A 237,348-nucleotide genomic window follows, 5' to 3' on the forward strand; every position below is an offset into this window, starting at 1 on the left:
CTTGTCATTTTTTATGAATTCTACAAGCCCTTTGGCCTTAAGATTACCTAAGTGTGCAGAAAAGTATCGAATAATCCTGGGAATGGAAGCAGACAGTAGAGAAGAGCCTCCTGATTAGTTTCCAGATAAGGAAAAAAAAGGCAAGACCTGAAACCAAAATGTCCAAGGCTTGGGTGGGGAAGCAAGAGGGAAAAAGGAGGTTCCAAATGGACAGAGGAGGGTAGTGCCCAGGGTTCAGTTGCTCTAAGCTCCCAAGGTTTCCTCCTGGTCAGTTTCAAGTGTCTGAGAGCCTGACCTTAGACTAGGTGAAATAGTCCTTTGGTCCTTTCAGATAGGTCTCCAATAATTAGTTTGAAGAGTGGGACAGACTGAGGGCATCCTCCTGTGGCCAAGGTGAGGCAGAGAATCTGGGACGCTTGGAAGAGGAGTTTGCGGTTTAATACTGACTGGGTGTAGGGAAGTGAAACTGGCTAGAAGCCCAGACGGAGATGAGAAGTACTGGAGCTGTGTGGTCCAAGAATCTTTAGATGACAACCTCTTCCAACGAACCTTTGGCTTCAGTCAAAGAAAGAACAGAACCATTCCCCCCAGGCAAGATTCCCGCCCTACCTCACCCCACCACACCACCACATGAACCCCAGTTCCAAGCTCTGGGCACTGAATACAAGACACACTAGTCCCAGGCAAAGGAAAATGGTTTTTCCATTGGAGAAAAAGAAATCAGAGACAGTGTAAGACTCAAATAGAGTCAGTCAGAGTTATGGACTAGATAGAGCGACAGAAGACCGACTAAGAGATCTAGAAAATTTAAAAAAAAAAAAAGTCGACAGCTGCCGCCGCAGCCCCCTCTCCTGGCCCTCACCCGAAGCTCCAGCCCCTCTTTCCCTCCCTCTCCCCGTCTAGCGCTTCTGTTCCCTCCCTCCTCCTCTTCCCCTCCCTTCCACAGTCCCTCCCTCCCTCTCTCTGTCCCGTCTAGCCTTCACCTCCCGCAGCAGGAGCCGTCTGCTCCTCTCGGGCTTGGGAGCTGCCCGCACTGCCCTGCTCTGTCCAACCTTGCCCTGCCCTTCCCTGCCCTGCTCGTTCCTTCCCTGCCAGGCCCTGGCCCCCGTCCGCTCCGCTGCTCCCTGCTCCCCGGGACGCGTAGCGCTCGCCCGCCCGCCCGGCCCGGCTCGGCTCAGCTCAGCTCAGCTCAGATCCCGTGGTCTCGGCTCTGCTCTGTCGGACATCCCGGAGTCCGAGCCCGAGTTTGCCTGAGAGGCTGAGGCGTTGAGGGAGGCAGCGAAGGAGGTAGGGCTGCTGCGGGCCTCGGGCCGGGCTCCGCTGGGGCCCCGGGAGGCCCCATGGGAGCGTGAGGAGCCCTGGCCCCGGTCCGACGGACGGACAGAGTGACAGCCCAGGTAAGCACCCACCCGGGCTGTCCTAGGGCTGGAAGGGCGTGGCTCGGGGGTCAGAAGGGTATGGTTCGAGCCGGGCACAAGGAAGGCTGCCACGCCTGACAGGGGCGCTGGGTGCTGAGCATCTGCTTCGTTCCAACTGAGAGTCAGACAGCTCGGACGCCAGGGTCCCTGGCCCTAGGGGTGTTTGTGAATAGGTCAGAGACTGCTCCTTCACTGTAGGGTTGTCCCTATCCAACTGAATGCCAGGCAACCTGGATGTCTGGGTCCCTGGCCACTGCAAGTGGGATGCGGGTGGTGGAGGGAAGGGATAGTGAGTCTTTGCTCCCGGACCAAAAGTGTTTTTTCCTAGGTAAAGAGCCCGGTATAGTCTGGGACTGGGGGAGATTGTGGTGACCGATGTGTGTTTGTGTATGGAGGGGGGAAGTTGCGAGGCTCCGGAGATTCCCCACGTCAGCCTGAGAGCCCCGCAGAGCTGGCCCTCACACCCTTCCCGCCTTCTGCACATTTCTCCCGGCTGAGACCGAGCCTAACCGACGGCTCGGGGCTTTGGAGAATGAGTGGCTGGAAACTCGGCTGGGGAGAGGGAAGCAAGGAGAGGCGGAGAAGCAAGGAGAGGCGAATCTGGAGCGGGGCCAAGGAGAGGGGGGAGCTGGGCCTGGGGACAGGGAGCTGGGGAACAGGGCGAGGGGCACGAGGATCAGAGGCCAGGGAGAAGGGGATCTGGGACTGGGGCCAAGGGCATGAGGAGCGGAGCCAGGGAGAGGGGGATCTGAGCTTGGGGACAGAGAGACCTGTGAGGTCAGGAAATGGAGCCAGGGAAGGGGTTGCTGGGTCTGGGACCAGACGATGGTGGGAGTGAGGAAAAGGGGTGAGGAGTGAGGAACTGTGAGTGGGGAACCTGAGAGATATGTATCTTAAGAATCAGGGGTCAGGAACAGGGGTCTGGACAAGAGTTGGAGATCAGAGTTCAGGGTGTGGGGGAAGAGGTAAACAGGTGAATGGGAGAGGCTCTCTCAAATGTAGTCCTCACCTCACCACTTAAGGCCAAACCAACAGTAAGCATGAGAAAGAGCTTCGGGTTCTTCCATTCCAGTAGGAAGGCTGTCACTAGCCTAGGGTCCTTTGCAGGCTTCCATGCCTCTGGGGATCCAGACTAAGGGTGTAAGCATCTGCCACTCACTCAAGTGAGCGGAACTCTGAGTTCTGCCTGTTTCCAAAGGCCCTGAGAGTGGTAGTTTACATGAAATGACCTCAGCTAGGGATATAGTAAATGAAAGGAGGATTGGCAAGGCATCAAGACCACTGGGCCCCCTCTCCTAAAACTCATGCCCCAGGCATAGGCAAGGGGCATCTTCTTCTCACTTTCTTGTATGGGTCTCAGCCTCAGTCTCTACTGGTCTGTGCTGCTTTCCAGTATCTCTCTTTCCCTGTTTCTATCTTACTGTTCACCTCTAGGTCTCTTCTTCTGTCTCTGCCTCTGCTGGTCTGTGCTTCTCCCTCCCCCCCACCCCCGCCCTCAGTCTGGGGCTCTCCAGCTGTTTTCCTGGTTTCAGCCCACCACAGCTGGGTGACTGTGGGCTCTATGGAATGTTGGGCTGCATCCCTTTCTCTCCAGTCTTGGGGGGAGACCCAGGGCTAAGGACAGGAGGAAGGTGGAGACTCAGGGGGTAGACAGAATGGAAGGCCAAGTTATGTGGAGGCCTGAGCTAGGCTAGGGGACCAGCCTGGCTTAGCATTAGCTAGACTTAGCAAGTCTTGCAGGAAGCCTCAGAATCTATATGCTTGTCTCAAGCCTATTATGATAAATGAGTCTGGGGAGAAGGGGGAGGGTGTAGATCCCTCTGAGGTCATTTCATCCAACTCCTTGATGCCAAACTGAACTGAACCCAAACCAACAGATATTCAAAGGAAAAAGAGGGTCTCCCCATGATCTTGCTTCCTGTACCAGGTTGAACCATATGGGAGAAGCTGTGTGTGTGTGTGTGTGTGTGTGAGTGAATGTGAGGGTGTAAGGAGAATTCCTTCCTCTAAGTTCTTCCAAAGGGCTTGGCAAAGTGATGGATAAGCAGGGAGTTCTCAGAAAAGAACTGGGTTCTATGAGCTGAAGGAAGCAGGAACATGACTGGGATGACTTCAGGGAGTCTGGTACAGGTCAGGGCAGCAAATCTAGTATGGAGATGAAATCCTGCGGGGAAAGAAAAACAGGTTCAGTTGTTCACCCAGAATCTCCCACAGATGCACTGACAGTGACCATCCAGGAACATACACACACACACACACACACACACACACACACACACACACACACACACACACACACACTCCTGGGTACAACAGAGACACTCACACGTGCAGACACACACAGATTCTAACACCCAGACATACACACTGAGCGCCTCCATCTCCTATTTCAGTCCATCCACAGCAGTGAAAATGAGTGTTTCCTCTCTTTGGCTCAGAGGAGAGGGAAGGGGGAAAAAATGAAATGAATGTGTCTGTGAGGAAGGGGGAGGGGAAAGATCCCTAAATTGGTTTGTCAGCTTGAGGTCTAATTACTGCCAATCCTCCAATCCTCCCTGCCTTTCTCCTTCTGTCTTGGGAGCTGGATCCAGTGAGGCAAAGGCCTGGGGCCTCCTCCCAGCTTTTCTCTGGCAGTCTGGCCAGGCCCTATTGACACAACTCCTAAAGCCAGGTCAGAGTTGCTTCTCCAGCTGGCTAGGGTACATGCCCAGAGGAGAGGGTACTTAGTCTCCCGAAGGCAAAGGCTTCCTCACTTTTGGGACATTGTCTACTCCCAGCTCTGGTCACCAGGATAGGCTAGGAGGAGAGGGCAGGGAGGGGGGACATAAATCATCCCAATCTTTGAGGTCTCCTTGATGCTTCCAAGTGTATTGAGGCTCCTGTCTGGCAGATCAGGTATGCAGGGGCAAGGAGCAGTTCTAGAGATAATAGACAATAGAGAGTCAGCACAGTGATGAAAGAGATTCATGTGTGTGTCCATGAAGAACCTAGCAGGAGACATGTGCTATGTTTATGAGAGTCAGGTATATGGCAGCAATGTGAGTGAATATGCGTACAAGTTTGTCTTTGAGTGAGTAGGCATAGGAGAATGTGTCTGGGTGGGTACAGGTATATATGAAGGGGGTTGGGGTGTGTGTGTGTGTGTGTGTGTGTATGTGTGTGTGTGCAAATGGTTGCTTGTGAGCATGAATGTGTGTGTGATCATGTGAGTGTGTACTTATGCATTTACCTTTTCTATGGGATTTACACATTTAAAAAAGAGAAGCCCAGAATATCAGCCATTTATGAACTCCTTGGGGCTTGTTAACAATCAGTCCTGATGCCACTGCTCATTGCTGGGGGTCAGGGTAACAGAGGCAGAAAAGGGATGGAGAGAATGACTGGATGGAGAGCCAGAGAGATGGGGGATTAGAGAAGTGGAGGGACACAGAGACAGGAAAAAATAAGTAATGAGTCAACATAAATTGACCTGAATTTTTACAAATTTTCAGCATTTGCTGGACGTTGCTGTAGTAAGATGTTGATTTGAAAGCTAAACACTATCGATATCCTCTGTGTGTGTGTCTCCCTCCCACACGTACTTATGTATGTATATACATCCACACACATAGATAAAACAGAGAGTTGGGGATAGTGTATTAGAGACAGTGGGAAAGAGAGGCAGACAGATGGGCAGAAGGGGAGTCAGAGAGGACTTGAAAGAGAAATAGGAATAGAGAGACAGAAGGAAAGAGCTCCAGGCAATAAGAATGGAATTAAGGTACAGGGTCACAGGAGAGGGAACCAGAGGGACAGAGAGACAGGGAAAGAGCCAGATAGAAAATGGGACCAGGGACAGGAAGCAAAGGAATAGAAAAATAGGGACAAGGGAAGGATGTGGGAAACATAGTGACTTACATATAGTAGGTACCTAATAAAAGGTACTTGTTACATTGGAGAGAGAAAGAAAGACTGAAATAGAGGGACAGAGGTTCAGAAAAATTGGAAAAGAGAGACAAGAGGAGAGATAGATGTGGACAAGGACAGAAGCACAGGTCAGGGAGAGAGGGACAAAGAGGCAGTGGAGAAAAGGGATGGGGGACAGAGAGATAGAAGGAGTGTGTGTGTGTATGTGTCTGTGTGAGAGAGACAGACAGACAGAGACAGATAGAGAAACAAAAACAGAGAAAGAGAGAGACAGAGACAGAGAGAGAGACAGAGACAGAGAGTACCTCTGGGGATAGCTAGTGCTTCCTGATTTTCTTCTGGGTTCTCCTATCCTTAGAAGGAGCCTCTGCCACCACCACCCACTGTCTCCTTTATTTAGCTCCCTCCAGACCTTGTCCCTGATCAGTGTGGGGGTGAGGGATATTGCTTTTCCCAAGAAGAAACCAGACAAGAGTCTGTTCTCTTCTAGAACAGAGAAATTAGACAGAAGAGCAGGGGAGGGAAATGGGAGTGCCCAGAATGACCAAGTATCACAGATTTAGAGTTAGAACAGACTCTTCAACTAAATTCAATTGACCTCAATGTGCATATCTCGCTAATGGGGTTATAAAAAAGTGAAAATAAAATCATATACGTCTCCAGTCTCTGTCTTCAAGATGCTCGTAATATAGGGGGAAGATATGACACAAACACAAATGACTGTAATAAAAATCAGAATGTGACCATCACAAAGGTCCAGAGAGCTGGAGACACTTGCTATAGCAATCAGAGCTAATACAAAGTGAATTGTGCTGGGTCTGAAGGTAGTGAGCTTCCCATAGAGGTGCAGGCTGTCAGAGCCCTTCTTGTTGATACTATAGATTCAATTATATGTTGAATTATGTGGATACTGAGGTCCTTTCCAATTTTAAAGAAAATATAATTTCTAGTTGGGAAACAACAGAAAGTTCTATGGAGAAGGTGTATTGTTCCATAAAGGAAGAGGTTATTAACAGATAAACATAAGGAGTTAGCATTTTGCAAATTTGGGAATCCAGCATGTAGAAAACGTAGAACACTGGATATGATCTGAGAGCAACCGTTAGTCCAGGTTGTTCCCAGTATGAAGTACTCAAGGCCAGGCAAGAAGGGAGGTATTATGAAATAAAGTGCAAGAAATAGATTGGTGCCATATTGTGAAGGGCTTTGAATGCCAGGACCATGAGTGTATGTTTTATCCTGTTGACAATGGGAAGTCACTGACATTTTTTTGAGTGGGAGAATAACATGGTTAGACTTATGGTAATTAGGAAGTTTACTTTGGCATCTGTGTTCACTTATTCACTCATTTATTCACTTACTGTTTGGAGAATGGATTAGAGAGAGGAGAAGCTGGAGGCAGAGAAACCAATTAGGAGGCCATTACATAGAGTGGGTTTGTGAGCAGAGAGGAAGGAGCAAATAATAGAGATATCTAGGACTATATACCTAGAACCTCTCAGTTACCTGAACTAGATTCCAATGTATGTAATTATAAGAGTTCAAGGAGGGTACAACAAACTTAGTTAAGTATAGAAATACAATTAGCTCTATAGGCAGTAGGAGAGGAAGGGGAAAGAAAAGAGAGGGGGAGGCCAAAAGGGAGGGAAGAAGTAGTAAGGGAAAGGGGGATTAAAAGGGAGAGGGGCTGAAAGAAGGGAGGGAAGACTGAGGGAGGCAGTGGTCAAAAATTAAAAATCTGTTGTGGAGGGGAAGGGAAAAAGGAGAACTAAAAGCACAAACAAGGGAAAAGGGGATGGAGGGAAAGACAGAGATAGCAATCACAACTGTAAATGTGAATGGGATGAACTCTCCCATAAAACAGAGATGGATTGCAAAATGGATAAAAAATCATAATCCAATATGTTATTTACAAGAAACACATTTGAAATGGGGGCATACACACAGGGTAAAGGTAAAAGGTTGGAGCATAATATTTTGTGCTTCAGTGGATGTAAAAAAAGCAAGGATAGCAATTCTAATTTCAGACAAAGCAAAAGCAGAAATAGATCTAATCAAAACAGATAAGGAAGGAAACTATATCCTGCTAAAAGGCACCGCAGACAATGAAGCAATTTCATTACTAAACATATATGCTCCAAGTGGTATAGCATCCACATTCTTAGAGAAGAAGTTAAGAGAGTTACAGGAAGAAATAGACAGCAAAACTATACTAGGGGGGACCTCAACCTCCCCCTCTCTGAACTTGATAAATCTAACCTCAAAATAAGCAAGAAAGAAGTTAAGGAAGTGAACAGAACTCTGGATAAGGTAGATATGATAGATCTCTGAAGAAAATTGAATGGGGATAGAAAGGAATATACCTTTTTCTCAGCAGTCCATGGCACATATGCAAAAATTGACCATATACTAGGCCATAAAAACCTCACAATCCAGTGCAGAAAGGCAGAGATAGTCAATGCATCCTTCTCAGATCATAATGCAGCAAAGCTTTTATGTAATCAAAGGCCATGGAAATATAAACCAAAAACTAAATGGAAACTAAACAATCTAATCCTAAAGAATGAGTGGGTTAAATAACAAGTTATAGAAACAATCAACAACTGCATTCAAGAGAATGACAATAATGTAATTAGTAAGAGTGGAATTCAAAATGAGTAGAGGAATAATGAACCCAGGTGGTAATGACATGAGAGATAATAATGTGTTCTGGTAGTTACCATGCACTATGTAAGGTCCCTGAGGCAGAGACTGATTCATTTCTGGTTTTGTATCCTTCAAAGGGCATCATGTTTTACTAGATAGAAAGCCAGCTTTGGATTAAGGAAGAACTGGGTTCAGATCCTGTCTTTAACATGTGTGGATTATGTGACTCAGAGCAAGTAACTTAACCTCTCTGTGACCCCTTGGCAACTTTGCAAATTGCAGGGTAGGTACTGTGTAGAGGGAGCTTCTTTACCAAAAATTTTCTACAAGTTTGGATCCCAATTCTTTCTTCCCCTCTAAAAGACAATTTAACTTGAATCCTACCTTGAATAGAATATAGGCAGAGTAGATAGAGGGCCAATCCTATGGTCAGGTACACCTGGGGTCCACCTTTCAGGCAGGCCTTGAAGACTATAAATTACAGACAGTTGTTTATTTTAATCATGTTCCACTCTTTGTGACCCCATTTAGAATTTTCTTGGCAAAGATATTGCCATTTCTTCTTCTAGTTCATTTGACAGATGAGGAAACTGAGACAAATAGGGGTTAGAGACTTAGCAAAGGTCACACTGCTAGTAAGTGTCTGAGGTCAAATTAGAACTCAGGACTTCTGAACTCCAGGCTCAGCTCTTTATCCACAGTGTCATCAACTGCCTATCTACTTTAGAAGAGGGAATTTTCTCACAGGGAACTCCCCTACACTGATGAAATCACATGTTCGAAGTAGGAGAGCCGTGTGGGATAATACTGTAGCCCAATAAGACTGCTATGAGTGTAAAGGAGCAACAATGTATCTATATAGTAACAAGATATAGTTATATAACTGTATACCATGAAATAATAGTTAATAGTAACTGTGTATAGAGTAACAATGTGGCTATATATAGTATAGATAGTGGCTATAGAGAGTAACAATCTATCTAGATGGTGACAATTTGAGGGGAGACCTAGATACAATAACTACTTTATAACTCCCCCTCCCCCCTGCTGTGATTTGAGAGTAGCCATATGTTTGCTGTAACAATGTCGCCCAACTCTTACTTATGTGGGGATGATAAGGCAATAATAATGGAAGGGAGAACAGGTAGTGCCTATGCTATAATGAATGGCTGGGTCTAATTGTATGGTGGTTGTGATTAAAACGCAGCCCCTCTACTGACAAGGAGTGGAATGAAAGACATGGAGGCCCCATGGAGCTGAAAAGGCACGTGGGTGGGCTATGGAGTAAGATCAAAGCCCAACAGGCTTACAGCCTAAATGCTGCAAGCACACCCACAGAACATGGAAAGACTCCAGGGAAGGCCTCGGACACCTTGGCCAGATCCTATGTGGTGAATTGTATGGATGGACAAGAATCCCCTGGGACTAAGGAGGATGGGATGGATTGTGTTTGATGGAGGAAGTACTCACAGCCTTGAGATCATGGCTCCATTACCATATGCTCGTGGTACCCATCCCCACCTATATGTCAGCTCTGTGACCCTGGGCAGGTAACTTAACCTTTTGTGTCTCAGTTTCCTCATCTATAAAATGAGAGACTTGGACTAGATAGTCATTAAGGTCTCTTCCATAACTAAATGTGTGATTCTGACTGAAAATATTCAGTTAAGTATCCAATTAGCATCTAGCTAATTTCTCTTTGGACCTTACTTATTCCAGTGCTCTCTCCGTACTTCCTTCCTTCCTGCCTCTTTCTCCAAATCCCTCAAGATTACCTCATCTCTAGTTCTGCAGATGACTTTGGCATATATATATAAAACATATGTGTGTCTATTATACATGCATGTATTATATTATATATGTATGTACACACACACACACACACACACACTACCACCACCACTGCTACCCTTGTCTCTGCTCTCATGTCCACAATTTCTTGCCCTAACCAGTATCTGGCTTACTTGGCAAGGGGGCCCATCACTAGAAGGGAAAGGAGATCTGAGCAGGGAGAAGAAAGAAGGGGGTTATGATGGTGAGGAAGAGAAAATGATGGGGAGGAGAAAGAAGAGGACAAGATCATAGGGTTGCCAATCTAGAACTGGGATGGGAGTTAGGTTGGAGCCCTTAAAGGTCATCTGATCCAGTGATGCAGACATGTAGAAGTCACTTCTGAGGAAGTACTCAGAGAGGGGAAGGGATGACCCCAAAGACCTGGGTGAGGTAGATAGAATCAAGAAGTCCTTGCCCTCTGCCCACTTCTTGGTTGTTCTTCATATCTCCCATTCATACCTCCTCCTACCTAGTGGACTCATCTCCTCTCCCATGAGAGGCATTATAGAACAATGAGGCAATGATTTGGAGTCAGAGGACCTGGGTTCAAATCCCACATCTGCCACTTACTACCTGTGAGAAATTGACTTAATCTCTCTGGGCCTCAGTTTCCTCATCTGTAAAGTCAGAGTTTGGACAAAATGACCCCTAAGATGTTTTTGGTTCTAAATCTATGATTCCTGTGTTTCTTCTTCTAATGAGTAGAGCTCAGAACTACATGTCCAAATGGAATGGAGGGAGATAGAAGGGAACATGACAGCAGTCTCCAAGTATCTAGCCTGCTGTCATGTGGAAAAGGGGAGTAAACTTTTTCTAACCCACCTAGAACAGGGCAGAGCTAGATCAAAGGTGAATTGTGTCAGTGCAGTCTATTTTAGCTCAATGTAAGGGGAAAACTTTCTAAGAATTCCTGCTAACATGTGACGAGTTGCTTTGGGAGAGCAATGAGCCTCCCAATGCTGCAGGTCTGCAGTGGGAGGCTAAAGAACCATTTGCCCTGTAGATTATGGCAAGGATTCAGCCTCAGGTAGGAGCTGAACTAGGTTGGACCAAGTTCCTTTCCAGAATAAAAAAAGTTCAGAGCCAAAAGGAACCTCACGGGCTCTCTTGTTCAACCCACATCTGGCCAAGAATCCCTTCTACATCTTTTAAGATTATGGGATTCAAGGAGGAAGGAGGGATGGAGGTCTCAAATACCTCAGCTCCAAGGGAGCTCTGAAACTTAGGTGAGGATCCAGGACAGGACTTTAGGAAAAGAGACAAGTCAGGTGGAAGGAGGTCAGTGGCTCCTTTTCTTGGGAGGGGAGAAAGGATGTGACAGTAAAAATGGGAAAAGATCCCAATGTGTCTGGGAATCATCATTATGCAGTACTTTAAGATAAGTAAAGTGGTTTACATATGATATTTCATTTTTTTCTCACAACAATTCTGTCAGGCAGATTCTATGAATTTAAGAGATGATGAAACCGAGGTCCAAAGGTTAAATAACTTGTCCAGGGTCACCCAGATAGTAAATATCAGAGACAAGATTTGAACTGAGATCTTCCTGAACCATGCCCAGCACTCTATCCATTCAGCTGAAGCAGGGTGGGCCAGGGATGGGGTAGTGGGGGAAGTGTGTTTAGTCCAGGGCCAAGGAGGTGGGAGAGATGACCTTTTCAGGTCAGTTCTATAACCCATGTGCAGCAGCAGCCTAGGCCCTAGGCTCAGACTTGCTGGTGTGAGGCAGTTGAGATTTGGCAGGGGGGGGGGGGGGGGCGGGAAGGAGGCAGGAAGAGGTACTTTTGTCCCCTCACATAATGAATCACTAAGTGAAGGGATAGTTCTGACTAACCACCCAACCTCAGACCAGGGGGTCTCCAGGGGGAGAAGCATATGCACAAAAGAAAATCAATATTTCAGTCCTTTAAGGGAACAGGCTGAGGTGAAATAGCTTCAGACTTCCTTAGAGAATTTCCAGGACAGTATAGACAGCCCCTGCTCTGGTCTAGATGAGGTCCTTCACTGACCTCTTTCCCATAAAGGCCTTTGTCCCTCTGGGCCTTCCATCTTGAAAGACTTGCAGGGAAGATTTTTCAGCCTCCCTCAGTCTCCTTCCCCTGCTTCCTCCTGTCTCCCCAGGCATTCTAGCAGCTCCCCATTTCTTCAAGCCCTCCAGCCTCCATCCCTCCCCCTAAGGTGTCTGAGCAGGTGAATCGAGCCCTGGCTGTGGGGAGGGCTTCCTCACCAGGTCAAGGATTTGCATTGGCTTGAGTGGAAGGAGGCCTCAGGCTAAATGGCCTCGCGTGGGCACTTGGACCAAAGCCAGTTCAGGAGACTTGGGCTCATGTAAAACATTCTTTTCATATTTCCTGGAGCACAGCAAATCCAGGCGACTTACTTCGGGAATGCAGCGGGAATGTCCCCAAGTGGCCTCTTGAGCCTGAATTTGGGGGTAGAGAGGGGAGAGAGCTGAGAAGGGGAGGTAGAATAAGGGCAAGGATGGAACCCTGAGATCAGAGGGGGAAATGAGATCTCAGCACCACTTTCTCTCCCTCCCTTATATCACCCTCCCAAATTCACTTACAAAGGATGGAGCAAAAGTGGCAGCTTCTTCTGTACTGATGAACTTATGAGAAGTGATCCTGGAAAAGGGAGTATAAGGAGGGAGAAAATGAGTTCCAGGAAGGGTATTGACTAAAAGAAGAGGAAACATCTAGAATGTGAGCTCCTTGAGGTCAGGGACCATATTGAATCTCAAGTTTGTGTTTCAGCTAAGCAAGACAGTAAGCTGTATGCAGTAGGTGCTTAATAAATGCTGATTCACTGAGGATCTGGGTTCAAGTTCAGGCTCTACTATTACTACCTATGTGAACTTAAGCAAGTCACTTCCATGGGTTTCAGTTTTCTTCTCTATAAAATGGGGGGGGGGGGGGAATGGCCTCTGAGATTCCTTCCAGCATTAAATCTCAAATGTTCTGACTTGCCAAGGGTTACAGATCAGTGTCTAAGGCAGGATTTGATCCCAGAGCTTTCCTAAGCTCAAGGCCAATACTTTAACCACTCCAGTGTGCTAGCTACCTGACAGTTACTCATTCTCACATCCTCCAACACATTGATGGATTGTTCAGAGGGAGGTTATGGAGAAGAGAAACCTGGGGGTGCTGTAGGAAATGGAGAGAATTTGGTCACAAGACTTCTGTTCAATTGGGACATATATGATAACCAGAGGACAATGGGTATGGTTCCCTCCCGACCCAGAGGTGGGCTAGGGATGAAGGAAAGAAACTTCTCCTACCCCTCCTTAGCCCTGCCCTTCCCCCAGCTCAGGTTAGAGGAACCAAGCTGAAAACAATGTCCCTCATTGTGGCCAGCCTAGAGCTCTGAGGTACTGGCTGTGTGCTCAGCATGGGGGAGGGTGCTAGTGAGGCATCTCAATCAGTGCCCTGGGCCTCCTGTGGGAAAATGGGAGTCCAACTGGGACCCTTGCAGCCCAGACCAGGAAATGCTAGTGCAGGAAATGCTTGTGGTCTTGGAACTGAAGCAACTACTGAGCTCTGGAATAGGGACTCAGAGATGGGAAAGGGACCAGAGCCCTTGCTACTCCACTCTCATTCCACCCAGACCAAGGTAAGCCAGATCCTCCAGGAGGTCACTCAGCCCTATCTCCCATCAGGTTTTGACTCTGACCAACTGATCAAGGGCAAGCAGCAGGTATTCTCACTAGGACTGGAGGGGGGAGATCAAGACCTCCCTGTCACAGCCCCTGGAACCCCTTCCACTATCCAAAAGGTGGCCATATGCTGAGAACATTGGGACAGAAGGAATGTCAGACCAACACACTGTTGTATCAATACACTGATACAGCCTGGTGGTGAGGACAATTTTGCCAAATCTGTGACTTCATCTGGAAGTGAGCTCCTGGGAACAATTCCTTCTTCAGTTTGAGTCAGCCCCTGCTTTCCACTTCTAGCCTTAGAGAAGTCCTGGGGCCCTAAGAGGTTAAGTGATGTATGCAGGTTTCCACAGCCAGGAGATCGACTTGAACTCACCTGACCTCCAAAACCTTCCCTCTTGCTGCCTCTGCCAAAGATATTCACAAACCCTGAGGAACAGGCAAAACACAGACACACAGAGGCAGATACCCAGGCAAGTGTTAAGTGACTTAACCAGGGCTACTCAGCTGCTGGTGCTCCTGTAAGTTGTTGCCACCAAGACTCCCCCATCCCAGGCCCTGGATGGTGACTCCCTGGGCTCCTTGTCTCTGTGGCTTTCACTGGAAAGGTATGTAATCTGAAATTCTGGAATAGTCTGGGTCAGGAAAACACTGGGAGAAAAGGGGAAAGATTAAACTTGATTGGCTTTGTGTAAGTTCATCATTCCTTCCTCAATTTCTTGGTCCACTCTGAACTGGTTTGCCAGTCTGCCTGGTTCCCATAACAGAAGATGATGTCAGAGTCAGAGGGACCCTCAGACTTCAGAAAGAGGTTGACAGAGGCCTCTGAGAACCACTGACCTCAGTATTCTCAGGTGGCCAGTATTCCCCTCATACCCCACAGAGACAAAAGTCTGCCATTAATGCCCACCTGGGTTTGGGGCCCTAAGGCAAGCCTCCTACTTAGGATTTAGGCTGGCAGGAGAGGAGGAACATTCTATAGTAGAACTAGAATTCTCAGTGAAAGTTCTGAGACAGAATTCTGTGGGTTGTGCTCTCTCTCCCTCCCCTCTTCTCTCTTTTCTTTCCACCTCTCCTCAGACCTTCCCACTTAGCCCTATGATTGCTCCAGCAAAAGTATCTGGCAGTAGCCTATAGCACTGGGACTAAAGGGGACTGGGAAGGTTGGTAAGGGATAGGGGCTGGATAGAGTGGAGTCAGTTAAATTCTATTCATCAAACATTAACAAACACTGGGTAGAAGACTGGATTTAGAATCAGAAAGACCTGGGTTCAAATCCTGTCTTTGACACTACCTCTATGACCAAGTCACTTAACCTATCTGAGCCTCAGTTTCCTCATCTATAGAATGCTGATAATAATATCTATATTATAGGGATGCAGTGAGGTCCAAAGGAGATAAGCACTCTGCAAATTTGGACTACTTAAATTTCAGGTGCTGTTTTTATTTTTTAACTGGACTTGTGATTTCATTGGTGTTTAGAGTACCCAGTGTGTAAAAATCTCTTTTCCAAAGCAGATCCATGTCTGCCTTGGGACACTGGGAAGATGCTGAGAGGGGTAGGCCTTCAACCTAGGTCTTTCTGATTCTGAGGCTCTACCTATGTTGGTCATCATCATCATCATCTTCATTATCGTTACTGAATTATTATTGTGTGAATGACACTGTACTTGTTCTTGGTGCTGGGAGAGATACAACGTTTAGGTAACACATCGTCCCTGCTGTCATGGAGCTGACAGTCCAGTAGGGGAAACCCAGGTAACTTTGACATACAGTATTGTCTGAAAAGGGAATTAGAAAGTTTTGTGTGAGGTTCAAGCAAGGAAAGGCTTCCTATGGGTGGCATCTGATTTGGCTTTTAGAGAATGGATAAAACGTCAATAGTCCAGTTGAATGAAGACTGTAAGGGCAGGGAACTTTTCGTTTTACTCTTTATAGCCAAGGACTCACTGGCTGCTTAATAAATGTATGTGGATTTGAATTGAAAGGAGTGGGAAGGGTATTCCAGGCTTTGGGATCAGACAGCATGGAGGGGGTGGGGGAAGATTGGCTACACCATAGTCTTCGGGGAGGGGAAAGGAAGGGAAGAGTGGAAGGTGGAGTAGAAGAAAGCTTCTGGGGACGGGTGGGGAGCAGCCCCAAGGTTCCGGAACAAACCCACAGAGCTGTGGGCCCAGGCTGTTGAGGGTTTCTGGCAGCCAGTGACTAGGGGAATGGAACCGTCAGAGTTTCCATGTGAACAGATGGAGGGCTGGGGAGAGAGTGGCAAAGTCCTGGCTGAGACTTCTAGCAGTGAAAGACGACCCACCTACCCCCTCCAAAGTCTTGGATTCAGTCTAGGATTTTTGGCAGGGTCCGAATGGGAGGAAAAGGCTTTCCTTTTGGAGAGAAGGGTCATAGATCTCTGGAGTCACCTTAAAATGTTGGGAATGAAGGGGAAAGTGATCTCTCCCCATCATGAGTTTCTAGGGGCTCCCAGAACTTCCAGGTTATTTCTACTGAACCCCGTTGTTTGGGATGGCGGAGGGAAAAGGCTGCTGGGGGAAGGAGGAAATATGTCCTCCTGGGCATCCTGGAAGGCAGAGGCTCCCTTTCCTGTCCTCCCACCCGCACCCCAAAGTTCTCACTTTCTGCCTTCCTCTGTTCTCAGGGCCCGGGAGTGGTGACATCTCTGCGAAGAGTGCCCCAATTTAAAGGTATGTACGCGCTGATCCTGGCTGCTTCTTCTGGGTCACTTCCCTCTATCTGGTACCCGAGGCCTGTCCTCCCTGCTGTCTAGCCATACTCTCTCCTGCTGCAAGGAAAAACTGCGCCGCGTGGTTCGTTTCCCGGTGACCACTCGGCTCTCTGCCGGCGGACTGGCTGGCGAGCCACGGCGCCCCCGCCCCCTCACTGTAGACGGCGGTTTGAATGGAAACCCAGCTCGGAAGCAGCTTTTTCTCATTTGCAAACTATTTCCCAACCGCCCCCTTGGCAGCTGGTCTGTTCGACTCAGCTCGGCTCGGCTCGTCTCGGCTCGGCTTTGCCTGCGGCCGGCCTCCCTGTAGGCTCCAGCATCCAGGCTCCCAGTTCCCCGGGTCCTGGGTCTGGGGTCCCAAGCCGGCTGCAGACCGGCACCAGAATCTGGATTCCAAGGCTCCGGACCCCGTGTAGCCTGGCTGACTCTCCCTTTGTTTGTTTGGGGTTTTTTGAGGGGGGGGCTGGAGGGGGAAGGAGCCACAAGTGCAAAAAGCTGCTTCCCCAAGCCACCGACCCACTCCGGAGACTCTAAGCCCCAGTCTCGGAAACGAGAGCCCCCCGCCCCCAGCCTGCGCACAGGCTCCTGCCTCCGGGGGAGGTTGGGAAGTTGCCGGGTCCCAGGGCAGGCAGAAAGGCTTGAGCTCTCCCTCCCTCCCCAAGGAGCCTTTGGCAGGTGGTTTCTCCTCACCTCCGACCCTAGACTGCCCCCTTCCGGCCAGCTCAGCTCAAGCGGTCCCCTTCTGCATCTTCGGCACTCCCTGGTACTAGAGGCTACTTCTCTCCCAGCTCTTGCTTGGCTGCTTCTACTTTTCTTTTTTTCTTTTTGTCTGAGAGGGTGCTCTTCCAAACTTATGATTTTCAAATAATCTTTTTCATCCCTCCTCAAACTTTCCACGCCTCCCACTAACCCCACCAAACTGAAGCTTTTTGATGAGAACTCCCTGTTGTCCCTTCCTTCTCATCTCACACCACTCAGATTCCTTCCCCACGATCTCCTCCCTCACCTGCCTCACATGAAGGTGGCCCTTCTCTTTGCCAAGGCTAATCCCCTCTATATACATGCCCTTGGACAGCCTAGCCCAGAGATTGAGAACTGAGGAGAAAGAGAAACCTATAGATTCCCCCTCCCCCCTTCCTCGTTTCCTTTGCAGGGGTGGATATTTCTTAAAGGCTCTGACAGCATCTATATACCGCCTGATGTTAGGAGGCTGTCCAGATACATAGTTGCCCAAGAATTCCTCTCCGTTGTTCCTTGCTTGTCCAGATACACTGCTTATAAAATTGTACTCTAGGCTGGAAGTCTGGGAACTATTAGATGGTCTCAGAGGAAGGGGAGAGCTTGAGAACTTTGAGGGATGTGTCATGGAGTAGAGAGATGGAGCTGGAGATACGGAAGAGCTAGAAAGAAAGAATCTTCTTGAAGTCTCTCTAGAGTTAGTAGTAGGAGCATCCTTCTCCAAGGGGCAGATTTCAGAAAAATAATTTTATTCACATCCTCCATACAAGGGCCCTGGAGGAGCCTCATCTTTAACTATAGGTGGGATGGGCTAGGCTTCCAGGTTTGGTTCAGTCAGAGGCCTCCAGCTATTTCTCAAGGCCAGCTGGAAGGAGGCAAGAAGTCCCACTGACCTCAACTTTCCAACCATGGCTAGATGCCATCAGGTTAGAGAAGAAGAGAAGGCCTCCTCATTTCTGCCTTGGTTGGGGAGATAAGACTTATGAAACAATTAGGGAACCTTCTGGGGCCTCAATACATATTCTAAATGTTCTGGAAATTCAAGAAAATAGGGATTAGCATGGGTCTAAGTATTCAAGAAGGACGTTTCTGAAGGCAGCATTTGAGCTCTGTCTTGAAAGTAGAAATGATGAAATGCTTGGGCTGGGAGGGACCGTAGGTATTTACCTCCCAAATCCTTCTTGCCTTTGGGCTCGACCTTTCTGGAATGAATAACTTTAATAACAACAATGATCCTTTATATTTGTACAGAATTTTGCAAAGTAAAAAAGCTTACAAAGTACTTTCTTCACCTATGCCTAGGGCCAGGCTAGGTAGGCAGGGGCTTAGGGTGAAACTAGAAGGAAGTAGCAGGACGGGGCACTTTTTAATAAGACTTTTTGATGAATTCCCATATTTTTAATACCAGCTAATCCTAGCTCCATGGCTTGTAGCATTGTGATGATAGTGGCTAGAGTGTTGGATTTGAGGTCAGGGAGACCTGGGTTCAAATTCCCTGCCAGATAGTGGCTAGCCATGACTCCCTAGGAAAAATGTTTAACTTCCTCACTGTCTCAGCTTCCTTCTCTGTGAAATGGAAATAATAATAGCGTCTACTTCACAAAGTTATTATGAGGCTCAAATGAAAGGAGGATGAAAAATATTTTGCAAATCCTAAAGCTCTACATAAACAGAAAGGATTATTTCCATATTAAACAAATGGAACCACTTATGTCTTAGGAAAAAGATATAGGAAGGTGCTTGAAGCACATAGGGGTTAAGTGTCTTGGCCAGGGCAATTCATCTAATAATAGGTTCTACAAAGTGGTATTCAGGGACTGTTGCATGTTGTTTTTACAATAGGTTTGCCTAACTTTTTTTTTTTGAGGCATCGAGGGTTAAGTGACTTGCCCAAGGTCATACAGCTAGTAAGTATCTGAAGCTAGATTTGAACTCAGGTCCTCCTGACTTGAAGACTGGTACCCTATTCACCGTACCACCTAATTTCTCCCAATAGGTCTAACTTCAGAACTAAAAGGGCTTAAAACTCATTGAGTCTGACATTTTTGTTTTATTTTTTAAATTTTCATTGTTATTTTTTATTTTTTGTATCATCTTCATTTTGAACTATATCCCTCTATCTTCCCTTCCAGTTGAACTATCAGCAAAGAAGGAAAAAGAGTAGGGAAAACAGTTCAGCAAAGCAAACCAACAAAACAGCAATCAAGTCTGACACTGTACATACTGTTCCACACCTATAGCCCCCCACCTCTGCAAAGGAGGGAACGTTTTCATCTGTTTTCCTTGAGGCCATACTTGGTCCTTATTAAACAGCATTCAGTTTTGTTGTTTCTTGTTTGTTGTCTATTCACTGTTGCTTTCTAGGCTCTAGTTACTTCTCTTGGCATCAGTTCATAAAGTTTTTCCATGCTTCTCTTCATAGTCACTATTTCTTAAAGCTCAGTAAAATTCCATTACATTTATGTACCAAAACTTTTTTTTAGCCATTTCCATATAGATGGACTTTATAGTTCTTTGTTACTACAAAAATATTCTGCTAAAAATATTTTGGTTTATATGAGACCTTTGTTACCTTCAGGGTAATGGCTTTCAGTAGGATCTCTAGATCAAAGAAATTATCACTTTAGTTACTTTTTAGCACAATTCTGTCTTTTACAACCCCCTCTAATATGGACTATTCCCGACTTTTGTCTTCTTTGCCAACTTGCTGGGTATGAGGTGAAACCTTAGAGTTGTTTTGACTTTCATTTCTTTGTTTCATCTGGTTATTTGAACTTTCACATGGTGCTTAATAGTTTGTCATATTTTTGAGAACTGTTTGTTCATATTCTTTGATCATTTATCTGGTGGGGTTTTGTTCATATATTTGTGTTAGTTCTTCCATATATCTTATAAGAGATATTTGATGCAAATGTTTTCTTTCTAGATCAGCACATCTAATAATCTCATCTAGGCAACTGAAGCCTAGAGAGGGGTTACCGAGGTCATTCCAAGGGACAAAGCTTAGACTCGAACCCAGGTCTTCTGATTCTGAATTTTACCCTATTTCTACTATACCAAGCTTCCTCCTATTATTTTATAGAAGTCAAATTGTAGGAGTAAGGAAGAGGAGGGGTGTAGAACCTCCACGGGACAGTCATACACAGAGAGTCACAATTTTCAAACTTTGTCTAGAATACAAAATGCCTTGCTCCCATTCTCATACTTTTACATACACTCTCTCTCATTTGACCCTCAAAAAGATGCTCCTCTCCATACAGCTTGCATTATTAGTCCCATTTGATATGTGAAAAAAGTATGGCTCAAAAAGGGAGGAAGTAACTTGGCGAAGGCTAGGAAAGCAATGCATCTGGGACTTAAACCTAGGTCTCCTGTCTCTTAACCCAGGGCCAAGATCATAAACTATCAGCTGAAAGGGAAGGAGCAAGAGAGTTTGAGGTTGATCAGAAGGGAGAATTTCCAAGTCTTTTGGAAAGAGACTTAATGGAAATAAGAGACAGCTAAAGCAAGTCATTGGGGCAGGTGAGGGAGGGAGATGATAGAATCTTTAATCTGGGGCAGTCCTACCTAGGGGCAGAAGGATGGATCTGATGACTTCAGAAAAGCCCTCCTAGTCAGAGGAATCTCCTTTGAAGCTCGGACTGGACTGGGGGGAGAAGACATAGGGTTCTGGGGTGGTCAGGTTGCCTGTGGGTCTCCTGACAGCTCCTTATTAGACTCTGGGTCTGATTTATCCTTCATTTGATGAGCCTTTGATTAAAGACCTTGGGGAAAGGGGAGATCAAAGAATCCAGTGGAACTCTGGCTGAGTTCAAGCTGTTGAGAGAGAAAAGAGTAGCTGAAAGCCAGACTTGGGGCTTCAAGCCAGCACCCAGCCCACAGGTCTGTGAGCTGTAGATGATAATATTTGGGCTATTCTGACAGTAGTCAGGGGATTCAGTAATGCCCACACTGAGCCCAGAGGCTCCCCTTAGGATGATGGATGATGGGGACAGGCAGCAGGAGATCATAGAATGTTCCATCAGGAAGGGACCTTAGAGATTGGCTAGTCTGACCGCTCCCTGACCCTTCATTATATAAAAAGGGGACACTGAAGCCCAGAAAGGGGGAAAAGGGTTTTCCCAAGTTCACATAGCAAATAAGTAGCCAAATCTGGATCCAGACTCTCAGGCCAGGCCTTCAAACTCCGGTTCTTAACCAAGTATCTGTGAACTTTAAGAAAAAAAAAATCTTTTGGTAATTACATCTCAATACAATTGTTACAAGGCTATTAAAGGTTAAAACTGCATCAAAACTTTTAGGACACCCTGTATTCTTGGTTTCCTTTGTAATCCAATGTATTTTATGTCCTTCATTTAAATATATCATTCTGAGGGCTCCACAGCACCAAACCCATTAGAGACCAGTGCCTTAGACATGTGGCCCTTTACTTTCTCAAGTAAATCCAAACTTCATAGAACAAATCCCTTTAATAAAAGGATTTGTTCTGTAAAATTTGGATTCAGTCAAAAGGCTACATCCAAGGATCTAGAAGGTTACATGTGGTCTCAAGACCGCAGTTCTCTACCCCTGCCTTAGAAAGTGGAAGAAAGGGGTTCTAGTAAGAACAAAGTGTCAGTCATGGGGTGGGGTGTGGAGATGTCCCTTCTGAGAATCCAGAGCCTAATTTTCTTTTTCTTTTATTTGTAACTTAAATTTTTTCCCTCCCTCCCCCTCCTTTACTCATCCTTCCCCGCTCCTGAGACAGCATACAATTTTATATACATTCCTATTAAATACATTTTCACCATAGTCATCTTGCATAGAAAAATGAGAATGAATCGGAGAAATCATATAACAAACCAAAATGTAATGCACAAGAAAATGATCTGTTTGATTCTACAATTGGATGCCACAGTTCTTTCTCTGGATGTGGAAGGCATTTTGCCTTAAAAGACCATTGGGAATTTTTTAAGTCCTTGCATTGCAATGAAGTTCTAAGTCTACCAGAAAAAAAAATCCTCACACACTGTGGTTGTTGCTGTGTACAAAGTTCTCCTGGTTCTGCTCCTTTCGCTCAGCATCAGTTCATATGAGTCTTTCCAGGCTTCTCTGAAGTCTTCCTGTTCATCATTTCTTATAGAGCAATAGTACTCCATTACATTTATATACCATAATTTATTCAGCCATTCCTCAGTTGATGAGCATCCCCTTGATTTCCAGTTTTTGGCCACCACAAAGAGAAGTCTATTTTTATTGCAGACAAGAGGAGGGTCTTGGATGGGAACCCAGGCTCCCAGGCTTTAGGGAAGAGGACTGAAGAACTGAAAGGATTTTAGAGGCCATCTGCTTTGACCCCTGATCCCTCCACACCATTTCAGATGAAGAATCAGCCAGCCTTTCCTTGAATATCTTCAGTGACAGGCATGCCCTTTGTGGGACAGTTCTGCTTGATAGGAACTTGTTGTGTTTTTAGTGTTGATGCCTTTTGTTTTCCTGCAATAATGATAGTGGCTAGCATTTATATAGCCCTTGTCAAGTCCTGAAATAAATCAAAGCCATGAGCTAAGGAATAAAGGGTCTTTAATTGAGATAACAGGGTAGCAAACCTGCCACTCTGGGGGATGGCCAGTGGATTTCCAACCAAAAAGACTCATGAAAAAAGTTTTTATAGTTTTAGGAGGAGAGGGAGAGGAGACAGCATGAGGTAACAAGGCCTGGTCATGAGACCCCAGTGATCCTTGGCAATCTGGGCAAGGAAAGCCACTTTTTTCTGGCTGTTTTGCCCTTCATGCCATGAATCCCAATGGAAGGGGGTCAAGGACACTAGAAGCTGAGATGCAGCTTGAGCTGAGCCTCCCCACAGGACACAATCCCTAGGTGGGGCTAGGGGGTACCTAGGATGTGGTTCTGCTCAACCTAATCAAGAGAAATATCTTGAAAGTAGGAATGTAAGAACATTGCTGAAATTCTGACATTACTAAGATCCTTTAAGGGATCATTTTCTGTCTTTATAGTAACAATTTTCTGTTACCCTTTAAGGTTTACAAAGCATTTTATGCATATTATCTTACTTGATACCTACATCCCTGTGAGATAACTGCTATTATTATTCCCATTCTAAAGGAAACCTGTGAGAAGTTGTCACTTGTCCACCCAGTAAGTTTCTGAGGCAGGATTTGCATTCAGGGCTTCCTGACTCCAAGTCCAACACCCTGTCCACTATATTGAGCTGTTTCACATTCATTTTTTACCCCTTCCTTCCTTTCCTGCTTCCTTACTCAGTGAGATATCCCTTGTAAGAAATAAAAATAAAGAAAAGATTTAAACAGTTTTTAAAAACCCAACTGATTCATCAATTTTGTCTGACAGAACAGGAAATATTTCATATATGCAATCCCCTACCTCTCCAGTGGAAAGAGAAAAGGGTGTTTTCTCATCTCTTTTCTGGGCCCAATCTTGATCATTATATATACATCATCCAGTTTTTTTAGTAGTCACTATATATATTGTTTTTCTGGTTCTGTTTAAATTTACCTTGTGTCAGTTCATACATATCTTCCCATGTTTCTCTGAATTTCTTATATTTGTTATTTCTCTTGGTTCAACAATACTGCATTTTATTCAGAGACCACAATTTCTTTAGCCATTGACCTACAGGCATTCTTTTTGTTTCTAATTCTTTGATACTATAAAAAGTGCTGCTATGAATATTTTTGTTATATGAGACCTTTCAGTCTTTGGCTTTCTTGGGATATGTGCCTAGCAGTAGGAGTTCACTCCTCCACATCCTTGGTTGGACAGTTTTGATTGATTGAAAGCAGTCATCAATTTGGGGGGGAGGGGGTTATAATTCCTAATTGTTTTGCAAAATCACCAGGCCAATTCAAGTCCCTTCAACAATGTATAATTCGCCTGCTTTCCCACAGCCCCTCCAACATTGACTATTATCATCTTTGCCAATTTGTTGGTTATAAGGTAAAAACTCAATGGGTTTTTTTAAATTTTTAAGTTCTCTTACTAGCAGTTTAGATCAGTCATTTCAATGATTGTTAATGTATGCAGTTCTTTTAAGGCACTGGTTATTAATATCTTTTGACCACTTATGCATTGGGGAATATTTCTTGGTCTTTATCTATTGGTGTTAATTCCCTATATATCTTGGATACCAGATTTTACATAATATAAAAATTTTTTACCAGTCAACATTTTTCCTTCTTATTCTATGTTGATTTTGTTCATGTGATAGTTTGTTTCAGAAAACAAATTCAAATAATTGACATTTAGTTTAACTTTTGTAACCTCAGTTAAAATTTTTCCTCTAATTGCAAAAGGTACCCTCATCTACTTTTTTAGATTTTTTTTTTATGATGTGACCTTTTACATTTAAGTTGAATATCATTTTGAAATCTGTGTGGTGTAAGATGTTTGTATGAACCTATTTTTTGCCAAGCTACTTTCCAGTTTTTCCCAGAAGTTCCTGTCAAATAGGCAGTCCTTTCCCAAGAAATGTATCATTCGTACATTCTTCCATATATAAAAATGAAATTAGCCTCTTTAACCTGGCACCCCATTCCTCTAGTGTTCCTAGTTATGTCTTCTTGGGCCAAACAGAACAAGCCTAATATATCTCTCCCATATGGCAGACCTTCATATATTTGAAGTCAACAATTGTGTCACCCCTAAAATTTCTCTTCTCCAAGTCAAATATTCTCATTTCCTTCTATTTTTCCTCACAGGGCATGGTTGTTTTAAATTCCCTCACCATTTTGGGCATGTTCCAGCTTTTCAATGTTCCTCCTAAATTGTGACCCCAGAGATGCCCACAATCCTGCATCACATGTGTTCTGTGCAAGGCAGAGGAAGCAGGACTATTTTCTCCTTGTTTGAGATATTAGATTTTTCTTTCTGCAGAAGTGGGAGCCAAGGATTGGGCTGCCTCGTCTGTGGATTTACAGGTCCTACTTTTGATTCCACCAACCCCCTTCCTGGCCTCACATACCTACCTCATTAGGTCCCCCCAACTGAAAGGGTAGGAATTAGGGTCAGGCCTGGAAACTCAGTTTTTTCTTGATCTCTAATTGAACCCAAGGGAGGTACTTAGTATGGCTGCCCCAGAGACAGACAGATACAGAACTAGACATAGACCAACTGTGGCAGAGATAGAGACAAGGCAATGGGGGTGGGAAGTATGAAGGTGGGGGGCTGTAACAGAACAGAGCAGCAAGAATCCCCACAGAAATATCTTCATAACAGGAAATGTCTCATAAAATACCTGTGGTTTGGCCAGGCCCTGGGGCTGACCGAGTTATGCACCTCGAAGGCAGCCGGGCTCCCCACACTCTTTTGGGTCTGGGAGATCTGGGGCCATGATGGGGAGGAGGGAAAAGGGGGAGGCATGGAGTGCAGCTGGGAGTACTTCAGTGGAGGCCCCTCGGTTGTGGGGGGAGCAGGTTTCTGGGAGCAGAGACTATGGACCACAGTGATGTGCAAATGCTAAACAGTGAGGAAAGAAGAAAGCTTCCTTGGAAAGAAGTACTTTATACCCTCCACAACCCACCACCACCCATCTTGAGTGAGATTAGGAAATTAGAAATGTCCATCAGGATGTTACTGAGTGAAATACCAAGATGAATTTTCTGACACGAGAAGCATGACACTCAAAGAAACAGGTGAGCAAGAGAGGCTGGGTAAAGGAAAAATGAGAAACGTGACCTTCTCAGCTGTGTTAGGTTCTCCTTGTAATACCCTGGCCTAGGTGAAGCCTAACTAATTCCTTCTCTAAGCTAGACATAATGGGGAAAGGTTGTGAGGACCAGGAAGTTGGGGCAGAGAGACAGAACCTGGGTGGATTCTGGATATTTCCATTGTAACATGGGGATTGATCCTGAAGGAAAGTGTGGAAAGGAGAACTCCAGAATGGCCCTAGGCTGGCAAGGCTGGTGTTTGTGGTGTTAAACTCTGAAGGAAGCAGAGGAGAACATATCTTAGAAAGAGTGAATTCTAGGAGCTTGGCATCCTTGGAGAGGGCAGGAGTCTGGTGGCCTTTTTTCTAGCTGATCCTATGACCACTTCTATTTCTGGTTGCTTCTTTACTATCCTGGGCCCTGAAAAAAGAATGACTTTGAGGCAGAAGTGAGGGAGAGACTGGAAGATGGTGACTCATTAGGTGATATTGGACAAGGTTCATGGTATAGTAGCTAAAGCCCAGGATTTTGCCTCAGAAGGCTTGAGTTTCAATCCCATTTCTGACAGTTGCCGCTTATTTGGACTAGGGCAGGTTTCTTCCCTGTTCTGAGTCTGAATTTAAGCACTGGGCTTGATGATTTCCAAGGTCCCTCTAGGTTTTGGGCCTGGACTTACTCTTTCAACCTTATTGGTCAGGAGGGTGTCTGGAGGGGAAAAACTTCTACCTGACCCTTCCTCATCTACTCTACTGGTCCTACCCCCTGAGCAGTTAAAAAGTCAGATGAGAAATGAATGGACATATAAATGTCAGGAAAATCAGTCAGTCAATCAATAAACATTTATTAAACACCTACTATGTGCCAGGCTCTATGCTAAATGCTAGGGATGTAAAGGAAGGCAAAGTCCAGTCCTAGAGACATTCAGCAATCTACAGGAACCCCTCAGGAAGGACAAGGGTGAATTCTACCTTCTTTGCCTGCTATCTGGCCCCTCCATGGGTAGAAAAGAAGGGAGGGCCCTGGCCTAAGACAATTCTGGCTGTTTTCTGGCTCCAGCCAGGCTTTTACTGCAGAATCGCTGACATGGATGAAACTCTATTTCACAGGGATTTGGTGAAAGGGGGAAAAAAATCTCCTTTAAGGGTTTACAGCTGTCACAATACAGAGTGGACTCCTCCCAAACCCCCTGAATCAGCACTTCCTGTATTTGTCTTACCTGGTTCAACCCACAGTCATGGCTCAGGCCCCAACCCTCCTTACTCTACCTCCACAGTCCTCTCAGCCATCCACCCTCCCCCCCACCATTCCCCAGTCTTCCCTTCCAAAACCTCCCATTTCTGTTCCTTTACTAACTGACCCTGTGATCCAGGGTAAGTCTTTTCCCTTCCCTGGGGCTCAGTTTTCTCCTTTTAAAAATTAAGGGCACTGCATAAGACAGTTTAGTTTCTAAGGCCCCTCCTATTTCTAATATTTCATTATTCTCTGATTCCTCTCCTGTCCAATTTTCCCTCTAAATCCAACCCTATTAAAAGTGACAATATAATGTTTCAGACCAAGCCTGTGGGTTGCATTGGTAAAAGGAGAACTCAGTGATAAAACTGGGTCTACTGCTCACCAACTTGGAGTGCCTGGGGCACTGAGAGGTTAAGGGGCTTGCCCAAGGTTATAAAACCTTGTGTAAGAGGCAAGACTTGAACCAAGGTCTTCCTGACTCCAGATCAGCTAATAGAGCCCTCTAATATTTGCAAAGCACTTTACACGTTTGATCTCATTTGAGTCTCAAAACAACATGTTGATGCAAGTATTACTACAGGATCATCGTCATCACCATCCACAGAATATGTATTAAGCACCTCCTACGTGCCAAGTACTGTGCTAAGAACTAAGGCTATGAAGAAAGGCAATATTGTCTCCACTTTACATAAGAGAAAATGGAGGCTGAGAGATCTGAAGTGACTTGACTGTAATCACACACCTAATGTGAGGGGTAGGATTTGAACTCAAGTCTCTCTTTGTACTTCCCTTTAAGAGGGATCCTGTTGATCTCCCCTGTAACAATGATTACCAATTGTGTTGTAAGAGTGATAGTACTGCCCCCTTCACTAGTTGACTCAAATAGATTCACTGAATCTCTGAGCTGGAAGATGGTTCCTATTTAGCCTAATCCAGTGAATGTGTGGTGATTCAGCCTCCACAGGAATATTTCCCAGAAGGGAAGATCACACTCTTTCTTGAAGACTTTTGACTCTTGGGGAGAGCTCCAATGATGAAGAAACTTTGTCTTAGGAAAGTCTAAATCTACCCCACCCATTGCTGTCCCCTGGGACCAAGGAGAACGAATTCCACATGATAACTTCAAATTCTTGATAGTAACTATGAAGTTGTTTCTGTCTTCTCTTATCCAAGTTAAACATCCCCAGTTCCTTAAAAAAAAAAATTGTTGATAGTTTTTGTTTGGATCCCTCCTCCTCCAGGGATAGGGAGTGGACTTTTCCTTGGTATTGGGGTTGCCTAGGTGAGGAAACTCCTTCTGACAATGGAAGCTGACACCATTTCTACAGCATCCAGTCTCAGAAAATTGCCTGGAGCTGTGAAAGGATTGTTCTGAATCATATCACCAGTATATGTCAGAGGCAGGGTTTGAACTCTTGTCTTTTTGGCTTCTAGACAGGCAGAAAGAAAGGAGGAGAAAAACAAGTTCAGCAAACATATATAATAGAAGGGAGGGCAGATTGGGGGAAGGGGCAGTCAAAAGCAAATACTTCAGAAAAATGACAGGGTCAAAGGAGAAAATAGAATAATTGTGGGGTGGAATAGGATGGAGGGAAATATTGTTAGTCTTTCACAACATGACTGTTACAGAAGTGTTTTGCATAACTACACATGTATAACCTATATTGAATTGCTTGCCTTCTCAATTGGGTTGGGTAGGGTGGGAAGAAGGGAAAGAATTTGGAACTCAAAGTTTTAAAAAATAAATGTTAAAAAATTGTTTTTACACTCAACTGGGAAATAAGATATACAAATAATGGGGTATAGAACTCTATCTTGCTCTTCAAGAAAGTAAAGGGGATAAGAGGTGGAGATTATAAAAGGGAGAGCAGACTGGGGGAAGGGGTAATAATGCATGCCATCCAGGGGTGGGGGAAGGAGAAAGATGGGGAGAACATTTGGAACTCAAGATCTTGTGGAAATGAATGTTGAAAACTAAAAATAAATAAATTAACCAAAAAAACCCCCAACAAAACCCCAAGCAACATATTTTAAAAAGACCTAACCTATGTACTCTTCCTCAACCCGTGTTTTGCCTTTGCAAAGACAAAAAAAAAAAAACCTTTCCAAAGAAGTAGGAGGAGGTGGCCTTCTTTAGGGACAGGTTTAGTTTTTATAATTTAACAGCATTTGGTTTCAATGATTTTGTTGCGATTGTTCATGTAGTTTACAGTCTTATAGATATTTTGTATATTTCCCTAGTTGTATTTACTTGACTCTGTATCAGTTCTTATACATCTTCTCTTGCTTCTTTGTAATTCAGCATAGATTTTTACAACCTAATAATATTGAATTGCATTCATAGATCATAATCAGTGTTGCTACTTGTAAGAAATACTGCTATAAATATTTTAGTGTATTTGGAGCCTTTCTTTTTGTCACTCATCACTTTAGGTTATGTTCCTAGCAGTGGGATCTCTAGGCCAAAAAGTATGGGCATTTTAAACACTTTCTTAGCATAATTCCAAATTGCTTTTCAAAATAGTTGGACTAATTTACAGCTCCACCAACTGATGGATTGGTGCATCAGTTGTCAAAACATGATCCTCTGACACACTGGGATTCCTGAGACTTTCAGATAGTCCCTGAAGTCAAAACTATTTTTGTCATAATACTAAGATGTTATTTGCTTATTAAAATATTTCCCTCCTTTGCCAACTACATATCTGTGTGAGGGTGGATGTTTTTAATATACTTCAACCAAAACAATATATCATAACAGATTGAATGTAGAAGCAGATAGGAGAATCCAGTTGTCTTCTGTTAAGTCTAGACCTTAAAGAGATTTACAAAAATATGTAAAACAGTACCAGTCTTCTCACTAAAGTTTTTGACTTGGAAAATAAAATTATTTTTCATTAAAAATGTGGTTTATGCTCATATTAGTGGGTTTATTACTGTTATTTTAAATTGAATTAATAAATACTTTAAAACATATTTGTTTTAATTTAAAATACAGTAAATATTGATCACTATAACCAAATAAACAAAAGTTCTTGGGGTTCCTCAGTAATTTTTGAGTGTTGAGTTGTGAGACCAAAAAGTTCGATAACCATTGCATTAATATATACATCTTACTATCACCCCTGCAACATTGACTCTGCCTATCTTTACCAATTTCCTGTGTGTGAGGTGAACACTACTTTTATCAATGTTCATTAAGCATCTTCTCTAGTCTTATCATTCTGGTTACTATCTTTGGACATGTTCCAGATTTTCCATGTTTTCCCCAAAATACTATACCCAGAAGTAAATGCAATTTCCAAGATATGGTTGACCAGGGCAAAGTATAAGATCATCACCTCCATTACCCTTGATCTCCTTCAGACCCCCAACCCCAATGCCAGGGGCCTCTTGACTAAAGCAGATGTTCCTGGGGGCTAGATCTCCCTCCGTGGGAGAGAATGGACTCAGTGATCCTCTCTAACTACAGTCCAGTCAGGGGACCATTCGATTTTTTGATTCCCTTATCACACTGTTGACTCACGTTGTGCTTATAATATACAAAACCCCCAGCTTTTCCCACAAACTATTGTCTAACTGCCCCCATCCTATTTTTGTGCAGTTAACTTTTGGAAATTGAGGACAGGACTTTACAATTATCCCTACCAGATCTCATATTAAAAAACAAATGGTTCATTGTTCTAGACTGAGATTTTTGAGGGACTCCGGACTTCTGTCATCTAATATGTCAACTAACCCTGCAAGCTTCTTGTTATCTTGGCAATTTGATAAGCATGTCACCTTTACTTTCATTCAAATCACTGATAAAAATGTTGAACTGCACGGTGACCAGAACAGACTCGTTTGGGTCACGCTGTTAGACTTCCCCTCAAGCTGAGATTGACTTACTGCCAGTTCACCTAACTATACCATCTCTCATCTAGCCCAGGTCTCTATCTTACAAATAGGAGAATCTTTGTCACCTGCTCTGCCAAAAGCTAGGCAAACAGCTGTGGGCCGAATATTTCCTTGATAGGGTCTTACACCTCTGTGGCAAAGTAGACTGGGAATTGGACTTGAACTCAAGAAGATCAGAGTCAAAAATCAGGTTCCAGATTCTTAGTAGCTGTGTGACCTTAGGCTAGTCACTTAACCTCGGTCTGCCTCAGCTTCCTTATCTATAAAATGAAGATTATGAGTACCTACCTTCCAGGGTTGTTGTGAATATAAAATAAAATACTATTTGTAAAGCAGTGTTATACAAATGCAAGTTAATATTATTGTTATTACGAGTTGTAATGCATAACCTGGATGTAACCATGGATGTGTAACCCTGGATGAGCAATTTAACCTCTTTCAGTATCAGTTTCCTCATCTATAAAATGGGGATAGTAATAACATCTACTTCCCAGGATTGTTGTGAGGATCAGACGAGATATTAAATGCTTTGTAATCCTTAAGACACCCTACATATCCCAGCTGTTACGAAAGCTTTTCTGATTGTCCTTTGTAAAAAAGCTTTTATGATTCCCCCTTCTCATCCCTTTAAATACGTGTTCTAGAATTTTGCCAGGAAGCAAAGTCAAGCTCGTTGGCCTGCAGTTTACGGAATATGGCTTTTCTCTTTTTGAAAAATTGAAACATTTGCCTTTCTCTACTCCAGCTGAAATTCTCCCTTTCTTGAAGCTCTCTTAGAGCCTCCTCACCCCCACTCACAGTATAGTGATCGCGCTGACTTCCCTCCAGTAGTGATCCTGGTATCCCCCAATAGTGACCCTGCGGCTCTCCCGAGAAGGATCCTGCTGACACCCTCCCCCCTCCCATAGTGAAGCCTCAATCCCCTGTAAAGCCCCTGGCGCCCGTGACCACACTGAGCTTCTACTGTTCCTCCCAGCAGAACGAATCGCCTTTAGAGCCAGAGCCCAAACGGAGCGGGAGCCGCCATGCCGCCGGGGCCCTCGCCCCCTTCTCTGCGGCTGCTGCTGTGGCTGCTGGTGACCGGGCTGGGGGCGGCAGCCGGAGGAGGGGCCGGTGGGGCAGGCTACGCGCAAGTAAAGTACGTGCAGCCCATGGTGAAAGGACCAGCCGGGCCCCCTTTCCGGGAGGGCAAGGGCCAGTACTTGGGTAAGCACTACGTCCGCCCAGTCCCGCCCAGTCTCTGCGCCCGCCCCTCTCTGGGCCCCGCCCCGCCTCTCTCAAGTCCTTCCCCTAGCCCCATCCCTCCTTCAGCCTCTCCCCTCCTCCGCCCTCCTTTCGAAACCCTGAAGGTCTTCCCCTCCCAGATTGATTTTTTTTTTGGACTAGGTAAAAGAGGCCATTCTCTGTCTCATTTCTTACCTAGTTTTAATCACTGAGGTTTTTTGCCTCAATTAGATTGAGACCTGTTAAAAACACCAAAATCTCCCACTGCATTCCGGGCTATCTGTAGTCGTTCTGATCTGTATCTGGCCATTGGACCCAGATGGCTCCGGAAGAGAAAGTGAGGCTGGTGACTTTTGCACAGCCCTGCCTCACTGTAATCCAATTCACTTGTAAGTCCTGGCATCGCCTTCCTGACGTCATGGTCTTCTTGGAAGGAATGACGAACAACAATCCCCTAACACCTCCCTCTGCAAATACCCCGCTCCTCCCACTTGTCCCTGCCCTGCCCCTCTTCTCCGGCTGTTCTTTGTCTTCCCTCTCTGCCTCGACCCTCCTCAGGACCTATCTAACTGGGCTAAGGAGCACATTCAGAGGTTATGGGGCCTTCAGCTAAACCTTGTGTGCAGAGCCAGCCAAAGGAGACTGACAGCTCCTATTCGCTAATTCTTCTGGCCTCTGGCAGTACTTCCATTGTGTCTTTCTACCTCTCTGGGTTTCCAACCGGCCTCTCCGGGGCGGATTTTTTTTAGCGGCAAAGGGGGCGGAGACTCTGACGTCATTGGAACTTTCTCCTCATCCCCTTTCCCTAGTATAAGGGAGAAGACTTTCTCTAATTTGGGCACACCCCTCCCCCCATACACCTGAGCCCTTGGGCCCCACTCCTCTAGATGAGTGGGCAAGGCCCGGGGCTGGGCTCTGAGTGAGTAGCCATGAGGGACTGGGTCAGTTCTCTCGCCCTGAAGGAGCTCCAGCCCTCAGGAAGGTCTGCTTTAGTCAGAGGGTCCCAGCTAGGAGTCTCAGGGAGAAAGTCAGCGAAGAGACTGTCTCAAGTTATAGGTGTGCAGCTGTTTCCCTCCTGCCACAATTCCTGATTGGGGGGAACCGCAGAACATGAGCAGGTCCTATTGCCTCTTCAGTGGTCCCACTGGACCTGAGCCTCCCACGGGGAAATGTGCCTTCTCCATACCCATTAGAGCTACCTGAGATTTCCCTCATCCCTTGTTGAGTCTTTTCTCTCACCAATTTCTGCCCTCAAAGCCTTGAGATTCTTTATTTTAGGCTGGGTAGGAAGGGAAGTGCTGGGGGCAATCTCATTCCCAAAGCCTTTGACCACGGCCACCCTATTTCTTTCCTCAGAACTGCCACCACCAATGCTGCCAATGGACCTGAAAGGGGAACCTGGACCACCTGGAAAGCCTGGCCCCCGGGGCCCCCCAGGACCTCCTGGTTATCCGGGAAAGCCAGGTACAGGCAAGCCAGGCCTGCATGGTCAGCCAGGTCCCGCTGGCCCCCCAGGCTTCTCTAGGATGGGTAAGCCAGGCGTCCCAGGTGTCCCAGGCAAAGTGGGCAGTAAGGGTGAGCCAGGTCCCAAGGGTGAGCCAGGCCTTCGGGGGGACCAGGGCCTTCGAGGACTGCCAGGGCCCCCTGGACTTCCAGGCCCCTCAGGCATTGCTGTCACTGGCAAACCAGGCCCCCAGGGTGCTCTGGGTCCACAAGGCTTTAGGGGGGAACCAGGTCCCAGGGGGGAGCCAGGACCTCGAGGGGAAAGAGGCCTCAAGGGAGATAATGGGGTGGGTACACCAGGCCAACCAGGTGTTCCAGGCAATGGAGGTCCCCCTGGCCCTCCAGGACCTCCAGGTCCCATGGGCTTGGGCAAACCTGGCCTAGATGGGCTTCCAGGTGCCCCAGGAGACAAAGGAGCCACTGGGGCTCCTGGGGGACCAGGACAAACTGGGGAACCAGGGGCCCTGGGCCCAAGGGGACCCCCGGGACTTGATGGCATTGGCATACCTGGGGCAGTAGGTGTGCCTGGGCCCCAGGGACCTGTAGGTGCAAAGGGGGAACCTGGGATCAGGGGCCTTCCTGGTCTGCCAGGCCCTATAGGCTATGGGAAGCCAGGGATCCCAGGCCTCAAAGGGGAAAGGGGCCCAGCAGGGGTCCCAGGAGGGTTGGGTGATACAGGTGAGCCAGGAGAGGATGGTGAGCCAGGTGAACCAGGACCTCAGGGCCTTATGGGCCCTCCTGGCCTTCCTGGGTCCATGGGACTACCAGGGAGGCATGGGCTACCTGGGGCCAAAGGGGAGGCAGGGCCAAGTGGGCCTCCAGGGGTACCTGGGATCCGAGGAGACCAGGGGCCAAGTGGTATTGTGGGAAAACCCGGGGTTGTCGGAGAGAGGGGATTACCTGGGGTACAGGGACCTCCAGGGCCAAGTGGGCCCAAGGGAGAACCAGGCATCATCGGACTTCCGGGGGGGCCAGGTGCAGCAGGAGGTCTGGGACAGAAAGGGGAGGTAGGCCTTCCAGGCCAGCCTGGCCTGAGGGGACCCTCAGGGATTCCTGGGCTTCAGGGTCCATCAGGTCCCATCGGCCCCCAGGGTCTTCCAGGCCTAAAAGGAGAGCCAGGCCTCCAAGGTCCCCCTGGGGAGGGAAGGGTGGGTGAGCCAGGCTTAGCTGGACCTACAGGCCCTCCTGGCATCCCTGGCAACCCGGGACTTAATGGCCCCCCAGGGCCTCCAGGGCCCCCTGGGCCACCTGGGCCCCCAGGGGGGTTAGATGAGATGGGCATTGCAGGGCTGCACTTGCCCAATGGTGGGGTAGAAGGGGCAGTGCTAGGTAATGGCAGAGGGGCCAAACCCCAGTCTGGTCTTGGGGAGCTGTCAGTCGGCGTTGCCCCAGCTTTCACTGCTGTGCTCACGTCACCTTTCCCGGCTTCGGGAATGCCAGTCAAGTTTGATCGGACGCTGTACAACGGGCACAGTGGTTATAACCCTGCCACCGGCATCTTCACCTGCCCCATTGGTGGCGTCTATTACTTTGCTTACCATGTGCATGTCAAGGGCACCAGTGTTTGGGTGGCTCTATATAAGAACAATGTCCCTGCCACCTACACTTATGACGAGTACAAGAAAGGCTACCTGGACCAGGCGTCGGGCGGGGCTGTGCTTGAACTTCGCACTAATGACCAAGTCTGGGTGCAGATGCCCTCAGACCAAGCCAACGGCCTCTACTCCACGGAGTACATCCACTCATCTTTCTCTGGCTTCCTGCTCTGCCCCACATAACAGGCCAGGGATCCATGGCCACCAACTACCCCTCCCACACCCATCTTTAGTAGTAGTATTATTTTTTAATTAAAAGCAAAGGACCCGATGGTTAGAGAAGACACTGGGAGATGGTAGTGGCTAGAGGAGATCTGTTTTCTTCTTCTGATTGCTTCTGAAAGAGGCTTTGCAAAGGTGGGACCGCCTCCCCTCCCTCCATTCCTCCTGGGCCTGGGGCTGAAGATGGTGCTGAATTGAAGGAGATGGCCAGCCTCAGAGATAATGAGTATGAACTCACACTCAGGGCACGCAGCTCCTGGCTTCCAGGTCTTAAGCGGAATTGCTCCATTTCTGTCCCAAGGACTAGGGGACTCATGGGTCTTCTATGCACACGTCTTGGAGCAGAGACTCACTGACTATCCTTGGAAATCTGCCTTTCTCCATCCCTGGGCTTCTCTTCTGGGTGAAAAAGCAGGGACCTCTCACGCTCAGACTGCACTGAGGATACAAAGAAGCCTCCCATCCCAGCTCCCATGTCTGGGGTTTCTAGCTCCAAGACAAGTTTTATTTCAGGAGAGAGAAGAAGACAAGCCCCTAGTCAATCTTTGGCCAAAGATGCTATGATGGCCTGTGTAGTATCTCCTTAGGAAAAAGTGCAATAGTCACCAACTCCCCTTAAGTAGCCCAACTAGATGGGTGAACAGGAACCAACTTCTGGCGTCTTTCATGGGGCTAATACTACACCTATCTTTGCCTTCTCTAATCTCCCACAGCCCAAGCTCCTGTTGGAAGAAGGGAAGGGAAATGTGGAAACAACATCAAGAAAAATCCACTCCCAAAGGGGCTATTAAAGGGCCAGGAAGACAAGGCACCCAGATGTGGGGAGGGTGAGAAAGTCACCTCCAAAGCCACTGGGTAGGTGGAGTGCAATGTATTCAATATTGGGATCCTGCAGTTCACCTGCTTCCACCACGCCCAAATAAAGAGGGTTTATGTGTAAGGCTAAGGCACTATAACCCCCGCTCCCATAGTCCTCAAGTAAGGTCAAGGGATCTGTGGTAGATTGACTGGAGTCTAGGTATTTATTGGATCCTTTGCTCCCACCTCACTTTCCTGAACAAGAGCCATGAAGCAAGGGGTCGAGGCCCTCTCCTATTTCATTTTGATGTTCTATGTGATCTTAGGGTCTAGAAAAATAAAGAGCAGAAAGACTAGATGGTAACAGATGTTAGTCTTGGCGGCCACATCTGGAGAGAGGACAGAAGGCAGTCAGGTTGTTTTCTTCCCGACTCCTAATTTCGAGTGGATGTTCACAAAAGGGACAGGAGAGGAGCTCTGGCTGGTTCTCCCTTCACTCCTGGGTGATAGATAGCTGCAGCATATTCTTTCATCACCAGTTCTAGTCTTAGCTTTGGGGGTAGGGAAGGAAAGGGGACACATGGGGGCCAGATAGCAAGGCCAGTGGCCACTCCACCCCACTGTGAAGAGATAAGGGGTTTCCCTTCAAACGAACAACTAAATGCCCAGGAGCCTTTAAGCTAGGGCTGGCCCCTAAAACCGAGGGTCCTATGTCTGACCAACCCAACCACTTAATTTAGACTACATGTGAACCTTGGAATCATCTCTGAAACTGCTGGTGCTAGCTGCTCTAAAACACAGCGTCTGTTGTAACAAAACTACTGCCAGCTCCTGCTTGTTCTCTAGGCTTTGGCTCATTTGGGGCCTTTGCTAACCTTTGTACATCCTGACAGGCCTCTCCCCACAATCTAGGTCACCTGGATTCCCATCTCCTGGTGGCAGGGACAAACAAAGGGAAACCCAACTCACTCTCGGTACAAGGGTTGGGGAAGAAGCTAGGTGCAAAAGCTTGGGAAAAGGAAGGTCTGGAGGCCTTGAAGGATCTCTCATCCTTCTTGGCCTTATCTATCTGCAAGAAGCTCCAAAGCCCATTTGTTGTGTGTCCCTTTCTCTTCCTGTGCCAAAGCCACCACTTCCTTAGGCTGAAATGGCCAGGCAGGCCTTGATCTGCACCAAATGTAGAGTTAAGGGCAGAAGGAAGCTGGACACCCAGGACTGTCCCCCACCACATGCTCCTGGCCACTTGGCAAGGACTCTTGGCTAGCAGGACCTTGGATAGGTCACTTTTAGGTGCCTCCTTAAGGGCTGACTCTGATCAAGTCTGTCAATTTTTAAACTATGAAAACTGCAGTACCCCTATGCATTTGTATATTCTAATTCTGTTTTTTTAAATGTTTAAAATATTTGCCTCTAGTATCCTCATTTCTAACCTGATATATAGATGGTTGTAGTTTTGTACATACCTATTCCATGCACTGTGTCAGAGCAAATTCGGTTAAAAAAACCAACGCACTTGTGATAAACAAATGGGTTTCTCTTTGGAACTAAAACTACAGTACTTGACTGTATTGACACATCAATAAAATCTATTAAAACACAGTGTTAAGCTATCCTCTTGTACTAAACATAAGCTCATGAAGGCACTGGCTAGGCCCAGGGTTTCAGCCCACTTCTCTTGCCTCTTGCCTTTCTTGTCCCCCTGACTCCAAGCAGACTTGTTTGCAGCCCACATGGGTGCACAGCCCCCATTTTATGCTCAAGGACTGTCATTGGCTACACTCAAGATGGTTCCAAGGTGGTAGGGGCGCACACACACACACAACCAATCTATTCCTAGGGCAATTCTGGGGAAGTCCAGAAACGCAGCTGCTGGCGGGCCGATGGCTAATCTGGGGCAGAAACCAAACCTCTCCAGAGCATTCCACAGAACTCTCTAGCAGTGGAGCGTGACAGCTGGCTCAGTGTCCCTAACAAGTTATTTCAACATCTGAAGCAAATTATGAATGAAATTACTAATCCTCATTCCCAAGGGAAGGCAGAGCTGTAACCAGGCTCTAGTTCTCAAGTGTGGAGGATGGGGCTCAAGGTGAGCAGCTGTCTTGGACTGAGCTCCCTCACGATGAAGACATAGTGAACTCCCCATTACTGAAAATTTTTAAACTGAGCCCTAGGGACCATTTGTGTGAGAGGATTTGCCTGAAGACCAGATGCCTTCTGAGGTTCCCTATGAAAGCATGTGTTTGACATCCTTGGCCTGGGACAACCAGGGGTACTAACTTCCTCAAGGAAAGTTCTCTATTCTTTGGGCCAGGCGGATTTGGGGACAGCCAACTTGGGACATTCTTTCTTGCCTGCCCTTTGGAAAACTCAGTTTGGTCTCTAAGGAGGCCCAATTGAGCCTAGAAACAGCCATCAATGACAATATCCCCCCACATTTTGCTCTCAGTGAGGGACAAATTGCTCCCCAGGCTAGCCCTCCCCAATATAGGCAGGAGCTCAGACCTCACATTCCCACAACTCTGAGGGGGCAGGAGAGATTACAGCAAGGCAGCAGCATCCCAGAGAGACTGCCTGACGCACTCTTCCCTATCCAGGAATGAGATTCTTTGTGTAAATTTCCAAGCACATCCATCCCTGCTCTGGGGCAAACCAACTACTTCCTCATGGAACCCAGCCAGGGCAAGTAAACAGGACCCTTGCAAGGCAAAACATTCCATCTGATAGACTGCAGAATAGCTTTTGACAAAACAGATGTAACAGGGTTCTTGGTGCTCTACATAGAGCAATCCTGTGGCCATGGGTCACACAGATAATGATCTTGCCTGGCCCTGACTCTCATCAGGTGCTATTTCCCTTTCAACTGCAGCTGCGCCAAAGCAGGCTTCCATCCTTGATCTGAGAGCCTAAGAGCCTGGGCCTGGCTTCCGCTGGGCAGGGGAAATTTTTTGGACCCATACTCGTGCCCTACTCCCTTACTTTTCTTGATATCCACAGCTAAAGTAGCTTTCAAATCCTTGGGGAAAACATTCTCGTGATAGAGACCCAGACCATCACCTGAGCCCCACTGTGTGACACCCTATGAGGAAAGCTCGAAGAACGGTCACTACTCTGACCTACCCCACAGATCTCAGGGGCTCTCAGGTTCTTTCAGAGGAACCTGCCTCTCTATCTCCTTGGGTTCCCAGTTCTTAGGAGTGTTGTCTTTCCCCATTCCTGTTGGCACACACTACCAGGATGGAACAAAGAAGTCCCACAGGCAGAAGAGACAAAGAATTCAGAGCCGAAGACCAAGGAGCTTGGAAGACACCAGCAGGGTCTGCCAATAACTTTAATGGGAGACTGCATGATTTCCAGTGGAAGCTGAAGTGGGTGCCCACCTCACGGGAGCTGATGCCCAGTGGGACCTCAACCAAGAGGTCCACTCTGGAGCCCAAGAGTTTCCCAAACTAACAACTTCAAGACTCTCAAGGTCCCTAGGCCAGTGAGTCAGGCTTGATCAGTCCAGGAAAGCAAACTTCCTGAGACAAAGCCTACAAGGAGTGGGACTCCAGAGAGCACATCTACCTCCCCAGACCCATGGTTTCAATTATCTTTCATTTCTGCCAAGAGTCAGAAATGTCTCCCTTCAGTTCAAACCTGTTCCTGCTTTAGTCACGTATGTCTCCCAATTCAGGCCCCAGAATCAAGCTCTGGGGATTTGGGGGATCACAGATGTGATCATACGATGGGCCCAGCCAGCACAGGCCCACACCTATACCACTCACTCACCACCAATAAAACAGAGGGCCCTCTCTTCCCAATCACACACATGGCCCCATGCTGCTGCAGGGGGCAGGGCAGTAAATCGAAGGGGCCCTGAGGTCTGCTGCTCCGAGCCAGGGGCTGCTGCCAGAATGTGCACTGGCAACAACACTCACAGTTCCTTGCTGAAGAGCTGATGCAGGCTTCGGGCCAGTACGTCGGTCTCCTCATAGCCTTCACAGCTTTGCTGCCAGCTCTCAGGTACCTGTTCCATCCCATAATAGGCCCCAGCAATGGCCCCAGCCATGGTGGCAATGGTGTCAGTGTCCCCCCCGAGGGAGATGGAGTAGATGAGGGTCCGCTGGAGGTTGTTGAAAGTGGCAGGTATTGCAGGGTCAGGAGCCATGCAGCGCAGGAAGCAGTAGATGGCAGTGGGGACTGATTCGAAAGCTGCGATGCCATTCCCTATGGAGGACACAAGGTGTGGGCAGGCTGAGATCACCCCAGGACAGAGATTTCTCTCCTTCTAGGGGTGGGACTGGGCCAAATGATTGGGAAGGTTCATAAGCCTTATAAACTAACTTACTAGTTGGCTCAAGGAAGAGAAACAGATGAGGCCAACCAAGTAGTCAAGACATTCAACTTGGTTAAAGATTTCTTCTTGTGTTTTACGGTAAGGAAATTAAATTGGGCACTGGTAAGATGGCACTTTTTTGCTTTCAAAGCTGAAATGGAGATAAAGGAACCTGAGCACCCACCCCAGCTTCTCCACTTCAACCTCTGCAAGAGTCAAGTTCCTCCCCCGGGAGAAGGACATCCTCTTTCCTGCCCCGGTCCCAGGGATGGCAAGGACAAGACAGAGCAGGGAATTATAGCTTGTTCTCCCTTCTGGCCCCTGAAGGATGGAGGCAGGCCTGTCTATGTGGGGGTGGGGGTAGGGATGGGAGGAAAAGAAGGTCCAGCCTCCAGCCAACCCACCGAGCTCAGACAAGACTTCTTCCTTGGTCATTAAGCCCTGCTCCAAGAACTCTGCAATCTTCTTCAGTTTGTTCCAGTATGGACGCTCCCCCATGCCCAGCCTGGGAATCAAAGAGAGGTCAGAGAAGTCACAACTAATGGGTACGCAGGTCAGATTTGAAAGAATGGGGCAGGTCTTAGATCTCGGAAGGGGAGGGGGATAGTGAGGTACATAATAGAAAAACAGACCTTTCCACAGAGAAAACATGAAGCCTGGGGAGATTTGGAAGGGAGTGGGGAGGCAGGGGTGCATGTATATGCATGTGCATGTGTGTGTGTGTGTAGGAGCAGACAGCATAAAATCTGGTGCAGTAGTCATTTTGAAATGCAGAAAAAGGAGGGATTTCTTTCAACTTTTACTCAGTGTTTTCCACGAAAAAAGGAAAATGGAAAAGAATCAGATCCTAGTCCATTGCTAGCACTGGCCTAGATCATGCCCTGACTTTCATGGCTCAGTCCACACTCAGCCAACAGCATTCAAGTGCCCATCCCTGCTTACTCCCTTGCTTCTGACAAAGACCGGTCATCACTCTCCACCTCCTCCATGTGGTCCAAGAGCTTCTGGAGAAACTGCTCCTGAGATGATTCCCCTTGTAGGGCCAGGTGCACGGCCAAAGCCTGCAGGATGGCACCATTGAAGCCCAGTGAGGAGGCGTGGGTCAGCTGGGCTGAGAGCCGGGCAAACTGCAGAAAGGGAGGTGGGAAAGGATGGAAAGAGAACTATTGTCATCAGAGCTGTGCCAAGGAACAGGATAGAGGCAGAATGCAAGCTGTCATTAGAGCCATGACAGAGAGAAGAGGAAAGAGGAGACCCCAGAGGTCAGCTTAGCTCACATACCTTCTGAACGTCTTGGGCATGACTGTAGGCCAAGGAGATGCCAGCCACCCTCATGGCACCCCCGTTGCCATAGGAACCCTTCCCATTGAACTGAGCCCGAGCCGGCTCAAAGACATCTGTGCATTTGGGGTTCAGCAGCTTTTTGAACACAGTGATCACTGCAGCACCATAGCCTCGATCAGGGTCTTTCTTGTAGTCTTGAGCAAACCTGGAGAGGGAAAGGCAAGGACCCTGGCTAGGCCTTGAAAGATCCTGAAGCCAAGAAAAGGAAACAGTCTAGGGAGAGGGGAAAGGAATGAGCAAAAGAAGCTATCTAGGGATAAGCAGCATGGGGCATTGTCTTAGCTTTTCTGGGCAGGAGGCTCAGAAACCTGAGACAACCATTAACGACACCAGGGAATTGTCTTGTTTGAGCCACTGCCCCTCACCTCTTGGCCATGTCCACCTCATCGAAGGCCTCCTTGGCCAGCAGGGACTGCACCAGGGCTCTGGTCATAGCAGTGTCATCTGTGTAGTATAGGACCTCTGCAGAGAGAGGGCCAAGGAAGGGTGGAGTTGGGGGGAGTCTGAGGCTTGCAAGTCTCATCCCTCTCCAACTCAACAGAACTAAATAGGAGATCACCATTTCCCCCAAACAATTCTGTATTTCTGTCATTCTCCTAATTTGGAACCTGAGAGTCCTTTCTGATCCTTTTCTCTCCTCGGCCCTCCACATCTAGGCATTCACCAAGTCTTGATGAATCTTGACTTCAAACTCCCCCCAACTTTCCATGGATCCTGCCAACACTCTGGTTGAGGCATTCACCTGAAGTTTGAACCAATTTCCCTTTCTTAATCTCTAGGCTTTTGTTTCTCTATGCCAACCTACATTGTCTCTTCAAAATGACCTTACTAAAGCACTTCTCTGCACATATAAGCCCAATAAGCCCCTACCCTCCAAACTTTCCATGACTCTCCAGTGCTTACAGGGTATAATTTATCCTGGCTTTGAAGGCCCTCCACAATCTAACCCATACCTATCTCTCCAACCTTCTCTCTCACCATTTCCTAGCTCATGAGGCCCTTCACTCAAGTCAATGCGATCTGACTTTACCAAAACAGATGGGCTTTTCCTTCCTTGATTTTGCTTGTACTTTTTCCCCTGTCTAATTCCTGGTCATCCCTTTAGATCCAATCAAATCCTAAATCCTCCCTAAGACATTCTCTGAACCCAGTGGTGTCCTTCCTCTAAACCCCAACAGTCTTAATGGCTGATACCCCTCATTATGCTACACAGCTCATGTGTTCTGGCATTGTTATTATCTTGCCCTGCATCTTGCCAGGGAATTTCTTACAGCATCTTGAATTTCCAGTGCCTGCTGATATAGACGAAGAGGGAATAGGTAAAAAGCAGGAAAGGGAGAGAAGAGCTACTTAGGATACAGATCACAAAAAGTCTTATCTAGAAGGAACCTTAAAAACTACCTAATGTAATCTTCTCATTTTTATAGTAGGAGAAACTGAGGCACAGAAAAGTGAAGGTCAAGGAGGTTTCCATAGGACTTCTCTGCCTTGGCCCTCCACTCTGTCTGACAAGTTAACATTTTCATTAATGCCATGGATAAAGGCATGGAAGACATACTTATTAAATCTTCACAGGACACAAAGATGGGAGAGAGAGCTAACTCACTGGATGATAACGTCAGGATCCAAAAAGATTCTGACACCTTCACTGGGCAGAATCCAATGAGATGAAATTTAATGGTGGGTTCAGAAAATCAACCTCTCAATCATAAGATAGGAGAGGCAAGGCTAGATAGACAACAATTTATCTAGGAAAGATCTAGGGCAGGGGTGGAGAACTTGGGCCTTGAAGCCACAGGTGGCCTTCTAGGCCCTTGAATGTGGCCTTATGACTGAGTCCAAGTTTTTACAGAACAAATTCTTTTATTAATTAAGGGGATTTGTTCTGTGGAGTTTGGATTCAGTCAAAGGGCCACACTTGAGGATCTAGAGGGCCACGTGTGGCTTCCAGGCCTCTGGTTCCCCTTCCAAGGGTATCAGTAGATTCGAATTTCAGTGTGAGGTAACAGGTGACGTGGCAACCAAGAAAGCTAACGCCATCTTCAGCTCTATTCACAAAGTCATAGTTTCCAAAACTACTGTTGGTGACCGGAACAGGATGACAATTTCCAAGTGAGAAGGAACCTTGGAGGTCCTCTAGTCGGCCTGGGTTTGGACAACAGCTGTAGGTGACAAGTCAGCGATAAGCTGGAATGGATCTAGAGAGGACCAATCTCTTCAGTTCAAGACTGGGAGGGGCAGCTGAAGGAAATGGATGCTGGGCCCCTTCTGCTGGGTCCCTGCTAAGAGGGCTGCGACGGGTGGGGGAAGGTTACAAAGGGGCAGATTTAGGGCGGATAGCAGTCAGGAAGATCCAAAAGGGCCAGAGTGGGCTCCACTGTCTGGAAAGTCTTCCAGCCCAGGCTGGTTTCTGCAGGGCTCCAAGGAGGAGGGTCTCCATGGTCTCTTAAGTGCCTTTCCAGGTTCCAGCAAAACCCAGGCTTTCTGATTCCCAGTGGGGGGGTACGGGTCGCAGCTCCAGCGCAGCCTTCAGCAGAGCCCGGTAAGGCCCGCCCCACGTGCTGCAGGCCAGGTCCTAAAAGCTCGTCCTCTTTATACCAGGCTAGGCCCCGCCCCTTGCCCCTCCCCCACCTGTGCGCACGCGCCCCTCCCACCTGTGCGCGCGCTTCCCTTCAGTCCAGGCTCGGGCTCCAGGCTGGCCACGTGACTCAGCAGTGACGCTATGGTAACGTTCTCGTACGCCTCGTAGACTGCTCCCAAACAGTCCCCAAGAAGCGCCCCGGCCAGGCAGCCCCGGAACCGCGATAGGGAACGCGCCGCTCCGGCCGCCGCGTCGCCCGCCACCGCCGCCATCGCAGCCGCCATCAACCGCCACAATCTACCACCACTTCCGGGAGCGCCGGCACGCCCACCTCCCTTCACCACTCCATCCCCCCGCCCTGCCGAAAAACGTCGGGCCGAGCTACCCAGTCGCGGCCCCGGAGCAGGCCCCGCCCCTGCCCCGCAAGACCCCGCCTTCATACGGGGCACCGATCCCCCCATCTTCCCCCTCCCCACTCAGAGACCCCGGCACTCCCTCGCGCAGGCCCCGCCCCCTGCGAGGCCCCGCCCCTCCCGGGCCTCTATGCTGCTCGTTCTTCCCTCCCTTTCATCGAGACGGCTCCCGCTTCTCCGGCCCTTTGTCGTGCGGGGCCTGGCGCTGCTGCGAGGCCTCGGAGCCGCTTGGGACGCCGACGGCTCGGCTCTGTGGCCCAGGCGGCAGTAGTTGTAGACGCAGAGCCCCATGCCCAGGACTTGGGCGAGGCGATGCCGGAGACGAGCCGTGCTACGTAAGCTTGTCCTGGCCGCGACTTGAACCGAGGCGGACTGGGTCAGTGCCTTGGACTGGGAATGAGGACGGGAGGTGGAATCCAGCTCAGGCACCCCCCACCCCCGACCCTGGGGCAAGGCTTTTAACTCATGGGGCTGTTAAATGGGGTACCCGGCTCCGATCTCACGAGCCTCCATGAAGAGTGACATAGTTATGAACTGTCTACCCATCAAGGCCTGTGTGCGATCTCGGGGTCCCTCCCCACCCCCCTTTATTTTACAGATGGAGAAACTGAAGTTTAGAGAAAGGAGGGGGTCTTTCCAAGCAAGCAGCAGAAGAGAATTCACATCCCAGGTCAGTGGAGCCCAGGATTTAGCGTCAGACTGATCTGAGTTCTAATCCCAGCTCTTCCTCTTACTTAGTGGGAGTGGGGGGAGGGGGCCTTAAAGGGCAGAAGTCGCGTCTTAGAGCCTTAACCAAAGAGAATTGAACTAGAGCAGGGGGTCTTAACCTGTGGTTAAGACGGATTTCAGGAAGTCCATGAACTTGGATGAGGGAACAGAATGACTTCTTTATTTTCTCTAACCTCTGACTGAAATTTAGCATTCTTTTCGATCATAAAAACATGATTTTCAGAAGGGGTTTCTCTGGACTAGACCACAGTCAAAGAGGTCAATGACACCAAAATAGGTCTGAATTAGAGGCCAAATAAAGCTCCTTCTAGCTGTGATTCCTCTAGTCTGTTTCTCTGTCCAGCTAAGTTCCCTTAACTATTGATTTTCCCTGATGGTCTCAGAGTGTCCTGAGGATGAGGATAAAGCTTTAATCTTCTCCGTTTCTGCTCTCCACTTGACCCAGGGTACTGCAAACATGACTTTAATCCTTGAGAGATCTGTGTTCCCATGTTATATTTACCCACACAGATCCCAGTCTTACCTCTATACCTTTAGTAGGTGTTTTCTTAAGCTATGTTTTTTAAAAAATTCATCCATTTGTGATCAAAATTGTAGAATATCAGCCCTGGAAGAGTCCTCAGAAATTAATCTCTTAGTCTCTGTGGACTTCAGTTTCTTCATCTATAAAATAATGCAGATGGAACTAGATAATTTCAAAAGGTTCTTCCAGTTCTAGATCTTATCAATTCCCTGATTTTACAACTAAGGAAATTGAGGCCCAGAAGGGGAGAAGGACTTGCCCAAAGAAAGCATCTAGTGATGAACTTTTTCCATAGTTATGTAGGCTGGACCTTAGTGCTTGTATAATGGTTGTTGTTCTTCCTCTTCAAAGAGGACCAAATGATATCACCATGATAAAGTGAAATTGCAGGGTGTCTACTTGTGACTAATCAGACCAATACGAGCTCGAAATGCTCTACCACACGTTGGGCACACATAGTCCATGTGAATATTTGAGGTGGATATCCCAAATTTGCGCATCCTGCGTTTACTTTGTGCTTTGCTCAAAGAATACAGCATCCTTTTGGATGTGGGCGTGCCATGCTGAGTGGTCCTATGCCAGTGTCTCCCATATTGCACAGTCAAATCCAAAATTCTGGAGAGAGACCTTGAGAGTGCCCAGTAATGGCGTCCAGCAGCCTTTTCTCCAGAGAGAGAGAGACTTGAGAGTGAGAAGAGAGAAAACCCTGAAAGGGGAAAATAGTGTTGAGAAGAGCGACACCAGAAGAAGGTTTTCGGTGCCCTCCCCACCCACCCCCCTGCGGGGAGAGGGCTTCTTCCTTTTCCGGTTTTGGGTTGCTCGTTTCTTGCTTCTCTTCCTCCTTGTATAATACCTATACAGTAGCAACAATAGGCCTGTACTCAAACTCTTTCCAACTTTGTAGGACCTGTCAGTTTTGTCAGAATCATCTTCACGTTGAACAGAGGCAGCTATCACTGGAGTACTTGGTATACAGAAGGTGCCTTGTATATGTTGAATTTGAATAAATGTTTGAATAAATGGTTTCCTGAAGACCTGAATCTCTCCTGAGTGAAGCTTAAGAAATTTCTCTTGGGTCCCTTCAGACCTGGGTAGACCTTTCCCCTGGACAATATTACAGATATAACATTTCAGGAAAGCACTTGACAGAGTTTTATGCTGCTCTTTAGGCCTTCAGACAGGCTGCTTCCAGAGCCTAGAATGCAGCCCTTACCTTTTCCTCTTGTGTTCATTAGCTTCAAGGTTCTATTCAGGTACTGCCACCTCCTATACACACATATTCCTGATCCCACCAGGAGTAAGTAGTTCATTGAGTTTCAAACTGGAAGTGAAGGTACTTGCAGGAAAAAGGGGAAGGGAGCTGTTCCTCAAGAGTGACATTGCATACAGAGATGGCAACCATGGCATTAGAACAGATGCCCATGGGGAAGAGTGTAAGTGGGTGCTCCCAAGGTTCCCAGCTTCATGGATAGACTGAAGGCTCAGCTGTGCAGTAAGATGAGCACCCTGTTCCAAGGCCCCTCAAACATCTAGAGTTTTTAACAGAGTTTGTATCATCTGTGAGTCAAGGTAGCAGGCCAGTCCAGATCACTGAAATCAGGATATCCTTAGAATTGCCTAATAAGAAATGAAAAATGAAGGGAAAAGACCCAGGAAATAATTCTAGCTCTACCACAGCAAGAAAGCATCTGGGGAAAGCCATGCTTTGTCTCTCCATGCATCCTGAGGGCTGGAGCCATATGATTTGAAACTGGTTTTCATCAGCTCACAGAACTAGACATCATTAAATGGTTCAGCTTACCAATGAGGAAACTGAGGTCCAGAGGGTTTAAGTCATTTGTCCAAGGGTCACACTATACATACTAAGTAGTAGAGTTGAAATTCAAATCCAGGCCCTCTAACTCCAAATCGTCTTTTTTTCCATTACACCATGCTGCTTCCACATCCAGGGCTGCTTGAAGGCAGCAACTAAATTTCTTTGCAAGTCCAGAAACCCAATCCATCATATCTGTTAATGGTCCTCTTCTGAAAGAAGTCTCTGGGCCAGAAACATTCCAGATACCTAAGAGAAATGGAAGAACTAGTTCTTCCAATACAAATCACCTCATATTAACACATCTTGGCACAATGCCATGTTCTTCGTGGGCAGACCTCTTTGCCTTTTTATCTATCTATGGTGCTGAAAATGATGCCTGGCAATTCCATGCAACTTTCACTAAGCACCTACTATGTGTGTGTGTGTGTGTGTGTGTGTGTGTGTGTGTGTGTGTGTGTGTTGGTCCTTTGTTGCCAAAGAAGACCAGGCCATCAGAGAAATGATATGACTTGCACTTGACTTTGTTTTGAGCGAGGGAGGGCTGTGCTAGGCCCCAGCCTCACTTCTCTAGAGCCATCTGAATCCAGTGGCCACATATTCATCAGGATGATGGGAGATGACCCAGGATGAGGCAATTGGGGTTAAGTGACTTGCCCAAGGCCACACAGCTAGTGAGTGTCAAGTGTCTGAAGTAAGTCCTCCTGACTCCTGCACTGGTGCTCTATCCATGTACCACCTAGCTGCCCTGGGGAAGAAGTATCTAGTACTGGAGAGGGGAACCATAGAGGAAGCTAGGTTTCTATGAGTGCCATCAGATGGGAAAAGTGTCAGTTGAAGAGATCTCTTATCTAGGAAGCGTTTCATAAATGTTTGTAGAATTGGACATGATGGAGAGATGTGGTCTCAGTAGTAGGATTCTGAGGTCGATGGGGTTGAAAGACCAGACCAAATTAGTAATCATCAATGACTTGGTGTCTTCTTGGGGGAGGACTCTAGTGGAGTACCCTAACAATCTCTTCTTAGTCCTACACTGCTTAATATTTGTATTAGTGATTTGGATAAAGCCATCTAAAGCATTATTGTGTCTAGAGAGGACAACATTGGAGAGATAGCAAGTTTGGAATGATAACATCAGGATCCAAAAACATCTGGATAAGCTAGACTGAGAATAATTAAGATGAAACCAAACAGAGATAAAATTCTACACTTGGTTTAAAAATAAAACATGTACAGGGAGAGGGAGATGTGACTTGTGTAAATAAGAGCTAGGGATTTTAGGGTACTACAAACTACCCTGTACTGGTCCAGAATGAGGGCTGTGATATCTTTGCTATTCTCTGCCTTGATCAGACCATATTTGAACTACCATTTTCCATTCTGGGCACTACATGTTAGGACACTGATGTGCAGAAGACAAAGATGAAGATGGTGAGAATGCTGGTGCCTGCTGCTATATAGGATCTGGGGATATTTAGCCCAGAGTAAAAAAGACCTCTGAGGGAGGTGATCAATCACCATTTTTGAGTACCGGAAGGGCTGTCATGTGGAAGTATGATTAGCGTTGGTCTGTTTGGACCCAGTGAGCAGAACTAGGACCAGTGAGCTGAAACTAGAGAGGCAAGTTGAGATTTGATGTATGGAAGAGCTTCCTACTCATTGACGTTGTCCCCAGGTGAACTGAGCCTTCTTGGGGGGTTGTAAATTTCCCCTTGCTGAAAACGTTCAAGCAGAGGGTGTCTGGATGTCATTGATGTTTCAGTAGAGGGTCAGGTTAGGTGAGATCACTCTTAGATCCCTCCCAACTCTGAAATGTCTTTCTGAGATTACTCCTTGCTCTTGACTCTAGGCAAGGCCTTTTCCCAAACCCCCACAAAAAATCATTCCACCATGATTATATCACCATCAACATTACAACTGGTGCTTTATTGGATTTAGACTCTCCCATTCCCAGTCCCATTCCCGTTTCCCATGTGGAGGCACTATATCAGCTCTAGTTGTCGGCACTTGAGTGGGGGCAGAGTGCGGTTGCTGGTTCGGTTAAAGGTGTCTACCTCTGGCACAAATTTCTCAGCTGGTACTGTCAGCTTGCGGCGGGTATCCATGCACTTGTTGTTCAGCAGTAAGGAGTTGGACTTGCAGGCAATGTCAGCCTGGATCCGGGCCAGGTTCTTGTGAAGGGCATCTAGGGTATGCCTGGGGATATTGAGGAACACTTATGGCCAGGCTGTTCCTGCCTCCTCTCCTTGTGACCCCGGCAAGGTCCCACAAGGAGGGAGGGAAAAGGGGCCTGAAATTCAGCATGGCTGAGTTACTATGTACTTAGCCACAGCAAAGACAGAAAACAACTCCTGGTAACCAAGGTCCCACAAGCCCTGGTTCTGGACCTAGGACTCTTCTAGCCTAGTTTTGGCATTAGCTCATCATTATGTCTGGTAAAGTCCCTAACCTTTCTTGCACCATTTACCTGATCTGTAAATGAGGTAGACAATGGTCCTCAGGGATGCCCTTGTACCCCCAAATACTACCCCCTGCCTTTGCCCAGGAAACATTCTTTGTGTTCTTCCACCTCTGTGTTTTTGCTCATCTTGCAACCTGTAACATCCTTCCCCTTCCCATTTCAATCCCTCCCCCTCCTTTAAAGCCTGATTCAAATGCCATCCAGGAAGCCTTTCTTGATGCCCAGGCTCCATGTGAACATTTCCCTTAGGACTTCACATAGCATTCTGTCTGCATTTCCTCCCATGCACTGATCATTTCATATCATATAACTGTGATTTCCTTTGTATGTCTTGGGAGCTCCAGAAGGGAAGGGTGTCTTGTCTAATCCCCCAGCTCCAAGCATGTAGTTCTTTGCACATAATAGGTACTTCATGTTTGTTGAATGAATGGTGGCCTGGATATCTGTGGTCAGGGCCCATGCCAACCAAAGGGCCAGGTTGCTTATGGGGCCCCAGGACTGTCAAGTTCACTAAGCCCCAAACCTACTGTGATTGGCCTAGTTTCTGCTTCAGGACAGCCATGGTAGACTCCAACTGGTGCACTTCATCTGTGAGCCCATAGTGTACCTGGTTAAGAGAGGGACAGGGATCAGGGGGATCATCCTCCTTCAGTTCCACTGACCCAAGAGCTCAGTCCTCTACATTTGTGTTCATCCACATGGACCTGAGAGGGAAGGTGGTTCTGAGATCTAGCCCTGTTACTGACTGTCTGTCCCTGGCTAGGTTACTTCCCCTTCTTTGAGATCTCCATTGCTTTAGGGCTTCTCTACTGCTGGCTTTGGGATCTTGCTGGGGTAGGCACAGACAAATGCACATACCTGGTCCCTGCACATCTCCATATTGGGCCTGTATGTTCGGGTTTCCAGGCGGGTGTGTGCCAGCTTTAGATTTCGCATCTTTACACGCAGGTCTTCCTCCAGCCGTCGAGTGGCCTCCTCCAACTCTGCAATTTCTTCCAAGGTCTAAGGGAACAGGCCAGAGGGTGGGCAGACAGGCTCCCCTGCCTGCTCTGCTGACTGACAACCCGCTCAACATTGTTTGGAGTTCATGCCCACCTTGGGTCCCCACCTCCAGCTCCCTCAGGGGGCCCTGGAGGCCAAAGGACTCCTTACCTTTTTCTCCTGCCACCTGAGCTGACTCAGGTATCTCTCTATTTCTCGTATCCGCTTTCTGAAGGCATACTCAGTGGCCACACGCTGGGCTTCTAATTCATTGTTGGTCTGGGGTTAAGAGTCAGAGGTTAAGAGAGGAGAGAACGGGGCCAGGGAAATAATGAAGTGTGAGTGGGTTGTGGGAATATGTTAGGGATCAGGGGAGAAAGTGACACCCTGATAAAGAGAGGGTCCATTATGTTTGGCAAGGATAGTGACTAGCTTCCTGAGCAGGGAGGGAAATGAGTTTTGGGAAGCCTGGGTGGTTCGGGTCACCTCAGCAATGGTGAGGGCTGTAGCTTCCCGCAGATCTGTAGAAGCTTTCCTCTCAGCCTCTGCCCGGTCCTTGATATACTGGCTGTAGTCATCCCACTGCTGCATCGTGCAGGAGCTGGGGCAGCCAGAGGCACACATGTTCCCATACTGTCCAGCAGACCTAAGCATGGGCCACAAAGGGGTCAGACACAAGCGATATAGGCACTGACCAAGGAGGATCAGATGTGAATCAGTCCCATAAGGGCTGTCTGGTGGAGAGGATGGGTGAATGAGTAGTTGGGTCAGGCACCATGGGTAGGGAGGGTCCACAGACCAAGGAGGAAGGTGGAGAAAACAAGGAAAGGAGTAGTCTCAGGACCAAAGGCCCAGACTTACCCATTGGGAACTCGGGTAGGGTTGACCTTCAGGGAGATATTAGGGGAGTGAACATTGAGTGAGAGGCAGACACGGTCGATCTCTAGTGCTTCCATCTTGCCTCGATGGTCAGAGTTCAGTTGCTGTCTTACTTCTTGAAGAAGGCTGAGGAGGGCAAGGACGTAAGGGTTCAAGTGTCTTCCACAGTTACTAACCAGCCTAGAAAACCCCTTCCCTGAACAGGCCCAGTTTGGGGCCTGATTCAGGACAGGGCTCCCTCAGGTGGAAGCTGAGTGAGGAAGAGAGTCTCTTCCCTGGTCTTTATTCTATCTCTCTCATTCATTGTAGGATTATCAGGATACCCAGTTTCAAAGCTCTGGGCTCCACATCTGCCCAGATATCACATCCACCAAAGAATAATTGCCAGTTCCTCCAATCTGAGGTCATGTGGACAGCACAAAGACCTCCAACGTTGGAGCTAAGATATCTGACTTCTAGACCTGGTTCTACCACTGCCTTGGTGCAGTGACCTTGGGTGAAGCCTTCTCCTCTTTGGGCTTTAATTTTCCTCTTTCTAAAAATGAGGTGGGGGGAAGAACTGTACTGGATCTTTAAGATTTCTTCTAGATCTAGCACTCTACAAATTTATAACCTCCCTCATTGTCTAGAGGAGAAAATCAAAGCCTCAACAGACAGAGTCATCTGCCCCTAAGGTCATATGATGGAGTCACAACTAGAACCCAGGTCTCCTGACTCCAAGCCCTGGGCTTTTTCTGCAGCATTGATCTGCCTGGTACCGAGGTGTCAACACTACAATGGGTAATTTTGATTCTGTGACTTTAAGATTCTCATGCTCTGATTGAATGCCCAAAGGTGTACATACACATAGTATTTTACAGTTTTCATGGCACTTTTTCATCTATTATCTCACTTTATCCTCACAGCGCCCCTGCAAAGTAGGCAAGTGTTGAGGTACGTTATAGGTCAGGCTAGGAATCTGGTGTTATTGTTGTTCAGTTGTTTCAGTCGGGTCCGACTCTCCATGGCCCCATTTTGAGGTTTTCTTAGTAAAGAAAGTAGTGGTTTGCCATTTCCTTCTCCAGCTCATTTGACAGATGAGGAACTGAGGCATATAGGGTTAACTAACTTGCCCAGGGTCACACAGCTAGTAAAATGTCTGAGGCCAGATTTGAACTCATGAAGATGGGTCTTCCTGATTCCAAGCTGTGTTCTATCTACTGTACCACCTAGCTGCTCAGGCTAGGAAAGGAGGGCACAAGAGGTTGAGGATCAATCAGTAATGGGCCCAGGGTGAAAGGGGATCTCTGAAAATGTGAGTTCCAGAGAAAGCTTAGATTGAGTGTGTGGAGGTCAAAGTCTTGGAGACAGTGGGTGATATAATATGGGGGCAAATAAGAACTTCATTTAAGCATTGCCCCAGTGTACTGTGTGCTTAGCCAGGCTGTCTGAAGAAAGAGTGGACTGAGATGAAGAAGTCCTGTGCAGTTATATCCCAATTAGGCCATCGGGAATGAGATTTAGTAATGTGACAGAAATTGTCTATTATAGAATATAGAAGAAATTGTCTATTATAGAATATAGGCTGTCAGAGATGGAAGGGATCTTAGGAAAATCATCTGTTCTAGCCTTCATTTATGTAGGAGGAAAATGGGACCTGGAAAAGGAATGGAATTACTCCAGGACACAGTCCTATGATGGTCAGATAGTATGATGCCATTGTCCAGCCCTGTGGTGGACATCTATTTAACACTGGTATTTGAGGGGAATGTAAAAAGGTCTCAAAGCTTGTTCTCATTCTAGGGAAGTCTCTTAAGAAGGGCCAACAAGGCACCCTGGCTTATCCAATATCCATATCCGAATGCACAAAGTATAGATAACAAGCAACCAGAGATTCTAATACAAGGAGCACAGATTTGACCTCAGAGGTACCCTTGAGACTTGGTGGAATGAGGCCTGTGCTTGGCATATGGTTCTGAAAGGACAGGAAAAAGGAGGAATGGGAAGGATAGAATTGTAAATGAATATATGTGAGGAGATCCAGGAAGTGGGAGGGGGTGGAGCTTAGGAAGCAGGGTGGAGAGAATGAATAGGACAGCTGATATATAGAAGACAGTTTAGTTCCAAGGACAGAACTTGAAGTGGTGAATGAAAGGTGTAAAGTAAGCCTAATGGGAAGAAAAAAAAAGATTGCTAATAGAACTATCCGAAAAGAAATAGTGGAATATACCAGGGCTGAAAATGGTGGGCTCTCAGATTTTTGGGCCAGGGTTGGCCTTGTACTAGCTGGCCTCTGCAGTCTCTTCTGGCTCCAAGGGCCTGGGATTCTGTGTGATCCTTTGTCAGAATACAGCAATAGCAGTTTATCAAGGTAGGGGAGAATTTAGGTGCAAAGGTCTACGTCTAGAGAGAACTGTGTGGCATTTTCAAGTTTGACTTGGGGGTTGCTCAACTCCTACATAATCATCTACATTTGTCTCCATTTCCTTAGCACTAACCTTTCCCAGCTCCTCAAACCTTTTCCCACTGACCTCCATTCCCGTCCTTTGTACTGAAAGTATTCTCTCAAAGGATACCAACGATATCTCTGTCTCCCCCAATCAGGAATCTTTTAATTGATAAATCTGATGGCCTTATTAGTTCTCATCCTTCTTGATCCCCTGGACAGTGCTGACACTGCTGAGGCAGTGTGGCATAGAGGTTAGGGTGCTTGACTTGGAGTCAGGTTTGAGTTGTGGTCGAGACTGGCTGTGGGACCACAGAGCCTTTCTAAATCTTAACTGTAAATTGTGAATAAATTATGCCTGTAGTTCCTGTGATTTACAGAATTGTTAGGAGGTTCAGATGGGATAATAATGTAAACAAAGTTCTTTGTGAACCTCAGATCATCAGTTAGTAGTATTATTGATCTCTCCTCCAGAACACTCCGACGTTGCTCTAAATCACATTGCTTTATATGGGTTCTCCTACCTGTTGGGTCAAACCTTCTTAGTCTACTTTGCTAGATCATCATCTCTTTCTTGCCACTACACTCTGACCCTGGCTGAGCCTGAGTCATTCTTTGTGACTGTACTGGAACTCTTCTCCAACTACACATTATCTTATGGTCATCTCATCCATCCCCCAAAGGTTGAATGCTATGACACAGATGATTCCCAAATCTTCCTGTTTCATAATATTTCCCTTGTACTCCAGAGTCTTAGTGAATAGCTTTATCTGCATATCCAACTCAACCTGTTCAAAGATGACCTCAACAACATCTTCTCCCCATTCCTCCAAACCTTTCGCTCATCTCAACCTCCTTGTTTTGGACCCAAAATTTTGGAATCATCTTTGACTCCCTGTTCTTCCTTATCCTTTCCCCCATCTAATCAATTGCCAAGTCTTGTCAGTTTAGTCTCCACTACATCTCTTGACTCATTTTGTCCATGAACACTGCAACCATTCTAGTTCAGGCCCTCATCACTTCTCACCTTGTTTATCTTCCTAATTTGGTGTCCCTGCCTCTGGGTTCATCCCTCACCAATCAATCCTTCACATAGTTCCCAAAATAATTTTCCTAACACATAGGTCCAATCATGTCACCCTCTTCTTTAAAAATCTTCAGTGATCCTCTTATTCTAGAAAAAAAATATAAATTTCTTAGCATTGGAGTATCTCCACAATCTGGCTACAAATCTACTTTTTTAAAGCTTCATTTGAATTTAACTCATCACACATTCTATGCTGTAGCCTAGGAGAATTCTAGCTTTTCTCCAAATGCAGCATTTCCTCTCCTACCTCTGTAAATTTGCCTAGGCTGCCCTCAGGTCTGAAATGCACTCTGCCTCACCTTCCAAAATCCCTATTATCTCCCTTTAAGGCAAGCTGAGACTCAGGGGCTCATTACCTCCAGGAAGCCTTCTCTAATATACACATATACCCTCATACGAGTGTTCGGTCTTGCTTCAGATCTTCTTAGAACATGTTGCCTGGATCTCTCCTTTGACCTGGTCACACTTTCTTTTGTATCCTCTTCATTTGTGTCTGTATCCACATGCTACCCCTAAGTAAAATGTTAGCTCTTTGAAGACAGAAACGTGTCATACCTTCTCTTCGCACCTAGCAGTCACTTTGTACATGGAGTTGAACTGAATTCTGAGAGGGGGGATGACCATTGTCACCAGAGGGCTCCACACATGGGAAAGATCAATGTGTACCATCCACCTCTAAGCTCCACTAGGAAAGCAGGTCATAGATCACCCTCTGTTTTTTCAGATCATTCCAGATCATTCATAATTCCTCCCAACTGGAAGCATGGTATTCCATGTGTGCTCAATAAATACTTGAATGAATGCCTCTAATTTATGATGTGTGGCCACAAGGACATTGACACTCTGTCCATGATACGCTGTCCATGCTTGCACATATATCTCATGTGGGACATGCATATGCAAAGCATATCTAACATATCCAGGGCAGACATTGAGCATATGCTCACCTAAGTGTGTGTAAAAGCAGGAGTGCACAGGTACAGCCAGGCTGCCCCCCAGGTTTGCTTATGAGCACAGGTGCCATTTTCCCTCTGGTCCTTACCAAAGCTGCTCAAAGACCTCCTTGATCTTCTTCTGCAGTGCCAACTTGGAATTATCAATCACCTCCACTTCCTTGTGCAGCTCATCATCGACAGCATCCTTCACCACATCGATGTCCCGCCGGCTTTCCCGTAGAGTTAGGCACTCAATTGCCACATCTAGAGGGAGATTCTTGGCCTGCAGGGCCCTCTCTGCTGCCTCCTTCATCTGGAGGCGAAGGGCAGGATAAGAGAAGTCCAAAAGGATTTTCTCAGGTGGGACCGCTGCCCTGCCAAACCTCTCAGCACTAGAGTGGGTGTCAAGGGTGTAATGCCAGCTGAGGCTAGCAATACCTCCCTGCCCAAGTGGAATGCTGCCCCATCATGCCCTAGTAACAGACTTTACACCCTGCCCTCTGCTCTCTTGCCTGTATCATGGCATCAATCTCAGCATCTGTGTCAGTCAGACTTTTGTCTAGTATCTCCTTCCATCGGTCAACAGAGTCTATGCGCTCTGACAGGCGGTTCTGGTTGTCATATTCATCCCATATGGTCTGGAAGGGAGAAGGGTTATGTAAGAGGGAGCATGATATCGTAGAAAAAAGACGGGACTCTGACACTTAATAGCTATGTGACATTGGGCAAATTACTTAACCTCTCTGACTGTTTCTGCATCAGCAAAATGTGGTTGTTTGCATAATTCACCTTACAATGTAGCTATGGTAAGGAAAGTGCTTTGGAAAGTTTGAAGCATCATGATAGCCAGGGGAGTTGTTTCAATTAGGGATTTCAGGGGCAAAGGATGAAGAGGGTATGTTTCTCTTTCCCCATTTCAAGTGATTCTCCCTACCTGATTGTTGGTCTCATTGCGGAGAGTGCAGATCTCTTGTCTGATCTGTTGTGAAGCATCCCTCTGCCGCTCAGCATTAGAGGAAAGCAGGTGGCTGCTAATTTGCCAGTCAGGGAGCCGGAAGTGCTGGCTAGGCTTGACGCTCAGTGTGGTCATGGTTCAAGGCCGGCAGGGGGACTCACACCCCGTCCCTGGATGCCTTGAATCCCACTATCTGTTGGACAAAAAAAAAGTTCACCTGGAGAAAAAACCGTCTAACAGCTTCTTTCCCCTTCCCATGCCCTATTTGCTGCCATATAGTTTCATCTCTGCCCACCTACCTTTCTCCCCCCTTCCAGAACGAGCTTCAATGGTATTTTCTCTAGTAAACTTGATTCTCTTTTCAGTGTATGTGCACCTATGTACAGAGGAAGAAAAAGGGGGCAAGTCCCCCTTTTTCCAAGCCCCAACAGTATCAGATGATTAGTATGCCTCTAAGAAAAAGCCTGAACTATGTAAAGTTAGCTGATGGTGTTGAATACACCTAGTTGGGCTGAGTTGATGGGAGGCGGGGGTAAGGGAAGAGGCACCAAGTGTTGACAGAAGATGTCCTCCTGGTGGACAAGGATATCAAGATTACCTCTTCCTACTTCCTCCACTACTCCAAGTGTGCCAGTCTCAATCAACTAGTTTTCATTGAGTTTTAGTCAGGTCTCCTCCCCTCAAACCCTACAAAAAGCTCTGGGCTGTGCAAGATTAGGGAAGTGTAAGAAAGATAAAGCCCTCAGGGGTTCAGTGTAGTTGAAAGCTCCTGAGAGGGGCCTGCCTCGGTGCCTCAGTCTTGGAGGGCTGCCCAGTCTTCCCTGCCTCCCAGGAGAGGATGGAAGGACACGGCCACGCTTGGTAGAAGGAGAAGGTGGGAGGCCAGCCGGTGCTCTAGTGGTCAAAGGGTACCCCAGGGTGCCCCAGGTCTGAGTTTCCCGCTGCCTTCTCCTACCTCGACCCCCCCTACCCCTCTCCTCACCAGCCTCTCAGGGTGCTTATCTCTTCTCGCCCAACACTAGTCTGCGGCCGCTCAAGCTGCGCAGCGGTTGTTAAGCACGCCGGGCGAGTACCTAGGCAACGGCTTTCCCGGAGAGCCAATGGGAGCCGACCCTCCTTAGTTTACCTTGGCAACACAAGGGAGGAGAAAAAACACAAGGTGGAGGGGGCTGGGTATCCTGGGGTCTAAGGGAGGGATCGTGGGTGGGGAGGGGCCCAAGTGGTAAGTTATGACATCGGCTACAAAATCTCTGAGAGTAGAAGAAATAGCCAGGATTCTGTCGGTAGGAGAGCTGTTGGGAAATGGGAAAAGAGCCTGTTCAGTCTCCGGGGGACAGAATGTTAGTCGTATGGGCATGGACAGTTACCAGCTGTTGGGGTTTCACTTTCCTCGTTTGTAAAAGGGGGGCAGTGATGCCTGGGGTATCTAACATCCCGGGACTGATGTAAGTGTATCAGATGAGATAATGTATGCAGAGTGGACAAATGGAAATATTAGTTTGCTGAAGACCAAGGTAAATGTGAGAAAGGGAAAATAAAGGGTGAGAGAAAACTAAGAAAAAAATATATATGTGTTGTGTGCTTATGTGCGGGTGTACACATACATATACGTGGAAGGAAACAAGCATTTATTAAACACCTACTATATGCCAGGAACTATGATAAGCAATTTATCAGTATTGGATCATTTGATCCTCACAACAGCCCTGGGAGGTAGGTGCTAATATTATTCCCATTTTACAGATGAGGAAACCGAGGCTGACAAAGGTTAAGTGACTTGTCCAGGGTCGCAAAGCTAGTATATGAGGCTGAATTTAAGTCTTCCTGATCATTGCATCTAGCTTCCTTATTGCTGCCATGTGTAGACAAACACGCTTCAAAGTAACGATCCATTTCCAAGGTTGATACTCAAATGGAGCTGCACTCAGTCTTTTGGAGTTTTCCCTCCAGCAATGCAGATTGCAGCCTTTCCATACTTGCCGCTCCAATGAGTCTTAGAATTCATTTCACCTGACTCCAACTTGCCAGGGATGGGAAAAACTAAGCCAATGGAAGGGACTCAGGACATGCCATATTCAACACCGAGCAGCTAAAAGCAGGATCAATACCGGGTTTCCTGATTCATATGCAGGAAAAAAACCTTCATTTGACTCTGCTAGTCAATTATTGTTACATCTCTTCTCTTTTTAACTGCTCAGCTTTTACAGAGTTGCTTGTGTTCACCGTCTCCCCTTCCTCATTACCAACTTGTTCCAGTGCTTTGCAATCTCATTTCTGAAGACTTTTCCCATCTACTGTAACTATTATCTCCAGGATTTCCAATTCCCCTTCAACATAGTTTATTGATTCAAAACACATTTAACATCACTGTCACATCCTTAGTGATTCCCCTCATCTCACCTAAGAGAGCTCCTCCTGGTAACATCAGCACAGCCAATCAAATAAACAGGAGGATGCTTCATTTTTGCATTACAGCACTGATCAGAGTTCTGAAGCCTTGCAGTGTTGTTTTTTTTTCAAATAATTGAGGTCCTCCTGTAAAATATTCTCCTTGTTTGGCTTACTTCACTGCATTAATTCATATGTCTTCCCATGTTTTTCTCAATTCTTCATATCCATAATTTTTCTTTTAATGAATATTTCTTTTTCATTATTATAAACTGCATACAAAACCATGAATCTCATCTATATACAGGGTTTCTTGTTTTTGTTTTTGTCCACTTCTAATTTATCATGGTAGTTCCAACATTTCCCTTTTGGTTTATATCCTTAGAAACTTTCTTCTCTTTTTAGTTTATTTTTTAAACTATACATTCATGTTATTTGATTCCTTTTTTTTTTTTTTTATCATCACTACCCCCTTCTACTCCTCTCCTAACTTCCTCACCAACTCCTCCTTGAGGGAAGGGACTGTCTTTTTGCTTGTATTTATCTCTCCATTGCTTAATACAGAGCCTGACCCTTAGTAAACACTAAGCACTTAATAAAACTTTGCTACCTTCCTTTGATGATCTTCATGCATTTCATGCTCACTCATCATGAGGCTCCCCCAAGGATCTTTCTCTTCTTCTTCTACAGTATCTTGCTTGGTGCTCTCAACAGCTCCAATGGGTTTGATGAACATTTGTGTGCAGATGATTCCCAGGTCTATAAATCCAAGCAAAGTCTCTCTCTAGACCTCTAATTCTGCATTACTACGTCTTCTAGACATGTTGAATCAAACCTAATATGCCCAAAGCAGAACTCATTCTCTTTCCTCCCAAGTCCTCTCCCTTTCCCCATCTTCCCAATTACTTCTGAAGGTACCACTGTCCTCTCACATTGGGGTCATCCTCAACTCACTTTTACTCAACCAATACTCTAATCTGTTTCTAAATCTTGTCACTTTATCTTTAAGATATTTCTCATATACAACCCCTTCTCTCCATTCACACAACCACAGTCCTAGTTCATGCCCTCATTATTTCTTTTTAAAAAGTTACTTTTAATTATTTTTAAGATTCTTTTTTTAAATTTTAAATTCCAGATTCTCTCCCTCTCACACCAACTGAGAAAGTGTCAATTATACATGTTAAAATCATGCAAAACATCTCCATATTCACCATATCACAAGAAAAACAAAAAAATTAAAGTAAAAATAGTGTATTTCAGTTTGCACTCTGAGTTTGGTTCTCTCTCTGGAGGTGGATAGCATTCTTTTCATGAGTCCTTTGAAACTGTCTTAGATCACTGTATTGATCAGAGTAGCCAAGTCTTTCACAGTTGATCATCAATACATCATTGCTGTTACTATGTATAATGATCTTCTGGTTCTTATCACTTCACTTTTCATCAGTTCATATAGGTCTTGCCAAAGTTTTTTTTTTCCTGTAACTACACCTTTGTCATTTTTTATAGGAAAATAGTACTCCATCATAATCATCTATCACAGCTTGTTTAGCCATTCCCCAATTGATGGGGGGGCATTCTCTCAATTTCCAATTCTTTGCTACCACAAAAAGAGCTGCTATAAATATTTTTGTACATATAGGTGCTTTTCCTTTTTCTTTGGTCTCTTTGGGGTACAGACCTGTAGGGGTATTGCTGGATCAAAGGATATGTACAATTTTATAAGCCTTTGGGAATAGTTCTAGATTGTTTTTTTAACATTGTGGACACGTTCACCAGTCTACCAATAGTTCATTAATGTACCTGTTTTCCCTCCATCATTTGTCATTTCTGATAAGTATGAGGTTGTATCTCAAAGTTGTTTTAATTTACTTTTCTCTAATCAATAATGATTTAGAGCATTTTTTCATATTACTATAGATAGCTGAAATTTACCTGTTCATATTCTTTGACTATTTATCAATTGGGGAATTGCTCTTATTCTTTATAAATTTGACTCAGTTCCCTATATATTTGAGAAGTAAGGCCTTTTTCAGAGAAACTTGATATAATTTCTGTTATATTACTTGATTGTCTCTGGTGCCTTTTAGCAAACTTTCCTTGATTATCTCTTTCAATTAGGTCTAGTTTTGCTTTTGCTTTGTCTGAAATCATGATTGCTATCCCTGCCTGCTTTACATCAGCTAAAGTATAATAGACTGCTCCAGTCCTTCATTTCTATGTCTTCTGACAAGTCAGGCTAGGGAGGGATTAAGATCTTTCCCCAATTAACAGTCATCCTCTTTAATGCAGAAACTCTCTTTTCATTAGTCAGATTCTCAAGACTGGACAAATCTATCTCAGGATAACTTTTTGATCACTTTTGAATGCATCTCGACTCCTGTGTTTGAGTGCCATATTTTCTACTTAGCTCTGCTCTTTTCATCAGGGATGCCTTTGGAAGTCCTTTATTTCATTGAAAATCTATTTTTTCTCTGTGGGATTACATTCAGTTTTGCTGGGTAGGTTGTAGATCTTTTGTCTCTTAGAATATAATATTCTAAGCTCTCTACTCCTTCAGAGTGATGGCTAAATCTTGACTGTGGCTCCTCACTAACTGAATTCTTTCTCTCTGGCTGCCTGCAGTATTTTTCTTTGACCTGGGAGTTCAGATTTTGGTTATAATATTCTTGGGCGTTTTCATTTGTGGGTTACTCTCAGAAGATGACCATTGGATTCTTTCAATTTCTATTTCACCTATTTGTTCCAAGAGATGTAAACAATTTTATTTTATGATTGTTTGAGACATGATGTCTAGGCCCTGTTTTTTTTGTCATGGCTTTCAGATAGTCCAATGATTCTTAAATTCTCCTTGATCTATTTTCCAAGTCAGTTTTGTTTTTTTGGTTATGAGATATCTTACATTTTCTATTTTATTCAGTCCTTTGACTTTCTTTTAATATTTCATGTTATCTCATAGAGTCACTCAGTTCTGTTTGGTAAATCCTAATTTTTCAAGAGGTTATTTTCTTAGGTAAGGTTTTATACCCCTTGTACCACGCTGTTAAAAACTCTTTCTTCCATAGCTCTCATTTATTTTCCCATTTTTTCCTCTACTGCTTTCCTTTGAGTCTTAGCTCTTTTTTAAATTCTTGCTTTAACTGTCCCAGGAATTCTGGTTGGACTTGTATTTAAGTTAGATTTCTTTTGAGACTTTGCTTGTAGATACTTTCACATCACAATCTTCTTCTGGTTTTATGTTTTGAGCTTTCCTGTCATAATAATAGCTCCTTACAGTAGGATTCTGTTTTTGTTTGCTCATTTTTTCAGCCTGCTTCTTGACTTTGGACTTTATGTTAAGACTGGGCTATGTACACTTCTGCAAGGAAGCTCTGGGTTGAATTTCTGTATTCTTTTGTTCTGCTGCTGCTTTCATAACTCTGGCTGGGGACCTGCAAGCTTTCATTGCTCCCGATGTGATGCATGATCATTGCCCACTTTATCTGAACTCTGCAAGTTTCTGATCAAGGTTTAGGTTTGTCTGTCCCTAGCTAGAAGTTTCAGGAGATTGCTGCTGGTCTCAGCCATTATTAACCCACTAAAAGGCTTTGTAGTTCATAGTGACTGAACTGCAGGCTCCCTTTTGGTTTAGAAGTTCTGCCCTGGTTATTCTACTTCAGGCTTCCTGTTGGGCTCAAAAGTACCATTGAGTCCTTGCTTTGTTCCTGGAATCAGAGTCACAAAGCTACTGTCTGCTTCTGAACTTATTCTTTAGTCAGATAGAGCTCACCACTAGGTGCAAGTCCCCTCCTCAATCTTGTCAGAATCTGTGACATGGAAGTGGGTAGTGGTTTATAGAGCTGACAAATGGTGACTGTTTCTGTACCCTGCTAGTTCAAGGATCCTTTTGTTTTCTTCCCACTCTAGTGCTTCTTGTTCTGGTGCTCAGTTCCAGCCTGCTGTCAGTCCTTGGGTACTGGAATGCCCTGCAAATGATGTGGTCCTGGTCAGACCCCATCGCTAGTGCCTGCACACCTCTATGACTTGTCTCCCTAAGCTGACCTACCTGGAAAAATGATTCACTGTGATTTTTCTTGGATTTCCTGAAGATAATTCAGTCTGGAGCATTTTCTAGATCTTCATGGAGGAGGATGAGGCTACTTTGCCATCTTTACCCTCTCTTCTGTTAATGAAATTATGTAGAGGTAATTTTTTTCCTTAAGGACTACCTTGGTTTTATCCCAAAAGTTGTGGAATGTTGTTTGAGTTTCCCATTGATAAATTCTTTACGACTCAATCACTTAGATTCCATTTAAATTTTATTCTTTCCCCATAAATCCTTTTTATTTACTATAATTTTTCTGAATTGTGTAAAGGATGTGTTTAGCATTCATTGCCACTCTTTTGTGTATATGAGCTTATGTCCTAGCATTTGGTCAACTTTTGCCAAATTCTCATGCACAGTTGAGAAATATATTTATTTCATGCTATTCCTATTCAGTAATCACCAACGATCTATTAAATTTAACTTTTCTAAAATTCTATTTAGGTTCTTAACAGTTTTTTTTGGTTAATTTATTTATTTTGTTATTATTTATTTATAATAAATTTATTTATTTACTGAGGCCCCCAACTGCTATAACTTTGTTGTCTATTTCTCCTTGTAATTTGATTAGCTTTACCTGTTAAGTATTTAGATGCTATGCCATTGGGTATGAGTATGTGTGTTGTGTATTTATGTTAACATCATTATCTATTGTGCTTTTTAAAGCATAATACAGCTTTCCTGCTTCTCTCTTTTAATTATATCTATTTTTATTTGTCAGAGATCATGATGACTATTCCTCTTTTGAGTTAGCTTTGGCTATAATAAATTCTTTTCCAGTCCCTCATTTTATTTTATTCCAGTAGATAGTATTTTATACTACTATACTAAATACCAGTAGATGGTATTTTATTTTTTCCAATTATGGGTAAAGACAATTTCAAACATTCATTTTTAATATAAAATTATGAGTTCTGAATTTTCTTTTTGTCTTCAAGATCAATGTGTTTTGTTTCTATGGAGACAGTGCTTTCTCCTACTGTTATATTGCTTTTTGCCTCTCTTCCTCCAGATTATCCTTCACTTCTGTGTATTTGCATCCCCAATGAGCTATTCTCTCTTTTGTTTCTTTGGCAAGATTCATCACAGTGGGTTTATTGGGAGATGTTCTATTGTGCCAATTATTTCTGCAGTGCAGGTCACAAATTCTGCTTTCACAATTCTTGTTTTTTTTTAAGTCATTTAGGAACATCTTGTTAGTGGCAGATTGTGTATTTCCTTCCCGTCTCCCGCACCCCCCCCCCAAACACATTCTCTCTTAGTTCCATCTGTTCGTCAGTCCTTTGCTTGAGCTTTTTTGTGGCACATACATAGCCTGAGCAAGCTTCTGCCTTTTGTCTTTCCCATGCTAGGGAAGCTAGGTGGCAGAGGTGATAGAATGCTGGGTTTGGAATCAGTAAAAACTGAGTTCAAATATGGCCTTAAACTCTTACTAGCTGGATAACCCTCGGCAAGCCATTTGGTCTCTGTTTACCTGTCTCCTCAACTGTAAAATGTGGATAATAACAGTACCCACCTTGCAAAGTTGTGAGGATCAAAGCAGATATTTGTAAAGCACTTAAGGTGGAGCCCCTAGCACACAGTGGTGCAGTGGATAGAGTGCTGGGCTTGGAATCAGGAAGACCCATCTTCCTGGGTTCAAATCCAGCCTGAGACACTTCCTAGCAAGTCTTTTACCCATGTGCCTCAGTTTCCTCATCTGTAAAATGAGTTGGAGAAGGCAATGACAAACTACTCCAATATCTATGCCCAGAAAACCCCAAATGGGGTCACAAAGAGTTGGACAAGACTGAAACAACACAATAGCAAAAGCATATGTTAAATGTTAGTTACTATTCTTTTCTTTTGTGTGATTTCTTTGCTGGGATCTGACAATATTTATTCATAAAAGTCTAAGCTTTTTTACCAGATCTTGAGGGCCATATTCCCTTCTGTTTTTAATATCTTCCCTGTTGGTTTATCTGCTTTTGCTCAAGGTCTTTAACTGATTTTTCTTCCTCCTAAAATCTTTAGTAATTTGTCTTCCCCCCACCCCTTGTTTTCCCCAATCACTCACTTTCTGACTCCATCACCTTTGATGGCAGTTTCTGTCTGGGTTGAGCCTGGAAGCTGTCTCAGCCTCCTAAGAAACAATTCATGTTTCTCAGCTCATTCTCAGCTCAAGGATCAGCTTGTGCAGCCCTGGTGCTGCCACATGATGGGACTAGCAAGGAGCCTTCTCTGCTCTTTGTTCACTGAATTTTTACCTCATTTGGCTTCTTGGTGTCCTAGACTGTGGAAATAGATGAGATTGCTTTACCTTTTATATATAATTCCTATTTTGGGGTAGTTTGATAGGTCAGGAGGATCAGAGAAAATGTCTTGCCCCTCCATCTTGGTCATGTGTCCCAAAGTCTTGAATTCAGTGTATTTTGACAATCAAGTTCTGTGTGTGCAAGTGTGCGTGTGTGCATGTGTGTGTATGTATATTAAATCCTCCTTTGTCTGTTTTAGGTAAGAGTTAAGGTCTCATGCCTGCTTCATGTTAATATTATTTTTTTCTTGTTCACATTTATGTGAAATAGTAATTTCTCTCCCTGTTCTCATTTTTTCTGCTGAGTGTTACTTTTTCCTTCCCTTTGCTTTTCATTCTTAAATCCAGCAATACAGATCAAAGCCACATTCAGGCCTTCTTTGTCTCTGTGACCCTTGAAGACATTATGGTTCAGAAGGAGAACTTGTCTCTTTTCCTTTATTAGAATGTAAACTTGTTCATTATTTAGTCCCTTCCCATGGCTCAAAAAACATTCTAGGTTTCTTTAGACTCTTGTGTTTGTATTTTAGAAGTTATACTCAGCTTTGGTCAGGAATATTTGTCAGGAATATTAGAAAGTTGTCTATTATATTAAAGCTCTACTTCCTCTCTGTAGGATCACATTCAGTTTTGTAGGGCAAGTTACTTTTAATTGTAAGCCTTTATCTTTTGTTGGTTTTTTTTAGAAAAATTATTGTACCCAAGATTTTCTTTCTAGAACTAATAAATGTTAGTTGTTTGATACTAGTTGCTAAATCTTGTGTGATCCTGACTGTATTTCTTTAGTACTTACTTGAACTCTTTTTGTCTGTTGGCAGTATTTTTCTTTCAGCTTGGAAGTTTTATATTTTGGCACTCTTGTTCCAAGAGGTTTTCCCTTTTGGGGTTTCTTTTAGGAGGTAATTGGTGGCTTCTGTGACTCTGCCCATAAGCATTTATGAAGCACCTACTATGTTACAGGTCCTATGTTAAGTCCTGAGGATGTAAAGGGGATACTTTGTACATTCACTTTGCCATTTGATTCTAATTTGAAAAAAAATTTCTTTAATTATTTCTTGAAAGATGGTGTCCAGAAGGTTTTTTTTTTTTTTATCATGGTTTTCAGGAAGTCTGATGGTTCTTAAATTCTCTCCTTGAATAGGTCATTTCTTTTTGGTAGTAAGTCATTTACATTTCTGTCTATTTTCTTTCCAACTTTTGACCTTGTCCTAAGTGTAATAGTGACTAACCTGGCCCCCATTATCTGTGAGTCCAATTAGTCAGCCAGTCAGTAGACATAAAGCACCTACTATATGTCAGGCACTGTGCTACAAAGAAAGGCAAAAGACAATCCCTGCCCTCAAGGAGTTCACAACCTAATGGAGGAGACAACACATAAAAAGAAGCTGAAAAGGGGAGGAAAAGAAGGGTACCTAGTGAGGGAGGAACATGATAAGGTCCTGCAACAGATGGGAAATGATGAGGTGTCTGCCCTGGGTCCCTTCCTTAAAAATGGATCTGAGGGGAGCTCTCTGATATCTGCCCTCCACCCCTCAAGGGGAAGGGGGGTACCAAGGAGATGTCAGTTTCAGAGTTGATGTGATCTTGCAGGAAGATGAGTTTCTGTAGGTGATGAAGAAGTCAGTAGAGCAGCCAGGTAGGAAGTGTGAATCAGGTTTGTTACTTTTTAGGTTGGCCTCACCCCTTTGGGTGTGTCCAGTCTCTCTGTCATTGGCTCTGGTTCCTAATCATGGTATTCCTCCAATTTTAGGGGTCCCCTGCATTCCAGTTTTTTTCAAGCATCGTCAGCATTTTCTTCTGTTCACTCATATTTTTAGCCTTTGTTCTTGAATCTGGGATTGTGTGCCTCAGTCAGTCACCGTGGGCACTCTTGGATGGACTGGGGATGCCTTATTTGGTTCTTAATGCTACTGCAACTGCTGTTCTGATTTAGGGGCTGGCATTAGGCTTCGTTCGTCTTCATCCCTAGCTTCCAGCTTAGTTTCCTAGTGGTCTGCTGTAGGTCTTATCCTTTCATGATCTGCAATCAGAATTCACTTTTGTCCTCTGCTGTGACCCTGTTCAGGACCAAATGGAACACTGGAGATTACTGACCTCAGGCCTGCTGTACAGCCTCCACAAAAGCCCTGGTGCTGAGGTGGTCTTATCTCTTATGATGGCCCACAGTCCTCTGAGTGTCTACCAAGAGGCCCTATTAATTGACTGTCCTGTGACCTATGGGGGTTCCTTCTGTCTCCTGTTTTTGTTCTGACATGCCAGGGAGGGGGTCTGGCCTTAGGTCTCTGATATCTGAAACTGGCATTGGCTTCGGATCCCCTTTCACAGTGTTGGCTAGTTGGCTTTAGGTCTCTTAGAAGGAGTTCAGGCTAGCTTTCCTGTTACAGTGCTTCTCACCTCAATTTCTGTTATCTTTTGGTACAGTTCTGGCCTGAATGGAGGTATATATGTTTCTTTTACAAATTATTTTTAGTCTTTCTGGTGCCTTTTCAGGTATTTTTGAGGTTTCTATGGGAAAGCTGGGATTCTATATGAATTTCTTTAATGTCAACATCTTAACTAGAAGCCCCACATCATTTCATAGGCCACAACAGTATTTCATTAAATTATCACATTTTTTCAGCTATATTATACAGTTGATGGGCATCCACTTTCAGTTCTTTGCTATTATAAAAAGTGTTATTACCAACATTTTGCTTACATGGGACCTTTCTCTCTTTTTATTGAATTTCCATATCCCTGACTCAGTGGCCAATTTGGAGGAGTTGGAATACTCCTTGTTCCCCATTTCCACTCCCACCATCACTCAATAACCTCTCCTTCATCAATCAATAATTATCATCCAATCAAGATTCCGGTAGCTCCAGGTCACTCTGCTTCTTTCCCCAGTGAGTTCAGTGCTTGATTCAAGGACTTTCTCCTACTCAATTCTTGCCCTCATATTGGGAGACTTCATATTGATATCTACTCAAATATCTTAAGTTCCGAGTTTCTGAATTTATTAATTTCTTATAACCTTTTCCTTCAGTTATGTGTCATGTTCATGAACTCTAGAATTCATTGATCTGATTATAATCTTTTATTGTTCTATCTTTTCTTCTACCTTCTGACCACTAAACCTGTTCTGCATCCTCACTGGGACCTCCAACCCCTCCACTCCCCAGTTCTTTCCCAGGCCATCACCCTTGCACTGTCTACAGTCTTCTATTTCCCCTACCAGTTGAATTCTTTGCACCCTTATGCTATCAGTGATAATGCCTTGTCAGACTTCAACGCTGGATCACTCCTATCATCTCCTGCCTTAGCTCCTGTTCATGTGTTGATGAACAAGTAGAGAAAATTGTGGGTCCACTATAAATTTATGTTACAGAATCTCTACTGGGCCCTCACTGTAGTTCTTTTACCACCTAATTGACTTTTTCACTCAGCACAGCAACTTTTCCAAACCTCTTCATCCCTCCTCAAACTCCCCATGGAACTCCTCTCCTTAGAGAACAGCTGAGAAGAGCTTAAATTTCCATGAAGAAAAACTGAGCCCATTCACAGAGAACTCCCTCTTCTACCTTCCCTAGAATGCTTTCCCTCACTATCCTCACCTTCACTTTTGTTTCACATGAAGTGACCCTTATCTTTGCACAAATGATTCCATTCCATCCCTTGGTCTCTAGCAGACTGCCCTTTTATCATCCCCATTCTCACTTTCAACCTCTCCCTGACTATAATTTGCTTATTACCTATAAATATGCTCATATCTATATACCACTACTTCCATCCTCAAAAACCTTCACTGCATCAATCCATTCCTGCTAGCTATTACCCCACATTTCTCCTCTTTTGTGGTTAAACTTGAGAAAACCAGCTACAGTAGTTGCCTCCACTTCCTTTTCTCTCTCATAATTCTCTGGTCTGACTTCCAATCTCATCATTTAACCCAAACTGCCCTTTCAAAAGCTACCAATTCCAATAACCTTCTCAATTCTTGTCCTTTCTGCAGTGTTTGACACTAGTGATCACTCTCTTCTCCTTGATGCTCTTATACTACTCTCTCCTGGTTCCCCTCCTGATTGCTCCTTTTCACCCTCCTTTGCTAGATCATCATCCAAGTTATGCCCGTTAATCATAGGTGTCCCAAAGAGCTCTGTACCAGACCCTCTTTTGTTTTCCCTCTATACCAGTGCTGGGGAACCTGCAGCCTCGAGGCCACATGTAGCCCTCTAGGTCCTCAAGTGCAGCCCTTTGACTGACTCCAAACCACTTATCAGTACCTAAAACATAGTAGGCACTTTGTGTTTCTCTTCTAATTCTGGCTGCATTGATTTTATACAAGAGCATTTCAATGTTACATAATGAAATGAGCATTTGAACTTTCATGAATAATTTATTTAAGAATTCACCTCTAAGCCATACAAATGTACAAGTTACCTCTTTCCATTCTCAAATTAAAAAAAAGTTCTTTTATATTTGGGCCATATATTCATTTGGTATTTATTGTCTCTAGGATAAAATATGAACTCCATTTAGCTTTTAAAAGCCCTTCATTACATGGCCCCAATCTATCTTCCCAGCCTCACTGCACACTACTCTCCCTTCCACTCTGCCCTCCAGCCAAACTGGCTTGTGTTTCTCTCACGAGATATTCCGTTTCCTATCTCCACACCTTTACTTTGGTCATCCTGTTTGTCTGGACCACGGTCCCTCCTCCACTCTTCCTCGTGGGAGTCCTTCTCCTTTAAAATGCAGCTCAATAAATCATCTTCTGTATGAAGCCCTTTTCATATGCTACTCCCCTTCCTCTTATACTATCCTGAATTTAACTATTTTATTCACTCTTTTCATAATGTGTATACTTATAAATGTACTTGTTTTCCTTATCATGTTCAGTTTCTTGAGTAGGGAGAGTTTCACTCTTTGTATTTGGATCCACAAATGAAAAATCTATGGGGCTTTCCCCCTTAATGCCTTAATGATCATTAAAATAAAGGTGGTAACAAGCAAAAAACAGAAAGACAAATGGTTAATGTAGCAAAGGAAGTAGCCCTTTCAACACTGAGGTAATGGACCAACTTGGTGTTTCCCAAGTCTAAGAAACACAAATTGAGGTGAAACATTTTAAAATCTGTTGTCTACAAATCCAAGATTAAAAACAAAGCTGTCCTGTTTCTGGCCTAGTCATGTAATGGCACACAACAGCAGCTTAAGAAAATTCCCGAATGATTGCTTTGATGATAGTCTAAGCTTCATGTCTGCCAAACTGTTCCAGTTTTTTCCATTTTTTCAAATAGAGTCCTTCCTTCAGCTTGGTGGTTGGTGTCTTTGGGTTTACCAGATACTACATTCAAATGCTTCTGACTCTTGCTTACTTTAACCTTGTATTGCTCAAGTTTTCTTTTTTTTTTTTAAATCAGTACCAAATAATTTTGATTATTGCTTTGAAGTCTGCAAATACTATGTTCCTTCCTGATAGCTGAATTTTGTGTAATTCTAAAAAATAACCTTTTAGTGGTATACCAAATCAGTGGTTTTCAAATATTTTGCTCATGGCAAACAGTATTTGCCATGAGGAATTAAGGTACACTATGTAATAGTTGGAAACTCCTTCATGTACTGCAAATGTCAGTTCCATGTAATTGATAGTATGACCTTTGAGAATAGAACCATTGCTGTAAATTCAGGTGATGCAGCTCAACTACAAGCTCTCTGATTAACTTTCCTTCACAAGTATTTTGTATAATACTTGTCTCTTCATATAAGTCCTGAATATTCTGGTGGGTTGAATACCAGGTATCTAATAGATTTCTCTCAGTAGGAATTACTGCCTCAAGTAGAAAATACAATCTCCTCAACCTGGCACTTAAAGTCTTCTCCAATCAAAGTCCCACTAACCTTTCTAGTTACTTCGTAATACCTTGCACTCTTCAAACTGTTCTAGTTATTCCCTGAACTGAGTTCTTTCTTTATGTCTCTGCAAAGGCTATCTGAGGAAGAGAAAGTGAGGCTGGTGACCTTGGTACAGCCGTCCCTCCCTCAAAACAAAGTCAAGTGCAAGTCATGTCATCACTTTCTCTGATGTCATGGTCTTCCTTGAAAATGAAAGACGAACACAAAGCATAGGCTAGCTCCTATTCTGGGAATGTACTTCCCCACCTCTTAGAATCTCTAGCTTCTTTCAGGTTCTGCTCCTTCCACTTCTCTCCCCAGCTCTTAGTGCCTTCTCCTCAAATTACTTATCTGGGTACTTGGGACCACTATGGAAGTTGCCTGAGGACAAGAACTGTTTCATTCTTGTTTTTGTGCACATATATTAGGGCACATAATCGAGATGGATAATTAAAGTCTGTTGAATTTAACAAGGCCTAGTTTATTTTTCCTTCTCTATATCTGAAATCCTCTAAATTCATCTCCATACTCTTTGCTTTCCACCTTTTCATTAGCTTTTTTGTTCTGAAATGCTTAGTCCGTCAGCAGGTAATCAGTGACACCAGATGCTCTTAATACTGTTCACATGGAGTCTACATGCTCTCAAATCAAACTCTCGTCTATTTGTAATAATGACGCAGCTTTTTTTAAAATTCTTTTTATTGCAGTAGTGAAAGTTACACTTCAAACTGAAGCAAAGCGACACAAACCAAAAGATTAAAAAAATTGTACAAATAGACACAATATTGAATCCTTCCAGTATACAGCACTGAGGCAGAGAGGGAAGAAAGGCTCTATCACAGATAATTTTGGTGACACTTTGGCTCAGAATGAAATTAACATGACTAGTTCTTGAAAGTACTTGTAGTAACATTAAGAAACTAAAACAAAACCCACCCAAAATACCCTCCTCAGATTTCTCATTTAAAACTATGGGTTCTTTGGAATGCATCTTATCATCAAGACAACAATTTAAGGGAGAACACTGACCATCGAATTTAATTACCCTGAACACACTTTTTAATTCCGTATTCATATTCATTCTCAGGAGGTCAAAATAGATAATCACATGTCACCTGGTGGTCTCAAGGGCAGTGACCATTCTCATTCATACAGATGAATGCCCTGTAAGATGCAATCTATAAACCCTTTTATAGGGTTTTAAACCCTTAAAACTTTTAAGCATTCATTAGAGCTAATTCAAGAATTCAACTGTTTCATCTTAACATTTGTCTCTGCCCCACTGTCATCCATCTAATTGTAACTGAACCATTCCTGAAAAGTTCTAATTCCTCTTATAAAAATCTGGCTACTCTGTTTGGTAGTTATCCAAGATCTCATTTGGTTACATCTAGGCCTTACTCTCTCTCTATATATATTAACTAAAAAGACTTAAGTAAAAGAAGCATTTCAAAATCACACAGTCTCTCAATGACCACACTGAAGCTAACATGGACCACTTAATCATTGTTCAGAAGAGTAACATATACACATGGAAAGAAAGAAACAAGAAAGAAAGATAGGCCTGATAGTAAGACAGAAAGCAGTGATAATGGGGAAGACAGTTTCAGGGTCCCACCATTTTACCATGCTGAAAGCTGAAATTTGGTTATTGATAGAAATTTTTGGCAAGTAGAGTTAGTATAAGAAAGGAGACTTGAGACTGATTCAGACAGTCTGAATTCAGTTTTAAACAGAACAATTACACAAACACACACACCCCCTTCCCCAAACCCCCAATAGTAGTTTACATCAGCAACACAGATAGGCACACATGGTCAAGATGGTTATATTGGAAACATTAAAAGGCTTTGTAGACTAACCTGCCATCCCTTGGTGCAAGCTCTCCCCCACCCCTATCCCAGCAAGGCTCCCCTTCACACTTGCACCTGAGAAAGGCCCTCAGAGGATACATTTCTAGCATTGTGAGCAGAATTTGGCATTACTTGCCCAAAGTAGCATGAATGGGTTGGTAATGCTAATGGAGTGTGTGTGCAGATAATATAAATGTTCTCTTGGTCCACTGGAGTGGTTTGTTTATAATTTAATTCTAAAAAGCACTGAGCACATTTTCTCCCTACAGGTTTTTCTTATACAAAGTATTACATTATACATGTAGTTTATTTATATGCACACACATATACCAACTGCTGCCTTCCAAAGCCTATGATCTGGAAGAGTCTTTTAGTAGCAAGCTCAAATAGCACAATAATACTTTTATAGGTCCATAACTGAATAAAGAAATATGTTAAAAGTCTGTTACAGTGAAAATCCTTTAAACGAATATTTGTCATATGGTAAAGACAATAATCTTTATCAATAGAAATCATGTAAAGTTATTTTGTTCTCCCTCTTTGGGCATAATTTACCTTTAACTGTTCAGAACTGGAAGTCTTAAGTACCATCATATAAAAAGGACAAACGCCACCTGCTTCAGATTAGCATCTGTTGGAAAGCCCCAACTGCTTGTACCAAGAAGAGCTCAGGGTATGTGTGTGTGTGTGTACGTGTGGGGTGTGTATGTGTGTGTGTGTGTGTAGATACTTACACCCCCTAACACATATATATTTATATAAATATATATATAATATAAAATATATTAGGTCAACTACTAAATGAATCTCTACCCTGTGTACCCAAAATGTACTCTTTAAAAAATCTACACTGTTGTAACAAGAAGTTTATTTCCTGCCCTGATGCTATATGGCAAATTGTTTGACCAAGGGATGTAACCCTCTAATGGGGAGGAGGGTTGTCATCAAAAATTGAAGGAGTGTCCCCTACCCCTCATCCCCACCATTTAGAAACTTTTTTCTCCAGTAGCATCTGCAGGTTCTGTGGACTTGAGGGGAAATGGAAAAGGGGACATCATTCTAACAAACATCTGCAGATATATGAGCCCTCGGAGCTGTCAGAAGCAGTCAGGCTCACAAGGTAAAGCTACTCAGAGTGAAATAAGTACACTTTTCTCTTTATAGGTGGTTTTCCCACCCAAAAAACAACAACAAAAATCCAACTCCAAACCCACCCCAAAGAGCAAAAGGGGACTGTTAAACCTCCAACCAGCAAGGGAATAACTGTGTACACAAAACTCAAATAGCCTCAAATGACAAAATTTAGCCAAAAAACAAAAATCTGAAGTTAAAAAGGCTGCTAATGTGATAGTTTCCCTGTGCAAACTAGTTCAAAATACAACTTCAGTTACCATAGCACCACTAAAACGAATTGTCTTTTTGAGTCATTTACCAAGAACAACCACAAAGTAAAGGTTAGTCTTGTGCACTGAGGCTCTGGAAGAGAGGGATGGACCAGGACATGTTTGTAAGTGAACACTGTGTTTTTCTGATACTGGTTTTGTGAAATGAGCCTATCAATGACACTTTCACACAGAGGCAAACCGCAAAGAGATCATTTACACAGTACCACAACACTATTGCTGTCTTGGATTGCAAACTTGTACATACGTTATCTTATTCTCACAACATCTCTGTGAGGTAGGTAGGGGCAAATATTATTTACCACCATTTTACTGAAGGGGAAATGGAGGCACAGTGGTTAAGGAACTTGTAAGGACACATAGCACTGCAGTGACGGAGCTGGGTCCCAGCACCAAGGCTAGGTCTTCTAACTCCTACTGAAGTTGCTCTTTCTACTTTTTGAAGGTCAGGAACAGCCTGTTGTTCTCTTTATTATCGCTTCTACTCTCAAGTCTCTGTATTTGAAAATACTTCCTTCTTACATTCAGCCCATGGCATAGCTGACATAAAAATAAATGATATACAGTATTTTCCTAGATTAAGAACAAATATGTTGGTGAAATAAAAGAATTAATTCATAGATGGATTAAGAAGAAAGAATATTATGAGTAGCATTTCATTTGATATTAAAATTAAATGTAGGAAACTTTGTTGTAGGATAAAAGTTGAAATTAGAAGAAATCCAGCTCAGTAAAACTGAAGGCAACCTTCACTGACTGTGAAGAATAGGATTTCTTCTGTAAGAGACTGAACACCACTTCTTTGAATAGGTAAAAAAGTATTTTTGTACCACCCTGCTACAAACATTCCAAACACAACACACTACTTTCTATAATCAACAATACCTAGTTGCTAGCAAATAGTGACCACCTGCAACATTAATTCTTTTAATTCTAAATTTTTACTTAAACAGATTAGGATTTCTTTGCTCTCTATCTTTCATCAAAAGCTAACTGTCTACACTGGAATTAGAAATGGACCATGAAGGTAAGAATAGTTTTAGGTTCTGAAGAAGCATTATATGATATAAAACAACTGAATGCATCACAGTTTAGAAGCTTAGAATCCAGGTTAGGTAAATCTTCAAAGAGTACACTTACTGAATGAAGAGAAAGGGAAGAAACCAAGAGCTTAGTAAATCAAAGCTTGATTAAAGTGCCAAATGACTAATATTCATAGTTTTAGGTACAATCTTCTTTTCCTGTTATTTTTTGTATGTGAAAACACTAATTTTGCTGGTATTTATTAAAACAAAAATACTAAGTTATTTTTAAAAAGTACTAGATGATTGTGGCCAATCAATGTGTAATTCATGGCATTTTAATCATCTCTCAGGGAAAATTTACAGTGTGGGAAGTATTTGGATGGAGGAGCTGTGTGAACCTGGCTATCAGCTTTAAAAAAAGGCACATGGTACCTATAGGGTTATCACTAAAAATAAAAACAAAGGCTCATATAGCTTTTGTAAAGATATCTATCATTAAGAACAGTTACTACAAATTCCCTGAACATTTGAGAACCTAGTTACACTTCACTTCCTCCAACTAACAACTCCTTGGGACTGAGTGAACTTTAATCAATTATTTTATATTCCTCCAATGAAGTTCTTCCCCAATCCCTGGTGTTTCATTATAGTATAGCAGTGATTGGAGCTCTTGAAGCCCTACTGGGCTACTGGAGCTCAGCCCTGACAGGTCCAACCAGGCTGGAAAAAGATTTGTGTAGAGGCCTGGTGACAGCCTGTGCCTGTCACTTGAATCCCAGCCTAGCTAAATGCAGAGGCTCAGCATTACAAGGTGAATTTTTTCAGTCACAGCAATTCATGAAAATGACCTCAAATGTATAAGAATTGTGATCCTATGTTTCATCTGAGCAAGTAACTAGACAGACACAACCATGGATGTCTGAAGCATCTCTACTGCCAAATATATTTTTTCCCCTCCATCACAACCTACTTTACAAAATTCCACATCCTTTCTATACCACTAAGCAAAAGCCATCATTTTATCCAAAGGAAAAATATTCCCAGAGTAGGACAGCCTTGATTAGTGTTTCAATTTTAGTCTGTTAAAAGGAGAGTTTAAGACAAGGTTTGTGCACCTGCAATGCCATGGGAATATATACTACTAAAGAATTAGCATGATACACATTCTGTATGCAAACTTCAAGGTAGTTCAACTACTGAGAAAAGCAACAGTCCAGAAGCCAAACTGAGTTTCCACTGCCACTGCCACAGGTCTACTCTACACATTCACTTGGCATATATTCTCCTTCCTAACGATGACACTCCCCCCAAGTGCTGTTCAAACATCCAAGTGTGGCCCACTTTGAGCGGCTAAGAAACACCAAAGTCGAAGGTTTCAATCAAAGCAAAACAATATTAGTCGGGCCCTACTTTTTCTTCAGTGTTTTTCCTTAATTTCACTTACCTATTTATTTACAGAGATCTCTGATGCCTCCTCAAGCTCCATATAATGAAGGGATGCTAGATACATTAGCAGTGTTTTTGCAGAAACGTTGTTCCCTTCTTTGGTTTTGAAAATATTTTTAAAAAGGTAATAAAGGCTATTCCACCCCCCCAGTGGCAATATGCTGAAGGCCAAAGCAATCCACCTTACCTGTCCTAAAGCAGCTCCATGTAAATGGAGAATTACATAACTACTTCTATAAATATAGTAAACTGTTAGGAGAAAACCCTTCTTCCCCCCCAAACTCCCAGTATCCTTGTTTCCTTCTCCTAACACTGTTCATGGCAGCTCTTTGCTGATCCACCTTTTCTCCACTTCAATGATATAGTTCAACAGGCCTCAAATCACCAGTCCCAATGCTTCTGTACTTTATTAGACCTAGTGTCAGACAACTTGGGTTCAGGGATTTAACCTAAGCCAAAAAACAACATGGGCTGTATGAACCATGCTCATTCCTTTCAGAAGGAAGAGACTTCTCTATAGGAGCTATAAAAATTCTGGTCTATATTGGATCTATAAGAAACATAGATTCACTTTAAATTGACTAAAAATATAAACTAAAAGAAAAAAATATTCACATTACACAGAATTGGTGAAGGGCATTTTTTTTTATAAAGAGGCAAGTGATTACACATGAAAGATAAACCAACTTTCACAAAGTCATATTAGGGGATATTAGACATCTGGGAAGGGTAAAGGATTCCAACAGCATCTGCGTTAAAGAGAAATATAATGGACAAATAAACCCTAGGGGAAAAATAGACTTTGCAATGTTCTGCATTATTATATACATTTGAAGTAACAATTCAGCCTCGTCCAATTCTTATTTGTCTTCCCTCTGATTGATTCAGATTAGTGAGGTATTACAACATAGTCAGTTCTCAACTAACCAATGGAACTTCAGAAATTATGTGCTAACTTTGCCCATAACCATCATGACTGTTAATTTCCCCAAACTAAGACTATTTGCCTTTAGTACCAACAACTCAGGGAACAAAACACCAAACAATTTGGAAGGCAAATCTTTAGTGGTGGTGGTGATCAATCACTATATAATGAATTCCAAAGATAAATAAATATCTGCTGTTAGATTACCTGTTTTGTACCTGTTGACTGAATTTGTAAAATTTTTTCATAATTCCAAAAGAGATTTTACTCTGTTGTAGACAATTTCCAATGAAGTGAATTTGAGAAGAAATGCTGTGACCATACCAGTAGGTAATTTTCCAGATTAAGTAAACCTACGTTGTTGGTAACAAAGTTTGCTGTTTGAGGTGTAAGTCCAAGTTGAAGAAACATCCTCAGCCCTGCTAGCTTATATTAAAAAGTCACTATATCAGAAATCTACATCTTCACTATCTTTATTGTCCAGGCTGGTATTAACAGAATTAAAAATGATAATAGAAAAATAAATAGATAAATCTGTAGACCAAATTCAAACTCTAAATGGAATGAAGGAAATGAAGAAGTTTGGTTGATATCTTAATTACATTGCATCTGGTTTCTTTTATTATGTATAATTAGAGAGTTTAACACAAATGAGAAAAGGAAGCTAAACCTGAAAATTTCTTTAGTGAAAATATTTAAAAAGTAACATCCAGGCTATTAAATAATACTGTGCACAAATATTGCCAATAAACAGAAATGCCATAGTAAAAAGCACATCTTTTAAAAAATAAACTCATAACTGCTATTAAGACCATGACAAAAATGGACATTTTTAATTTGCCAAGGGACAGGAACTGGACCTGTGATTTTACTAGGATAAGGAAGTCCCAGGTGAAGGAATGCTTTACCAATGTAGTTCAGCACATTCTTGGCAATTTATATATAGTCTTTGCACTCTAGAGCAGAGGTGTCAAACCCAAAGCCTGAAAAAGTCCCAAGGGAGACCAGAACCAGATTAAAATGTAATTAGGAAATGTTCAGCAGAATAAATAAAAATGCAGTGCCACATAATGTTAAATTTTATGGTTTTCTAGGTGAATATATGGCTTGCAGAGAACCATTTCTATTTCAGTTTGACACCACAGATCTAGAGCACCAAGAGGTTGTTAAAGCACTTGCCCAAGGTCACACAGCCAATATGCATTAGAGGTGGGTTATGGTGTGTGTGCAACTACCTTCCTCTTTTAGGAAGTTTTTCATGATGAAGATGATGACAGAAAGGCCAAGCTGTACATTAAGAGAGAAGACAAGGGCAGCTAGGTGGGGCAGTGGAATAGAGCACCAGCCCTGGAGTCAGGAGGAACTGAGGTCAAATCTGGCCTCAGACACTAACTGTGCAACCTTGGGCAAGTCATTTAACCCTGAATGACTCCCAAAAAAAAAGGGAAAGAGAGAAGACAAGTCACCTGTGATGTATGGCCCCAGATGTATGGCAGGTAATTTTTCACCTTTGGGTATTTTCTTCTTTACTCGAGTCAATTACAATCTTGTAAAAAAGGTCTGGTAGTTTTATTGTTCTAAAAACCACCATGTCTATGGCCTCCAATGACACCAAGAACTGAAAGGGTTACTTCCACAAACTCTTTGGTGAGAATTTCTTTTTACTGGAGAGAACAAGAAACAAATGCACAAAATATATTTTCCTGGTTTTATCTTAGTTCTGACTAAGAGAAACAATGACTCTAGGGTAAACCCCTTGGTATTTAAAAATAATCATTCCTATAGGTTTTCAACCACATAATTGTTGAGAATAAAAACTGACAGCACCATCTCCTATAAAAGGCACATCTTGAGGACAGTCATGCTTTAAAAAAAAAAAAGAAAGAAATGCTTTATGGAGACTCTAATCTAGTTGCCTGCAAAACTGAGTTACCTCAGACAATACTCAAAAAGGAAGATGATATACAGCTATAGAATGTGATAGGCATTCTTGGAACAGATACTTCAAAACAGCATTTCTTTGGGTAATTCTAAGCTTTTTTGTGTCATATAATTGGTATTCTCTTGCCCACATCCAGTATTTAAATTTTCATTTTCGATATTTTAAACAGCCAAGCAAAAACCCAAGTTTTTAACTATAACCAGGCAAAGCTACAAAAAGGATATCTGCACAAACTTGACCACTGTTGTCTCAATATTACCAAAATGATACTCAAAGTTATTTATTTTGTCAATTCAAAGTTTGAAACTAAAGTTATATAACTTTTAAAGTACCATTTTTGAGTATGGAAGCAAGTCATAATTGGTCCCAGGAGCCAACTTGGCTGCTGAGAAAGGCAAATGTAGTGGCTGTCACTGTCACAGCGTCATTGTTAACAAGGGAAAACCTTTAGTTCCTTTAGTTAATTTTACATTTGAAAGATTATATCCACAAAAATCTTTCTCATTTCTTTTCTGACTCCTGAAGGGTTATCAAAAGTGAGTTAAGTTTGTGTATGGTATATGCATATACATATCTTCATCACTTTTGGTAACACTGGAAGAGTCAGAAAACATACCCATATGGGTATATATACATAGAAGCAATTTTATAGGGGTGTAAGACCATAGAATACACTGAAATAAAAGACTTCACATCTTGAAACAAAATCTCCTTCCCAAAAAAATGGGAATTCTATGAACCTAAATAATCTACCAAACAAAACCAAACCAAACCTCAACAACCAAACCAAACCAAAACAGCACCAATGACAGAATGAGATTCTAATTACTCATGTCTGACAGATGATATCTAAAGGCTTATAATTCATACAAGGAAAATATGCCAGGTAAATGACATCTGGCTATAAATTAAAAATCAGATTAACCCATTTTAAATGTAAAAGTTATTTTTTATGTGATATTAGCCTTCAAAATACCTCCAAACAATATCAGAAAAGAATTAACAAATGTTTAAGATCAGGCCTAATGACAATGAAAATGCCACTACACAGAGCTGTTAGTTCAACACATTGGCAAATGTTACCACCCCCTTCCCTACCCTGGCCCTGACCAAACCCTATCCCAGATGAACAAAAACACTAATATTAAAATTCTAGCTGGTTTCTTTTGAAAACTGGATTCAAAGGTTGAACTTCTTGAGTCACGATAACTTAAAAATAATCACTCTTGGCAAGATCATGTGGTCTTCTGAAAAGAATTCTAATTTCTCAGACAATGGTTCTACATCCAGACCATCCATCTGGTGCTCTACCATACTATCATCTTGCCCCTCACCAAGGAAACTCTTTGCCAGCCTCTCCTGTACCACAGTAGCTGACCATTTATTTTTCTAGATATTCTCTTATCTGTAACTGAAGCTGAATTTTCTACAATCACTCAAACATTCCATTTGAGAATATAGAAATGAATAGGAGGCAGAAGATACAATGGTATGTATGTAAAGATAGCCAGGCAAATTAGGCTAGGTAATGAAAAGGCAGATGTTAATTTCAAGTGATGGGGATGAGCTGTCTTCATGTACCTGTAAAACAAAGTTGTCCATTCTTGTTAATAACATCATTCCTGGACTATTTCCAAAAAAACGAAAAAGATGACTTACATTGTGATCAAGAACACTTATTTTGATAGAAGTATGCAAAAAAAAATATTCTGGATTTCTCCTTCAAGAAAAACAACAAAAGAAATCCAGGGTCTCCAATAAAAATGCCATCAACTACCACTGAAGATGAGCTGCCCTTTTTCCAAAAGGGAAAGATTAAAAACGCAAATGTTTTAAATAAAAGAAGATATGGATATTTCATATCAGGTAAAATGACAGCACCTATCATTATACTCGATTTCCATTCTATTGATTTTCTTTAGGAGGGAAAAAAGATACCTGGTTTCAAACACCAAGCCTTGATTCTTGCTCACCTCCCCATTCTCTAGTGCAGTTAACCGTCTCTGTTTAAATAAATATAGCAGCTACAGTATCACAAATATTTGGCCCCAAATGCCTGAAACTTAATATTGGAATACAAAAATGTGCACTGACATATTTGCATTCAACTCCCAACTTCTCTTCACATGAAAACCAATTATTCCTGTTGGTAGAGCTAACATTTGGGGGAAAAAAAAGGAAATATTAAAGCAGCCAACAAATTTAAAAGCACAAAGCAGATAGTAAGGGCAGGAGAGGAGATGCAGTGTCTCTGGAACATTTCTTTTTAAAAATAATCAAAAAGGTTAAATATTCTACACCAAGATGCAATAATAAATGCTTAACCCAGTTGACCCCGCATCTTAAAACTCTAGTGTTCATTGTAATTAAATTTCCAATAATAATTTTAGTATGCAAAATAGAAATTTTTTTTTCACCCAAGCTAAGACGTTGAACTAGCGTTGTCATGAAGAATCAGAGCACCCTCCAAAGGAATTACTCAGAAAGTAAACGTTTTACATTTATTTATTTTGTCTAAAAAAGTGCTTCCAACAGATATAAAACAAGGGCCTCCTCAAGCAGGTCTTCTGTAAGATGCTGAGAAATATCTTCCCTATCAATGAGGGATGTTTATAATGCTTACATAAGAACCTAGAATTCTTCCCACTGGACTCACTAACAAAAGGAAATATACAGCAGCCACAGAGAAATCTGGCCCTTTATCATTTAGAGGTCTGTTGTGTTTCCTTCTCTTGCCCACCTACTCAACCGTGTCCAGTGCAAGTTTAATGATTAAAAATTCATGTCTTTGCAGTATACATTTTCCCCCCTGGGAAAACTATGAGAAAATAGATGTATACAGTGTACACACTGCAATGTAAAGCTCTTGGAGAACAAGTGTTGTGAACAGGACTACACACATTTCAATACAACATAGAAATGATGCACCAAATACAGTACTTTCTCAGTTTTCTGGCATAAAAAGAGGAAACAAAGAATTTATGCCTGTTGGAGCAAATGGGCTCAGATTTTAGGCTCAAAATACAGTAAATTGGCAATAAGTGGGTTATGTATAAGAAACAAACTAAAGAACTAAACCTATTGGTTTTCATGTGTAGAACAGATGGGTTCTAAAGGGCTGGGATAACAGCAATGCCCATTATCAACTACCAGCAGTATCTATATACTCTGAACCAGTGCAAACAAAATAGTTTAAAATGCTTCTCAAGACTTACAAAGTGCAAAGCTCCCCTGATTCCCTATTACTGAATGCTCAGTTCTGACAGCTTTATAGTCCCTTCTTCATTTTAAAGTGGAATGAAAGTATTAGAGTTTTATGAAATTTCACATCTCAGTGATTTAACTTATTTATATTATATCCCAGCCCTTAATATGTATTTATAAAGTGAAATGAAGTATCTAAGTCACCAACACCCTAATTTTAAAAGGGAATTTGTAACAATGATTAAGCAAAAAGTGCCCATGGTTTATTAGTTCACTAGGAAGTTTTCCTGATTAACTTCAGCCAAATGAAAATGGGCATGAGGAAATGAGATTCCTGAAAACTAAATCTAACCAACCCAACTCACACGTTTGGTCATTTTGAAGGCATTTCAGTGTGTTCTGAAACCTGAACTCTGCACTGGCCTTTATTAAAACTCAAAGCTCTAGTTCATTCGTAATAGAGAAGCACACACCCCAATGCAGGCAGTTCCCACTGTTTTCCACCCTCACTGTGAAGTTACCTAGAAAGCCCCCTGTATGCCCACAAATGACAGCACTTTCTTTCTGAGATTAAGGCCTTTTTTTGGTATTACTTTGCCCTTTTAAAAGTGTGGAGGTGCCTTTCTCGCCCAGCAAGTGGTACAAAGGCTGCTACAATACATCCAAGCAGACACAACTTTCCTTTAAAACAGCTTATTGCACTACAAAATAGCAAAAACAAGGCGTCAGTTCTTAAAATAAACATGATTACATTTCTAAAAAGGACGTGGCCAATATGATCTACAATTATTAAATTAAAGCATTATTATTCTAATAAATACCAAGAAAAGAAGCTATACTTCAAGACACATACATGTTTATATATACACACACTACATATGTATGTATATGTGTGTGTATGTGTGTATATGTATATATGTGTGTACATATGTATCTATACACACACAAATATATATATATATATATATATATATATATATATATATATATATATATATATATATATATATATATAAAAATATGTGAAAGTCACATTAAGGTAGGAGAGGCAGCAAGTAAACCAGCAAAAAATCCATCTTCCAGCCTCATACTTCAGAAAGACCTCCAATTCTGGATTTCCAATTACTTCAAATATGTACCCCTTTAGGGATACTTTCTGTGGTGGCCATCTGTATTCAATTTGTAAAATGCAAGAGGCTTCAAAATCCATATTGCTTACCAGAGAAAAACAGTGAAAACTTCTAACAAGGTAAAACAACAGCTAAAAATAATTTAGGTTACTACTACTATTACTGCTTATGTGCAAAACACAAAGCCCACATTTGTGTTTGTGTGTGTGTGTATGTATATATATAACCCTAAATGCTCAATGCACACATGTCAATATATAATCATTTTCCCCTCATGAAAATGATTTGTAGAGCCGAGAACTCAGAGCTGTGTTAAGACACAAAGACAGCAGCTGACTACGCTAACTGTGAGGGTGTGCAAAAATAAAAATCTAGTCAGCCAAGGCTGCATATTCAAATGTACCAGAGAGAAGAGTTTGCAAATATCACTGATAGCATTAGAAAAAAAAGGGACTGGAGTTGATGAGGTGGAGAGAAGGAAAACAAAAAAGGGATGTGATGAGCAAAAGGGAAAAAGAATGTTCTCCAGTGGAGTAGGGTATAAAAATATGTACATAGCCATATATCTATTATCTATGCAGATATATATATATATAAACATATACACACATACACACATATGCAAAGTATACATGTGCATATTTTAAAATATACACGTGGACACTTTTTACATGTATACACACTTTAACTTTTTGCACATTTCTTCTGAACAATCGTTTCGCTTATTCCTGTAGGTGTATATTTGTTAAACCATAATTTTCTTTTCTTTTTTGCAAAGATATTTGTGCTGCCAAGCAACATGAGGTAAAGGCATTAGAAGGGTTTAACTACAAGAAAAAAAATGGATTGCGATACTTCCTACAGGAGACCGCACAAAAAGCAGTTGGCTGGTTTCATATTGCATAATAGTGCTGTGTTCCTCGATGAAGTAAACAACGTTCCGTGCGTCAATGAGAGGATCAGACCCCCCCAGCCCTCTACAGGGCTGGCCTCACTATGGCTGGAGGCATGCATGCCCATTCAACTGACCCCACTGGAAACATATATTGTATGTGAATTCATTTTCAGTTTTTTCCTCAGCAAGTATACTTGGACTCCTTTTGTTAAGCAAAGTACATTGTGCGTAAGGTATCTTGGTGAATCTGTACAGCCTTAGCAAGAGCTTGTGGGTCTCTACCATTGCTCTGTCCTGAAACATGACTTCCTTCAGCACTGTAAGAGAAGTGAAAATCAATATGTAAACCCAAGGGATACTCTAGATAAAGAAGACTCTTCTCCTGGGATAATTAAGTAGAATAATTGTATCACTGTTGTTATTACTCATTAGAAAAAAATGAGACAGATAAATCCTCATGTTCATAGCAAATAAATTCAGAGGTCAAGATAAAAGTAACAATCTGCAGAGGTTAATATCATAGGACCCATTTGGTTTAGTTCGAATGCTAAAGTCTTCAGCTTGAATGGCAAACCTTTAGAGTAAAAAAATATATATTAAGGCATAATAGCAGAAAAACTTCTAAGCTCACTTTACTGTGTGCTACAACATCTCAAAAGTCTTCATAAACAGAGAATACCATTATTTTTGTAAGAATATGTATAGATTAAGTTCTGAAAGTAAGAATTTCAAATCCATCTATCTGAATCATTTCATGTTAGGGATATAGTCAACCAGAAAGCTTTGAACAATATACTAGTTCCCTACAGTAGGAAACTGGGTGTGGAGAAGGAGAGGAGAAGCTCAAAACTCAATTCAATAAACATTTATTAAGCACTTAGTCTGTGACTGGCACAGTGCCAAGCACTCAAAAGAATGACTAACAATAGTCATTCTGTGTCCTATTCCATTTTACCTGTCATGTTCTTTGTCCACAAGATGATATCTGGCTCTGAACGCTACCAGGTGAGCATAATATGCTGGTGCAGGTATTGAAACCGATCTAGTACAACGCACATATGTATGGCAGAGTTGGTAAGTTAGCAGCTGAAGTTCATCCGCAGTAAAACAGTTATCATCCCACAAAACGTGGTAATGTGAGGGACGGCTGGTACCCTGGGCAAAAAGTAATAGCAATTCTCAAGAAATAAAAAACTTTTGAAGACACACACACACACACACACACACACACACACACACACACACACACACACACACACACACACACCCCACACCCCACAAGCTTAATTCCAGTTCTTTAGTTTAAAAAAAAAAAAACAGCTTAGCCAATGCAACCAAGATTGGAAAGGAAACAGAAAACTGGGAAAGACTTTTTTTTTTTTTTTTACAAGTGTCTGTGATAAAGTCCTCATTTTTAAAATATATAGAGAATGAGTCAAATTTACAAGAATGCAAGTTATTTCCCAACTGATGGATGGTCAAAGGATATGAACTGGAAGTTTTCAGGGGAAGAATTTAAACTTATATATAGTCATATGAAAAAATGCTCTAAATTGCTATTCATTAGAGAGTTGCAAATCAAAGCAACTTGGAGGTACCACATCATACCTCCGGACTGGCTGACATGATAAAACAGGAGGATGGTGAATGCTGGAGAAGATGTGGGATAATTGGAACACTAATTCATTGGTGGTGGAGCTGTGAGTTGATTCAGCCATTCTGGAGAGCAATTTGGAACTATGCCCAAAGGGCTATAAAAATGTACATGCTCTTTGACCCAGCAATACCAGTTCTGGGGCTGTATCCCAAAGAGATCATAGAAATGAGAAAGGGACCCACATGTACAGAAATATTTATAGCAGCTCTTTTTGTGGTAGCCAAGAACTGGAGATTGAGGGGATAGTCATCAATTGGGAAATGGCTGAACAAGTTGTGGTATATGAATGTAATGGAATACTATTTTGCTCTAAGAAATGACGAACAGTCGGACTTTAGAGAAACCTGGAGAGACTTATATGAACTGATGCTGAGTGAAATAAACAGAACCAGGAGAACATTATACACAATAACAGCCACAGTGTGCAAGGGCTGTTTCTGATAGACTTGGGCCTTCACAGCAATGCAAGGACCTAAAACATTTCCAAAGGACTTTTGATGCAAAATGCCATCCGCATCCAGAGAAAGAACTATGGAACTGCAACACAGAATGAAGCAGACTATTTTCTACTTTGTTATGTTTTGTTTTTTCTCATAGTTTTTCCATTCATTTTAATTCTTCTATGCAACATGACTAAATGTGTTTAATAAGAATGTATGTGTAAGACTGTATGCTGTCGCGTGGAGGGAAGGGAAAGGGAGGGGGAGAAAAATTTAAAACTTATGGAAGTGACTGTTGAAAACTGAAAACAAATCCATTAGTTATATTAAAAAAAAAAGCAGCTTGTCACATACATTAGAAAAACTGATTTTAGTTTTTTCTCTGGTTCAGTCACCAATCTTTCAAATCCCTTTTAAACTCATCTACTCCTTCCTGTTCCCATTCTTATTTTCTGTGCTCATGCCCTCTGCCCCAGCCTCATTCTCTACCCCTCTCCAGGTCATCTTTCATTCTATACTTACTATCTTGTATGATTTGAGGGTGAATCGTTTACCTTGCTTGGGCCTGTTTCCTTGTCTGTAAAATCAAAGGGTGTCTAAAGTTCTTCTCAGTTCTAGATATTTGATATTATGAACCACTACTGCCAGGATAATTTTTCTTATGCACATATCTGGCCATGTCATGCCTTTCAATTTATCTAACATATGTGAAGCACCAACACTGTATGAAGGTACCAGGGTTATGAAGACAAAAATGAAACAGACCCTGTCCTAAAGAACTTACATACACAGATAAGTGAGCACAATGCACATACATGAAGCCATCTTAGGACAAGAGTGCAGGAGCACTGACATCTCGGGCTCAGGAGGCAGCAGCGCTTTGGCTGAGCTTTGGAGGAATTGGGGATTCTAAAAAGCTTATGGGAGAAGGGAGAGCATGGGAGACAGAGACAGCTTCTGCAAAGGCCAGAGATGGGATATTTTGCAAGGAGAAAGGAAAGCAGGATAGTTTGGGAAGACTGTGGATCAATTAGACATTTCTTATCCATTTATTGGCAACTAAGTGGCCCTATAGTGCATAGAGTACTGGGCTTGGAGTCAAGAAGACTCATTTTTCCCCCGAGTTCAAATTCAGCCTCATACACCTACTAGCTGTGTGACCCTGGGCAAGTCACTTAAACTTTGTTCACCTCAGTTTCCTCATTGGTCAAATGAGCTGAAGACAGAAATGGCAAACCATGCTAGTATCTTTGCCAAGAAAACCCCAAATGGGGTCACAGAGAGTCAGACATGAGCGAACAACAATCCACTTAGTATGTGTGAGTTACTGTTCTAGATGCTGGAAACACAAAGACAACAAATAACAACATCCCTGTGTGCAAAGAGCCAGGCACAGAACAGGGGCTCACTAAGTGTCCCCTGCCTTAGTATCAGATGGGGTTATTCCCCATCCTTTCCATTTTCTCCTGGAGGTGCCTTTGTTCCTTCGATCCCCTCACTCTGTAAGTCAATATTCCTACCTTATTTCCACCATTTGAACTTGTACACATATTTCAAGGCTGCACTCAACCAATGCAGCCTCTTCCAGGATCCCTCTCTCCCTCTCCAGGTCTCTCCTCCACATCCCTAGCATTTTTCTTCCTGGAACCCTACAAATCCTTTTATATCATTCATGCTCTTGCAACTTTGCATTACAGTCACATGGAGTATAACACATTAGTATGTTCTATTTCTCTCTGCTCATTATAAGCAGATGTGAGGGCAGGGATCATTCCTCAGTTCTGTTATTATCACCTGCACTGAGCATACTGTAGATGGATTAGAAAAATGGAATGCATTCACCTGGAGTAAGATGTGAAATTATACTGAAGTATTACCTGAAAGAAAAAAATACCTGAAGGAGTTCCACCTAAAGCCATAAGGTAGTCTGATTATATATTAAATGACCAACAAAATTTTACCTTTAAAGAAGCTAACATTTTAAAAAAAGAAATGATTATTGATATTTACAAGTATATGTCAAAACACAAAAAGCTTACCTGTATTCCAGCATGACTACAGAGGTAAAAATCAAACTCATAGGGATGGGTAATATCTGTATCTACTGTTGTTCCTGCTGGGATGTTTCCACTTCTTCCAACCTATTTTTTTCCCCATCAAAACGTAAACAAGACATAAATAACATGATTGCACATCAGAGGGAAATAAATCCATGACACCTGTCTGCTGCCTAGGCAGATTTGAGTTCTTTTGTCTAGAATTTGGCTTTCAGGTTTCTATAGCTACTTTTCTCTGGTCCTCCGGCCAGTTAAGGTGCCAGAGATCAATCCAGTCAGGATTCTTCCCTCTCAGGGTTCCTCCATGAAGCATGTGGCACGGAGCATTAGTTTATTACCAGTTGTGCTATTCTCCCTCCCCAAATCTATTTTCTCATCACTGTATTTTCCAATTTCGATTTTAAGCACTTCAGAGGCAACTGTTTTCTCGTAGGCATAATAAGGCTTGAAAATTAGACAGATGCCATCATTTAAACTCATCATTTTAGGTGTCATGGGCTGTGGTTACTTGGGTCAAGTGGCTAGGTGTCTTTTTGCCATGTTTGTATAATACAGATTAACATGAGCTAGTTAGCCATTGAAGCTCTCTCTTAAAAACACAAACAATTATTAGTTTATTTCTAATTATTATTTATAAGAAAATGATGGAAAAGCAGCATGGCACTGAGAACAGAGAGATGGCTTTGGAATCAGAAATGTCTGGTACAAACCTAGCCTTTGACACAAATTGGTTATATGATTCTAGGACAGGAGTGGGGAACCTGCAGCCTTGAGGCCACGTGGGATTTGTTCTGTGAAGTTTGGATTCAATCAAAGGGCCGCACTTGAGGACCTGGAGAGCCACGTATGGCCTGGAGGCAGCAGGTTCCCCATCCCTGTACTAGTAAATCACTTAACTGCTCAGTGCCCCAAGCAGCTCTCTCAAACTAAGCTGCAGAGCAGCTGTCTTGGTAGCTACACTGACAGAATGAATTCCCTTGCTGCTAAATTACAGGGCTGGTAGGGCAGTAGGAAAATGTATTTAGAGTAAAACCAAATGAAATATAAACATCTAGATATAGACTAAATGCTTTTGTGAATAAAATTGATTCCTTTTATGACTTGTTAATTTAACTCTGGTTTCATTTGTTTTCCTAAGGAGAAATCTTTAGCCTTCTCTCCTTTATGTTTCAGATATTAACAACAGCTTTGTGGCTTCTAGACAGTTTGATATCTAAAGTCCTTACATTACCTGCTTGCCACGTATTAAAGGGTACTGGTATGCTGCCTTAGCAGTCTTCTTCCTATCAGATGACGTTTGTCTTTTGCTCCCCACATCTTTCTCTGTTCCCATTGGCTTAGTTTTCTAGCTCAGTAGTAAACCTGCCCCTTCCTGCTGTGCATACATGAGAATGCCACTTGACCTCTGTGATGGTCTTTGTCTAACACAGCACCAAGGCAAATTTTCCACCTGGGCAGCTTCTCTTCCCTGATTCTTTTAATTTTGAAGCTAGTTTGATATAAAAGTTAATTTGCAGCAAACGGTTTAATTATCACACATGAACCAGTCTAGCAGGCTTTTAGTTTTCTTCTTTATAACCTGACTTCTGCTAGAGAGTATAGCAAACTTTCTTAAAATCTCTAAAGGCTAGGTCTTTTCTTCTGAATATTTGAACAGCAACAGTTTGCAGACAGATATGCAATGTTCTCATAGTAACTTAAAAACAAAATTAATTTTTAATATTCATCCAGTTGTCAGAAACACTAGAAACTAAAAAAGGCCATTCACCTTTTACGGTTAACACCTGTGAGCCTACTGCTTCTGTACCCACACTTTGTTCCACACATACAATCACCACTCCAAAAAGGCAGAGAGGGTGATTTAAATGGAAAAGATCACCCCAAACGTGTCTTAAGTTGTGAGAACTCTGCTGATCATGTGCAATGTGTGCCTGAATGATGACACTGTCCCAGATGCAAGATTACCCTTTCCGTTCTGTCAGCACAAAACAGCCGAGTGTGGTGGCGTTTCTGTACCACAATGTAGGTGATGCCAGGTTGGTAGTCCTTCTCCAAGCTGATGCAGGCTTCTCGAATCGCAAGGAGTTCATAATATAATACCTATATCAAAGAAAGTTTTGAATGTCAGTGGGGCTTGTTGTAGATCTTTCATTAAAAAGAATGCTTTATACTTAAGGTTCTTTATTTTCTCCTCCTCCTTTTCAATTTAGTTTCTTATTTCATTTATTCATTATGCCTCTTCAGACTCTGCCACTACGCTCCCCACTACCTTCTCCCTCCACCCCTGTGGTCTCCTTCCTCCCAGAACTTCCATTTTAAGGAAGAGTCTAGATCAGTATCCCCCTCTCACCCCTCCCCATTCCAGAATGCTCCCTTATATATTTTCTTCTCCCCACAGAATGTAAGTTCCTTGAGGGCACTGACATTTTCTCTCTCTCTTTTTAGCTTGTATTTGTATTCCAGTGCTTAGCACCACGCCTGGAACCTAAACAATCACTTAAATATTTCTTCACTGACTTTCTGCAGTAGACTGAGTTAAAAGAAGACAAAAAGTTTAAGTAAGAAACAATCCTTGGCTTCATGAAGATTACAATCTAGAAGAGGGATAAGACAAAAACATGCAGCTGTACGTGGCATTACATGCTAAATGCATTAAAGAGGTACAGAAATGAGCATTGTGTGTGGGCTGATGCTTTTGCATCAGAAGTGGAAGTTTAAAGGCAGCAGAATGATAAGGAAAGGCTTCAAGGAACAACGGCATCCCATCTGTCAAACTGTATTCTCACACCCATCAAAACCACATGAAATCTATCTGCTGGTCATTCCAAAAACAAAGGACATGGAAACATCAAAATTTAAAGCCATTTATGACCTCTCAGCTCTAGATTCTTCAGAGAGCTAGAATTCATTACATAAGAACCATTTTTGGATTCATCTCTGGATCAAGACCTTCTAGGCAGCTCACCTGCCGAAACTGGCCCTCAGAAACACCATCCCGATAAAAGATGATGCGTGTGGGCTTGAACCGAGTTGACTTATAGAACTGGATGAGAAGTTCCCTGACCATGGAGGCCAAATCCTGGATGATCTCCTGTCGAGGTCTTTGAACTCTTACTGTGGCACAGTACCTGCTTGGGTGGGCATCCATACTGCCTACAACCTACAGAAAAGATGTATTAGAAAAAGAAGAAATGACTACCAAAGTCACGTCGAATTACTACAAATAAATATCTTCCTTATATACATTAGCATTATTAGATAATTTCTAATGAAGAGAATTAAGACACAAATTTAACATTATAAATTATTGTGCTGCAAGAGTGTATTCTTCACTGTTTTACAAACCTCTCAGCAGCACAAGGTAACACAAAAGGCAATGGAGACTCAAAGTTTGAAGTGTGTTTTATCCTGGCTCCAACACTTATGAGCTGCATGTTTACAGACAAATCAAAACTTCTGAAACTCAGCTTTCTCACTGGAAAAATGCAACTAATATTGCCCTGATGATGAGTATATTACAGGGTCATTCTGTGAAGGAAATGAAATACTGCATGTGAATACATCTTGTAAACTGAAATGCAAAAGAAATGTGGGCATTTTTTATTATATATAGTCTAGGGTAGAACTTTGTACCTTCCTAGCCCATGCCACCAAGGATGGATGGACGCTACTGACAGGCACCAGTAAGAAGTCTATAGGATAAGTAACGGAAAAAAGTAATGAAGAAAAAGAAAACTGGGAAATAGAGATGAGTGGAAGAGAAGGGAAATGAGGGGGAAAAAAAGATAGTTTCCCACTAATAACTGCCTCAAGGTCTATTCAGCAGTAATAGCTCTATAAGTATGATTCTGGAAGATTTTTTCTTTAAAATATAAATTTAATGATGTCAAAAATAAGAAATACAATTAAACATAAACCTATTAACTCCCAATGAAGAAGTTTAGCAAAATAACAATAACTTTATATAAAGTCACAGAACTTCAGAACTGGAAAAGAACCTCGAAGACAATCTATCCAATTCACAGATAAATGGACATAGAGTGAATAACATAAATAACATCTTTGTTAAGTAGTCACCTAGCATTCACCTGAAGACCTTTAATAGGTAGAAACCTACACCAAGAAAGCCAGCTTCATCTTTGAAAAGCTCTAATTTGGAGGAAGTTTTTGTCACTTATTTTGCTTCTATGGACCTTTCCAATCACTTTTTTATTCCAAAAATTTATCAAATTGCTGCATTCCCTCCCCTGGTTATAGTAATTTGTCCAGATTCTGTTTTCGTTGTCTTAAATCACTTCCACAGTCATCTCCTCTAAATATTCAGCCCCTTAGTCTCTCTTATAAAAAAAAAAGTTAAGTAAAACCAACAAACTTCTTTTTTCATATTTTACTGTATTCTGTCCCTTACAGACAATAATATTCTATTAAATGGCTGTTCCAAAATCACTAGACATAGAGGTTAGTTCCCAGTTTTTATTGTAAATAAGACTACTAGAAATATGTATTTTTCTTTTAATAATATCTTTAGGCACAATCCTAGTTAGGAATATGATTGCTGGGTTAAAAACTATGATCAGTTTTGTAGTTCATTGTAGAATGACTAAATATACTTTCCAAAGAGACTGAACCAGTACACAGTCTCGTAACTCTTTTCAGATACCTTCAACCAACAATGATTGGTTACAATAATAATCTTTGCCAATTTGCCAAAATTATTGCCTCACTATAAAATTGTAATTTTAATTTCTCAGATTACAGGGTTGGAAAGGTTTTTCAGGTGATTATTAATTTTTTCAAGAACTGCCTATTACAGTCTTTGATCACATATTCACAGGGAAATGGGTATTATTCCTATTAATGTGTCAGAGTTTATATATTCTTGAGATTTGACTTTTATTAGGAAATTTATTTAGGTCAAAGGCCTTCTCCTTACAATATGCTTTGCTTTTTACTTGGGATGCATTACTTTTTCCATATAAATCTTTTTTTTTTCTGTATAAGGCAACTCAACTAGTTTTGTCTCCACTAATTTCTTCAATTTTTCTAAAAGTTATCATAATCATGAAGATGAAATAACCCCCCATATATGTTTAAAAAACTTATGGTTATTGAATTTAATTGTAATTTATTGCAACCTATGGTGTGAAGCATGGATCTACTCCCATTTCTGGATAAATAATCATCCAATTTTCTCCATTTTTAATGAATGATTTCTTTATAACCACTCATTTCTAACATGGAGTCTTGTATTTCACTCTGCCTAACTGATTAACATTAAAAAACAAGTAAACCACCAATGTGCTTTATGTTTGATCAAGATAAAGTTTAATCATCACCATCTATCACTTTAATTTTGAAGATATTTATCAGAAATTTCCTTTTACAAATCTATTTGATTTGTAAAAAAATGACTGACCATTTAATAAGCATCGATTTTATATGAAAAGATGCTGACTCCTTACAGGTCCACAAAATATCACATATGCTTAGGTGTCCCATGGTTATTCTTATTCATGGTTACCCCATGAATAAGATCACCAAACTGGCTTTTTGTATTCTTGCCATTCATATTTTTTCTGCTACAGTAAATTTCTTAAGAACACAAAGTATGACTAAGAATTTAATATAAACCAAGAGAACTGCCATCAATATTTTGTGGTGTGTGTGTGTTTTAACTCACAAGAGTGACCTATGCCACACAGTATATCTATAATGAACTAGAACAGGACGGGGAACCAGTAGCCTTCTAGGTCCTATAGCCTTTTGACTGAATCTAAATTTTACAGAATAAATCCTTTTATTTTTATTAATACATTTTTGTTCATCTTTTATGTTTTTATTTTATTTTTTAAATGAATTTATTTAAAATACCAAAGAATAAAGTAAGTTTCAATTAAATCATCCTCCCAGAGCGACTAACATAATTAGAACACTAGTAAGTCATAAGGAGTAAACTGTGACTGCTACACTCATTATTTAGTTCTAACTCCCCACCCCACCCCTCACTGGCATCACTACTGCATGAGGACAGTTGGGAAGAGTTTATAGGGGTCAAGTACACCAGTCTGTTATAAGTTTTTGACTAGGGTGCACTGTGTTTGTATTTGAAGGGAAATTTATGAAGAGTTGCACAGCTTCACAGTATTTTTTAATTCTGTCTGCTTAGCAGCCCATCATATCAAAGAATACCAAGAGACTGCTGAAGAAAACAGATTTTTTTAATGAGGATTGGGAATTGCAATATTATCTCGTTTCTCCTAAAGATAAGATGATTTGCTTGCTCTGTGATACAGCAATATCAACATTAAAGAAATTCAATGCTCATCAGCATTATAACTCTCATAAGGATCACAAGTATTTGAAATTAAGAGGGAGAGGCCTGAAAAGCCGTGTTACAGAAATTAAAAGATGAAAAACAAAGACAATTCTTTCAAGCAGGAAAAAGACCTGGAAATAATGTTACTGAAGCAACTTATAAAATAGCTTACATAATCAGGAAAAAAGGGGAGCCATTCAGTGACACAGAAATTGTGAAAGAATGCACTGTCAAAGTTGTAGGATGCTTAGACCCCAATTAAGTTTCAAAGTACAAACAACTGCATCTTTCAAGGAGAACCATAACTCATCGACAGCACGAATTAGCCTTTAATTTAATTTAACAGAACAACTTCATACAATGCTTTAAAAAGAAAATAAACAATATTCAATTGCTTTGGATGAATCAACTGAGACTACTAACTTGGAACAGGTTTTATACTCCGTTAGGGTTATAAGAGAAGATTTTCTTTGCTATGAACTCGCTTTGGGCACTCTTGTGAAAAGAACAAGGGGTACAGATATCTTCACCAACTTTCAAGATAAATGTTGTGAAGTTGGACTAAATTTGGTAAATTTAGTGAGTACATGTACAGACAGTGCACCTTCCACAACAGGAAAACATGGGGGTTTATTGCACAGATTTAAAAAAAGTATTAACAGATCCAGATGCTCTCATTTCTTTTCACTGCATCTTGCATCAGCAAAATCTTGTACTAAAGCTACTATTTTAAGTGACACTTGGCAAAAAGTTATAAGTATGTTAACTCTATTTGAGTAAATTGTGTAGAAGTTATAAGTATTGTTAAGTCTATTTGGCATCATCCGTTTCATAACATGGTAATGTCGAATGATGAGGTATTCAGCGTAGATTTGCTGTATCATCCTAAAGTGTATTGGCTATTCCAGAGACAGATGTCAGTCAAAATTTTATCTCTGCAAGAATAAATAGTTAAATTTTATGAAGAATCAGCAGTGTAAATTACTGAAAGAAGATTTCTATAAAAATGTTGTATTTCTGTGTGATGTCAAATCAAAACGACTTGAATATTTTTTTGCAAGGTAAAATTAAGTCTATATATGATGTGTGGCAAAAAATCCAAGCATTTTGAAAAAAGCTGTCTTTTTTCAAAACAATTCTCCAAAAAGAAATTTTGGATGAACTTTTTCTCCAGTTAGCAAAGGCCATTGATAAGCAAGATGATATATGGGAATCACTTGAACAATATGCACCTATTAACTGGAGAATACAATGAAAGGCTCACTAACTTTGAGAATCATGATATCACACTCAAATTAGCATTTCAGCCTCACCTAGTTGATATCACCAAGGCACCTAAAGAAGTACAGATGTACTACATTGTTGGATGTGAAGATCCAATTGAAATATGGAAAAATGTAGTAGAATACCCACACCTTTGGCACCATGCCTGAACGATGAATTCTTGCTTTTCAATCACTTATTGCTGCGAATCTACATTCTCCTACTTAACCCAAATCAAGATGCCCTTAAGGAATCTACCCATGCTGCCCATCTAGAGAATCAACTGAAACTGTGGATCTCCATGCTACAACCAAATATTCAAATGCTTTCCAACAAAAAGAAGACACAACAGTCATTATTAAAAGGTTAGTTAACTTTAAAATAAACTGTTTTCATTTTTGAAATTATTAAGTATACAGCAGTTAGAGTTTTACAAACTAATGTACATTTTTAAGTATATCTAATTCAAGTTTCTTGAATGTGGTCTTATTTGATTATAGTTAAATATTAATGTGGCCTTCCAACATGAAAATGTTCCCCATCCCTGAACTAGGAAAAGGAACAAGCAGGCTTTCAATGAGGACCCTCTACACAAGAGTACTTCTTAAGTTACACAACCGACAGAATAGTAGAGAATATGACATCCTGCAGTATCCATTGTTTGTTGATTATGTATAAAAACCAAAAAATACTAGCCACAAAACCACATTCTAATCAGGAGAACAAAATGTACTCTTAAAGGTTTTTTCCCCTAATTTATCTTTTAATGTATGTTAACAATTCTGTGTCAAATGCAGCCAGGGGAGATAACTCTGTTCAGTGATTGCTGATCATCAACATCAAGCAAGGAATCAAACAAGAAGACATGTTCACCAAAGGTTTTTGCCAGTCATGGAAGATACCCTGGGGCAAAGTCAAAATAGAGGAGGTATTTATTCCCTATTGAGATTCTTCATATTCCTGTTTACAGATGACATTGTGTTGATTGTATTGAGTCCTGTCTTCTCAAAGAGATCCATAACTACTCAAAAGAGATCAGCCTAGCCTCCCACAAATGAAAAACAAAATGGATAAAGAATGTATATTGCCTAGGTTATGATATGCAGTTGTATAAGCAATCCATTAGGTTAGTCCATCAATATGCATATCTTGGACAGGATACTATAAACTGGGCCTAGAATGGAAGGAGGAGGTTGGGTTGGACAACATCTGGGAAATGACATAGTATTTTTAACAGCTCCCAAGCTGCTCAATATTTCAAAATCCTATCTTGTGAATACCACTGTTCTCCTTGTAATGCTATATAGCTGTAGATCATGGAACACCATGATCACAGAAGAATTACAAATTGCAGGTGACCTAAAGGGCAATGGAAAGATAAATTGTAGGTACAAGCAAGTTGGAACATATTACTCTCACATGAAAAGTTAAAGACATCAAGGGATACATGATGAGAAAGACAGATGTACTAGAGATACAATAAGAGCAAGGAATAACAGAAAAAGAGTCAAAGTGTAGTGTCCATGATATTTTAAATAAATCAGAGGAAGTCCTATAGCATATTGAATATATCATCTATGAAGCTAATTTACAGAAAAATAATGACATGAATTACATAGGATGAATGGGCATAGATGGGTTGTGACTTATACCATGAACTGAATGCCCACATAGAGGGGATCATGTATCCGATGAAGTACTGAGGTATAAAGTGTTACTTTTAACAATAAAGAGCTAACTTCCTTCACTTTGTCAAACAATTTAAAACCTATTAACTGAAAATCTAAAACCTCTATAGAGAGATAGCCAGAACATAGTGTAGAAATAAACAAGGTATTTGCTAGAGTACTGTAAGTTAATTTCTGAAATTTATCAAGTCTACTTGTAAATTTAATGATATTTTTTAAATGCTGATAAGCTCATAAGAAGCAGAAATTCACCAAGCCAGTGGTATGAAACGGAGACTCACAGTTTCGTACACATTCCTCCTTTTGCATTCTACTTTGTATATGTATTTAAGTTCAAAATAAAATTCAAAAAGAAGAAACTCACAGCAGCAATCGAAGGTTTCTTCCCATCACCAGCAGGTGGATGAGTGACATCTGCTCCCAAAAAGATCACTGGTTGTTGGAACACAGAAGGTCTTTAAGATAAAAAAAAAAATAGTGCATGTGAGTGTGTGCGTGTGTGCATGTGCGTGTGTGTATGTACACATACACACACACAGCTACTTCTAATGGTTTATAAGTTATTTAGTTACAGATCTGCTCATTCAGAATGAAGGGGAAGCTGTACATATAGGAAAACTTACAAAAATAAAAAAAAGGTTGTGAATAGTTTGCCTGGTAAGCCTGTTCTACTGAAAACTTTTATTTGCTTAATTCACGTTTCACTATCCCACAGTAATATTTTTAAAATATTACATTAAGTCAAATGAATGATGCCAAGTCTACATTCTGACAGTGGTAACAGGAAGCATTATAACTACCCTACAATGGTATTGCATTTTTTTTTTACATAAAGTATGGGATATAGTTCATGTAAAAAAAATTGCTACAAAGCACTTAATCCAACTTCCTCTCTTTTATGTTTGAGGAAACTTGTTGTTCAAAGAGGAATGATTTGTTTAAAGTCACATGAGTAGTAAGCAGCCAAAACTAGAAGTCACATCCCCTAGCTTCTAGTGTACTACTTATTCCACTCCTCTGCCTTCTTGCCCCAGATTCCCTTTAGTTATTCTGAAACTAAGAACTAAGGACTTCATTGGTTCAGATATTCCTAGAATTTATTAAAACACATCTACATTCACTGTATTCATATTTTAGGATTTTATACAAAAACTTATTCAAGATTTAGCTCAAGTACCACCTTCTACACAAAGCCTTTCCCAATCTCAATTGCTAGTGCCCTCTTTCTCTTTTATATTTAGCTACCATGTTTTTATTATGTTGCACATATATATACATACACATTCATAACATATACACACATATGCACATATACACACACGTAGTCCATGTCTCCTGTGATAGAATGTTTTCCTTTTTTGTCTTTGTATATCCAACACCAAGCACAGGACCTGGCATATAGCAGGCATGTAAGAAATGTATGGGGCAGCTAAGTGGAACAGTGGATAGAGTGCTGGGTCTGGAGTCAGGAAGATTCCTCTTCCTGAGTTCAAATTTGACAACTTATTAGCTGTGTGACCCTATGCAAGTCATTTTGCCTCAGTTTTCTCATCTGCAAAATGAACTCAAGAAAGAAATGGTAAACCATTCCAGCATCTTTGCCAAGGAAACCCCAAATAGTGTCATGGAGAGTTAGACATAACTAAAAATGACTAAAGAATGACAAAGAAATGCTTGTTGATAGATAGTGTTCTGTATCTATTCTGTACTTTTTAGCCTCCATGCTATAGCTCTGTTCTCTCTGCCTGGAATAGCTATTAAAATGTTACTTTTGTCTTTTAATTTAAAAACCCAACCTGAATGCTACACCTCTTCCAATAGAAACTTGCTTACTTGTCCCTTACTTTTGCCCTGCCTGACAGAGTCAGGAATGATTTCAATTCAGGGACCTTACAAAGTGCTTAAGCAAGTGACTTATGTATACATTCAATTTCTCAGACTCTAAGCTCCATGAAGTTAGGGTAAGTTAAACTCTACCAGGTTAGTGGTAGAGATGGAATGTATTTGGAGAATCATTCCAGAATCATGTTTCTACCTTGACACTTAACTCCAAGATATAATTGTAAAGATATAATGAAAAAAAAAATAACCCAATGCATCACCTCAAAGAAAAAACTGGGTAAAATATTACTATTATATATTTTGTACTCTAAGACAATAAAATAACCATATAAGTATAAAACAATAACTATTTTTAAATCCCTCATATTTCTACAACACTTTGTGTTTGTATGTTTATGTTTCATCCCAGGAAGGAGGTAATGCAAATGGTATCCACACTTTTACAAATAAGTAACAGGAAACTCAGATTAAATAATTAGTCCAAAGACATACAGCTTTAGTGTCCATATGAACCAGGTCTCCTGACTCCAAAGTCAGCTTTTCCCACTATCCCATACTGCCTCATTAAAAGATTGGATTCAAATTCCATACTTCTGGAATGCAGAAAGCTATGATTGTGCCATTCTCTTCACACAGCACCTGGAACACGGATGTATGGACTCTGTCACTTGAAAAATGCTTTTTGAGGATGACAACTACTTATCCTTCCAAACAAAGTGGAAACAATTAGTTTTCCTAATAATTTATGGCCAGATACTTGTTGCAAGGATCTTATTTGGTTTTCAAAATGTACTGGAAGCAAAAGTTCCTAAGAATTCTGATAAAAACTTTTTGATGAAATCTTAAATATTACAAAGAACAAACAAATCCCTGTACTAATGGGGATACTTGTAGAACTACATGCTCTTTCTTTTTCCTAGATCTTTGATAGGTTATGGCAATGCAACTGGAGTCATTTATAGAATTATATTTATTATCAGATTTTCTTACCTTTGATGAGGTACAAGGATATTATTGATTCCTCCTAGTTTAACATTAATCTTTAGGCACAGGTTTGAGAGGGTTTGAGGAGATGTTTTTATAACATTCTTCACTTGAACACACTGAGTAGCCATCCCCAAAAGTGTGTCTCCTACTCTCTTCACTTCCGCTGAAGAGCAAATACACATATCTCATTAGGAAAAAGCAAAAGCAAAATCTGGAAATCAAGCTGGCTATATACTACTATCACATCACAATTTTTATTTCTTTAAATTTAAAACAAAATGACATTGATTTTAAGGCTGTCTCTAGCACTTAGCTATATTTAAAGAAAAAAACTGAGTATCAGTCAGTCAATAAAATTTATTAAGAACTCACTATGTGCCAAGCACTGTGCTGAGTGCTGGGATACAAAGAAAGGCAAAAGACAGTTCCTGCTCCCAATCTAATGGTGGAGACAACATGCAAACAACTCTGCACAAACAAGTTATATACAGGATAAATAACAGAGGAAAGGTACTAGAATAAAGAGGGATTATGAAAAGTTTCCTGGAGAAGGTAGTTTGAAGGAGCCCAGGAGAGAGAGAAGAGGATGGAAAGAATTCCACGGATGGAGGATGGACAGTGAAAATGCCCAGAGTCAGGAGACAGAATTATCTTGTGAGAAGAGCAGCAAGGAGGCCTGTGTCACTAGACCACAGAATACATGGTAGAGTATAAGGAGAATGGAAAAGTGAAGGAGAGACCAGATTAAATAACATAACTGAAAACATGATATTAAACTAAAATTCTTACCATACACAGGTGTCTTCCCGGGCAGGATAACAATGATGAGCTGCAGTCCTGAGTAGGTGTTCTTGAGATGCCGGAACATGGGCTCCACGCTATCTGCACCCTGTGCGTATTTGCAGAAACAAGGCTGGCCCTGGATGGGCATCCCTGCATCCTTGGAAATCTTACGGAGCTGGTCTGTGAAACCCCTTCAGAGAAGAATCTTTGAATGTATTAACTTTCTCTAAGAACAACATGATATATCATGTAAAAGTGTAACATATAAGATGAAGAATAAAGTAAATCAGATGACCATGTGTTCAACAAGAAAAATTAGAATGGGCAGCCATTTAAAAATGAAGATAACTGGTAAAAATCTTGGCTTTAAAAGGATACAGGATTGTATAACAGTTAAAAAAAATGTTACTTTTGCATTTACATTTCATTTTTGCATATTAATGATTTTTCTAAATTCGATAAGGTAAGATGCACTTTAACTCATTTCAAAAGAATATGGAAAAGCTCAGATGGAAAACAAAATTAAGTGTTTAGCTTAAAATAAATGTGTATTTATTGTAGGTTTAAATCAGTTGGACCAAAATAAAAAAGGTCCCCATTTAAGGACCTTGTCCTTCCTTAAACATGGTTCAATAACAATGACTAGGAACAGAAGATAGGATTTAAAAAAACAAAACACCCCAAAACTTTGTTTTTGGTTTAACAAAAAAAAGTTTAACAATTTTGATAAAAAGGAGGAGGGTGAACTTGAATGGTAGCTACATAGCAAAATATGGCAAGACTTCCAGTTAAGCCAAGAGATACAGAGAAAGACCCAGTAAAAATTCACTGAAAATAAAACTGGAGGTGTTTTTTCTCACCAATTTTGATTGATACTAGCTATCCAAGAAATCTTTTAGCAATCGATCATTTAAGTCTTTTTAAAAAAAATTTGTTTATTTTTAGTTTTCAACATTCATTTCCACAAGATTCTGAGTAGCAAATTTTTTCCCTATCTCTCCCCTACCCCCACCCCAAGACACTGTGCATTCTGATTACCCCTTCCCCTAATCTGCCCTCCCTTCTATCACACCTTTCCCTTCCCTTATCCCCATCTCCTCTATTTTTTTGTAGGGCAAGACAGATTTCTATACTCCATTGCCTGTATATATTATTTCCCAGTTGCATGCAAAAACAATTTTTAACATTCATTTTCAAAACTTTGAATTCCAATTTCTCTCCCTTCCTCCTTTCCCACCCATCCCCACTGAGAAGGCAAGCAATTCAATATAGGTTATACCAGTGTAGTTATGCAAAAGACTTTCATAAAAGTCATACTGTGAAAGACTGTATTTCCCTCCATCCTATCCTGCCCCCCATTTATTCTATTTTCTCTTTAGACTTTGTCTCTCCCCCAAAGGGCTTACTTCTAATTACCCCCTCCTCACATTTGTCTTCCCTTCTATCATCCCCCCTACCCCACTTACCCCTTCTCCCCTACTTTTCTGTAGTGTAAGATAGATTTTCATACCAAATTGAATGTGCATGTTATTCCCTCCTTAAGCCAAATGCGATGACAGCAAGCTTCACTTTTTCCTTCTCACCTCCCCCTTTTCCCCTCCATTAAAAAAACTTTTTCTTTCCTCTTTTATGAGATAATTTGCCCCATCCTATTCTCCCTTTCTCCTCCCAATATATTCTTCTCTCACCCCTTAATTTTATTTTTTTAGGTATCATCCCTTCCTATTCAACTTACCCTATGCCCTCTGTCTATATGTATGTAATCCCTCCAACTATCCAAATACTAAGAAAAGTTTCAAGAGTTACAGATATTAATTTTCCATGTAGGAATGTAAACGGTTCAACTTTAGTAAGTCCTTTATGATTTCTCATTCCTGTTTACCTTTTCATGCTTCTCTTGACTCTTGTGTTTTAAAGTCAAATTTTCTATTCAGCTCTGGTCTTTTCATCAAGAATGTTTGAAAGTCCTTTATTTCATTGAATGACCATTTTTCCCCTGAAGTATTATACTCAGTTTTGCTGGGCAGGTGACTCTTGGTTTTAATTGTAGCTCCTTCAACTTTTGAAAATCATATTTCCAAGCCCTTTGATCCCTTAATGTAGAAGCTGCTAGATCTTGTGTTATCCTGACTGTATTTCCACAATACTCAAATTGTTTCTTTCTGGCTGCCTGCAATATTTTCTCCTTGACGTTGGAACTCTGGAATTTGGCTACATTATTCCTAGGAGTTTTCCTTTTGGGATCTCTTTCAGGAGGTGATCAGTGGATTCTTTCAATATTTATTTTACCCTATGGTTCTAGAACATCAGGGCAGTTCTCCTTAGTAATTTCATGAAAGATGATGTCCAGGCTCTTTTTGTGATCATGGCTTTCAGGTAGTCCCATAATTTTAAAATTGTCTCTCCTGGATCTATTTTCCAGATCAGTTGTTTTTCCAATGAGAAATTTCACATTATATGCTATTTTTTTCATTTCTTTGGTTTTATTTTATAATTTCTTGATTTTTCATAAAGTCATTAGCTTCCATCTGCTCCATTCTAATCTTTAAGGAATTATTTTCTTCAGTGAGCTTTTGGACCTCCTTTTCCATCTGGTCAATTCCACGTTTTAGGGCATTCTTCTCCTCATTGGCTTTTTGGATTGCTTTAGTCATTTGAGTTAAGTCTATTTTTTAAAGTGTTATTTTCTTCAACATTTTTTTGGTTCTAAAGCCTTTAGCAAGCAGTTGACTCGTTTTTCATGATTTTCTTGCATCACTCTCATTTCTCTTCCTAATTTTTTGCTTGACTTCTCTTAAGTGATTTTCAAAGTCCTTTTTGAGCTCTTTTGTGGCCTGAGACCAATTCATATTTTTCTTGGAGGCTTTGGATGGAGGAGCTTTGACTTTGCTTTCTTTTGTTTGCATGTTTTGGTCTTCCTTGTCACCAAAGTAAGATTCTATAGTCTGATTCTTTTCCCAGTTTTTGCTCATTTCCCCAGCCACTTACTTGCCTTTTGAGCTCTTTATGAAGGTAGTTCTTTGCTTCCAGTGGGGGTGGGTATACTGTCAGACACACGATTGCCCCATAATCTGTGGGCCTACAGCTCCAGAAATAGTGGCTACAGCTGCCCCTGCTGATGCTGTGGCTGCTGCAGGTTCCTCTGTCCTCTCCCACCTCTGCCACTCTGGGGCTAGGGCCAGACCACTCCATTCTCTTGCACTGGTCTCACAGGCTTTTTCCACTGACCTTCCAATTTATCTTCAGCATTCTGGGGTCATGAAGTCTGGAAACCACCATAGGTGTGAGAGATTCAATCTCCCCCAAGGCCTGCTCAGGTCCCCTCTGTGCATGCGTCCCACACTGGAATGCGCTTGGTTCCCAGCATGGCACAATAGATACTTCCTGGTGACCTTCCAGGCTGTCTTGGGCTGGAGATTTGCTTCACTTCATCATCCTGTGGGTTCTGCGGTTCCAGAATTTGTTTAGAGTCATTTTTTATAGGTATTTGGTTGGGCTTGGTGGGAGCACTCTAGAAAGTCCATGCTGTTACTCCGCCATCTTGGCTCTGCCCTGATCACTTAAGTTTTTAAGGTCTGACAGATTATCACTCATTTCAAAGAATAATCAGATTACTATACACAACAATCAAGTATATTCAGTATTAGAGAACAAGACAAAATTGGTAAATAAATGTAGCTAGGGATTTTAAAATCAAATTAAGACAAAAAGGTTTTAAGAAAGTAACATGTCTTACTTCAATATTTCTTCTCGGCATTGTCTCTGAGTAGCAAAACAGGCTATAGCCCACATTTTGATCTCAACACCTGTGTGGAACTGTTTCCCTCGCATGTCCCATACTCCATGGCTTGGAGTTGCTACTGTTCGATTCTAAAAAAAAAAAGACAAGATGAATTTGTACTAAGCCCAAAGGGTATTAAGAATATCTAATCTATTTAAATGATGTACCATTTGATGAAAACAGAAAATTTTCACCTTATGTCAAGAAATGATTGGTTTCTCTTTTCTGATCCTAAATAGAAAGCAGAGTCACAGCACAACAATCTAAATAAAGCTATCAACAATTTTGGTTTTAAATGATATATTATCACTTTAAAAAAAGAGGAGCCAGGAAAAGGCGTAAAATGCCAGCCCCACTCAGCTATCCTTCTGTTCTACCCTTGAAAAATGTAATATGAGTGAAGAAGAGAAAAGGGAGGACTTTTACCCGTCCTCCATACTGCAGCATAGGTGCGGGGAGTACACGTCCTGTTACACGAGCCATTTCATCCCGGACTTTAAACTGAAACTCCTGAACAAATGGATCAGCATCATAATTTGCACTTCTCACCTGAAGATGGAAGAAAAATTAGCAATTGTTAAGGAAAGATGAATTTAATCACTTAATATTTAGAAAGTAGTTATTCTTCAATGTGTTAAGCCTGTGCTTCAAGGTTTGTTTTCCTAATGGAACCATAAAGGTCAATTTTCACAAAATTTTATAATATGAGATAGTAACATTGATAAAAATGTCATATTGACAGTTAAGTTTATTTATTCATAACAAATATGGTCACTAAATTTTCATAATGCTTCTTTTCTTACTGAATTAAAAGTATATATCTCCAAAACAGGTATTTGAAAATGATGAACAAACAAGTGGCTCTGCACCACCAGTTCTTCAATGACTCACTGGGTTAAATTTCCTATTTCCCCCCCACACCACTTTTTTTTATCACTAAAAGCATTACCTGTTTTTATGGTACATAAAAAAATGAGCTATGGATTATACGCACCGATTTAATGACAATTACTGATAAGACATGAAATTTTAAGGGAATCACAGAAAATAAAAGGTATGACAGTTATAATCTAGTGTGACATTGGACCTTTCACACCTGTACCATGTTGTACTAATTAAGTGTCCCTCCAAACAAGCTTCTTAACTACTCTCACAGAAAAGAAAAAAATAAAATTAGGAAAAGCAAACTGGCTTGACAAACCTATAAAGATAAAAACTGAAGAAAGGATTATTTAATAACAATACTTGGGAAAACTGTTTAGCAACTTGGTTGAAAATAGATTCAAATCCTTATGTTTAAAGTATATATTTTAGTAAATTTCAGCTAGATGAATGACTTAAAAACAAGAAAAAAATTAAAAGATGGAAAAAGAAAATGGAATATATGTATCTCAATTGTGGACGTGGGAATTTTCCTATTACAATTCAACAAAAAGAGGGAACTAAGAAAAGGCAGATGTACTCTGCTACATTAAAATGAAAAATTTCTGTACAATGAAATATAGTTGCAACAACAACAAGATAGTTTGAGAATCTATGGTAAACAGGACACATAAAAAGCTAAGAAAAAACAGATCAAGGAACTCTTTAAAAATGTATAAAGTGAGTAATAGATAAATTAATGCTCAAAATATATGGATAATTTATTAAAGAAATACAAAATGCTTACCTATTTGCAAACATATCCAACATCACTAATTATGAAAGAGATATAAATTAAACCAACTCTGAAGTGTTCACACCCAATTAATGTGGGGAAAAAAAGACTAAATTCAATAATGGCAGGGGTATGGAGAAACAGGTAGATCTGTGCACTACTATAATTTTAAAACTTGTAGAATCTTTCTGGAGAAGAATTTGCCAGTAGAGTAAAAGTTACAAAATAATCACATCATCTGACCAATAATTATACTGTTGAGAAGATAACCTGAAATATTAGTTCTCTATTTTTCATATCTGTTCAGATTTTTTGTAGCAACAATGTACATAAATGCAAAAAAACAAGAGAGCAATCTCAATGTCTAATGGTTAAATGGTCACAGTCTGGCAGAGTCCATCTCTTCTAATTACACCACATTCTTTTTCATTACCAAGATCTAACAGAGTGGTAATAGCAGTAGTTTTATTGAAGGCACCACTCACTATCCTTCTAATTACCAAGCTTTGCAAACTCAGTACACTCTTTTATTCTTCCCTTTCCCTCACTCCCTATACTCAGCTGCAAAGTCTTATGCTCTCTACCTTTAGAGTGTCTCTTGTATCTTTCTTCTCTCTCTCCTCATACAACTTTGCCCTCCATAGTCTTTTGTATCCCTGCTTCTATTTCCCTCACTTGCTAATCCATTCTCTACACTAAAGCCAAAATGAGACTTTTAAAGCAAAAGTTTGACCTTCTTGATATTCTTTTGCTCAAAAAACTCCCAACTGCCTCTGTTTAACGTTTAAAGTCATTCACAGGAGGCAGAGTATTTTTTTGTTTTGTTTTTGAAGCGGGGAAGGCAAGGTAATTGGGGTTAAATGACTTGCCCAAGGTCACACAGCTAGTAAGTGTCAAGTGTCTGAGACCAGATTTGAACTGAGGTCCTCATGACTCCAGGGCCAATGCTGTATTAACTGCACCACGTAGCTGCCCCCAGAGAACTCACTATTTGACAGAAACTGCTGGGAAAACTGGAAAACAATTTGGCTGAAACTAACTAAAGACTAACATCTCACACTGTATACGATATAGGCAAAATGGGTACATGAGTTAGCCATAAAGGGTGATATCATAAGCAAATCAGAGGAGCTTAGAAATTTTTACTCAAAAGATCTATGGATAAGAAAAGAATTATGATCAAACAAGAGACAGACAGGGGGATCATGGGAAATAAAATGGACAATTTTGATACATTAAATTAAAAAGCTTTTGAATCAACAAAACCAATGCAACTAATGTTAGAAGGAAAACAGTAAGCTGGGAAAAAATTTTACAGCAAGTTTTTCTTCTAAAGGCCTCATTTCTCAAATACATAAGGAACAGAGACAAATTTCTAAAAATAAGAATCATTACCCAATTGATAAATGGTCAAAGGATATGAATAGGCAGTTGCCAGAAGAAGAAATTAAACCTCTGCATAGTCAAATGAAAAAAATGCTCTAAATCGCTATTGATTAGAGAAATGTAAATTAAAACAACCCTTGAGGTACCACCTCATACCTATCAGATTGGATAATATGACAGAAAAGGAAAATGACAAATGCAAAAGGAGCTGTGAACTGCTCTAACTATTCTGGAAAACAATTGGGAACTATGCCTGAAGGGCTTTCAATAAAACTATGCATAACCTTTGACCCAAGAATTTATAGTACTTCTTTTTATAGTGGCAAAGAATTGGAAACTTAGGGGATGTTCATCAATTGAAGAATGGTTGAATAATTTGTGGTATGTGATTGTGATAAGAAATGATGATCAGGATAGTTTCAGAAAAACCTGGCCTTATACGAATTGATACAAAATGAAATGAGTAGGACCAGAAGAATACCATACATAGTAATAGCTAAATTATAAGGATGATCAGCTATGAAAAGACTTAGCTACTCTGATCTCTGATGAAGACAATTTCAAAGAACCCAAGATAAATAACGCTATTCATCACTAGAGCAAAAACTAATTAAGTATGAATGCAGATTGAAGTATAATTTTTCACTTTATTTTTCTTGCCTTTTTTTTTTTTGCAACACAGCAAATATGGAACTATGCTTTGGATGTTTCCACATATATAACTGATATCATAGTACTTTCTCAATGGATAGAGAGAGAGAATTCAGAACTCAAAAAAAAAAAAGGGGGCAGTGCTCGCTAAAATAAATAAGGGCATTCACATTTAGGTTCTAGCCTACATTTCTAGGCTTAAGACCCACTGTTGTCCTTCACACATCCTTGGCCCAGTCAAACTGGCCTTCTTGCTGTTCATTTGAAGCAACATGCCACTTCCCATTTTAATGCCTTTGCAAAGACTATCCCTCATGCTTGGAATGCACTCTATCTTCCTTTCTACTTGGTAGAATTCCTTGTTTCCTTTGGAAACAAGTCTAATGGACTGTTCCTCCCTGTGATTAGTGTCCTTCCACTCAGAAATAATTTTGTATAAATTGTGTTCTTGTTGCATGCTCTCAATAAAATGCAAGCTCTTTGAAAGCATGGACTGTTTCATTTTTGTTGCAATATTCCCATTACCAGGCACAGTAGAAGCTTAATAAATGTTAGCTTATTGGTTACTAGGGCTAAAACGGAGATTGGATTCTAGTGCTCCTAAAGGCAAAGGAAAAGCTATATAGAAGCAAATGGGGAAGTTGGGTGAAGGAAGAGTGCAAAGTGTGAAAAACTTGATTGGACTTGCACTGAGGAATAAGAGACTTCCTGTGACTTTTTTCAGTTTTTAAAGGAATAAATAAAGCCTAATCAATCTAGTGTCCAATAGGACATCTACTTGTTGCTTTGTGTGGATGGACAAATCTTTTTCTGACTAGTTGTATCACCAAAGGATAGTGAAGTTAATATATGCTTAGACAACTGTGGAACGAATTCTGAGGCGGTAGGATTAGTTTGAGAATTTTTTTTATCATCTTCCTGTCCCCTCTATATTACCTGATTCAACCAAAGTCATTCAAAATATGGAATGTTATTAAAAGAGTGAAGTTCACGAGAAAATTGCTCCATCAGGAAAATACTATGCAAGACTTTCAATCTTGTAATATTAAAGATATATTAAAAAAAACAAACAACTAACCAATCTGCTAATTTCTTCTTGTCTATCAGGAGCAGATCTTGCAGTTGCCTTTATCATGGTGGATGTTTGATTGTCAGTCAGCTTCTTAATGCACCGTTGTCCTGCCACAATATTACAGACCTACAAAATGGGAAAAGATTATGTTCTAGATATCACTTGAGTTCTTCTTAAAAAAAAAAAAAAACAAACCCAAACAAAAACAAACCATTCCTTACATAATCTGGTGTGATGAATCTATTTTCACAAACCTCTATTGAAGTATCTACAGGGTACAGTGGATAAGAGTGCTGTATCTGGAGTCAGGAAGACTTGAGTTCAAATCTGGCCTCAGATACTTACTAGCTGGATGACTCAGGCAAGTCACTTAACCTCCATTTGCCTCAGTTTCCTTGTCTGTGAAATGGGGATAACAACAGCCTCTAAACTCTCAGGATTTTTGTGAGGATCAAGTGAGATATTTGTTAAATGCTTAGCAAAGTGGCTAGCATTTAAATGTTTATTCCTTCCTTCTTCAAGAATTTGAAAATACCAGATATTTTTTTCCACTTTTAAACAGGGGCACAGTTTGTGCAATATAATTTATACCTTTGCTTATTTATTATAAGAGTAAGGAAAACTGTAAAAAAAATTTGAACATACTAGGGATACTTGATGGATCACAAAGTTAGCCTATTTATTAAATGTTCTAACAGTTCCCAAGGTGAGCTAGCTGGCACAATGGATGGAGAGGCAGGCCTGGAATCAGGAAGACCCTTCTTCTGGAGTTCAAATCTGGCCTCAAACACTTACTAACTGTGTGATCGTAGGCAAGTCACTTAGCCTTCTTTGCCTCAGTTTTCTCATCATCTATCAAATGAGCTGGAGAGTGAAATGGCAAACCACTCCAATATCTCTGCCAAGAAAATCCCAATGGGCTCATAAAGAGTGGAACATGACTGAAAAATGACAGAACAAAAAACCAAACAGTTCTCCAAGTTATGAATTATAAGCCATGACAAGCAGCTTTAATTACTTCCAGAGGCAGGTAAGTATGCTTCTGCTCCTGTCCCACTTGAAGACAAGGAAGGTGAGGATACTTCAGCTGGAGGTTGTACTTTTCTCTGAAATACTGTGCTACTGTCCTTTCTACAGTTTGGCCATTTTCTAACTGCAAAGGAAAGCTGAAAAACAGAGAAAGACTTTTAGAAATATCATGGAAAGTAACATCATCAATTATCATCCTATTATGAATAAGAAGAGCTCCCAAAACTTAATGCTAGGACACTTCCTACACATTGTCTATCCACTTACAAATACCAGCTTCTCTTACGTTTGATGACTGGCAGGTCTCCTTGTTACATTACAAACACGGTATTTCCGCCTCATTGTTCCACAATGAGTCACTTCAACCTTCAGACCTGTACCCAATAACAAAAAACTGGGGTTACAAGCTGTTGCATGGAAAATACATTTCCAATTGAATATATAAAACAACAGAAGAGCCTGTCTACTACCACAAAAGCTAAAGAATAACTTCTGAATAGCTAAACAAAAAATGTTTAGAGGACTAATTGGCAGTGAAATGCTATTAATTAACAAGTTCATAATTCTCATCATATTCAATGCAGTCCCCTCCAAAGGCTCTCTACTTAAACAATAAAACTACTAAATTCATGAGACAAAGGCTACTATAAACAACCTCTGTATATAAGTGGAGCTGTTTTCTAAAGAGCTATTTTATTCCTGGCTATTGGGGACAAGAGATAATCTAAATGTTTCCTAGACATCGTAAAAGATTTTGCTTCAATACTTTTTTGGTGATATAATTCTTAAAGACATGTTAGAAAACTATTAACTAAGTTAATAGACAGAAAATTTTACTGGCAAGTCCCTGAGGTGACCCTTACAAAAATTTAAATTAATAAAAACTCAGACTATTTTTCTGTAAAATAATAAAAGCTAAGCAAATAAAATATGATAAGAAACATTACAAAAATGTATACTAAAGGTCTGATAATGAACAGCAAAATGTTAAGTGAGGAAAATATTTCAAATGATAAACTGCAAAAAGAACTGTTTAGTTGCCTGAATCACTGGACAGTCATTTTCATTAATAAAATTCTGCAAACATTCTAAATAAGTTTCAAACTCTTTAAATTAATCAATAGTCCCTAGATCATTATTGATATTAACAGAAATAGAAGAAAAAATTCAACTGGAAGCAAATTAATGCCATGGAAAATGAAAGTTTGTGCTTCCACTTCATACATGGCACACTATACCAATGTGCTTGTCACTGGGGATCTTTCTGGGAATAGACTGAAAATGAAGTATATTTTCCTTTAAAGTGTATAGCATGGAAGACTGAAATTTTGAGTTTGCTTGACTTTCTGATGTTGGTATATAAACACAAGTTTTTACTATCTTTTTAAAATTATCTTTCTGACATCAGGAAGGGAAGAAAAAACTCAATCTGTCAATGAGAAGTACTTAAATGTCATCATTTGGGAAACATTCTATTAGCCAGTCACCAACCCCCACTTTCCCAAACATTAACATAAGACAACAGAAACTAAGTATTCAGATCATTGTATAAAGGATATAAAAAGCTGAGTTTTAAAAATGTGGTTAAAATGTTTTAGTGCCCATGCCCCTCCCCACCACCTCCACCCAATCAAATGTTTGGTTGGCTTTAATCAAATATTTAACCTATAAACTTGGCTTTACCTTCACTATAACATCAACTTTATAATGATTTCTAGTGATTTTTCAGTCATTTCTTTGGGCCCCTGAGCAGTTGAAGTTAAGCTCGATTCCATGCTCTTCGGGCAGCAGTTGAATCCTTGTTCTGTACATCTTGTAATTTCTGTGATAGAGTGGTGATATGAGTTGATTGCATAGTTACCGCAAAGTAATGTATGTGATTTTATGAGATTGAGGTGGTAACTAAGCAGCAACTCCATTGGAAACTATGGCATTTAGATGGTATCGTATTAATGATTCTGCACTATCTCCTGGAAAATGCAAACTGTGCTGTTAATGCTAGTCACATAAAGACAATGGCATAGTAGCAAGATAAAATAAAGATTTCTTGTAGCACTGGAGCAGCATTTCTTAAGATAAAACTAAGATGCTCATTTTCAAAGCAGGAGAAATTTCTCTTCTAATTTTCCCTTTCTTGGTGACAAGCACAGTAGTAATGTCTGTTGGGGAAGGAGATATCACTTCTCAGTACTATTTGATATTCTAAAACATTTACAGTGGACAGCTTGAATGGTCTACTCCAGCCCATTGAACCAAAACTCACATTAACCAAGAACAGTTTTCAAGAACACGATGTATTTGTTCTTGGGCATGGGCATTTTGTAAATTTATTATCAGTTACACTAAATGGAAGCTGTGCCACTCAGGTATAAGAAAATTAATTTTGTTCAGCATCACTGTTCCAAGTAACTGTATATAGGCTTTTGCCACTGAGCTAAAACTTAAGATTTCCATGAATCAATGGCCAACTATGTGACCAACTTTAACTACCCTTAGTCCAGTAAGTAGGGTTGATCAACTCCACATTTCAAATGTTTTTAAATGAACAGAAAGTAGAGAGCTACTTTTGAGGTAATGTTTGACAGTCTACATTATATTATGTCGCAGAAACTTAAGAAAGTCACTGTATTGAACACTGTCACAGATTAAGTACTCCAGCTTTGAAAATTAAACACACCTAGGAGATGACCTTCTGGCTTTTTAAGGGCATGGCAAAAGCTGGATCCCACCAACACCCCAACTTCTCCAGCTGGGGTAGGTCTGGTATCCAGTCAAAACACTAGGTGGTACAAACTTTATTTTGCATAATAATGGCTCACGCTACTTTTTTTAAGCACAGAAATTTTCACTATTTGCTATTTCATTTACTGCAGATGAAGCAAAATAAAGCCCTACCCAACTAACATGCTGTAGATATGATCTCACATGACAGTTTGGGGAATATTTTTACTGGTGATGTGTGATACATGAAAAACTACTTGGATTATGAAACAAAATTTCAAAGAAAGCTATAATCATCACTCCATTTCTGTCATTACACAGAAGCTATTCCAGACATCCTTGTCTACTCACCCTTTATCTCTTTGGTGAATTTTACCCGATGAGAATCAGTCAGAGGTCTTGGTTGTTCATCAATGTTATGAATGTCAAGGACTTCACACATGAACTGAATTACAGGTTGTGCTTTGTAGAAGGCAGTGGCAGAAACTACAAGGAGAAAAAAATTTAAGGAATCTTCTATCATCTTCACCCTTTCACAGAATTCAAATGCTACTTAAAAGAAATATCAAGATCTAGAGTTCATTAAAAGCACATATTACAAAAGTTGCTAAGATATTAATTTTAGGTTTATTTTTAAAGTCCTATTCATGAAGCATGATCCTAACCTGAGTTTTGGTAGATAACCACCTAACACACTAAAGAATGAATCTTCTTTAAGCAATTCTTTTCAGTCTAAAATCACTTTAGTGACAGTAGTTTCATACAGCATTACTTAGTCCAGTTTCATTGTATAGATAAGGAAACTGAGACTCAAAAAGGTTAAATGACTTGTGCATGGTCACATGAGAAGCAAGTGGTAAAATTGGAATTCTAACAGACATTTTCTGGCTCTTCACTTGGTGCTCTTTCCATGATACTACACTAATTTTAAAAGTGATTGGGCAAACTGATATTAGTGTCACTGAATGAATTATTAATATTACTGATAATAAAATCTAGAAGAAGATTTTTTCTAACAAATCTATGACAAGATTTTTTTGGTTATCACTTTTTTTTCCTCCTCAGAGAAAAGAAAAAAAATCTAGTCAACTAAATAGGCTATTTATTGTTATTATGCCTGCCTTTTGTCATCATCAAGCTCAAAGACTCATATGAATGAGGAAAATACATAAAAACATTCAGAGAAAAGACAAGAAATATGGTGAATTTTAATTTTTCTGTCAACACAATCAAGACATGCCATGAGTGAGATCTGTGGAATTCTCCTAGTCCTGTTAGTTATATTATTTAGGTTTTCTTATTCAAAGTTTCTCTTGGCTTGTCTCTAAGCTAGGTAGGTCATTTGTTCTTCCATAGAAGGGCAGGCATATTAGAAATAAAATCAATTTTTTTTAAGAAGAAACTTGTAGAGGTCAAGGAAGAATTAAAAATTAAACTTTAATTAAAATCAATGAATAAAATGAAGCTTCCAAGAAGCAAAATTCACATCTTTTAAGGGCTCTACCTTTCTTTGACTTATTGGCTGGGAAAATCAATTGGTTATACCCTGCTAAATTATAAGCACTATGGAGTTAAGGAGGATGTCCCTTTCCTCTCACCTAGCAGTGCCTTGTCAATAACAGACATTTATTGAATAATTGTCAAAGAGATGCTTTTCTTGCTATGTCAATAGTCTATATCAGAAAAACCAAATAAATCTATATAAGATACATGCAATAAATAAGTATGATTCAAAGTGGTTTTTTTAGCAGTCTTTTCCAATACCATTGATGTATTTTATTCAGAATTTACAGAAATTTCATGTGCACACACACGTGTGTAAGAAAAAGATGAACAGAATTACTTTTGTACTTTCAAGCTATTCCTCACTTTTTGCCGCAATGTATTTCTGAAAACCACAGAACGAAGGAGGTAATCGTAATGTTGATGAGGCAATCCCATAAGAATAATACTGTAATTGGGGTTTCATTCCTGATCAAAGAATAAAGCTATGTTATAAAAGCAAAGGTACAACTAAACACCCTAACATTTATTAAATGCTTTATATACATTATTTCATTTGATCCTTACTACCACCCTGAGAGGTAGGCTGCATAACTATCACTGTCTCATTTATAAGATGAGGAAAATAAGGCTTGAAAAAGGAGAAGTAACTAATTAATTGTGCCCTTGTTCTAGTAAGTGGCAGAATCAGGACACAGGTCTTTTGACTCATAGCCCAGTGCTCTTTCTGCTGTAACCTTTTTTGGAGGGATCCATGCTACCTCATACCATACAATATTGGATCCACTGGAGTAGCATTCTCCAAAGTTTCTACCACTATGTTCTGCAATCAACCAATAAGAATTTATTAAATGTCCAAGAAACTGTGCTAGGAACTGTAAAAGGTAGGCATTTTTTAGGTGTATGATTATGGGGAGGTTATTTAAGTTTAAGGAACTTCAGTTTTCAGCTGGTAAATCAGGGATATGACCTATACAACTTGTGGACAGGGCTGTCATGAGAATAAAGTGAGACCAAAAATGTATGGTATGTGATCTGTAACTATAAAGCACCACGTAAGTCATCACATTTAGCAACAAGGGCTTATTCCATCTAACTATTTTGGGATAAGGTATATTCTTTCACCACAAGTCTTTAGAAATTAAAAGGCAACACCTATTTTGCTGAGACGGCAGGCAAAATAGGATCTTTTGCTGTTTTTGTTTTAGTATAATCAAGTGCCTCTGATCGAATCTTGCCTTTATCAATCCAGTCTTCACTAGGAGTGAAGTACAGAAAAAAGAGTTTCTTTAACAAGGAACAGTATATGTATTTGTATTGTTAATTATTTTAATGTGATTAAAGATCTTCCCCACCCATTAATGGGCCTGTCCATTAAGGGGAGTTTGATTAGGGAAGATTTGTGGGGAGGCCCAAGCCTTTTGTTAATGAGGCACTGGTTCTCAAGGGTTGTGATGCCCTCTGGCTCTAAAAAAGGTATAAATACTGTGAAGTTGATGGTTTACTTTGGAGCTTACTGGAAGCATTTGTTTGGCCAGAAGAGGACTCTGGGAAGCTGCTAAGGAGCCCCCTGGCTTGGAAAACTCAGATGTCTGTGCTTCTCTGTCTGGTAACTATGGTCAGACAGTTGGACCTGTCTGTTGATGGTCAGGCAAAGGAAGACATGTCTGTTGATCTTTGATTTCTCTCTATTTTCTTTGAAGTTCAGGGTGCTGAATCCCCTAAACTAGGTGAATGATATTTGTACTTGGTTAAAGGAATGATACATGTGCTTGATTAAAGTGATTGTTAACTCCTCAAAAGTTGCTTTTCCTTTTATCAATGCAGATCTAAGAACTGGTGGTAGCAGGCCCCTCTGTGTATGGTGGGGTGTTTATTGATACATTTGTCAAATGGTATTTTGATACCAGGCATCTTAGAAGAAGAGAAGCAGTTGATTAAAGGCAATAAAAACTCTCTCACTTGGGTTAATATGTGAAGCCTGTATGAAACTTTAGAATGAAGATTTCATGCCACTATAACCAATATTGAGCAGCATCTTACATAAAAAACACTAAAATTATTTTTGTTTTTCTAGACAGCATAGTATGAGAACTTGGGGATAACTACTCATATTTTGAGTGCCACAAAGGGATTTGTATTAAAGCCTGGCTTTGTAGATTTTGTATCTAGGAATAGTTCTCTTTCTTCCAGTTCTTTCCCTACCTAAGATTAGTAGGGCAGCCAGATGGTGCCATGGATAAAGTCCCAGGTCTAGAGTCAGAAAGACCCAAATTCAAATCCTGCCTCAGATATTCATTAGATGAATGACCCTAAGTAACTCACTTAACCTGTTTGCCTCAGTTTCCTCATCTGTAAAATGGGAATAATAATAGCCCTACCTCCCAAGATTGTTGTGAGGATCAAATGAGATAAGAATTGTAAAGCACTTAGCACAGTGCCTGGCACATAGTAAACAATATATAAACTTTAGCTATAAGCGTTATTTTATAGGGAATGTGATATAGTAAATAGTAGAGCAGTGGAATTTATACCCAGTATACAAAAAGAGCTTAAAGCCAGAGAAAAAAACCAAAATCAAACAAAGCCACTGTTACTATTTTTTTTTCCATTTGAACAAAATATTCAGTAGGATCAATCTTCTAGTAAAAAATTTTCCCACACAAAACCTCAGTCATCTCTAACTTACTTCAATATTCACAATTAGTCACCATATTTTATCAATTCTTTCTTAGAAACCCTTTCTATCCCCCATTTCAAATGCTACCATCCTAGGCTTGGCCTTCTTCATATGCCATGGCCTAACTATTCATCTAGCTCTAATCCAGCATGGATATGTTGCCCAAATAACCTTCCTAAAAGACACTTTCATCACATCACCTGTATAGGTTCTTCCTACCATCTGAAATACATGCAATTTTGCCTGTTGAAATCTTCCTTTTCCTTCAAGGCTAACCTCAAATGCTAATTCCTCCACAAATTCTTCCGATTCCTTCAGGATGAATAAGATGGCTCTTTTGCTCCTATCATATTCTACAAGTATTATCCTTATTGGGGATGGCGGAGGGTGTGCATGTGCATGCACATATTTTATATATTTATAAATATTAATACAGCACACTATATAGATACACATAAATACACACATATGCATGCACAAATGTGTGATTCAGTCAATTAGACTAAGTTTCTTGGAAGGATCTGGGTCAGTTTTCTTCCCAATACTGAGCACAGCATGCCCATTTATAAATGTTTGTTGAATCAGATCATTCCACTGCTCAAAAACCTTCAATGATTTCCTATTGTTTAGAAGAGCAACACTGAAATTTCTTAGCCTTAACTAGTGGTATTAACTTTTGTCAATTCTCCTTACAATTTGATTCCAAGTTACCTTACTAACCAAGCCACTCTCCCTTACCAAAATGGTCTGCTAATTTTCAAATACGTTATACACACCGAATTTATGATTTAAAACTACTTACGTGACTTTTTTTTACTTTAATAAGCTCTATTTGCAAACAATGCTATAAATCCCAAATCTATCCACCTATTCCAAATTTATCTGCAAACCTCATTTATTTGGATGAGAATCAAAAACATGCAACCTAAGTAACCAAAATAGATTCTATCCAATTAACATTTGTTAAATACCTATACATATGTAAAGCCCTGGTTTTGGCAATCGGGACAGGAAGATGAAAACAAACATAGGCCCTTTCCCTTGAGGAACTAACAACCCAAAAGGAAATGAAAAGACAGAACACATAAATAAGTCTGTTACGAGATGGAAGGTAATAAGGACAAAAAGTTGCAGGCAGAGTCGTATAAGAATTTAAGAAACAAGAAATGATTTTCAGCAGAAATGAGCAAGGTTTTCATAAACTTGGAATTGAAGGAGTATGAAGAAGGTATGTGGTATGCTCAAAGGCTAAAATATAGCCTCAGTCAAAACAATATTTGCAAGAGACTATTATGAACTCTAAAGCACCAATTCAGCATATGTATGACCTGGAAAGACTGCAATGAGTTTAGTTCATTTTTAAAGTATTTCCATCTAAAACAGACTAAAGTTAAAAAACAAAACCCAAACTATTTTGGACTTAAAAGGGTGAAACCACAGGCTATCCAGAATAATTCATTTGCTACTAATTCTTGTTGTTTGTCCTTTGTTCTCAAAGAGGACCATGAGAGCAGGAAGGTGATGCCATGACTTACAAGTGAATTGGTTTCAAGTGAGGGAGGGCTGTACCATCAGCCTCACTTTCTCCTCCAGAGCCATCTGGGCCTACTGGCAAGATAAATCAGGAGACTGGAGATGGTCCCCTTTGTGACTAATAAGAAATAGCCCAAAATTTTACTTTAATAGTAATTACTAAGTAAATCAAAAGGTCTTATACAAGAAGTCACTAAAGTATTTTACACATAAAAATAAGTTAAATATGCTACTGTGGCAAGACTAGAGTCAAGTAAAGACTGGAAAGTAGGCTGGTTTTTCAGTTACTTCTTAGATCTCAAAAAGTGATAGGAAAGTAGATTGAAAACACAAGCAATGATCCAATCACTATTCTAAATAAAAATCACCACCACATTCCCGAGATTTCCATGAAAGAGGGGGGACTGAGCAGTCAGAGTTCAAAAGAGGGAAACAAGGTATTTAGTACCTAATATCACACACACATTCTCAGCACTAGGCGTAATAAGAGAACAGACACCAATTAATTTATTTCACATTCAAAGGCTGGGGTTTGCCAGTTTACAAAACATTAACTGTCTTGTGTTTTTAAGAGTCAATATTCTAAAATATTACAATATTACATACACATGACTGCTGTGGGAAAACTGCAAGTAAGAACAAGGAGATCCAAGTGAGTCATAATTCTTAACTCTTATGGTGGCTTATAAATTTCTGTATTTCATAAGACTTTAAATTGGACTTGCAGGAATTAGAATAACTAGGTTTGCTTTCCTTAAGGAAAAAAAAGCTAATCAATGGTTACTTGGAGTTGCTGGCCAGCTGGCAATTGCCTACCAGCAAATGATAACTGAACTGTATGTTCTAGCCCTGCCTCTGGATTTGTTAACTTCCAGTCAAATGGACCAATGTGGGAGGAAGTTCTTTCCAGGAGGAATTCTCCAATAACTGGAAAGAGGACTAGACTGGCAAGATACTAGTGCTGGTTCAGTCACAAACTGGCAGTAAGATCTCAGGCAAACAAATGTATGAAGCAATCATCTTCCTTGATCTGGATGAGATGGTCTCTAACAATCCTTCCAGCTCTAAAATTATATGATAAATTCCAATGCTACCTCCATTACCAACAAGCTAATTTCCTGCTGATAAAATACAATAATTCTCTATCAAGACAGACATAAAATCTTCAACATGTTACAATTTGACTTTTGATGAGCTTATGCAACAGGTTAAAATGAACTAATATTTCCATCACTACTTTTGCATCACTTCCAACATCACCAAGTTATGTCTAAATTAACTTTAAGGTACATCAAAATCTGTTGTTTAATTTGACAAATATTATAAAATAGCTAACTAATATTTTTAAAGTTTTAAGGCTTGAAATGGTAAAAATATTCAAAAACCTAATATAACAAAACATTCTTCAATCATGCATCAGTCTCACCAACGTCAAATGATGTAAGCTGTAGCCAATGCCTAGCAAAGTCAATTACTAAATGAATAGCTTACGCCCACAGTAGCAAACCAAGGTTTTGGTTTCCTTGGTAACCAAATTTATGAACTAGATGAGAGCAGATATTTGCTAGTGTAGTGAGATAAATGATCAAATGAAAATAGATTTATTTCCACTCTAGTTTTTACAATTTCAAACTGAATTAAAAGAAAATATTCAGCAACATTATAATTGTTGCTTAATTTAAATGAAAATCTTGACTGCATATCACACCAACTCATATTAAACTTGCAGGCCAGTAAAACCTCCAGGTGTTTTGGAAATTAACTGTTACCTACACATCCCTCTCTCATCTTGTACATGAAACTAGTTTTTCTTTTTCAAAAATTTTTTGCTGATGTCTTTTGTTATTTTTACATCACTAGTTTCCACTAGGATCCTTTCTTTCTTCATTTCCCAGAGTGCTGATAAAATAAACAATATTTTTTGAAGAGAAAAAGAAAAGGAAAATCAATGAGCATAACTGATCAATACATCTAAAAAGTGCAATGCATAAACATTTATGACCTCCCACCTCTGCAAAGGAGTGGGGTGATACCATCTTCTTTTGAACTATGCTTTTTTTAAAAAAATTATTTTGCAACATTTATTCTTTATATTTTTATACTGCTCTGTGTGTGTGTGTGTGTGTGTGTGTGCGCGCGTGTGTGTGAATGTGTGGTTTTCTTGGCTCTGCTTATTTCACCCTGTATCAGTTCATGGAGATCTTTACAAGGCTCTCGGTATTAATAATATTTATATTCATCATTTCTTATAGCACAGTAATGTTCCATTATATTCATGTACTACAAATTGTTTAGCCATTCACCAATCAATGGACATCTACTTTGTTTCCAATTCTCTGTTGCCATAAAAAAAGCAATGCTATAAATGTGTGTGCGTACATGCGTATGGGGACTTTATTCTTATCAATGGTTTCCTTAGGGCATAAACCTAGCAATGGAATCTCTGGGTCAAATGTTGGTTAGTTGTTGTCCTTTATTCTTGAAGAGCACCAAAATGGTATATCACTATGTTGGAGTCAAGGTACAGCGTGTCCAACTGTGGCTGACCAGACCAACACAAACTTGGAATGCTCTACCACAGGCTGGGCACAAATAGTCTATATTAACATTTGGCGTCAAAGAGTATAGATGTTTTAGTCATTTTATTTGCATAATTCCAAACTGCTTTACCATAATACCACAATTCTCCCAATAATGCCAATCTTCCCATAATTCCTCCCACACTGATTACAGTGGCAATTTTTGGCAATTTTCAGGTTGTAAGGTGAAAATTAAGGGTTGTTTTGATTTACATTTCTATTATTAATCATTTGGAGCATCCTTTCATATGTTTGTTAACAGTCTGTAATTCTTTTAAGAACTGATGCTTACGTTCTTTGATCACTTATCTCTTGGGGAATGACTTTTGATCACATACATGTCGCTAATATATTTTAGATAACAATACCTTATCAGAGAAATTTAATACAAAAAAAATTTTCCCCCTTTCAGTTGCTTCCCTTATCTTAGATCCATTAATTTAGTCTGTTCAGGATCTTTTCATTTTCTTGTAATCAAAATTATCTATTTTATCTTTTGTAATTGTCTCTGTCTCTTGTTTTGGTTAAGAATACATCTACCTACAGCTGTTAAAAGTATATGGATCTGCTTTTCTTTTAATTATTTAAATAGATAATCTTTAATATTAAGGTCATGTATCCATTTGGAATGAATTGTAAAATCCAGTGTAAGGTGTTGGTCAAAGCTTAATTTCTTCCAGCTTGCTTTCTAATTTTCCTAGCTTTTTTTAATAAACCAGGGAGTTCGATTAATTAATTTTATGTTTCCTGGTATATAAAACACTGGGTTATTGCATTCCATTGTTTTTGAGTCTCCTTCATCTGGTGTGCTCCAATGACCTACCTTCTATTTTTTTAACCAATACCAAATGGTTTTGACATTGCTTTAAAATACAGTTTGAAGTTGTGAAATGCTCCTTCCCTGTTTTCATTTTCCTTCATATTCTAGATCTTTTATTTCTCCAAATAAACTGTTATTACACTAAGTATAACTTAATTCTGAAAGTATTGTTTTTAATTATATTGGCACAGCCCAATCATGAGCACTGAACAAACATTCCTCTAGTTATTTAAATTGTTCATTTAAAGAGCACTTTGTAATTGAATCTATGCAAGTCTTCTGCGTGCTTTGAAAAACTGAACCCCACATTATCTGTGCACTTTATAGTTCTTTGGAATAGATCTCCCTTTCTATCAGTTTTGCTTGGATTTTATTATTACACAGAAATGAAGATGATTTTTGAAGGTTTTTTTTTTTTTTACAGCCTGCAACTTTACTGAAGCAATTGTCTCAATTGCCTAGGATTTTCTACATAAATCATCATATCATTAGCAAATAGGGATGTTTTTATTTCTTTACCTATCCTCATGCCTTTAAAGTTCAGGTTTGACCATGAACAACGCTCCTTTCCCCTTTCCTACCAAAGCTCCAGTGGCTAACATCTGCCTGTGGGATAAAATACACTTTTCTGATTGGCTGTTAAAATCCTTCACAATCTAGCTTTAGCCTACCTTTTCCAGATTGATTGCATATTACTCTGCTCCAAGCACTATATGCTCCAGTTGAACTGGCTTACTTGCCAAACCCCTTCTATCATACTGCTGCTCTATTCCAGTGCTTTTGTATAGCTTTGTGTATAGGTAAGATACTCCTCCCCTCACCTCATAGAATCTTCAGAGATTTAGTTTCAAGTACGACTTCTTCCATAAGGCCTATTCTTATGTTCTGAAATAGTCAGAGCTGCCTCTCCCACCCCTCTCAGCAAATGACTTTGTATATTTTTTGTATTTACTTATCTCACTTCAATACTATCTTCCCTCAGCATGGCATAAGTTCCTTGAGGGCAAGGACTGTTTCATTTTTGTCTTTGTTTCTCTATAGACTGAGGTGGTGCCTGATACAAAGTACACACTTAATACTTTTTAAATCAAGTAAACTTACATGACAATGAAGGGAAAATAGCATTTTTCAAAGTAAACCAATGGTATGTGAGAATAGCTGAAGATATCTAAAATTTCATCTCTATAATCCCCAATTTATGGGTTGAATTAAAAACCAAAATGAAGGTTACCTTCATTAAAATGAAGAAGGCTGTTCAGTAACTTGTCTCACTACTATGGGTACAGGAGAATAAAAAGGCATTTTTGTGATATTTCCAATTGCTTCATGTTGCTGTATGCCCTTCATCTTCGAAGAGGACCATGACATGAAGGAAATGATGACATGACTTGCAGGTGACTTTGATTTGAACGAGGGAGGGCTGTACAAGGTCACTAGCCTCACTTTCTCCTCCAGAGTTATCTGGGTCCAGTGGCCAGATATTCATCAATTCAACTAGAGATGGCCCAGGATGCAATGGGAGACCCTGGCCCTTTTAGGTTAAAGCCTTTTCAGGTTCTCACTTTGAGTGAGGTAACTCCCATTCAGTAAATAAGCTTCTTTAAGAAGTGAATCAAGCATGGCCCCTTTAATTTAAAAAAAAAAAATCAAACTTAGAGGGGAAGACCCTCAGGGTTGCTGGTCAAAAGAGAAATAGTCACTATTGACATTCACTCTGAGTCAGGACAGCCCAAAATACTGCTATTAAATAGAGTTGGGCAGAGAACTATTGTGGTCCAATCTATGAGCTCCAGAGTGAAGTGTTTTTTTTCAATTATCAAGCACTTATTTTCTCTCTTACCTCCCCCCCCACTTTAGTTGAAAAAGAAAAAAATAAACTCTCATAATGAATAAGCATAGTCAAGCAAAACAAATTTTTGCATTTGACATGTCCAAAAATAGGTCTCACTCTGCATCTTGAGTGTGTCACTTCTCTATTAGGAAGTGAACAGCATATTCTTTTATTGGTCCTCTGGAATTGTGGTTGGTTATTTCACTGATAAGAATTCTTAAGTTTTTCAAATCTGTCTACAATTCTGCATCTTTTCACACAAGTCTTCTGCATCTTTTCATACAAGTCTTCCTAGGCTTCTCTGAAATTATCCTTGTCTATATGTAGAATCTATACAGAATTGTATGCAGTCGTGGGGAGGGAGGGGGGTAGTGGGGAGTAGGTGGGGAGGGATAAAATCGCAATTGTATGGCAGTGATTGTTAAACATTACAAAATAAAAAAAAATAAAAAAAAAAAGAAATTATCCTTGTCTTCATTTTTTTTAGGGCAAAATAGTATTCTATTACATTCTGGTGCTTTCTCTTTCTATATATACATGTACGTGTGTGTGTGTGTGTGTGTGTGTGTGTGTGTGTGTGTACGTGTACACACATACTCAGAGAGAGAGAAAGAAGGGAGAGAAGAAAGTAAATGTCAAAGACTATGCACAGTTTAGTGTGATATGGATACAGTTCCAAACTTTTCCAGAATGACTGGACTCGTTCACAGCTCAATCAATAGTGCATTCATGTGTCTGATTTCTCATAGCTCCTTTAATAGTTGTCGATTTTCATTTCTGTTTTCACATTTGTCAGTTTTATTGGCGTGAACTACAACCACAGAGTTGCTGAGAATCAGAGAAACATGTATTTCTGTATTAGTGATTTGGAGCATTTGTTTTCACGTGTTTACTGATAGTTTGGATTTCTTCCTTGAAAACTAGCTGTTCACATTCTTAGATCTTGGGATGGCACTTCTTACAAATTTACATCTATTTCTTATATATATTGGAAAGGAGATCTTGTCAAAGAAACATGCAGCAAATATTGTGATTCTTGGATAATTCTAATGATCTCTTAATTGCCAAACCTAATGGCCTTTTCTCAGTTCTCATTCTTCTGGATTTCTCTGCAGCCTCTGAAACTGTGCATCACCCTCTTTTCTCTGATACTCTCCTCTCTAGGTTCTCATGACACAACTCTCTCTGGATTCTCTTTCTTACCCATCTGACCTTCTCCTTCTCAGTCCCCTTGCCTACATCTTTATCCAGGTCATGCTTGCTAACTGCAGAGGTCCCACAGGGCTATATGTCTTGGACCCTCTTCTTTCTTTATACAATTTTACTTGGTGATCTCATCAGTCCCATGTATTCAATTATCTGTAGACTAATGATTCTCAGTTCTACATATCCAGTCCTACACCTTTCTGACCTCCAGGATCACAACTCCAATTGCCCACTGGACATCTCAAAGTGGATGTCCTATGGATATCTTAAACTCAACATGCCCAAAACTGAACTCATTTCCCCTGAAACCCTTCCTCTCTTCCTAACTTTCCTATTACTGTTCAGGACATCACCAATAATCCCAGATATGCCAGCTCACAATGCTGGTGCTTGACTCCTAACTTTTTAAAGTTTGACTATGTTACCTCCCTAATTCAATAAACTTCAGTGGCTCCCAATCACTGCCAGGATCCTCTACTTGGTGTTCAAAGCTCTTCATAACCCTGGGCCCTCCACTCCACCTTTCTGGTCTTCTTACATTCCCCAACTAGATCTATAATGTCTTTTTTTAGCTCAAACACTGTGATTCTTTAAGTCCTAATTATTAATTTGTCCTCTAGCTATCAATAACCATCTCCAGCCTTAAGATGTTTGTCTCAAGGTTTATCAAGTGAAACTATGGGCAGCATTCCAGTCACAAATATTGCTACCATTCTGCTAAATCCCATACTCTTCCTTCCAGTGTTCTGCATTTTGTTGGCTTTTTTGGTTACAGCAGTGGATTGGACTGTCATTTATGTGACTCCTAGGTCTTAAGTGACAGTTCAGAACTCTCACAGAATTTGGATTATTTTTCTCTCATTCTTTTCCATTTACCAAAAGCAAAATGAAAACTTTCTCTAGTTAATCCTCATCAGTTTAATCTTTTAGTATTTAGAAAAGCTGAATTTAACCACAGAATATTCCTTAAAATAATTTAATTACAAAAATATTAAACATTCATCCTAAAACTGCTTCTTGGTGAATCCCTTCATGTTTAACACTTCTCCATTAATTAATAACAGTCTGTCTATAAGCATTTATTAATTATCTACTATGTGCTAGGCACTGTGCTAAGCACTGAGAATACAAAGAAAGTTAAAAGATAGTCCCTGCCGTGAGGGATCTAACCACCTAATGGGGAGACAACGTGCATACAAGATATATCAAGTGAAATTTTGTGATTATATCTCTATCTCTATCCCACCTTCTAAAGAAGGCTCTCCCAATCCTTTTAATTCTAGGGCCTTCCCTCTAGAACTAGAATACATGTGTATGTATTAAAGGGGATTTGGGAAAACTTCCTGTAGAAGGTGGGATGGAGATGTGTATACAGATACATTTATATATGTATATGTACAATTTATATGTGTGACAGGGTATATGGAGTTCAGGAAGATTAGCACCTCTGGTATGGGCTTTTCATCCTCTACCTGATTCACCTAACTCTCACCTGTAGCTTCAAGAAGCTGTAGTTAGAAGCAGCCACACCCCCATAAACCATATCTTGGCAAGCAGGCTAAACCCAGATTAAGAGTAACCAGTAGGCCTCAAACCTACTGGTGAGTTAGGGAGATATCTACCCCAAGCATGTGAAGACCTCCTCCTAATGGAATGGGCAGATGAGAACAATTTGTTCCAACAGCCATGAAAGCGACTGAAGCAGGGGCTACAGAATACGTAAAAGCTTGGTCAGACATCACAGAGTCATCAAGGTCATCCACTGCATCCTGGATCATCACCAGTTTTCTTGATTTTTGTCCTTCAATGATTTAGGAAGAGAGTGGGGCTGATGACTTTGTGCGACTCTACTCATTTAAATACAATTTATGTACAAGATATCAACTGTGATATCATTGGTCCTCTTCAAAAACAAAGGACAAACAACGTGTCATACACACACATATATACTCTGTATATACATATGTATACATATGTATTGAAAGAACACATATACGTAACACATACACATAATCCCAGAGGAAAGCCACTAGAATGAAAGGTGATTGAGAAAAATCTCCTGTAAAAGGTGGAATTTTAGTTGGGACTTGAAGGAAGCCAGAATGCAAATATGAAAAGGAAGAGAATTCCTGACATGGGGAACAATCAGTGAAAATGCACCCAATGGGGAGATGGAATATCTTGTGCAAGAAACAGCAAAGAAGCCATTGTTACTGGGCTTATAGAGTTTGGGGGAAGGGGAGGAGTAAGATGTGAGAAGACAGGAAAGGTGGGGAGAGGGTGCAGATGATAAAGAACTTTCAATGCCAAACAGAAGATTTTATATTTGATCCTGGAGGTGACAAGGAGCCACTGGGGTTTATTAAGTAGGTGAGGGTTGGGGAGGGGGAGGAGACACTTTGGCCAGACCTCAGTTTTAGGAAAATCAATTTGAAAGGTGAGTGCAGAACAGAGTGGTTATTGCAAAACTTGGCAATACACTAGATATAAAGATTCAAAGTGACAAGTTAAGGATACACACATTTGGGTCCTTTTCTCTTTAAACCCTAATCAAAACTAGACACTGACTTCAATTTTGTGTTGTTTTTTTCCTAACCTTTGAAAACATTCTCAAAATATCCAAAACTATTCCTAAGTTCAATAATTAAAACAGAAATATTCTCTTGACAACAGATTTAGATGAATGAGAGAGTACATTAGGATTCGAAAGAAGAATAAACATTTGTGGTTGAAAATAGCACTATATTAAAAAGCAGAAGCAGCCATAACACCTTTGGTCATCATGACTGTTTCCAGTTTGTTGCTTTAAAATACAAATTGTGAGAGCTATTATGCAGGTTAAGTAGACAGAAGAAATAAGCAAGAACTGCTGCTTATTAGAGTTAAAAGGACAAAAATGAGTCATACAGAAAATTCTGTCCAGGTCACAAAGTTAGGATTTAATATTTCTCATTTGCAAACTTCATGTTCAATACTTAAATGGGATGAATCTGTATATTCCAGGTAAAGCTTTTTTTTAAAGGCTTTTTTTTGAAATGCCACTGCTTTAATAAAGTTTTAGAAGGTTCTTTACCCTGGCCTGCCAAAGTCTTATCATCCAAAAATTCAGATGTGCATTTTTAGTATCAGAGATGCATATTACACAAAAGTAACAGCAATAATGCAATGTAGAATCAGGTTTCTTACCATCAATATTAAGCATCATTTTCCACATGGCAGGTCGAACAGACTGATGGAATCCAAACCATACTTCCCTGCCTCCTCCCAGAGGGTGATCATATCCTTCAGGAGCAGAAAAAAAGGAACGGCCCACAGGGGTATACCTACAAAAAGAAAAAAAAAATAATTTTCTGTGTTCAATTGGTCTTCTAGGTCAATTTTTAAACAACCCTTTGAACACATTAGAAAATTTAGTTGTAACATATAAAATTATATTACCAAAAGAACAGAAATGCCAAATATATGAAAATAAAATGAACATTGGGCTAGGTACCAGGGAAAAGAAAAAGGACCTAACTGCATTATAAACATTCATCATACATTAGTGTTGTCCCTATTTTAAAAACTTGTTTAGTAGAATGAGTGTTTTATTTGTACATTCCAAGAAGTCACATGGGTTAAAAATTCAAGAGTTCCATAAGGCTAAGAAAAGGCTATCTGTGTTATACAACTGTTGAGGTGTAAAAAGTCACTATAAACAAAGCAATGAAGATATTCCTCTATAGAAGAGCTAAATATGAGGTGGTAGCATGATAAAAACTCAAGTCATTCCCAACTAACATATCACTAATTCAGAGTCTAATGTAGAGGAAGGAAGCTAGGCAAAGTGACTACAGGGGCAGATCTGGAGTTGGGAAACCTGGTTTCAGGTCCTAGCCATGACACAAACTGGAAGTGTTTCCCTTGGCAAATTACTTAATCTCTCAGTGCCCCAGGCAAGAGCCTAAGATTGTAAACTGCAGAGGAGATGGTGACTTGCAATGATTAGAGTTTCCTCACTTGGGAATGAAATCCCAAATGTGGTTTAAAAAAAAAAAAAGACTGTATTCCCATTCTTATTCTTCTTGACCGCCATGCTGCTTCTGATCCAGATGACCACCTTCTCTCTTGAATACTCTTTTCCTTCTGAGATTCTGTGATTTTCTTAACTCTGTTCCCCAAAGCTCCAATCTGAGGGTTCTCATGTTCTCCTCTCTCACTTTTCAATTAACGTAATGGTACTTAAAGAAGGAAATCATCCCTTCTCACAAGAAGCTTACATTGTAGTGGAGACACACACACACACACACACACACACACAAAATATATATACACACATAGACAACAAATATAAAGTTAATACAAATATACACAAAATAATTAAATACAAGGTAATTTGAGAGACGGGCAATACCAATTGAGGGGATGGAAATCAGGAAAAGCTGAAAAGCTTCATACAAAAGATAGTTCTTTAGATCCATCTTAAAGGAAGAGAGGGATTCCATGAGGAAGAAGGTATTCTAGGTATGTGAGATGGGCAGAGCAAAGGCATGATGATGGGATGTGGAGTGTCATGATTGAATAATGGAGAGAAGTCCAGTTAGACTAAACAGAGAATGTAAAGTAATGACTGCAAATACAGGTCTTACAAAGCCATGTTATAAGAGGTTTCAAAAACTAAACAGAAGAATTTATATTTTATCTTAGAGGGAATAGAAGACCACTAGACTTAACTGAGTAGGCAAGTTATATGGTCAAACCTTTGTTTGTGTAAATTTGCCTGATAGTAACATATAAGATGAACTGAGAAAAAGAGAGATTTGAAACAAGGAGACCAATTAGAAGGCTCTTGCAATAATCTAAGAGGTGATGAACTAAGGTGGTAGTTATGTAAGTGTAGAAAGGGGTTGGATATATGGAGACAAAAATGGCAAGAGACAGCAACTAAATAGATATATGGGGTGAAGTTGTAATAGAAGGATGTAGTACCATCATCAGAAATAGGGAAATTTTGAAGAGGATTAGGTTTTGGGAGAAGATAATGAGTTCAGTTTTGGACAAGTTGACTTTGAAATGCCACCAAGATACCTAATATGAAATATTTAATTCAATTGGGGATGGGAGAGTATAGTTTAGGTGAGAGAGTGGGGCTGAATATATGGATCTAGAAGTCACCAACATAGAGATAATAGTTCAAACCAAAGGAACTGATAAAGTAACCAAGAATCAGTAGAGGGAGAAGAGGGCCTAGAATGGAGCCCTGGAGAACACTCACAGTTAGGGAGCATGATATGGATAAGTCAGCAAAGGAGAATAAAAATGCACAGAGACACAGGAGAACAAGGAGAGAGTTGTCACAAAAACCCAGGGGAAAGAGTAGTCAACAACATCAAATGAAATAGAAGATAGGTTGAGAAGGATGAAGGATAAGATAAGATCATCATCCTTCCTGCCAATACAGTTGCCTGAATGGGAGGAAGACTGCCTAGCATACACATGCCTACTCCAGCAAGACCCTAAAGTGTATACCAGACAGAATAATGATCAAGAAATTCAATGACAAATTATACTAAGTGACTTCTTCTACCACAGAGTTGTACAAGAGTTCAATCAGAAGCTCAAGGGTAACAGGAATGAGTCTGCCAGTGACAGTGCAGTGTGACCAGAATGGACAATTACAACCAGCAAGGCTCTGTTTTCTGAGGCAGCAAGAATAGAGGGCTCCCCACAGAATAGTTTATTTGTAAGATTTATAGAGAATGGAGAAATTTATGACCAAACAAGAGATAGAGAACACTATGAAATGCAAACTGGATAATTTTAATTATATTAAATTTAAAAGTTTTTGCACAAACAATGCCAACCCAACCAAGATTAGGAGGGATGTAGAAAACTGGGAAAGAATTTTTACAACTAGTGTCTGTGATAAAGGCCTCATTTCTAAAAAATATAGAGAATTGAGTCAAATTTACAAGAATACAAGTCATTCCCCAATTAACTAATGGTCAAAGGATATGAACAGGCAGTTTTCAGAGGAAAAAATTAAAGCTATCTATAGTCATATGAAAAATAATGCTCTAAGTAACTATTGGTTAGAGACATGCAAATCAAAACAACTCTGAGGTACCAGACTATTTTCTCTTTTGTTATGTTTGGTTTTGTTTAGTTTTATTCATGCTTTCTCCCATCTGTCTATACATCATGAATAATGTGAAAATGTGTTTAATAAGAATGTATGTGTAGAGTCCATATAAGATCGCATGCCATCTTGGAGAGAGAAGAGGAAGGGAGGGGGAGAAAATTTAAAACTTATGGAAGTGATTGTTGAAAATTGAAAACAAGTAAATAAATTTGAAAAAAAAAATAGAGGGCTCCCTTAAGAAAGCCTATGGATAGTCAGGGAGCCCTTGAGGGCCAGAGAGTAGCCTAGTTCTGACCATAATAAAACAGTACTCAGACCTGGCCAGCCCAGGCTCAGGGGCTCTAACAATCCTGTTACAGCATTCTGACCTGACATGCCAAAGGATATGTTTATATCCTTTGACCAAAGACAAGATTAAGAGGGAAGAAATCAGTGCAAGAATTCAGGTCACGCAGGGTATAAGTAGGACTTTTTTAGCTTTAAAAGCCCTTTATAATATAATCCAATGTATGTGTCCAATATACCACTACCTCTCCCACATGGTGTGATTCATTCCATCTTGCCTTCTTTCTAGTCCCTATTCTCACAGTCTCTATGCCTTTGTACTGACCATCCACCATACCTGGAAAGCACTCCTTCCTCATCTCTACCTCAAGGGGCAGCTCCAGCACCATCTCCTCCATGAAGCCTTTTCAGATCCCTGTCTTCCAAATGCTGCTGCCTGTCCCTTCCTATCTGGTATTTATCTTCTTTACATTTATTCTACATATACGTATATAAATACTTGATATCTTTCCATTATAATACAAGTATCTTTTTATTTTTTTATTTTTTAATGTTTAACAATCACTGCCATACAATTGAGATTTTATCCCCCCCCACCTACTATAATACAAGTATCTTGAGAGAAGTTCCATTTTGTATATTTGTAACCTAGTGCTTAGCACAGTACCTGGCAAATAGCAGAAGTTTAACAAATGCTTACTGATTAGTTGAGGAGCCAGACAAATAGATTTTAAAATATAAGGTGTTCTAAATATAGGAATAACAGTATTGCAGTGTAGTGCAAAGAATAACAAGTCTGGAATCAGAAGACCTAAGTTCTAATCCTAGTTTTGCCAATTACTGTGTGACCTAAGGCAAGTCAAAACTTTTAAGCCTATTTCATCTGAAAAAGGGGAATAACACTTTTGAAATCTAATGGATAGAGTTTTTGTGAGGATTAAATGAGATAACATGGAACATATTATTAAGTCATAAAAACTACTGTAAAAATTAATTAGCTAAGTGAAAGGATGAGTGTCTACTTTAACACAATGTCTATTTTACCACACGTAGCTATCATTACACAAAAATGATGGATATTGATACAATGAGCTATATGATTTCAAATCCTGAAGGAAAATACATCTGTACTTCAGATGATCACATATATTATGCCTGATTAACACAGGAAAACTAATGAGGACTTTTTAAAGAAAAATCTGCACAAATCACCCCTCATTTAAAAAAAGAAAAATAAAATAAGAGAACCCACTTCATGGAAGGTAGATGTCGTAGCACCACATCGACAGCATGAACAGGGTTAGTGCTGATTGGTTTGTCTAGTTCTATAGGCTCAGGTAAAGCCCGTCCTGTCAGAACTTCATGCAGCAGATGCCAGCTCACCCGAGACACAAATTTTATTGACACCTTGAAAGGACGATCTTTTCCACCTTCTCCAGGCAACGTAACATCCAAATCCACCTGTAGGGAGGGAAAAAGAACCAAATCAAAATCTAACAAGATATACAACATATTCTCTGATCTTTAATTACAAGTTTTCCACTAAGGTCCAATACATCATCATGGCACGAGGCTGACACTAGCCTACAAAGACTATGTTGGGAGAACATAAACCCTGCCCTGCCCCAAAACAAAAAGAGGCTTCAAATATGGGCCCAGACTTTAAAAAAAGTTTTTGGTGGGAGGACTAGCCAGGCTATACTCAGGTAACTTCATCAGTAGAATGCTGACAGAAGGATTGATTATTATTATTTTTTTTTTTAGTCAGAGAAACCACTAAGACTTCAAGCAGAGATAGGAGTTCATATAATAGATGAAATCACAAATGCCCTAAAATACTGAGTAGTTTAAAAAAAAAAGTAAAAGTGCACAACAAGAGCTTTGAAAAATGCATATATTAAAATTGAAAAGTTTTTAAGCAAGAAAATTAAAGTAATAAAGATAAGAAGGGAATAAGTTAAATGGGTAAAACTATTTGCATCAACTACCTAAGGGTTAGCTATCCAAGATACAGAGGAAATTAATGTAAATACGAAGGACAAAAGAATTCCTCACAAACAACATTTCCAAATCATTAATAAGAAAAATGCAAATCTTTTTGCAAAAAGAGTTGTAAAATACACAACTTTTGATGTTTCACCTCACATTCAGAAAACTGGCAAAGATGAAAAAGGAAGGGAATAATAAATGATAGAAGCAAATATGCTGATGCATTGCTGGCGGATCCATGAATTGGTCCAAACATTCTAGAAAGCAATTTGAAATTATGCTAAACATATGCTATGACACAGAGATCCCACTGGAGGTCCACAGTTCAAAGAGGCGATGGCAAAATGAAAGATCCAATAAATCAAAATATGTATAGTATCATTTTTTTGGTAATACAAAGAACTGGAAGAAAAAGTAGATGCCATCAGTTGGGGAATGATTAAAGAAACTGTTACATAAAATGTAATGGAATATTTCTGTGCTGTGAGAAACAATGAAAATTAATACAGAGCAATCACACAATACACAGTCATATGAATTGATACAAAAGTAATGTCAATAGAACCAGAAAAACAATACAATACAAACTGAAAACAAAATTTAAACTTAGCACTGCATAATTATCAATAAGCTTTCACTGAACAGGTATAACGATAGACTTCCCTTCCTTCTATGCAGAGGGTGAAGGGCCATGAATCAAGAATGCTACATATAGCGGGGTGGAGCCAAGATGGTGGAATAGAAGGATGACCTGTAAGAACCCTCACCCCACAGCCCATAAAATACTTGTAAAAAAAAAAATGACTCTAAAAAAAATTCTAGAGCAGCAGAAGCCACAAAACGACAGAGTGAAAGAGATTTCCAGCCCAAGGCAGCCCCAAAGGCTGACAGGAAAGGTCTATCACACAGAGCTCGGGACAGGACCTGAGCAGGCTTCAGCAGCGGCTGCAGTTCCCAAATCCTCAACTCATAAATGCCAGAGACGGCTTCAAAGGTCAGTGAGAAAGCTCTTTCACCTGGGTGAGAAGGAAGCAGGGTCCTCCTGCCCCAACCCTGGCCCCAGGCGTCATCAGCCTCCATTTGTGGAGCCCTTGGCCTAAAGCCCCTGGGGGAATCAATCTGCTGATCTGGGTCTCAGCCCTGAGCGGCAGCCCTGGGGTGAGGAGGAGCACTGGCCTGGTGGAGCTGGTGGAGGCTCTGGAGAGGGAATTCTACTTGCAGATCCTGGGTAGAAAAGCTCCCAGACTAGAGTACAGGCCAGGAGAGGAATAAACTCCTCTCCCTTGGTTGTGCCACCTTGGAGGAACTGAGAACTTACAGGTTCCCAGAGTATACCCTCCTCTTGACAAAGGTCTCAAAAGTCAAGTCATTGGCTGGGAAAATGCCCAAAAAAGGGGAAAAAAAAATAAGACTCTAGAAGGTTACTTTCTTGGTGAACAGGTATTTTATTCCATCCTTTCAGATAAGGAAGAACAATGCATCAGAGGAAGACACAGAAGTCAAGGCTTCTGCATCCAAAACCACCAAAATAAATATGCAGTGATCTCAGGCCATGGAAGAGCTTAAAAAGGATTTTGAAAATCAAGTAAAAGAGGTGGAGGAAAAATTGGGAAGAGAAATGACAGTGATACAAGAAAATCATGAAAAGCACATCCACAGCTTGCTAAAGGAGACCCCCAAAAAATGCTAAAGAAAATAATACCTTTAAAAACACACTAACTCAAATGGCAAAAGAGGCCCAAAAAGCCAATGAGGAGGATGTTTTAAAAAGTAGAATTAGCCAATGGAAAAGGAAGTTCAAAAGCTCACTGAAGAAAATAGTTCCTTAAAAATTAGAATGGAGCAGATGGAAGCTAAAGACTTTATGTGAAACCAAGAAATTACAAAACAAAACCAAAAGAATGAAAAAAATTGAAGACAATGTGAAATATCTCATTGGAAAAACAACTGACCTGGAAAATAGATCCAGGAGAGACAATTTTAAAATTATGGAACTACCTGAAAGCCATGATCAAAAAAGAGCCTAGACATCACCTTTCATGAAATTATCAAGGGAAACTGCCCAGATATTCTAGAACCAGAGAGTAAAATAAATATTGAAAGAATCCACTGATCACCTCCTGAAAGAGATCCCAAAAGGAAAACTCTTAGGAATACTGTAGCCAAATTCCAAAGTTCCCAGGTCAAGGAGAAAATATTGCAAGTAGCCAGAAAGAAACAATCTGAGTACTGTGAAAATACAATCAAGATGACACAAGATCTAGCAACTTCTACATTAAGAGATTGAAGGGCTTGAAATACGATATTCCAGAGTCAAAGGAACTAGGATTAAAACCCAGCAAAACTGAGTATAATACTTCAGGGAAAAAAATGGTCATTCAACAAAATAGAGGACTTTCAAACATTCTTGATGAAAAGACCAGAGCTGATAGAAAATCTGATTTTCAATCACAAGAATCAAGAGAAACATGAAAAGATAAACAGGAAAGAGAAATCATAAGGGACTTACTAAAGATGAACTGTTTACATTCCTACATGGAAAAATAATATTTGTAACTCTTGAAACTTTTCTTAGTAATGGGTAGTTAGAGGGATTATACACACATATATATATAGACAGAGGGCACAGGGTGAGCTGAATAGGAAGGGATGGTGTCTAAAAAAACAAAATTAAGAAGAGAGGAATATATTGGGAGGAAAAAGGGAGAAATGGAATGGGGCAAATTATCTCTCACAAAAGAGGCAAGAAAACACTTATTCAATGGAGGGGAAAAGGGGGTAGGTGAGAGGGAAAAAATGAAGCTTACTCTTCTTACATTTGGCTTAAGGAGGGAATAACATGCACACTCAATTTGGTATGAAAATCTAACTTACACTACAGGAAAGTAGGGGAGAAGGGAATAAGTGGGGTGGGGGGGATAATAGAAGGGAGGGCAAATGGGAGGAAGGAGTAATTAGAAGGAAACACTTTAGGGGAGGGACAAGGTCTAAAGAGAGAATAGAATAAATAGGGCGCAGGATAGGATGGAGGAAATATAGTTAGTCTTTCACAACATGACAATTATGGAAGTCTTTAGCAAAACTACACATACATAGCCTATACTGAATTGCTTGTCTTCTCAGTTGGGATGGATGAGGAGGGAGGAAGGGAAAGAAGTTGGAACTCAAAGTTTAAGGAATGAATGTTGAGAACTGCTTTTGCATGCAGCTGGCAAATAAGAAATACAGGTAATAGGATATCTTGCTCGACAAGAAAAGAGAGAAGATGGGGATAAGGGAAGGGAGAAGTGTGATAGAAAGGAGGGCAGATTGGGGGAAGGGGCAGTCAGAATGGACAGTGTTTTGGGGTGAAGGAGGGGAGAAATGGGGAGAAAACTGGAACTCAAAATCTTGTGTAAATGCATTCTGAAAACTAAAAATAAATAAATAAATTTTTAAAAAGCATGCTACATATAACGCTGGACAGAGTTGATGTGCTGACTTGTTCGACTGAACTGAATTTTTCTCTTTTTTTATTCTTTGTTAAGAGTAGATAGCTTTCGGGGAGACGAAGGCAAGGACATAATAGGAAATGAGGTGCTATTAAAGATATAAATAAAACTTTTAAAATGTACATTTATTCAAATGGACAATACTAAAGCATTTTAAATGAAAGTAATGTAAGACTCTTTCAAAGGCATAAACACAGATTTTTAATTTAAATGACATTAAAACCTTAATAATAAGCATTAGAACAGCCAACTAAACTTGTTTGATAACAGTAAATCAATGAGCATTTATTTAAGAATCTACTATGTGCCAAATTCTGTACTAAGCATAAGGGATATAGAAAAAAAAGCAAGAGACAGTCCCTGACTTCAAAGACCCCACAATCTAATGGAGGAGACAAAATTTAAGAACTACATACAGTAAACTGTAAACAAGATAAATAGGAAGTAATCAACAGAGGAAAGGCACTAGAATTAATAGGGACTGGGAAAGGCTTTCCGTAGTAAGTAGGACTGCATATGAGACTTAAAGGAAGCAAGGAGGCAGAGACGAGAAGGGAGAGAGTTTTAGGAGGGGAAGACTGCTGGAGAAAATGCCTGAAGCCAAGAGATGAAATGTAACAAATTACATTTAAAATAATTTAAACACATAAACTATCAACTTTTCAGCCACATCCTTGATTACCATCAAAGTTCTTAACTTCCTCCCCCCCCAATTCATTCTCCTTTTTTTTTTTTCTCTTATATGGTCATAGTGTGTAGTGGTTTTCTGGTTCTGTTTTTTTTTGGAGGGGGGCAGTACCTTAGTAACAGCACATATATGTTAATAAAAACTACAAAAACTATGAATTTCTTACCCCAGTAGTTGCTACAGGAAGTGGATTGGCTGTATAAAGGCTTCTTTTCCCATCATAAACGGGTCTCCGGTCTCCGAATATCGTTACCTTAAAATGCTGAACCATTGAATCAACCACTTCCCTAAAGAAGAAAAAACAACATTAACATGAACCTCTATGTGAGGTTGAGAGGAAAAAAATATAATAAATCACAAATTTTAAGAATTTTAGTATCACCTATTTAGCTGAATCAATTTTTTATAAGATTTTAAGAACCTGTCAAAATTCAGAAAGACATTTGGTTTTCTGGAAAATGATTACCAAAATAATATGCTCCTGGCAAGGACTGGATATTCTGAGAAGACAGTGAAGAATGTGCTTGGCTGGATAATTTGATCAAGAAAGCTGCCAACTGAAATGAGGGAAAAGGTAGAAAAAAAATCTAAAATTATAGAGCTAGATATCAGTTAAAATCGAGACAGTGGAATAGGCCTCATAACTGGAATACAACAGTTATTCAAAAAGAATCAAGTGTAATAGGAAAGGTAATGAAACAGCCTTGCATATAAAGAAGATTTGCATATATAATTACATGGAAATCCAATAAACCTGAAGTTAAATGTACAGTAAGCCCACATTGCTGCCTGATGATCTTTTTATTTATTTCTGAATCCCAATCCCATTCATAAAGCTGTTCTTCAAACCTTTTCCATTCTCTTCAAGCCTCTAACCATTCCTTATCTCTTTAACCAATAAAAAACCCTAATTCCTACATCGAAATTTCTTTATATTTTCACTTATACAACATGTAACAAGCATTTAGTGACTGACTGCTATGGATCAAGCTTGGAACTGGACAATGGAGATACAAAGACAAAAACAAAATATTGCCTGACTTCAAAAAGTTTGTATTTTATTAGGATGGAAAAATGGACATAAAGAATTAAATACAAAACATAAATACAAACTAATTTGGGGAAGGGGAAGGAACAACACTAACGACTGATGAAATCAGGATAGGCTTCCAGGAAGTGATAAGCTAAGCTCTGAAGGATGAAAGGGATTCTATGAGGAGGAGATAAGGAAAGAATAAATTGCAAACATGGGGGACAGCCTATGCAAAGGAACAGAGATGAGACATTTCTACCCAAGGTAAGTGGCACAGTATTACTGCCGAAGACCTTACCTATATTATAGCTAATAGCTAAGTAAATCTGTTTGTTAAATGAATATGTAACTCATTTCACTCTAACACTGAACCTAAACTAACAGAATATCAGCTAGATCCAGGCCTGCTAATCACACAATTTCCCCATTACTCAGGACTCAAGTTTTATTCCTCTCCACACACACCATACATGATCCAGTTAGATTGACTTATTTGCTATTCCTTCAACATCACATACCATCTCCCAACTCTGCTTTTGTACTGGCTACCCCCATGCCTAGAGTGCTTTCCTTCCTCACCTTAAACTCCTGGCTTTCTTGGTTCCTTCAAGACTCAGTTTAAATTCCCCCTTCTTGCTTGTTCCACTCCCCCACCCCCATCCCTTCATTGCTAGCATCTTCCCTCTGAAATTTCCTTCCATTTACATTGTATCCATCTTGTATGTACTTAGTTATTTTTCAAGTTGTCTCCCATTAAAATGTGAGTCCCTTGAAAGCAGGAATTGTGTTTTTGTTTTTCTTCACATTCTCGACACTTAGTAAAGTGCCTGGCACATGGTAAATACTTAATATATGCTTGTTGACTGACTGACCAAATGGAATATTACATATCTAAGAGTCCATTTGCTAAGACATATACAAGAATTGTATGAACACAACCACAAAACATTTTTACAGAAATACAGACTTAAATAACTGTTCCCCAAGGCTCACTCCTGGGCCTTCTTCTATACTATTTTTACTTGGTGATCTCAACTCCTATGGATTCAACTATTATCTCTCTGTTAGAAGACTGTCAGATTTATTTGTTCAGCCCTAACCTTTCTAATGATCCCCAGTCTCCCACCTCCTACTGGATATCCTGAACTGAATGTCCTTCGAAAATCTTAAACTCAACATGTCCCAAACTGAACGTATTTTTTCCAAACCTAGCCCCCTTCTAAACTTTCCTATCACTGTCCAGGATACCACCATTCCCAGGCCTGCAACTTAGGTGTCATTCTTTACTCTCAGTCCCTTACTACCTCCTACCTCATTTCCAATCAGCAGTCTTCTGCTTCATAATATCTCCCACATATACCCCTTTCTGTTGTCTGACACTGTCACCACCCTGATGTAGGCCTTCATCATCTCACATCTGAACTATTACAAATAGCTTGCTGGCTGGTCTTCATGGATTCCATGGTTTCCTTCTAGCTCCAAAAAAAATTCCACCTTTTACAAAAACCTTTCCTTCATTCCCTTTAGTTTCAGTGCCTTCCCTCTGCTGATAATCTCCAGTATATCCTGTTTCTATCTTGTTTACACATATCTATTTGCAAGTTGTCTCCCCCATTAGAATGTGAGCTCCTTGAGTGCAGGGAATTGTGTTTTTGTCTCTTTTTTTGTATCCCCAGTGCTTAGCACAATGCCTGGCACACACCAGGTACTTAATAACTAACCCAGAATTACAGAATTCGGACTGATCTCTATTCCCTGGGCCCAGCTAGCTACTTTTAGTCCTTACTCAAGAAAAATCTCCTAACAGTTTGAGCTGTCCCAAGGTAAAATAGGTTTTCTCAGGAGGCATTATGCTCTCTCAGAATAGGTCTTTAAGGGAAAAGGAGATAGATGACTAACTACCTGGAGATACCGAACTAGGGATTCCTGATCAGGTAAGAGTTGGATTAAATAATTAAGGTCCTCCTCCAAATTTGCCACTACATAATTCTCTTCATTTCCAGTTGGCTACACTCCTGAGGACGTCTCCATATTTCCCAGAAATCTCTTTATCCTGGAAGATTACTTCAGTCCTGAAACACCCACCAAAGCAGTACCCTTCGGTCCCTGGGATCCCTGTCTCAGATGGAATGACTCCTCCCAGAACCTCTATTTAAGAAGGGACTCAGATCACAGGTCTATACAAAAGAAAAAAAACTCAAATTGAGCTTAAAAAGAAGGAAAAAGTTAAGAAAAATAAGGAAGCAGTCTCCAGGGTCCTATATATTCAGTTCTAAAATGTTATGACTTGCCAAGATGGCCAAAAGTTAGGAAAGGTATCTAATTTTATATGTAAAGGTCCACATGTAATCATTCCAAATTTTAGTTCAGTCCTAAAAAGAATCATTCTTCCTTTCAATTAAGATGCATTTAGATATTACTCCAAAATCATTTTAAACTCTGTGAGGCATTCAACTGCTATTCTCAAGTTTTCTCACCAAGTAAAATAATGAACAACAACAATATTTATTGGTTGATATATTTTGTTTGCTACAGTTTCCCCAACAGAGCTTAACACTGAGTGCAACACCTAAAAGTAAGTTTCTCACAGACAGTGTGTGTCTTCCTAGGTGTTTCCTCCTAATCACATCAAACAAAAGCTTTTTATACCTGCATTGGAACAACTACCTTATTACAGCCACTAATATTCCTTAATGATTGGAGTAGAATTGGTATATCTATTAAAAAACACCTTTATACGGAAAGACACGTTTCTTTTTCTTAAGCTTAGTCCATTATTGCACTTAAATATTTTATCACTTAATATCTCAGTCTTCACAATATCTCTGAAACAAAAAGAATGCTATCCCATATTTTACAGAAGCTATGGACAAAAAGGCCGACACTTGGCAAGCTGATGATACAGGTCAATGGCACATCTTCAAAAGTATTCAAAAAGGATGTCATTTTCACTTTGTCCTACCAGTTAAATATGTGCTAGTGAATTTAGCCTTAGCAGTCTTGGCATGGTCATAGCCAGCTTGCTGTGGGGTATAGCAGCTGCTATAGGCTCAAAAGTGAGTTGCTGAGATTTCTGAAGCAGAAATATGAAAGAATCAAGAGACTGAAGCAGAAGAAAGCAGCCCTGAACTAAGAGTGAACAGTAGTGACTAGAGAAAGAGAAAGAGTTAAAGGTCAAAGAAGACACAGCTCTGGGTGCCACACCAGTGGTAGCACTGAAGTAGAAAAGGAAATCCTGACAACCTGCTAGCTTCTGTGTAATATCCATCCAGAAATCCACAATGACAATCACATAATTCATAAAAAAATAACCTCATATTCTGCAGATTGGGCAGTTCAGTTGTTCTATAGAAGAATGTGAAGTTTTAGCCATGCTGCAATCAGACGCTTAGATTTTAAACAATTTCTGTATTGTATCTGGTAGGGTACTTTTACTCTTTTTGGGGACTAGAGTAGCTTAAATACAGACTGAAATCTCAACCAAATATCTAATAGTCTTCTCTTATTTCATAATAATTCATTTAAAATGAATATAAGCTTTCCATGCCTTTTAGTTGGCAAGAAGTAGAATGCCACACTGCTTCACAGGTGGCCTTAGTACAAGAAAAAAGAAATTCCTTAAACAAAGAACTTAAAAACTGTATACAGTTCTATGTAGCTTTCTCAAGGGCTTCATTATGTAAACATCAATAAAGCAGTGGGAAGTGGCAGGCATTCTTAAATGGTCCCATCTAGGTATGGATTAGTATAGTATTGCTGATATAGCATTTAACATCCTTAGTTACTCTTGATGGAATAGGGCCAGGTAGCAGAACTCAGCTGTTTGTAAATACCATAATACATTAGTACATACATAAGCACTTGAAAGTAAATACTATTTAACACAATATAAAATAAAATACATGGTAGAACATATAGTCCTTCTAGAATTAGAATAACTTCTATTCCAGAGAAACTTGCAGGCATAATCACAGAAGGAAAAAGGAAAATAAGTTATCAATGCATATAAATTGGCAAAATAAAAAACCAGCATGGAACTCAGAAAAGTTAAAATACTTCTAATCTTGGTCAGTCCATAAAAGGTTTCTTTTTATTATAATCCACCTAATTTTTTAAAAATAAGCATTTATAGCATAATATACCAGTGTAATAAAAACATTCACAAGTTCCAATCAAAATCATTGTATAGAAAAAAAATAAAAGAAAAGAGACATTTCCTGTAGCATAAGTGTTCCATTACATTCATATACCTCAACTTGTTCAGTCATTCCCCAATTGATGTGCAATGGCTGAACAAGTTATGTTACATGAATGTAATGGAATACTATTGTGCTATAAGAAATGATGAGCAGGCAGACTTCAGAAAAACCTGGAAAGACATGAATGAACTGATGCTGAGTGACGTGAACAGAACTATAACAGTGTACACAGTAACAATCACAATGTGCAGCGACTGACAGACTTATCGCTTCTTAACCACACAAGGATCCAAGACAACTCCAAAGGACTCATAATGGAAAACGTTGTCCACGTCCAGAAAAAACAAAACAAAACTATGGAGTCTGAATGCAGACTGAAGCATATTATTTGCTCTTTTTTTTCTTTTTTGTTTGTTTCGTCTTGCTCATGGTTTCTCCTGTTGGTTCTAATTCTTCTTTACAACATGACTAAAGTGAAAATAGTTTCAATATGAATGTATAGTTAGAGCCTATATCAGATTATACGGGGCAAAGAAGGGAGAGATGGAGAAAAAATCTGGAACGCAAAATCTTATGGAAGTTAATGTTGAAAACTAAAAATAAATAATTTTTTTTAAAAGGGATATAAAGATAGCAGACTCTTACATCTGAAGAATAAATCCTTCCAGTGTACTCATGAGATAGAGTCAAAGGCATTTAGCGACATGCTAAGAACCAATAAAATTCCTTCTGAGTGAAATGGAAATTCATTAGAATCTATCATCCTACTACTCCATTTAATATAGTTCTGGCAAATATTTGTGTGAACTGCATATGGACCTGATGAGCCTAATACATGCTGATTTTGGAGTATTTCAGAATATTAGTCACTTTTAAGTAAGTCACTCATAAGCTTTCTCAGAAATTAACAAACCTTTCCATTAACATTGGATAGGACCGGACCTGACCTCTGCAAATTAAAATCTAATCATACGCTGCCTTTGAGAGTTTATTCACAGTTGTCTGGTTAAAATTAAATGCAAATTAGAAATGAATCCTACCTCCCTCTTACTTTTCTAGATTAGCAGCTATGAAAGTTCATTGTATTTTCCCCTCATCAAACCACAAATTTCGTAAATTGACCAAGAGGTTTAGTTCGTCCATTCAAGCAGTCATAGTATGGAAACTGAAAACAAACACTTCTCTCTGGAATAGAATATGAAGAATATGAAAAGATACCAAAAACTTAGAATTAAATTCCACTGATCTTGACAACTCAATCAAGTCTACTGCAATTAAAATTATTTATAAAGCATAAAACTGATATTAGAATACCAGTAGTGGTTCCAGAGACACAAAAAGTCTCTGAATTTAAATTAGGTTTAATTCAACAAACAATTATTAAGTGACTATTACAACAGGAAAGGCAGTATGAATAAAAAAACCAAAATAGTTGCTGCCTTAAGGTGAAAAGTGTTATAAAACAAAAAGAATGGAACCAAATTTGTTTCCATCTGGAAATCACTGAAAGTAGCGCTTCTCAGATTCTATTCTATGTTATGAATAGGGTTTGATGAGAATTCAGATGACAATAAATATTTCCTTTCAAAACATCTGATGTGACATCATATTTTTAAAAATATTTTTCAACATGTGGAAAATTCATAATATTTTTGAAATCAAGTTTAATTAGCACTATTTTGTTCCAAAATGTCATGAATATTTCCTTTACTACACAGTTATCCTAGGTGCCATCCCCATATTCTATGCTGACGTCCTTAAATTATATATCGCAAAGTACTCCCTCACTAATCCATTTGGAAATATTTATCAAAATTATAGATCCTAATTATCTGTCATCTATGGATGAGTGAAGAAAGAGTCCATGACTAAACAAGAGTTAGAGTCAAGGGAGGTAAAATGGAATCCTGATCACACTAAATTAAAGTGGTTTGCACAAACAAAAACCAATGCAGCCAAAATTAAAAAGAAAGCAAGAAAATGGGGGAAAAACTTATAGTAAGTTTCCTGATAAAGGCCTCATTTCTCAAATACTTAGGGAAGTGAGTCAAATTTCTAAAAATAGAACCATTACCCAACTGATCAAAGGATATGAAAGGAGAGTTTTCAGAAGAAGAAATCAGTTATTAATAGCCACATAAAAATTGCTCTAAATCACTAATACAGAAATGTCAATTAAAACAACTCTGAACTACCACCACCTCACATCTATCAGATTGGTTAACATGACAGAAAAGAAAAATGAGGGAGGGCATGTGGAAAAATAGGGACATTAATGTACTTCGTGGAGTTGTGAACTGATCCAACCATATGGAGAACAATTTGGAACTATGCTGAAAGGGCTACAAAACTGTGCATACCCTTTGACCCAGTAATACCACCATAAGGTCTGTATGCCAAAGAGATTAAAGAAAAGGGAGAAGGACAAATATGTACCTAAATACTTGTAGCGGCTCTTTTTGTGGTGGAAAAGAATTGGAAACTGAGGGAGTACCCATCAATTGGGGAATGGCTAAACAAGTAGTGCTTAATGATTGTGATGGAACACTACTTTGCTGTAAGAAATGACAAATGGGATGGTTTCAGAGAAATCCGGATTTATATGAACTCATGCAACAGCAATATTTAACAATAATCAACTGTAAGAAACTTAGCTACTTTGATCAATGATCCACGACAATTCTGAAGGACTTATGATGAAAAATGCTATGAACCTCTAGAAAGGGAACTGATGAACTCTGAGTGCACATTTTTTTTTTTACATTTTTTTCTTGCTTTTCCTTCCTACAACATAGCTAATGTGGAAATGTTTTGCATGATTTCATATGTATAACAAGTATTATATTTCTTGCCATCTCAACAGGTAGGGAAGAGGATGGAGAGAGGGAAGGGGAGAATCTGAAACTGAAAATAAAAAATAAAATTAACAAAATCAGAGATCCTTTTTCCTACTTGAATAACAATAAAATGGTGAAACAAATGAGAAGATAATCAAATTTCAAGATATAAAATTTGAGACAATGGAACAAGGTATTAAGAATAAGAAAAATGCTTCAGAGATGCCTGGAAGGACTTATATGATCTGATGCCGAGTGAAAGGAGCAGAACCAGGAGAACTTTGTGCACAGCAACAACCACGGTGTGTGAGAGTTTTTTCTGGTAGACTTGGAATTTCGTAATAATGTAAGAACTTATTAAAAAAAAAAATCCCAATGGTGGTTTCCTAAGGCAAAATGCCTTCCACACTCAGAGAAAGAAATATGGAAGTCATTCACAGAATGTACCAGATCATGTTTGTGTGTGTGTGTGTGTTTTTGTGTATCATGTTTTGATTTGTTATATGATTTCTTCCATTTATATTAGTTCGACTACATAGCATGACTATAGTGAAAATGTACACAATAGGAAAGTATATGTAGAACCTGTACAGAATTGTATGCTGTTGTGGGGAGGAAGGGGGGTAGTACGGGATAGGTGTGGGGGGGATAAAATCTTAATTTTATGGCAGTGATTATAAAACATTAAAAAATAATAATAAAATAAAATTTAAAAAAAAAGAATAAGAAAAATGACACTGGAAAAGAAGTCATAAACCATCTAATCCAATTCATACCCCAAGGATTAATTTCATCTACATTTAGCATTTTTATAGTAAATCAACCACACAAATTTTTAAAAATACAAACAAAACCAATATTAAAACACACACACACTTTAAAACATACACACAGACTGGCTTGTGGTTTCATAGTTTACATGTTTGTTTTTAAACATCTAGTGAACTAGAATATTCCTTTCTTCTACTCCGACTGCCACCACTCCCTCTAATCCAGTTCCTCATCACCTCAAGTCTGGTCTACTTCAAGAGTCAATTAACCCTGCACACAGACTCTACCCTATTGTCAATTAACTGATACATCTTCCTAGAATACTATTTTTAATGTAACATTCTCCTTCTCAAATATCTGTAATGGAATCCATTTTGGGTTCACATACATACTATCTTGTAGTTTACTTATCCATTTTCAGATATAAAAAATAAATCACCAATAAACTTCAAGTTAGACAACATAAAGGCATTTTTCACCCCTAAGCATTTGTTTCCCTTGTCTGGCAAGCATTTCCTTCTCACCTCTACCTCTCAGAATCCTCATCTTCTTGCAAGGCTCAGGTCAGCATCATAAACTTTAGAAGGACACCTTAGCAGCCTAGTCCAACTGATACCCCAAAGGAATCACTCTTATGACATAGCTGTCAAGTAGGCACCCAGCCTTGGCTTCAAGACTTCCACGTAGGGGGAACCCACTACTTCTCACGGAAGCCAATTCTATTGACATCAAATTCAAATTTGCCTCTTGGTCCAAGCAAAACAAATATAATTCTTCCTCCACATATCAGTCCTTCAAATACTTATATGTATCATGATTCCCTAGTCTTTTCTCTTCCATCATAAATTTACTCAGTTCTTTCAACTGATCTTCATTTACCACCAATTCAAGGTGCTTTATACCATTCCAGTTGTCCTTCTCTGGACACTCTAGTTTATTAATTTTCGTCTTATATCGTTGCACCCAAAACTGGAAACAATACTCAATTACAGCGCAACTATCACCTCCCTATATCTGAAAGCTAATCTTCTAAAGATGACATTTTTTTTTTAATTGGAGTGGGGAAAGATTTGAGTGCAGGGAGGTCAATTAGGAGGCTATTGGCAGTAATCGAGGTGAAAGGTGATAAGGGCTCAAAAAGGAATTAAAAAAACACTAAAAGTCACAGATCTTTTTCATTTACAATTACTGTCTAATCATACTTAAGCTTTTATCATGAAATCTCCCCCAATTCCAACTCCATGACTCCCCCTCCTTCCACCCATAATATTTTTACTCAGCTCAAATTACCCTGTATTTAGTTAGCTATGTATTTAGTACATGTTGTACCTTCCCATTAGGATGCAAGCTCCTCAAAATCAGGAATGATTTCATTTTTGTCTTTTGTATCCCCAGTGAATCCAGTGTTTCTAGAAAATATGGCAACTCAAAAGGACAAGTTCAGGGAAGCCCTTAACAATCCTTAACACTAACACAGAATGTTAAAAGATAGTAGCACTTAATGTTTGTTGAATCTGATTGAACAGCAAAGAATATGCATTCAAATTTTTTTGAATGATCCAAGTTTTTAGGCACCTTAGTAGCAGTTCATGTTAACTATTTTATATTTTCATTATTTAATAGTTTAGTGTATTGTGGATTACTTTTCCAACCAGGCTATAAATTGCTTCAGGGCAGGAATCTCTGTTAGCATTCAAAAATGGTGGGCATGAAAAAGCTCAATTCTTGCTGACGTCAAATTGGGGTAAATCTACTTATATTGATGTTCTATTTATATTAGCTCTTATTAATATAGTGAAAAGTCCTGATTTTGACACCAAAAGATTTAAGTTTGAATCTTCTATGTACCATTCATAGTTGAGTGACCCCAGGCAAATCAATTTTTCTGGACCTCAGTTTCCTCATTTGCAAAATGAAGAGATTTGACTAGAGTTGACTCTAAAATACTTTCCAGCTCTAGAATTTTATGATTCTAGGTTACAATCCATCTAAGCTTTCACTTCCTCATCAATGAAGACAATTCTTACACTACCTAACAGCTTATTTTTATATATCATTTTATAAGCTTTCAATTCTCCTGAGGTTTTTTGGGGAGATAAAATGACAAAATATGCAAAGAGGTTTAAAAGTATAAGATGTGTAGGGGGAGACAGGTGGGTACAGAGAGAAGGTAGATTTTGGTTAGCCGAAAAATTAAATAAAATCTATTTCTAATTTTTTTTCAAGTATGAGGTGCTATGTCAATGTGAACTATTATTATTTTCTATAACATGGAACTGGAATACAACTGGATCATCAAGTTACTTTGTACCACTCAAATTACCTCATCATTCAACTTTCTTCAAAATGATCATAATCTCTCTTAGTCAATTCTGATAAGTCTTTTCAGTCCTTCACTCTTCTTGGCCTCTGCATCTGACACTGCTAACCACTTTCTCTTCTAGGATGTTTTCTCCTCTCTGAGTTTTCTTGACACTATCCTCTGGTAGTTCCTTCTATCTCACGAACTACTCCTTCAGCTAGTCCTCTACATCACACACTCCTTACCTGAGTGTTTTCCCTAAGGCTCAGTCATGAATCTTTCTCTCTCTCACAGTGATCTTATCAGCTCCCATGAGTTTAATTATGTTTATGCAAATGACTCCAAGAGATATACATATCCAGCCTGAGTCTCTCTGTGGAACTCTAGTCCTGCATTTCCACTTGCTTATTAAGACATTTCAAACTGTATATCTCAGAGAGATGTCTTAAATTCAACACAGCAAGACAACTCATTATTTTTGAATTTCTCTATTTCCGTCAAGAGCATTACCATCTTTCCAATCTCTCAGGCTTGTAAACTCAGGCATATTCAATTCTTCCATCTCACTCCACATGCTGAATCATATTTGACAAATCATTCACATTTGACCTGGACCCTTCTCAGTATCTCTCACACAACCACCTTTAATTGAAGTGCCCTCCTCATCTCTCATATGGACTACTACGAATAGATTCCTACTTGCTCTCCCTGCCTCAAATTTTTCCTCACTCCAATTCATCTTCCATAAAGAAGCCAAAATGATTTTTTCCTCCAGTGAAGATTTCACTATACCACTCTGCTACCTGATGAAACCTAGTGATACCCCATTTCCTCTAGGCTAAAGTATAAATTATTCTGATAGGCTTTTAAAGCCCCTCACAAACTGGCCCCACTCTATTTCTCCAGCTTATTACACATTACTCACCTTCTCTTATTCTGTGGTCCATCCAAAACAGCTCTCTCATTTCCTCACACACAGCACTTTATCTTCCATTTCTGAACCTCAGAATTGGTCTTCCCCCATGGCTGGAAAGCACTCCTTCCTCATTACCTCAAAAATTCCCTCACTCCTTTCAATATGCAACTCCCACAAAGCCTTTCTTGTTCCCCACCCACCCACTGAATTACCCAGTGCTTTCCTTAACCACCTTGAAGTCATTTATATTTATTCTATATGTACTTCTATCAGTACATGTTATCTCCTGCAACAGAAAGTAAGCTTCTTTTTGGTCTTTCTATTCCCTACCATCCAGCAGAGTAGTTGGAACATGGGCACTTGAAAAATACTTATTGATTGACCAAAATAATTTCTAAACTGAACCAATACATTATTTGGTTCAAAGTCCTGTGACTAGTAAGTATAAACACATCCTAACTGTCTTAATAGCCTAACATCATACAAACTATATTTCTGACCATCAAATCCTTAAACAGGAGGAATAATTTGTTCGAAGCTGAAAATGAGGAAATGTGGGCAACTGTAAAGGATGAGTGAAAAGAGGTAAAAATGGGAGAGAAGAATATAGCACAAACACAAGGTCATAGATTTAGGACTGGAAGGGAGTATAGGGACCATCTAGTCTTAATCCCTGTTTTTAGAAATGGATAAACTGAGGGCCAGAGAGGTTAAATGATTTGCCTGAGGTCTCACATTCAAATCCAGCTCCTCTGACTCTAAACTGACACTCTTTCTACTATGTCAGAATCCAATGCTCCCCACCTCCCTAGTGAGTTTACCCTGAGTTGAGGAGGGATGTACAGATGCATCAGACTTTTCTTATCATAACTATGGGAATGGAAATGTTCAAATTGAAGTGAAATGTAGCTCCAAAGCAGTTTATACAATAGTACTGCTATTTTTGCAACTCTTCTATCTCTAAGGTATACTGAATTCTAGAGTAAATTGGAGTATACCAAGTCAAACTGTAAACACAGATGCACAATTAAAGTAGGTTGCAGTACCCCTAAAATCAAAATATTTCAAATCTTACCTGTTTACCCTCCTAGGACATTTGTCAGGTTTAATGTCTACCTCATAGAGATAGACATCAATCTTTGGGATTTCAACCTGGAAGCAGTTGGCCAGCAACTTAATGGGTTTGCCCATGGTGCCATAGCCAGGACGTCTGGGCACCATGAGCAGGGGCTGTGCCCCAACGGGTCCTGCTAGGAAAAAAAAGAAAAATATATCATTGCACCTTATATTTGCTATATTAGGGTCAGAGATTTAGAGGAGGGGAATCTTATCTTGGGATCCATGAACTTTTTATTAAACTTAATTATTTACAATTCTTTCAATATAATTAGTTTCTTTAATAATCCTCTGTATTTTATTTTATGCATTTAAAAATATTATTCTGAGAAAAGATCCATAGACTTCACAAAACAGAGTTCACTGAGATTTAAGGAGTAAGAAGATTGGAAAGACAGGAGGAAGGCACCAGGTATGAAAGACATTGAATGCCAAGAGGATTTTTTATTCGATCCTAGAGGTAACAGGAAACAACCAGACTTTACTGAATGGGAGGAGTGACATGGTCAGATTAGATATGAAGGCTGAATTAAAGTGGGTCAATTGCGCCCCCCCCCCCCCCAAGGGGAGGGGATGATGAAGAAGCTTATAAATCCCTCTTCTACATGACTAATATTTACACTGTCATATCCAAGTGTGGGTAACCTAATAATACTTGATAGCTCCTGGATCTGGGCTTGCTGCAAAGCTTAATGTGTGTACCTTGGGTTGAGGGTTCCTATGCATTTAGTACGAAAAAATTAATTGTGGCAATGTTGCCTATAATTGTATGTCATATCTACTTAGAGATAATCATTCTAAAACTATTGAGATACCCACGATAGTGAATTTCAAAGGGAAGGGTTGTGTGATCGGTAAGAGCTTAATAATTAGGAGACAGGGAAGCAAATGGAGATGCGAAGGGGTAAGATTTGGAATCTTCCAGTTAATAAGTATTTATTAAGTACTATGTGTCAGGTGCTGTGCTAAGCACTGGGAATCCCCTAGGCCCCCCAAAAGACAAAAACACAGTTCCTAATCTCAAGGAGCTCACAGTCTAATGGGGGAAAAACAACATACAGCTATGCAAAAACAAGTCATGGACAGAGTAAATTGGACATAATCAATAGAAAATGCTAGCATTAAAGGTAAGCAAAAAAGCTTCTCATATAAAATGAGATTTTATCTGGGACTTGAAGGAAGCCAGAAGGTGGAGATGAGAAGAGATTATTCTAGACCAAAAAAAAAAAAAATGCCCAGAGTCTAGAGATAGAGCATCTTGTTCCGGGAACACCAAAGAGGCCAGTATCACTGCGTAACAGAGTTCACTGAGATTTAAGGAGTAAGAAGATTGGAAAGATAGGAGGAGGGCACCAGGTATGAAGGACTTTGAATGCCAAGAGGATTTTTTATTTGATCCTAGAGGTAAGAGGAAACAACCAGTCTTTATTGAATGGGAGGAGTGACATGGCCAGATTAGATATGAAGGCTGAATTAAAGTAAAGAGTTGAAGATGATATCTAGACTGTGGGTCTAGGAGACTAGAAGTATGGTGGTACCCTTGACACTAATAGGGAAGTTTGAAAGTAGAGAGAGTTTGGGGGGAGGAGGAAGATGAGCTGTTTTGTTATAGAGAACTTTCAACTTGGGAAATTTATAGTCTTAGAAAAAGTTACTTAACACCTGTGACTTTTGAAAGTGGCTTCTGGTATACGTCAGCAGTAAGACTGGAACTCGGGTCTTCTTGATTCTAAAACCGACCTTTTGGATACTATACTATGCCTGCCTGTACCTCCCTTCCACAAATACAGAAATACACACACACACACACACACACACACACACACACACACACACATATACTTCAATGACTTCTAATAATTATAAGAGGGAGATTAAGTCTGACTAAAACCTACAGAAGTCGGAACTATATGACTTTTAAGAAGGTTATCTAGGCCAACCATGTTTTCATTGCTCCCCAGGATGCAATGGTGACTTGTTTCCTCAAATCATTCTTAAGGATTGATTGAATGAATGGTAAGGCCATTAACTAGTGGCAATCACACTTACTTGGTTTTACTTAATTATTGTCTGATAAGTTACTAAGTTGGTGGTTTGTGTGATTAAGTCTATTTGTTGTGCCAAAACAGAGGAAAAGAAAAAAGGGACAATCTCCATGGGAATGCCACTAGAGTCCATCCTAGAGTTGCTCACTTTTCTTGTCACAAGATTTCAATCTTCACCCAGCAACAGCCATAAATCAAGATGGAAATTCAACTAACATAAATATGCAGAGGGCCTACTATGTGCACCAGGTCTTGGAGATACAAAAAGAAAGTAAAGAGTCCTAAGCTCAAGGAGGGAAATAAAACATATACACAGATATATATCGAAATAACCTGTAGAGAACATGAGAAATAAATATCAAAGTATCTCAAGAAGCTTTTAAATGAGAGAAAATAATAACGGAGGATTACAGGGGATTTTATCAAAGAAGTGGCATCTAAGCTAAACCTTCACGATAAGGATTCTACAAATCAGAGTTGAAAAGGAAGTACATTACAGGCATGGGATACAGCAAGTACTCCAATATTGCTAGAAAACAAACTGTTAATATTAGTTAGCATTTATATAGCACTTTAAGGTTTGCAAAGTGCTTTATGTATTTTGTATATGCTGGTTGAAGTCAATCCCTCCTTAGATGAACTTCCAACTGAAGAAGAGGTTCTGAGTGTATTCCCTAATCCTAATGCAGGCTCCTTTCATGTGGCAAAGCACCTGGTGCTGAGATTTACAAGGTGGGAGACCACTGCTCATACAAAAACTGAGCGAAATATTCCAGGTTATATGGCAAGAGGAGGTTACCCAATAGGAGTTCAAGGATGCTTCCAATGTGCATCTCTATAAAGGTAAAGGAAACAGATTGTCCTGTGACAATCACGGGAGGGGGCAGGGTGTCCTCTCTCTTAGTCATTGCTGGCAAGATTCTTGCTAGAGCCCTCTTTAATAGACTGATCCTTCACCTGGAAGATGGTCATCTACCTGAGAGCCAGTGTGGCTTCAGAAAGGGCCGAGGAACAGCCGATAAGGTGCCTGTTGCCCTGCAACTCCAGGGGAAATGCCAGGAGCAGAACAGAGGTCTGCACACAACGTTTGAAGATCTGACCAAGGCCTTTAACACTGTTAGTAGTGAGGGTTTATGGAAAAATTATGTCAAAATTTGGTTGCCCAGAGAATTTTATCAGTATTGTATGTCCATTTCACGATGGCATGTTTGCCAGGGTTCTGGACAGCGGACAATGCTCTCATGCCTTCCCAGTCACCAATGGAGTGAAACAAGGCTGTGTGCTTGCTCCCACGCTTTTTTAGCATGATGTTTTCAGCCATGTTGTCAAATGCTTTCAATGAGGATGAACAAGGCATCAAGGTCAACTACTGTGCTGACAGTAAGTTCTTCAATTTGAAAAGGCTATAAGCCAAGATCAAAGTAGAGGGAATGCTGGTGAATGATTTCCTGTTTGCAGATGACTGTGCACTCAATGCAGCCTCTAAAGCTGAGATCCAACAAAGTATGGACCAATTCTCTGCTGCCTGTGCTAATTTTGGCCTAATAATTAACACCAAGAAAACACAGGTGCTCCATCAGCCACCACCACACCATCCATATGTGGAAACTTCAGTCACAACAAATGGAAAAGTTGTGAATTCTGTAGATAAGTTCACTTACCTTGGTAGTGTACTTTCCAGGGATGTACACATTGACAGTGAGGTTGATGCATGCATTGCCAGAGCTAGCTCAGTGTTTGGGAGGCTCCAAAGAAAAGTTTGGGAGAGAAGAGGTATTAAACTGACTACCAAACTGAAGGTTTACAGAGCTGTTGTGCTGACCTCATTGTTGTATGCCTGTGAAACATGGACAGACTACCAGCCGCATGCCAGGAAACTGAATCGTTTCTATTTGAACTGTCTTGGGAAGATTCTGAGAATCACCTGGCAGGATAAGCTACCAGACACGGGAAGTCCTTGCTCGAGCTGAACTGCCAAGTATTCAAACTATGCTTCAGAGAGCACAACTCTGATGGACTGGTCACATTGTTCAAATATAAAATGTATGCTTCCCAAAAAGACTATTTTATGGAGAACTCACATGGGTCAGGCAATCACATGGGGGTCAGAAGCAGCAATACAAGGACAGTCTCAAGGTCTCTCTCAAGAACTTTGGATCTGATTGTGCCACATGGGAAACACTAGCACAGGACTGCTCAGCATGGCATGCCCACATCAGAAAGGGTGCTGCGCTTTATGAGCAAAGCAGAATTGAGACAGCCCAAACGAAACATAAGATGCGCAAATTTGAAGTATCCACCCCAAATGTTCACACAGACTCTCTGTGCCCAATCTGTGGTATTGCATTCTGAGCTCATATTGGTCTGATCTGCCATAGTCGAATATACTGAAACTTAAGTTTATTGTGGTGATGTCATTTTGGTCCTCTTCGAAAACGAAGAACAACCATATGCTTTACCTATCTTTACATACTTAATTCATTTGATCCTCATAACAATTATATGAGGAATGTGCTATTATTGTTATTCCCATTTGACAGATGAAGAAACTGAGAGACAAAGGTTAGGTAATATGCTCAGAGTCCCACAGTTAGCAAGTATCTAAGGAAGGATTTGAACTCAGGCCTTCTTGTCTCCAAGTTCTATACTCTACCCCAAAGGTATCAAAATACTACTCTGCTTTACCACCTATGTGCCCTGCAGTGGTCCTTAAGTACAGTTTAGTGGCCTTGTTTCTCTCTGAGTTTGACACCATGCTCTAGTCAATGTGTCACCTAGTTGCCCAGTACATAATGTGGAATAAGATAAAATAAAGTTAGAAAGGTAGAGTAGGACCAGAATATGAAAGTGCTTAAATATCTTTAACCTAAAGGCAACAGAAAGCTATTGAAGGTTTGAGCAAGGGAGTGATAAGAAGGAAGAATTTTTTTTCCCCACAGCTAAGTGAAGGATGAATTGAAGCAGGACACACTAGAAGCAGAAAGAACAGTATGAAGGCCATTTCATTATTTTAACCAAGTGGTGAAGAGACTCAATTATGAGAGTAGCAGTACAGATAGAGAAAAATGATACAAAATATGTTGTGAAGATAGAATTGACAAGACTCCTCAAGTGATTGAAAATTTGGGGTAAAGTATAAGGAAGAGTTAAAATTCATTGTTAGGTTATAAATGTGGGTGAATGGAATAATGGGAAGTACTCAACAAAAATAAGGTAGTAATAATAGCTAACACTTACGTAATCCTTTTAGGTTTGCCAAGCACTTTACATATATTAATTACTGCATTTGAACCTCACAACAACCCAGTGAAAGAAGTGCTATTACTGAACCTATTTTGCAGATGAATCTGAGAAGTTAAAAGGACTTGTGCAGTGTCACACAGCTAGTGTCTGAAGTAGGATTGGAATTCAATCTTCCCTAACTCCAAATCTGACATGGTATCTACTATGTCACCTGGCTGCACAGTTTAGAGGTGGACTGAAAAAGAAAGGAAAGGAGTTACATAGGACAGATATGGAAACAAAGGCACAGAGAGGTTAAGGAACTTATCAAAAGTAGTTAAGTGTCATCTCGGTAGTTAAGTGGCAAAACTGGGATTTAAACCAAGGTTGTTCTGACTCAAAACCAATATTTTTTCCCCTGCACCATGATTTTCAAGTTTCAGTGAGACTACCAGATACATATGTCCAATATGTCCAACAGGAATCAGATCACAGTAAGAGAATTACAGAGACAGAAGGGACCCCAATGGCCATTTAGTCCAACCACACCTGAAAAAGAAACCCACTACAACAGACAATACGAGTCTCTGTCAAGATGTATTAAGCATCTACTATGTGCCAGGTACCATGCTAAGCACTGAAGATACAATGAATAGCAAAAGACAGCCCCTATTCTCAACAACCTCACAGTCTAATGAGAAAGAGAGCCTGCAAACAGCTATATATAAACAAGATACAGACAATATTAAGCCAGGAGGAAGAGAGGAGGAAGAAGAAAATTCTCTTTCTCATAGAGGACTGGCATGGGGAACAGTCAGTAAAAATGCCTAGAATCAAGACATATACTGTCACGTACAAGAAAGAACAAGAAGGCCAGTTTCACTAATTGCACAGTACATAGTGGAAGGGGCAGGCATTTAAGAAGACTAGAAAGACTGGACAAATCTGACAATCATCAACATGGAAATAATAGCTGAATCCATGGGAGTCAATGAGATCAACAGCTGAAACAGTATAGGAGAAAAGGAGATCCAGAGACAGCCTTAGGGGACCACTCATGTTTAACAGGCATGACCTGGATAAAGATGCAGCAAAGAAGACTGAGAACGGGTCAGATAGACAGGAGAGAACCAGGAGAGAATAACGTCATGAAAATCTCAAGAGAAGAGCAGGTCAAGATGAAGGTAATCAACAATTGAGAAAATGCCATTAGATTTGGAGATTAAGAGATAGCCAGGGGGGAGCAGTTTCAGTTGAATGAAGTTGGAAACCAGACTGTAGAGCAGTAGTGTCAAACTCAAAAAGAAACAGATCCCTGCTGGCTGCATACTGACTTAGAAAAACAACTTAAAAGTATCTATACTGTATTGTATTGTTATTTATTAAGATCAGTTTCATGGATTTCATTACTATCTGCATGTTGATGACACATCTACCTTTGCTGCCCTCTAATACTGTCACCATTCTGGTTCTCATCATCTCATGTCTTAATTACTGCAACAGCTTGCTGAGGGATCTGGCTACCTCACGTCCCTCAAGTCCCCCCTACAATCCATTCTCCATTAAGCCACTTTACTAAAGTGATTTACCTAAAATGCAAGTGTGATCATGTCACTTCCCTACTCATTAAATGCTAGTGTCTTCCTATTTCATCCAGGATCAAATGCAAAATGTTTTGTGTGGCATTCAAAGTCATTCATAACCTAGTCCCCTCCTACCTTTCCAGTCTTCTTACACCTTACTCCTCCAGATGTACTCTTCCATCCAGTGACACTGGCTTTCTATCTATTCCATGAAGAAGACACGCCATCTTTAGGCTCCAGGCATTCTCTCTGGCTCTCCTTCATGCCTGGAATGTTCACCTTCCTCTACTCTGACTACTGGTTTCCTTGAATTCCCAACCCTTCTCAATTCCAATGCCTTCCCTCTGTTAATTATTTCCTATTTATCTTGCACATAGCTAATTTTGTATGCATGTTATCTCCCCTATTAGACTATAAACTCCATGAGGGCAGGTGGTATTGCCTCTTTTTGTATCCCCTGAGTTTAGTACAGTACCTGGAACATAGAAGGTACTTAATAAATGCTTAATGTTAAATTTCTTAATAATATTTTAATATGATTCTGGCTGTTTTCAGGACTTTTGTCTAATGTTAAGCTTGACAGAAAGTGAAGAAAAGGGAGTAAAAGACGTGAAGATTCATATTGCAGATGGCTTTCCTCAAGGACTTTGGCCACAAAAAAGGAGAGGGCTATGGGCCTATATTATTGTGGGGTTTTTTCCTTAATAGTATTTCCCCTCCAATCACATGTAAAGACAGTCTTCAACATTCATCTTTATAAAATTTTGAGCTCCAAATTTTTCCCCCTCCCTCCACTACTTCTCTCCTCCCCAAAGACAGCAAGCAATCTGATAGAAATTATACATCCAATCATGGGCCTATAAGGAGTCATGTCTGACTCCTCATGATCCATTTGGGATTTTCTTGACAAAGATACTGGAGAGGTTTGCCATTTCCTTTCCCAGCTCACTTTACATATGAGGAAGCTGAGGCAAGAAGGGTGAAATGACTTACCCAGAATCATACAGCTAATAAGTGTCTGAGGCTGGATCTGAATTCAGGTCTTCCTGACTCTAGGTCCAGTGTTCTATCCACTGTGTCACATGGCTATGTAGACCCTATCTACAGCTAGCAAGAATGGATGAATCAAGTCAGGGTTTTTGAGATTGGGAAGACTTGGACATATTTGTAGATAGTAAGGAAGCAGTCAGTAGTAGACAGGGAACAACTGAAGATAAGTGAGAGAATGGGAACGATAGAGAAAGCAATCTGTCAATATCTATTTTGAGTCATGGGACACTATAATTTCCAAAAAAATAAAAAAAACACCAAAACTGCAAGGCTCTGGGCTTTTTTAAAAGCATTTTTCTAACTAGGAAGGACCCGCTTTGTTTCTAGTTCTTTGCTACCACAGACAGGTGCTATGAAGATTTTGGACCTTTTGGAAGATTTATTGGACCTTTCCTTCTTTCTGTCTTTCACTTCTTAGACAGTGTATAGTAGGTTTGGTGATACTTTTCTTGAATGATTCCATATTGATATCCAGAATGATAGCATTGTTTTACAGTAGTCTACATTGTCATACTTAAATCTTTATGTATTGGGATGATACATTTGAAGTTTTAAGTGTTATCTGAATTCATGCAAACAAAATAGGTGCTAGAGAAGATACAGGACTTAGATAAGATAGGCAACATTCCAGTTTCTGTGGAGTTTACTGTCTAGTAGTGGAATAAGACAAAACAAAAATGAGTAAGATATGTAAGGTTCTAGTTAACAAGTGCTTAGTATGTGCCAAGTATTAAGCTAGATTCTGGAGATACAATGGCAACAAAATATTCCCTCCTCTTCTAGGAGATAAAATATGTAGGGGCTGTTATTGACAATCTTTGTGAAGGCGGTGATGTTTGACCTGAGGTTTACTGGATGGTAAGGAATAAAACAGGCTGGGGGAAGGAAGATATCTAAGACAGAAGAAAATGAGATAGTAAAATGCAGGGAGATTAGGGGTCAAGTAGTACAAAGAGTAGTCAAATTTGACAACGTGTTTAAAGGAGAGGAATGTTAGAATACTGAAAAGCAGTGTTAAGAAATTGTGGAGGGTCTTGAATGCTAGAGAAAGGAATTTTTAAAATAATTTTTCCAATTACATGTAGAAACAATTTTTCACATTTGTTTGGGGTTTTTCTGAGTTCCAAATTCTATCCTTCCCTTTCCCCTTCCTCCTACCCCAAGACAGCAAGCAATTTTATATGGGTTACACATGTGCAAAATATATTTCCATATTAGTCATATTGTGAAAGAAAACACAAAGAAAAAACATTAAAAAAATAAAGTGAAAAATATTATGTTTTGACATTTAGACTTCATCTCTGATGGATTCCCAACTACAAAAAGTCCATATTTAAGATGGAGAAATTAAGTGAAAAGGTTCTACTGAATCCTTTTCCGTGTGTGTGTGTGTGTGTGTGTGTGTGAGAGAGAGAGAGAAAGAGAGACAGACAGATAGAGACAGAGACAGAGAGACTACCTGAAGAAAGTTACTAATATTATCACACAGATAATGGAAGACCAAAAAAATTTCACAAACACAGAAAGGTTGTTTGCGTATCCTAACTGTAGAAACATGATTGAACTATATACTACACTTTCTCAAGTCTATTTTGTTTAAAAGTCAAGGATAAGGATCTACTGAGTATCCTATATAACTGAATTAGAAGTAGGAAAGTCTGGTAAATGCTATTCATGGGAGCATTCTGAGGCATCACAGCAACTTCTTCTAAACAAGTGTGGAAAGAATATTGATCTGAAATAAAATTATCCTTTTATTTTAACCTCCCCGCAAACAAGAAGTGTCAGTGCTCCCTTCTTCCAAGCATATAATTACTTGCCAACAAGGTAAAAACAGCATACTTTTCTGTTCTCAGTTTTCAGTATTACAAAACAAAATATTTGAGGCTAGATTAATGAAATATTTCGTCTAATCCAACCTTTAAGTAGAACCAAAATCCTTTAAACAGAAACAGTGTGAGACAAGATAATTTTGTTATTAAATAAAATATCACTTAACTATGGTTCATAAGCTCAAAATAATTTCTCTAAGCAGATATTTTGCTCTAAACTGAAGCTTTTCTATGTCATAGAGAACTGGTCTGTGTCCAACAGAAAGAACCATTCTAGGAAAAATTCCCTTTTACAGGGCCCCAGACCTTTGCTTAGACTCAGAGGCTCAGTCAGAACAACTCATCATTTCCTTTGGAAAATATGTCAATTCTACATTAATGAAGATATCCTCACCCTCTTTAAAAAAAGGCTCTTAAAAAGTACCATCATCAAAAGGTCTTTTCATTCCTTTCATTCATTTTCAGTCATTTCTTCGTAACATTTGCAATTCTTTGAGTTCTGTTTTAAGAAAATTATTTTCTTCAAGTTACTCTTGTCAATTGCAAACAGTTAATTACAGCTACTAACTTAACATCTCATTATTTAAATCTTCAACAACTGTTAAAATCTTAATTAGTCAAACCTACTACAAATAATAACGAATTGAAACTGGGCAATTAATATAAAGTATGCTGTATTTAGCATCAAAGAAATATGAAATCCATTACTATCCCCAAAACAAACATGAATATTGCCTTCTTAAATTATAATAAGCATACCAAGAAATATCCTAAAATGGGCATTACATTGAATATGTACGCTGTGTTCTATACTCAGAGCTGTATTCTGTTTTATTTCTTTTTTATTTATCCACTAGTTAATTAATTGATTTCTTGACAATTATGACACGGCAAGTATAGTGCTAAGCAGGAAGGATACCCAAAAGGGCAAAAATAGTCCTCACATCCTCAGGCAACTTATATTCTAGCAGAAAGTGATATGAGAATAATTAGATATATACAAAGTAATAACCATAGAGAGGAAGACTCTAGGACCTGGGGGGGAGGAGAAAATGGGGAGGAATAGGAACGTCAGAAATAGTCTCCCCAAAAGGGAACCTTTGAGTTGAATCTTGAAAGAAGCCAGAGATTCTAAGAGCAGATGGAGATACACCAAATTGCAGGCATCTGAAGCAACAATGTAAAGGCACAAGATGAAAGATGAAGTGTCATGCAAGCAGCTTCATATGGCTGAATCAGGGAGTGTGGAGAAAAGAAAAACGTAAGGAGACAAAAGGTAAAAAGAGGTTTGTTTGTAAAGACTGTTAAATGCCAAACAAATAGGAAGGTGGAAGAATGGATATAGAGCTGGGCCTGGAGTCAGGAAGACCCAAGTTCAAATCCTGCCTCAGACCTTTACTAGGTGTGTGACCCTGGGTAAGTAACTTAACCTTGCCTCAGTTTCCTCATCTGTAAAATGGGAATAATAATAGTACCTATCACCCACAGCTATTGTGAGGAACAAATAAGATAATGACTGTAAAGCACTTAGCACATTGCCTTGCATAGAGTAAGCACTATATAAATGTTAGCTATTATTATTATTATTAAATAACTTTATATTTGATCCAGGCAAGAAAACTGTCTGAACGTAACTTAAACTGTGACATTCACTGATTCACCAGCTTTGTAAAGACTAGAATACTTCACTTATTGCCTCTGACAGGAATTTCAGAGGTGAACTGTCCCTCAGGATTAACATGAAGTTTGTGTTTCAGCTCATTAAGTGAATGCTATGACTCTTGGAACGTCATTTGCATCAGGTTGCATCAGTGCTGAGATGCAGTAGAAGAGTCTGAGTGGCAGAAAAATTGAAAAAAAAAACTCCATACTTACATTTAATGAAAATGACTAATGTTTTAGGTAAAAATCATCAAAAATCTCCTAATAATGATTAACTCTTTCCAAAAGCTGTATGGAAGACAATAAGAGTATTTCTGTTCTCTATGCCAATACATGCAAAAAGATGATAAGTGTAGGGGCAGAAATCTTTCATCTAGTACTACTTATGAAATGAACATTTTAAAAAACGTGAATACAAATCATGGGCAAAATTCTTTGGTTAATCTATATAATCTTATCTTTTGCAAGACTACATACAAATATGTTTTTATCTTTGCCTGCAGCCTTTGTTGGCTTTTCTGTGAGCAGTCCGTGGTTGAGATTCATTCTTTTAAGAAGCCTACACTTCTTCAATGATAAAAATAAGCAACAGTGATTTGAGATCAAGGTTGAGAGGGCCATATAAGTTGATGGGATAGTGGAGCTAAAACCCAATAAGAATGAATGATGGCAGCAAAATATATGCTTTTATTTCCTCTCATACAGCTACCATTCTAGTTCTGGCTCTCACTATCTCTCACCTGGAATACTATAGCCTCCTAATTGGTCTCCCTGGCTCAACTCCTTCTGCTTCAGTCTACCTTCTTACACAACTGCTAAACTGGTTTCCTAAAACATAGGTCTGACCATGTCACCACCACTCCCTCTCAAAAATTTTCAGTGGGTCCTTCCACTTTCCCTTTGTTCCTTCCTCCTTCCTCTTCCCTTTTCCCTTGCTGCCTTTCTTTCCTCTCTCTCTCTCCCTTCTTTCCTATTATCTATCTTTAAGTGTACCTATGTTGTCTCATCAATTAGAGAGTAGGAACTGCTTCACTTTCATATTTGTATTCATATTTGTGCTTCACACAGTACCAGGCACATAGCAGGTGCTTAACAAATGATCACTGACTTACTGAACAATTTACTTCATATACAAATTTTTTCCATATGCCCTCAATCTGCCAGCACTAATGCCAAACTCTCTGCAGTCATTTTCTACTCAATTTCTTCTACTGTTTTGCAAGGCAATATTGCTCACAATTTCTTGTCATCCTTGAAATGCTTTATAGAAGAGCTTATAATTAAAACTAGCATTTCCACTGGTTACTGTGTCTCTCTCTACTTAGTAAACAAGATTGAGAATTTTCTGTCTGACATAATTTTTGATGTCTTTCATACTTCTCATTGTGGTGACTTTTGCTTTGTTTACACACCCATTGTAATGGTGATGGATCAAAGCCAATTAATATCTTTGCTTTTTAAAAGTTATCTTGCTATTTTTAGGAGAGGAGGGTGAAGGAGAAAAGGCACTCAGATTTTTTTTTTTTAAATTTGGGTTGAAACCACAGTAATCTAGTGCCTTAAACCACAGTTTAAGTTAAGGACAGTTTTTTTCACTTGCATCGATTAACGGTGATAAATAAGGAGGTCAAGACCATAAAATAATCTTAAATGCTAATTAAACTATTTCTTCTGAAACAAGAGACTTAAAGTTTGTGGAAATGATTCACAAAACAATTCTAATAAAATTACATAGTTTTTTTTTCAGAGTCATATAATACAAAACAATTCTATAACTAGAGTTTGTTTTCTAACCACTTATTAAAACAATTAACTCATGCCCTAGATTCTTATTTCAGATCATTTCAGAAATTCAGAAAAATAATATTAGCACATAACTGGGGGGGGGGGGCTCAAATTATACTTCTAAAGCAGAAAATTGACCAAATAGGTTACTCTAACACTTTGGTGACCACTGAAGCTGGAAGCTAGGATTCTTGTTCAGATGGTTTGGAATTAGTCTGGATCAGAAGCTTCAAACACTGAACCTGAAGGTGGAATACAACACTCTCAAGTGCAGCTAGAACTAGATTAAAATGTAATTGGGAAATATTGAGCAAAATAAAAAAAAATACAACAGAACATAAATAATGTTGATATGTGGCTTTCTGAGTCAATATACAACCCACAGGAATTCTTCTGTAGTGGTCCCATTTCTATCTGAGTTTGACACTACTGAACTAAATGGTCTTGGGGGGTCCTGGTTTCAACTCTGAAAATCTGGGATTCTAACATCTAAATATTCTAATACAATATATTCTCTACTACATATCCCGAGTTCTTGTTCACAAACTTTTTTGAGGTTCAGTATTCCTTTTTCATCTAAGCAAACCTTAAAGTGTCACATAAATACTTGCTATTGAGTTGTCATACTCCCCATCATTAAAAATTTAAGGAATAGTTTTATTAATAACAACGAAAGATGATTATTTTAAAACAATGTTATGGTTATTTTTAGTTACTTGGTTATAATAAATTTACAAACTAGCTAGAGCCAAGCATATAAAGTGATTCTCTATTTCAAGATGCTCAAGCATATGGACAAAGTACAAATTAACTACCTCTGCTTTCACTAATATGAAAATGTATTTCAGCATTAGTAGTAAAACTATTCAAACGGCAAGAACACAGTATAATTTGCATTGAATTGAACTTCTGGGCAAAAAGGCTAAAGTAGGAGAAAATATTTTGAGGAATTCTTTTAAAAAGATAGATTATACCTGAACTTTCCTATAACTTTATATGGAAACAGAAAAATCAAAGTGGGTGAGTCCAGATATGTAAAGGCTCAAAAAAAGGAAGAGGAAAAGGGTGTACAGAGAAAATTTCAAGGGAAAAAAAGCCCTTTTATTTTCTTTTCCCTAAGTGAAAAAATTTGTTTCAGAATGACTTATAAAGGTAAGGCTATCATACATTGCTACTGGGCTAAATTAAAAACCATGTGATAAAGAAAACATAATATACAAGATATAATTGACATTTACATAGAGTTTTAAAATTTTCAAATTATTTTTCATATTTTATTTATATTTCAGAAGAACGGGAGCAGGTACAGCAGATATTGTCCTTATTTTACAGCATAATCCTTTGGCCACAGTAGGCCCTTATTATTTGTTGATTTTGAGCCTTAGTTTCCTCATTTGTAAAATAAGACGTCACAACACCTACTTCCTAAGGTTGTCTTTAAAGATCAAATGAGATAGTGTGTGTGAAAGGTTTTGCAAACCTTAAAATAATATAGCAAGATGTTTGAGGGAAAGGAATTTTTTTGTCTTAGTATCTTTGCACAAGTACTAGGTATATTACTTCAAACTTAATAAAATGCTTACTGAATTTTCATAGTCTCAGACAGTATCAGAGAACCCAAGACCCTCCTGATTTTCAAGGTCAGTGCTAAAATTCTTGTAAAAGATGGTGCAGTTTGCACAAACCCAGGTAAACAAAAGCTTCCTTTTACAGGATGTTATAGAAGTAAGAAAGTAGCATCTTAAGAAGAAAAATTGTAATCAATGAATTTGGAGATGGAGGGCTTTTTCCCCCTCACAATCCTTTCTGAAAAAGAATGTTTTCTGTATTTGCTAGATGTTATAGTGGGCACCATGCCCAGAAAAATGTAGCAATTTGGCTTTACTATAATGTTGGTTTCTTCTTGTTCAAGTTTTCTCCTGTTTCTAAAACAGGCAAGGACTAAGTTCAAAGCTCAACAATTTGTAGCTCCATTTAGGATAATTATCTAAATAGTAAATCAAATTAATTTCTAAGTGTTTGAATTGAACTATACTTTTAAAGTTAGATTTGCCAAACATGATCATTTTAGAAAACAAATCAAGTTGGGCTTACATCTTAATGTCCTACACAAATGGCTTTTGGAAGAATAAAAGTGGATAAAGTATTGCTTAGATTTCAACTTTCCCCCAAAGCAAAATCTCCAGAAATGTTATAAACAGTGTGACGACAAATTATCACTGACACTACTTTTTTAGAACAGTTTCCACACCCACGCATATTAAAGGATTACTATGTGTCAGGCACTATGGGACTAAACTAAACGTAGGAGATACAAACGTAAACAAAAGAACGGTGCTCCCTGCTCCCTGTCCTCAAGGAGCTTATCCAGCCTAGCATATCTCTTTCTACATTCCCAAGGGACTCCGTCTTCGCCAGGCCACCACGGCACTCCCACAGTTACCTAAATTGATTTGCTTAAAGGGTTAACTTTAAAGCACTTTGCAATGGTAACGACTAAGAGGAGGAGAGCAGTAGCAACAAGTTACCACCTCGTATTTCTCTAGCAGTGTATACACTTTTTCAAAGCTACCTCAACACATTCGTTCTCTCGTTAATCCTGACAATTCGGGCAAGGAGTCTAAAAACAAGTCACTTGCGCAGCCTCGTCTAGCGGACAAACTATGTCCCTTCAGAAGACAAAGTAATGAATGGGGGAGCATCTCCTAAAGCTGACACGCTCCTGCTCCGTGTCGGCACACCCCCTAGGCCAGGATGGACAAGGGGGCAGGGGGGTGCACACGAGGCTCTTCCCCACACAAAGTCACAGAGATGGCTGGCGTCCACCGCGAGCGGCGTGACACAGATACACCCTCACGGAGCCCCGCGGACGCTCACGGCAGGGGCGGAGAGCTCCCGGAGGATGGAGGGAAGCGCACGGGGCGGGGGCTCCCACTCACCTGCGGGGCCGATTTCCATTCATGGAGCTGGGCAGGGCTGCTCTAGGAGAGAGTTGGGCCCGCTCCGGCTCGGGAGGAGACGAAAGGAGGTGGGTGGCGGCTCGCTCCGCGCGCCAGTCTCCCGGGGCGGCGGCGCCTCCTCCTCTAGGGCCCCTTCCCCGAGCTGGCCCTCCTCAGCTCCGCCGCTCCAACAGCGCAGGAAAGGCCGTCAGACACGAGCTGGACGGGAGAGCTAGGAGCCGCCGTCCCGAACCGTCGTCGCCGGCAGCCGCTAGCAAGCGGACTCGCTCAACCGCCGCGGCCGCCGACTTCGCCGCCGGCGCCCCCCCGGAAGCCCTCCGACGTCACTTCCGCAGCCAGTTCCAGCCCGGTGCCTCCGTTGCCTAGCCGCCCTTTACCCTGAATGAATACTTTATTCCGGCGCGCGCTCTAACGCCCCGCAACTGGGAGGGGAAAAGGAGGCGGAGCTCGAAGCTCCAGGAAGCCAGATTTCCTCGTGCCGGAGAAGGGCGGGGACGGAGGTGAAGGCAGTGGAGAATGGGTGTGTGGGTAGGGGCGGAGCAGATGGTAATGAAGGGGCACACACGGAGGGGGTGTGTCCTCGCTTCCAGGCCTCAGGCCTGAGCAACTTGGGGCATGTCCCGTCGTCCTCAGGTGTGCCGGGGCCAATCGGAAAAAGGAAAATTCTGGGGGCGTGGCCTTCCTAGGGTGCGGAGCTCTCCAAGGACCTCCCATTGCTCCTTGCTGACTGACAGGCGGGGGGCGAGGAAACGTAGCTTTTTCAGACAGCTCCCCCCGCCCACGGCCTCAGGATTGGCTGGTGGCCAAGTCTGTCACCTTTTTCACGTCTCTGATTGGACGCTCCGAGCCTCCCCCACCGTTTATACAGTTACACTTCGGGTTGAGTAGCAGGAACATTCCACCAACTGCTACTGCCCGGCCGTTTAACGGTCTCCCGCCCACCTCCCGCGCCTGGCTGGGCTGCCCAGGACGTTGCCCACCCAGCAGCTTGCCTCGGCCCTGAGCTTCCAAGGCAGGGCCGCCATGACAGTTTCTCCTCTCAGTCATCTCTTAGGCGGAGAGAGACGTCGGCCCCGCCCCCCCCATGCGGGTGAGTCAACGAGCTTATTGTGTGCTAGGCCCGGTGCCAATTCCTAGACTTTGGCAGGTCCTGGTCATCCTATACATTCAGTAATTGTACGGAAGCTAGGAGTACAGCGGGCTTCTCTTTTCCTCCTCGAATCCCCAGCGCCTGGTACATAGTAAGCGCCTAATAAATGCTTGTTGCGTGGATGTCAGCGCTCAAAGGGACCGACTCATCTAGTCACTTTACAGATGGAAAAACTAAGGCCCCTTTCTCAACAACACGGTCAATTCTTCTGATCCTCTCAGCTGCCTGGAATTGGGAGGAACGGATCCATCAGCGGCTCCCTCAAACGTTCCTAAAAGGGGGGGGGGGGGGGCAGCATTTCCGAGAACGAGAACTGCTGCCTCAAAACCCATTCTTGGAACGAAGAGGAATGAAAGGGATAGACGCTGGCAACCCAACCCGACCGCCCTTTTACCCCAGTGTCGCGGTTCTCCATTCCCACCCCCACATACCAACTTTTAATTTTTCTTAACTAAAAATCTTGGATTGAGCAATAAGTGACTGAGGGAGTTTCAAAAACACACCCCTCCCTTGGCCAAGCTGGTCCTCTGGGAAAAGGAACTTGGGAAATACAGCACCTGCACCGGACTGGAATTCTACCACAGAATGAGGACCGTCTCCAGGCTTTCAGTCATCTTTTCCCTGTTGTTACACTTCCACTATGGAACACTGTTGATGGCTTTGAATCTCTTTCCCTACAGGATTCCCCATTCTCCTAGTCATGCCTCTGAGTCTTAGCAAAAGGGAGAGTGGTTGTGACTGCTGGATACCAGCTGGCTCCTAGAATGGAATCCCTGGATTCCAGGCATAGGGAGTTTGTGTTAAACTGATAACTTGTTTAATTCGGCCTCTTTAGACTAATGGACCGTAGCACCACCACCATTTGGTGTTTAGGTTGGAGAGGACAGTATCGCTGTCTTCAAATTCCTGAAGGTCGTGAGAAAGATTATTCTTTCTGGACTGAGGTGAAAGTTACCGGGAGGCAGGAGTCAGCTCAAGATAAAGGAAGTACTATAGCTAACAACAGGAGCTATTCAAAAAAGAAATGCACTTCTTTGGCAGGTCACCAGGGAGGGTCTTCAGAACAGAGTCACAAAGACCTTGGATGCCTTATTGTGGCATGAAGGTGACCCTGAGTTTTCAAAGGCTCCACCAGCAGGATATGAGCTCCTGGAAGGTTCTGCCAAACTAGAAAGGTTTCAAGGACAGGCCTAGTGATGTATTTGTTTGTCACACAGGATCCAATCTAGGTAAAGCTGAAGTTCATCATTCATTCATTCATTGTAGGGTTGACCATCAAGTGATGAATTTGTTGATAACCCCAGTTCATGAAATAGACCACTAAGATGGAGGAATTAAATTGTGTATAGGTGGAAAGAAAGTCCATGGCAATAAAATAATGAATTTAGTATCTAATCCAAAAATCATTTATTGTGTACCTACTATGTACTAGGTCCTAGGGTTACAAAAACAAAAAGTAGTCCCTGGCCTCAATGAGCTTACAATACAATGGTATTGAAGTATCCAAGCAAATAGAAGGACTCACACTTCAGGCAGAGAGGATAGACCTCAAGGACTTCTTGAAATTAAATTTCTAACTGATTTTTTGAGATGTTTAGTTTTCTGCAATAGAAATGAAGTGGATAGGAACTGGTAGTTTTCAAAGGCATTTTTTTTTTAATGAAAAGCAAAACTGGAAGTGGCTGTTTGGTGAATCTGCTAAACTGACTATGCCTTAAAAACACAAGTGTCTGCTTTCCCACCACCTAAACTTTGAGACTGGGGGTGGGTTGCTAGACTACAGGGAAGAAACTTAGAGGGGAGGGCAAGTGGCAAAGAAATTCATTTTATTTTGCTGGGTCCCAGGAGACAGAACTAGAACTAATTTATAGAGGCAGATTTTGACTGGTCATAAGGAAAAATTTCCCAACAATAAGATCTATTCAAAAGTGAAATGAGCGGACTCTGGTTGGGTAGTAGGTTCTTCTTCTCTTGAGAGCTTTAAGTAAGAAAGTTGGATAACCATTGGTTGGAAATAGTGTAAGAAGTAACTCTCAATTAGGTATGGATTAAACTCTGAAATTCCTTCCAACTTTGTGATTGCAACCGAAGAAATAAGCTACATCAGCCCAGCCTTATTTCCAGCCTGACAGCAGCAGTCACCTACTGATATCAGCTCTTTCCTCCTTCCCACTGGCATGTTATTAACCCAAGAGGAACACTACAGAAAACAGAAGTAATGGTAAAATAGGGACTAGGCTGAGTGCCCTATGAAAACTAAACCATCTCAGCTTCCAACAAGATGCCCATTGTGCCCAGGAGAGATGAGGAGGGGATAACCAGATAGCTGCAGCTAACAGTTTTATATAGACACATATCAAAGTGTCTTCTCATCACATACACACAACTCCCCCCGCCCAGTCCCCCAAGAGCCAGGCTCTGGCCCTGAGATGACTGAACATGGGATCTTTCAACCACTATATGGGGGCTGGGACTGGATCTGGAGTAGACTCATTCCTCTTCCCCTGGGTCCAACTGCTGATGCTTGCCTTGAAAGAATGAAAAAGCATTTATTAAGCACCTAATATGTGCTACTCACCATACTAGGACCTGGAGATACAGAATTCCTAAGATTCTTTCCTGTAGCAGGTTTAAAAAAAAAAAAAAAAGAAGAAGCTCTTCACACAGTATTTCTCCAAGATCTGGCTAGGGTCCTTTTCCCTAATCCTACATCCCTGAAATCTTATAAAATATGGGATATTTCTGCTGGGGAGAGAGGTTAGGGGCTGATCAGGAAGCCAAAGTGGACCCCAGGGGCTACTGTTCCCTTCTGCCTCATACCTTGTCCCTCTGTAGCACTGCTGGCAGGGTAAGCTTTGTATTGGCCCCTGGAGCAGCATACTAGGGAGAGCAGGACATAATGTTCCTTGAATTTAACCACAAGCAGCCTGTGGAAAGGGAACATCCAAGGAAAGGGAGGGGCTAGGGCAGAGAGGGGAAGCAGTGCCTTGACTTGGCTGCAGGCCTCAGACAAGGCAGTTGTAGTGTGTTAACCAAACGCCTCTTCAGTTAGACCCAGCAGGCCATGATTTTTCCAACCTCTTCTTCCAGAAGTGGCAATTTTGAAGGAAAGCTCTAGCCGGGCTTGGCTCACCCACCATATCAATCATCTTTCCTCAGCTCAGAGAAGCATGTGTGTGTGTGTGTGTGTGTGTGTGTGTGTGTGTGTGTGTGTGTGTGTCTGTGTGTGTGTGTGTGTATATATGCCAGGTTTGCTGCTAAGGCAGCCAAGAGAAGGGACTGGTAAAGTTACTGTACCACTCCCTATAACCACATTATCATCTGTGCTAGGGTTGGCCTGATCTAAGAGCAAGAAACCTATATTCTAATGGCTCTGTCCCCTCATCTCCTCCCATCACAACTTACCTAAATGCCATCAACTTCTTGGACATGCTTTCTAATGTGCTGGCCCTATAACCCCACAGGGACCCCATTTCATCCTCAACTTTGCCTCTGCACTGGCTTCCATCACCATTTCATTGGGAATTGCAGGAATCCCCTCCCCTTCTGTCTCCCCACACACCTGCAAAGATATGGGAGACAGGACAATTTGTTCACAGGAATGCTGGATACATGTCCCCAGCCCAGGGTGGGCAGAGAGGCAGCACAACCTATGCAGAGAAAGAACATGGAGTGGCTGAGACAAGCCTGAGCCCAGGATCTCTGGCTTTGGGCCCAGGTGGAATACAGTCTTGGCCTAGAACTGAACACACACTTGGCCAGCCCCAGCTCCTGCAATAGCAAGATGTCTGTTCTCAGGGGAGCAGCCAACTGCCTAATGCAGACGCTCATACAAACTCAGTTGCTTCTAAGTCCAAATATAGCAGCGAATCATCCGGGTCATCTCCCCAGTCCTCACCTAGACACTTCGTGTCCCTTGGGATAGAAGAATAAGCCTGCTGCTAGTATTTGGATTAAAACTTATTTTTCAGATTTCCATTTCAGTTGGAAAAAATTCATTCCAGGTTTCAACTTGCTCTACAGTTTCAACCACAGCCAGCCACCCCTCATCTATCCCTCCCTCCTCACCAAAAAGAAACTAGGATTTGGCTGTTAATACTAAAAGGTTTTTTTCCCAGTGGAATCTGGCCAGGTATGCAGCCACAGGCAGTTGCAGCACTTGTGCTCAGGACATCTGGAAAAATCCCAACACCTAACCCTTACTGGAAGGTTGGGCTGGGGCATGTGATCTCTCTTCTCCCAATCTGGAGGCTCTAATTCCTCACATCCTGCTTGAGTTATCTCACTGAGATGACCATGGCACTGTGCCAAGGGCCAGGCCAGTCAGCTCAGCCAGAAGGGGTCAGACACTGGCTTTCCTGGAAGAGAATGATGTTCAGTAAGACTTTATATAGAGTTAAGCACTATTTGGTGAACAATTTACAATAGCCATGTGACCTAATCAACTGTTGGACCATTTTTATTTATTTTATTTGGGGAAAGGACATGAAGGATGCTGGCGGTCTATCTTTACCTGATAGTTAAGGAAATGGTTTTACCTTAGGAACGAAAGTGGTGCTGTCACATAATAATCACTCCCATTTTTGAGTGCTTTCCTCACAACAGCCCTGTGAGGTAGGTAGTGCAAGTAATAATATCTCCACTTTACAGGAGAAGAAACTGAAGCTCAGAAAGGTTAAGCCCTTGCCTACCCAGGAAGTGCTAATGATGGATCTGAAACCTAGGTCTTCTGACTCCAGTGCATAGGACCACAGTCTCTCCCAAACCAAACTGCAGCTGCCCCAGCATGCCCAGCCCTAGTCCCTCCAGAGGCCAGGAAAGTAGAAAGGAAAGATGGTTTTTGACTTCCATCTCTCAAATATCTGGTGGGGGACTAGGGGGGTGGGAGGTCAAGGGGAGTGTTAAAGGGTGGCAAGAGGCTAAGAAAACACTTTGGAAGTGTAGGCCTTGGCCTTATTTAGAGGTGGTTCTGACATTCTAAATGAAAAGGACATATTGGGGAAGGCCTGAGAGCCACTCTTATGTTTTTCCAAGCTATATAGACACTTGCCCCCAAGGAAGGAGGTGGAATGAGGAGGCAAATAGGAAAAGACACAATCTAATTCCCTGGTATTAGTTAGGAGAAAAGGTCAGGAATAGTAAGCTAGTCAAATTGTCTGAAATCTTCCTGGGCACAGGTACGTCTCCCATGCTGAGGATGAGCCCAGGTATGGCTCAGAGTGATACAGTCCTGTCCACTTGTAAAAGACCACTTGGATGAGCCAAGTGGGATCTAGGGCCAGCCCATCCAGGGAAGCACCCTGCAGAGGTCCAGGAATATTAGGCTCAGTCAGTGGGCCAGGCTGACAGACATGTATCTGCTCTGATTCAACATGTATACAGTAGTCTGTCTCCATGTCTTCTTTGCTTGGAGTAGCAGGCTCTTACTTAGATCCAAAATGCTTCTACCTTAAATGATCTCCTCATCTATGCCCCAAACCCCAAGATCTCTAATGACTGAAATTCTACCCATCCATTCTTAGATGCTTTTTCTAAAGTATTTGTGCCACCTTTGTAACATATTCTAGTAATAGCTTGCATTTATGTAGTTTCTTACGGTTTCAAAGTGCTTTCACATACATGATCTCATCTGATCCTTACATCAGAGTCCCATGAGGAAGGCAGTGGGTTTATTATTGTTTCCCAGTTTATAGATGAATTAACTTAGGCTACAAAGTCAGAACTTGAACCCAGGTCTTCTGACACTAAACCAAGTATATGATATAACCTCTAGCTATCCCTTCTCTCTTTATGGCACCTGACCTCTATACAAGTAAGCACTTAACGTTAGCTGAATTGAAACCTGTGGTTGTGGTTGCCTTAGTTTGGACAGAAGTCAGTATAGTAGTGAAGCTGCCGATTAGGGTCCTAAGACCATGACAGAATCAGGATCTCCTTCCAGGGCCCTAGAAGTTTTGGAAGGCCTTCATACTCATCCTATGGTGCAAGTACCATTGAATGAATTCTGAAGCATCCTTGATGGATTGACTATTAATATGAAATACCAACTGCTAGCCCTCCAGGAGACATTTCACTAAGAGGGACAGAGACCTAGGATCTCTGGGGACAAGTAAAGGTTTGATGAGTTACAGCTCTCTTTCTCTTTGAGAAAAGGTGGAAACCAATGAGAAATTTCCCCTACCTTTGGCCTTCTACCTCAAAATAAAGGCTCTCAGAGCCTCCCTGGGAAAAGATAGCCCCTCACCCTCAGGAGCAAAGACATAAGCACCAAGGCCCAAGAAGTCACCTGTCAAAAGCAAAGAAGCCACAGGTAGCTACAATTGTCTGGAGGTTATTTTAGTTCTTTTTCCCACTTAAAAAGCAATAGAGTTCTACTCTTATAGTATTCTCTTTATTGTTTTGGCCTAAAAATGTAATTGCTCTTGGCAGCTTTGTTCAGATCTATACCCTCACCCTCCCTGACCCCCCACCCCTACCCCACAGCAAAAAAAAAAAAAAAGAAGAAAAATGATGCTGCACTTTTAAAACATAAGCCATTGTTATCTTTATAAAACACAATATCATGCGGCTGCTTGTTTCAGAAATAAATGTCCGTTACAACCGCTTGGGCAGTTTCACAAATGGACCATCCAGCATACAGTCAGAAGCAGGACACTAACACAGGTCAAAGAGAAAACCAAAAGCAAACAAGGACTCTGGGTGTGGGGCCCCAAGGATAGCTCCGCCCTCACTGGGCTCAGGGAGGTGTAAGAGTTTAGAAACCGAACTGAAACTAAACCTCAGGAGTGCTCTGAACCCTCTGTCCACCATACCTCCGCTAAGTGCAACAATACTGAACACACAGAATTCTGTCCTCCAGCGTTTTCTTATTGCTGTTCAGCCATTGGACTGTCATTAGACTCAACAGATTCTCTTTATTTGCACAAAGTTTTGAAGATTCATTTTTAAAAGGGCGATGAACCCTGCCCCTCTTTAGTGCTTCTCCACGAGCCTTGGGTGCTCCAGTAATGTGTCCCCAACCTCCCTCTCCCTCTGCAGCAGCCTGAAGCTCAGAGTCTGAAGAGAGTGGAATGGCTGTAGAATACCATTTTGGGTCCTGCATCAGCCCAGGGAGAAGGCAAGTCCTTAAAAATTGAAGAGATTAAAAGATAAGAGCACCTCCCCAGCTGCAGAGGGCCAGACAGAGCAGAGAGGGTACAGAATGCCTTGGGTGCCCTCCACAGACTTGGCACATCCACTTGATGTCCAAGCTTTTGGGAGAAGAGGGTAACCTAGTACTCATTCTGGCACAGATACCAGATTAATAAATAATGTCCAACTACCCTTGGATGCTATTTCCAAAGCCCCTTTTTTGCTACATAGAGGTAGCTCTCCCCACATCCTATTGCCAAATGGCCCACCCTGCCAGGTCCCAGCTCCAGAAAAAGCCTCCAACAGCTTTGTACATAACTATTGGCCCAGGCAAGGAGAAAGAGTATTTCTCAAGCTGCCCATCCTGCCTGAGGGTCTCATCCCTACTACCAACACTGCTTCTCTGGACCCCAAGGGTCCTGTGGCATTGATCCTAAGTAGAAGGGAATGCCTGACTGGCACATCAAGCAAAAATCAATTCAATCCAACCTGGGCAGCTTTTGCAGTATTCAGGAGTAATCCGTCCCCTTTCTCTGTTTAGCCACTGCCTTGACACCTCAACACTCTAGTCAAAACAGTGGAAGGGATGGATCTTTCATACGGTCTGACCCCATGCACCCATGAAGGAACAGAAGGCAAGAATTTGTTCTCTCTACTCCCCTTGCCCAGCCAGCCTAAAATGTTTGGCCACCTAAGGCATTGAATTCCAGGCCTCCTCAAAGGAGGCTACTCAGAGATGTGGCCCAGAAAGAGAGGCAGCTACTGGGGTAACCAGGACCAGAAGCATACAGGGTGCTCAGTATTACAGCAGGAATAGCACCTTGTAGTGGTTGGGGATGGGCCTAAGGAGAAGCAAAGCCTCCTATTGTCAACCCAGCTTGGCATGCCTGTTGAGTCTGCATCAGCTGAGGCCTTAGGATAGAGACATAGCAAGAGACTCATTGGACACTCATGCAGCACCAGATGCCAGGTGGGCACTACACTATGAGTCAGACCTATAGAAAAAATGGAATTCCAAGTGCTCAGAAGCAAAGAAGCAATGGCTTCACGACAGAGCTTAACTATTGACACTGGGGCTCTGCAGAGGCTTGATCTCAAAAAGGCATAGAAGCAGAATGGGGGTACTGAGAAAGGTGGGGGAAGCAACAGACAGTTAAGAGACTGGCTGGGGCACTCTGGGTGCCCACAATACCTGGACAAGATAGCCCACAGAGCTGAGAGCTTGCTGCCAGGCCCACCTTCTCATCCTGCACACGGCACCTCACACACAAGTGCAAATTCTAGGATCAAGTTTATATTTCAAGTCTCAAAGGCTAAAAAAAATCACAAGAGCAACAAAGCTATTTTGTTTTTGTTGTTTTTTGTTTGTTTGTTTGTTTATACCAATGCCCAAGCTGCTCCTCGCACTTTCATTTATTTATTTTACAAATGGCATATGTAATGCCAACATGTCTAAAAAAGCAATTCAGACCCCAGCTCAAAACTCAACAGGAGGGAGGCAGAGAGAGAAAAGGAGGAACACAAATCGGGCCCTGTGGCTGCCACCTGCCACGGGCATGGATAAATGCTGGTGAATGATTGTACCCTCCCAGGAAAACTGCCCTGAACCCCAACCCCAAGACACATGCGGAGAAAACATGCAAAGCCACTGGTCCTGGGGGAGCTTCAAAAGGCTGGAGCCCCACCCAGAGGTATGAATGGAAACAAACTAGAGGCAAGGATATGGAGATGGACAGAGGCGGGCAGAGTGTTGACATCACGATATAGGCACTTGTGTAAGGAATGTAGGCTCCTAGGTGAGCTCAGCCCCTCCCAGAGCCCCTCCCCACCCTGCCATCCATAGCTAGGGGAGAGCCACTGGCTTTCCCAGCCATCCAACCCATGGATGGCAGGGTAGGCAATACTACCTGCTAGGAAGGAAGGAAGGGAGGGAAGGAATTACCAAACTGTCCCAATGCCCTATTCCACAACTACTGTTTGTGCTAAGTTTTGCTGATATCTTTGAACAATATGGTCAACAAAAATAGAGACTGGGGTAGATTATTTTGCATAGCAAATCATGGTCTGGCAACTCTTCTGCTGGGAAGGGGGAGGAGCCAATTCTAACACCTGCCCACCTTTCCCTGAGCAGACAAGGATAGAGACATGGTTTCCAGCCAGCCTCTGGGCCTGTGTCTGCTTCACCAGCGACTAGGCCTGAGGGCCAAGGCTTTCCACAGGGGCTTCATTGAAGGGTGTGGCCCTCAAGGTCAGTGGTTGCTAAACAACCAAACTAAAGCCCAGGAGAAGAGCTGACAGACTAGGCTGCCTAGTGTCTAATCCCTTAAAGCATACAGAGAAATTCCCACAATGAGCTGAGGTTCCTTGTCCTCACCAGATGGGCAAAAACAAATAAGCAGTCCCTATGCTTACAGTGCCAGAGGAAGGGGCCTAACCACTGACACCTGGGCACCTAGCAGCCTAAAGAGGCCTTCAACAATCTGGTGCCCATATTCTCCCCAAAGTGACAGATCAACTATACCCTTCTGACCCTACCCCAGCCAGGCCCCTTCACTGACTGCAGAAAGGGGAAAGACTATGCGCACATGCATACACTTCCCCGTCTGCCCCTGCACACAGAGCTAAGAGTATTTTGTGTAAACAGCAGCAAAAGCAAGCAGCAGAAGCTATCACAAAGTGTGTTACAGGCCATGCTGGAGTGGAGAGGAGACCAAAGGATCCTCTGGGGAAGGGGCACAAGGGAATGATGAGTAATGCAGAGTGGGGGAAGGAGCCAGGAAACAACAGGGCTCCCACCCCACCTCCTGCCTACTGGGCAGAACAATGACCCAGATGCATGACCCTTCTACGGACAGACGGACGGACGGACGGCTCAGTGTGTCTGGGATGTAAACTCAGAGGACATGAGAGTCACCTGTAAGTTTTGGCAACAGACTCAAGATACTGTATAAAAATAACATTTAGTTTTCTCTTTTTTTCTTCTTTTAGACCTAAGTATCTTTTGTTCTAAGATAGCCCAGCAAAGAAATGTTGAAACATGGGAGACTCAACTGTCATGGAGGAAAGGATGCCATTGAAATAACGCTCTGGGAACCTGGGGACAGAGGAGTGGGAGTGGGGGGAGGGCAAGGGTCAGTTATTTCAGCAGCTAAGAAACTTGTCATGTTTGAAAGTGCAAACGTCTTCAATGGATTTTAACCACCTTGAGGTTGTGATCTCAAAGCAATGGGTTCAGTCTGTGAATGTCATAGTCAACTCCTTCTGATGCAGACAGCTGGCAGCGTCACCTACAGGAGACCTGTGAGGCTTGGGGTGTTTCTCCCCTGCTTCCCATATCCCCCTTCTCCCCCTCCCACACACACACACACAAAAAAAAAAGGTACAAAAAGGTTGCGGTTCTGCAGCATTACAGTGAAGGCACTGGTCACCCACCAGTGGGGCAGAAGGAAGACAGGGCTGTGTCAATTCGGACTAAGTGCCATAGTGCCTTACATCTGATGGGGAGGGGGAGGGAGGAAGGTGCCACAAGGGGAAGGTGTGCCGCAGAGGGGAGGGGTGACAGCTAGGGGGAGGAGCAACCAAAACTACTGGTGGTAGAATTTCCCTACAAACTGGATTTCAAACCCATTAAAACCTCTACTATCCTAAAATATTGGTTTGGGATTTTTTTCTTCTTAAATGAATCTATACCTTTTTGATTAAGGCTCCTAACAATCCTTCCCTCCTCCTCCTCCCACCCTCTTTTCCAAGTCAACACTTTTCCCTCTAAAAGAAGTGAACCCAAACCTACCAGCTTCTGTCCCTCGAGCCGCAGCTGTAGAGCCGACCTTATGGAGCCCTCCCAGTCACAAGTCTTTAGTATTGCATTTTAAAATGGGCACCTGTGAGCGACGATGCTGCCTCTCTCTTGGTCCACTGGGGTCGGGTCAGATGTGGCAGAGCAAGGGAAGAGTCAGGGGCCTCTGGCTGGTGGTCCCTCTTTGCCAGCCCTGCCCCCCATCCCCCCACCCCCTAGTGATGCAGCTTCTGCTCTGCAGTGGGGAAACAAGCTCTCCTTCCCCCCATCCCCCCTCCCCTCAGCCTGCCCCCATCCCCCTCCCACTCCCCCGGATTCCTCTTCCTTGGGATTCCTTCCATCTGTATGGCTCCTTGGGCTCTGAAAGCTTTCTTCTTTCCAGTGAGGTAACAGCGTTCTGCCTTTCAAGCAAAGTACATGGTGCGCAAAGTGTCCTGGTGAACCTGCACAGCCTTGGCCAGGGCCTGGGGATCCCGCCCATTGCTCTGTCCCGATATGTGGCTCCCCTCGCCGCTAGAAAAAGGGAGAAAGATAAGCACCCCCTTGGAAAGTTACAGGAGATGCTTGTAACATTGTTCTCCTATGTATCCCTTCCTCCTCGTTCCCTACAGCCCAAGCAGAGGAGTTATGGGCACAAAGTTGTACAGGGTTATGATAAGGGAGAGATGCTTTTCTACTTCCCTTTCCCTCCCCTGCTGGTCCATTCTCTGGGAGTGGGGAGCAAGGGCCCAGTCTCACAAAATGAATTGAACACTGATGGCCTGGAACAATAGAGAACCTAGGTTCTAGGCCCCGTGTTATTTCCTGTCTGACTTTTGGTAAATCAGTTGCTCTTTCTGGGCCTGTTTCCTATTCAAAAGGAATTATAAGTTAGACTAGACGATCCCTTCCATTTCTATTTGCATGCAAACTTAAGAAGCCCTCTCCTTTTGCTGAGACTTTGTCATTCATCCTGCTGCCCATCCTTCAAAGAGCACTCTGCCAAGGACCCAAAGTTGCCTCTCCAACACTAAGTCAGTCCTCCTTTCCAAACATGGACCTCACCTATCATGCTCTTTATCCACCAGGTGATAGCGTGCCCGGAAAGCCACGAGGCGAGCATAGTAGGCAGGTGCTGGGATGGAGACGGAACGTGTACAGCGCACGTAAGTGTGACATAGCTGGTAGGTCAGGATCTGTAGCTCATCGGCAGTGAATCGGTTGTCATCCCAGAGAACATAGTAGTGGGATGGTCGGCTTGTGCCCTATGGAGATGAAGGAGGAGGTCTGTGTACCACATGGTCCCTGGGAGGGGGGCCCAGGGAATTAGAGAAGGGTAATCAAAAGCCTCTAAGAAGGAGCCTCCAGCACATCTCCCTCCTTCAGAGCTGGCAGATATATAAATTATAAATAAGCCTGCCCAAGGATTAAAATCCATCACTTCTAAGAAACCGTCACATTAACCTCACTGTATTCAAATCTCACAGTAAATTTGTAATTAATGGCATAGGATTAAAACTGAGTTGTCCACAAATCTAAAATAGGAGTCACACAAATGAATGCTAATCAATGAACTTAGTAGGGTTTGAATCCATTCTTAGCTCACATCATCATCACCATCATCATCATCATCATCCTATTGATCTCCCACCACTTTCCCCCTCCCCTTGCCCCAACCACTACTACCACTAAGACCCTGAAGACCCCAGGGATCAGCCTGACTACCTGGATGCCTGCATGGCTACACAGGTAGAAGTCAAATTCAAATGGATGAGTGATATTGGTGTCCACAGTGGTACCTGCTGGGATATTTCCACTCTTCCCAATCTGCATGGAGGAAAAACACAAGTAAGATCTTAGAAACTGAGCGTGGTCCCTGACCTGTCTCAGCTGAATCCTATATGGTCCCGAAGTAGGCCATAGTAGCCCTGTTGAGAGCTCTTAGGCCTTTGTAATCTAGGGCCAAGCCTGGAAAGCTAATACAAAGATCCTTGAAAGGCAAAAGCTAGACACTAGGGAGATGGTATCTGGAGAGGTACAGACAGCTAAGAAAATGTCTGATTTTTATCTCCAAGGCTGAATTATCATAGGATTTTACTTCTACACTATTCGCAGAGGAAACTCTCCTTTCTGTTCTCAAACATTTCTCCACCTGACAGAAAGCAAACTTTTCATCAGGTAAGTAGGCAAACAGTTTTGTGCTACACAGAAGGAGAAAAAACTGGGCCAGGGGTTATGTGCATCTTACTCTTTCATTCTTGTCAGCACAGAAAAGGCGAGTGTGGTGGCGCTTCTGGACCACAATATAAGTGATCCCTGGTTGATAGTCCTTCTCCAGCTTGATGCAGGCATCACGGATGGCCAGCAGCTCATAGTGGAGGATCTGGAGCACAGAATTAAAGAATATCTTGACTGCTGTTAACCTTGGGGGTGTCCCATGTGTTGGGCTCAAGGTGGCACAGTGGACATTGTGCTAGACGTGGAGCCAGGCTGACTTCTAATCCTGTCTTAGACACTTACTGTGTATTAGCTCACACACATGGCATGTTAGTTGGCCTTCTTTCTATCAACTTCAGTTTCCTCATCTGTGAAATGGGGATAATAATGGCACCTCCCTCCTGGGGCATTTGTAAGTATCAAGTAAGATCCTATTTGCATAACACTTCATAAATCTTGGAGGGCTTATTAGCTACATGTGTAACAATATGGGTAGACAATCAGAACATTATCATTTAACATTCAATAAACATCAACTTCTGCTCAGATGTCCAAAGTTAGGTGCAAGGAAAAATATAATTACAATGTTTAGCTAAACCACAGTCCCTGTTCATATGGAATTAAAGTATCTCATGAGAGGATGACTTTGCACAATAAATTGCTCTGCAAAGTTCAAGAGGAAGGAAGTTTGTTACAGGCCAGGGGATCAATAAAGGCTTCCTAGAGGGAGCAGCTGATGAGTGAAATAGGCGGTGTTGGAAAAAGAAGGCACAAAGGCATTCCAGGCACAAGGAAAAGTGTTAGCAAAGACTCAGAAAGAAAGCGCTTGTGAAAAGTTTAGGAGACAGAGAAGGGACTAAGTTGGCTGCAGCTCAGAGATATTCATTTGATAAATCTGAAGGCTTCAGGTTCTGAAAGACCTTGAATGTCAAGCAAAGAAAAGCTAAAACTCAAGAGCTGAGAGGGTGTCAGCAGTTCATGCTTTTTGAGCAGTGACATGACAACATCTAAGCATAAAAGATTATTCCAGTGGTACAGCAAAAAATGGACTAGAGGGGAGAGAGTAGATGCAGAAAGATGTTAGGAGGCAATTGGAGTAAGTCCAAATAAGTGATAATCACATCTAGCCCAATAGATGAAAATCTGTCTAGAGTTGTGGTAGTGGCAACAGAAAAGATGAAACAGATGCTAGAGATACTGGAATCAACAGACTTAGTAAGTGATTAGATGTAAGACAAGGAAGAGGGAAGGATTCAAGTAAACACCAAGGTTACAGACTTGGGAGACCAAGTAAAGATCTATAACAGACAAAAAGAGTGAGGTCAAAAGGGAAAAGAAGTTTGGGAGGGAAAATAATCATGTTCAGTTTGAGGTATCAATGGTACAACCAAATGGAGATGACCTTGTAAGCAGTTAAAAATATGGATGTGGAGCACAGGAAAGTGTGAGTTAGAGACAGAGATTTCAGAATTCTCCTGCAGAGGTGGTAACTGAAGCTATGGATATGAATGAAATCCTAAAGGAGAGGAAAAAGGCCCAGGACACATCCTTGAGAAACATTCATATTAAGAGATCAGGAGGAGGATGAGAAGTCAACAATGGAGAATGAAAAGATAAAGTTGAAGGAAGAAGAAACCAGGCAAGTGTGTGTGGTATCTCAGAAACCAGGGGAAAAGAAAATATCCAGGGGGAGGGAGTGGCCAACAATATTAAAAGTTGCAAAGAGGTTAAAGCAAACGGAGACTAAGAAAAGGCCATTAGATTTTTTGATAATTAGAAATTTGGTGACCTGTGACAGCAGATTCAATAGAGAAAGAGGGATAAAAGTCAGTTTATGAGGAGCTGAGGAGAGGACGGGTGAATGAGTAGGCAAACTCTTCAGGTTGGTACAATTTTTTCAATAAGATTAGTATTGAAGGAGAAAAGAGGTGTAGAACAGTGTGAAGACATTGTAGAAGAGTCAAGGGAAGGATTTTTGTGGGCCAAGAAGGCTTGCCTGTTTTTTTGGCATGTGGGAAAGAGCCAGATTAAGAGGGGAAACCTGAAAATGTAAAAGAGGTAAAAGGGATGACTGCCAGTGCAGATTGCTGAAGGAAATAAAGATAAAGGATGAAGGTAGATGGAATAGCATGAGCAAGAAGTAGGGGTTTCTCTACTTCTGGAGTAGAGAGGGTGATCCAACCATCCTGGTGAGCAATCTGGAACTATGCACAAACAGCTATAAAACTGTGCATGCCCTTTGACCTAGCAATATTGCTCCTAGGGCTGTATCCCAAAAGGGTTAAAAAAGTAAAAAGGACCTATAGGTACAAGGACATTTATAGCAGCCCTTTTTGTGGAGGCAAAGAATTGGAAATTGAGGGGTGCCCATCAATTGGGGAATGGCTGAATCAGTTCCGGTAAAGGATTGTGAGGGAGTACTATTGTACTGATGAGCAGAATGCTTTCAGAAAAGCCCAGAAAAATTTACATGAACTGATGCAAAATGAACAGACCCAAAACACTGTACACAGTAACAGCAGTATTGTAACAATGATGAATGTGAATGACTTAGCTATTCTTAGCAATGCGAAGATCCAAGACAATTCTGAAGGCCTTATGGTGAAAAATGGCATCTGTTCCCAGAGAAAGAACTGATAGTCTGAGTGTAGATAGATGCATATTGTGGGGGTTTTTTTAACTTTATTTTTCCTGGTCTTCTTTTGTATGTTTTCCTTCATAATACAACTAAAATGGAGATATGTTTTGCATGACTGCACATGTTTAACCTTTATCAAACTGCTTGCTTCCTCAATTTTGGGGGAGAGGGAGAGAAGAGGAAGAGAGAATTTAGAACTCAAAATTATAAAAAATGAAGGTTAAAAATTGTTTTTACACGTAATTGGAAAAAATTAAACATTTTTTCCTAAGGGAAAAAAAGGAAAGAGGTTGATGCTAAGTTGGGGGGTACAAAGGAAAACTGAGGGGATTCATTCTAAACCTTCTCAGCTCTGCAAGTCACTAGGTCATCAACTGCAAGTGTAAAACATGATGGGTGGGGTTTGAAGGGTGTCAAGGGTGAAAAAAGTTTGCAATAGACAATGTGGGGAATGAGATAAGAAGGTAATAAGGGAAGAGAAGAAAGACTGTTGAATAGATGTGGGAGCTCAGCTGAGGTTGTATCTCAAATTCATAGGGTGCAATTAGCTTGATTTTGTAATTTTCACAAGCTTATTATTGATACTATGCCACTGGATGGACTAAGGAGCTTGGAACTGGAAAAATAGATGAGTTGAGTTCAGGTAGACAAATGAGCAGAGATAGGGGGACTGTTAAACTTCAGTAAAGGAAAAAGTTTTAATTTTAAGACCTTAGCATCTGGGATTTACATTCACAGATTTATGTGTTGTACAATTCTTGATAATACATGTTCAATCATACAATCTTATTCTCTGGTACTATCTCTTCGTATATTTTAATTTCCCCTTGAAAAAGTCTAGAAAGTGTACTTGTACCCCAGGATGCACAGAGATAGACAATGAATTGAAGAAGTGGAAGAGGGAAGGGCACAAAGAAATGCATCAGTGTCAAAGGTGTTAAGGGTAATTAGGGTTCAGATGCAGAAACTATCTTGTAAAGGAAAAGGACCTGGAAAGACTTGAGAAATTGATCAATGCTGTTGGCCAATCATGACTCCAAAAGAGTGATGATCAACAAACAGAATTATAAAAAAATGTAACAGGCTGCCTTAGAAGGTAGTGCTTACCCCATCAAGAGGTCTTCATACTGGAGTTCAGATGACTCCTTGTCTTGGATGTTGTAATTTTATTTTTAATTAATTTTTTGATTGACCCAGTGCTTAGCACATTGTCTGGCATGTAGTAGGCACTTAATAAAGAACCAAAGGACCCATTTATGATGGGTATGGACTCTGAGGAGTCTTTCCAGCCACCAAACTATATGACTTTATTCATAGGCAATGGAGAACCACTGAAGGCATTTGAACAAGGAACTGATGAGATCAGTATTGTGTATTAAGAATAGAAACCTTGGCTGTATCTCTGAGACAGATTAGAAGGAAAAAGGCCTCTAGTGAGGCATTGGCCTCACTAGGATACATCTTGAAGATAGAATTTACTAAGGACTAGGCAGCAAATATATAAGCCTCCTTCCCTAGTCTGGAATGATACCCTAAAAGTCACTAAGCTCTGTATAACCTTTGGTGCAGAAATAACAACTCTACCCCAGCATAAGCTCTGCCACTTGGCTTGGCAGAATCTGCCAAGAACATTCCTGCAGGTTGGGAATGGAGGAATTGAAACACTTGGTTTTTCTCTACCCATTGTTGCAAGTTAGATTTGTCTTCACTGACCTTAACCTATGCCTCAGTTTCCTCATCTATAGAATGGAGATTGGGGGTAAGGGTAGAAAAGTTCTTTAATTAGGCCAGTTCTTTGTACTTTGATTCCTGAGAACTACCCTGGTCTAGATACTGTGCCCCAAAATATCTGCCCCCATCCCAGGGACCTCTCACCTGTGGGAGTTGACCCTCAGGGACACCATCTCGGTAGAAGATAATTCGGGTAGGTTTAAACCGTGTGGATTTGTAGAACTGTATGAGTAGCTCCCGCACCATGTAAGACAGATCCTCAATGATTTCCTGTCTGGGTCGTTGGACTCGAACTGTTGCACAATAACGACTTGGGTGAGCATCCATGCTGCCAACCACCTGAGAGAGGGTGACCAGGGAGAAGGAGAGAGTCCAGCTTAACCCCATTCTTCTCTTCAACTCTGTGTCAAGACTTAAGGGCTCTTGTGAACATGGTCTCAAAGTACAGTATATGGGCTGGCCTCTTCTCATCTGGAACAGGTCACTGACTGCTTACAATTTGACTTCTGAACATAGTCTGGGCTTTCCATGGGCATCAAAAAAGCTGCGGGTTCTTCCAATTACCTTGCTGAGATGGAGTCTGATGTGACAAAAGGGAGCAAGTGGGATGGGGGCAGGGAGAGTGCTCTATGTGAAAACCACTGCCCTGAAAAAATTATAGGAAAGATACAACATGTAGGGATAGAAAAGGAGGTCCCTGCTAAAGGTACCTACCATGGTAGGTAGAAGGGAAGAGCTAGAGATGGAGAAAGCTGGGGAAAGTTGGAAGTGAAGCCTTGTTCCTTCCCTTTCTTCTATAGGAAACACCATGATCAGAGCAAGAGAACATCAGCTCAGAAAATCTCCAAAAACTGTCTTCTCCTCAATGAGGCAGTGTGTTATGGGGCAGTGGAGAGTTAGGAACAAGCCTTAATGTTGAAAATAGACCAAAGTACTCCATGGTCTCAAGCAGGGAACCAAGAGTCACTCTGAAACTTAGTCCTGAGCCAGGAAAAGGGGGGAAGAAGGAGCTTATATAGGAGCATCACTACCCTAATCCAGTGCTATTCTATGTAGGAGGGAGGTGGGCTCCCAGGAAGGGAGCCTGACTGAGACACCCACCTTTGCCAGGAATGTCTTTCTCATCCCTCACTCCTTGCTGAGGGCAAAACAGGCCAGTGTTTGGAACAAATGCACCACCTGCTGGCAGCTTCCAAAGCAGGGGGAATTTATTCTCTCTAATCCTTATCAGACTCTTATCTTTCCTACCTGGTGCCCTTTCCAGGGGTACAGGGAAGGAAACACCATGCACCATGGAACATGAGTGGAGAAAGAGTATATGCATGATCTCGTATGTGTGAAAGGATTACCTCCCTCCAATAATGACATCACCTAAAGGGGGTTGGGTAGTATCAGATGGTTAAGAATTGGCAGGGGGAGGGAAGACACTGACAGCAGATATGGAGAGGGGGATCAAAGAGGTTGAGGAAGATAGGCAATGTCTTGGTGATGTTACGGGTGGGCAGCTGTTAGGGTGTATCGTACACATGTGGTGGAGAGGAGGAAGGAGATTGCACATAGGAAAGCCAGAAGAAGGAGTCACTCACAGCTGTGATGGAGGGCTTTTTCCCATCCCCGGCTGGAGGATGTGTAACATCTGCTCCCAGGAATATGACAGGCTGCTGAAAGACAGCTGAGCTAAGGAGGAAAAATATAGAAGTTAGGAGTATAACTCTTTCATTCCCATTCCCCAATCTGGCCACACTTCAAGTTGAGGCCATCTCTCCCATGCCCCCCTGCTCATACCGCTGATGAGGAACTAGGATGTTGTTGATTCCCCCAAGCTTGACGTTGATTTTGAGACAAAGATTGGACAGAGTCTGGGGAGATGTCTTCACCACATTCTTCACTTGCACACACTGAGTGGCCATGCCTAGCAGGGTATCCCCTACGCGCTTTACCTCCGCTGATGGCCAAGGAGAGAAAGAGACACAAGGGAGGGGAGAAAAGAGGCTGTGAGCTTGAGTCTCCACCTAGGAAGGCAAGATGCCTACATTCCATTTGCTGGCATTGCCCTTCTATGAAGCAGTGATGTGAAAGTGAGACCACTGCAAATACTGCTCCTCTCTGCAAAGCTCCTCCATTTCCCTACCAGTAACATAGGCAGTCAGCAAAGGAATCAATATGGAGTTCCTTAGAAGACAGCCTTCATGTACATAGTTTCTTCTACTGCCTAGCAAGTGACCTTAGACAACTACTTCCCATTCCTTGGCTGAAGTGAGAGTCAGACTAGGGGTTCTCTAAGGTCCCTGCCAGTTCTAATGATTTAATTTTACAAATCCAAGTTCTTCCTGTGTTCTCTCCTCACATGTCAGTTAGCCTATCTTCTAAACACCCCTTGAGGAGCTTCTTCCCAGTGTCTCTCCTATTGTCCAGGTAAGGAAATGAAAGTAGAGAAGGGTAAACAGGGTGAGACAAATCCTAACCAGGGGTCATTAATGGAGAAGGGTCAACCTTCCCTAGAGCAGGGGCTGGAAATATCTGTCCCTGTAACACACGCATAATTGTTGGCTAGTTCATTATTAAAAAGCAGACTTCTCCATCTTTCACATTAGCCAGTAAAGATAGTAAAACTATCTTTTCTGTAAAATAGGGAGAGTTGTATTCGTACTTCAAAAGGCTAAGGAAGCATTTTTCAGCCTTTAGGGTCTGTACAAACAGAACTATAATTATATATAGCTACATAATAAAAATATAATTAAGATTTCAATAGGCAGAGACTAGGGGTGAGGCTATATACTTCTCCAGTGTTTCAGGTAGGACAAGCCTGGCGATATTTACTGTGGATAGAATGTGAAGGACCTAGAATGACATCCTAAGTAGTTGAGCCTTTACTTGTGAGGGGCTGGAGAATGAATGAAAGTTTTCAAGCAAAGGAGTGACACAATCATTTAGGGAGATCAGTATGGAGGGAGAAGGGATAGAATCATTTTGTAGGCAGAGAACCTGCAGATGGGAAGTTGATTAGAAAACTGTTTTGTAATCAAGGTGTGTGGCATTAAGGGCCTGCATTAGAATGGGACAGAGGAAATAGAAAAGGAAAAAGAGGAATATAAGGGAAATACTTAGATGGAAAAATCAATAGGATTTTACAAATCAGAGGGAGTATTTGGTGAGGGAAAGAGAGAACAGTAAAAGATGCCCGAATTTTCAAGACAGTAGGACAGAAAATGGACAGGAAAAGTCAGGAGTCGTGGTGGGAGGAAGGATGAGATGTTTCATATCTTGAATTTGTGGAGAGGCAAGTAGCTAGAAGTGGAGAGGAGAGGGAAAGAGAGGAGAGGAGAAAGGAGAGGCTAAGGGAGGGAAGGGGAGAAGAGGAGAGGGAGAGGAGAGGAAGAAAAATGGAAAGGAGGGGAGAAGGGAGGGAGGAGGACATGGGGGAAAGAGGAGAGGAGAAAGGAAGGGATGGAGGGAAAGAGGAGAGGAGGGAAGAAAGGAAGGTGAGGAGGGGGAAAGGAGGGGGAGGGAAAGGAAGGAGAGAGAAGAAGGGAGGGAAAGGAAGAGAGGAGAAAAGATGGAAAGAAGAGAGGAGAGGGAAGAGGAGAGGGGGAAAAGAGGAAAAGGAAGAGAAATGGAGGAAAGAGGTATGAAGGAGAGAAGGGAGGGGAGGGAATGAAAGAGGAGGGAGGAGAGAGGAGAAGATAGGAGAAAAGAGGAGAAGGGAGGGGAAGAGAGGAGAAGAGGAAAAAGGAGAAAAAGAGAGAAGGAAAATGAGAGGAGAGGAGAAGGGAGGCAAGGAGAGAGGTTGAAGTGGAAATTTTATCTATATATAATATACATATATATGAAATACATATGCATATACGTGAACAATTTGAATAGAAGTGGCAATGAATACTATGGCAGTGAATGAGATTGCCAAAAGGGTGTAGGAAAAGAAAGAGTGAGATGACAGAACACTGGGAAATGCCTGTGTTTAGGGACTGAAACCAAAGGAAGAATGGTCAGAAAGGTAGGAAAAACAGGAGCACAATGTCAAAAGAAGAGAAGCCAAGAGAAATGGTGACACCAAAAGCAGATGTTAATGAGGGTGAGGCTTGAGAAGAGGACGTTTGGTGATCTTGCCAAGAGAGGAGGCCATCACCAAGAGGAGAAGAGAATGCAGACTTTGGAGTAAAGGTTAAGGAGGAGGTGGGTAGTGAAGCAAGGTCCTCAACTGGAGGGCTGAGCACTGATGACTCTTAAGATAGCTTTGCTAGTAAAAGGGAGGAGACAGCTAGGATGGTCAGTCAAGGGTAGCAGGATTGAGGGAAGGGTTTTTCTTTGAAACTTTTTCCCTTAGGATTGGGGAGACCATGATCACAGCCACTGCGAAGGGATCAGAAGAGAGGCAGGAAATGACCTCTCCTTCCTCAAATTTCTCACAGCATCTCTTTTTGGAATTTGCCACATTGTGGTTGATAACTAAGCTATTTGTAACACATATCTTATCCCACACTATTAGACCATAGTAAGCTCCTTGAGAACAAGGACTGTGTTTTGACTCATCTTTTATTCATTCATCCTTCAGAGATGAGTCCAGGGTCTTGGTCAGAATAGACCTTAATGTTTGTTGAATAACTGATGGAATCAGGGCCTGGAAAAGAGAGAGACTCAAGAGCCCCAATGGAGGAAAGGTTGGGAAAATTATACTAATCATGAGGTAAAGAGGAAAGAAAAGAATGGAGTTAGCCTACTGAGCAGACTGGCCATTTGCTGATAACAGAGCTGACAGCAATATTACCAACTTTTTGCCCTCCTTTGCCTTGTCTCAGTAACGCGTCCTCTCCCAAGCAAGTGAAAGTTCAGGCCAGGGGTGCCCTTCATGAGGAATTTCGGCAGGCTGCTGCTTGTAACCCCAAAGGAGACCTAACCCAAAGGAGCAGATTCAGGCAGCTCATCTCCCAGCCCTGAGGCTTCACATGGGTCCTGGCTCCCTCCCCACTCTTGAGTTTGTCAAAGCAGAAAAATAAGGGTTCTTTCCCCATGCCCTGACTTTTCTCAACCTCTCAGGGTGGGAACTTTCTCTAGGGCCTGGATTCTGCCCTCACACTTCTCAGACACTGGGGCTGGTCTCTCAAACTCAAAACCCCTATCTCCATGTCCTCCCCCAGGAGGAGCCGCACCATACACAGGCGTCTTCCCAGGCAGGATAACAATGATGAGCTGCAGTCCCGAGTAGGTGTTCTTGAGATGCCGGAACATGGGCTCCACGCTGTCTGCACCCTGCGCGTATTTGCAGAAACAAGGCTGGCCCTGGATGGGCATCCCTGCATCCTTGGAAATCTTACGGAGCTGGTCTGTGAAGTTCCTGCAGGGCATTGGAAAGAGGGAGGGGGAGTAGGAGGGAAGCACTAAGAGCCTGCCAGCCTAGAAGAACCGCCGAATGCATCCTCAGGGCTCAGAGCCCCTCGCATCTGAGGGAAGGTGAGCCCTGGCTTTCCTTTAGGAGGTGGCCACTGGGCTGAGATGTCAAAGAATCATCTCCCCCCTCAAACTCCCTAACTAGAGCTTCATTCATGTGGTTTAAGGCTTCAAGAAGCAGTGTAATATAGTGGAAAGAGCCCTGAATTTGGAAGAGGAAGACTGGTATTTAAACCCTGGCTCTGCTCTTTGCTCTCCTACGGGACCTTATGTCTTGGGGCCTCTTCATATGTAAAAGGAGGGAAATGGAATAAATAACTTCTAAGATCCCTTTCAGTTTTATCTAAATCCATGATCCAAATCCTATGATTACTGTACAAATTCAAATACCCCTGGAAGGGTTCAGACATCTAAGGATCACACTGAGATGGCTAACAGGTCAGATGACAGAACTGGGACCTGAATGGCTGAATGAGCCAGAGCCAATAAGATGGAACCAAACAGTGCTAAACATGAAGCCCTGCCTCAGGCTTGGGGTGGGGGTGCCAGACAATGGACCACAGCACACATGACTACTTGAAAAGCAGTTCACCGGACGCTGGCTTTTGGTAGGAGTGTGAGCTACTGCAGGCTTAACATGAGGCAAGATTATAATATGGGTGCTAAAAACAATTCTAACTGGAGCTTGGGACTGCTTTACCAGATATCTAATGGGGGCTCCAAAACAAGGAAACAACAGCTGGGCTGCCTTTCTGGGGCAGCCCTCATTGTGTTGTACTTTAAGGATGACTGTGAGCATGAAGGCAGGAGGACAGAGGATGCGAGAAACCATGCTACAGGAGGGAATAGTTTGAAAGAATACAAGATATTGAGGCTACAGAAGAGAAGACTTCTGGAAGACACGAGAGTTGTCATCAAACATCAGGGACAGCTATTATGCAAAAAGATATCAGAGTTGTCCTTCGGAGCCCAAGAGGGCAGAACTCAGAGCAATGGGGAGGGGGAGGAGAAGGAGGGAAGAGTCACTGGAAGGCTGACTGTGGCTCAATTTAAGGAAGAACTTTTTTCATAACAAGGGCCCCAGGGGATTGAGGTCCAAACCCAAACTGGACTAGAATATAGAGGGCTCCATCAAGAGGCAGAACAATCCTCTTGGTGTGTCAGTCACTTGTACACACCAAGTTCTACCCCCTTTTCTTTCCCTAAATGAGCCTTGTAGACAATCTCTTGTCTGAGGCTTGGGCTAGAACTAATCTACTGCAGACTCTCTTCCTGTAAGGTCAGATTACAAAATAAGGGAATTCCCATGGGAAGTGGGTAGGTATATGTGTGTGTGTGTGTGTGTGTGTGTGTGTGTGTGTGTGTCTGTGTGTCTGTGTGTCTGTGTGTCTGTGTGTGTGTGGAGTGGTTTGAGGAAAGCTTCCCCCAAGGATGTGTAAGGGATGTTAAATAAAGAGCCCTCCCCTCCCCACTCCAACCCTGGTGGTTCTGTCTTTCCTGGGGGAGCTCTGGGCAATATCTAAACAAGACCCAACCCAAAAAAGTCAGATTCTAGACATGAAGGGACAAGGCAGAATGCTCTGGAAATTGGCTTTGGAGGGTTTAGTGGGACAGAGAGCCTAGCCCACCCTGAGTTCCTTACTTCAGCACCTCTTCCCGACACTGCTTTTGGGGTGCAAAGCAGGCAATGGCCCAGACTTTGATCTCAATTCCATTGTAGAACTGCTTTCCTCGCATGTCCCATACACCTTGGTTGGGTGTGGCGATGGCTCGGTTCTGAGAGCATGAGTAAAAGACAACCACTGGTTACTTACTGCCTGGAGTATCCCAACCAAACCCCAGGATGGGAGGACAAGTCTTCCAGGATGCTGTTCCTCCTCCTTCCTCCCCACCCTATTAAATAAGCCAGATCACTAGATGCTTCCCATCCCGTGCCCCTAAATGTGATTCTAGCCTGTTCCCTAGCCCAAGGGCTTCTCTGTTATTAAGCTGGAGTCAGATGGCTGCTGCTGAGTTCACTGACTCTTGTCCTAGCTCACCCGTCCACCATACTGCAGGATTGGAGCTGGGAGCACTCGGCCGGTCACTTCTGTCATGTCATCTCTCACTTTGATCCCAAACTCCTGTATGTAGGGGTCTAGATTGTAACTGGCATTCTTCATCTGTTTGGAAAACAAGAGCAAGGAAAAGGAAGGGTGAGAATAATAGTGGCTTGAGGTGTGTGTGAAGGAAATTAGGGAAGAAGTCTAATTAAAACCAGGCAGTAGAGCATTAAGGAAACTGAAGATTCTGCCCTCTCTTCTGCCTTTGAACTAAGGTGCTGTGGGGGACACCTAGACATGGGGCTAGGGGCTCAGAGCGGTTTGGCTGGAGGAAGGAACAAGCTAGGATTGGCACAGGGGAGAAGACAAGAAGACCTCATCCTGAAGAACTAAGGCAAATAGGAATGTCTCCCATATTCTATTTTGTCAAGCTCACATGGGTCCCTTGGTAAGCGCTAAAGCACTGGAGCAAGGGTCCCAGGACCTAATCCCACCTTTATCAGCCCCCAAAGATTTTCTTCAGGAGCAGCAGAATCTAGCTATCCTCTCTAGAGAGCCCTCTTACCAGGCGGCTAATCTCCTCCTGCCTGTCCGGAGCTGACCTTGCAGTAGCTTTGATCATGGTTGAAGTCTGATTGTCCGTCAGCTTCTTTATACAGCGCTGTCCAGCCACAATGTTACAGACCTGGAGAACACGGGCATGTACACACACACACACACACACACACACACATAAGGCTCTGGGACCTTTTCCACCCCTGTACCCATATCTCTTCATCCTTTTTTGGGAGCTTCCAGAGAAGGATAAGATCCCAGGCCTCAGACCTAATTTCAACTCCCTTTTCAGCCCCAAGAAGGGACAGAAGACCTGCTTTATGTATGAAGCAGCCCACTTTCACCTGCAGGTATGTCCCACTTTAAGAAAACTGCAAATGTATGAAAATCAAAACTTACACAAACAGATTAATTAAAAGATATTTGTATTATAAAAGTATTCTTCACCTTACAAAAGGGTTCACAAAAGGATTCCTCTAAATATCCAGCTCCCTTAGCACATTACAGAAAGTTGGATTTGCACTTAGCTTTGAGGTGGAATTATATTTAGTCAACACTTCTTTCTAGATATTAATGAAATGGGATGAACAGGTAAAATCCCCAAACTGACCATCCTACCTCAGAGGCTTCAGAATGCATTCATTTCAAAAGGGTATAAACAGGTAGGTACTCACTGTCCTCTCCCGTCTGCTTTTAACATTGTGATTCTACTGTGGGATGACTTCAGATAGAGAGGTTAGACTTGACAGAGAATTTAGAAACCTAGGTTCAACTTCCCGTCCTGACTGTGATTTTAGGCAAGCCAGTCCTTTTCTCAGACTCAATTAACTTTATTCATTGAATGGGAATGCTACTATTGTCTGCCCCACAAGGCTTGTACTTGGATCAAAGAGACAATCTGTGTAAGTTCTGTAAGTATTAGGAATTCTAAGTCTTGACATTTCCCTATGAGCAGAGACTGGGACTCAGTTACTGTTTCTGGAAAGAGCATGCCTCAATGGGATGTGATTCATCCTTTTCCTGAATATATCTGGGCTCACTAGTTAACTAGAAATTACTACCGAGTGAGCTCCATGGGTCTCTCTGATGCCTCTAACACCAAGCACAGGACTCTGCATACAGTAGGCACTTAGTGAACATTTGTTGAGTTGAGCAAGGGTTTCTGATGGTCCCTTCCCTACCACACTGGGCACACTGTTGGAAGGATAAGGGGGGAAAATGAGATATAACATGGCCCCAGGGCTTGCTGAGAAAAAGAGAGGGAGGAAGAAAGATGGAGACTCATCAGCTAGAGATCAATCATTTGCTCTAAAAGAATCCACAGAGCAATTCATCCACATCTAGTTAATCAGGAAGACAGGGAATATTTGACACTCTATCCACTTAGCAGCCCTGACAACAGGTAAATTCTGGAACTTTCAAGCATTCAAACTCTACTGCAGAGAGGACAATTCCAATGGGCTGTCCATAATGTTTGAATGGCAAATGTATGCTTGCCTAAAAGACTATTTTATAGAGAACTCACACAAGGCAAGTGCTCACAAAATCAGAAGAAGCCATACAAGGACACTCTCGAGGTCTCTCTGAGGAACTTTGGAATCGATTGTGAGACATGGGAGACACTATCACAGGACTGTCCAGTTTGATGTGCCCTCATGAAAGAAGGCGCTGTGCTCCATGAGCAAAGCAGGATTGCTATAGCTCAAAAGAAAGGTGAAAGGTGCCACTTTAGAGACATCTGCACTCCAAACGTTCATATGGACATTTGTGCCCAACCTGTGGTACAGCCTTCCAACCTCATATTGGTCTGATTGGCCACAGTTGACACACTGTAACTTGACCTCAAAATAGTAACTTCATTTTGGTCCTCTTCAAGAATGAAGAACAACTCAACCATGCTACTGGCTCAAGCAGGGAGGAATTGAAAGAAAATTAATCAGTTCTATTTCTGTTAACACTCTTATGGTTCTGGTTAAAAGTCTGAGGAAAGCAAAGCTGTGGGGGCCTAGATAATGACAAATTACAATTTACAGCTTTATGGCTGACAAAGTACACTCATATCTACGATTTCATTTGATTCTCATGAACACCCTTTAAAGGAGAGAACAGAAAAAACACAGTTTGAAGACCTACAAAGGGCTGTCCTCACAACAAGCCTCTGAAACCCATAATTCAAGTTCTGTTATTATCCTCATTTTACAGGTGAGGAAGGTGAAGTTTAAAGACACTGTTACTTGCCCAAGGACACCCAAGAAGTGAGTGTCAGTATTGAGACCTGAACCTAGGCCTTCACAATACAACACTGGTCTAGAGATGTGGATTATATTTAGCTTTCTGGTGTGGAAATCCCAAAAGTTTCAGTTATAATGAGCAGGCACACGCAGTCAAAAAGGAGCCAGGGGCTTTCAAATGATATTGTTTGGGTGTAACAATGTAAACAAAAACAGAATTAACTCGGTAATCTTTATTCCCGAGGGCTGACATGAATGCTCTGTATTTCCTAAAATCTGACTTTGCAGAAGTTCTAAGAGTCCCCAATTACTTCTATCTCAGTTTCACCAATTTCTCAATAAATGAGCCCCTGAGCACTTTATTTCTGTTCTCTTTCTTGGTTCCTTTCCTGCTGTCTCCATAATCTCACTCTTTTTTGTGTTTCTTTGTCTCAAAGGATGACTAGATTATTTGACCTTGAAAGTGACCTTAGAGCCAATTTCCTCCCTTTCCTTTGGCAGTTTTGCTCTTTTACAGATCTCACAGCTCTCCCCAAAACAGCAAGAAAAAAGCCTGAGACACCCAAGGGAGCTGGTCCGGACTCTTGCTGGAAGATCCAGTAAAGAAAAATGGGAGACATGAGGAAAAGAAGGCAAGAGGGAGGGAAGGGCATTGGGAGTGGCTGGGAAGTTGTGGGAGAGAGTTTCAATTGAAAGGAGGGGTCTTACCTCCAAAGGCAGGTAAGTATGTTTTTGTTCCTGGCCGACCTGCAGGCATGGCAGGTGGGGGTACTTAAGTTGTAGGTTGTACTTCTGCTTGAAGTACTGAGCCACAGTGCACTCTACTGTCTGTCCACTCTCCAACTGCAAGGGAAACCTAAGGGGGAAGGAAGCATGTTAGCAAGTTATTCCCCTTGAACCATGTCCCTACTCCACCTATCTCTAGAAAGGGGGGCTCTTCCCTCTCTCTGACCTTTGCTACCTTCTCAAATGTAAAGGGAAGAGTTAAAGTAGGTGGGATTGAGGGTAGAGATGGAGGAGAGAAGAGTCAGGAAGACTTGTAACCTTATGAGAAGACACATAAGCTAGAAGATATGGAGAAGGAATTTAGCATACCTAAGTGCTTCTAAAATAAAATAGACTAATGAGATTGGAGTGAGGGCCAAATGTCTTGCTCCTTCTACCCCCTGCCTCTCTCCCAGCCACATGTGGCTAGGAAAGTTTCAGAGACCTTTGCCTCAGATTCAGGAAAAATCCCAGCGGTTACTGAAAGGTCTGGAGTCAGGAAGCAGAAAGATGTCTGTGATGAGACAGGGGCTGTTTCTATCTGTGTACGTATGGCAGGTGGGAACGCCATAGGAATACAAGATCACACAATCACCCCGGGATAGGCAGATGGGCCAAATCCCAGGGCTCATCTCTAGAAGAAGGGCTATCAGGTTTCTGGGCTCTCTACCACTTCCCTCATGCCCCCATCCTAGCAGCTGGGTAATCACTCAGCATCCGCTCCTGGATGTGAGCCAGAAACCCTACTCACTTACGTCTGGTGGCTGGCAGGCCGGCGGGTGACGTTACACACTCGGTATTTCCTCTTCATCTGCCCACAATGGGTCACCTCCACCTTCAGGCCTGGGAAGGGGGGAGGGGGAAAAGAGAGAAATAGGAGAAATTTTAAGGGAGGAGTCCCACCAGGAATGGGCTCAGCTGCTGTCATCCCCTCAAATCTATCCAACATCACAAAGGCCGATTTTTACACCTCAACACACTGCTCTTCCTGTAGTGGAACCCATTCTGTCTCCAACCCCATTTGCAGTAACACTTACCTTTGATCTCCTTGGTGAATCGAACTCTCTGAGAGTCAGTGAGTGGCTTGGGCTGCTCATCGATGTTCCTTATGTCAAGCACCTCACACATGAACTCAATTACTGGCTGTGCTTTGTAGAAAGCCGTGGCCGAAACTGCAGGGATAGGGCAGGGGACAACTCAGAGAAAGCTGGAGGTCTAACTTGGCAGACATATCTATTCCAAAGGAAAGAGGTCCCTATGTCTTAGAATCCCAGGATTTAAAGTTTAAATTCAGCACTTCTTTTGTCCAGTGGTTCCCATAGTGGAACTCAGAGTTATTTCAAGGGATCTGAGAAGCCAAGCACCATGGGATTTACCATTATCATTTTGATCTTTATTGAGCTCCAACAAAATATGCACCATAAACTTTAGACAAATGGATTAAATAAATACATCTAAGAGCACCTCCACGTACTGTTACTTCTCAAACATGTGGATGCTGCGATGATGAAATACAAACTCACTGACAGCATTGCTGAATTAAAGGTAGCTTGTCATTTTCTATTTCCTTCCTCAGTGGATACAATAACTATAATGGGAAGGAAGGTGTGTGCTGAAGTTACAAAGTGTTCCCCCATACTTTAAAATGCTTAGAACCATGCATTTAGTCCAACTCCATGATTTTAGAGATAGAGACTTCTCGTTCCTTTAGAGCAGAGGGTAGAACAAGGTAGGAGGGTGGAGAAACATTGACACTGACTGCAGAGCTGGGAAGGTGTCCCCTACCCTCCCCATTACTCACCATCAATATTCAACATCATTTTCCACATGGCTGGCCGCACAGACTGGTGAAAGCCAAACCAGACTTCACGCCCACCCCCCAGAGGGTGGTAGTATCCCTCAGGGGGAGAGAAGAAGGAACGGCCAACAGGGGTGTACCTAGGAGGGATGGGTAGAGACCTGTCTCTCCAGCATAACATGATCAACTCCCTCCCCACCCATTAAGGAAAAACCCTGGGCCAAGAGACTGGACACCCAGGTTCTAATCCAAACTGTCTCCTTCCTCATTTGTGTCCAAAGAGGAGAGCATCTTGCTAGGTTTAGTAGAATCCCTTGTTAGGTTTCCCTTTCTTTTTCCAAGAGGGATAGATTCAGAGAGTACCAAGAAGATAAAACATGGGGAAGGACTTTGAACCCTTTGGAAGGAAGAGATGATAGAAATACAATGTCTATTTGCACTCATTCTCCTATTTCTGAGGAATGAGAATAAAGTGCTGGGAGTCAGGCAGAGGGCTAATTCAAGGCCCTTACTACTTATTACCACAACATCCAAAATACCCTTCCCACCTAACCTGCATGTCTCCTTTCCCTATACCACTATGACCTTTTCCACAAACTGAGCAGTGGTCATCTGCTTGGAGTCCCAGGGAGCTCCCTGGCCTGAGTACCTCATAGATGCCAGGTGCCGCATGGCCACATCCAGTGCCTGCACAGACTCCAAGGGGACAGGGATCTGGCCACTGACCAGGGCCTCATGAAGCATACGCCAGCTGACAATGGCCATCCATTTGATAGAAACCTTGAAGATTCGATCCTTCCCCTCACCAGGGATTGTCACCTCAAAGTCCACCTTTGAAAATAAGATGAAGAAAGGGAAGCAAGCTAGCTAGCACTCCTGTCATTGTTCCTCCTGACCTCTACTAGACGAGAAAGTTCATGAGGACAGGGGTCGAATTTTACCTAAACTTTTTATCTTCCCAGAGCCCAATATAGGATTATAAACACAGTAGAAACATGACGACTGTGTTTAAAGAATGAATGAGTCAATGCCCTCTCATTCCCAGATCCCCAATTCATCCTGAAAAACAACTCCTTCAGTGAGCAGGTGTATTTATAACCAGGCCGTCCTGTTCAATCCTGCCTTTAGTCCAAGCTCAGTCAATCTTTGAGACCTGGGGTAGGAGGAGGAAGTTGCCAAACGATCTCCAGAAGGATGTTCTCTAGATCTAATCTCGGTCCCATCCACTGGGAACTGAGACCCTCTTGTTTCAGGCAATGTGCTTAAGGCTGAGTCAAGCAAGAGGACAGAAGGCTTTGTGCTTAGACCTAAGCCCATGCTCTGGACTATATATCTTTCCTTTTCCCACTCCCCCATTGAGCTATGGAAACACATCAATGCCATACAGTTTCTGGACCCTTACCCTCTCATTGCCAATGGGCAAGGCAGTAACTGTGTAGATGTTCTTCTTCCCATCATAGACAGGTTTCCGGTCACCAAAAATCTGTGGCTTGAAGTGCTGAACCATATACTCCACCACCTCTCTGTAGGGGAAGAGAAGAGAGAAGTTCATAGAGGCCTTAGTTCCAGCAAATCTAGAGAAACCACCTACCACTGTCAAAGGGAAAATGCACCTCAGGGCCACAAATGCACTTAACAATAATATTTCGTGATGATAGAGTGCTTCACAATTTACAAAGCACTTTCCCTGCCCTTTAACAACCCTATGAGAAATAATTACTATCTAGGAATTATTATCCCCATTTAATAAATGACAAAACAGAGGCTCTCAAGGGATCAAGTGACTTTCTCACGATCACACAGCTAGACAGTGTCAAGAGCTGGATTTCAAAACTCCTTCCAAGAACCCTGGATACTCTGTCCCTCTAGATCATATAGCCACTCCAACTTTTTCTCTCACCCATAATTCTGAAGGGTTCCTTCAAAGTATGAAGGAAAAGTATATGGGTCATGAATACACCCATTAGTATTGAGGTGACCAGTTGTGGGATTCCACCCCACAACTCCTTCTGGAGGTCAGAATTTGATCTAGCTGGAAAAAGGAACACCCTTTGTAATCCCAAGAAGGTCATGATAAGATAGAGGAGTGCAAGACAACAGCTGCCACCTCCATCCCTGAGGGCTGCTCTTTAGTACCTATGCTTTCTCATCTCATTCCTTAGAACTGGTCAGGAGCAGGGAAGGGGAGATAGGGACAAAATATACAGTCTGCCCACAATATGGTGGGGAGAGGGAAAAGAAGGAAGGAGGTTGAGGAGAAGAAATATGGACGTCAAGGTCTTGCCTTAGTCCAGGAAGAGGAGGGAGGTAGAGGGGTTCCAAGTCAAAAAGGAGAACAGGGGGTTCCAAGCTAGGGACAGAAATGACAGGGGGTTCTGAGCAAGAGAAGAGAGGGACAAAGCCTTCCAAGTTGGACAGAAGAGGAACAAGGGGTTCTGAGTCAGGGAGGGGAAGGACATGAAGTTCTAAGTCAGGAAGAAGATGATGTATGTGTGTGTGTGTGGGGGGGGGGGTTGGTTTCCAAATCAGGAAAAGAAGATTTTGTAGGCTACGGGGTGGGGCTTCAGGGGCTGCAATACTTGCCTTACCTGTTGACTCTGCGGGGACACTTGTCCGGTTTGATGTCCACTTCATAGTGGTAGACGTCGATCTTGGGGATGTCTACCTCGAAATAGTTGGCCAAGAGCTTGATGGGCTTCCCTACGGTGCCTATCCCAGGCCGTCTCGGGGCCTGGAACACCTGCTGCAGGGGGGGCAGGTAGGTGCCTGCAGCTACAGGAGAACAGAGCAAACGAGCTCAGGCAGAGAAGCCAGCATCATTTTGTCAACTCAGTTCAGTTCAGTTCATCAAACATGAAGGGTCAGATCAGGAAGAAATTCCTCTGAGATTGTGGGAGCAGGGTTTGTTAGCAAAGTCTTCATGAAAGTTTATACTCAAACTGGGCCTTGAAGAAAGGGACTCTCCCCAAACAACCAAGTATCCTAGGGGAAACCTGGCCCAGTTTGTACCAAGGAGGTGACTGTAGTTACTATGGCCTGGCCTCGTCTAATCAAGACTCCCTCAGGTGCAGGAGGCCCAGTTTTCTCCAGACAGACCAGGTTTCCCTCAATTGCTCATCTGAACAGTTTTATATGTCTGACCACTGGGGAAAAGTCTTCCTACTATATAAATCTTAGTGTAAATTCAAACAATTTACCTGCTACTGTATCCACAGACCCAGTCCACCCTTTAAGCTGACATTGGGGCCTCAGAGCACTAGCATTTTGTACCAGAAGTGTCACATAGGAAAACTACCAGAGGGGCCCCTGGGACGCCAGAGCTCCTGGGTCTTTCAAAGGAAAAGAGCACAGGGGAGTCTGGGAGGTAGGAGGGAAAGATATTCTTTGAAAGATGCTTTAATTCACACCCCCTCCTCCAGCTAGATGTCTAATTTTCCCTCCTTCAATCAGGATCTAAAGTCTGCTTTCTGCCTCCCCTCCCCCCCAGCTTTCCATAGCAAAAGCTCAAGTCTTCTCCTCTTTCCTTCCCTTCCTCTCCCTCCCTCCAGACAGACAGAAGGGGCCCTAGGGGCGGGGCCAGCTTTGGCCTCTCGGATCCCCCTGGGTTCCCAAGGCTGCCTGTTTGGTCTGCCTTTCTTTTTCTCTTCCACAGAACACCCCCCTCCCCAATCCCATTCTCCGGCTGGGGGGAAGGGGGTCACTGTCAGGCTCTGAGCCTGCTTTGTCTTCCTTCTGTTATTGTTTAATCTCACTGGGGTCCCAGGGCCTGGGGGAGGGTGGGGTAATAAAACCAGCCCAGATCAGACACAGGGAGACAGACAAGACACCTCCCCCCAGGCTCAGCTTTCACTGTCTGGACATCAGGGCCCCTCCCCCCAGCCCCAACACCAAAAACTACTGTTCTGTCTCTTCTGGGGGGGGGGGGTATAGGTCAGACAGATTTCAGAGTAAAGGAGGGAAAATGGGGGCACTCACAGCTCTCACATTCTCATTGTCCCCTCCTAGTTTCAGAGACCAAAAGAGAGATAACTTCCTTCTTCCTCCAACATCCACCTGCTTGCAAAGCCCTCTCCCAACAGTTCCTTAATTGGATTCCTTTCTGAAAACTGGGAAGGCCCCCAGTGCTAGGCCCCTGCTTTCCCTAAGGCTCCCTTAGGGGAGTCAGAGCCCAGCTTCCAGGTGACTAAAGTGGCACCTCCCTAGCTCCCCAGCCCAGGGAGAAGCTTGCTCCCTCTCCCTCCTGCCTGGTCACCCCTACCCCCAGCTTTTCCTGTCAAGCATAGGCCAGGCCAGACACACATGCAGACGTGCACTAGATAGCAAATGCTAGAAAACCAGCTGCAGGAGCTGACAGCCACACAGAAGCAGACATGGCGCCTGACACACAGTAGACAATCAATAAATATTTGTTGACTGTATGAATGGACAATGACAAAGAGACATATGAACCCAGGTCCAGAGAGCTCTGCAGGTTTAGCCACAGAATCACAGGCTGCTGGGGCTGGAAGGGACCTCAGAGAACATCTAGCCCAACCCCTTTCATTTGATGGATGAAGAAAGCCCAGCTCAGAAAGGAGAAGGGCCCAAGGTTACCCAACTGCAAAGCTGGTACTCAAACCCTGCTTTTCTGACCTGCTCTCTCCAGTATACCAGGCTAGACAGACGCAAATGTGAAAACACACACAGCAGCAGCAGCAGCAGCACATGGATACTGCAGACCGAAAATGAACAGGGAGGGCCCTGGTCCTTCTACAGCCACCTAGAGGGTTCACAATCTGCTGGCTTTTCTAGTAGCCTAAGTGGGAGAGTGCCCCCTTCCTCTTTAGCCCACCTTCTAAGGAGAGCATAGCAGGGCCCTTCCCCCCAGTCCTGACACCAGAAACTGCTACCCTATCCCTTCCAGGGGGGCGGGGTAGGTCAGGGAGAGTTCAGGGTAAAGGAGGGACAATGGGGGCACTACAGCTCCTACATCCTTACTGTCCCCCCAACAATTGTCTCAGAGTTGTGGCCTTCAGAGACCAAAAGACAGACATCCTAATTCTCTTCTCATATTCACAGTGCACAGAACACACCATCTTGCAAAGCCCTCTCCCATTAGAGGGACCTCCTTCCTACCACTCATAGCAGGATCTAGAACAGGGGTTTATAACCTAGAGCCCATGAATTTATTTGCTAATATTTGGACAACTCTATTTCAATAAAATTGATTGCCTTTATAAGGCTACAAGTTTCATTTTCTGCACTAAAAAATTTCTGAGAAAGGGTCCATCGGTTTTACCTGACTGCAGGTGGGGAAGGGGTGGGGTCCATGGTCCCTCATAAAATGAAGAATTCCAGCCCTAAAACCTACTGCTGTAAGGACTATGGATGGTGGGCCTCAGAATCCAGACGCAAAGATTTCTTCCTCCCTACAGGCTGACCTCGGGTTAAGGAGGGGCTGCCCAGGTTGATATAATCCCTGGGGAAGAATCCAGCTCCCAGGGGTGGTTAGAGCAACCATCCTGGTTCAATCATAGTCTCAGGTAAGACAACCATAAGCTTCCTCCCACCCTGCCCGCTAAAAAACCACAAAACAAAACAACAACAAAAAATACAGTTCAAGGTCCTAGAATTCATCTGAGTATCTGGGAGGAGAGGAGTCATAGCAGCCTGGGAGACAGAGAAAGCGTAAGCAGGCTGACTCCAAGGGTGCCCTCCACCCCCACCTTCTCCTCTCTCTCTGGGGCTGACAGACGGGACTTTGTGATGCAGATGAGGGACTGGAACCCTGGGTCTCAGAGCTGGGGGGAGGGGGAAAGGCCAGTCACACAAAGAGGGTGGTGGAGCAGCAGACAGGATCGGGGAGATATAACCCCCAAACACCTGTTTTCTACTCTCTTGTGGTGCTCCTCCTGGCCACATGCTTCTGGGTGGGCAGAAGCCTGGCTCAGGTGCCCTGGGGTTGCTTCCCAGATCCCTGAAAGCCCCAGAATTTCACTCTCCCACCTCCAGGCCTGCCTCCCGATATGAGCAATACATCTGAGTGAAGATATGGGGCTGGAATTAGTGCTTAGAGATTTTGAGAAGAAAAAAAATCAAAGGTTGGTTATGTACACTGGAGACATGTATTAGATGTGGGTTTCTTGAGAATGACTGTTTGAATAAGATCATGCTGAAGCCTGAAGAAGAATCATCTTGCACAAATTGATGTATTAACCAACAATCATAAATCAAGCACCTACTCTAAGACACCTCCCCCAATAGACACACATCCATGAACACAGATATGTGCATACATGTATAAAGACACACACATGCATGGGCACATGCACAAACATGCCTGCGCACAAACATAGGCTAAAGGGCTCCTCAGTTACCCATTGTTTGCTCCCAAACAGGAAAGGAAAGTCCTTAGGGCTGAATGGGTGAGGGCATCTAGCCTATGTAAGTGGCTCCCTCATAGGTTGGGGTTCTTCAAACAGAACCTAATTGACAACTTGTCTAGGATGCTTTTCCAAGTAACAACTGAGGGGAGAAAATCAGAAGCCTACCCAGCTTGGATATCAATTGATTTCAACAGTCCTCTCATTCACAGGTCCAGCTACCTCCAAAGGGGACTCCCCCTCCCTTCATCAGTCAGCTGAAAAAACAGATACTTTACACCAAGAGAAGAAAGAGGTCTAGGTCACTGGCCCTTTGCTTTAGGTCTCCTCTTCAATTCCATAAGGCAAACCTTAAGCACTTACTGTGTACCTCATTTAGCCTATTGCAAATCAGTTGGCCACCAGGACCAACTAAGAGCCGTGGTTCGCTGTAGTAAAGGTATTGGAGCATAGTAAACAGTCTCAGGATTTGAAATAAGAGACCTAAGGTAAATATTGGCTTTTGTTACTTGATAGTTCTAGCTATGTGACCCTGAGCCATTTACTTATCTGCTTTGAGCCTCAACTACTTCATCTGTAAAAAGAGTACAATACTTATATTGCCAAAAACTGGCTACTTAAATTGAAGCTCTCAGTGTTACAAAATTGCTTAGAACTCGATAATACGGGCAACACGGTAGCAATACTGGAGTTAGGAGAGATGCAAGTCCAAATTCTGCCTCGGGTACTTAATAGCCCTGGGATCATGGGCAAGTCACTTCTACCTCTATGAACCTCAGCTTTCTCATCTGCAAAATAGGGTAATGATACTTTAACATGGAGCTCACAGGTTCTCATGAATCTCAGATGAGAATATTTGTGTAGCCTATTTTAAAGCATTAACATAAATGTCAACTACTATTATTATTATGACAAGCCTAACAGTGCTACATAAATGTCACCTATTATTATATGGGGAACATGAGGATAGAAGGGGAAAAATCACCATCAGTTCTCCAACAACAGCCTGCAGTCCAGCCTGCCAGGTACCTACTTAAAACTCCCTTGGAAACAGGCACCTAAGCAGCCAGGGTGGCAGGCGTCATCATTTTTAGCCTCCTTACGTGGGTTGTGGTAAGAAATGATTTGTCCTGATCCATAAGACTGTTGCTGAGAAAATACTTTGAGGAGACAGAGACATGGTCCCTATTTACTAGTCCTATGTGTGATCACAATCTCTCTCTGCCTCAATTTCCTTACCCATAAAACGGAAATAATAGTAGCACCTACCTCAACAAGTAGGGTGGCTGTGAGGACCAAAGGAAATATTATATGTAAGGAACTTTGTGAACCTTAAAGCACTACAGAAAAGTTCACTGTAAAGGCACCAAAGTGTACAGGAAAGATTGCTGGACTTGGAATTAGGAGAGAAGGAGGGGGAGGCGCTCAAATCACTGACACTCTCTTAATTCTTGTCCTGCCTGCACCTGGTCCACCAATTCATGGTCCACCACCTGAAGAAGAAATGTCAGTCCTTAATGTCTCTCCCACCCGATGGGTGGGTGGGAGAGGGCCTATAGCATCGTTCCCTGATGGCCTTCTAGTTTGGGGAACAGAAAGAAACAGGATAGCCTCCAAACCTCACTGAGTATCTAGACTCCAGCATTTTCAACTTCTGGATTGACTTGCCTCAGTTTCCCTCCATTTCTTGTTTCCTCCATTTCTTCTTAATCATGAAAGGCCGGTGAAGCTGATCTCTACCACCCCAACAAAAGCTGACTTACAATGGGGTTAACTTAGTAGCAACACTCCCCATCCTCCCCCAGTCCCCCAAAGTGTGTATAGTAGAAGGCAGCAGGCAGCAGGGGCCTGGATTGTTTTGTGTCCAGGGCCCTGACAGCTGCTCTGGGTGGGGGAGGGGAGAACGCCGGCTGGCTCACTCCACAGACCCTTACTGAAAGCAGGGCTGGGAAAGGGATTTTTTTTTTTAAATGTTCTGAAATCTTGACACCCAAAGACGTTCCAAACGAACCAGGCTTTGTGCGTGGATTTAAATTCCTGATTCTCCCCCCACATACCGAAAGGGGGAGAAGAACCCAAAACCTCACACACCTCCTCAATGGGAGGGAAGGGGGGCGGACCTGGGCATTCTCCAAACCTTCCAACAAACCAAACCCAGCAGGAAAAAATCAGACCCGATGTTGGAGGCAAACCCGGGGACCAGACAGGCTCTTTCTCCCAGATTTCCAACCTCGCTCCGCCTCCCCATCAATATTCCGGCGCTAGGCTCCTTCTATCTCAGGAGCCCCTCCCCAAACCAGTGTCCGAATCTATTAGTCCTCGCCCCAACCCAATCAATGTCAGTTTCCAGGCCGATGAACCTTCACATCTGTCTCCACGAACTGAAATCAACATCACTTTCTAGGCCTTGAAATGCTCATATTTCTGCCCCTCCAATTCCTCCTATGCATCAGAGAAAGGAGCTATGCTGGCCACCCCAAACGTAAGGCGTCCCTAGGATCCAGCAAGGGGGAAACTCCCCCAAATCCCATAGCCTATGGAATCTCGGAGACAGGGTCTCCTCCCCCTGCCGCCCCCGCCCCCACCCCACCCGGACCCCAAACCGACTCAACGCAACCCAGCTCTGCGCATGCTCGGGGCTTGGGCCCCCCCCCCCCCCCCCAACCCCTCACCACTTCTCTCCACCGCCCCCAGACCTCAGGCCCCTTCCCCCAATTCTACTTTTTTCAACTGTGGAACACCAAAGCCGCCTTCTCTCACAGGATCCAGAGTCTGATCCCCTATCCCCCTCTCCATCCAAACCCCCAGCCTCTATCGCGGCCTCACTTCCCTTCCCCCACCGCAGCCCAAACACCAGGAGCATCCCCCTCCCCGAAGGTTCATCCCTCTGCTCAGACTGAGCCCCCAGTTCTCTGGTTTCCCCGCCCCAGCACTACGAACGCATTCTCCTGAGCTCGAATTTTGACCCCCATCCTACCTCAGTGTCCCCCATTTGCCCAGGCTTGGGAACCTCAACAATCCTCAGGTACCACCAAAACCCATACTCAGAGCCCTTCCCATGCTGTGTACACAGGGTTTCCCCTGCAGCCAGGAGATACCCTCATCTCCGGAACCCGGGCCTCGATCCTCCCCCCCTCCACAAACACAAGTCTCAGAATCTCAAGAAGCCCTTTCCCCATAGATCCAAGCCTCTCCCTTCCCCGCAGGTGCACTGAAGCTTCCCCCGCCACCTCCAAGCATACAAGACCCCCTCCTCACTTTGCAGACGTACTGCCCCCCCTCTCCATGCACACAGCCCCCCACGCAGGTGCACAGGCCTTTCTCCCCTGTCCTCCCAGACATGCACACATCCATGCTCACAAGTCCCCCTCCCCTTCTCTAGTGACACAGACCCCTACGCACCCACACACAGAGCCCCCGCCCCCCTGTGGCACCCAGGCCTCCCCTCAAACAGGCCATTACCTGCTCCCGAGGGTCCCGCTTCCATCCCATATACCCGTGTGTAGGTCAGGCGGCTGGGAGAGAGTCTGGTGCACGGCGTGGGGGGGCCCGGGCCTCCGTCGCTCCCGTGGTTCCCGCTCCCGGGCCGGGCTCCGCTCCCCCCCCCCCACCCCGGCTGCTCCCGCCCGCCGCCGCCGCTGCTGCAAGCTCTCCCTGCAAGCAGCCGGCCAGCCCTAAGTGCGCAGGCGCGCCCGCCCCAGGGCCGAGAGGGTGGACGGGAACAAGTCAAGCCCGTCTCTCCAACAGCAACAAAGGCCAGCGGAGCAGGGAGGGAGAGAAGGCTCTCCGAGTGGCCCGCCCCCTACCGCCCAGTCGGCGGCGCTGCACGCCGAGCCCACTGCCAGACTCGCGGCTCGAGGCTCGGCTCTGAGCTTCAGGCTCCGCAGCTGAGCAGGTGGGATTGCATCTGCACCCCAGGGCTCTCCCAACGAGGGAGGGGCCCTGCTAGACTAGCATGGGGGAGGGGGAGTCTGGAAGCCGAGAGCGTAACACTGGCCCGGGGCCAGCATTCTCCCCGGCTCTGTAGCCCAGAATCTTTTGTCTGACGAAGGCAGCCTGGGGCAACGGTACCTCCAGCACTCCCACCCACCCAGGGAATACCAGAAGCACACTGAGTTGCTCCCGACCTGATCTTAAGGGGAGCTTTATTAAAAGACGCAAGTCAATTAGTCTCTGAGCCTCAATTCCTTGATCTGCAAAATAGAGATAATATGGATGACACTTCTTATTCCCTGGGGGTGGTTTTGTAGTGAGAAAAGCACTTTTTAACCTGAAAGCACAAGAGAAATGTATTATTATGATTAATTATCATTATCACTATACCAAACAACGCCAGGGAGGGAAATGAGCGCAGAACTATGGAGGAAGGAGAGCTGAGTTCTACTAAATAAATTTGATTTAATGTCTTTATTGAGCACCTACTATATTCATAAGTCTAGGGACACAAAGGCAAAAAGAAATAGTTCTTGCCCTCAAGAAGTTTACTGTTACTGAGTGTGAAACAGATATACACCCGAGTAAATACAAAATATATAAAAATGAATACTAAGTAACTTAATGAAACTAACAACTGGGGAAATTAGACAAGATCTCGGATAGCAGGTGGTACTTGAGCTGAGCCTAGGAATTCCAAGAGGCAGAGGGAAAGGAGAACATTCCAGGCATGAGGAGAGGGGGCGGGAGAGATATCCTCTGCAAAGGCAAGGGCAAGGGAAGTGGAAGTGTCCCTCCTTTATGAGGGCCATCCAGTGGGCCACTCTGGCTGGAATGTAGAATGACTGAAGAGTAATATGAAAGCAGTCTAGAAAGGTAGGCTGTAGCCTGATAGCTTTAAATAGCAAATACGTGCACCTATTTTATCTTATACAAAATAGTAAACCATTGAAGTTTCTTGAGCAGGGAAATGAAATGGTCAGAACCATACTCCTTAGCTGTACTTTAGGCAAATTACCTCTCTCAGTACTTTCCCTGTCTGTAAAAGTAAAGAGGGTTAGACCAGATACTGAGGTTCTTTGCAGAAGAACTAGACTTCTGAAGACCCAAAGAAGCAAAATGAGAAAGGCAATTAATTAGGACTTCCCTGAAGATGCAAAGAGACAGGTCATACAAGAGAAAGTGTTACTCCCCTCAGATAAATATCCCCTCAGACACTACAGTGGAAATGCCAGTAAAAAGAGGCAGGATTAGCAGAAGAGCAGAGCTATAACTAGGGTGGGGTGGCTGGGACATAGTCCCAGTTGCTAACAGTACTTACATTACTTTAGCAGCTAGAAAATACTTAGCTTAGCACCTAGTTAACAAGAATTAATTAAAATGTAAAGCTACCAGATGGCAAGCTCAACCTGTGATAGAGCTTCCTTGCCATATCCCAGGATTTTGTCCTAGGGTTTTTGACACCCAGCCACCACTTGTGTTTGTCCAAAAGGCTGACGTCAGGGCATGTTTTATGATGTTTGCCTCAGCATTAAAAAAAAAAAAAAACGTTGGTCATGGCTAACTCAAGGCTCTACTCAAAGAAAATTATTTTTCAGAAAAGGTAAAATCAAAGAAATAATAAAAGAAAAACTAACAGAATGAATAAAATATTATAGATGAAAAGATGCTGATGCAAAAATGCCAGAAAGAATATAGGTATTAGTACCAACAATAGTAGTTTGAGAAAAGGAAGCGGGAATTATCCCAGGTTACATGGTATATACGATGATCACCCTAAGGAGCACAGCCTTTGGAGTTAAGCATGCCACCCAAATGGCCTTTCCTTCCTAAGCCCAGTTTGAACATATCTCAGGCTTTAGCGGAACCTTAAACATTTTTTGATATCTTTTTTTTTACATCACCTTTGCCTCCAAATATATTCAATCCCTCTCCTCTTACCTCCCCAGAAAGTTGTCCCTTGCAAAAAAAAAGCCAGAGGAAAAAAGCAGTTCAGCAAAATAACCAAAATATTCACCAACTTTTAGAGTATATGCAAAGTTCTATACAGAGTCCTCCACATCTACAAAGAAGGAAAGTACATTCACTCTTTCATTTCATTTTTGTTTTTCCTTCCATTGATTTTTCAATTATTATGCATGTTGCTTTCCTAACCTTGCTTACATCTCCTGGCATCTGTTCATATGTCTTCTCATGCTTCTCTGAATTCTTCATACACATTGCTTTTTATTTGATAGAATGGTGTTTTTTAAACATCAACATAAAAAAACCCCAACCAAACAGACCATGTTTATTTGGTCATTAGAAGTCAAAAGACCTCAGTCAAAGTTCTGCTACTAACTGGCACAGTCACTTCCATGGGGAGCAAGTGACTTAGCCCCTTTGAAACTGAGTGATTAGAATCTCAGCCTCAAAAGGGATCTCAGAGTCCATCTAATCCAACAGATATCTGAATAAGAATCACTTATAACATGGCCAACAAGTGGTCATCTAGATTTCTCTTGAAGAGAGATAAAATTCTTTATCTTCCAAGAAAGTTCATTCTTAACTGTTAAGTTTCTTCCTACATTAAACCTAAATAAGCCTCTTCCAGGTAACAGCCCTGCAGATACTTGAAGACAGCTTTTATCTCCTACTTACTATTCCCCAATTTTTTTATCATTATATGATATGCTCCCTGGACTTCTCACCATCCTGCCACCTTCTTTTGGTCATACTTCCTTCAAGTTAACTTCAGGCCATTGGTTATAATTCTTTGGGGTCAATCATTTGTCCACTTTCAAAAACTCCCAAACATAATGCCATCCAACCTAACTATCTCCACCTTATCTGTACGTCTAGCATGGGAGATTATGTCAAATGCTTTTGTAACAGTGGTGTGGGCTTTATGTGCTTTTAAGTTTCACCTCGTTTTATACAGACCCTTGGTCTAGCCTATTCAGAGATCTGGGACTGGTACTCAGTCATCCACTATGTTGGCTGGCCCCCACAGCTTCCTGTTGTCTGTAAGTTTGATAAGCCTGCCATCTAAGCTTTCTTCAAAGACAATGACAAAAATGTTGAATTATATAGGACCTTTTGATAGGTATTCCAGATGAGGCTTGAGACACTATTGTTGCCATAGCAGCCCACATCAGCTGGGGCTTTTCTTCCTTGAGCTCTCAGGAAAATAAAGTGCCAGTTTGCTATTAGCTATAAAATAAAAGAGTTCAGAATTTTCCCACCACTTGGTGCTGTACCAAACTACCAGCCCAGTGATCCATTCAAGGTATCTTTAATCCAGGCACTGAAGAATAGAAATATATACTAATATCTCTTTTAGTTTATGCCAACTACCCACCCTGCCAAGCAAACCATGTGTTTCATGGGGCTGAACAAGAAGGATACCTTCTTTAACTAGGTTCTGAATCTAGACCAGGGATTGAGGAAACATAGCATATAAATTACTGGAAAAAGCTCAATTTTTAACCTTTATATTTATATTACACAAGAAAACAGTTTTATCTGGCCATATGATGTAGTAGATATTTATAAAATTGCAAAGGAAATCATTAAATGCTCCTATATTGGAACACTTGGCCCATTTATTTCCTAATTCCTCATCCCTCAGCCACAGGTTGTGGAAAAAGAATGAGGGTATGGTGTGATGCTGTTGTCTAGGCCCTGGCTCCAGGTTCTAAACTGGAACAGATAAAGCAGGGAAGCAGAGGGGAGTGAGGAGGCTTGGATTAGGATTGGTCGCCTGGCCTTCCCACCAGCCAATAAGGTTTCATAGCAGATCCCAGTCCATTTTTCCTATGTGCTCACCTCTCCGGGCTGGTCGGTCTATCTCACTTCCAAGATGTCTTCTCATCTCTATCCCAGGAACCCCGACAGCGCTGCTCTCCAGGAACAGTCCCAGCTCTCCCGCCACTCTCAGCTCAGGCTGCAGTGGCAATCAGTTGCAGCAGCAGCAGCAAACAGCAGCCTGCCAGCAGCTACCTGACCTGCAGAAGCCGTCTCTCTCCTCTTCGCCTGACAACAGAACTGAATAGCGGACTGGAAGGTCTTGCAAAGGCAAAGGGCCAATCTACCCACTAGCATGCAAATTTGATAAGCAGGCACAATCTCTCCCTGTCTTCCTCACCTCTTACATAGCCTCATCCTTACCTCTAAGCATACATTTCAGTAGTAGCACCTCCAATGTCTTTCAGACTTTACTTCCCCAGTGAAAATCCTCAGTGTACCTCCAGCACACACAGTGATGAAATACGCTTCAGATTTCTACCCTTTGCTAAAGAATACTTCATATATAGTATTCTCCCAACCTACAGATTTAGTTGTCCTATCAAAATGGGAAATTAGTTATGAGATATTTTGAACACAATAGGTCAATATAATTTATTTTTAAAGGAAATGATGTTATTCTAAAAGAAATGTGGATGACTTCAAATGTATAAGGGATATTGTATTTCTTGTGTTCTCAATGGATGGGAGAGAGAGAGGAGGAAGGGAGAGAATTTGGAACTGAAAATAAAAATTAAAAAATAGAAAGAAATGAAGAAAGGGTAACAAATAAAGCAATTTTATTATTGCCTGATTTAATTGAATATATCCATGCTTCTTTATTAAAAAAAAAAAAAGCTCATGGTTTCTTATACAATCTTCTTTCCTTATTACTGTGCTCTATAAAACCATAACTATAATAATTGCTAGCATTTATGTTGTACTCTAAGGTTCCCAAGGCACTTTACATATGTATGTTCACTCATTTGATCCTCCTACAAGCCTAGGAAATGAATATTATTATCCCCATTTTGCAGAGGAGAAAACTAACAGACAGAGAGGTTAGTGACTTGCCCGGGGTAAACTTCTAGTATTGGGCCTGGAGACAGGAAGACTCATTTCCCTGAGTTCAACTCTGACCTCAGATAGTTACTAACTATGTACCTTTGGCAAGTCATTTAATTTCTTTCTGCCTCAATTTCCTCATCTGTAAATGAGGATAACCATAGCACCTATTTTGCAGGGTGGCTAAGTGGCACTATGGATAGAGTGCCCTGGGACCTGGAGTCAAGAAGGCTCTTCTTCCTGAGTTCAAATGTGATCTCAGACACTTAACTAGCTATGTGACCCTGGGCAAGTCAGTTCACCGTGTTTGCCCCATTTTCCTCATCTGTAAAATGAACTAGAGAAGGAAATGATCAACCACTCCGGTACCTTTGCCAAGAAAACCCCAAATGGGGTTATGAGAGTCAGACACGACTGAAAACAGCTAAACAACAAACAAACTAGTAGGTGTCTGACGCAAGATTTGTACTTGGCCTTCCCAAACTCCAATTCCACTACTCTATCCACTGCCCCACTTGGATGCCTAAGAAAAGGTGAATATAGAAAAAAGGACTTGCAGGAACTGATATGGGTCAAAGGAAGCAGATAAAAAGAAATAATATACATGAGAACTACAATGTATCTTGAAAATACAGCAGCCACAAAATCAATCAAAGGTAACTGTTGCAAAATAGGGAAAACAAGACAGACTCTAAAGAAGAGAGGGAAGACTTCTATAGCTCCCTTGTCTCCTTGGCAGAAGTGAAAGTTCCTTGGGTGTGAAACATTGCATATATTTTCAGACTTTTGCAATGTATCGAATAGTTCTGCTGATTTTTTTTCTTCCTCTTTTTACTTTTAAAAATATTCTTTGTTGTATGAGATAGTTTCCTGGGACAGAAAGGGGGAGAAATTTAGGTGATGTGAAAACATTTCAATAAAAATCTATTTTAAAAAATCCTCTCTTCAGTTATATGCATATGGAAACATCTATGATGGTTAAACTTAGGATAAAAAAAGAAGTGTGTGTGTGTGTGTGTGTGTGTGTGTGACAAAAATGAACTGATTTTATTCTTGTATGACCTGTTTTTTCTTTTAAATTGATAGCTTTCATTTTAAAATGTCATTGTCATTTCTCAATAACCCCTTCCCCTATAGAACTATCCCTGCAACAACAAACTGTTAAGCAAAAAAATAATAATAATTCTCATTTCTGAGAGCACATGCAACATTTTGCACTGATAATGCAATCTTCATTAATAATAATAGACAGTAGTGCTTTCAGGTCTGCAAAGTATTTTAACATATATTATCTTATTGGATCCTCATAACAACCATGAAAGATAGGTATTATTAGTTTTCTCATTTTCCAGATGAGGAAACAGAGACAGCCAGATGTTAAGTAACTTGCCCAGAGTCACAACTACTAAGTGTATGAGCCCAGATGCCAACTAAGGTCTTCTGATCACAGATCCAGCACTCTATCCATTGTGCCATCTAACTACCTCTGTTGAGGGGAGGGATTATATGATTTACCACCAGTGCCCTGGAGTCAAGGTTGGTCATTATTCACATGTGATTCTAGTTTATTTAGTGGGTTTTTTCCCTTGGCTTTGTTGTGGTCATCATGTATTCTGTTGTGGTCAGAGTGTACACTGTCGTTGCAGATCTGCTTTCTTTACATTACATCAGGATACAACCTGTTCTTCATGAGCAGCCTGCCTAGCTTTTAGTGAGCTTTGCTTTACTTTCTAAGGGCTCGCATGCTGTTCCCTTAATAATATATTCTAGAAATTTGCCAGGAATAGAAGAGATACTAATTGATCTATAGTTTACAGACTCCATCCTGTTACCTCTTTAAAAACTGGGACATTTGCCCTTCTCTTGTTCTAGAGTATTTTCCCCATTCTCCAAGAGCTTTCAAAATTCACCAGCAGTGCTGTTCAGAATCCACATCTGCTAATATTTTCAGTGCTCTTTATCTAGGCCTGGTGACAAACAAATTCCTCACTTACCTTAGATTTCACTCTTTGTTAATATTTCTTGTTCTTCCCACTTCAAAGATTCTCTTTGGCAGAGAAAATGGACATAAAATCAGGGTTCAGTAGTTCAGCTATATCTCACCATCAACTGACAACATCATTCCATCCATTATAAGCAGCTATTTTAGCCAATCTTTTTCCTTCTTTTGCCTCCAACATAGCTACAAAACAAAAACAACTCTTCTTTCAAAAAATTCTGAAGTGTTTGTTGTTTTCATCATGATCCTCAGCTCCTTATGGGATTTCAGTGTTCCCAACATAAAGGGTCATATTCACACTTTCTTTGGAATTCGTGCTATTGTTCATGATTGTTTCCATCTTCTGTACATTCCATCCTCCACGTATAGAAGCTAAAACAGCATTGACTTCAGGCTCCAGGCTAGTGACCTGCACCAGTACCTGTTTATCTAGTCATCACAATTTGTCTGGGTTCATTGCCGGGGAAGACTGACTCCCCAGCAGATAAAGTAGGCTTTCCAATTCTCATGATCATTGGCTCATCACTCCCACTCCAGTTTTCTGACTGAAAAAAAGTTACTAATTTTGTTTCTATTCCAGGATTCCCCTCTAAAGAGTACAAGTAATAGAAGTACAAAATATATAATATAAATTGGACAGAGGTGGAATCATTTATTCCCCATAGAAAGCCATGGTAAACATAAGAGAATCACAATGTGCCTTAACAGGACAATTTAAATGGGATTCAATGTATTAACCTATTACTACTAGTACGCTTTCTTGGGACCTCAAATAGTTTTTTGCAAGCCTCCCAATTTATATATTAACTCTTTAGACTTGCCTAAGGTCTGTAGATGCTACAGAAGAGAAATATGCTAGAAAGACAAAGGCAACCAAAGGCCCCAATATAAGCCTAGCTAGCTGTGGACATGTAGGTGATACATTGGAATGAGTGCAGCACTTAGAGTCAGGAAGAACTTGGTTCAAATCCTACCTCAGAAAATTATTAGTTGTACAACCCTAGGCAAATAACTTAAATGCCCTGTGCCTCAGTTTCCTCATCTGTAAAATGGGGATAGTAATAGCACTTACCTCCCAGGATGGTTGTATCCAATGAGTTAATGTATAAAGCACTTTATAAAGTAAGGTGTATGCTTTAAGCAGTACCATAGAAATGTTAGCTATCGTTAATAAGTCTACATCCCACGTAGCAGGTACAATGTCTGTTGCTACTAGGTTGTGCTTATGACACCCCTCGGTGAAATTACACCTTTTCCCCTGGAGAGCTGCATCCCAGAGGGCTACTGGTCAGAAACTCCCTCTTCCATCAGCTGTCCCACCCTCAGTTATCAGTAAATAGTTAAGGGACTCAATGGATGAGTGAATAAAGGTTGGAAGACCACTCTCCAAGTTTCCTCCTTGTCCATCAGAATGGCAGCTGTACCTGTTTTGCAGTGGGGAAAAGAGCAACAATGTTTTTTTATTCCTTAGGCTAGACTGTATCCTCCTTTATTAAAGATACTTTTATAAACACAGTAATTCAGGGAGGACCTGGGTTACAATTGGCAACAGTATACAATAACTTTCAAACTCCTCTCCTCCACAGACTACTCAAAATACAAAGCTGTTATAAAACTCAATGAAGAACATTTTATACTTTAAATGGGAAAAGTTTAGAGTGAAGGTGGATGCTTTCACAGGGAAGATATATTGTTTTCACAAGACTATCCCTGACTTTGAGGGGAAAAAATGAAGAGTACAGAAGTCATCACTGGAAAAAAAGATCTCCACCGTAAAAGGAATTACGTTTCTCTTGGGGGTGGCCATCTCAGGGTCACTATTGAAGTCTAGATTGCCTGAAAGGGATAAGCAAAGGAATAAGCATTTATATAGCATCTACTGTATGCCAGGCATTGTGCTACGTGCCTTACAAATATTTCATTTGAAATATTCCTATATATGTGCATATATACACGTGTGTGTGTATAAAATTGATTTAGGAGGTGAGGAGAGGGGACTGGGGGGAAGAACAGGGCCTGATAGGCCCCATGTGTGTGAAGGACTAAAGATTAGTGCTGATCGCAGACGGGGGAAAAAGTACAACTTTGTAGTTTCCTTCTCCTATCCCCACCAGAAAGGCTGGAGGCATCAGAGTTTACACCAAAGCCTCTGATGTGTGTATGTGACTGTATCAGGGACCCCCACCCCCTGTAATTCAAGAGCAGTGCTATCAAAAACTACAGGAAGAAGAAATCCCCTGCCATTTCAGCCCAGTTTCTGAGCATTCCTGTTAGTGATACCTGCCCCTTCCACCAAAGCAACATGGCTTATAAAAAAGGAAAATCAAATCCGGTTTTTATAAAACTCTATTTAAAATAGTATTTTAAACTGTACAGTAACCAGAAGTACTTATTTATCAAAAAATCACACAAGTCAATGGCACTGCCAGCATCTTCAGCTTTCTGTGTGTAACAGGGTTCTGGCACATGAACAGAAAGCCTAGGACAGACTCTCTCCACGTGGAAAACTTGGGAAGCCTGCTTCTGGGGAAATGATGTTTAAAGAAAGTGGCTTGACATTCTGCAACTAGTTCTTCAATCATGTTTTGAAGAAATGCCTCATTGGCTGTAGAGGAATTCAAAAATTCCTTTTGGCTTCATTCAATGATCTCTTTAGGTCTTATTCCCTTCTGTGGGATCATGGGGACTTTGATGAAGGGAGGGAAGTCTCTGATCTGGGAGTTTCAAAAGGTCAGGAGTGCAAGTCACAGAGATCCAGAAGTGGGAGCCCAGGCCTAGGATTGTTTCCAGTTCAACATAGAAGCTTAGAGGAGCTAGGAATAATCTTTAGTAGGATGTTTGGGTTCCCAACCCAGCAAAAGCTGAGAAGAGGACTTTATATAGCAAAGGTGCCTTTGGATATGCATTAAGTGGAATCAGCTATATAAAGGAATTAAGCTAAGGTGAATATATTTGATGCCCTGGAGGAAAGAGGGAAAATGTTTGCATGTTTGTTATGGCTCTGTCTTTGAAATAACTATCCTTTACTCTTGAGGCAAAATTCCATCCATATCCAGAGAAATAACTATGGAATCGGAAAGCAGAATGAAGCAGACTTTTCTCTTGTGTTATGCTTCATTTTGGTTTGTTTTTCTCATGGTTTCTTCCATTCATTTTAATTCTTCTATGCAACATGACCAATGTGAAAATGTGTTTAATAAGAATGTATATGTAGAACCCATATAAGATTGCATGCCATCTCGGGGAGGAAGTAGAGAGGGAGGGGGAGAAAATTTAAAACCTATGAAAGTGATTGTTGAAAACTGAAAACAAATAAATTAGTTAAATTTTCAAAAAAGAAATAACTATCCTTTGGTAAAAGCTAATGATTTTAAGTGGTTAGAAGAAACTGCATCACTGGTCATTGGCCCCTTACCAATGAGAAAACTGGTGGGGGCTTGAGTCAAGGGCATTTAGATAAGAGAGATGACCCAACCCCCTTAGGGTATCTTAGAATCCTGAGGGGATGATATAGCAGTCTGGTCCTGAGAGAATGGGACCAGATCATTCTGTGCTACATGAGCCTGGTCTATTTTGGCAACTTCATTTTCTGCAGTGCTTCTCCCATTTTCACATGCATCAACCTCCTCTCTGTCCCCCCAGTTTGGCTGACTTCTCTCCTTTCTTTGCAGTCATGTTCTTGGATTTCAGTTCTGGATTCAGATGGGGCAAGTTTAGTAGATAACATTGCCAATCCCCTTCACAGTTCATCCTTAATATTGGTCTTATTTCCCATGACAATTTTTAGTCCTTCTCTTCTTGGCCATAGTGGTGATTGCCAAGGGGGGAAGGGAGAGAGTGACAGACGCAGAGTCTGAGTTCTACTGCTCTTTGGGTTGTCAGGGTCACTTCTGTCTCTGCTTCCTCATATTGCTTGGGGTCCTGGAAATTTGTAAAGTTTTTATAATTCTGGGAGCCCCAGACTGGTCAGAACTGGGTTTTACCTCTTAGAGCTATTCATTGTCAGCTCAGTACGCATATCTTTTTAAAAATCTGAATTTATGGATGATGGCACCCTTATTACTCTTCAGCAATTTCCCTTTTTTCCTTTCCGTCATGGAAATAATTGGTATTTTTAAAATTTCATGTCTGAAAGAGCTTCTTATCTCTGCTGAATGACTCCCCCTTCAAGACATTATTGGATCTTGCTGGTCTTTTTCAGAACACTTTGACATCTACATTCCCCCAAACTAGGGTTCTTGCCAATCTATATGTGACTTTCCTCTCATTTTCTATTAGAAATTCTGTGATGGAGTGGTCCTTTCAACTTCAGCCACCAGTTTTCCCTTTGACAGAATTAAGTCCCAGAATATCAGTTTCCCTTGTCAATTCTTATATCCTTTGATGGATGATTATATTATCAAAACAAGTCAAAAATTTATCAGCTGCTTTGCTTTTTGCAGGGGGTGGGGGTGGGAGAGACAGAGACAGAGACAGAGAGAATCAGAGAAAACATGTCCATCAGAAAATGTAGAGACATAGGAGTTTCTTCCTATGTTTCCATGCTAGGTTTGTGTGCTCTCAAGCTCCTTTCATTGAGTTCCTCTTCCAGTTCATGGAAGTCTCTAGATTGTGCTCATTTTCTTTCTATAGCAAGGTTTTGCAATGGATAGATAGTTGAATGTGGAGTCAGGAAACACTGAGTTCAAATCCAGCTTCAGACACGTACCAGTTGTGTGACCTTTGTTTATTTCTTCAGCTGTAAAATGACATAACAGCACTTACTTACAAAGTGGTTGTCATGATAAAATTAGATAATATTTGTCATCTTAGCACACTACCTAACACATGGTAGATGCTATGTAAATGCTTATTCTTCCTCTCCCTTAAAAAAGTTGAAAATAAAAAGTCAATGAAAACAAATTCTAAAGGTTTGCTAGTATTTGCATTTCCTAAAAATGAATGACAAACTGGTAGTGCTTTAGTTCCAATGTATCAGGCACAGATTTCATACTTCTCTATGACTTCTGCTGCCATTTTGGGTATTAGTTTCTTACTATCTCTGGGGTTCTTTCTTGACCCACATGTCCATAGTCATCATGGAATATTTTCATAGCCATAGAATGACATGCACTGAGTGACACATATTGCTTTCTGGTACTCTGTATGAGACCAGTATGGCACTTCACAGCTCCAACTTCTGCTCCATCTAAACAGTAAGCAGCTTTAGGAGAATGGAACTTTAGTCCTTTAGCTTCCCTTCTTTTGCTTCTTGTCTTGTATCTCTCCTCTCCATCACCAGCCATTTGCTCTCACTTGCCCAGTCATCCATAGACAACTGAAATAAAGTTCCCATGTACTACTAAAATGCTCTCTGGCAAAAGTCCAAAAATCATACTGTACTTTCAGGTAATTTAGACCTGACTCCCTGGGCAACATATATAGCCTTCATTACTTCCTTAGTTATTATCATATTTTTGTATTATATGATGTTCAAGGGAAAGCATCTGTGTCCACATTACTCTTCCCTAAGCCTAAGTGTAGGCTGAAATTACACTCAGCCAGTGCTACAGTCCAGTTCTAGAAAGTAGAAGCTCACCTGGTCTTAGTCAAAATATGTAAGTCTATTGTTTTTAGTTCAAATTTAGCTCTATATACACAGACTTTGAACTATTCAGTGATAGCCTGCACCAAAGTCAAGAGCTCCAGGTTGGGTATGGGATAGTAATCTCATGGTCAACAAATCCTCCACTAATGAATGCAACTGATTTCCAGTGACTGATTTCTCTCTTGAAAAAGAACTATTCCTCCACTTTGGAATAGATATGCAGCATAAAAGACTTTCTCAGATCTGCATAGATGTTGACCAGATCTTTGAAACCTTGCCACAATGGCCCATCCAACAGTCTTTGAACAGCTTCAGAGAATTCATGAGAGAAAAAACCCAAACATTTTCATCAATCTCTCTTTGTGTTCTTCTAGTGCCCTTCTAACTATAGTAATGTCATCTAGGCTTAAGAAGTATGTATACATGTGTGTATCAATGTAGGATATAAAAGCTACATAAATGTAGCTTATGAGAGGCATTGAGAAATATCTCTGGAATCTTGCCCAATCCTTTTGCAAGGGAGAATGCTATTTCTGTTTTGAGGAGAACAGGAGAAGGGCCATAAGATTGGATATTATTTTCTCTAGTCTCTGAGAGTGGACTAGAATTATATCTGTGTAATCTACATACTACTGGTCTAGGAATACAGTGAATTTGAAACCAGAACCACACCTTTGGTCTCCAAATCTTAGCTTACTCTCACTAGTATGACTATTTCCCACTAGTTGAACACTTTGTAGTTATATAAAATGTTATCACAAATAAGAAATATCAAGTAATCCCATTTATCCAAGCAAAAAGCAAACAGAAATAGAGAAATTAAACAGAATAAAATATGCCAGAAAATACTCAAGAGCAAATGAACTGATGAGCATGTGATAGGACTTCAGGTTGAACCAAGAGAGATTTTGATCTCACCCAGGGGGGAAATTCTCTCTCTGAAGTCTACAAGGAGGAAAGATGGAGATCAGGGATATGTTGGAGACTTGGATTCCCCTATACATCTACAGCTTCCAAAGTCTTTCTCCCCACTGGAGTCCTCATGTAAATCTCTTTAAAATGTGCCTCCTCCTTAAAAACAATTATACCAATTCTGCCCCTATGTCTGGCAGGCAGCATCAGGAGAAGCATTCTCTTCTCCTATTAGGAATTTCCTTCTTTCTATGTGATACCTGTAACAGCAAGCACCCTGGAATACCCAAGATGACGTGCTATCACAGGTTCTTGGATCTGTTTTTTTTTAAAGGAAAGCAACTTTTAAGGGGTCAACAATCTTACTTTAATCAAACACATATGTCATTCACTTAGTTCAGGGGAAGAGTCAGCACCCTGAACTTCAGAGAAAATACAAACAGAAAAAATAGAAAGAAGACCAACAGATAGGGCATCTAACTGTCTGACCATAAGCAATACATACATCACAGATCAACAGATAAATTCAACTGTCTGACCATTACATACATACATAGTTACCAGAGAGAGAAGCACCAACATCTAGGTTTTCAAAGCTCCTTAATGGCTGCCCAGAGTCTCATCTGGCCAAATCACATGAACACTCTTGCAATAATTGAGCCCCAAAGCAAAATGCTAGCCTCAGAATACATAGAGATCCAGAAGGCATCACAACCCAATGCTTCAGTGCTTAATTACCAAAAGATGTGAAAGCCTTCATGCAAATAAGCCTCCCCTAAAGGAAAGCAACTTTTAAGGGGTCAACAATCTTCTTTAATTACATATGTTAGTTCAGTAGAAAAGTCATCACCCTGAATGTCAGAGAAAACACAGAGAAATTAGCATAAAGATCAACAGACAGGGCTCTGAGTGTCTGAATCAAAACAATATTGCTATACACTTTACATATGCCACTGGATCAAGAGAGCCTTTACATCTGAGCAGTCAGGGGTCTGAACATATGTCCACTCAGAGTCTTGACCAGAGAATCACAAGGTCTTTCTCATAATCAAGCCTCCAAAGCAAAATACTAACTCAGAGTATATATATACATTTCTCAGGGTAAGAAGGCATCACAACCCTCATGACTCAGTGCCTAATTAGAAATGAGCAAAAGGTGTGAAAGCCTTTCAATAAACAAGCTTTTCTACAAGCAAGCCTCCCCAAAGCAAACTTCTCTTCAAGGGCTCCACATGAGACCTATTAATGGATGGGAAGATCTTACACCCCATTAACATTACAAGTGGTTGCTCCCTCCTCTTTATCCATTTTTATCTCTCTGTTCAAGCCCCCAAATCCCTTCAAGTGCTAAGGAAGTGAAAACCAGTAACTTTGGAAAATGTATGCCCAGACATCTGTTTTATTCCTCCTGAGTCTTCCTAGGTCTTATTACATAGGTATATTCCACCTCTGCTTATTTTCCAAAGACTATATAAATTAAATGGGATCTTATATTTGTCCACAATGAAAGTCGTCAGTTATTTTTCTTTTTTACTCATGGAGCTCTTCCTGCAGTTTATGCCCAGTACCTTGGCATTTTACTGTTACTTGAAAAGAGCTGGATAGATAGTGGGTATAGGTGCCAAATAGATATATGTTGAGAGTATACTCTCTCTCTCTCTCTCTCTGTCTACTCCCTTCTCTACTAAAAGATCCCTCTCTGGACCAAGGCGTATGGTCTACGTTGGGTTAAGTCCTGGGGAAACTTGGGCCTCCAATAAGAGTGGGGTTAGACTCTTTCTTCTCACACTCTTTCCCTCATTATACTCCTATCCTGGGGACAAATTATTTAAGATTAATAGAGGGAGATCAACCAACAGGCTATTTCAATAGTTCAGGCGTGAGATGATGAGGGCCTGTCTCAGGGTAGTGGCAGTGTTAGTGGAGAGAAGGGAGCATATTTGAGAGATGTTATGAAGGTGAAGTTGACAGGCTTTGACATCAGATTGGATATATGGGTTGAGTGAGAGTGAGTAGTTGAGGATGACACCAAGGTTGGAAGCCCAAGTGATGGGAAGAATGGTGGTTTCTTCAACAGAAAGAGAAAAATTAGGAACATGGATAAGGAGAAGGTTTGGGAGGAAAGATAATGAGTTCTTTCTTGGACGTGTTGGATTTAAGATGCCTATAGTACATTCCATTCAAGACATCCAATAGTCAGTTAAAGATGCATGACTAGAAGTCAGAAAAGAGGTTAGGATTGGCTAAATATATCTGAGAACTATTTGCATAAAGATGATAACTGAAGCCTTGAAGGCTGATGAAATTACTAAGGGAGATAGCATGGAGGGAGAAGAGAAGAAGGTCCAGGACAGAGCCTAAGGGGATGCCCATGGATAGTGTGTATGACTTGGATGAAAGTCAAGCAAAGAAAATTGAAGAGGGGTCAGACAAATAGGAAGAGGACTATTGAAGCCTTTATAAAATACATAGAAGAAAACTGAAGGAAGTTGGGAAGGAAACATAGATAAGGGCAGCTTTGACAATACCACGTTCCATGTACTACATACTTTAAAATCAAGTCAACAGACATTTATTAAGTACCTGCTATGTATCAGGTACTGTTGGTACCTGCTAGGAAAACAAAGAAAAGGCAAAAAGAAAATAAAATGAAGCCAACTCACTCCAAAGCTGTGTGTAATAGAGATCTGCAATTTTATATACAATTCTCTTTTTCCTATTCTACTTTGTATATGGATGTTTTTTTGCTAAATTCAGAAGAAAAAATAAGGTTAAAAAATAAAGAATTCCTATATTAATTCTCTTCATTGATACTGTATACATTTTTATGAGAGTACACACTACATTTAGTGGAGAAATGTTCTATTGCAAATTTCCTCACTATGCTATTTTATTAAATGACTTTGTTTTGAATTAATTGCCTATTCCAACAGACTAGAGAAAAGGAAATACATTTTTGAAGCTTATTTGGACCCACATAGTACCTTGAAGCTGGGGTAGCTATCCTGAGGATTCCATGTATGAGTGGGTTGCCGTAGGGGATATCTATCTATCTATCTATCTATCTATCTATCTATCTATCTATCTATCTATCTATCATCTATCTATCTATCTATATCTAGATATAGGTATATACACATACACAAACATATACACATACTCACATATAGAGATGTATATATATATGTATTTACACAAATATATGTATGTATATGTATTTGCACAAATATTCACATATATTTTTTATATCTGATATATATATGTATCACATATTTTTAAAATAAAATTAATTTGGTTTAAAGGACTTAAAAATTTTCTCAGATGATTCAGAATAATCAGAGACCCTAAGGTTCCCAAGTGAGGTTGGAGATCATGCTTTAAGCACTCCAATTTTGGATAAATGATTTTGGACCTCTCTCTAGTACAGGGGTTCTTAACATGGGGTGCTTGAATATATTGGGTTATTTTTTAAAGTATTTTGATAACTGTATTCAGTGTAATCAGTTTCCTTTGTAATCCTTTGTATTTTATTGTATGCATTCAAGAACATGATTCTGACAAGAGGTCCATCCATAATGACAAAGTGGTCCATGATATGAGAAAGGTTAATCTCTGATCTAGTGCCCTGCATCATTCACTTATTAAATATTTGATTATAACTGGGTACATACTTATATCTGCCCTGCCCTCCTCCAACAAAAAAAAAGGCCCAAACTTTGGAGAATTTGGCTCCTCATTAACATTTCAAGGGCACAGAATCAAGTAAGTATTAAGAAAAAGCTAGGTGGTTCAGTGGATAGAGTGAGGGCCTGGAGTCAAGAAGACTCATCTTCCTTAAGTTTAAATTTGGCCTCAGACACTGACTAACTGTGTGACCTTGGGCAAGTCACTTAACCCTCTTTGCCCTCAGTTCCCTCGTCTGTAAAATGAGCCAGAGAAGGAAACAGCAAACCACTCCAGTATCTCTGTCAAGAAAACCCCACACAGGGTCATGAAGAGTTGGACAAGACTAAAACAACTGAACAACGACAACAGCAAAATAACTGAATATCCATACTCTACTCCCTACTGCTTGCTCCCTTCCACACATACACACCAGCCCACAGGAAGTCTTTGCTGATGGCTTCTTGTAAGTTTGGTTTTGGTTTTAGACAAAATGCTTATTACAGAGAAAAAACTGATTAACACCCTCGCACTCTAGATGAGGTCTTTAAGAACAGACCTCACTCAGTGTAGTCATTTAACATTAGATTTTGTTGGGAAAAAACTATCCTTAAATGATGTGTAAGACATGGAGGATTTTCTTTCCTTTCATTCATACAGAAAACCATAACTTCAAGTCAGTGTTTTTTGAGGTTACTGGGTTGTTGTTGTTTTTAAACACTACCATTAAGCTGAGATTGATTTAGGAATAAGGGAGATAACCACTAAAAGAAGAAACTTTAATTTCCCATATACCTGGGAAGATAACACATAATTTACAAACTTTCCATTCTTTAATCTTAGGCATCCAGGGAATTCCAACATACATGTCAGCACTGTCTATAAACATAAAATAGTATAACTGCTGTACTATGGGATTGTGTTCCCAGGTACTCTTTGTCTCTTTTCTGGACATGTGTGATTCAGGAGGCAGCTATGAGAAATGATGAATTCTCTAATTAGCTGCTGAGCTGTAGAGACTGCTGACTCAGTAGGTATATAAAGCCATCTACAAATCCTCTACCTCTCTTCCTTTCTGGTTTCTAAGTATGTAGAATGATGGTTCAAGCTTCATCAGAAGAATCTGGTAGAGAACAAATAATGGTCCTTATCTCCCACTTGTACCCCAGGTGCCCTCGAGCACATGGCATGGGCACATGCCTCTTTTGCGCTTAGTCTTTTCAGACCTTCATTAGTGAGTCAGCAAGTTAATAAGCATTTATTAAAAACTCATTGTGTACCCAGCACTGTGTTAAGCCCTGGGGATATGAAAAAAGGTAAAAACATGGTACCTGCCTCCAAGGAGCTCATATTCTAATAGGGAATACAGCATGTGAATAATCATGTACAAAAAAGACACACATATACATATGTGTGTGTATACGTTACATATCTTACATAGGTATGTATATGTATATGCGTATATGTACACATATACGCATATACATATCTACATATGGAGAGAGAGACACATACATGCATACTTGCACACTGTAAATGGAAGGTAAGCTCAGAGGAATTCACTGAGAAGTGGGTGTTGAGGTGGGATTGGGAATGGCCTCCTGCAGACAGCAGAGTGTGATATAAATCCTAAAAGAAGACAGAGAAATTATCTCGATACAAAGAGCATTTATTAAGTCCTTGTTATGTGCCAAGCAATGTTAAGCCCTGGGGTTTCAAATACAAACAGCAATCTTACCCTTAAGAAGTTTACATTGCAATAATAATGATTGTTGGCATTTCTATAGTATTTTAAGGTTTGCAAAGTGCTGTACATGTTATTTCATTTGATCCTTACAAGACTCTTGGGAGATAATCACTATCAATATCCCCATTTTACCAAGAAGGAAATTGAGACTGAAAGAGGTTAAGTTAATTACCCAGGATCACATAGCTAGTAAGTGTCTGAGGCAGAATTTGAACTCAGGTCTTCCTGACTCCAGACTTAGCACTCTATCCAGTGTCTAGCTACCTCTTTCTACCTAGCTGCCTTTCAGGGGAAAAGAATACACAAAAAATGCTGCAAATGATGAGGGGGGAGGATCCCAATGCCACTTCAGCTTGTGAAGAGATGGGGGAAAAGTCTGAAGAGTGAGTCAACTTCCAATAAATTTATGGCAGGAGCCTTTCAAGAAATTATGGTCTGCTCTCCAATTAATAAATGGTCAAAGGATAAGAAGAGACAGCTCTTAAGGGAAGAAATCCAAGCTCTCTATATCCATAAGAAAAAATGCTCCAAATCATTAATAATTAAAGAAATACAAATTAAACCCTTAGGTCCATGGTCCAAAGAGATAAAAGAGGAAAAGGATCTATATGTACAAAAATATTATAGCAGCTTTTTGTAGTGACAAAAAACTGGAAACTGAGGGGGGTGTCAAAAATTTAGAAATGACTGAACAAGTTATGGTGTATGAATGTAATGAAATGCTACAGTGTTATAAGAAACGATAAAGGGGATGATTTCGGGGACACCTAGAAAGACTTGTATGAACTGATGCCCAGTGAAGTGAGCAGAACCAAAAGAACAACTTATATTTTAATGATGACATTGTAAAAATGAACAATTTTGGAAGACTTAAGAACTCTGATTGATGCGATGGTCAGTTCTAGACAACTGGTGAGGAAGAATTCAATCATATTCTGACAGAGGGGATGGACTCAATGTGCACAATAAGTCTCATGTTTTTGGAAATAGGATTGGTTTTCCTTGTCAAAACACCTTTGTTACAAGGATTTTGTTTTACTTTTTTCTTTTCCAGGGGTAGGAGGTTGGTAAGGAGAGTGTGAGAAAAAAAAGAAATAATTGAAAATTGAAATACTTGGTAGTTAAAAAAAAATTATTCAAATTTTTAAAAATGGTTGCCTGGGCTAGGGAATCATGAATCAGGAGATCAAGCCTCAGAGAGGAGGTTTGTCTATGGAGGTAAGGTACAAGGAGATAGATATGCAGAATGAGTCAAGAGAAAATGTGCAAATGGACATGTGATATGTATAAGAGATGTTGTGATGGTAGAAAAGAGAAGATTAGAGTACAAACTAGGTTGTGAACCTGGGAGATTGTTGAGAGGATGGTGACACCCTCAACAATAATGGGAAAACTGGGAAGAGAGAAAGGGTTTAAAGGAAAAGATAATGGGTTCTGCTGTGGACATGGTGAGTCTCCAGAGCCTGGAGGACATTCAGTTCAGTATGTCAAAAACCCAGTTACTAATGCAAAACTAGAACTCAGGGAAGAGTTTAGGGTTAGACACACAAATCTGGATCATTTGTATAGAAATGGTAGCTAAAAACCATGGGAGTTAATAAGGTCATCAAGCAAGAGAGCATAAATCAAGGAAAGGTTCCTAATCTTTTCTATGCTCAAGCATTGGAGGCATGGCTAAAAAAGGCAGCAGCCTTTTAGTTCAGTTTCCATGTTGGGACAAAATGAAGCATTCACAAGTTATAGAACATATAACCAAGAAGGTGTATTTTACCCCAATACAGAAAGACAAGACAACAAGGATACAGGAACTCTTAGCTTCTTGGGATGTGGCCTCCCCCATCTGAAAACATCTGGTCAGTATTATCATCAGGGTGTGGTGACTTGAATGGTTTTAGGCACCTACCAAATGTGAGAGGCCCAGATTACATGCAGCTGGGATTTAATATGTCCCTTGATGACCAGGAAGCTGTGTAAAGGAAGCTGAGGCTAATCAGGCCCCTGGAAAAGCTTTGTTTACTTTCAGATAAAACCACCCCATGTTGTGGATGGGGGGAAAGAAGTTGAGTAAGGGAAATGCTGGTTCTATCACATACTATCCCTTGGTGGCAAGGTTCCAAGGATCTTCTAGAGGACTTATCACCATTTAAATGCTTATAGGGCCTTTACTGGACAGTTCTTGTGTCAGGGGTAGTAGTACTAAGGCAGGGAAAAGGGGGAGAAGGTAAAAAAAAAGTAAAAAAATCAAAACAAAACTCTAGAGAACGAAAGACAGAAATCCTAAGCCTTTCCTTCCCCTCTATTTTAAAGTCTCAGAGTCTGGTCCATTTGATGGGTGTTGCCACATTTCTGAAGTTCATGGTGGATCTCCTAATGCAAGGTGGTGATGAGGAACCAGAGGTGCACCAAGAACATCCCAGCCACAGCACAGAGGATGGCCCGTCCAGTATAGCCTCTCAGATTTCGACTGATGTGAGGAGGTGAGGCAGAGCAGGAGCAGCTCTGAGAACATCAAGGCCACTGCGCAGACATTTCTGGCCTGGCCAATAGTTTTGCGTCTTACATCAGGGTCATCTATAGTAGAGTGGCTAAGGTCATAAGCAGCCTGCATGCTATCTGTCCTGGATTCTAAGTTGATACCAAGGCCCTCCTTGTATCGCCACCCCCTCAGTAATCCTTGGCCCACCTTCTAAAACCTCTTCCTCCCCAAGAGTCATGTCAGGAAAATGATAAAAAAAATCTTTGCCCCTTTAGAGGCCTCTGTGAAGGGGTTGTTCTCTTCTTCCACAGTGGTCAAATAAGAACTCTTTCTCACTCTTATGCTGTGACTTGGAATTACCACTAAGGTAACTAAATGATCCCCTTTCAGGTAAATATACACACTTACCATAGTTGTATAGCAACCAGTTTCACTTCTCTTGTGCTATTAGACAGCAAGTCACCTTCCAGCATTAGCACTGCTTGGTTCCCCAAGCCTTTTCTGGGAAGGTGTTCCCTGAACCATCCCAGAGAAAAGGAAACCCACCAATTGAAGGGGACCTGAGCAACTTCTCTAGGGTATATGAAGCTACATATAACGTAAGGTATGTCATATAAGAAAATCAACTGACCTAAAAAAACAGATCAAAGAGAGATAATTTGAGTCATTCAACTACCTGAAATCTGCAAGCAAAAAATGAGCCTTGACATCATATTTCAAAATGCTGTGAAATAAAACTGCCCAGATCTCTTAGGACCAGAGGGCAAAGTAGAAATAGAAAGAATCCACCAGTTACCTCAGGAAAGAAAACTATACATGAGAACTCCCAGGAACTCATAGCCAAAATTCAGAGCATCCAGGTCAAAGAAAAAATACTGCAAGCAGGCAGAGAGAGAATTCAAGTACAGTCAACAACATCCAGGGAAAGTTGGCCTTGGTCCTATTTTTTTGTCCCTTTTGGGCAGCAGTCTCTAGCATCCACCAAGCTAATTCCTTTGTTTGAGGGGGAAGGAGGACTCCCCATCCACAACCAGGAGGACTTTTGCAGCAAGGAACCAGGCAGTGTCTCACCAAATGATCACTTTCCTTGTTTGCACTGTTCTGCCCCCAATTTAAGCACAATGTGAAGCATCTCATTTCGTCTCATCCCAATCTGCTTGGACTACCAAATATTGTAGGCATGATAACACTAGTACCCTTTTAATTCAGGTTTGGGACAAAATGAAGCACTCTAAAGTCACTGAACTTAACAAGAGAGGTATACTTTACCCTAACAGAGCAAGAATATGCAAAAAGAATCTGGTAGCACTTATTGGTAAGCAGTGTGGGGCCATTAACTTTGCCAGTGCTTTTTTGCTGTATTCCTGTGCCTGTAACTAGTCAGAGAAGTTTGCTTTCGCCTGGGAAAGAATCCAATATGACTTTATTAATCCTTCCTCAAGGCTACCTGAATTGAAATAAATGAACCTAGTAGCCTAATATAAACCTGAAGACCTCAAGTACTGGGATAAGGACACAGAATTGAAAAAAAATCTGAGAAAACTAGAAAAGACTGGTGGAAACTAGATATATACTAGCATCTCAAATTATATACCAATGAGCTCCAAATAGATAAAGGGGGACCTCATAAACACATTTGAGGAGCAAGAAAGAAATTATCTTTCATATCAAGGGTTAGGAAAATAGTTCATGATAAAAAAAAAAGATATGGTAGACCATAAAAGTAAAATGTTCAATTTTGATTATGTAAAATTAAGAAGTTTTTGTACGAGCAAAACAATACTGCTAAAATTAGAAGGGAAAGAGGAAACTAGAGAAAAAAATCTTTGCAAAAAGTTTCTTTGATATGGATCTCATTTTTAAGATATACAAGAAGTTAATTCAAATATGTAAGAATAAATCATTCCTCAATTGATAATTGATAAAAGGATATGAATAGGAAGCTTTCTAAAGAAATCCAACTTCTACAAATAAAAAAATGTTATCTATCACTAATAATTAGAGAAATGCAAATGAAAATAACTCTAAATTTCAACCTCAGATGAGCAAAAATACCCAAAAAGGAACATGAAAAATGTTACAGGGGTTGCCATGGGAAAATAGGCATGTTGATAAAAGGCTTGGTCAAGCTGTGAACTGATTCAGTCACGGAAAGCAACTTGGAAAAAAAACCCTAGAAGTCACTAACCCATTTTTTTGACCCAGTAGTACCCCTCTCCCAGATCTATATTATAATCTAAAGAGATAAAAGGAAAAGGAAAATTATCCAGATGTACTAAAATATTTATGCTAGTTCTTTTTGTAGTGGCAACCAATGGAAATTAATGGAGTGTCAATTGAGGAATTATGCCATAAGAAAGGATGAAAGACATGGTTTCAGAGAAACATGAGAAGACTTAGACAAACTGATACAAAGTGGAGTGAGCAGGATCAGGAGAACCATTTATAGAAACTTTGAAAGACTTAAAAACTCTGATCAATACAAAATCAACCATGATTCTAAGGACTCATGATGAACTATATCACCCACCTCCTGACAGAGTAGTGATGAGCTTAGGTGCAGAATTTTATATACATGTACATACGCACATACATGTTAGTCAATAAAGATTTATTACACACTGATAGTGTGCCAGGCACTGTGCTAAGCACTGGAGATATAAATACAAAATACAAAAAAAGATAGTCTTTGATCTCAAGAATCTTACAATCTAATGAGAGAAGGCAATATACAAAAGGAAGTTGAAAAGTTGTTGGAGTGAAAGGGAATCAGAAGGTACCTAAGGTGGAGGTATGGGGGCCAACTCAGTCAGAGAAGTCTCAAACTAGAGTAGCCAGGTTCATATACATACATATATATGCATGTTTGTATGTTTGAACATGGCCAATTAAAAATTTGTTTTGCTTAACTATGTATATTTGTTATGAGGAGGTGTTCATTTTTCTTTCAACAGGGAGGGGAGGTGAGAGGAAGATAAAATTGATTTTTAATTGAAAAAAAAATAAGGAACTGAATTGAAGATGGGTAAATATTGTCCTGACATTTAAGCAAGGGAAGAGAATGGAATCTGAAAAAAAATAACAACCCAAAACAACTATAAGTGAATGAGCTTGACTCTGATTCCTGATTTGATTTGAGAATGTATTCACTACTGGTACTCCTAATCCCTACAAAGGAAGCTCCATCTCCAAACTCACACAGAACCTGGATTCATCCTTGGGGCAGCCTGTCCCTTACAAAGAGATTCAGGCTTTTCTTACATTTTCTTTTACTTATTATGTGCCCATCCTGGAGTAGAGCTCTATGAAAAAAATGTGACAAAGCTGGAGTATGGCTTTTATCTATTATTCTCCCAGAGTTCATTCTAGAACAGATATACATACATAGATATAGATAGATATATCTAGGACTGTATGTTTGTGTACATCATGTATTGAAGGGCAGGCTCTTTGATGGGCTGCAAAGGCATTCAAAAAAGTTTCAGTTCCAACCACCTCCTCTTGAAAGCATTTGGTGACACCTTCACTCATGGAATTTGTTGACAGACAATAGGGTAAGGAGAGAGGCCATGGGACTTTCTCCTTTCTGAAGTCATATGGCCCTGGTCCTTGGTATCTTTAATTTTTTCCCTTTTAGGTGATGGAGTCTGATACCTCCATGACTTCATGAGGTTTGAAAGATCTGGAGGGTACCTGGCAGGTTGATGTTCATTGGTCTGAGTTTCAGAGGTAGTGTAGCATCAATGCTTTGAGGAACAAGAAATAATTTTTTTCAGGAACCCAGTCCAGCAGTTTCTGAGACAAGGACTTATCCAACAGAGATGATGACTTTGTACGTGGATCTGGTGAGATCAGTGCTATAGAGGATCTAAGCTAAGTTCTGAGTTGATTCCACACCCAGCAACTGAGGTGGTGTAGGGAAGAGCATGTCCTTGAGGTATTGGGGGTTTCTGTTTGTACTTCTGTTTTTGCTATATTGCTGAAGTAACTCTCTCTTAGTAAAAGCATTTTCATTTCATGGTTGATGGTTAAATGGAAATGAGTCAATGGTCATGACCTCTGAGAATGAGGAGGGGGCACTGCTGGTGATTGATCAAGTATATCAAAGAAACAACTCCAAACCCTCAGCCTACCCTAGAATGATGAGGGAAAGATGTGCCATCCTGGTTCTGAGAAAATAGGCTAGAGAATATCCACTTTACTTCAAACACAAAATAGTCTTAAGTGTGCATTAACAAATACTTAAAATATAAATCAATTACCTATTATTCCTATTACACTCTTCTGAGAGGTAAAGACAATTTTGTGGGACTGCTGAATAGCTATCAGTCAGCCACTAAGCATTAATTAAGCACTTAATTCATGCCAGGCACTGTGCTAAGCACTAGAGATACAATGAAAGGAAAAAGCAGTCTCTATGGTCAAGAAGTTCACAGTCTAACAGGATGAGATAGCATGTAAACAGTTTTGTGCATACAGGATAAATTGGAGATAATCCACAAAGGCAAGGCACCAGTATTTAGGGGGATCTAGAAAGGCTTCCTGAAGAAGGTAGGACTTTAGCTGAAACTCAAAGGAAGTCAGAAAAGATAGGTGGTGGCGAAGAGGGAGAGAATTCCAGGTAAGGGAAACAGCCAATGAAAATACATAGAGATGGTGATGGAGGGTCTTGTGTGAGGAAAAAATAAGGCATTATGAGCAACTCACAAGGACTATATCAGACGTTCCCAAATTTACCATCCCCTTTTTTAAAAAAAGTGCCCTCCCTGGAAATCTACTTTCTTTAATCCTTTAATATTTTTTTTTATTTGCATCAGTTCAAAAAAATCTAAATAAAAAATGATGCATCTTAAATTTAACATATTATAAATTTGTGAGTTTTTTCTGCATCAAAATTTTGATGATGCAATATTGTGTCATGTAACCATATAGTATTATACTGATGTATGCTGGACTTCCCAACAATGTGCTAGCCTGCCAACACTTGCTTGTTAAGACTTGTCAGTGAATTTGACCACTGATTGGTTATAACTTGCATTTTGTCTATTTATCTGGAAAATAATGTAATCACTATG

At 41.3% G+C, this 237,348-nt stretch overlaps 5 protein-coding genes and 3 long non-coding RNA genes across 14 annotated transcripts; 3 read left to right on the forward strand and 5 right to left on the reverse strand.

The window, feature by feature from the left end:
- Positions 1 to 1,258: 1,258 nt before the first annotated feature.
- COL8A2 (collagen type VIII alpha 2 chain) lies at positions 1,259 to 35,358 on the forward strand. 2 transcript variants are annotated; one of them, XM_072610055.1, is made up of 4 exons: positions 1,259 to 1,397; positions 16,109 to 16,154; positions 31,709 to 31,938; positions 33,313 to 35,358. In XM_072610055.1, the coding sequence occupies exons 3-4, from the start codon at positions 31,758 to 31,760 to the stop codon at positions 35,235 to 35,237; spliced, it is 2,106 nt and encodes a 701-aa protein (XP_072466156.1). In that variant the 5' UTR covers positions 1,259 to 1,397; positions 16,109 to 16,154; positions 31,709 to 31,757; the 3' UTR covers positions 35,238 to 35,358. The 2 variants fall into 2 exon arrangements, with proteins under 2 accessions (XP_072466156.1, XP_072466155.1); XM_072610054.1 differs by having other exon boundaries at positions 31,712 to 31,938.
- Positions 35,359 to 39,366: 4,008 nt separating this feature from the next.
- On the reverse strand, positions 39,367 to 44,691 carry ADPRS (ADP-ribosylserine hydrolase). The gene is made up of 6 exons (XM_072610060.1): positions 44,388 to 44,691; positions 42,099 to 42,195; positions 41,671 to 41,878; positions 41,332 to 41,516; positions 40,794 to 40,894; positions 39,367 to 40,280 (listed from the first exon to the last, which is right to left on the reverse strand). Exons 1-6 carry the CDS (start codon positions 44,596 to 44,598, stop codon positions 39,988 to 39,990), a joined length of 1,095 nt encoding a protein of 364 aa, XP_072466161.1. The 5' UTR covers positions 44,599 to 44,691; the 3' UTR covers positions 39,367 to 39,987.
- A 621-nt stretch (positions 44,692 to 45,312) lies between these two features.
- On the forward strand, positions 45,313 to 47,019 carry LOC140504741 (uncharacterized). Its single transcript, XR_011967231.1, has 2 exons — positions 45,313 to 45,397; positions 46,884 to 47,019. It is a non-coding gene; the product is annotated as an uncharacterized lncRNA (long non-coding RNA).
- Positions 47,020 to 49,699: 2,680 nt separating this feature from the next.
- TEKT2 (tektin 2) lies at positions 49,700 to 58,585 on the reverse strand. Of its 3 annotated transcripts, none has more exons than XM_072610056.1 (11): positions 58,498 to 58,585; positions 57,815 to 57,926; positions 57,495 to 57,708; positions 57,073 to 57,198; positions 56,668 to 56,873; positions 52,096 to 52,239; positions 51,721 to 51,880; positions 51,406 to 51,513; positions 51,112 to 51,255; positions 50,781 to 50,860; positions 49,700 to 49,988 (listed from the first exon to the last, which is right to left on the reverse strand). In XM_072610056.1, the coding sequence occupies exons 3-11, from the start codon at positions 57,648 to 57,650 to the stop codon at positions 49,775 to 49,777; spliced, it is 1,338 nt and encodes a 445-aa protein (XP_072466157.1). In that variant the 5' UTR covers positions 57,651 to 57,708; positions 57,815 to 57,926; positions 58,498 to 58,585; the 3' UTR covers positions 49,700 to 49,774. The 3 variants fall into 3 exon arrangements, with proteins under 3 accessions (XP_072466157.1, XP_072466158.1, XP_072466160.1); XM_072610057.1 differs by having other exon boundaries at positions 57,815 to 57,891; positions 58,498 to 58,576; XM_072610059.1 differs by lacking the exon at positions 57,815 to 57,926.
- Positions 58,586 to 85,067: 26,482 nt separating this feature from the next.
- Positions 85,068 to 169,429, reverse strand: AGO3 (argonaute RISC catalytic component 3). Of its 2 annotated transcripts, none has more exons than XM_072610053.1 (19): positions 169,326 to 169,429; positions 153,167 to 153,338; positions 140,200 to 140,320; positions 135,118 to 135,326; positions 130,646 to 130,782; positions 115,659 to 115,793; positions 112,873 to 112,960; positions 112,576 to 112,723; positions 111,564 to 111,683; positions 107,218 to 107,340; positions 106,747 to 106,880; positions 103,017 to 103,201; positions 102,231 to 102,390; positions 99,763 to 99,853; positions 93,097 to 93,291; positions 92,097 to 92,231; positions 90,114 to 90,215; positions 86,933 to 87,132; positions 85,068 to 86,294 (listed from the first exon to the last, which is right to left on the reverse strand). In XM_072610053.1, the coding sequence occupies exons 1-19, from the start codon at positions 169,342 to 169,344 to the stop codon at positions 86,186 to 86,188; spliced, it is 2,583 nt and encodes an 860-aa protein (XP_072466154.1). In that variant the 5' UTR covers positions 169,345 to 169,429; the 3' UTR covers positions 85,068 to 86,185. The 2 variants fall into 2 exon arrangements, with proteins under 2 accessions (XP_072466154.1, XP_072466153.1); XM_072610052.1 differs by having other exon boundaries at positions 153,167 to 153,341; positions 169,326 to 169,425.
- LOC140504742 (uncharacterized) lies at positions 95,926 to 103,325 on the forward strand. The gene is made up of 3 exons (XR_011967232.1): positions 95,926 to 98,075; positions 98,508 to 98,638; positions 103,026 to 103,325. It is a non-coding gene; the product is annotated as an uncharacterized lncRNA (long non-coding RNA).
- Positions 169,430 to 172,823: 3,394 nt separating the features above from the next.
- LOC140504740 (uncharacterized) lies at positions 172,824 to 181,522 on the reverse strand. Of its 2 annotated transcripts, none has more exons than XR_011967230.1 (3): positions 181,418 to 181,522; positions 174,059 to 174,146; positions 172,824 to 173,024 (listed from the first exon to the last, which is right to left on the reverse strand). It is a non-coding gene; the product is annotated as an uncharacterized lncRNA (long non-coding RNA). The 2 variants fall into 2 exon arrangements; XR_011967229.1 differs by lacking the exon at positions 181,418 to 181,522 and adding an exon at positions 174,700 to 174,837.
- Positions 181,523 to 181,791: 269 nt separating this feature from the next.
- On the reverse strand, positions 181,792 to 210,783 carry LOC140504743 (protein argonaute-1). 2 transcript variants are annotated; one of them, XM_072610061.1, is made up of 19 exons: positions 210,589 to 210,783; positions 203,353 to 203,536; positions 202,167 to 202,287; positions 201,414 to 201,595; positions 200,768 to 200,904; positions 200,004 to 200,138; positions 199,722 to 199,809; positions 198,910 to 199,057; positions 195,981 to 196,100; positions 195,413 to 195,535; positions 195,016 to 195,149; positions 193,136 to 193,320; positions 189,774 to 189,933; positions 189,575 to 189,665; positions 188,133 to 188,327; positions 183,651 to 183,785; positions 183,128 to 183,229; positions 182,468 to 182,667; positions 181,792 to 181,936 (listed from the first exon to the last, which is right to left on the reverse strand). In XM_072610061.1, exons 1-19 carry the CDS (start codon positions 210,611 to 210,613, stop codon positions 181,828 to 181,830), a joined length of 2,574 nt encoding a protein of 857 aa, XP_072466162.1. In that variant the 5' UTR covers positions 210,614 to 210,783; the 3' UTR covers positions 181,792 to 181,827. The 2 variants fall into 2 exon arrangements, with proteins under 2 accessions (XP_072466162.1, XP_072466163.1); XM_072610062.1 differs by lacking the exon at positions 210,589 to 210,783 and having other exon boundaries at positions 203,348 to 203,470.
- Between the last annotated feature and the right edge of the window lie 26,565 nt (positions 210,784 to 237,348).

This window comes from Notamacropus eugenii, chromosome 5 (genome assembly GCF_028372415.1).
Source record: "Notamacropus eugenii isolate mMacEug1 chromosome 5, mMacEug1.pri_v2, whole genome shotgun sequence".
Classification (NCBI taxonomy): domain Eukaryota; kingdom Metazoa; phylum Chordata; class Mammalia; order Diprotodontia; family Macropodidae; genus Notamacropus; species Notamacropus eugenii.

Excerpts from the sequence above, each read along its gene's own strand:
- TEKT2 (XM_072610059.1), bottom strand. The coding sequence starts at position 57,650 with ATGACCACACTGAGCGTCAAGCCTAGCCAGCACTTCCGGCTCCCTGAC. Across the intron at positions 57,199-57,494 it reads GCAATGAGACCAACAATCAG|ACCATATGGGATGAATATGA; the intron begins GTAGGGAGAATC and ends TCTCCCTTCCAG. Across the intron at positions 51,514-51,720 it reads CAGCCCTCACCATTGCTGAG|ACCAACAATGAATTAGAAGC; the intron begins GTGACCCGAACC and ends TCTTAACCCCAG.
- COL8A2 (XM_072610055.1), top strand. The coding sequence starts at position 31,758 with ATGCCGCCGGGGCCCTCGCCCCCTTCTCTGCGGCTGCTGCTGTGGCTG. Across the intron at positions 31,939-33,312 it reads GGGCAAGGGCCAGTACTTGG|AACTGCCACCACCAATGCTG; the intron begins GTAAGCACTACG and ends TTCTTTCCTCAG.
- LOC140504743 (XM_072610061.1), bottom strand. The coding sequence starts at position 210,613 with ATGGAAGCGGGACCCTCGGGAGCAG. Across the intron at positions 199,058-199,721 it reads CGGCCTGCCAGCCACCAGAC|GTTTCCCTTGCAGTTGGAGA; the intron begins GTAAGTGAGTAG and ends CTTCCCCCTTAG. Across the intron at positions 183,230-183,650 it reads GTGCTGACAAGAATGAAAGA|ATTGGGAAGAGTGGAAATAT; the intron begins GTAAGATGCACA and ends TCCTCCATGCAG.
- ADPRS (XM_072610060.1), bottom strand. The coding sequence starts at position 44,598 with ATGGCGGCTGCGATGGCGGCGGTGGCGGGCGACGCGGCGGCCGGAGCG. Across the intron at positions 40,895-41,331 it reads TCTTTGTCAGAAGCAAGGGA|GCTGGGCATGGGGGAGCGTC; the intron begins GTAAGCAGGGAT and ends TTTGATTCCCAG. Across the intron at positions 40,281-40,793 it reads AGAAGTCTTGTCTGAGCTCG|GGAATGGCATCGCAGCTTTC; the intron begins GTGGGTTGGCTG and ends TGTCCTCCATAG.
- AGO3 (XM_072610052.1), bottom strand. Across the intron at positions 112,724-112,872 it reads AGACCTGCCAGTCATCAAAC|CTTTCCTTTGCAGTTAGAAA; the intron begins GTAAGAGAAGCT and ends TCTGTTTTTCAG. Across the intron at positions 99,854-102,230 it reads ATCCTTGTACCTCATCAAAG|ACCTTCTGTGTTCCAACAAC; the intron begins GTAAGAAAATCT and ends TTTATCTTAAAG.